General features: G+C 52.7%; 3 protein-coding genes and 2 non-coding genes across 12 annotated transcripts; all 5 read left to right on the forward strand.

Moving 5' to 3' along the window:
• The first annotated feature begins 13,145 nt into the window (after window positions 1-13,145).
• On the forward strand, window positions 13,146-102,320 carry PUM1 (pumilio RNA binding family member 1). Of its 8 annotated transcripts, XM_053964472.1 has the most exons (23): window positions 13,147-13,260; window positions 18,338-18,456; window positions 18,607-18,711; window positions 34,233-34,301; window positions 43,133-43,241; window positions 45,893-46,071; window positions 47,985-48,151; window positions 51,795-52,065; window positions 59,821-59,914; window positions 61,071-61,175; window positions 68,134-68,285; window positions 71,959-72,097; window positions 73,493-73,636; window positions 76,990-77,286; window positions 81,137-81,373; window positions 86,369-86,636; window positions 88,042-88,171; window positions 89,060-89,194; window positions 90,499-90,636; window positions 92,337-92,462; window positions 93,779-93,900; window positions 96,036-96,228; window positions 100,449-102,320. In XM_053964472.1, the coding sequence occupies exons 2-23, from the start codon at window positions 18,349-18,351 to the stop codon at window positions 100,578-100,580; spliced, it is 3,420 nt and encodes a 1,139-aa protein (XP_053820447.1). In that variant the 5' UTR covers window positions 13,147-13,260; window positions 18,338-18,348; the 3' UTR covers window positions 100,581-102,320. The 8 variants fall into 8 exon arrangements, with proteins under 8 accessions (XP_053820448.1, XP_053820447.1, XP_053820439.1 ...); XM_053964473.1 differs by having other exon boundaries at window positions 13,146-13,260; window positions 18,338-18,711; window positions 43,136-43,241; window positions 89,060-89,188; XM_053964464.1 differs by having other exon boundaries at window positions 18,338-18,711.
• On the forward strand, window positions 66,122-66,206 carry LOC128799999 (small nucleolar RNA SNORD103/SNORD85). Its single transcript, XR_008434899.1, has one exon. It is a non-coding gene; the product is annotated as a small nucleolar RNA SNORD103/SNORD85 (small nucleolar RNA).
• Window positions 75,844-75,935, forward strand: LOC128800000 (small nucleolar RNA SNORD103/SNORD85). Its single transcript, XR_008434900.1, has one exon. It is a non-coding gene; the product is annotated as a small nucleolar RNA SNORD103/SNORD85 (small nucleolar RNA).
• A 4,513-nt stretch (window positions 102,321-106,833) lies between the features above and the next one.
• On the forward strand, window positions 106,834-152,572 carry SDC3 (syndecan 3). The gene is given in 6 exon segments (XM_053964670.1): window positions 106,834-107,034; window positions 147,772-147,889; window positions 148,681-148,812; window positions 148,815-149,314; window positions 150,905-151,175; window positions 152,400-152,572. Coding segments are annotated over 6 exon segments (1,287 nt in total). The 5' UTR covers window positions 106,834-106,935; the 3' UTR covers window positions 152,567-152,572.
• An 11-nt stretch (window positions 152,573-152,583) lies between these two features.
• On the forward strand, window positions 152,584-160,412 carry LOC128799852 (uncharacterized). The gene is made up of 2 exons (XM_053964668.1): window positions 152,584-153,244; window positions 153,327-160,412. The coding sequence occupies exon 2, from the start codon at window positions 158,016-158,018 to the stop codon at window positions 159,504-159,506; it is 1,491 nt and encodes a 496-aa protein (XP_053820643.1). The 5' UTR covers window positions 152,584-153,244; window positions 153,327-158,015; the 3' UTR covers window positions 159,507-160,412.
• Window positions 160,413-247,963: the final 87,551 nt, after the last annotated feature.

Raw genomic sequence — 247,963 nt, forward strand, 5'->3', positions numbered from 1 at the left:
CCCTCACACATCCCCTGTCCCCTCACACATCCCCTGTCCCCTCTCCAAACCCTGTCCCCTCACACATCCCCTGTCCCCTCCGCAGCCCCTGTCCCCTCACACATCCCCTGTCCCCTCACACATCCCCTGTCCCCTCCGCAGCCCCTGTCCCCTCACACATCCCCTGTCCCCTCACACATCCCCTGTCCCCTCACACATCCCCTGTCCCCTCCGCAGCCCCTGTCCCCTCACACAGCCCCTGTCCCCTCACACAGCCCCTGTCCCCTCACACATCCCCTGTCCCCTCTCCAAACCCTGTCCCCTCACACATCCCCTGTCCCCTCACACATCCCCTGTCCCCTCACACATCCCCTGTCCCCTCCGCAGCCCCTGTCCCCTCACACATCCCCTGTCCCCTCCCCACGCCCCTGTCCCCTCACACATCCCCTGTCCCCTCACACAGCCCCGGTCCCCTTCCCTGCATCCCCTGTCCCCTCTCCAAACCCTGTCCCCTCACACATCCCCTGTCCCCTCACACAGCCCCTGTCCCCTCCGCAGCCCCTGTCCCCTCACACATCCCCTGTCCCCTCCGCAGCCCCTGTCCCCTCACACATCCCCTGTCCCCTCTCCAAACCCTGTCCCCTCACACATCCCCTGTCCCCTCACACATCCCCTGTCCCCTCACACATCCCCTGTCCCCTCACACATCCCCTGTCCCCTCCCCACGCCCCCTGTCCCCTCACACATCCCCTGTCCCCTCACACATCCCCTGTCCCCTCACACATCCCCTGTCCCCTCACACATCCCCTGTCCCCTCCCCACGCCCCCTGTCCCCTCACACATCCCCTGTCCCCTCCGCAGCCCCTGTCCCCTCACACATCCCCTGTCCCCTCCCCACGCCCCCTGTCCCCTCACACATCCCCTGTCCCCTCACACATCCCCTGTCCCCTCCCCACGCCCCCTGTCCCCTCACACATCCCCTGTCCCCTCACACATCCCCTGTCCCCTCCGCAGCCCCTGTCCCCTCACACATCCCCTGTCCCTCCGCAGCCCCTGTCCCCTCACACATCCCCTGTCCCCTCACACATCCCCTGTCCCCTCACACATCCCCTGTCCCCTCCGCAGCCCCTGTCCCCTCCCGGCGGGGCTGAGCTGTCACTCCCGAGTGCGAGCAGCGCCCGGGCTCCCGAGCAGAGCCCCCAGCGCGGCCGTAACCAGGAAGGGCAGGAAGAAAAACGAGCTGATTTTCTTCCATCGCAAGCCCGGCAAAGAAACGGCGGAGGAGCAACAAAGGATTAATTTTCCCTCCCGCAGCCGCCGGAGCCCGGCGAGTCACAGATGTTAAGGAGTAAAAAAGCCGCTTTCAGAGCCTCCAACAAAGGCATAGAGACGCTTTTCAGGGGCTCGGGGATGCGGGGATGAGCCAGCTGGGGTGCTCCTAGGTGTGCCGGGATGCCGGGGAACGGAGCAGTGAGGTGTTCTCACTGAACCAAACCCAGCCAGGGGCGCGCCCGGGGTTTGAGCCCTCCCGCTCTGCCTCCTGAGCGAGCAGGGATGGTTCTCCAGGGGTCCCAGCCAGGTGGAGATGTGGCAAACCCCTCCTAAAACCACACCACGACATGACGCAGGGGGGATGTCCCTATTGTAAAATGCAGGCGAACCCAGTGGGAAGGAATGACAATGTCCAACATCCTCAGTTCAGAAGGCTGAATGATTTCTTTATTATTACTAATATATTAATATATTATATAAAGGAAGATACTAAAACCACAAACCTACTTTCTCTGTCATATCTAACTACTAACAGCTCGTGACCCTCTCTGAGAGTCCATCCACAGGTGGGTTGGATTGGATTGGATTGGATTGGATTGGATAGGATTGGATTGGATTGGGTTGGATTGGGTTGGATTGGATTGGATTGGGTTGGATTGGATTGGATTGGATTGGATTGGGTTGGGTTGGATTGGGTGGGTTGGATTGGGTTGGATTGGATTGGGTTGGGTTGGATTGGGTTGGATTGGGTTGGGTTGGGTTGGATTGAATTGGTTTGGATTGGGTTGATTTGGGTTGGATTGGGTTGGGTTGGATTGGATTGGATTGGATTGGATTGGGTTGGGTTGGGTTGGGTTGGGTTGGATTGGGTTGGATTGGATTGGGTTGGGTTGGATTGGATTGGGTTGGGTTGGGTTGGATTGGGTTGGGTTGGGTTGGGTTGGATTGGGTTGGATTGGATTGGTTGGGTTGGATTGGGTTGGATTGGATTGGGTTGGGTTGGGTTGGATTGGGTTGGGTTGGGTTGGGTTGGATTGGGTTGGGTTGGGTTGGATTGGATTGGGTTGGGTTGGGTTGGATTGGATTGGATTGGGTTGGGTTGGGTTGGATTGGATTGGATTGGATTGGGTTGGATTGGGTTGGGTTGGGTTGGGTTGGGTTGGGTTGGATTGAATTGGTTTGGATTGGATTGGATTGGATTGGATTGGATTGGGTTGGGTTGGGTTGGATTGGATTGGATTGGATTGGATTGGATTGGATTGGGTTGGGTTGGGTTGGATTGGATTGGATTGGATTGGATTGGGTTGGGTTGGGTTGGATTGGGTTGGATTGGCCACCAGGCTCAAACAATCCTCACCAGGATCCAACCAAGCAATCACCCCAGGTAAACAATTCTCCAAGCACATCCCACATGGGAAAAACAAGGAGCAGAAATAGAAATTGTTTTCTCTTTCTTTCTCTCTGTGCACCTCTATGAAAAATCGTGAGAGAGAGAGAAATGTGCTGCCACACGTCCCCAGAATCCCCAGCCCGTCATCCCTGGAGAAAAGCTCTTTTCAGGGCTCCCCTCATCTCTGGTCCCCGCTGGAGGGTGACACGTGGATGGGTGTCACCCAGACGGGCACTGCATGGAGGTGACACCTGCCGTGGTGACACATCCGGGGCTTTCTCTGCCGGCCGTGGTGCAGCCACAGGCACAATCTTTCACTCCATATACCTCTCTCTTTATCTATATTAAATATATTTTATAGATATGAACATATTTTATGAACATATATTATATGTATGTATGAACATATTCTATTTTATATGAACATTTTGGAACACATATTTATGTGAACATAAAAATATAAGTATAATCTATAAACACAATAATAATTATAACTATGATATAAATATATTTCTAATAAATATATACATATAAATATAAATACAAATATAAATTATAAATATAAATATAAATATAAATATAAATATATAAATATAAATATAAATATAAATATAAATATAAATATAAATATAAATATAAATATAAATACAAATATAAATATAAATCTGTGGCCCCACTGGCCCCATCAGTCCCCAGGATGAGCAGCCAGGATGCCCTTGCTGGAGCACAGCAAGGTCCTGCTCTGGTCCTGCCCTAGATCCAGCTCCAAATCAGCCGGGTTTAGGCTCAGGAAGGCGCTGAGGACGGGGTGGAGGCAGCCGGAGCACGGCGTGGGCAGTGAGGGTGGAGTCTGGCAGGGATTTGGTGCCAGTGCCACCGTGGGCAGGGCAGGGGACACTGCTGGGAGCGGGGGGAGGTGGCAGCTGGCACGGATGGCAGGAGGAGCTCCAGGGTGTTCCTGCACCCTTCCCTGCCCTTTGCCACGGCATTCCCTGCGCTCTTCCTGCCTCTGGGGGCTCTGGTCTGGGCGCTGCAGGATTCCCAAACTCGCCCTGCACACGCCATTAACCCTTTGGGCTCTGCCCTGCTCCTGCCGCAGCAGCCAGGGGGGTTTGCGGGGGCAGGGGGCGGGGAGGCAGCGCCTCGCAGGCACGGGAAGGGATGGGAAAGGCCTCAGGAGTGGCACAAGGATTCACATCCCTTCGCCACCAGGAGAGCAAGACCCGAGTGTGGTCTGGAGTAAATCCCTGTGGTTACAGCCTGGATGGCTGCAAGAACAGGGGAAATCGGGCAAATTCCCACTGGGACTGGCTGAACAAACCCTCCCGGCTGGGCTCGAGGTCCCTGCGATCCCGTGTCCCTCTGTGTGAGCAAAGCTTGGCTCCTGCTGACCGTAAAAATGGTAAACTGTAAAAACGATAAACTGTAAAAATGATAAACTGTAAAAATGATCTGCAAGCGCAACTCCCAGACGGTGCCACCACCGCCCCAAAGTGTCACCTCTTGGGGGGTGCGCCCTGCCCTCCTCCCTCTCAGCCTCACGGGAGGGGCAGGGCGGCTCCGGAGGGCGGCTCAGCCCTGCTCAGCACGGAATTGCTGCCTCCAAAGGACACCGAGGCGATTTGGCTCCCGAGCCAGGCGTACCTGAGCTCCCATCCGAGCAGGGAGCTCCCAGCAGGAGCTGGGAGGAGCTGGGAGCTCCGGGATGCTGCTCCTGGAGGCGCAGGGAGGATGAGGGAGCTGAGGGATGTCGGGCAGGGCAGAATGGGGCCGGGATAAATCATTCCTGGCCCCAGGGAGTTACAGCTCTCTCTCCTTTCCACCGGGAGATTTTCCCGGCAGAACCATCGAGCTCCAGCTGCTCCGCAGGCAGCTCCTTCGGGCTGGGAGGTTCTGGAGCTCGGCGGGGACAGGCCAGGAGTGCCAGGAGGTGTCCGGGCTGTGCCCCGGGCTGTGCCCCGGGCTGGGCTGCAGGAGGGAGGAGCAGCAGCCCCAGGCAGAGCCGTCGGAGCCGGGGGCAAGGAAAGGTGGAATGAATCGGCCTCCACGTGCCCCGAGGCACAGCCCCGAGCCCAAACCCCGCGTGTGCGTGGCACAGGGATGGCAGGAGCTCCGCGGGGCCAGGGGAGAGGGAGGAGGTGCCAGGGAACGCTGGGCAGCACGGGAGGTGCTGGGGAGGGGGTCTGGGGGGACCCTGGTGGCGCTGGGGGCTGGGTCTGGGAGCAGAGAGGCTCAGCCTTCCCCCCTCAGCCTGCATTGCTCAGCAAAACCTCCTGGGTCTCTGCAGAATTGCTCAGACAGGGGAAAAGCAAAAACATGTCAAGCACCAAATTTCTGCCCTTCAAGCTCCTTCCAGCCTGGCCAGGAGTGGCCACGGGGGTCCCCTTGTCCCTCTCTGCCCTGGGACAGAGCCAAGCCTGCGTGGGCCGGGGGTGTCATGCAAAAACCCCTCATTTGTGAACCTGCAATTAAGGACTGCACAGCCTGAGGGGGCTGAGTTAAGGTTGCACAGGCAAATGTAATGGTGTTTTTTCCTAAATTTGAGCCCAGGAGTGTGCAGCTGGCAGGGTGGTGGCCTTAGAAACGTGACAGTTTCGAGGCCGTTGATTTCTCTTAGCGGGGAACACGACAGGAAATGTTTGGAAGGTGCAAGGAGCAGATAGCTGTGCCCTGGGGAGGGCCCCAGGGCCCCCCCCAGCAGCATCAGCTCCTTGTCACCCTCTCCAGTGTGACAAGGACGAGAGCAATTTGGAGAAATTAAACACCAGTAAATAAGGTCTGGGGAGCTGGAAGCAAAGAGTGGGTTTGAGGTCTGGGAAAACCCAGCTGCCAGACAAATATTGCAAAATTAGAGACTCTCAGAATATCCTGAGCTGAAGGGACCCACAGGGATCATCCATTCCAACCCCAGGCCCTGCCCAGACACCCCAAAAATCCCACCCTGGGCATCCCTGCAGCGCTGTCCAAAGGCTCCTGGAGGTCTGGCAGGTTTGGGGCTGTGCCCATTCCCTGGGGAGCCTGGGCAGTGCCAGCACCCTCGTGAGTCCCCGCTCACCCCTGGCTCCTGTGTGAGCTTTGCTGCTCTGTGACTCTGCTCCAGTAATGGTAAATATTGTCCAACGTGCACAGAAATTCCAATAAATAGCTCTGGCTGCAGGGGGAGGATCCCCTGCTCTCCCTGTTGTGCTCCAGCCCGGCTTGGTCCTGGAGATGCTGATAAAAAAAAAGGAAGAGCGACTTTCTGCAAAGAGAGAGAGAGTGGAAGAACAAAGGGGAATGGTTTTAAACTGAAAGAGATTGAGATTAGATATTAGGAGGGAATTCTTCCCCGGGAGGCTGGGGAGGCCCTGGGACAGGTGCCCAGAGCAGCTGGGGCTGCCCCTGGATCCCTGGCAGTGCCCAAGGCCAGGCTGGACACTGGGACAGTGGGAGGTGTCCCTGCCATGGCACTGGATGGCCTTCGAGGTCCTTTCCAACCCAACCCATTCCAGGGTTCCGTGATCCTGTCGGAGCAGCAGGAGGAAGTCAGAGCATCCCTCTCCCGTTTCTCAGCCCAAGGAAGAAGGGCTGATGCAATGCAAATGAGAAGCTGGGAGCTGGCAGAGGGAAATCACTCCCCAGAAATGCAATCAGGCCGTGGGGCTGTGAGGAGAAGTCATGCGGACAGGAGGGCAGGAGGCTTCCAAAGGGCTGAGTCACGTAATTGCCCGTTGAGAAAACCCAGCCTCCGTGTCCTTAATGATAACAAACGAGCTGGAAACCTTCATCAGCCTCCTGCTTCAGAGCGTTAATGACAGAATCTGGGACAAGGAACGGGGTGGGGGATGATCCCCAAAGAGGGGAGTCTCAGCAGCCCCTCTGAGGAGGTGCTGCCACTCCAACCACGGCAGCATTTAGGGACAAGGTGGCACCAGGGGGTGGGAAATGACCCCAGGCAGAGTCTGCCTCCCTCACCATGGGGCAGCCCCCGTGTCCCAGCCCCCCCTCCTGGTGCCCACCGGGCAGGTGTGCGGGTGGAAGGATCCGGCTGGGATTTTGGGGATTTTGGATGCCTCAGGTTCAGCTTTTCTGTTTTTCAGGTTCTGTGCTGCTTTGGTGTGGGGGTCTGGGCTTCACGTTATGGGATGGTGAGCTGTCTGCACAGAGCAGGGACACAAAACAATTCCTGCTCCAGCTGGGCACCAAGGACAAATGATCCAAACCTCAGGCCCAGGAGCACAAACAGCGTGGGCTGGAGAGAGAAAAACAAGCAGGATGGGACTGCACGGGCTGGGGCTATAACTGGACTCCAAGATGCTAATGGACCAAAACTCATAAAAATGTGAAATCTCATGACCAAGCTCACTTTCCCTTCCATCTTGGAGCCATCCGGGCAGAGCCACGACCGTGGCTCCGGTACTGCCGGGGTGAGGCCTTCGAAAGCTCTTCAATAAATCTCCTCTTTATTCCCCTTAACTCCATCTAGGCTTTGTTCCAGCTCCTCAAGGCATCAGGGGGACCTAGGGAGGCCACGCACAGGGCCAGGCCTGGCTGTGGCTGCCCTGGGGTGTTTGGAGGGACAGGTGCTGCAGGTGAGATGTCCCGAGCAGGGACAAGGCTCCTCCAGGCCCTGGGAGCGCTGCCCATGGGTCCTGCAGCTCCTTCCCAGCTGGACCTGAGCCACGGGCAGCAGAGTCACTCAGCAGGGACACCGCTGCCACCTCCCCCCCAGGCTGAAGGTGCCACCAACCTGAACTCTCCTGCCTGGAGCTGCTTTGTGAATGAATGTTCAATCCCACCCGCTCCCGGGTCTGTGCTCCATCCAGCAGCTCAGCCCTCGCCTGTCTGCAGGGCAGAGCTCTGGCACCCCAGCTGCTCACATTTTAACCCTCCAGCCTCTCTCCCCGCTCCTGATTTCTCTCCCCACGATCCCTGCAGGGTTTGGCAGCTGCTTCAAAGGGCTGCTGGAAAGGTGGGAATGTGAGCAGGGCTGTGACACGTCTCGGCAGCGAGGATCGGGTCGGGGGGGGGAAACCCAGCTGGTTTTTAAACCAAACATGAATTTCCTTTTTCCTGGTTTAGAGCTCTGTCGGGTGTTTGTGTGGCTGCTGTTCCTGCAGGTTTCTGAACTCCATCCTCATTTTCAGTGTGGCAGGGGGGTGCAGAGGGGCACTCGGCGATCCCTTCCAATGACACTTGACCCCCAGTGCCTGCCAGAACAAAAAAAAAACCCATTTGTCTATCAAGCATTTTCCTGACCAAAACATTCCTTGCTGCCTGGGCTGTAGGGAAAACACCTTCTTGACCCTACAGAGTGAGAAGAAGCCCCGTGTGTCTCTTATCCTGGATTTAAACTATTATGGAGCCCATAAATCCATCCTGGGTTTATCTCCACTTCTCCAGGGCATTTCTCACTGCCAGCCTCTGGCTGTCCTCTGCAGTGGCTCCGTGAGCTGTGGCAAACTGGAGGAGGGACAGCAGAGGACATCACTGGGATCACAGAACCATGGAATGCTTTGTGCTGGAAGGGACCTTAAAGATCATCTAAATCCAACCCCCTGCCCTGGCAGGGACACCTCCCACTGTCCCAGGTGCTCCCAGCCTGGCCATGGGCACTGCCAGGGATCCAGGGGCAGCCCCAGCTGCTCTGGCAATTCCAGCCCAGCCCCTCCCCACTCTGCCAGGGGACAATTCCCAATTCCCAAGATCCCATCCAGCCCTGCCCTCTGGCACTGGGAGCCATTCCCTGGCTCCTGTCCCTCCAAGCCCTCCTTAATAATCTCTCTCCACTTTTCTTGTAGCTCCTTCAGGCACTGGAAGGTGACGATTTGGTCACTCCAGCACTTGTCTTCCAGGCTGAGCAACCCCAGCTCTCCCACCCTTTCCTCCCAGCAGAGCTGTTCCATCCCTCTGTCCATCCTCTGGACTCTCCCAGCGGCTCCATGCCCATCCTGTGCTGGAAGCCCGTTCCCCTGGGAAGCAGAGGCATTGGCATGGCCCTTTCCTCACCATGGGACATGGCACGGCTTTGCCAGCAGCTTCCCTGAACACAGGGAGGAAACAGCGGGATCTGAGCAGCCTCAGGGCATCCCCCAGAGCAGCTTTGTCCTTCCACCAGGGACTGGGGACTCCATGCACAGCTCAGCACAGCCCTAAGCCCAGCTGGTGGGTGGGAGCTGCTTAAAAACTTTAATTCTGGGGGGCTGTATTTTCACAAGAAGAAGCAGCTCTGCAGCCAACACCAAACTCTCAGACCCTGCTGTTGCCAGGTGGGTCCGCAGCCAGAATTCCCTGCAGCCTCCCATAACCACAACATTCCAGCAGCCGCTTTTAGACACTTGGCTGGGACTCCTGAAAAAAAAAAACAAAAAAAACAAAAAAAACCCCATCTGCTCTGGGTGTCTCAACACGAGCGTGGAAAGGAACCCGTGGGCGAAAGGTGTCGGTGGAAAGCAGGGGTTTATCCGATGGCTCAGAGCTGCTGCAGAGCCCAGGGACGTTCCCCGGCCGCTGCCAATGCCACGTCCAGCTCAGGAAACCTTTCCATCAAGGTGGCACTGGGAAGGCCCCTGGTTTCAGGTGTCTGGAGCAGTGGATGTGCTCAGGAGCTGCACTGGAGCAGCCCAGCTCAGGGCTGGTCATTGTTTTGTGTCTCAAGGCCGGGCTTTGACGAAACGCTGCCCCAGTGATGCAAATCAATGATGCACTTGGCTCTGCAAGGATTTTTCGGTCAAGCCAGCACACTCTGAAAATATTCTGCATAAAGACCTCAGCAGTTTTTGGCTTGGCTTGGGAAAAATTTACTCAGTCGGTGGATTTTTAATTTTTTTTTTTTTTTTTTCTGGTGGCCAAGGAAATGTTGGTGCCCTACACAGAGGGAGATCCTCTTCCCTTCAATTTAGCTTTTAATTGTAGGCATCAAATTTGCATTGAAATAAAAGCGTTGGATGTCCCAGGGCTGGGGCCGGCCAGGCCTCCCTGGGGCAGCACTGAAGCCACTTTTAGGAGCCCCCCAACCTGTTTTTTCCCCCAGGTGAACCCCCTGTCCTGTGCAGGTGTCTCCCTTGTGGAGCTGTGGGAAGCTCTGCTCCCAGGAGGATGAATCACGGCAGCAGAGCTGGGTTTGTTTGCTCTTAGACTCCTTCAAAGAAAAGATTCTGTGGTGTTGGGCATCGTGCCACCGGGCACAGCGTCTGGGCAGAGCAGGGAGGGAGGGTCTGGATTTGGCCATTTGCTGGGGATGTGGAATTTTGATGCTCAGTGGATTGAGGGCCCTTCTGTGGGGCACAGAGGGAGAAAGGCCCTTCTTGGGAGTCGCTCGGAGGTGGGAGGACATCAGGCACCCCTGGAGGTCCCTTTTTTCCCTCTGCAGATGAAGATGCATCCCAGGATAACTTCTGTCAGGACTGCTATGGGGTCAGCCAGGGCCAGGCAGCTGGGGCAGCTCTTGGTGGCCAACGGTGCAAGGAAGATCAGAAGGACATTTCCACCTCCAGAAGGTTTTTCCTGTGGAGGTGGAAGTTATTTCACTGCCTGTTCCTTTCACTCTGGCGCTGAAGCTTTTGGAGCAGCATGTTCTCCCAGTGGGAGACTTTTCCATGGATGGCAACAAGCTGGGAGCTTGGGCAAGGTCTGAGGCAGAAGAGAGGATGGCAGTGGTGGGAGGCAGGAGAGGCTGTGGGAGGGCTGGAAGTGCTGGAGATGAGACCCCAACTCCCCCTCAGCCTCACAGCTGCAGGACTTCTCCCTAAATCCGTCAAAATTCACTGGCAAATGAGGGTTTGAACCACTCACATTTCATCCCCAGCAGGACTCCTCCCCTCCCCCTCTCATTACACCAGCATAACTGTAATTATCCCAGCTATAATTAACAGAAAGCACGTTTCCAGTGTCAGCAAGCAGCCTGGGTGTGTGCTGAGCCCACCTGGCAGAGCTCTTATCTCTGCCTCACAGCAGAGGGGCAGCACTTGCTGGGGACCTCAGGGCCACCGCCAGCAGGACAGCTCAGGGACAGCCAGCTGGGGAGCTGAGGGTGGCAGCTCGAAGGCACAGCATCCCAAAAGTGGCCAGAAGAAGTGCAGGGCCCTCTGTCCCCAGTGAGGACACGGAGTGGGAAAGAACTCCCGAGCTCTCAGGCTTTGCAGCCCAGATCTTTGTCAGGCAGGAGCCATCGCTGGTGCCTTGTATCAGCCCAGGGCGCCCAGGAGATGGGTGGAACCAGAGGAGAAGGGTGTGCAGACAGATTGAGTTGGTCCAGTGCCCAGATGACACAGCTCCACCGTTCACGCTTCCACCCCAGCGAGAGGCTGGCCTTGCCCACACCGTTGGTGTTTTGGGGACACTGCATGGGCCCCCACAGAATCATGGAAATATTTGGGTTGGAAAACACCTCTGAGATCATCCAGTCCAACCATTAACGCAGCACTGCCACGTTCACCACAAACCACATCCTCAAATGCCACATTCACACATTTTTTTGAACATTTTCAGGGGTCGTGGCTTCACCACCTGTGCCAATGCCTGATATCCACATTTTTCCTGATATCCAACTCAAACCTCTCTTGGCACAACCTGAGTCTATTTCCTCTCATGCTGCTTCCCCCCGGCTGTCCCCCCTCCTGGCAGGAGCTGTGCAGAGCCACAAGGTCCCTCCTGAGCCCCCTTTTCTCCAGGCTGAGCCCCTTCCCAGCTCCCTCAGCTGCTCCTCACAGGACTCCTTCTCCAGCCCCTTCTCCTCTCCAGGGAATTCAAGACACCGGAGCCACAGGAAGGACCCAGAAGAGCTGTGTCCACTTCTCAGCCACACGTGGGTCCCTGCCCAGCGTCACAGCAGAGCCGAGCCCAGCAGAGCCGAGTTAATCCCAGCAGGGCTTGGCCAGGTCACACAAGCCAGGCTGCTGCTGGCCAAAGCCACCTCTGGGTGTCTGTACGAGGCTCAGCTCCAAACCCACCCTCAGCAGGGAAAACCTTTGCTCGCTGTTTATCTTGACCGTCCCCTGTCACGCCCGGCCTGGGGCACCCAGCACCAAACCCTTCAAGCCGTGTTTCCCCAGGTTTTTGGGGGTCGGGGTGAGGTCCTGCTGCCCCACAAGGGAGTGCACGCTGGAAGGGGCGGTGAGGCGGTGGAAACACCCATCAGTCACCCCAGCAGCCCATCGAGTAGAAAATGGATGCAAGGCACGGCTGGATCCAGCTTTGCACGTGTTTTAATAACCGAGAACCCGGGCTTGAAGAGACTTCTTGTACCCTCATAACCCACAAAAGCTGCGGCTGCGGGGACCCGCCCGTGCCGCGGGCTCTGCGCCCCACGGCCGGCCGGGGCCCTTGGGAACAGCTGCCGGTTCTCTCTCCGTGCAAGTGAGGGCACGTCCCGAGCTCTCCCCAGCGCCGGCTCTTCCCTCCCGCTTCCCTGCGTGCCCCGCCGAGACGGAGAGAAAATATTCCATGAGCGCAGCAAGCGCTCAGCCCGCCCCAAAGGCGCCGGGAGCGCAGCCCGGCGGGGCAGGAGGGGCAGGGGGGCACAGAGGCGCTGCCCCTCGGGCTGCCCCTCGAACATGGAGGAGCCGGGGCAGAACTACCGCTCCCAGCGTCCAGCGCCGCCCGCCCTGCCCTGCCCGGGCTCCGCGCCCGGCGCCGCACGCCGGGGGCTGTAGTTCCCCCGCAGCCCCGGCTTTGTGGCCAGGGGACGTGGGCAAGGGGGAGGCACGAAGGGAGAAGCGCCCCAAAATTGTGTTTGGCTGTTGGTGGAGGGTGAGGAGGCGCCGCTGTGCAGCCGGCGCTGGGTGCCCCCGGTGCGGATCTGGGATCACCGCTGTTGGGGGCTCGGGGGGACCGGGCTGGGGGAGATTCGGGGTGTCCCGGCTTGGAGGGGCTCAGCGTGCACAAGCTGGGAGTGCCAAGGATGGGGGGACTCCGGCAGCAGGGGCTGGGGGGCTCAGGATGCTCAGGCTGGGGGGGGGGGCTCGGACGCGGAGCACTCGGGGTACCCAGGCTTGGGGGGCTCAGGGTGCACAGGCTGGGAGGTTTGGGGTGTCCAGGTTGCCCAGCCTGGGGGGCTCAGGGTGTCCCGGCTTGGAAAGGCTCGCCGTGCCCCCCAGGCTGGGAGTGCCAAGGCTGGGGGGACTCGGGGTGCTCGGGCTGGGGGAGCTCGGGCTGGGGGACCGTGTGATGTCCAGGCAGCGGGGCGCAGCGTGTTCAGGACGGCCGGACTAGGGGGGAAATCGGGGTGCGCAGCCTGGGGGGGGCTCAGCCACATCCCCGCCAGCCCGGCGAGCGCTGGCGGCGGTGCCAGCGCGGGGCTGAAGGCGGGGCCGTGCCCGCACCTCCGGCCGGGGCAGGGGCCACGCTGGGAGGGCGCTGCGGGCTGACCCCAGCCTGGGCAGCGTGGCAGGGTCGGGCACAGCCGGGGCACGTCCCGGTCCGGTCTGTCCCGGTCGGGTCCGGTCTGTCCCGGTCCGTCCCGTCCCGTCCCGCTCCATCCCGCCCCGACCCGGCGGCGCTGGAGCGGCCTCGCCTTCCCGTGGTGCAGCGCGGCCGCGGCCCCGCCGCGCCGCCATGTTGTCGGAGTGAGCGGCCGGGGAGAGGCAGCGGCGAGCGGCCGGGGGGGGCCCGGCATCCGTCTGCATCCGAGCGCTCCGCCCGTGAGTACCGGCCCGGGGCCGGCCCCGCCGCGCCGCGGACCCCCGCGGACCCGCCCGTGGGCGCATATTGGCGGGGGGCGCGGGAGGAGAGGCCCCAGGCCGCCCCGAAGGCGAGCGGCGGCGGGGGCGCTGCGCCGGCGCTCCCGCCCGGCTCCCTGTCGGGGCCGCGGCCTGGGCCCATTGTTAGCGGGGAGGGGGCGCGGGGGGACCCCCGGGCCCCGAGCGCGGCCCCGCGGGCGCTCCGGTAACGGGGACGGGGGTTATTGTTGAGGGGGGGGGGGCGCGGGCCCATCGCAGCCCTCACCCGCCTTGGCCCGGGCCCGGCCCGCGCGGGGCTGCCCCTCGGTCTGTGGGGCTCCCCCTTCTCCTGGGGAGCGTCTCCCCTTTCTCCTGGACGCGTTCCATCCCCGGGGGGCTCCCCCTTGTCCCGGGGCTTCAATCCCGGGGGGCTCCGTGGCTCCGGCCGAGGCCCCGCTTTGTTGCCCCCAGGGCTCCGGGGGGGCGGTTGGGTTCCTTCCCCCCCCCCGGTTTTTGGGGGTTCGGCGGCTCTGGGGGTCCCTGGAAGAGGAGGGGGTCGGGGCTGGCAGGGGGAGGGAGGGTAAAAGCGGACAATCCTTTCAGATGTGCTGGGTGACCCTGGGGCTTTTGTGTTTGTGTGGGTTTTTTTTTTTTTTCCCCCCCTTGTTTTTATCTCGTGCTCACGTAACGACAGCCTCGGCCCTTGTGAGCTGCAAAGTTGGAATTTTAAGGGCCTCTCGGCCCAGCCTGAGAAATGCTCTGATTTTTTTTGTTGTTGTTATTGTTGTTGTTGTTTGCTTTGGTCAATGTTTAATAACTTTGTTCGGAGCAGAGATTTTTATTAGGCAGATCATGAGTAAGGAATTTCCTTTATTGAGAGGGATGGAGGTGGGCGAAAGGGGGACCCTGGGTCCTTTTGGGTTTTAATGCCGGTTTTGGGAATCCGATGGGTCAGGAATTCAGCGCTGCGGCTCCCCAGGTTTTCAGGAAAACCCAGGGATAACGTTAAAAGTTCTGCTAGGCCACACAGCTCTCAAACAATGGCTCTGCTTTCATTTCCAGTGGAACTTTCCAAAAAAAAAAAACCCACCCAACCAAAACTACTCCGCTTTGGGGTTGAACTTTTTTGAAACGGGCGTTCTACACCGTGTTAATTTAGCAGTAATCTGTGATTTTGAGGGCGATAGGGAACCAGAGCCGGGAGGATCTGGCTGTGGAGCCGGGCTCTGTGTGCAATAAAGCTCCTTTATTCAGTGTTGTCACCCACCGCTACTTCAGACTCGCAGGGAGATTCCTCCCAAGTTTTTTTGTTGTTGGTGGAACGTCCGATAATCTGCAGCATTCTGCCTGCAGTGGCAACACGGAGCAGCTCCTTTCCACGCCGGGTTTTCATTTCAGCCTTTGTTTGCAAACCCGGGGTTTCACCTGGGAAAAGTTGATCCTCTGTGTTCAGGAAGAGTTTGGGAATGCAGGAGGCTCTGGAGGCCCTGAGCAGCTGCGGCTTTGCGAGTGCCTGTGTAGGTGACTGCCCGTATTCCCGGCGCTCCGGGAGCTTTGAATGACAGGATTCAGCTGTCCCGCTGCTGCCTCGATCGCGGCATTCCCGTAAAAACACGGCTTGGAACTAAACTTGAACTACCCACAATGCTCCCTTCCCCTTTGCTCCCTTTCAAAATGTCGCCTTTGCCAAGTTTTCCGCTCGTGTTTGGAGCAGCCCAAAGAGGAAGCGCCTGGGAGCAGCCTCTCCGTAATCCATTGACTGAGATTTTCTGGACCCTCCTGATTTTTAAGATAACACCTTTATTAACTCAGGAATTAATTAGCGTCTGCAGCCTTTTGAAGGAGCAAAGGCAGTGCGACTTTGTACCTTGTTTCTCACTGGAAATGGGCTTGTCACAATCTATAGATACTGGAAATTTTTTGGTGGGGATTCATAGTATCTTCCTTTGTTTGTTTTTGTTGTTTTTGTTTTTTTTTTACAGTCTGCCCTGAGATAACTTGTAACTTCCTTTCGAGGGGCCGCTCAGATTTCATTGCTGCAGTTATACACACCTCAGTTCGATGATAAATGAATTTCTTACCATTAATTACTTAATTTTTTTGTTCTTTTTTGCATGGAGGAGCTTGAGTGCTTCCTGTGGTGTTACTGAAGGATTTTGATACTGTTTGCTAAAGGGAAATTAAGGGGAAAATGCCATTAAACTGAATTGCAGTCTTAAAATCAGTCAAGATTTAGTCATATCGTGTTTTCAGTGTTTTTTCAAGTATGCGGGGAAGGTGGTGATTTCCAGCCTCTTTGAAAGCTGGAGGAGTGAGTCCTGTTGGATGTCCCTGGTATTTAAGTTGTGAGTGTATAAAAAGCCCTGCAGAGTGGCCCTGGGGGCTGTGTGTGTGCAGCACCAAATTATGTTGGAGGTGCAATTAAAACAACCTGATCTCTGCAGTTTTCAGAGTCATTTTCCCCTCAGTATTAACCCCATGCTCGACTCGTGGGGCAAACCTGACAAAGTTTGACCAAAGACAGGACTCAGATTTTTTGTTTTGGTCTCCACACCATTAGTAAGTTGTTCTTGGAAGTTGTTTGTAGTAGAGTGTTGTTCAGAGTTACTACGAGGAGCGGGGAGGGAACAGAGCCACCTTTCAGGCCCTTGGAGCCGCTGGCAGGAGCAGGGCCAAGCTCTGCAGCCACCAAGGTCCAGCAGTGAAACATCCCGGGGCTGCTCTGCCAGGAGCTTCCCAGGGCTCCAGCACCCCAGTTTCATCCTCAGCACTCTCTGTGGGGCTGCAGTTAGGTACCTCAAGTAATAAACTGTTAATCTCTTGAATAAAGATTAATTCAGACTAGCCCATGCCTTTAAAAATGAATTTGGCTTGTTGTGAGAGTGTTACATAACGGGGGAAAGCACTTTGCTGTTCACACCTGTAGCGTCTTTATTGCTCTGATAGTCCTGCCTTAAAATAACAAACAAACTTCTGTGGTTTTGTGCTGCTGGAATGTTATCAAAATATTTGGGGAATAGGAAGTTATTGAGTTGTTGTCAGCTTAATGTGCAGGTTTTCTTCCTGCCTGCAGATCATTTGGATGCATGCAAAACATATGGGATATTTCATTTATTGGGGTGGTCAGTGCTCTGGGTACTGGAAATGTGTTAGAGTTGTCCAAATTTCCCCCGGTGCCATCAACAGAGGGACCAGCAGTGCTGGTGTGCCTGCTCTGGAAAGTTCTGCCGAGATCCCAGCTTCCAGGTTTGCTGTTCTTTCTCCAGGGAATTCCATAAAGCATGTCCATGGATTTTACTGGCTCCTGAGTTAGCAGGGAGGGCACACGCTGTGTTTGGGCTCCATGAACCCTACAAGCAGAAATCCAGGATTTTAAATTTGCATTGAAAAACAAAACCAAACCAAACTGTTGCTTTGCTGCTTTGCATGTCTGAGGGAATACTTTGGGATACAGTGGGATACAAGGGGCCTTGAGTGTTTATATGGATGGAGGACCAGGCCTCTTTTGCCTGGTGTAAACGGACACAGCAGGTTCTGGTGGCACTGCCTTCCGTGGGGTTTTGGGGGCTTTTTCCCAGCAGTTTCCCAGTCAGTGTGTTGTCCCTGGCAGAAATTGCCGTTGTGCTGGTGCTTTATGTGCATCCTGAGAAGATCGTGCAACACTGAAAGTGGGACTGCTGCGGGTTTCAGTGGGATTTCTGCACATTTTCAGTGGGATTTCTGCGGGATTTCTGCTCGTTTTCAGTGGGATTTCTGCTCGTTTTCAGTGGGATTTCTGCTCGTTTTCAGTGGGATTTCTGTGCGTTTTCAGTGGGACTGCTGCGCGTTTTCAGGGGGATTGCTGCGGGTTTTCAGTGGGACTGCTGCGGGTTTTCAGTGGGACTGCTGCGGGTTTTCAGTGGGACTGCTGCGGGTTTTCAGTGGGACTGTTGTGCGTTTTCAGTGAGATTTCTGTGCGTTTTCAGTGGGATTTCTGTGCGTTTTCAGTGAGATTTCTGTGCGTTTTCAGTGGGATTGCTGTGCGTTTTCAGTGGGACTGCTGTGCGTTTTCAGTGGGACTGTTGTGCGTTTTCAGTGAGATTTCTGTGCGTTTTCAGTGGGATTTCTGTGCGTTTTCAGTGGGACTGCTGCGTGTTTTCAGTGGGATTTCTGTGCGTTTTCAGTGGGATTTCTGTGCGTTTTCAGTGGGACTGCTGCGTGTTTTCAGTGGGATTGCTGCGTGTTTTCAGTGGGATTGCTGCGTGTTTTCAGTGGGATTGCTGCGTGTTTTCAGTGGGATTGCTGCGTGTTTTCAGTGGGATTGCTGCGTGTTTTCAGTGGGATTGCTGCGGGTTTTCAGTGGGATTGCTGCGCGTTTTCAGTGGGACTGTTGTGCGTTTTCAGTGAGATTTCTGCTCGTTTTCAGTGGGATTTCTGTGCGTTTTCAGTGGGATTTCTGCTCGTTTTCAGTGGGATTTCTGTGCGTTTTCAGTGGGACTTCTGTGCGTTTTCAGTGGGACTGCTGTGCGTTTTCAGTGGGACTGTTGTGCGTTTTCAGTGGGATTTCTGCTCGTTTTCAGTGGGATTTCTGTGCGTTTTCAGTGGGATTTCTGTGCGTTTTCAGTGGGACTGCTGCGTGTTTTCAGTGGGACTGTTGTGCGTTTTCAGTGGGATTTCTGCTCGTTTTCAGTGGGACTGCTGTGCGTTTTCAGTGGGACTGTTGTGCGTTTTCAGTGGGACTGTTGTGCGTTTTCAGTGGGATTGCTGCGTGTTTTCAGTGGGATTGCTGCGTGTTTTCAGTGGGACTTCTGCACATTTTCAGTGGGATTTCTGCTCGTTTTCAGTGGGATTGCTGCGGGTTTTCAGTGAGATTGCCGCGCGTTTCAGTGGGATTTCTGCTCGTTTCAGTGCTGTTTTAGCTGCTGGGTTCACGGAGCGAGTGAGTGTTGGAGGAGTCACTTTTGCCACAGTGATGTTCCCCTGCCAGTCACAAGATGGGTGTGTTATTTAACGCTCCAAGCTGCAGCTGGGAGGATTTCATGTGTCTTTTCCCTCTCTTTCCCCCTTGTCCCCCCTGCAGGTGTTGGTGGAATGAGCGTAGCGTGCGTTTTGAAGAGAAAAGCAGTTCTGTGGCAGGACTCGTTCAGCCCCCACCTGAAGCAGCACGCTCAAGACACAGCCAACCCCACCATGCCTGTGGTACTGACATCTGGCACAGGCTCGCAGGCTCAGCCACAGCCAGCTGCAAACCAGGCCCTTGCAGCAGGGACACACTCCAGCCCCGTGCCCGGATCCATAGGAGTGGCGGGGCGCTCCCAGGACGACGCCATGGTGGATTATTTCTTCCAGAGGCAGCACGGGGAGCAGCTCGGGGGAGGAGGCAGCGGCGGCGGCGGCTACAACAACAGCAAACACCGCTGGCCTACTGGGGACAACATCCATGCAGAGCATCAGGTAGAAAACCACTCCCAGCTTTCCCAACTCAGCCCTGCAGCCTTCTCAGGGATGTTTTCATGGTGCTCTTCTAAAGCTGGAGCTGGTTCTGGGCGAGTGGCAGCAGTGGTGCTGTTTGTTTTCTCTTTTCAGGGTGGCGGTGCCCTGGTAGCTCTGAGCTGAAAGGTTTCTGCTCTTGAAGGTGTTGAAACCCCAAATCCCAATCCACCCCCTGTGATAGTCAATTGCATGTTTACAAAATTCATCGCTCCCTTTATTGATTTTTTTTTTTTTTTTTCTGATGTGTGAACCAGCATAGCCGTGACTGCTGCTGCTGCTGCTTTTCAAATCTGTTGCTGTAGTTAAATAATTCTTATGTAATAGTATTACAAAACTGCCAATGCACGTAGGTTGGGCTTTTACCATTCCCAATATTGGAAAACACAGGAGTGGAAGTTGCTGGTGGTATGTTTGACTGGGTTTCTTTGCTTTGGGGTTGGGTTTTTATGGTTATCATGTACTGGGGAAGGTGGTGATGATGTGTGTAGCTGAAGTGAGAAGAGCAGCCTTAAGAGTGTCACCAGCCAGTGGCTTCAGGAACTTCTTAGAGGCACTCAGTCTCGAGAGGGGTGGTGGGCCAGGCTGTGTGCTAGTGGTGTTTACTAGAAGTCTTTTGAGCAGTTGCATTGTCACTGGTGCTGCAGTTAAACGAGTGGCTGACTCACTCCACTCTGTCTGTGACCTGTAGCTCACTCATCAAAGACACACGAGTGCTTCCTCTCCGAGGCAGCAGAACCCAAGTGTAAGCACATTTTAAAGCAGAATGATCCCCACAAATATTGCCAGGGCAGCAGACACAAAGCTTTTGCAACCTTTGTGAACATCTCCTGCCTCCAGTTTCTGGAATCAAAGTGGCCAAGCCCTGGCTCCTGTGCTGTGCCTCCCCAGGGGATGTGTTGCCAACCAGACCATTTAAAGGCAAACATTACAGGGAATTTTGCAGCCTCACTGAAGGCACTGTGTACATCAACAAACAAATAAACCCAAGTGCCCTGTTAATTTGTTCTGGAAGAAAAATCACATAAAATACTACAACATGAGCTAAAGAGCTAGAAAAGTATTGTTGTTATTCCCTTATGGAGAGACGTAGTATTTAGGTATCAATTGAGAAGAAATAACTGCATTAATCAGATGTCATTTTTCTCTTTATTATCCAAGTTTTCAGTCACTAACTGTAAAACTTGCTTCAGGAGACATCAGTGCCAGAAATCTTAATGTTTTAAGTTCTGAAAGAAACCATAAGCAAGAATTTCTTCCTGCAAACTTGTATGTTTTTCAAATCAAAGCAGCCACGGAGTCGTGGGGTGGAGATGCCTGGGCAGGGCCTGCTATTGTTTGGGCATTTTGTGGCAAGATGACTTCATGAATTAAAATGATGTCATAAATTCTCAATCCTCTTTTCCTCCAGCTCACACTTTCATCCTCCTTTTACTGCAAATCCCTGAAATCAAAGACAGCAAAACTCACTGGAGATAAGGGGGGTGGGGACAGGGCACTCCAAGCTCGCAGTCATTAAAAATTCTGCTGGTATTTGAACTTTTATTTCTTTAATAATGGAAAGACTGAAACTTTCACTCAAACAAACAAATCCTGCCTGTTCCAGAGGCTTGTCCTGTTGTCAGCAGAAGTGTTGCTCAGCTTGATTTTCTTCAGTAACTTCTGGAATGAAATGATCCTAATAAGTAAACCACTTAATGAAAGGAAAGCTCAATAACTTATGCTAGTTTAAATGAACTTTTGAAATCCAGCTCCTGTGTTGTCTGGCAGCAGGACAGTGGTGAGAAGGTTGTGTGGACAGATCCCACCTGCAGGATGGAGCTCCCAGATGATTCTGTGTGAATCTCAGTTTCCCCTGTGAGCTGTGTGAGCTGAGGCTCAGGAAATACCCACCAGGCCAGACTGAACGTTGGGGTTTTTATCTGTTCTGCTTCCTGCTGGCTGCTGCACTCTGATAAATGGGGTGCTGCCATAGTTCCAATGCTTTTGCATTCAGTGCTCCTCTCCAAACCAATCCAGGTCGGCTCTGAGGTGGGGCACTAACCCTGTTCTCCTCAGTCTTGTTTGATACTGGGTGCTCCAGTGATTGAAGGGCACTTTCAGCAGAGTTTGGTGCTCCATCCCTTTTCCCATGGTTCTCTGCTTGCCTCAGGGTTTTACTCCTGGGAAGCAGAATGCAGGATATGTGTAATCCTAACACTGCCATTCTTCTTGACTTCTTGGCCACCTCCACATCTGCTGCTTAAGTTATAAATTCCTTGGAGCAAGGACTAATCTTATGCATGCAAAATGATTTAATTGAGTTTGGGTTTAGCTGGGGTAGAATTGAATTTGGCCTGCAAGAACAGAAGTGGAAGGAAGTGCTGGGACATGCAGGGAGGTAGGGAATCATTAGGGATGTCTCCTGACTCTGTTTCTTCTGGATGCACTTTCATTACTGTACTTTTCATTTTAGACTTTCAGAGATGGTTCACTGAGGGCCCAGCCTTGAAGACTGGTTAGGAAACTCAGTAGCTAAAAGATAATGGGAAGTCAGAAAAAAAGTAATTCTAGGCTAATATAGGTTAATGTCTGCCTAGAGCTTGGGAGGTGGTAATTAAAGGTAGAAGGATTTTAATTGTTGAATCCCAGATTCTTTTTGTTGCCTGTGTAGACAGACGTGTGTCTGTTGGTGATAACACTGCAGTGGCTTGTACCAAATGATGCCATTTCATGGTGGTATTAAACAGCCAGGAGTGCTGTGAGTCACAGCTGAGCTGCAGTATCCTGATTTTCCATAGGTTTCATTGTGCTGTTCCTCCTGGTCACTTTTCCTCCTGGCAGCTCTGGGAATTGAGCTGAGAGTGGCTTTAGCAGGGGTGGCTCAAGGGAAAGTTCCTCCCAGGGAAGGGGGAGAAGCTCCTTCCTGGTGGTGTCCTCTCCTTGTGAGCAGCAGGAAGATGCTCTGTCTGTGTTTTGCTTAGAAACTTCTTTTTCCTGTTGCATTTTCCCCTGCTCCTTTGGAAGGTTTGTTTGGGGCCAGGTTTTTATATAAAATGAAGCAATTAAAGATGCCCCTGTCATTTCACAAATTTAGGTGTCAAATCTTCACCATCCACACAAAAAACTTGTGCTGATAAGGTTTTCTTTGTCCCTGCAGACACTGAAGTGGTGCTGGATTCAGACTTTTGATTTCCTGACTTGGTCTCTCAGATCTCCTGAGCAAAATCCCAGCTGTTTGCAGCTCCAAATCCTTAATCACCAAACTTCCATGGAAGACACTTAACTGGAAATGTTTCTCTTTTTATCCACAAGAAGCAGCAGGATGAGGTTGAGTGTCAGGGTCCCCAGGAATTTGAATATTCGAGTGAGCAGGTTTAGGCTGCCTGATGCCTGGTTGCTGTTGGGCAGAGCATTAGCCTGGCTGCAGGAGGGTGTTTGTGTGCTGTTTATCCTGCAAAAACCACGGGCAGGGATCAGGACATCACCTAGGGAGGGCACAGGTGAGGAATGGCCCGGGTTGGGTCTGCCTTGGTTATGAAAGCTTGCACAGATCTCCTCACAGCCCCAGACAGCCTCTGCTGCTCCTGGGGGCAGTGAAAAGACACTCGGCGTATTCAGCTGGGACAAGTTATCAACACTGAGCAGGTTTTTAGGAAAATTGGCTGGGTTTTCTTGGCTGGGGTCTCCTGTGGCTCGTGTGTGTGTGTGTGCTTGAACTGGAGTGAAGGGAGAGTTCTGTGGTGGTGTCCCTCTGGAATTGCAGTCACTGGATATACTTGGACTGTTGGAATTGCACTCGGCTAGTGTGGGAGTTGCTCGGTAGAAGTAAATGATTTTAGGCATTTGCTTTCTCTCACAGCATGTTTAATTAATAATTGGAGACAATAGAACTCTGCAGGAATGATCTTGTTGGATGTGGGGAATTTTTCACATGGAGTTGGTGAAGAATAATCAGTACAGCAGGGCTGGGACTGGGGTTTCTGCTCAGTTTTGCCTTTTGGCAGTGTGGCCATGTGAGTTCTTCGCTGGGAGCTGGATTCAAGCGGAGGCAGGAGGAAATTCTGGCAGCTGCCCTCGTGGGGCACAGCTCCTCCAGCCAGGCTGCTTCCTGCCCTGGGAGCAGCTGGAGCTGAGCACATTTGACAATGCTGGCAGAGCACCATGGCCAGAACTTGCCTGGAAGTTAGGGCAAGAGCCTCTGAAAAGGTCCTGGAAGCAAAGGCAGCCCTGCTGTTTGTTCTTCCAGAGGGAAATCCTGCCTAAATGGTGCTTAACTCCTTAGGACTGAGATTTTGTCCCATCCCTGGAAGTGTCCAAGGCCAGGTTGGAGCAACCTGGGACAGTGGAAGGTGTCCCTGCCCATGAGCTGGGATTTGGGGTCTCTTCGAACCCAAACCATTCCATGATTTCTGATGTGCCTGGGGATATGTGCTCCAAATAATTGGATGTGTTGTCTGTGCTGGGGTTGAAGGCATGGTGTGAGTCCCTTGTCACACAAACCATGTGACAGCACCTGTGGCTCAGCTCTTGAATGTGGTTTCTGACCTCTGTTTCATTAAATCTGTTGAGTTTTCATGGGAACTTCCTTGTGTCCCAGTGAACTGCTCAGGGCTTTCCTTTCCCTGACACTGAAAGGGCTGTGCTAATTTGATACCCAGGCAATTTGAAACATAATTCCTTGCTGAAATGAAATGTCTGGTTTGGCTGATCTGTTTCACAGAGATTTCTCCATAGTGGACGGGTAGCTTGGGAGGGGAACTGGAACATTTAATTTGGTTTTCTGCTTTGTGTTGCTCCCTAAAAATTTCTCCTGAGGCAGAAGGAGCACGAGTAGATTGGCTTAGTTGGATATTTCGGGTTGGAAAATCCTTGTGATATACAGGGGAGAGAAAACACTCTGAAACATTCAGAAAGATACTCTGAGACTCTGTTTCCTCTGAATGCATGGATTTTACTGTTCCTGATGGGCAGCTGCAGATAAGATTGTCCACTTGGGATTGCCCAGGTGACCTGGTGTTGAGATTTCTCCGTGGTTGTTGCTGTTCTGCTCTGCTTCCTTGTCATGGTGCTCACTCAGGAGGAGCAGAAACACTTTCACATTACTGAATTCACAAATTTCAGTGCTTCCAGAAGACTTCAGGTATTTCAGTGGCTATCTTGTACCAGTGTGCTCTGAAAAGAGGTTTATTACAGAACTTGTACCAGTGTGCTCTGAAAAGAGGTTTATTACAGAACTTGTCCTGCTTGTTTTCTCCTCCCCTCTCCCCAACTTTGCTCTCCCCTTAGCAGCTCATTTGTGGTTTGCTGAGTTGCCCTGACCTCCTTGTGCTTCTGCAGAGCAGGTTGTAATCCTGGGAGCATTTTTGTAAATGGGTGAAGTTTTACAGTGGATCTGAGCCCCCCAATCCATCCCCAGCCCCCCCAATCCATCCCCAGTCGCCTGTTCCTCGTGAACTGCCACAGATTCCAGCTGCTGATCAGCAATCTCCTCGATGAAGAGCTGCTGCAGAGCATTGTAGTAAAGAGGTGTTGCAGAGCATTGTGCCTGGCTCAGAGAACTCCCTCTTAGGTGTATCAGGGACGGTTTCCAGGCTGTTTTCCCTGAGTGCTGATGTCAGGCTGAACAAACGCTCCTTTGTGCTGCTGCCATGTGATGCTGCTCCCTCCCCTCGGCTCTCCTGTTACTCCTGCCTTTGTTAGGGATAACTTCTGTTCCAGGGCAGTTGTTTTTATTGGGAACATCTGGCTTTGGTTGTCATACTGAGGTGAAACTCGACTGTTGCTAAACCCTCAGTGAGTCCCTGTCTGGGTGGCATGAGGGCACTCTCATCTCTTCTGACAGAGGTGCCTTGGCACTGCAGTTAAACACTGCTGCATCCCTTCTCCACAACTTTTCCCCTCTGAATTTAAACCTAGGAAGGTCGGAGTAGGGCTGGGAGTAAAAGGAAGAGCCTCCCCAAGGTCAGGTCTTAGCATGGCCCCGAGCTCTTGTGCAAACCCACAGATCCAGGCACACACCTGGCGTGCAGAAGATGGTTTTCCCAAGGTATTGCCAGCTCCAGCAGGACAAAATTACAGTTATTTCTTCCCTAATCCAGTATTTTTGAATCCTGCACCCCAATATGTGCCTGAGACATGGCAGGGTAACCTACATTCCACATTAATGAAGCGCTTCCCTGGGTGGATAAAATGGGAGGAAAAACATAATTAGCTGAGGAAGGAGAGCCCCTCTGCAAGGCTGCCTCTGCTGCAGTTATTTCTGTCCCCTGAATCATTAATCAGCCTGGCCCCATGCCAGGGAAGGCATTAGCCAATCTGCAATTTCAATGGCTTTTTGCTTCCAGTGCTAATGGTAGTAGCAATTCTAACCATGAATCCTTTACTACAAAAATAGTAGTTAAACCACCTAATCCTGTCTAATACTTGTGACTTCACATTCTTTCTTTACCCACTATTGTTATGGGAGAAGGCTAAAAATAGGGCAGTAATCAGTTGATGGAACAACGTATTTTAACCCTGGCTCTGGTTGTCAGTGGCAAACCTGTTGTGGAGTGTGTGATGCTTTCCTTGCTGGCAGCTGGGACATGCATTTCCCCTCTCCTGGGTGCTGGACATTGGCTGAATGCACTCACATCTGGGATTTTTTGAAATAACCTCCTGTATGAGCTGTTCAAACTCAAGCAGCCTCCCCCAGCTGAAGGAGGATTTGTTTCCATCTGAAATTTGTAAACTTTTAGTTCATTTAAAGAGTTTAAACAATTGTGAGTATATAAATCAAAGTATTCAGCTGTAGTTTTTTGATTCTCTCCTCTCCATTCTAAGGATGTTTCTTGGTTTTGATGATTTTTGTTCTTCCTGTCTCAGTTCTAGTGTTCCTGTAGTAATACTGACTCTTTTTTGAGGGATGTTTTACTAGAGAAGTGTTTGGTTGGAGTTTTTTTGTTAGGTTTTTTTAATTGCAAATTGAGCAAGTCTTAAAATATAGAAGCCAAATGGATGGAAATATTACATTCCCACTTGCAGAGTGCACGGGAGTTAAAAATAAATATCCAAGGAATAATCACACTCTGGAGGTGCTCTAGGTAAACTCCTGGCACATACAGATAGGGAGAACTTGGAATCTCACCTTGTTTTCTCACAAACAAAAGAAATGCTGTTGGATCTTGCAGGCCAGGTTGGAAGGAGATTGGAGCAGCCTGGGACAGTGGAAGGAGTCCCTGCCCATGGCTGGAACGAGGTGGGCTTTAAGGTCCTTTCCACCCCAAATCAGTCTGGAATTCTGGGATCTTAGAGCTGAGAAATCAGGGCATTTGTCTCTCCAGAGCAGTACAATAATGATATCATTTCCCACATTTCTCTGCAGCAGTGGAGGAGCAGAACAAGAGAGATCCCCCAGCAGGGTGGGAGCTCCAGGCCTGTGCAGAGCTGAAATCTGGGAGGCTCCTCCAGGCCCTCCAAGAGCTCAGCCAGCAGCAGGAGAGTCCTTCCCACCATTTGTGGTCCCAGCACCCTTCCCTTGCCAGGACTGCAGAGAGGAGCTGAGCCCAGGATTCCCTGTGGAAGTTTCTGTGGGATTCCCTGCAGTCTCTTTGCAGGGCTGAGGGCAGCACTGGGCCCTGTAATTGACTGCACATCAAAGGATCACAAAAAAGTGATCCATTTGCATGTTCCAGCTTCAGGAATCGCTGGCTTTGCACCTGCCTCGGTGGGAGCAGATCCCTCCTGGCCAGGAGGGGAACTGGGGAGAGCAAAAGCTCCAGTGTGAGGGAGGGAAGATGGAGCCTGGGCTGAGGAAGGGCTGGGAAAAGGGAATGGGGCCAGGGAGTGGGAACCTGCAGAGCTGGGGCTGCTGGCAGAGGTTTGCTTTGGTTCCCCTCTAAGAGAATTGGCTAAATAGAAACAGATCATTTAAACCCTCTTCAGTCACTTCTACCCCCAATAAATACAGGTATTTGATCTATTTAATGTTCAACATTAAAAAAAAAAATCATAAATTTGGCTTCACAGTGCACTTTTAGAGGCAGTTTAGAGCATCACTAGAATATTTCTTAGCTCAAATATTTATTAGCAAATATTTTTTAGATTCTTTTTCTCCAAAGGAATTTGTAGTTAGTTTTCTATTTTTTTTCCTCCTATATGCCAGATTGTTTTATTTCTTTGTTTAATTCCACTTGCCTTTTGCTTCCTGTGAAACATCTTTTGGATAAGGAGGAAGAAAAAGAATCCTTTGGGGTTGAGAGTGAAATTTAGCCTTGGATAGTTTGGCTGCCTGTCTGCCCAGGTGAATGTAAATTCCACATAAATGAGGATTCCTTAATATATAAAAAACTGGTGTACAATCCCCTGGGATACCTGAAATGCGATACAGCCCTGCACTTGGAATTTATATGTAAAGGTCATTTTAGCAACCATATTTGCTTAATATAAGGTGCAGTATTAACACAGATTGTTGACATTAATATTTACCTAAAATTACAATTCACATGCTTTGCTGGTTGCTCTCAGGGCGTGAAAACCCCCCTTGGATTATTCTAGAATAAAAAAAATACAGTCCTGGAAATCTGCAAGGTAAATTCCCTGTTGTTTTCATGCTAATTTGTTGGGGCTTCAGCTCAGTGTTTAGTAATCAGGAGGACAGTTTGGGGCCCTGGCTGCTGTTAATTGACCTGAGTGCAGAATCCCTTTTGACAAGTGCCATTCCCCGGGGGCCTGCGTTCGCTGGGATCCACTGAGCTGAGCTGGAGTGTGCAGCACCAGCAGTGCCCTGGCTCCTGGCAGGAGCTGCCTGCGCTGTGGGGCTGCTGCAGGTTTGGGGAATCCTGGGATTCTGTGGTTTCATGGAATCTCAGGTGGATTGGTTCAGAAGGGACCTTGAAGCTCATCCCACCCCACCCCTGCCCTGGCAGGGACACCTCCCAGTGTCCCAGGTGCTCCCAGCCCCAGTGTCCAGCCTGGCCTTGGGCACTGCCAGGGATCCAGGGGCAGCCCCAGCTGCTCTGGCAATTCCCCACCCTGCCAGGGAACAATTCCCAATTCCCAAGATCCCATCCAGCCCTGCCCTCTGGCACTGGGAGCCATTCCCTGGCTCCTGTCCCTGCAGGCCTTGTCCCCAGTCCCTCTGCAGCTCTCCTGGAGCCCCTTCAGGCCCTGCAGGGGCTCTGAGCTCTCCCTGGAGCCTTCTCCTCTCCAGGGGAGCACCCCCAGCTCTCCCAGAGCTCCAGGGGGGCTCCAGCCCTGGAGCATCTTTATGACCCTTTTGCTGTGTTGCAGTTTTTCCCCCAGGGGACACCAGGGCCTGGTTTGGGGTGCAGTGTTAGAGCTGGACAGGAGGGGCTCAGTCCCAGTCCCTGTGTGTGGGTTGTTCCCTCACTCTCACTCTCCAGGGTGATCCAGGCCCTTCAGTGATGTCTGTGATGAGCATCTTAGTCTTTGCTCTTCTGCACGAGATAATTTGGAAAACTGAAGTCCGTGACAGGGTGTGTTTGAGGGGCGTGCGGACAGGGAGAAGTGTCTGGCAGGGTTTGTGGGGTGGTGGGTGAGCAGCAGGTCCCAGCACACAGAACATCCTCACCTGCTGGCGTTGTGCTTTGTGCCTGTCTGGCCCAGCTCCATCCAGTCACAAGTGTTCAGACACGGACAGGGGCTGCTGTCTGGGTAGCTTTGGCACAAGGAAGACATTTGCTTCTGAGTTGTTGTCACTTGAGTTTTGTGAAGCTGAGGCTGTCTAATCTTATTTAAAAGGAAATAAAGTGCAGTTGTCCTGTGTGAGGTGGCTGCCTGACATGAATGAGCTGCTGGGGGGGGCTGGAAAATCCCCGTGAATGTGTTCGGTTCAGAGCTGCTGAGCGGCTCCTCTGCAGTGTGTGAGGTGTGAAGTGGCCATTGACCGCGGGAGAAATCGGTTTGGGTTGTTGCAGTCTGCGGCACGGGAGAGCTGAAAGCATTCCGTGCTTTTGTCCTCCTGGAATAGGATTGGGTGTCTGCTGTTGGAATTGTGAAAGGCCCCTGGAGCACCAGTGTGAGGCCAGGGGGGTTGGGAGGATCAGTAGGGTGAAATGCAGGATCCTGCCCGTGGGTCACCACAACCCCCAGCAGCCCTAGGCTGGGGCAGAGCCCGGAAAACTGGGAAAGGCCCGGGGGGTGCTGGTGACAGTCTGAACACAGACCCAGGTGTGCCAGAGGCCGCTGCCACATGGGCTGTGTCAGCAACAGTGTGATCAGCAGGAGCAGGGCAGTGGCTGTCCCTGTGCTGCCACTGCTGGGGCACCAGGACAGTGACAGGAGAGACACTGAGGGCTGGAGGGAAAAGGAAAGGGAGCTGGGAAGGGGCTGGAGCCCCAGGAGAGGCTGAGGGAGCTGGGAAGGGGCTCAGCCTGGAGAAAAGGAGGCTCAGGGGGGCCCTTGTGGCTCTGCACAGCTCCTGCCAGGAGGGGACAGCCGGGGGGGTCGGGCTCTGCTCCAGGGAACAGGGACAGGAGGAGAGGGAACGGCCTCAGGCTGGGCCAGGGCAGGCTCAGGGTGCAATCAGCAGGAATTTCCCCATGGAAAGGGGGCTCAGGCCTTGGAACTGCCCAGGGGGGTTTGGAGTGCCCATCCCTGGAGGTGCCCAAGGAATTCCTGGAGGTGGCACTGAGAGCTCTGGGCTGGGTTCAGGGTGGGGACCAGGCACAGCTTGGACTCGATGGTCTCAGAGATCTTTTCCAGCCTCAGTGATGTGGGAGAATGAATGAGGTTTGGAGGTCTGACAGAGAGGAATTCGCAGTGAGGAATCCAGCTGTGCCTCAGGGATGTGAATGAGGAGTTCAGCTGTGTGTGGTGGGGTGCAGTGAGGAATCCAGCTGTGTCAGGTGTGCAGTCAGAATCCAGCTGTGTCAGGTGTGCAGTCAGAATCCAGCTGTGTCAGGTGTGCAGTGAGGAATGCAGCTGTGTCTGTTAGATGTACAGTGAGGAATGCAGCTGTGTCTGTTGGGTGTGCACTGGGAATGCAGCTGTGTCTGTTGGGTGTGCACTGGGAATGCAGCTGTGTCTGTTGGGTGTGCAGTGAGGAATGCAGCTGTGTCTGTTGGGTGTGCAGTGAGGAATCCAGCTGTGTCTGTTGAGTGTGCAGTGAGGAATCCACTGGGAATGCAGCTGTGTCTGTTGGGTGTGCAGTGAGGAATCCACTGGGAATGCAGCTGTGTCTGTTGGGTGTGCAGTGAGGAATGCAGCTGTGTCTGTTGGGTGTGCACTGGGAATGCAGCTGTGTCTGTTGGGTGTGCAGTGAGGAATCCACTGGGAATGCAGCTGTGTCTTGCTTTGTCCCGTGAGGTGAGAAGTGGTGCAGAGCAGGGGCTGGATTCCCCCCAGCCTCGGGAAGTGCAGTGATCCCGTGGTTTTGCTCCAGTTTCTCGGCGTGGCCGTGGTGAATCTCACTTTGGGATGTGTCCTCCCACCGGGCAGGCAGGGAATGATTTCTGAGTCAGTGGAGTGGCTGGAGCTGGAGTGTGTTACAGTGACACACATTCCTGTATTAGTGTGGAAATCATTCTTCTTGAAGGAGATTTACATCACTCCTGAGTGCATCCACATGTTCCATGGTGAGGGGAGGGATGTTCTTGTGCATAAACCTACTTTGGAACTCGTTCCAGAATGTGGTGCTCATGTCTTGATTGTGAAGTGGGGTTCCGTGGTGTGTGTGAGCAGAAGGGAGGAGCTCTCTCATCCTCGGGAAGGCAGCAGCTGGCTCCTGTGAGGATGTGCACTCTGCATCCTTTCAGAGGCACTGCCTGCCTGGAGCAGGGGGCAGCCTTGGGTTGCTGCAGGCTGAGAGCAGCAGGAGTCAGGTTTGCTTGGATCACTTCCCAAGGGATTGGGACTCCAGCTGCCCTCTCCTTGTGTGATTCCTGATTCCTGAATATTGTGGAGCTCACCTCTCCCTCCCAGGATGTCACATCAGATCCAGATGTCAGGGCATCGCTCCCTCGTGCAGCCGATTGATCCTGACGTTGTCTTCTGGATTTCTTTCAAATCTCTGCTCCAGTGGTGAGCCACATTTTCTGGTCATCAAATCTCATCGGTGTCAGTGCTCATCTGGGGAGAAGTTCTGTCTCTGTGGAGCTCCTTGTTGCTCGTGTTTACACCATCCTGCCTCTGCTCTGTGCTCCTCAGAGCTCAGGGATCAGTAACAAGAACAGATCCTGATGAGGTGGAAGAGCGGCTCTATTGTTTAATGGCCATTCCAGAGGAATCCCTGACTTCTGGAATGCAGAGGTGTTGGAAGTCATGGCTTCGGCTTTGTGTTCTGCTGTTCCAAACACTTTGTTCTTCAGGGAAGGAAAAATGAAGGAGCCCTGGGATATTTGTGTGCAATGAGGTGAAAATGTGTTGCCGTTTAACATTAGAGGCACTGAGAAATGGGAAAAGGATCCTTTGGGTGCAGTCTTTGAAAATCAAATAAATGGATCCAGTGATTAATGAAGGTAAAGAGACTGTGTGAGTGAGAGAAAGAGCTGGAGAATTGCTGTTTATGGACACTTTGAGATCAGAGTGACCAAAATCAGGCACAAAGACCTGCTTTAGAAAATGCTTTTATCCATATTTGTTAGGATTCTTGAAAGAGAGATGATAAGGGATGTGAAATATCTGTGAATGAATAATTTCTTCATTTCCCCACATCTGATAGCTGATAGAGAAGGCTGGTTTTATTTTCTGCTTTTTGACATGGCTGGGGTAAGGGATACTGGGGCAGGGGATGGAGGCAGCCTGTTTCCTGTGGCATTGTCCTGTTGGAGCGTGCCCAGGAGCCACCAAGTCACCTGCAGGGCTGGAGCACCTGTGCTGAGAGAGCTGGGATTGTTCAGCCTGGAAAGGAGAAGGCTTTGGGCTCATCTCACTGCGGCCTTCCAGTGCCTGCAGGGGAACATGAGAAGGGACTGTTGGCAAGAGCCTGGGGTGACAGGAGGAGATGGCTCCAAACTGACAGAGAATAGGTTTAAATTGGATATGTGGGAGAAATTATTCCCTGGCAGGGTGGGGAGGAACTGGGATAGAATTCCCAGAGCAGCTGTGGCTGTCCCTGGGAATGTCCCAAGGCCAGGTTGGACACGGCTTGGAGCAACCTGGGACAGTGGGAGGAGTCCCTGACCAAGGCAGGGGTGGCACTGGAGGAGCTTTAATGTCCCTTCCTGCTCAACCCATTCCATGATTCCATGTTGACCAAATCAAGTAAAAATACCACTTAATATCCTTTTGGATTTTACTGGGAATGTAGTGATTGGATCTTTGTAGCAGCTTTGTTTTGAGGTTCCCACAGCTCAGCACTCACCCCAGGAAGATGATTTCTTTTGGGGAAGCTGCTGGACACACTCGGAGCAGCCTTTGCGTGGCTTCTGTGGTTTGCTGGGACATCACTTCAGCAGCTGAGAGTGCACATCACCTTCTGAATCTCTCTGTGCAACTTCTCTCAGATGTCTGATGGAAATAACAATTTGTTCTCTGCCAGCTTTTGTGGTTTGGCACATCTGGAGGTTGCAGCACTTTCCATGAGTTCAGCTTGAAGTGCTCCACAGAAGAATTTGGTCCCAGTGACGTTTGTGTGGCACCAGGCAGCTGAGCTGTGTCAGCTGCAGAGCAGGGATGGAGCTGGCAGGGGAGGAAAGTCCTTGGGGCTGCAGTTTTGGGAAGAGTTTCACTCAGTGTTGGTGGCCCATGTGACAAATGTCACTGCAAAAGGTGGCAAGGCTGAGGCAGAACTGAAAATAAGTGAGCTGAGATACAGTAACAAGAGATACCTGATTTTTAAACTGGGATTCTGAGCAAGTGACCCCTGAGGGTTTGCAAATTATGTAAATATCTATTAAATAATTCAATAATATACCACTAATCTTTTGCGAAGTATGATGGCCACAGGATAGAAGAATTTAGACTGGAGGGGATTTCTGGAGGCTTTCTTCCATCTGATTCTTAGTTGAGATATACAGAATATTGTCTTAGATGAGATCTACAGAATATTGTCTTAGTTGAGATCTACACAATATTGTCTTAGTTGAGATCTACAGAATATTGTCGTAGAATAGAAATAAAACACAATCCCAAGGTCTTGGTCCTGCTGGAAGTGGCACTGCAGTATCAGAAGTCATGGTTAAGGTCACTGATGGTGGTGTAACGTTACAGTGCTGGTCACTGGTGGGCCATGAGCATCTAAACAATTTTTGGGATTTTTTTTGTCCTGTAACTCACCCACCAGGTATTGCTGAGCTCCTTCCTCGGCCTGGGAGGGCTCTGTGCAGAGCCAGACTAAACCCTGTGTGTAAACGTGCAGCATGCTGCAAGGAGCCTGGATCAGTGTGGGCATTACTCATTTGAAAGAGCTGAGCAGAGAGGTGCCTCGGCCCTGCTGGGCTGCAGGGACTGTGTAAACACTGAGTAGGAGGGGAGTTTGTGCTGCTTGTGTGGGGTGTTTGGGGCTGCTGGGACACTGGAGCGGGGCAGGGGAGGGCAGTCAGCTGCTCCCAGTCCCAGCACGTGCCTCAGCTGCTGAGTCCAGAGTTGGGGTTTCTTTTGGAATTTGCTTCCTCGTGTGTGCTCAGCAGCTGAGATTTGGGAATGAGAAGCAGGAGAAGGGTTCTCCTGCATTTTCAACAAGCCCAGTCCATGTCAGGTACTGATCCCTGCTCTGGGACAGGGACAGCAGCCAGGGCACGGCTGGAGCTGGGCCAGGGCAGCTCAGGCTGCAGCTCAGGGAAAGGTTCTTCCCCCCAGAGGGGGCTGGCACTGCCCAGGCTCCCCAGGGAATGGGCACGGCCCCGAGGCTGCCAGAGCTCCAGGGGTGCCCAGGGTGGGGTTGTTGGGGGTCCAGGAGCTGCATCAATGATCCCTGTGGATATTCCAACTCAGGATTCCCAAGGTGGGATTTTTGGGGGTCTGGGCAGGACCAGGAGCTGGACCTGGATCATCCTTGTGGATCTGTTCTATGCTTCTGTCAACTTATTTATCCAATAGTTTCAAGTTTATGCTTTACTTTTCTGCTCTAAATGACTCAATTTTCATCAGTGTGTTGGTTTTTTTCTGCTTCGTGTCTGTGTAACCTGGATGAAAATTTGCCAGGTTTATACAGGAGATTTTCCTTGATTCCCACCTGAAATGATGCTGGCTCCTCATGCCTTGACTCCTTCACCTGAAACCACTGTGAAATATGAGCTGAGACAGTTGTGTTAGGCTTTGTGTGTCTTAAAAGTAATTGCTGGTTGTTCCTTTCCTGTGCATGTATAAATCTAACACACAGAAATAAATCTGTGTGTAATAGTACATGTGTGTGTAAAATAATGAAAGTATATAAATGTTGTAGCTGCTGGGAGTGTTAAAGGTAAGTCATCCTCTGGAGCTCCATAACCTTGTTACAGGCTCTCATGTGGAATGCAGCTCTCAGTCTGGAGCAGAAAAATGGTTATAAACTGTGATTATAGTAAAAATAACAGCAAAGAAAAGCATTTCCTCATGGCCTTTTCTCCCCCATCTGTGGATAGGTGCGTTCCATGGATGAGCTGAATCACGATTTCCAAGCGCTGGCTCTGGAGGGACGGGCTATGGGAGAGGTAAGTGAGAGGCCTGGAGAAAAAAATCCATGTTTTGGGAGGGGGAAGACATGAACCAGCAACTGGGACGATTGTGATGCTGAGGGTTCTCTGTTGTGCCTGTGAGGTCTGTCTGTGTGTGTGTGTGTGGTTGATCCAACCCCAAACCTGCCAGGCCCCAAACCTGCCGGGCTGGAATCCATCTCGGAGGGAGGAACAGTTCAACTTCCATCTCTTGGCTCATCCAGCAGGAGAGAGTGGCTGGACAACAACAGCTCGAAATCCGGCTGGGGACAGGTGTCCCAATCCTTGGAGCAGGTTGATTTTGGGATTCTCTGAGCTCAGACCTCGTTGTGCTGTGGGGCATTGTCTGCTGCTCTGTTTCCAGTCCTTTTTTTTGGTTCTTGCAGAAAGGCCAGGGCTGTGTTTAAGGTTTGGAGTAACTGGGCAGGGTGAGCCAGGGCTGCAGGAGGGATAAGAGCAGGGCCTGCAGCTGGAACTTCACAGAGCCCCAGCCAGAGTTAATTAATTTAAACTCTCACAGCAGCAAGGAGGTGGCAGATTTAGGGGAAATGCCCACTGGTTTTCTTGGAAAAAAGAGAATTTATCTGTTTTTAGAGTGACTTGAAAGAATAGCTTGTTCCTGTAGGTTCCTGGAAGTTGGATGGAGAGACTTCTTTGCCTTGCCTGCTTCCTTTTGCCTTTAGTGAGGCAAAGTGGAAGGACAGAGGAGAAAATCATGTCTGGTAGGAGGATGTTCATGTGTGGCAGCTCAGCTTGATGCGAGTCTGATGCTCCTCTCAAGTTCAGACCAGTTTATTTCCTCCATGTTTAGTCCATCCTGTCTGTTACCCAGTGCATGAGCCAGGTGTAAAAAATAAAAACCCCTGGAGCCCTGAAGTTGCTGTTTTTGGAGAAAAGAGCAAACCAGGACTGTGGCATGGTGGGATTCATAGCAAGGTGCCCTCTCTCAGGTCAAAGACCTCCTTCCTTCTTCTGTCCCTGCTTTCCTTCTCCCCCCTTCCTTCTGTGGAAAACCATAATCCAGGGTTGGATTTTGATTTGACTTGAGAGGAAAATCCGTTTCTCCAGGTTGGATTAATTTACCCCAGGAATGTTGACTAAGAGGAGGTGAAAATGATTTTCAAAGGAGCAAAGCTGACATTAAAAACCTGCCTGAAGCTGCTGCACAGCAGCTGCCGTGCTCCATGTGCAGCTTGCCTGTGGAATGCTGGGGGTGGGAATGTTCTGAGGAGATGAGTTTGTGACACCTCATTTGGGCAGGAGGTTCATTCTCAGAGAGGGAGCCCAGGCTGGCTGGGAGCAGGTTCACAGCGAGCACAGCACTCAGCTTTGCTTGTCAGGACACAAGGTCACGGAGCTGGAACGCCTGAAGGAATTCCTAAAAGTGCTGAGTTCTCCCAGCTTTCGGTTTGTTCAGGCATTTCTGAGAGGAGCGAGTTTGGGTTTGTGTTTTGGAGCTTTGCCTTCCAGTCATGACTCATTTTTTTCCCCCTTCTTGTAACTGTGATGCAGAAAGTTTTGGCAATGGCATCCTTTTGTCACTGGGCTTTTCCACATGCTGGAATGAGCGGATTTTTCTGGGAAAGGTGACATCTCACCCTTCTCTTTCAGCTAAACCACTGTTTCTTGTTTCTCTTGGGGTTTTTCTCCCTCAGTCTCACAGTTTCCATTCTTCACCCATTGAATTTTCTCTGTATCTCTCCAAGGCTGATTTCAGGAGATCCCACAGGATCTGATTTGGCTTTCAGGACCACGTGAAAAATCTCCTGGATTTTGTGCAGTTTAGATGCCTTAAACGTGAAAAATCTCCTGGATTTTGTGCAGTTTAGATGCCTTAACAAGGCACTGGTGGTTTCCACCCCTTCTGTTTCTGGAATGAGAAGGAAACTTGGGGAGAAAGTCAGAGAGTCTGAAATAAATTGATAGTGGAGAAAGATGAGGAAGAGCATTTCTGCATTCAGTGTTAGATTTCTTTTATCTTCTAGTTCTCTTGCTCCTTGTTAAGCACCGTCGTAATTTCAGTGATTGAAGGAGTTTGTGAAGACATCAGAGCAGTTTTTTAAAGGGCACTGTCAAACAGTTAAATCTCTTATCTATCCTGCTCTCAAAATGTAGATAATACTTAGAGATCAACAGATATCCTTATCTGGGAACATTAAGAATACTTTAAAAGCCCCCACGATTTTCTTCTCTCTTGGGGCTGTTTCCATCCTCAGACTCCCAGCCTCATATTCCTGAATTTCTAGCGAGTGGAAGTGCAGTATTTTCTCAAGCAGGGATTGAAAAGAGTCCCAGAGCCCCTTTTTCTCCACTCTAAGCTGTGAAAGCTTTGTGCTGTTGGGAGTGACTGTGGTCAGTACTGCTGAAAGCAGCTCTGGGGGCAGGGGACGTTGTCCCTCTGTTCCAGCACCTTGTCCAGGCTGTTCTCTGGGATGAAGAACTCACCTTGGAGCTTTGTCTAGCAGTTCCATGTGGGATTTTGGTGCTGATGCTCAGCTCAGCACATATGGCCCTTAAGGCCTTGATCCCACAGCCCTGACCCTTATCTCTGGCTTAACACAAGCCCTGCAAGTTCCCTTTCTCCCCCAGCCTCTGGGTGGGGAGCTGCATGTCTGCTTTTCCTTGCTGAAATCCCTTGGATCTGTAGCTTTGCAGCAGGGAATTTTAATGCAGCGTCTCTGGGGGTAGCAGGCAGCACAGAGGGGCTGTGAGGTGCAGTTGGGTTTGTTCCCAACCCCTTCCAGGCATTTGGGACCTTGGATTTGGAGTAGGTTGTGCAAAGTCAGTGTCTGGAGTCGGGAGCAGCTGGGTGAGGTGCTGGTGAAACTTAATCCTGAGGGTGGGAGGAGGATGGGGACTCAGAGCCATGAGGCAACTGGAGGTGCAACTTCAGACCTGGAGTACTGGGGGTACCAGGGAATTGGAGCTTGCCCTAGAAGAGAAAAGTTGGTGAGAAATATTTTATACATTTAACTGAAAGTGTTTGATTATTGCTGGGCTGCTGCCCTTGCAGGTGGCAGTGCTGGGGTCACTGAGTGTGGGCAGTGAGACTCCTGCAGCCCCTGGGGATCGCTGTGGGGGAGCTCTGGGACATCAGAACCTGGAGAGGCAGCTCGGATCCCTGCTCTGGGACAGGGACAGCAGCCAGGGCAGCTCAGGGAAAGGTTCTTCCCCCAGAGGGGGCTGGCACTGCCCAGGCTCCCCAGGGAATGGGCACGGCCCCGAGGCTGCCAGAGCTCCAGGGGTGCCCAGGGTGGGGTTGTTGGGGGTCCAGGAGCTGCATCAGTGATCCCTGTGGATATTCCAACTCAGGATATTCCATGATTCTGTGCCCATGTCCATGGTTAATGCCCCATTGGTGCTGCTGGGTGGGTCCTGGAGAAGTCCCTGCAGAGGGACACAGTCCCAGTGGTTGTGACACTGAGGTTGGACACTTCTGTAACCTGGGTTAAAGAAAACAACCACAAACCAAACAAAAATGAAGGAAAAAACCACCCCAAACTAAACCCCTGTGCCTCTGCTTTCCATGCTACTGATGTGTTCCCATAAATTTATGATTTATTGGCCCCATAAATTTCTGATTCATTGGCAGCTGGGGAGTACTAATAATGTTTGGGTTGAGATTTTCAGTTTCCCCAGCACTGGCAGCGTTGAAGATGGGAGTGGAGCCAGGATGGAGATGGGAGCAGTGGGGCTGGGATGGAGATGGGAGCAGTGGGGCCGGGATGGAGATGGGAGCAGTGGGGCTGGGATGGAGATGGAAGCATTGGGCTGGGATGGAGATGGGAGCAGTGGGGCCGGGATGGAGATGGAAGCATTGGGCTGGGATGGAGATGGGAGTGGAGCCAGGATGGAGATGGGAGCAGTGGGGCTGGGATGGAGATGGGAGCAGTGGGGCTGGGATGGAGATGGGAGCAGTGGGCTGGGATGGAGATGGGAGCAGTGGGGCCGGGATGGAGATGGGAGCAGTGGGGCTGGGATGGAGATGGGAGCAGTGGGGCTGGGATGGAGATGGGAGCAGTGGGCTGGGATGGAGATGGGAGCAGTGGGGCCGGGATGGAGATGGGAGTGGAGCGAGGGTGGAGATGGGAGCAGTGGGGCCGGGATGGAGATGGGAGCAGTGGGGCTGGGATGGAGATGGGAGCAGTGGGGCTGGGATGGAGATGGGAGCAGTGGGCTGGGATGGAGATGGGAGCAGTGGGGCTGGGATGGAGATGGGAGCAGTGGGGCTGGGATGGAGATGGGAGCAGTGGGGCTGGGATGGAGATGGGAGCAGTGGGGCTGGGATGGAGATGGGAGCAGTGGGGCTGGGATGGAGATGGAAGCATTGGGCTGGGATGGAGATGGGAGCAGTGGGGCTGGGATGGAGATGGGAGCAGTGGGGCAGGGTTGGTGATGGTGCCACAGCAGCTCCCCTGGCACTTCAGGAAAGCCCAGGGCAGAAGTGGAGCAGATGTGAACGGGAGCACAAGGAATGGTCAGACATTCCCAGCCCTAAGCTCCCTTCCCTGTTCTCTCCCCAGAGCTGTGAGCGATGTGAGTCCCAGAGCGGGCAGGGAATGCCTGTTCCTTGCACAGCAGTGCCAGGGCAGTGCCAGGGCAGTGCCAGGGGCTGTCCCAGGGCAGGGCTGCCCCAGGGCACTGCAAGGCTCTCCCGGGTCTGTGCAGGGATGTGCCAGGGCTGTCCTGGAGCTGTCCCAGTACAGTGCAGGGATGTGCTGCTGGGTGCTCCCCTCCTGTGCAGGGCTGGCACTGCTGCCCTGTGCTCTCCTGTGCAGGGCTGACATTGCTGGCACTGCTGCCAGGTGCTCTCCTGTGCAGGGCTGGCACTGCTGGCACTGCTGCCTGTGCTCTCCTGTGCAGGGCTGGCATTGCTGCCCTGTGCTCTCCTGTGCAGGGCTGGCATTGCTGCCCTGTGCTCTCCTGTGCAGGGCTGGCATTGCTGCCCTGTGCTCTCCTGTGCAGGGCTGGCATTGCTGCCCTGTGCTGCCCTGTGCAGGGCTGGCATTGCTGGCATTGCTGCCCTGTGCTGTCCTGTGCAGGGCTGGCACTGCTGGCACTGCTGCCCTGTGCTGCCCTGTGCAGGGCTGGCATTGCTGCCCTGTGCTCTCCTGTGCAGGGCTGGCATTGCTGCCCTGTGCTCTCCTGTGCAGGGCTGGCATTGCTGCCCTGTGCTCTCCTGTGCAGGGCTGGCACTGCTGCCCTGTGCTCTCCTGTGCAGGGCTGGCATTGCTGGCATTGCTGCCCTGTGCTGTCCTGTGCAGGGCTGGCATTGCTGGCATTGCTGCCCTGTGCTGTCCTGTGCAGGGCTGGCACTGCTGGCATTGCTGCCAGGTGCTCTCCTGTGCAGGGCTGGCACTGCTGGCACTGCTGCCCTGTGCTCTCCTGTGCAGGGCTGACATTGCTGGCACTGCTGCCAGGTGCTCTCCTGTGCAGGGCTGGCACTGCTGGCACTGCTGCCCTGTGCTGCCCTGTGCAGGGCTGGCACTGCTGCCTGTGCTCTCCTGTGCAGGGCTGGCATTGCTGGCACTGCTGCCTGTGCTCTCCTGTGCAGGGCTGGCACTGCTGGCACTGCTGCCTGTGCTCTCCTGTGCAGGGCTGGCACTGCTGCCCTGTGCTTTCCTGTGCAGGGCTGGCATTGCTGGCACTGCTGGCACTGCTGCCAGGCGCTCCCCTCCCTGCCCCAGCTGGGGAGGGCAGATAACATCTGCAAAGCAGGACCTGTAAACACCCAGGTAAATACCTGCTGTAAATACCTGCTCTGCCTTCCCTGCCTGTTGCTGCAGACAAACCCAGTTCTGCACTGCACAGATGGCTGCTTTTATCTTAATATTTGCCTTGTATGAGGGGGATCAGTTTTCTTAATTTGTCTAATTCATAATCCCATCTCAGTGGGATCTCTGTGCCCTGGCTGCTGGAAGAATTGCTTTTGTTGATGGTGGGTAAGTCCTCTGCTCCTCCCTGCTCTGCCAAATTGAATATTGGCCTAACTCGTAAGTCCTTTGTAAGAGGGCTTAGCAGGATTATTTTCATAGTGGATAGGGTCAATTTTAATAAAAGCCAGGGAATGAATAAAGGACTCTGGTTCTAAACCGCTGCTTGTTCTTTTTCAAATTTCCAACCTGCAGAACTGCTTGAGAGTCACTTAAAATATCCTTTTTTTTCTTCCATTGCAACTGACAACTTTCCCTGAGGAAAAATTCATTGTCTTAGCAGCCTGTTGCATAATTGCAGATGATTGCTGCTTGCTAATGCTCTGTGCTGGTTGGAGCAGCACTTGACAGAACAAAGCCCCCTCCCCTCATTAACATCTGTTAATATTGGCTTTGGGGTTTCCCTTATAGCTGTAAATAGCTCTGGGATCTCCGTGTGAGGTAAACTTCTCTCTTCTGATTGTTTCTGCTGTCTCCAGTTGGAAACTTGGTGCTTCTGGTGGGAGATATTAAACTGGAGGGAGCAGAGCTGGGGTTCTCTGAGCAGGAGCAGGGGTGTGCAGGGGACAGTGAGAATTAAAATGTTTTGTGAGCCTTGGGTGTGATTCGCTGCAAAACTCACAAGGTGTTGGGGTGCAGTTCTGCAGGATTGTGCTGGTAAAGGTTTGGCTTTCCTTAGGAAAGGGGTAGAGGAGAGCAGGGCAAAGAGGGAAGGGCTGGATTAGCTGCAGATCCCCCTCCAGCAGGGAATGCTGGTACAGCCCCAGGTGTGCTGCAGCTGCTGCAGGTGTGGGAGAATCCCCGAGTGCTTTGGGTGGGAAGGGATCTCGAAGCCCATCCACTTCCACCTCCCACTGTCCCAGGCTGCTCCAAGCAGGTGTTGTCCGGAGCAATGGGAAGTGTTTAACTGCAGCTAAAATTCACTTTAATCAGTCTGTGCTGCTTTCTGTTCAAAATTCCTTGCAATGCCATGAGGAGAGTTGTTATTTCTGCACTGTGGCAGCAGCAGGAGAAAAAAAAAAAAACTATATTTGAAGAAATACGGGAATGACAGAAGATTAAAAAAAAATCTGCAAGACACCTGATACATGTTGATGTTTATAAATACTGGAAGCAGTGCTTGGCTTTTCCCTCCTTCAGGGAGGGAGGAACAGGTTGATCTGTGTTTGGGAATAATTGCTGCTCATGGGAGCCTCCTGCCCTTCCACTTGGGGTTATTTTGGGATGGCAGAAAGGGGAGCATGGGGCAGGGTCCCTGCTTTTATCCTGGCTCCGTGTGGAGGGTGTGAGGAGAAATCCTGTCTGAAATCGCTGCCAACTGATCGGTTTTGTAAACAAACAGCTCTTTGTTGAGCTGGGGAGGAAACTGAGAGCACAACTTTGTGATTGTGCTTTGAAGCAGCACCCGAGAGCTGTGAAATCAGTTCTTGCTGCTTCCTCTGCATCCAGCAGCTGATTTACTCCTGGAGTTCAGCCTTACATTTGCACATCTGCTGCTGGAGTTATCTGCAGGATTGATATCAGCCAGGATATTGAATTTGATACCAATCAGGGCATTGAATTTGATATCAAATCGAGATATTGAAGTGGTTATCAGGATATTTAATTTGCTATCAGTCAGGGTATTGATACAGATGGCATTTATCACCACTCCTGATCCAGAGGAGAGATCCCCAGAGCTGATGATTCTTGTTTGTTCCATGGAAATTTCAGGCAGATTCAGGTTCTTTTCATCTTCAGTTTGACTTTTATCCCAGCTTCAGGCAAGGCTCATTTCATGGTTACTTTGCAGTGAATGTGCTGCTGGGAATTCCTTCCATCCATCCCATCCAGAGGATTTACTGGATGTTGTCCCCTTGCCACCTCAGGGCCTGGAATTCCCATGTGGAGGTGATCCCTGGTGAAGCTGTTCCCAAAATTCCCTAAAGAATGGGAAGAGGGATACAGGAGAGGGATTTTTCCAAGGCCTGGAGGGACAGGAGCCAGGGAATGGCTCCCAGTGCCAGAGGGCAGGGCTGGATGGGATCTTGGGAATTGGGAATTGTTCCCTGGCAGGGTGGGGAGGGGCTGGGCTGGGATTCCCAGAGCAGCTGTTCTCTCTGCCACCTCCAGAGCCGAGACCCCTGGGCTGTCCCAGCTCAGGATGGCTCTGTCCCATTCCCAGGAGCTTTTCCTTGGGCTGTCCCATCTCAGGATGGCTCTGTCCCATTCCCAGGAGCTTTTCCTGGGCTGCCCCAGCTCAGGGTGGCTCTGTCCCATTCCCAGGAGCTTTTCCTGGGCTGTCCCAGCTCAGGGTGGCTCTGTCCCATTCCCAGGAGCTTTTCCTGGGCTGTCCCAGCTCAGGGTGGCTCTGTCCCATTCCCAGGAGCTTTTCCTGGGCTGTCCCAGCTCAGGGTGGCTCTGTCCCATTCCCAGGAGCTTTTCCCACTCGTGGCAGGTGCTGCCCTCCCTCCCATCAGTGTTCCAAGGAGCCCCTGGAGCAGCAGAGTCCTCAGCAGAAGGCAGAAATGGGAACTCCTGATTTTTTCTCTCCCTCCAGCAGCAGCTCCCATTGGGAGGCAGGAATTTGTTCCCAGATGAACTCAGGAAAACTCACACTATTTCCCCCCTCATTCATTTTTCCTTGTGAGGAGAGTGTCTGTGAGAGTGTCTGACGTGTGGGGGGTTCCTGGAGCTGGGAGGGAAATCAGGGATGGGGAGATGGAATTGTTCCCTCAGCTTTCACCTGGGAGATGTAAATATTTGATTATGTCACTTGTGTTTAATGATTGATACCTGATAGAAGGGAGATGCTTATGGGGTTTATGTTTGCATTTTATACTTATTTTAATCATGCTTTGCTTTGTTTTGTTCTCTTTTTTTCTTTGTTTTGTTTTGGTTTTTTTTTAATTGCAGCAGCTGTTGCCGGGTAAAAAGTTTTGGGAATCTGATGATTCCAGCAAAGATGGACCAAAAGGGATATTTCTGGGAGATCAGTGGAGAGACAGTGCTTGGGGAACATCAGGTAGCTCAATTGTTTCCTAATTTAGTTGGGGTTGAATACAGAAATGTGTAATTTATTTACTCAAAGTCCAGACTGGATGACACAGCTTTGAAAAGATTTAAAAACCCATCTGGTTTATATAATAAAAAACAAATAGAAAACCTGACTTTGCTTTGTGATAAAATTAAGATATCCAGGGATGTCAGAACATTGTGTAATGTGAATATGTGTAAATCTGTGTTTATCTGCTTAAAAATCTTAAATTATGCTTAAAATTTCAATTTCTGGCGTGTTTTCTACCTTGGGATGGATCAGTTGAAAGTTTAAACAAAGGTCTTAGAGAACAAGATGAATTAAAAAAAAAACCCTTCATTTTTTAAATACTAAACCAACCATTCAGTTAAAAAAAAAAAAAGATGTTTTGAATTAGTGTTGAGTTAAATCTGCCAAAGATTTTGTTCTTGCATCAGGATTGTTTTTGTTTTTGGACTTGATGGGAGAGCAACATTCAATTTAAAAAAAAAAAGAGGTTTTGAATTAGTATTGAATTTTATCTGCCAAAGATTTTGTTCTTGTCTCCCTGATTTTAAACTTAGGGGGAGGATATTCAGGTTGGTTTTAGGAAAAAAAAAAAAAAAAAAACAAACCTGCAAGTGCTGGGTTTGAAATGCTGACCTTTGATTTGTTCTGTCCATGGTTTCTGTGTCATGAATCTGCTGCTGAAACACAGCTGGGTGTCTGCTGCAGCTCCCAAAAGCTCCAGCTCCCAGGAAATGGCATTTCAGCTCCCAGGAAATGGCATTTCAGCTCCCAGGAAATGGCATTTCAGCTCCCAGGAAATGGCATTTCAGCTCCCAGGAAATGGCATTTCAGCTCCCAGGAAATGCCATTTACCTCACTGTAGTGTGGGCTTTTCCCTGATGAAAATACCCGGTTTTAAATTAGTGCTGAAGCCTTCTTTTATTAATTACATTAAACAAATGGCCATGAAAAGGGGACAGAGCTTCTCCAAGTGTGCCTGGCTGGATCAGTCTGGGCACTGGGGGGATTTTGGGCACCCTCAGGAGCACCTTGTACCTGCCTTAGTCCAGCCTGGAGCTGAGGGGGCTTGGGGCTGAGCCAGGCTTTGGGACCAGCTGAGGTTTGGGATTTTCTCCCCCCAGGCAGACTCATCCCACACCTGCAGGAGTCCAGGCCCCTCTCATCCCTCCCTGTGCTGATTCCCATTCACCCCCCAGCTCACAGAGCCCTGAGGGTCTGGAAGTTTCCCTTTGGCTCCCCTAAAAGTCTCCCTTTGGCTCTGCTCCCCAAACCCCCCCAGTCCCTGCAGCCCCCCTGGGATGGTGGAGCCCGGATCCTCCCTGGCTCCACCCGTGCCCAGGCTGCCCTGCTGCATTTGGGCTTTCACTCCTCTGCCTCAGACTTGTGCATTTGGAACCTTTAAAGGCTTTTCAGAACTTTTAAAAGCTACAAGCTCCAGTCCTGCCCTCCCTTCCACTCCTGGGACACGGAGTTGGGCAGCAGTGCTGGGTTAAAACCAGCTTTTCCCTTTCTTTTTGGGAAGCTTTTTCCCCCCACAACCCCCCCCAGTCCATCCAGGTGAGGCCTGGATCTTCCTTGGCTCCATCCCGTCTCCATCCGTGCCCACAGGATGCACTGCAGGCCTCCCACGTGGATTTGGGGTGTTACTCTACCCCAAAGTTGTGGATTTAGACCCTTCAAAGCCAGCCCAGCTCAAAGCTGCAGTCCTGCCCTTCCTTCCCCTCCTGGGGACACAGAGTTGGGCAGCAGTGCCTGGTTAAAACTGGCTTTTCCCCTTTTTTGGAAGTTTTATCCCAAAAAGTCTTTGTGGCCACGTTGATGGGAAAAGGAAGGAAGTTCAGCCAGGAGCAGTGAGAGGATGGAATTCCTTTCACCTGCTTCACGAGGAAGCTCCAGTGTCAATATCCTTGGGGATTGATATCCCTTCCATGTCCCACCAGCCCCTGGCAACTCCTACACCTGCTGCCTGCTATTTTTGACTCCCTGCCTGTTGCCAGGAGCAGAGAATCCCCTTCCCCTTCCCCTTTTGGGGTCACTCTCCCCTCTCCAGGCAGGGATTTGGGCAGAGCCCAAAGGATTTGGAGCCCCCGAGTCTGTCCTGGTTGGGCCTCAAAGCCTCAGCGATGGCAAAGGGCTGGGGCAGGAGGACAGGGGGATGAAGAAGGAGAAATGAACTCCTCAGAAACCTTTTCTTGGGGAAAGAGCAGCCAAAAAAATCTCTGATCTTGACACGAACACAACAGTTGGTGGAACAAAGGACACAGGGCTGGTGGAGCAGCAGGATCATGTTTTAAATGACAAACCAAAACTTGTTTTCACTGTGCTAACGCAAGAATTTTACTAAAACTAAAAACTGAAACTTTGGTTTTTTTAATTGCAACCTTTAGTCCTAAATTTCTGACATTTTATAAGTTTACATTTTAAACCTAGCTCTCACTTGCAGGTTTACATGTTGTAGTATTTAAAAAATGAGAAAGCCATCCTGGCTTAACTAATGGACATCAGCAGAATCACAAAGTTGGCACTTGTGAGTGCAAATAAGCCCCTGGGGAGTACATATTGAATGATTTAAATTGCCTCCTTTGAGTAGTTGGATCTGCTTGTGAGAGTTTCCCATGTTTCTGTTCCAGATCACTCTGTTTCCCAGCCAATTATGGTTCAGAGAAGACCTGGGCAGGGCTTCCATGTGAACAGTGAAGTGAACTCGGTGCTGTCACCACGGTCAGAGAGTGGAGGGCTGGGAGTGAGCATGGTGGAGTATGTGCTGAGCTCATCTCCTGGAGACTCCTGCCTAAGGAAAGGAGCATTTGTAAGTGCCTGATTGCCACCTTTCTCTTCTTTTCTCTTGGTTTGCTTGGTTGTGAATCATTCCTAGGGCAGAGGTTTCTTTCTTCTCTCAGTTTAGCTCTTCCCTCAAACAGGGCAGGTTTAGTCCTTGGCTTGGGGATGTGGGGTGGGAGATGGGAAGGTGCTGGCATTCCCTGGATCCTTGGAAAAGCCCCCCAGCAGAAACACCCCATCCAAGCTAATCCTTGGGGAAGGTGCCACAAACCTGCACTGAGCCTGTGGCTGCCTTGGTGCTGATCCCACAAATGGGATTCCAGCTCCAGGCTCTTTACCTGATGATAACTGTCATGGCATCATGTTCATCCTTGTCCTGGAGGTTTTCCTTACGCAGTTTTTTGGAATAAACCCCCCCCACCAAACAGATTGGTGTCAGGCACCCTTCCCTGGAGCTCCTGTTAGTGGCTGGGTGTGTGTCACAGCTGGCATTGCTGGGGCAGCTCGTTTCCCCTGGGGAGTGGCAGCACCCCTTTTGTGGGCTGGGGAAGGGGCCCAGCCTCCAGCTCATGGATGTGGGGAGAGCTGGCATCGAGCCCAGCCCTGGAGTGGGGAAAAGGGCTCCAGAAATGGTGGAGAGGCCTCCTTTGGCTGCTGTCCTCTGCAGCTCCCCGCAGCCCTGCTGGGGTTGCTGGCCCTCATCAGAGGGTGCCCAAGGACCTGGGAGAGCCCTGGGAGAGCCCTGGGAGAGCAGGGAGGATTTCTGGGATGTGAGCACTCAGGGCAAGGAGGCAGTTCATCCCAGCTGGGGGTCAGGAGGGGTTTGCTGCTCAGCACAATCAGAGTGACAGGGCTGACACAGCTGTCACTGCTGAACCCCCTTCTTTGGGGCAATATTGCTCCACAGCTGGACTGACAGGTGGCATTTCCAGGGAATATTAAGGAAACACAATTTTATTTTCTTTCAGAAGCAACACCAAAAGATTTTTGCTTTCAGAGCAAGTTTTTTTTTCTCTAAATATGAGGGGAAAATCCCTCCCTGCAATCAGAGAGAGTGGGGAAAGGGTTCAGTGGGTAGAGGCAGAAATGTTGTGTGCAGAGCACTTCTCCCTCCAGTCAGGCAGAAGGCAGGCTTTGGATGTCTGTCCCTGTGACAGCACCAAAGCTGCCTCTGATAAATATGTTTATATGCCCCTTGCTGGTTTTTATCATAAATTATGTTGTTTTTCCTCTCCCTTTTGTTGTTCAAAACACTGCCCCAGGCATCATCACCCTTTATTCTCCTCCCAAGTGCAATAAAATGCAGACACGCTGCAGATGTAATGCCACTCATGGAATGCTCAACAGAACAGAAATCCTTTTTTTTTCCCTCTTTTTTTCCCTCTTTTCTCCCAAAGAAATGTGCTTCAGGATTACAGGGGCCAGTGACTGAGGCAGTGATTTATTTGAGTGTTTTAAAATGAGCTGTGCCTTGGAATTCACTGGTGATGCCTCCAAAACTGAGGTGATTTTCAAACACTTGTCCAGTCAAGAGCTGTCTCTGACACTGAGCCAGGCACTTCAGAGAGGCACTAATTCACTTTATGCCCCTGCAGCATTTGCTGGTGTTGATTTTGAAGTTCTTAAGTCCCATCTAGAAAGAGAATTCCTTAAAATTATTTTGGCATGGGATTTTTAGAGTCTATAAAAGCAAACCTTGAGTTACTAAATGAAGAAACCTGAAGAGATGAAACACCTCTTGGAAGAATGAGAGCTAATTCCCTGATTTCTTTGATTATTATTGAATATTTTGCATTTTTAGCTATTTTTTTGGGGTAGGAATTAATGTTTGCAAGTGACTTCTTTTATGGTGACATGTGTCTTTGATTTGTTACCATCTCGGGGTAACGGGAAAATTGATCTGAAAACTCAGCTTATTAAAACAATGTCTCTTTTGCCCAGGGGCCAAGGGATGCAGAGAGTGATGAGAATGACAAAGGGGATAAGAAAAGCAAGGGCACGTTTGATGGAGATAAATTGGGAGATCTGAAGGAGGAGGGGGATGTGATGGATAAATCCAATGGTTTGCCTGTTCAGAACGGGATCGACGCCGATGTCAAAGACTTCAGGTATGTGCATTGGTGCTTAGTGATTAATCAGTTAATAATAATCAGTTAATAATAATCAGTTAATAATAATCAGTGATGGGGTCTAAGCTCAGCCTCTCCAGGCTCTCATTCCATCCCCTGCAGGGCCATGGGGGGGAGAATTGGAAAGGGAAAAGTGAAAATTCGTGGGCTGAGGTGGGAACATTTGAATGGGGAAAGGAAAAACTGGGCATGGAAGCGAAGCTAAGCAGGAATTCATGCAGCACATCCCAGGGAAGGTGTCGGCCACCCCATTCCCAGGAAAGCTGGGCTCCACTGGGGGTCACTGGAGCATCTCCCTGCCCAGGAAAGGCTGAGGGAGCTGGGGCTGCTCAGCCTCGACAGGGCCCTCAGCCCTGGGTGGCCCTGGCCGTCCCTGTCCATCCCTGAGGGTGTCCCTGTCCATCCCTGAAGTTTTCTCTGGTATCCCTGGCTGTCCCTGTCCATCCCTGGCTGTCCCTGTCCATCCCTGAGGGTGTCCCTGGGTATCCCTGTCCATCCCTGAGGGTGTCCCTGTCCATCCCTGAGGGTGTCCCTGTCCATCCCTGAGGGTGTCCCTGTCCATCCCTGAGGGTGTCCCTGTCCATCCCTGAGGGTGTCCCTGTCCATCCCTGAGGGTGTCCCTGTCCATCCCTGAGGCTGTCCCTGTCCATCCCTGAGGGTGTCCCTGTCCATCCCTGGCTGTCCCTGTCCATCCCTGGCTGTCCCTGTCCATCCCTGAGGGTGTCCCTGGCTGTCCCTGTCCATCCCTGAGGGTGTCCCTGTCCATCCCTGGCTGTCCCTGTCCGTCCCTGGCTGTCCCTGAGGGTGTCCCTGTCCATCCCTGGCTGTCCCTGTCCATCCCTGGCTGTCCCTGTCCATCCCTGAGGGTGTCCCTGTCCATCCCTGAGGGTGTCCCTGTCCATCCCTGAGGGTGTCCCTGTCCATCCCTGGCTGTCCCTGTCCATCCCTGGCTGTCCCTGTCCATCCCTGGCTGTCCCTGTCCATCCCTGGCTGTCCCTGTCCATCCCTGGCTGTCCCTGTCCATCCCTGGCTGTCCCTGTCCATCCCTGAAGGTTTCTCTGGCTATCCCTGGCTGTCCCTGTCCATCCCTGAGGGTGTCCCTGTCCATCCCTGAGGGTGTCCCTGTCCATCCCTGGCTGTCCCTGTCCATCCCTGGTTGTCCCTGTCCATCCCTGGTTGTCCCTGTCCATCCCTGGTTGTCCCTGTCCATCCCTGGTTGTCCCTGTCCATCCCTGGCTGTCCCTGTCCATCCCTGGCTGTCCCTGTCCATCCCTGAAGGTTTCTCTGGCCATCCCTGTCCGTCCCTGTGTGCAGGAGGGCAGGGCAGCCCCAGGCTCTGCTCCAGGCCCAGCAATGGCCCCAGAGCCCCGGGCAGGGCCTGAGCCCAGGAGCTGCCCCTGCCCGGGAGGCAGAACTGCCCTGGGCAGTGCCAGCCCCGGGCAGAGCCCAGAGAGGGGCTGGAGTCTCCTCCCTGGCACATTCCAGAGCCACATGGACACCCTGCTGTGCCCTGGGCTCTGGGATGGCACCAGTGACCCCATGGGGTCCCTCCAGCCTGACCCAGTCTGGGATTCTGTGGCAGGGACTGGTGAAGACCAAACACCAGCACTCCAAACACCCTCCCCTTCCCTCTTCCCTCAGCTCTGGGTGCTGTGTGGGCTGGGATATCACAGAATCCCAGAGTGGCTTGGGATGGAAGGGATCTTAAATCCCATCCAGGGACACCTCCCACTGTCCCAGGCTGCTCCAAGCCCTGTCCAGCCTGGCCTTGGGCACTGCCAGGGATCCAGGGGCAGCCCCAGCTGCTCTGGGAATGTGTGCCAGGGCCTGCCCACCCTCAGTGTGCCAAACCCCTTCCTCTGTCTGATCCCGACGATTCGATAAATAAATGATAAAATCTCTTTTATAAAAGCCCTTGGATCAGTTGGGATCAGCTGTCCCAGCTGTGTCACCCTCCCAGTGTCCCCCCAGTCCCTCACTGGTGGGGTGAGGAGCAGAGCAGCCCCTGGCAGTCAGCCCAGTCCCAAACCTGGGCACGCACTTGATGTTTTTGGGAAGGGTTTTCCATGCTGTAGTGTCCCCAGGATGTTCTAAATGTCCTCAGGGAACCCCTGAGAGCTCAGGGCTGGGTGTGATCCCCGTGATTTTCACTCCTGTTTTTAATCCCTCTGTGTGGGATTCCCATGGAAACCCCCTTGGGAAGGGTTGGCTCTGCTCCTGTCCTGTCCACATCACAGCTGGGGCTTTGGATTTGTTCCTGGCAGCTCTGCAGGGGTGAAAACCTCCTGAAATGGTGGCCCTTGATGTCATTGATACATTTGTGTCCCTTGCTCATTTCTGGATCTCTTGTGGTTACTGGAGAAGCCAAACAAATGGTAAAATAGAATGTAAAAGGCAATCAAAGTGCTGGGAAATGCACATTCCTGGCTCCTCCATGGATATGAAGCATTCCCATGAAGTCCAGTCCTTGTTCTGGGTGATCAGGAGCCCGTGGCAGCTACCTTAGAGTGGTGTTAAGTGAGATTTGGTGCCAGAGCTCCACACAATTAAAAATCACCAAATACTCCAGTAAATATAAGTGTTTTGGGAGATTGGAGCTTGTTCTGTCTGACTCTCAGGTGAGGAGAAAACAGAACCTGAATTTTTTTACATTTTTTCTGTAACAGGCGTTTGAGGCTGGGGACTGGGACTTGTGGGTTATTTTTTGTTAGTTTTTAAAATCCATCAATTTCTATGTAGAATTAACTCAGGGGACAATTTCAGACCATGATTTTTTACTTATTACACCACCTGCAGGCAGGCCTGGTGGGTCTGATGCTGGGCTGGAGCATTCCTGCTTCTGTTTTCTTAAATACATCAACTTCTGTGTAGAATTAACTTAGGGAACTATTTCAGACCATCTCTTTATTTTTTTCTTGTCTTCCACAATACTCCTACAGCACTTCTGCAACTTACAGGGAGTTCTGGTGGGTCTGGGGGTGTATTGCTGCTGTGGTGCTGGGCTGGAGCATGCCTGCTTTTATTTTTTGTTTATTTTTAAAAACATATTTCTCAGTAGAATTCATTCGGTGAACTATTTCAGACCATCTTTTTTATTTTTCCCCCCTTTACTGCAACACCTCCAAGCAGTTCTGGTGGGTTTAGGGGTGTGATGTTGGGATGGAGTATTCCTGTTTTGTTGGTTTTTTTTTTTAATATATTTCTCAGTAGAATTAACTATTTCAGACCATCCCTGTTTTTTGCCCCCTCTTCTACAACACCTCCAAAGAGTTCTGCTGGGTCTGGGGGTGTGATGGAGCATTCCTGCTTTTAGTTTTTATTTTTTTTTAATAACACCAATTTCTCCATAGAATTAATATGGAGAACTGTTTGAGACCATGCCTTTATTTTTCCCTCCTGTACTCCACCACCTCTGGGCAGTTCTGCTGGGTCTGGGGGTGTGATGGAGCATTCCTGCTTTTAGTTTTAATTTTTTAAAAATACATCAATTCTGCATAGAATTAATTTGGTGAACGACTTCAGACCCTGCTTTTATTTTTCCCTCCTGTACTCCACCTCCTCCTGGAGGGTGGCATGCTGGGCTGGAGCATTTTCCTGACCCCTTTCCCCCCTCCCCACGCAGCCGCACGCCCGGGAACTGCCAGAACTCGGCGAGCGAGGTGGATCTGCTGGGCCCCAACCAGAACGGCTCCGAGGGCCTGGCCCAGCTGGCCAGCACCAACGGGGCCAAGCCCGTGGAGGACTTCTCCAACATGGAATCCCAGAGCGTGCCCCTGGACCCCATGGAGCACGTGGGCATGGAGCCGCTGCAGTTCGATTATTCCGGCACTCAGGTCCCCGTGGACTCGGCTGCGGCCACCGTGGGGCTCTTTGACTACAATTCCCAGCAGCAGGTACAGAGTGATCCCAGATCCCTGGTCCCAGATCCCTGATCCCTGGTCCCTGATCCCTGATGCCTGGCCCTGGTCCCAGATCCCTGATCCCAGATCCCTGATCCCTGGTCCCTGATCCCTGGTCCCAGATCCCTGATGCCTGGTCCCTGATCCCTGGTCCCAGATCCCTGATGCCTGGTCCCAGATCCCTGATCCCTGATCCCTGGTCCCAGATCCCTGGTCCCAGATCCCTGATCCCTGGTCCCTGATCCCTGATGCCTGGCCCTGGTCCCAGATCCCTGATGCCTGGTCCCAGATCCCTGATGCCTGGTCCCTGATCCCTGATGCCTGGTCCCTGATCCCTGGTCCCTGATCCCTGATGCCTGGTCCCAGATCCCTGATCCCTGATGCCTGGTCCCAGATCCCTGATCCCTGGTCCCTGATCCCTGATGCCTGGCCCTGGTCCCAGATCCCTGATGCCTGATCCCTGATCCCTGATGCCTGGTCCCTGATCCCTGATCCCTGATGCCTGGTCCCTGGTCCCTGATGCCTGGTCCCTGATGCCTGGTCCCTGATCCCTGGTCCCTGATCCCTGGTCCCTGGTCCCTGATCCAGCCCCATGGCTCCAGTGGGGTCAGTGTGGGGTGGGATGAGCTCGGGATCCTGTCCTTGGAAGAGGGATGGAGGAAGATTGGAGGTGTTGTCATTGTCTTCGTGCTGTGTGTGTCCTCCCAGGGAACTAGAGCAGATCTGAGTCCCATGGCAGCTGGAATAATCAGAATTCCCACAGCAGTTCCCACAGCACTGCCCTCTCTGGTGATCCTGGCTGTCTCGAAGAGCTGGCATTGAAAAAGAGCTTTAAAATAGTAAAAAGTGCTAAAAAAAAACCCCAAACACTCACCCTGGAGCCCAGGAAGTGACTGAGAGCCAACACCTGCTCAGCAAAGGTGTGAGCCCTGCCCTGGGCTTTGCTGAGCCCCACGCTGGGTTTGGTTAAGCCCCAAATTGGACCCTCCTGGTCCCCACATTGGGCCCTGCTGAGCCCCATGGTGGGCTGGGCTGAGCCCAGGTGTGAGCCCTGCTTGGGCCCAGGTGTGAGCCCAGGTGTGAGCCCAGGTGTGAGCCCTGCTTGGGCCCAGGTGTGAGCCCAGGTGTGAGCCCAGGTGTGAGCCCTGCTTGGGCCCAGGTGTGAGCCCTGCTGAGCCCAGGTGTGAGCCCAGGTGTGAGCCCAGGTGTGAGCCCTGCTTGGGCCCAGGTGTGAGCCCTGCTGAGCCCAGGTGTGAGCCCAGGTGTGAGCCCAGGTGTGAGCCCAGGTGTGAGCCCAGGTGTGAGCCCAGGTGTGAGCCCAGGTGTGAGCCCTGCTGAGCCCAGGTGTGAGCCCAGGTGTGAGCCCAGGTGTGAGCCCTGCTGAGCCCCACACTGGGCCCTGCTGAGCCCCACACTGGGCCCTGCTGAGCCCCACTTTGTGCTTTGCTGAGCCCCACGCTGGGCCCTGCTGAGCCCCACTTTGTGCTTTGCTGAGCCCCACACTGGGCCCTGCTGAGCCCCACACTGGGCCCTGCTGAGCCCCACTTTGTGCTTTGCTGAGCCCCACACTGGGCCCTGCTGAGCCCCACTTTGTGCTTTGCTGAGCCCCACACTGGGCCCTGCTGAGCCCCACTTTGTGCTTTGCTGAGCCCCACTTTGTGCTTTGCTGAGCCCCACACTCAGCTTTGCTCAGCCAGAGCAGCCTGAGGCAATTACAAGTTCAAACTTTCTTCTACCTGAGTTTAAACCCTAAGGGCAGAGTCCACTACTCCAAACCTTTATCTGAGCCTGGCTTAGGTTTGTTTGACCTTTCTCCCACACAAGCCCAGACTCCCTTGGCTCCTGCTGAATGCTGGGCCTGGCTCCAGCAATCGACTCCTGCTCTGCTCCTGTTCCTGCTCGTTTGGGTAATGATTCTAAACTTTATTGCTCTCCCTTTGCAAGTCTGATATCCCTCAAAGTAGAAGGGAATCCTTTGTTGTAGCTGATTGCAGGGATATAGAACTCTCCCTGGCTTCCCTAAAATATCTGATTTTTTTAGCAGAAGAGCCTCTGGCACTCTGAGCGAGGGAAAGCATTGCCAAGTTTGTGCTGAGTTATCTCACAGCCTTAAAAGCAATGTAAATATCTGTGTTGGAGCTCCGTTGGCTGCTCTGTTCTACAGCATCTTTGGGAGGTTAATGATGGAAAATTTAATGATTAAACTAAATAGCTGCTGTAGAGTTCAAAAAGGAGAAAAAACAGATAGTTCCAAGTCTTTGTCTTGCTCTGGGATGCCATAATTCCTTCTAAACCAGGAAAGTTGTGTGTTTTTTAAAACATCAGGGCTCCACAAGTGAGCTGCTTCTGGAGAAGCATTAGAGATGGAGCTGGAACGGCAGCAGTGGGAAGCCTGGAATTTGCATTTTGTCAGGGTTTTCTGTTTAAGTGAAGGCTCATTTACAACTTTGAGGAGTTTTTATTTGTTTCTTTCAGCCTTTAAAAATTAATATTTCAAATTTGGCACATCTGGCACCTCACTAGTGGAAATAAACCCTGCCAAAGGAAGGCAGAGCAGGGAAGGGTCCCTCTTTTGGGGGCTGTGGATTTCTGCCTGGGTTTGCATTTTTTATTTCATACCAAGTGGATGGGCACTGTCTGTGTGGAGCTGATGTCACCTCTGTGTCACCAACTGTCTGGGAATCATGGAATCACTGAGGCTGGAAAAGCACTCTCAGAGCATCAAATCCCAGCTGTGCCCAATCCCCACCTTGTCCCCAGCCCAGAGCTCTCAGTGCCACCTCCAGGAATTCCTTGGGCACCTCCAGGGATGGGCACTCCAAACCTCCCTGGGCAGTTCCAAGGCCTGAGCCCCCTTTCCATGGGGAAATTCCTGCTGATTGCACCCTGAGCCTGCCCTGGCCCAGCCTGAGGCCGTTCCCTCTCCTCCTGTCCCTGTTCCCTGGAGCAGAGCCCGACCCCCCCGGCTGTCCCCTCCTGGCAGGAGCTGTGCAGAGCCACAAGGTCCCCCCTGAGCCTCCTTTTCTCCAGGCTGAGCCCCTTCCCAGCTCCCTCAGCCTCTCCCGGGGCTCCAGCCCCTTCCCAGCTCCCTCAGCCTCTCCTGGAGCTCCAGCCCCTTCCCAGCTCCCTTTCTGTGTTGTGAAGCCCAAATGCCCTCTCACCCCTCCCTGATTTTGGGGGAGCAGTGGGGACACAGCTGCTGTCCCTTGGTCCCAGCCAGGCCCTGCAGGGCTGTCAGACAAGATCTGTTTTTTTCAGTTTTCACCCTTGTGGCAGCTTCCCCCTGCAGTGAAAGCAAACAGGAGCCTTCAGTCAGCCTGAGGTGCTGTAGTAAAGATCAGGAGTCGTTCCCCAGCCAGGTGTGCCCTCTCAGGGCAGGTTTGTGTAAATCCAGGGGTCTTGTGCCCATTCCCTTAATTCCTGATCCCCAGAGCCAGGGGTCCTTGCTGCCCACTGCCACTCTCAGCCTGGATGAAAGGAATCTGACTTTGGCCATTCTGTTGGCAGCAGGAAATCTGTCCTGAACAAGGGATCTCATCCCCAAAAGTGCCTTTTGGGGTTGTGGGGAAGCATCCCATCCTTGGAAGGGATTACAGGGAGCACAGCTGAAGGCAAGGTGAGGAAGGGGAAGGTTTTACCCCCATCTGATCTGACTGGGGATGTCAGATGTTGATATTGCAGAAGAAATTGGCTGAGGAAAATCTGTCTTCCAGAATTCCCATAACTCTGGGGTTCTGCTTCCTTGCAGTTCCCTCAGTGAGCTCCTCCACGTGGTGGAAATCATCCTTCATTTGTCTGCACATGGAACAGCCTCACTGAAATGTTGGCTGATCTCCCTGAACTCCTCCAGAACCGTCTCAGGGCTTTGTAGCTTTTCACTCCAAATGCATTTCCCAGCAGCCTGAAATGCCCTTTTCTGGTACCTTTGTAAATTCAGGTTAATATTCCTGTTGCAGAGGTTCCTGGGCCTTTTCCTACTCCTCAGTCCCACCTTTAGCACTGATCTCTGGGTTTGGAACGTGGGGCTGTGCTGTCAGCAGATGGAGATGGCACAGCTCTCCCTAAATACGTGGAGTTGATGATTCCCAGAGCTCCCCTGGCTTCTCTGCCTGAGGAAAGGCTGCATTGGGATGGTTTTGCTTGGCTCTGCTTCCTTGGACAGGCACAGGATGAAATCTGCAGCTGGGCTGAGTTTCTTCTGAGGGAGCTGAGCAAGGTTGTGAATTAAAGTTGGGGAGAGGGAGAGGTCACAGAATCCTGGAATGCTTTGGGTGGGAAAAGGCTTTAAAACTGATCCAATTCCAACCCCTGCCATGGCAGGGACACCTCCCACTGTGCCAGGCTGCTCCAGCCTGGCCTTGGGCACTGCCAGGGATCCAGGGGCAGCCACAGCTGCTCTGGGAATTCATTCCAGCCCCTCCCCACCCTGCCAGGGAACAATTCCTTCCCAAGATCCCATCTGAATCCCTCCTCTCTTAGTTTAAGGCTATTCACCCTTGTCCTGTGCTGTAAAAAAATCCTTCTCCAGCTTTCTTGCAGACCTTTTATGTCTGGAAGTCAAATTTTGCAGGGACTAGATGAGCCCCCAGAGCAGGCAGACAACAAAAAGAGCCAAGAGCAGCAGGTGAAATATTGATGGTGAAGTATTGAGGCTCTGAGTGGGTGTGGATTCCTTTCTCCCAGTTTTTCTGATTCCCAGGTGGTTCGTTGAGTTGCATTTGGGAGGTGTGGAAGTCCTCACATGTGTGAAGTGAGCACAAGTGTTTTTAGGGAGATAAATGCTTTTTGTGCCCTCAGGAGAAGGAAATAACTACCCAGCATTTCCTCTCTGCTTTGCTGGGATGGAATCCACATCAACAGGCTGGAAAAGCCTGTGAGAACTCCAGGGTTTGGTGAAATTTTGCAGCTGAAGAAAGCTGAAAAGCTCAAATTGCTGAACTAATCCGAAAGCAGACCCCAATCCCGAGGATGTTGTAGAGGAATCCACACTTCAGGAGGAAGCAGTTTAGGGGACTTACAGTTTTTGGGGTTTTTTTACCATATTTGCTGATCAGTGAGATGTTTCTGGTCACTCCCACAGAGCCACTGTCCCTCATTCCATGTTCTGCTGCTCCTGTTGTCCATGATCTCTCTGGTGTTTTGCACTCAGGGGTGCTCACAGAATCACAGAATCCCTGGGTTGGAAGAGACCTTCCAGATTGAGTCCAGCCCTGCCCCAACCCCTCAGCTAAACCCTGGCCCCCAGTGCCACATCCAGGCTTGTTTTAAACACACCCAGGGATGGGGACTCCACCACCTCCCGGGCAGCCATTCCAGAACTTTATCACTCTTGCCATGAAAAGCTTTTTCCTGCTACCCAACCTGTATTTCCCTTGATGCAGCTGAGGCTGTGTGCTCTGGTTCTGTCAGCTCCTGGAGAAAGAGCCCAAGCCCAGCTGGCCACAGGCACCTTTCAGGAGCTGCAGAGAGTGCTGAGGTCAGCCCTGAGTCTCCTTTTCTCCAGGCTGAGCACCCCCAGCTCCCTCAGATAAAATCAGATATTTTAGGGAAGCCAGGGAGAGTTCTCTATCCCTGCAATCAGTTCCTCACAGGGTTTTGTTCCAGGATGTCAGTGCAGCTTTGCCCAAGCTCCTGGTGATGGGTAGCACCAGGACAGAGGTGACACCTGAGCAGAGCTGCCACCTGGCTTTGTGTGACCAGGAATGGCACCTTAAAACAACACAAGGGGCCAGGAGAGCAGGTGTGTTGTGTGCCCACACTGCTCAGGGCGTTCTATGGCCCAGGAGGCAATAAAGGAGCTGGAGATCAGCTATTTTCCTCCACAAGGAACATTCTGATAGCCCCTGTGTGTTGTAGGAGCGCCACGTCCTGAGGGATGAGCAAACAAAGCTGTTGTGAGGGTGAGTTTGGCACACAATAGGTTAATTCTGGCTGCCCTGAATGCTGCATTTCCACCTCATAAACCCGATGCTGATCCCTCAGATGTGTTTTCTCCACCTGAACTTGTAAGAAGACAGAAATAAAGGTGGATTTTCTCACACAGCTTTGCTCACCCTGCTCTCAGGAGAACCAATGCCAATTTTTGCCTCTAAATAAAAGAAATAATAGAGGTTTTTTTTTTTATGGTTCTGGGCTACTTCATGATGCTTGTGGGTTTCTGCCAAAAATTTGGGCAGAATTATTGCTCTGTCTGCCAGCAGTTGCCTTGTCTGAAAGGAGGGCAGGATAATAGGTGTGAAAATCATAGGCATTTGGGCATCCAAGTCTGTTCTGAGGGAGTGGAGGGAGAAAACATTTCTCACAGTGCTTTGTCAAGTCATTCCCACCTCGGAAGTGAGGGGGGATGGACATGCTGGATAATTTCAGAGGAGATATTCAGCTGGTGTGTCCTTAAATGTTTTAATTGCAGCTGAAGATGGGTGAATTCAGGGATTTCCTTTAGGAAGATGCAAAAGAAGCTGGGAAATAAACTTCTAGTAAGACCCTGAAGAAAGGAAAAAAAAACCCACCCCAACACTCAGCAAAAATACTTCAGGGGAATCCTATTCTTTTTCCTTAGCGAGGAACAAATTCTCAATAACCTTGAGAAGTGGGCAGGGGGCTGCAGGTAAAGGAAGTGTTTGGTCTGGGGTTTGTGGTCCTGGGGCTGTGTCCCCTCTGCTGGCTCTGAAGGCACCTTGGGTGTCCCAGACTTGGCTCTGCACCCCATTGCCACCCCCTTTCCATCCCATTTCCCATTTCAGCCAAACTGGGAGGGCACACCGGTGCCACTCCCAACACCTGGGAGTGCTCCTGGGCACTGTTTGTGCCCCAGTTCAGCAGTGTTGGTGTGTTTGTGCCAGATTTGTGGATGCTGTTTGTGTTTTGTGTCTGATTTCAGGTCAGTGTTTGTGTTTCTGTGACTGAGTTACGGAGTGTTGGTGTGTTTGTGCCTGACTTGAGGTGTGTTTGTGCCTGATTTGAGGGGTGTTTGTGCCTGACTTGAGGTTGTTTGTGCCTGATTTGAGGTTGTTTAGGTGTTTGTGCCCAGTTTAAGAACATGGTTTGTATTTTGTGCCTGATCTAAGGCCGCTGTTTTGCTGCCTGTCTGATTTAAGTGCCCAGTTTCACGTCTGTCTGTGCCCAGTTTCAGGGCTGTCTGTGCCCAGTTTCAGGGCTGTCTGTGCCCAGTTTCAGGTCTGTCTGTGCCCGGTTTCAGGTCTGTCTGTGCCCAGTTTCAGGTCTGTCTGTGCCCAGTTTCAGCTCTGTCTGTGCCCAGTTTCAGGTCTGTCTGTGCCCAGTTTCCAGGTTATTTGTGCCCAGTTTCAGGGCTGTCTGTGCCCAGTTTCAGGGCTGTCTGTGTCCAGTTTCACATCTGTCTGTGCCCAGTTTCAGGTCTGTCTGTGCCCAGTTTCAGGTCTGTCTGTGCCCAGTTTCACATCTGTCTGTGCCCAGTGTCAGGTCTGTCTGTGCCCAGTTTCAGGTCTGTCTGTGCCCAGTTTCAGGTCTGTCTGTGCCCAGTGTCAGGTCTGTCTGTGCCCAGTTTCAGGTCTGTCTGTGCCCAGTTTCAGGGCTGTCTGTGCCCAGTTTCAGGTCTGTCTGTGCCCAGTTTCACATCTGTCTGTGCCCAGTTTCAGTGCTGTTTGTGCCCAGTTTCAGTGCTGTTTGTGCCCAGTTTCAGGGCTGTCTGTGCCCAGTTTCAGGGCTGTTTGTGCCCATTTTCCAGGTTATTTGTGCCCAGTTTCAGGGCTGTTTGTGCTCTCCCCACAGCTCTTCCAGAGGCCCAACGCCCTGGCAGTGCAGCAGCTGACAGCAGCCCAGCAGCAGCAGTACGCCCTGGCTGCTGCCCACCAGCCACACATAGGTGAGTCTGCCTCTCCTCCTGCCTGTCCCACTGCCCTCCTCCTGCTCCCTGGGGAAAACACCAGGGGAAAAGGGACTGGGAGGGTGTAAAGTGTGTTTTACAGCTGAGAATCAGTGCATGGGCACAAGTGCAGTGTTACAGATTTGCTTGTGGGTGTTTCTTGCACACTTGAGAAGCCTTTTAAAGGAGTTCTCTGTGTGGCAGGACTGACACTCTCACTCCCCTGAGGGTGCTGGTCAGGCAGGAGAGGCTTTGGAAGTCTCTGAGTGAAGCATAAGTCAGGCTGACAGCAGAGTGAAGTGAGGGGAAATGCACAATTTAACATCACAATTTAATGCACAAATTAATTATCACATTAATATGAATGTGCTGCCAGGGATCTTAATGAGTTAAAAATGTAATTTATGTAAACACATGATTGATATCAATAAAAAGTATTCATCAAATATATTTATTTACTGGGAATAAAGCACTTAATCATGTGTAGAAAACCAGGAAAACAATGCATTAATGTTTTTAGCACAATAAGCAATTTGTGGTAGTTCTTCCTGCCCAAAACACCAATATAAATGTGTTGGGGCTCTCCCGGCTCTGTGCTGTGCCCTTGTGTGCTCAGTGCAGTTCAGGGATTGAAATTATTCAGCTTTTTGACTTCCTCCCCTTCACCTTCACCTCCCCTGCACACCCCTCTCCCGCCCACCTGGGCTTTCTCTAATGATTAAACTGTCCCCTTGCAGAGGGACAGAATGTTTTCCCACTCCTGAGCCCTTTCCAGACTGAGCAGTTGGAATGCTGGGATCTGTGGGGGGTACGGAGCTCAGCTCGGGGTGCTTTGGGTCCTGATGTACTCACTGTAGGAAATACAGAGTAGTGACAAGCTCCAGTCTCCTGGACAGGTCTGTCTGCCCTGAGGTGTTGGATAGAAAGGATTTTACCTCTTAAGGAACATTGAATCCTTGGAATTGGGTTTTTTAGTGCCAGATCTCTCCTCTGCCCATCCACACTCACATCTTGTCACTCCCTATAGAAAACCACCCGTAAAAAGCTTAAAACCACAGAACCAGCTGGAGTGTGGTGCTGCCCAGGCAGCAGCAGGGGGGTTGTGGTGGGGCTGCAGTCCTGTTGAGTTTGTTTTCACTGACAGGAATGTTTTCAGCAGGTTTAGCTCCTGCTGCCTTCGTTCCCAACCCCTACATCATCAGCGCGGCGCCTCCGGGGACGGATCCCTACGCGGCCGGGCTGGCGGCAGCTGCCACGTTAGGTGAGAAAAGCCAGCTCCTCTGCACTCCAGCCCTGCCCTGAGCCATTCCCTGAGCCATTCCCTGAGCCATTCCAGCTCCTCTGCACTCCAGCCCTGCCCTGAGCCATTCCCTGAGCCATTCCCTGAGCCATTCCAGCTCCTCTGCACTCCAGCCCTGCCCTGAGCCATTCCCTGAGCCATTCCCTGAGCCATTCCAGCTCCTCTGCACTCCAGCCCTGCCCTGAGCCATTCCCTGAGCCATTCCCTGAGCCATTCCAGCTCCCTCTGCACTCCCAGCCATTCCCTGAGCCATTCCCTGAGCCATTCCAGCTCCCTCTGCACTCCCAGCCATTCCCTGAGCCATTCCCTGAGCCATTCCAGCTCCCTCTGCACTCCCAGCCATTCCCTGAGCCATTCCCTGAGCCATTCCAGCTCCCTCTGCACTCCCAGCCATGCCCTGAGCCATTCCCTGAGCCATTCCCTGAGCCATTCCCTGAGCCATTCCAGCTCCTCTGCGCTCCAGCCCTGCCCTGAGCCATTCCCTGAGCCATTCCCTGAGCCATTCCAGCTCCTCTGCACTCCCAGCCATTCCCTGAGCCATTCCCTGAGCCATTCCCTGAGCCATTCCAGCTCCTCTGCACTCCAGCCCTGCCCTGAGCCATTCCCTGAGCCATTCCCTGAGCCATTCCCTGAGCCATTCCAGCTCCTCTGCACTCCAGCCATTCCCTGAGCCATTCCAGCTCCTCTGCACTCCAGCCATTCCCTGAGCCATTCCAGCTCCCTCTGCACTCCCAGCCATTCCCTGAGCCATTCCCTGAGCCATTCCAGCTCCCTCTGCACTCCCAGCCATTCCCTGAGCCATTCCCTGAGCCATTCCAGCTCCCTCTGCACTCCCAGCCATGCCCTGAGCCATTCCCTGAGCCCTGCCCTGAGCCATTCCAGCTCCTCTGCACTCCAGCCCTGCCCTGAGCCATTCCCTGAGCCATTCCCTGAGCCATTCCAGCTCCTCTGCACTCCAGCCATTCCCTGAGCCATTCCCTGAGCCATTCCAGCTCCTCTGCACTCCCAGCCATTCCCTGAGCCATTCCCTGAGCCATTCCAGCTCCCTCTGCACTCCAGCCCTGCCCTGAGCCATTCCCTGAGCCATTCCCTGAGCCATTCCCTGAGCCATTCCAGCTCCTCTGCACTCCAGCCATTCCCTGAGCCATTCCAGCTCCTCTGCACTCCAGCCATTCCCTGAGCCATTCCCTGAGCCATTCCAGCTCCCTCTGCACTCCCAGCCATTCCCTGCTCCAGAGCTGCTCTGGATCTGGGACTCTGCAAGGGAAACATCAGCATTCTGTGGGGGGAGAATTGGTATGTTGGTCTGGCTCTGAGTAAAACCAGAATTTGTCATTAAAACTGGAGATGAAATGGGATAATTTTTGTTAAAGGCTCCCAGAGCAAATGGGAACTGCTCACAGAACAAATATTGCTCCGTTTTTGATGTGCTTTGGTGACTGACAGTAGCAAGGAAAACCTCTGAAAACAAACTTTTGAAAGGCTGGAAAGATGCAGGATGTGTTTCCTGCCAGGAAAGTTGTGTCTCCTTTCTGTTCAGCTTGTGGTGCATCCTGCAAATGATCTCTTCCCTGAAATTCAGTTGGGAATTTCCACTTCCAGGAGGTGAACACATCCATAGCTGCTGGGGCTCCTGCTGGGAACATGCCCTTTTCCAGATGGTAGCAAAGGTGGAGCCTCTGCTCTTTCTGCAGGATCTTCCTCCAGCCATTCATGTATCAGTTCCCAAATTCCTCCCAGCTGTCACAGCCAGAACTGGTGATTCTGGAGGTGCCAGCTCTGTGCCACAGCTTATCAGGCACTCTGAGGGACACGGTGAACCTTGGACTTCTGCTGGGGTGCCATGACGTTCTTGCCCAAGTGCTGGGGACAAAGCAGCAATGTGCTTTAGGAGAGGATTTTTAAAGGGGCAACATGGTTTTAGGAGAGGATTTTTAAAGGGGCAACATGGTTTTAGGAGAGGATTTTAAAAGGAAGAACATGGTTTTAGGAGAGGATTTTTAAAGGAAGAACATGGTTTTAGGAGAGGATTTTTAAAGGAAGAACATGGTTTTAGGAGAGGATTTTTAAAGGAAGAACATGGTTTTAGGAGAGGATTTTTAAAGGGGCAACATGGTTTTAGGAGAGGATTTTAAAAGGAAGAACATGGTTTTAGGAGAGGATTTTTAAAGGAAGAACATGGTTTTAGGAGAGGATTTTTAAAGGAAGAACATGGTTTTAGGAGAGGAGTTTTAAAGGAAGAACATGGTTTTAAGAGAGGATTTTTATGGAAGAATGTGCTTTTAGAGGAGGATTTTTCTAACCATGCCTGGCTTTCCTTGAGCAAGGAGGGAATGTTCTGTGCTGCAAGTGAACACTGCTGTGTTTGGAGTGGGGATATTTGTGAGGCCACGCTCCACTTACAGCTTGTAAACCCATTTCAGTCCTCTCTTTTTGGGTGGCTTGTCCCAGATCAAACCCACAGAGCTGGGCTGTGTGTGGCTGTCACACTCTGTGGTTTGGGACACAGCTTTGGTCCAGCTCTTACAAAACCCCTGCTGAGCTTTTAAGCTTTGAGGCCATCGTGGGGTCAGCTCTGAAATGGGAATTCAGCCAGTGCTGCCCACTTGGGTGGAGTTTTTAGTGGCTCATGCAGATGTGTGTGAAGAACTTGGGTTAGAATTTGGGCTTTGGCCTGGGCTGCTGGGAATTTCGTGCTGGGATTATGCAATGCCATGGGGAGATTGGGTGGAGGCAGCAGCACGGCGCTGGCAAACGAGCGACGCCGTGACTGCATGGGACAGAGCCAAGGGCAGGGGCACAAGGACATTCCTGCTGCTCCAGGCCTCGATAAACCCTCCTGGGATGCTGAATGGAGCAGGGAATGAATGAGCTGAGCTGCTGCTGGCCAGTGCCAGAGGGAAGTTCAGTCAGGGCTGGGCAGGGAGGAGCTCCAGAGCATTGGCAGCCCCGGTTCCAGGCGGAGGAGGAGGAGGGTTGTGAATGATTCCTGTCCAAAGAGGCTCCTGCTTGGCCTTCCTGCATCACCTCAGGGCCTCCAGAGCTCCTTTCTGGGTAACAGCAGAGTGCAGAGGAGCAGCAGCTTGATTTCATAGAAAGACCACATGGAACTGGGCCACGTTTCCAGGAAATACCAAGTGTTGGCCACAATTTTTTTTTTCTCTTTTTCTCAGCTCTACTGAAGCTGAGCTGCCTGAGCTTTTTTAGCCTCTGACCAGGAGAAATCCCCATCTAGGCTGTGCTTAACTCGGGTTTTAGACATTTGAACTGGCAGTAACACCCCAAGGATACCTAAAGCATCCCAAAACTTGGCATCAGGGCCTCTACTTGAGTAATTCTAAATTTATAACTCTTAAAAGAAACAAAACAATGTGTCATGTGCTGGGTGTATTTATAGTGTTACACCACTGAAAAATAGGAGTTATTTTAACCCTCTCATCAGGCTGTGGACCCTAGAAATGACAAGATAAACTCCATGTTGATGTTTATTTCAGAAAAGCATCTTTCCTGTCTAGGCCTGAGCAGGTTTGAGAGCCCTTTTATTCTGTCATGACTGAGAGCAGCACTGGGGGGACGTGAGACAATTTAAATGTTTATACAAAGCCAAAAAGCCTCCTTGATGTGCCTGGGAGTGTTAAATTGGGAGGACTCGGAGGAGCTTCTGAGATGGAAGAAATGAGTTTGGAGTTGTTGAGAGTTTATTGCTCACAGTTGCTCTCAGAGCAGAGAGGAAACTTTGAAGTGTGTTTTATGGCAGAGATAATCTGTCATTTAAAGTTCTGCCATTATGGCAGGTTTGTCATGATTGTGAGACTGGCAGCTCTAGGATAATGCTCTTCTCTTCCCAACAATAGCAGCATTTTAAAGAACAAATTTGAATGCAGAGGGAAGAACTTCCTAAAAAAAAAAAAAACCCTCTCATTTAGATTTTAAACTGTGGGGAAGATACTGCTGCCTTTGAATTGCCTTCCATCATTTGAGAAAGATGTCACTCAAGAAACTGAAAACTTGCCTTTTTTCAGGCCAGCTGGGAAATGCTTCCCTCTGGGGTGGAGTGTTCCAGGCAGCAAAGTGTTCCTGTTCTTTGTGGATAACCTGGCCACAGGAAAAGCAGAGGCTCCCACAGCAGGTGCTGGGATTTTTCCAGCCTGGCTGGAAGGATCAGGCCCGTGGTGCTGAGCTGGAGCAGGTGTGGGGGTGTGCACACACCTGCCAGGGCTGGGGCCTGGCAGCACCTGCAGCTGCAGCTACCCCACGGACCTGAGCAGGGCCAGCCTGGGCAGGGAATTGCACAGGGACCACCCCAGGGATCAGTGGGAATTGCACGGGATCACCCCAGAGATCACTGGGAATTCAGAGGGATCACCCCCAGGTCAGTGGGAATTCCCCAGGATCACCCCCAGGTCAGTGGGAATTCAGAGGGATCCCCCCCAGGTCAGTGGGAATTCCCCAGGATCCCCCCCAGGTCAGTGGGAATTCCCCAGGATCACCCCCCAGGTCAGTGGGAATTCCCCAGGATCACCCCCAGGTCCCTGGGAATTCAGAGGGATCCCCCCCAGGTCCCTGGGAATTCCCCAGGATCCCCCCCAGGTCCCTGGGAATTCCGCTGCTCCTGGGCCCTGCCTGTCCTGCAGGGGAGGTTGGCCCGGGCAGGCTGAGGTGGAACTCCAGCCCCTCTGTGATCCCAGACACGGCAGAGACGCTCCGGGCACGCTCCCAGCTGGATTTGCTGATGTTCCCTGCAAGGAGCAGCTCTGGCTCTCCTTGCTGAGAGTGAGACACAGCACGGGCAATCTCCGCTTCCAGAGGAGCTGGAGTTTTTGTTTTCCCAGGAATGCCCAGCTCTGCTGAGTGCAGGAGCAGGTGCAGCACGTCCTGCAGCAGGAGCAGCTCTGGGTGCCGCGGGGTCTGGCAGTGATGCCACACTTGCCCTCACTGAGAACTCTGTTCCATAATGAGCCTCTCTCCTGTGCCTGGAGCAGCTGAGCCAGACTCGCAGCCCTTTCAAACCCAGCTGCTGCAAACCTCAAAGTCTCCTCTGCCTTTATACACCCGAGGCTGTGGCAGCAGCCTCTGCCTAGGAGAAAAGCCCATCTAGGCTGTGCTTGCTTGATAATTAGAGCTGAGACTAAAATCTCCCAGAGAGGTTTTGCCCAGATGAAGGGATTGCAGCACCTTCCAGCAGCCTGAGGGCAAATGCAGGTTAATGACTTGCATTAAAAGGGAGCAGTTGCAGCTCTTGCCCTGTTGGGTGCAGGAGAACCCCGGGAGTTGAGGTCTGATGTGCATTCAGTGATGATAAACAGGTTAAAATCACTCCCTGCTTACCTGTCTGTGCCTGCTGAGGTACTGCAGGCACCACCTTTGTGGCACTGATTCATTTGCTGTGGGTTTTTTTTTTTTTTTTCAATTTTAGCTGGCACTGCTCATGAATTTCCAGGTTGGAAGGTAAGAAATGAGTGGTTGCTGCTCCAGATCCGAGTAGGAGAAGCAGATCAGCCTCTCTGATTCTGTAAATCCAGCAAGGATGGGCTTTGGGGTGAGATACAAATGCAGGTGTTCAGCATCTGCCTGGAATTAGCCAGCACCTCCCTGCTCTGCACAGAGCTGGGCACCTCAGTCCTAAATTTGGGGAAAGCACAGTAGTTAAAACCAGAGTAATGTAATGAGAGTAACTCTTACATGTTTGAATTAAGAATTTAATGTTTGGCACAAAACATGGAATGAATGTTCTGAAGTGTGGATGTGGGAGCAGGAGCTCATCCAGCTCCTTGATATTCTGCAGGAGTTCAGCTGAGCCTGTTACTGTGTTAAAAAATCAAGAAGAAAGGAACAAAACCCAAAAGGAAAAGGGACTTCCAGGATTTCCCCCCGTTGTCACAGCCAGGCTAACACTGAACACTGTTTGCACCTCCCTTTTTGTGTCATCCCTCATTTTGCATGGAATCACAGACTTGGGCAGAACCCAAGTGCTGATTGTCTCTCCTTAAAAAGAAAAAATCCTGGTTTTACTCCAGACATGACCAAGGTTCTCTAAAGATTTGTTTATTCCAGTGTCACACCTGACTCTGGCTCTGCCCGAGCTATTCCTGCTGTGGGGAGGGAGCCTTGGAATGGGGGATGGATTTGGGAATCAAAGGGAAGGAACACTTCTGCTTTTCTGTTCACCTTTCCTACAGATACCAAACAGTTGAATTAAAAAATATTATTGGATTCCCATCTGTGTTACTGGGTGGGGAGGGCTCCTCCCTCCAGCACTGAGAGCCTCCTCAGCCTTATTCTAACTGGGATTATTTAAGGAGAGAGGCTGCCATTCTGCTATCTCCAAATTTCTGTGGTGTCCTGAGACCTGATAAACACAAGGAACCTTCAAAAGTGAGGCCTTTGCTGCTGCTCTCCAAGATTATTATTATTATTATTGAGCCTCTTAAGTTTGAGGAGGGAATGTGGGAAGGGACAGGATCGTGCAGCCTCTTTTAGGGAAGATTTGCAGATGCAAAGCAGGGCTGGAAAAAGCATTTTAATACTTGAGGGTTGATGCACTCCAGCTGTGAAGAGCGTTTGGTGATTTGTTGAGGAGCTGAAGGTAGATGGCAGTGAGCTGTGAATGTCAGCTGGGATGAGCAGTCGAAACAAGGTTCTTCTGTTGGGCTTGGAGATTTTTGTTCCTTCTCTGTAAAACCAGGGCACACCAGTAAAAACATGGAATCACTGCTGGCAGAGTTGACCTCGTGCAGTGATGAAATTCCAGGTCTGACTTGAAACTTTATAAATGCGTGACCCAAATGCCAGATCCCTCTGTGTTTGCAGAGAGTTTCACACAGATCCCATTAAACCAGCCACGATGAGCAGGCATTTTCGGGGTGCTGTGTGCCCCTTGTCCCCCCCAGGAGCTCACCCTGCCCGTGCTGTGTTCCAGGTCCAGCTGTGGTCCCTCACCAGTACTATGGAGTCACTCCCTGGGGAGTTTATCCTGCCAGCCTCTTCCAGCAGCAGGCGGCCGCCGCCGCCGCCGCCACCAACTCGGCCAGCCAGCAAAGCACGCAGCAGACACAGCAGGGCCAGCAGCAGGTAAGGCCTGGGGGGGGAATGTCCTCAGCTGGGAATGACCCCCAGGGATCGTGGATTGCAGCCTCTGGCCCTGCACAGACCCCCAGCAATCCCAGCCTGGGCATCCCTGGCAGCGCTGTCCAAACTCTGCAGCCTCGGGGCCATTCATGCCCATTCCCGTGCCCCTTCCCATTCCCGTGTCCCCATTCCCGTACTCATTCTCATGCTGATTCCCATTCCAATGCCCATTCCCATTCCTGTGCCCATTCCTGTGCCCATTCCCATGCCCCTTCCCATTCCCATTCCCATTCCCATGCCCCCATTCCTGTGCCCCCATTCCCGTGCCCATTCCCATTCCTGTGCCCATTCCCGTGCCCATTCCCATTCCTGTGCCCATTCCTGTGCCCATTCCCGTGTCCCTTCCCATTCCTATGCCCATTCCCATTCCCATGCCCCCATTCCTGTGCCCCCATTCCCGTGCCCATTCCCATGTCCCCATTCCCATTCCCATGTCCCCATTCTCATACTCATTCTCATGCTGATTCCCATTCCAATGCCCATTCCCATTCCTGTGCCCATTCCTGTGCCCATTCCCGTGCCCCTTCCCATTCCCATTCCTGTGCCCATTCCCGTGCCCCTTCCCATTCCCATTCCCATGCCCCCATTCCTGTGCCCCCATTCCCGTGCCCATTCCCATTCCTGTGCCCATTCCTGTGCCCATTCCTGTGCCATTCCCGTGTCCCTTCCCATTCCCATGCCCATTCCCATGCCCCCATTCCTGTGCCCCCATTCCCGTGCCCATTCCCATGTCCCCATTCTCATACTCATTCTCATGCTGATTCCCATTCCAATGCCCATGCCCCAGTTGCCATGCCAATTCCCATACCCCCATTCCCGTGCCCATTCCCATGCCCATTCCATGCCCATTCCAATGCCCATGCCCCGATTTCCATGCCCATTCCCATTGCCGTGCCCATTCCATTCCCATTCCAATGCCCATGCCCCGATTGCCATGCCCATTCCTATGCCCTGATTCCCAGTCCCATTCCCCTGCCCCCGTGCCCATGCCCGCTCCCATTCCATACCCATTCCATTCCCATGCCATGCTCATGCCCATTCCCTCTGGGGGAACAGCAGCAGGGGGAATTCCTTCCCAGAAAGGGTGATGGGACAATGTAAGGGGTTGCCCACTGGAGAGGAGTCCCTGTGCCTGGAGGTGCTTAAGGAGAGCCTGGATGTCACTGTGTCACTGGGTGCCAGGGTCTGGGTGACAGGGTCTGGGTGCCAGGGTCTGGGTGACAGGGTCTGGGTGACAGGGTGGTGTCAGCTCACACGTTGGACTCAGTGATCTCAAAGGTCTTTCCCAGCCCAGCTGATTCTGTGTAAAACCAACCCAAGCCTCCCCTGACACAGCTCCAGCCATTCTAAACCCTGATTTTTTTCCATGACCTATCCTGACCTCAGCTCTGAGTAGTTTTAAATGAGGAGAACCCCCTTTGGCCTCTCCTAAAGACAAAGGGACAGGAGCCATCTGTACATTTGTAATTTGATTTATCTGTCATGCACGTGGAGAGTGGCACATGTGCAGGGGTGCTGGTGAATTACTGACTGTCAGTGCTTTAAAACACCCCTGGGTCAGGCTGGGAATGGCCTGAGCTGTGCAGCAGCAAACCTGTGGTGCTGCTGGGGTGTGAGGGGGAATCCCCAGGAGCCAGAGCTGGGCTTCAGTCCCCTCAGCAGCTCTCCTGTCTAGTCCTTGGTGATGGAGGTGGCAGAATAAAGAGCAACTGGCAGCTGAATCTTTCAGCTCAGAACTGAAAACCCTTTGAAAACCAAGCCCCAGTGTCAGGAGGTGTTCTAAGGCCTTTACAGATGCAGCAAGCATGAGCTGAGAAAGCTGCTGCAAAGGCTCAGGCTATTAAAATAAAATATCTCCGTGCCAGTGGCCTTTATGGGATGTTTCATTACTTTTATGGCCGTGGAGCAGGCGTGAGTGGGGTCGGGAGCGGGGTTTGGAATGCAAACCTCGCTCTGAGGGGATGCAGCAGGGATTGTTTGCATTAAAAGTGCTGAGGCAGAGGCTTTGGCAACCTGGAGCAGAGTGTGGACACTTGATTTGTCACCCTTGTGACATCTTAATAGTGTGTTAATAAAACCCACCAGCATTCCAGTGCTGCAGTCTGCACCCCCTGGAATTCTTGGCTCCCAGAGATTGCCTGTGCTGGAGGGTTCCTGTTGGGGATGGAGAGAGATGGGGAGAGAGTGATCAGAATCCGATTTTGCTGTGGGATACGAACACTTATGTACTATTTTAGGGAGACTAGTAATGTGTACTACGGTGATTAGGTTAAAATCACCTACACACACGTATGCATGTAACAACGTCTCTCGCTTGCAGAGTTCAGTGGGATTTTCTTTTTTCTGGTAAATCCATCTGATTGAATCTTCTTGCAGTTCAGGTCTAATTTTCAAAGTTCTGTTTGCTTTTGCCAAGGCATCCTGTTATCAAATCTCTTATGTTAGCCAGCTCCACAGTCTGTCATCTGTCTGTGTCCCCCCATAGCAATGGGTTCCTGTGCAGGCTCGGGGGCACATCCCAGTCAGTGGAGCTGGGGATCCTCCCCAGCCTCTCCGTGCACAGAGTCAGTTCTTGCTGTTAATAACTCGAGCAGGTGACAGCCACGATGTCACCTTTGCAGCAGGATGTGCTGAGGACACAGGGCTGGCTCGTTTAATAAGCTGAGCTTGCAGATTCCTGCACCAGCTCTGAGCGAGGCTCTGCCAAACCAAGCCTGTCCCAGGTAACTGCAGGGTGGCCACTCTGCCATCCTCCCTTCTGAGGGACCCCCACCACAGCAACTCATCCCTGCAAACCCCACTGGGGGCTCTGTGGTCATGATTTCCTGTGATTTAAGCCTTGTGTCACCAGGTCTCTGCCCTCTACAGGGGCTGGTGGCTTGGTGACACCCAGGTCACCTCCTGTCACCCGAGCCCAGCTCCTGCACGGGGCTTTGTAAGGTTTCTGCTCAAAGGGCTTTTAGTGGGGCTGTGGTGACAGGGACCAAACGTTAGCTGGGGTGGGCAGGTGGCTTGTCCACACTTCTGGCAGAGGATGAGTGTTGGAGATGGGATCAGGGAATTAGAAAGGTTGGAGAAACTCTCTAAAGATCCTCGAGCCCACGCATTAACCCAGCACTGACCCCTGTTCCAGGCACCCCTCCATGTGTGTTTTGCACACTTCAGGCATGGGGGCTCCACCACTGCCCTGGGCAGCCAGTTCCAAAGCCTGAGCACCCTTCAGTGAAGGAATTGTCCCTGCTGATTGCACCCTGAGCCTGCCCTGGCCCAGCCTGAGGCCGTTCCCTCTCCTCCTGTCCCTGTTCCCTGGAGCAGAGCCCGACCCCCCCGGCTGTCCCCTCCTGGCAGGAGCTGTGCAGAGCCACAAGGTCCCCCCTGAGCCTCCTTTTCTCCAGGCTGAGCCCCTTCCCAGCTCCCTCAGCCTCTCCTGGGGCTCCAGCCCCTTCCCAGCTCCCTTCCCTTCCCTGGACTCCCTCCAGGTCCTTTTTGAATGTGAAGAAAAGTGAATTAAGAGCAAAGCAGGGAATGTTTCCCCCGGTGGTGCTCCTGCTGTGCCTGGTGAGAGTGGCTCTCTCCTGGACCCAGAATAACCCCGTGGCTGTTGTGTCCTCTCCAGGTGCTCCGTGGAGGAGCCAGCCAGCGTCCCCTGACTCCCAACCAGAACCAGCAGGGCCAGCAGACGGATCCTCTGGTGGCCGCCGCCGCCGTCAACTCCGCGCTCGCCTTCGGCCAGGGGCTGGCAGCAGGAATGCCAGGTACCAGCATTCCCAGCCAGGGAGAGCCTGGGGAATGGCATCTCCCAGGGCTGCCTTTGCCTGGCACCAGCAGTGCCTGCTTGTGTTGGTTTGGGGGTTCCTTCCGGGGCTGGGGTGTCCCCAGCTGGCAGCACTGAGGGGTCACGGGTGACCTTGTGGCACAGGTGACAGCAGTGTTACCTCCCTGTGCTGGCATTGTACTCCAAGAATCGATGGCTCCTGTGGAAAATCACCTCCAGGTTTTTCTGTGGATCGTGCAAGCTTAAGGGAACTGTATTTTAAACCTCAGAGGTTTCTTAGTCCCCTTCTTTCATCTCAGCTCTCCATCCCTGCCAGGTGCTTGACTTAACAGGGGCTTCCTTCCATGACTGCTCTTCCAAGAGGCTTAAAAACAGGAAAAGAAAAGGGATAAAAGGGAGCAGGGTTTAGTTCTCATTTCTAGCTCTTCACTGGAGGAGCTGCTGTAGGAATTCTGACTCTGATCCCTGAGGCTTTGGGGTAAAATGCAGCTGAAATTCAGTTATTCAGGACATTATTGTGATGGCAAAGCACAAACCTGAGCTCATTAGAATAATGTGCAGATATGTCCTGCTGGTCAAATGGAAGGAAAAATGGATTATTTGGGTTTCAGGTCTCCTTGCTGGCACTGTCACGTCCTCGTTAATTGGGTTTTTCTGTTGTTTAAGAAGAATGTTGCAGTATTAAGTTACAGAGTGAACTGTGCAGATTTCCAGCAGTCTGCAGATTTCCTTTAATCTCTGTTATTTGGGTTGTATTTGCAAAGCAAATACACACATATATACAATTATAGATGTATGTTTGTACTTGTATTTGCAAAGCAAATATTCCCAGGGAGCATTCTCTTAGTGAACCCCCCACCTTAGAGAGTCACTGCATTTAATTTTATTGCTTTCATTTAATGTGGAATTCCCTAATGAGGTGCCTAAATCACTGTGTTCTGGAGCCTGCTGCTGTGTGTATCAGCAGCATTTATGAGAGTTTATTTACATGCATTAAAGAATATTTTATGGTACCAACCTTCCAAAATGCAGAAGTGGAAGTTCCCTGAGGGTGCACCGTGGCAGCCCCAGCTCTGAGCAATCCCAGCACATGTTGTGTGTATCATGGAGCAGAAATGGAGCTTTTGTATTTCAAACCCTTTTTTAGCTGAATTTGCACTGGTGACAGTGTAATAGAAAAGATTCAGGCGGCAAAAAATCTTTTCTACCTGCAATTCTTAGTGTAAAATCGTGGACATTTTTGGGGAAAGCAGGGCTGTTCTTGCTTCTTTTTTTCCCATTCAGCTTTTCCTTTAAAAACCCTCTTGCACTGCACTCACCTGGACATGACTGATGTGTTTGTCACCTGCCCTGTCACCTGTGCTTGCCTCTGCAGGTTACCCAGTGCTGGCTCCTGCTGCTTATTATGACCAAACAGGAGCCCTCGTGGTCAACGCCGGGGCCAGGAACGGCCTGGGGGCTCCCGTGCGCCTGGTGGCCCCTGCCCCTGTCATCATCAGCTCCTCTGCAGCCCAGGCAGGTGAGTCCTGTCCCCTCCTGCTCAGGCAGGTGAGTCCTGTCCTTCCCTGGGTCAGGCAGGTGAGTCCTGTCCCTTCCTGCTCAGGCAGGTGAGTCCTGTCCCCTCCCTGGGTCAGGCAGGTGAGTCCTGTCCTTCCCTGCTCAGGCAGGTGAGTCCTGTCCCCTCCCTGGGTCAGGCAGGTGAGTCCTGTCCTTCCCTGGGTCAGGCAGGTGAGTCCTGTCCCCTCCCTGGGTCAGGCAGGTGAGTCCTGTCCTTCCCTGGGTCAGGCAGGTGAGTCCTGTCCTTCCCTGGGTCAGGCAGGTGAGTCCTGTCCCCTCCCTGGGTCAGGCAGGTGAGTCCTGTCCCCTTCTGCTCAGGCAGGTGAGTCCTGTCCTTCCCTGCTCAGGCAGGTGAGTCCTGTCCCCTCCTGCTCAGGCAGGTGAGTCCTGTCCTTCCCTGCTCAGGCAGGTGAGTCCTGTCCTTCCCTGGGTCAGGCAGGTGAGTCCTGTCCCCTCCCTAGGTCAGGCAGGTGAGTCCTGTCCCCTCCTGCTCAGGCAGGTGAGTCCTGTCCTTCCCTGGGTCAGGCAGGTGAGTCCTGTCCTTCCCTGCTCAGGCAGGTGAGTCCTGTCCCCTCCTGCTCAGGCAGGTGAGTCCTGTCCCCTCCCTGGGTCAGGCAGGTGAGTCCTGTCCCCTCCCTGGGTCAGGCAGGTGAGTCCTGTCCTTCCCTGCTCAGGCAGGTGAGTCCTGTCCTTCCCTGCTCAGGCAGGTGAGTCCTGTCCTTCCCTGGGTCAGGCAGGTGAGTCCTGTCCCCTCCTGCTCAGGCAGGTGAGTCCTGTCCCCTCCCTGGGTCAGGCAGGTGAGTCCTGTCCTTCCCTGGGTCAGGCAGGTGAGTCCTGTCCCCTCCTGCTCAGGCAGGTGAGTCCTGTCCTTCCCTGCTCAGGCAGGTGAGTCCTGGCCCCTCCTGCTCAGGCAGGTGAGTCCTGTCCTTCCCTGCTCAGGCAGGTGAGTCCTGGCCCCTCCTGCTCAGGCAGGTGAGTCCTGTCCCCTCCCTGGGTCAGGCAGGTGAGTCCTGTCCTTCCCTGGGTCAGGCAGGTGAGTCCTGTCCCCTCCTGCTCAGGCAGGTGAGTCCTGTCCTTCCCTGCTCAGGCAGGTGAGTCCTGTCCCCTCCCTGGGTCAGGCAGGTGAGTCCTGTCCCCTCCTGCTCAGGCAGGTGAGTCCTGTCCTTCCCTGCTCAGGCAGGTGAGTCCTGTCCCCTCCCTGGGTCAGGCAGGTGAGTCCTGTCCCCTCCTGCTCAGGCAGGTGAGTCCTGTCCTTCCCTGCTCAGGCAGGTGAGTCCTGTCCTTCCCTGCTCAGGCAGGTGAGTCCTGTCCCCTCCTGCTCAGGCAGGTGAGTCCTGTCCTTCCCTAGGTCAGGCAGGTGAGTCCTGTCCTTCCCTGGGTCAGGCAGGTGAGTCCTGTCCTTCCCTGGGTCAGGCAGGTGAGTCCTGTCCCCTCCTGCTCAGGCAGGTGAGTCCTGTCCTTCCCTGCTCAGGCAGGTGAGTCCTGTCCTTCCCTGCTCAGGCAGGTGAGTCCTGTCCTTCCCTGGGTCAGGCAGGTGAGTCCTGTCCCCTCCTGCTCAGGCAGGTGAGTCCTGTCCCCTCCTGCTCAGGCAGGTGAGTCCTGTCCTTCCCTGCTCAGGCAGGTGAGTCCTGTCCCCTCCTGCTCAGGCAGGTGAGTCCTGGCCCCCACAGTGGTTCAGACAGGTGAGTCCTGTCCCCTCCTGCTCAGGCAGGTGAGTCCTGGCCCCCACAGTGGTTCAGACAGGTGAGTCCTGTCCTTCCCTGGGTCAGGCAGGTGAGTCCTGTCCCCTCCTGCTCAGGCAGGTGAGTCCTGGCCCCCACAGTGGTTCAGACAGGTGAGTCCTGTCCCCTCCTGCTCAGGCAGGTGAGTCCTGGCCCCCACAGTGGTTCAGACAGGTGAGTCCTGTCCTTCCCTGGGTCAGGCAGGTGAGTCCTGTCCCCTCCTGCTCAGGCAGGTGAGTCCTGGCCCCTACAGTGGTTCAGACAGGCGAGTCCTGTCCTTCCCTGCTCAGGCAGGTGAGTCCTGGCCCCCACAGTGGTTCAGACAGGTGAGTCCTGTCCCCTTCTGCTCAGGCAGGTGAGTCCTGGCCCCCACAGTGGTTCAGACAGGTGGCTTCAGGTCCCTCCAAGTGCCTGCTGTGTCCCCAGTGTCCCCACCCCTCCGTGCTCCGCTGGCAGTGATGACAAACTTGCCCTCACTGAGATCCATCCAGGGGTTGTTGCTGAGAACCATCCTCTGTGCTCAACTTGGGCTGAGCCTGCGGAGCAGCCACGGAGAGGGGGAGGAGCAGGAGCTGGAATGATTTTGGAGAGTTTTGTGGCAGGTGTTTAAATTTGTCCCCTGGCACCAGCTTTCTTACCTGCTGGAGCCTTCAGAATTCCCAGTGGCCCCAGGGAGAGCTCAGAGGAGCACCTCCAGGGGCTCCAGGAGAGCTGCAGAGGGACTGGGGACAAGGCCTGCAGGGACAGGAGCCAGGGAATGGCTCCCAGTGCCAGAGGGCAGGGCTGGATGGGATCTTGGGAATTGGGAATTGTTCCCTGGCAGGGTGGGCAGGGGCTGGGCTGGAATTACCAGAGCAGCTGGGGCTGCCCCTGGATCCCTGGCAGTGCCCAAGGCCAGGCTGGAGCACCTGGCACAGTGGGAGGTGTCCCTGGGGTGGAACAGGAGGAGTTTTGAGGTCCTTTCCAACCCAAGCCATTCCCTGATTTGTGCTTTATCATACCACCATGCCTAAAATGGCCTTTGCCATGAGTTGCTTTGGCATTTACTTGGGTTCCTTAAGAGTTCAAGGCTTTTAAAAGGATTTTTCAATCTGTTGGTGTGAGTAGTGCTTGCCAGCACTGGGCTCAGATTATGAAATGGGCCTTCTAATTGTTTTTTCGTAGCTCTTGTTTATTTTGCTTTTTCTTTAACTTTGGAACTGGCTGAAAGCCAGAAGTCCTCGGGTTTGATGTTCTTGGCACTGCAAGTTCATGCTTCATGTGCTGAAGGATCATTTCAATTATTTCAAAACTCGGGTTTCTTAACTGGCCCTTGTGAGTGTAGGGCTGCAGTGATTGGACTCTTGGATCTTTGGAGAAAGAACCATTCCTGGTTTTGATCTGTGCAGCCCCAACAGCACAAGAGCAGCAAGAGCAGCTGGGCATGTCTGTGGGCAGCTCCCTTAGAACAAACAGATTTATGCAGAGTTTTGTCCTGAAAGAAAAACCTGTAACAATTCAAAGCAACCTGCTAAGTTTTAACTTCCAGAAGTGTGATGAAAATGGATCTTTTTCGGTGCCTTTTCCAATTTTTTCCCGTTTCTGTGTCCCGCAGCCGTGGCAGCGGCCGCGGCGTCGGCCAACGGAGCAGCAGGAGGGCTGGCAGGGACCACCAACGGCCCCTTCCGGCCCCTGGGCACACAGCAGCCGCAGCCCCAGCCCCAGCAGCAGCCCACCAACAACCTGGCCTCCAGCTCCTTCTACGGCAACAACTCCCTGAGCAGCAACTCGCAGAGCAGCTCGCTGTTCTCGCAGGGCTCTGCCCAGCCCGCCAACACCTCGCTGGGCTTCGGCAGCAGCAGCTCCCTGGGAGCCACGCTGGGCTCGGCGCTGGGCGGCTTCGGCACGGCAGGTGAGGGCTGCAGGGCAGGGCAGGGCTGCAGGGCAGGGGAGAGGTGCAGGGCAGGGGAGGGCTGCAGGGCAGGGCAGGGCTGCAGGGCAGGGGAGAGGTGCAGGGCAGTGAGGGGTGCAGGGCAGGGCAGGGCTGCAGGGCAGGGGAGGGCTGCAGGGCAGTGAGGGGTGCAGGGCAGGGGAGAGGTGCAGGGCAGGTGAGGGCTGCAGGGCAGGGGAGAGGTGCAGGGCAGGGGAGAGGTGCAGGGCAGGGGAGAGGTGCAGGGCAGGTGAGGGCTGCAGGGTAGGTAAGGGGTGCCCAGCAGGTGAGGGGTGCAGGGCAGGGCAGGGCTGCAGGGCAGTGAGGGATGCAGGGGCAGTGAGGGATGCAGGGGCAGTGAGGGGTGCAGGGCAGGGCAGTGAGGGGTGCAGGGCAGTGAGGGGTGCAGGGCAGTGAGGGGTGCAGGGCAGGTGAGGGGTGCAGGAGCAGTGAGGGGTGCAGGGCAGGGCAGGGCAGGTGAGGGGTGCAGGGCAGTGAGGGGTGCAGGAGCAGTCAGGGGTGCAGGGCCAGTGAGGGGTGCAGGGCAGGGCAGGTGAGGGGTGCAGGGCAGTGAGGGGTGCAGGAGCAGTCAGGGGTGCAGGGCCAGTCAGGGGTGCAGGGCAGGGCAGTGAGGGGTGCAGGGCCAGTCAGGGGTGCAGGGCAGATGAGGGGTGCAGGGCCAGTCAGGGGTGCAGGGCCAGTCAGGGGTGCAGGGCAGTGAGGGGTGCAGGGCAATGAGGGGTGCAGGGCAGTGAGGGGTGCAGGGCAGTCAGGGGTGCAGGGCCAGTCAGGGGTGCAGGGCAGTGAGGGGTGCAGGGCAGTCAGGGGTGCAGGGGCAGTCAGGGGTGCAGCTTTCGGTGCTGCCAGCCAGGGGTTGTGTACAGATCCCCAAGAGGACAGGGCTGCTGAGGGACGTCTCTGGAGCTGTTCATTTTCCAGCAGCAGTCTCATGACATGGTTATGACGTGGGAAGATGCCAGCAGCTCCTCGGCAGCAGACACAGAGCTCAGTGTTACAGCTCACTGTAAAAGTTGGGATATGGGAAAGGGAACACGTGCAAGGACCTCCTGGGCATCTGGAAATGCCCTTAGTGCACCCCACCTGGGACCACAGCAGCCCTGGGGGGAGGCAAGACGTGGAGGAATACAGAACATTGATTAGAAGAGGTATCAAAGAGGAGCTCCACGTAATCAAAATGCCCATAAGGCTTTCGATGAGCAGCAAAAGAGGGAAGAAACCCCAGCAGAGTGGTTAGAAAGGTTGAGGGAAGAATATGAGGCAATATTCAGGGGTTGACCCTGACACGGTGGCCAGACAGATCCTACTAAAGATAAATTTTGACCAGTCACACAAAGCAAAAGCATGTTGACAGTACATTTATCCAACCACTGTAAGCACACGTACCTTTGGTTAAAGCAATGCTGGCTTATTTCAGGTACAATACCTGCTTGTAAGCCTTAAAACACAATGCACAGAGCTGTTATTAAGCTTAGAACTTCCTAATATCTCTCTAGAGATACTTTTCTGTGATATAGGGAGTTATTCTAGCCAAGCATGAATACACAGAGCATTGTTCTATTTGTCCTTACTTTTCTACTTCGCATATGATTTTTTTTGCTGACAAATCTTATGACTTCTGCTTAGCTCTAATTGCAGTTCTGCTGTCTCTGAGGCCTGCCTTTTGCAGCTTTCCCAAAACCCTCTGATGTTAAGGATTCCCACACCTGGGAAAAGGAGCGTGAGGAGAGCACCAGAGTTCAGGAGTTTGTGCTCTGAGCTGAGCCCTCCTCATCCATCCCGGCCTAACTGGGAATTTTCCTTTAGGGACTACTTCAGGCTTTAAAATCTGCAGCAGTTCTTGGCAAAAATGCTTTTAGTAGGTGATAATTAGCAGTAGCAGAGTAATTAACTTGGAAGTGTGTTTCCCTGCATGTGGAGTCCTGGGCTGACAGGAATTGGTTCCAGAGTGTGTCAACCCCTCTCACCTCGGAGTAAAGGCTGAGGAACTCCTCATGGCTTTAAAAAGCTGATCTGAGGTGGTTTCTGTGCTTTATTCTGGGAATTGTTCCCATCACACACCAGAAGAATCACTCTGTGGCTGCAGACACCTCCCATCCATGCTTTGATGCTGGGCAGCTGGAGACCAAGGCTCCTTTCAGAATCAAACCCATCCAGAGATGTCTTTTAGGACTTTTTTTCCTTAGGTTTGTGGTTTTTTTTTGAAGTGGAACACTTGTTTTAATTACTGCTCAGTCTCAGGGCAGTAATTATGTCCTGAACTTTGCTGCTCTCATCAGTGTGAGGGGCAGGTTCCAACCTGGCTCCATCAGAACAGGCTCAGGGAGGAACAGTTTGCAATAAAAAGTTATTCTAAATATTTGAAGAGAGAGAATATTGAAGAGTTCAACCCAGCCTTGAGAATTGGAACCATCTTGGTTCCATGTAAACAAAGCATTTGCTTCTCTCCCCTCAGTTTATTTAACTAATTGAATTCCATGAGTGGTTTGCTCAGTGCCAAGATGCACAAAGTTGTTTTCCCTCAATCAATGAATAAAACTCTGATCCTGCTGCTTCTGGAGCCTGTGTGCACTCACCAAAGATGATCAATTCATTGCAGTTAACAATTTCACTGTTTATTAAACAAGATTTTAATGGAAAATTGATTTTTTCCCCTGCAAGTTGACAGTGCATTTAAAGAGTTTGTATTTGCCTATCGAGACAGCTCTTAAAAACCGTGGGGGTTAGGAGTGAAATTGAATTCAGATTTCCAGCTCCATAAAGCTGGGGGCAAACAGGAGCTGATTTCTCATCTGCTGAAAGATGAGCACAGGGATTTCAGCACCAGGCTGGGCATGCTCCTGAGCAAACAGGGACCATCTCCTGGCGCTGTGGTCAGCAGCAAACAGGAGGGGGAGTTCAGATCTCCCTCAGCCCGGGAATGTGGGGGAAGGAGCTCTGGGGAGCTCAGACCTTCTCCTGAAGGGCCAGAGCAAAGGGCTCAGCGTGTCCCCGAGTGCTCGGGGTGTCCCCAAAGGGCTCAGTGTGTCCCCAGGTGCTCGGGGTGTCCCCGAAGGGCTCAGTGTGTCCCCAAGTGCTCGGGGTGTCCCTGAAGGGCTCAGTGTGTCCCCAAGTGCTCGGGGTGTCCCCAAGTGCTCAGTGTGTCCCCAAGTGCTCGGGGTGTCCCCAAAGGGCTCAGTGTGTCCCCAAGTGCTCGGGGTGTCCCCAAAGGTCTCAGTGTGTCTCCCAAAGGTCTCAGTGTGTCCCCAGAGTGCTCAGTGTGTCCTCGGAGTGCTCACCATGTCCCCAAAAGTCTCAGTGTGTCCCCAGAGTGCTCACCATGTCCCCAGAGTGCTCAGTGTGTCCCCAATGTCTCAGTGTGTCCCCGGAGTGCTCACCATGTCCCCAAAAGTCTCAGTGTGTCCCCATAGTGCTCAGTGTGTCCCCAGAGTGCTCAGTGTGTCCCCCAAAGGTCTGAGTGTGTCCCCAAAGGTCTCAGTGTGTCCTCAGTGTGTCCCCAAAGGTCTCACTCTGTCCCCGAAGCTTGGTCCCTTCCTTTAGGGAGATTTTTATCCTTTGACCTTTCTACTCAGGGATTTTTGGAGCTGTTTTTCCATGTGCTGTGGCACAATAAAACCTCCAAAGGACTGGAGGCAAAGACAAGATCCCAGATGATTTTTTTAGCTGTTTGATCATTAACAACGTGGTTTTAACGACTCTGACTGGTTTTAATGCCTGTGTTTGATCACTTTCCCAAGCACCAGCCCAGTGCAGTGGCGCTGTGGCTCTGCAGTGTTGGGGCTGGTGGCATCTCCCATTTTTCCCGTTTCTGCAGTGGCCAACTCCACCACGGGCAGCGGCTCGCGCCGGGACTCGCTGACGGGCAGCAGTGACCTGTACAAGAGGACCTCGAGCAGCCTGACCCCCATCGGGCACAGCTTCTACAACGGCCTGGGCTTCTCCTCCTCCCCCGGGCCCGTGGGGATGCCCCTGCCCAGCCAAGGCCCCGGCCACTCGCAGACACCTCCTCCTTCCCTGTCCTCACACGGATCCTCCTCCAGCCTCAACCTGGGTAAGAGCCCTGCTCTGCTCTCCTGGAGCATCCCTGATTCCCCGAGGCTGGAGTTCTGGGGGGACTCACAATCATTGAGGTGGAAAATAATCTTGAATTCAAGTCCAGCCCTCCTGGTGTGTGTGTCCTTCGTGGTTCATCTTTCCTCCTTTTTCCTATCTCGGTTTGAACAGACAGGTGTCTGCTGAGCAGGGCAGGAGCCTCCCCTGAAATGGAAAATGCAAACCCCCTCTCTCTGAATTATTGTAATTTTGAAATTGAGGGGCTCTCAGGCAAAGATATGGGAGCAGGAATAACAGTTCTTTGCCAGGGAAATGAAAACTACAAATGCAAGAGCACAAAGAAAGCAGTGCAGAGTCAGAGCAGGCCCTGGCAGGCTGTGGGGCAGGGTGCTGGCAGCAGTCCCATTCCATGGGGGCTCAGCCCTCCTGCAGTGCCAGCTGTGCTTCTGCTGGAGCAGGATCCTGCACAAGGCTGGAGTTTTCCTCTGGAGCTCCAGGGGTGGTTATGGAGCTCTTGTCCTTTGGGAATGCAGTGGATAAGGCTGCTGTGGTGTTGCAGGGCTCAGATTGTATCCAGGTAGGAATGCTTGGCTGCTCCCCCTGGGCGCAGCCTCTGCCCATGGGATGCTGGAATTTTCTCAGCCATGCAGGGACACTCAGTGGCCATGGACAGAAGAGATCTCCTGGAGGGAGGATTGGCTGTGGGAGAGAGAAAGAAAACTGCCCAGAGAACAGCAGAGAGCTGCCCCAGCTCTGACAGCTGGGACAGAACACACAGCCCCATTTCCAACCTGAGACATTTCCTCAGCTCAAAAATTAGGGATAATATTCCCAAGTGTTTATAAAACAGGATTTTCTTGCACTGGTCTTGGTAACAGTAACAATGTTTTGTGGAATAAAATACATAAGGAGAGTTGATCTTCAATTTAAATGGTTTTAAAGGGCATGTTTTAAAATACCCATTAAATTGGGAATAATGAGCTTGGAATACAATTCCTCCTTTAACCAATATTCCCTGGAGCAGTGCTCAGCTTTGAACTGAGGATTTGGTGACTTTACCTTGGAAAATTTCCCATCAGTGTGGCCTTATCAGAAGCACAGGAGGAATAATTTTGGGAAGATCCATGACTTTGTGCAGCTGAATCTTCTCAAAGAGCTTCTGCCTGGCTCACAATAAAATAAATCTTAAAAATAAATGAAGCAAATATTAAATAATAAAGCAGTGCCCATCTGAACCTCCTGCAGTGTTCATTCCCTCATAAACAAACCAAAGAGATTATTTGTTGCACCTGCAGCAGGTAATTTAATATTTCCTCCAAAAATTCACTTGGTTTTGGTTGTGTCATGAATCTGCTGAGTTTAACAAAACTTCTGCCTCTCAGAGCAGTTTTCCCCCCTCAGCAGACACTGTATTTATTATGTTTATTCCATGCATGTGTGATAAATCCAGTGCTGGCTCTGGGTTAGCTGGAATAGTCATAAATATGATTTTTGAAGATCAGGTTTAGATTTACCGTCGTGCCTTGTTCAGAGCTTGAATAGAACTGGAAGGATTTTGACTTTGTTTATGCAGCTGTGGGGGCCTTGGCTGGCAGTTAAATGGCCACAGTAAATTAGTCCTGAGGAGGAAGCAGATTCCAAACCTTGGGAAAAGCTGGTTGCCTCTGCAGCAAATCCAAAAATCTTAAAAATTCGTTGGAATCAAAGAACTTAAGAATTCCTCTGGATCAATGGAAGGTTGATCTCTCTGGGAACAACCTCTGGAAAGAAATTGAAATTAGCACCCCCAGAAATGGGTTGTGCTCCAGAGGATCAGTGTGGGGCTTCCCATCTTCCCAAAGTATTCCTGTCCTTGTAGCCTTGTCCCCTCTGTGGCTGATGCTGTAGGTCAGGTGTCACCTGGGATAGCTCTGATTTTGGGGGATTTCACTTTGAAATCCATGAAAAGTCGTTCTGATTTTTCAAGTTGTGCTTTCATCAGTCGTGGGGCAGAGGGCAGGGGAGGTCTGGTTTCCTTTGTTATAAAATCAGTTCTAATGGGGAGGAGAAGGCTCCAGGGAGAGCTCAGAGCCCCTGCAGGGCCTGAAGGGGCTCCAGGAGAGCTGCAGAGGGACTGGGGACAAGGCCTGCAGGGACAGGAGCCAGGGAATGGCTCCCAGTGCCAGAGGGCAGGGCTGGATGGGATCTTGGGAATTGGGAATTGTTCCCTGGCAGGGTGGGGAGGGGCTGGGCTGGAATTGCCAGAGCAGCTGGGGCTGCCCCTGGATCCCTGGCAGTGCCCAAGGCCAGGCTGGACACTGGGACAGTGGGAGGTGTCCCTGCCATGGCAGGGGTGGCACTGGGTGGGATTTAAGGTCTCTCCCACCCCAAACCATTCCCTGATTTCTCTGTAGTCCCACAAGCAGGCATCCAGGGATTCCAGGGATCCAGGGGCAGCCCCTGGGGATCCAGGGACCCTTTCCCTTCCTTGGGAAAGGAGAGTTCTGGCACCAGCTCCAGAGACATTTGCCCAGCTCAGAGATGTAGAATCACAAAATATCTGAGCTGGAAGTGAGCCACAGAGGTCATAATTAATAATTAATTAGGCTGTTATCAGATACAGATACAGAATTCTCATCCAGTTCCCTGCGTGGGTGCTTCCTCCAGGTGTCCATGGCCGAGGAGTGCAGCTCCCTCAGCTCTGTTTTTATGGAATACTTTCATTCCAGCCCAGCTGCCAGGAGCTGCTTCTCTGCAGCCAGCCCTGCCAAGGTTTCCTTGGAGCTCTCCCCTCCATGGCACAGATTCCTGCAGCTCATTTCCCTGGGACTCCCCCTGCCTCACCTCGGCCCTGCAGGGCCCTGTGTGATCAGGACTGAGTTCCACCCAGGAAAATCCATGCAGGCTCCTCCTGCACCAGCAGAGGGATCCCAAGCCCTGCAGGAAAGGCAGAAATCCAATCCTCTGCCGCCGTGCTGAGCCACATCCTGAAAAATTGCAGGCAGAGAAACAGCACTGGAAGGTTTAAGTTTGTTCTGTTAAAGCTTCTCTTTGTGGGATGAAGCATCACCTGTCCCCATATTCCTGGTTTTGGGTCACACAGCATCTCTGTTAATGTGGCTGCAGAAGTTTTGACCATTTGTGAAAGCACAGGGCTTTAAAATCTTTCCTGGTTTTAATTGATTGGTATTACCTGTGTTTAATAGTGATTTGTGGGTTTATATCCACTTTTTTTATACTTTTATATCTGTCCCCCACCCCCAGCACACTTCTTTTAACTCAGTCCTTGCCAGGGCAGCAGGAGAGGTGGGAAAAACCTGAGGATGGAGGCAAAGGCAGTGGAGACAGCAAAAAAGCTAGAATTTGGGAGTGTTGGGATTGCCCCTGGTCTGGTTCAGACATTGTGGACACAGAAGGAGGAGCAGAAGTTGTTGCACTCTGTCAGAAAGCCACAGTCACAGATTTGATGTCATTGAATAGAGTCAGAATCACAGAATTCCCTGACTCAGAAGGGTTCTTTGCTGGAGTCTGTAGCTGTTCCCACCCGAATCCAGCAGTGCCACAGATGCTTGGACACATCCCCTTCTAAATTCCTTGGTGGGCAGCTGTGGAGGATCAGAAATGGGACATCACACCATGATCAATATCATCAAGTGAAGCCAGTTTATGGCAAAAACAAAACTATATTTATACTGTTCTGTTGTTCACACACCTCAAGCTAATGCATGATTGGTTAACTCCTGTGCATGCATTTTGAGCTTTTGGTTAATTTAGTTATTTTTTCTTCTTTGTGCATCTCGCTGCAGTTTTCTTGTCTGCCTTTACATCCTAAACTGTCTGGAGTTGAGCGTGTTCTTCTCCTTCCGTGTCCTTCAAGGGCATTGTGACCTTCTACTCAGTCTCTATGAAGGCTGGATTGTGCATATGTTGCACATGTCCATTGTCCTGCAAAAAACTCTCAACAAGCAGCTCACTCAACTTAGGAGTCACAAAATGGGATCATTGAGGTGGGAAAAGCCCTTTGGGGTCACTGGGTCCCACCTGTGACTGATTAACTCAGCCCAGCTGAGTGCCATGCCCAGGAATTCCTTTGACATCTCCTGGATGGGGAATGCGAACCTCCTTGGCCAGTTCCAAGGCCTGAACACCCTTCCAGTGAGGAAATCCTGCCTAGAAATCCCACCTAGAAATTCTTCTTAGAAATCCCACCTCAAAATCCTGCTTAGCTGAATGTCAGACCCCCCCCTCATGTTGGAACAGATTTCAGGGGTCCAGTGTCACATCCCTGTGTCCCAGTGAGGCCCATCCATGCTTTGTTTCCTTGTCTTCATGAGGCCCATGTCCTGTTCCCTTATCCCATCCATGTCCGGTTCCCTTATCCCCATCCATGCCCCATTCCCTTATCCCCATCCATGCCTCATTCCCATATCCCCATCCATGCCCCATTCCCTTATCCCCATCCATGCCCTGTTCCTTATCCCCATCCATGCCCTGTTCCCTCATCCATGCCCTGCTCCTTATCTCCGTCCATGCCCTGTTCCTTATCCCCATCCATGCCTCATTCCCATATCCCCATCCATGTCCGGTTCCCTTACCCCATCCATGCCCCGTTCCCTTACCCCCATCCATGCCCCGTTCCCTTACCCCCATCCATGCCCCGTTCCCTTACCCCCATCCATGCCCCGTTCCCTTATCCCCATCCATGTCCTGTTCCCTCATCCGTGCCCTGTTCCCTTATCCCCATCCATGGCCTGTTCCTTATCTCCATCCATGTCCTGTTCCCTCATCCATACTCCGTTCCCTTACCCCCATCCATGCCCCGTTCCCTTACCCCCATCCATGCCCTGTTCCCCCATCCATGCTCCGTTCCCTTACCCCCATCCATGCCCTGTTCCCCCATCCATGCCCCGTTCCCTCATCCATGCTCTGTTCCTTACCCCCATCCATGCCCCGTTCCCTTACCCCCATCCATGCCCCGTTCCCTTACCCCCATCCATGCCCTGTTCCCTCGCAGGGGGGCTGACGAACGGCAGCGGCCGCTACATCTCGGCGGCGCCGGGGGCCGAGGCCAAGTACCGCAGTGCCAGCAGCGCCTCCAGCCTGTTCAGCCCCAGCAGCACGCTGTTCCCGTCGTCCCGGCTGCGCTACGGCATGTCCGACGTGATGCCCTCGGGCCGCAGCCGCCTGCTCGAGGACTTCCGCAACAACCGCTACCCCAACCTGCAGCTGCGCGAGATCGCGGGCCACATCATGGAGTTCTCCCAGGACCAGCACGGATCCAGGTGGGCCGGGCAGCCTGGGCACGGCTGCTCCTTGGGGGAGCGTCCGCTGTGTTCTGCAGTTGTGTTTTGTTGGTTCCGTTTCTGTTTCGCGGTTGAGTTTTGCAGTTGTGTTTTGTAGCTGTGTTTTGTTGGTTCCATTTCGCAATTCCGTTTCGCGGTTGAGTTTTGCGGTTACGTTTTGCAATTCTGTTTTGTGGTTCTGTTTCACGCTTGAGTTTTGCAGTTGTGTTTTGTAGCTGTGTTTTGTTGGTTCCATTCCGTGGTTCCATTTCGCGGTTGCATTTTGCATTTGAGTTTTGCGGTTGTGTTTTGTTGGTTCCATTTTGCATTTGAGTTTTGCGGTTGTGTTTTGTTGGTTCCATTTCACGGTTGCATTTCGTATTTGAGTTTTGTTGGTTCCATTTCACGGTTGTATTTCACATTTGAGTTTCGCGGTTGCGTTTCGCAGTTCCCAAAGCTGAGGCAGACCAGGGAATAAGCAGTAAAAGCCAAGCCAGTGTCACTTGGAATCCCCAAGGATTGTCCAGTCCAATTCCTGGCCCTGCCCAGACAGCCCAGCAGTCCCACCCTGTGCATGCCTCAGAGAGCTGTCCAGGGCTGGGGACAGGTGCTGGTAGCAGGAATTCCTCCTCAAATTTAGCCTGCAGAAAAGGAGACTCAGGGCTGACCTCAGCACTCTCTGCAGCTCCTGAAAGGTGCCTGTGGCCAGCTGGGCTTGGGCTCTTTCTCCAGGAGCTGACAGAACCAGAGCACACAGCCTCAGCTGCCCCAAGGGAAATACAGGTTGGGTAGCAGGAAAAAGCTTTTCATGGCAAGAGTGATAAAGTTCTGGAATGGCTGCCCGGGGAGGTGGTGGAGTCCCCATCCCTGGGTGTGTTTAAAACAAGCCTGGATGTGGCACTGGGGGCCAGGGTTTAGCTGAGGGGTTGGGGCTGGGCTGGACTCGATGGTCTGGAAGGTCTCTTCCAACCCGGTGATGCTGTGAATTTGTGAATTCTGTGAAAAGGAGCTTCCCTGCTTCCCTGCTCGCTCATGCCACTGGCACGGCTTAATTCATTTTAAAACCCAGCTGGATACGAGGCCATCCTCTGTTACTCCATTGAGATCTGCTTTGCTTGGAATGAGGATTCCAGCATGTGGCCATGGCCCTCATGGCCATGACCACCCCAAGCTTTCAGATGGCTGGGTAAAATGTGTTTGAAGAGCTTTGCAAATTGTGGATGACTAAAATGTCTTAAATTTGAATATTTAACTTGTGATGGAAAGCTTAGGTTAATGAGAGTGCTTAATCTTCACGCTGTAATAGGATTTTTCATGGTCATTTCTGGAACGCAGGGGTGAGGCTTTGGGAAGGGGCTCAATGAACAGATGTGCCCGTGGCGTCACTCCAAGACCTGTTTTTCAGATTTATTCAGCTGAAACTGGAGCGTGCCACCCCGGCAGAGCGTCAGCTGGTGTTCAACGAGATCCTGCAGGCAGCCTATCAGCTCATGGTGGATGTGTTTGGGAACTACGTCATTCAGAAGTTCTTTGAGGTGAGTCTGCCCTCCCCTGCCGCTCGTCCTGGGGTTGGTGCTGTGCTGAGGTGTTGGATGAGCCTCATCCTGCCTTGAGGATGAGGATGGAAAACCCTGCCTTGAGGCTAAACCCCTGCCTGACCTTCAGCACTGACACCATCTCCTCCCCACAAGCTGTTGGATCTTTCCTGCTGGGGTGACTGAGGGGTGGGACTCAGATTCATCCTAAAAGTAACACTTGGAGAAGCAAAAACGTGTCACGATAAACAGCGAGGGTTGTAGGAGATGTAAATTTCCAGTGGGAAGTGGGTGGGGGTTGGAATGAACTGAGCCTTAAGGTCCCTTCCAGCCCAAACCAAACCACTCTGGCATTCTGTGAGGTGCAGACCCAGCAAAACCTGTCAGTGCTCCTGGACTTGGGAACAAGGGAGAAACTTCTCCAGTGGCAGCAGCTGCTGGGAACGTGTTGTGTCCCTCCACCCCTCTCTCTGCACGCTGGTCTGGTTCTTCACCAGGTGTTCCTGGTGCTTCTGCCCAGTAATGAGAATCAGAATCACGGAACCTCCTGAGCTGGAAGGGACCCACAAGGCTCAAATCCAGCTCCTGGCCCTGCCCACACACCCCAACATGCCTGTGCATGCCTGAGACGTTGTCCCAGCACTTCTGGAGCTCTGGCAGCCCTGGGGCTGTGACCTGTCCAGGGCTGGTTGGTCACCCTGGTGGCTCCAGCCCCTTTGGGGTGTGCAGGCAGACACAGAACACATCTGGCTGTGCCAGTTCACCCCTTTCCCATGGGGCTGCTCTCTCATCCTTCTCAGCGGGCAGCTCCTGCCTCCAGGGTGGGAGGGCAGTGCCAGTGGCCAGGGCAGGGGTTTGTCCTTGCAGTGACTGTTTCTCCTGTCCCAGTTTGGCAGCCTGGAGCAGAAGCTGGCGCTGGCCGAGCGCATCCGTGGGCACGTGCTGTCCCTGGCCCTGCAGATGTACGGCTGCAGGGTGATCCAGAAGGCCCTGGAGTTCATCCCCCCAGACCAGCAGGTAATTGTAAGTTTCAATTTTAACTTTCTTCTTGATGTTTGATGTTCCTGAGCTGTCCCTCTTGTGCCTGGTGTTCCCTTGGTTTGGTTCCTGGCATGTTTGTGGTGTTCCTTGTGCGTGACGAGTCCGTGCCACTGTCCTTGGTTGTCATTGTCACCTCCTTGTTCCCCTTCCCTGGCCATGGGGCTGCTTCTCTGTTAATTCCCTGGAAGCAGATCGTGTGTGTAGGGAAAACTGAAAATGAGGGTGAATTAAAAGAGATTTTTAAATCCCTTGAAGGAAGAGCTTTGCCTTTAATATTCACCGAGTTGCTGCTATGTGGGTCAGCATCCTGCGCTCCTGCAGGGAGATGGATGAGGAGCTCCTCGTTCTGCCTTCAGAGAGATGTGGCTGATAGCCCCACTCAGAGCTCATTAATGAAGCACTTCCTCAAGGGTTTTGGGAACAGTGAATTGAGATGAGAAATACGCTGGGCAAGCTGGCTTGGGAAGGGTTGGGAATGGTTGTAACAGGAATCTCAATGTAGCCTGTGAAATTAAAAATATGAAAGAGGCTTTAGGAGTGGTCCTTCCCTTTAGGCTGAGCCTGAGCCAAGTGTGTCAGCAGGGCCGTGCCCAGGCTCCAGCACTGCTGCTCCAAGGATTTACTGTCTCCTCCAGAGTGGCATTTTTGAGTACTCAGTGCTCCCAAAATTCCTGGGTTTGATTCACTTATAAAACTGAATTCACCCAGATCTTGTCAAGCCTTAAAATGCCCCAAAGTGTCATTTCTGTTTGTGAGTGAAGCTTCTACTCCACATGTGGGGTACACCAGTAATGTCTAAACTTCATTAATTCCTTAATTATCACCTGTGTAAAATCCCAGCAAGTTCTGAGCTCAGAGCTGACCCTGTTTTAGTGACAGGTGACCCTGATAACCCAAAGAGTTGGTGAGCTTCGTGCATTTTAGATTTGCTTCTCTTGAGGGGAGCAGAGAGGAAAATGGGGGATGCACAGGAAAGCTGTGGCTCACTTAGGATTTCTTTAATTTGGATTCTTGGAAGAGGATGCTCATCAAGAAGGAGGGCTTTATCTTCCTAGAATCCCAGGATGGTTTGGGTTGGAACGGAGCTCCAAGCTCCTGTTCCAGGGCCCCTCCCAGCAGGCCTGGCTGCTAACGGGATGTCAGAGCAGGTTTCTGTGTCCAGCCAAGCCTCATGTCCTGGCCATGGGAGCACCCCTGACTCCTGTGCCATTCCTGCCCATCCCCAGCTGTGCTCTCTGAGCTGGGGATGCTGGTGGTGCTTTCTGTTTGTGCTCTGTCCCCTGTAGAACGAGATGGTTCGGGAGCTGGACGGGCACGTGCTCAAGTGCGTCAAGGACCAGAACGGGAACCACGTGGTGCAGAAGTGCATCGAGTGTGTGCAGCCTCAGTCCCTGCAGTTCATCATCGATGCCTTCAAGGGACAGGTGAGGCCCTGCCCAGCTCCTGCTGCCTGCTTGGAACAGCCTCAGAGTGCCTGGACTTCAGCTCTTCAGTTTCAGCAGCTGGTGCTCACAAGGTTGATGCAGCCACATGAGAGTCCAGAAACTCCTTGGTCACATCTGTGTTATCATTTCTGGGCAGAGCTCTCAGAGTAAAACCTCCTCACAAGTCTGTTCCCCTGGAATATTGAATACTTTTGAGTGATGAGGGAAATCAAGGCTCTCCCTAATCCATCTTCCCAGTGAGGGTGGTGAGCAGAGTTTTCTGCTGAGGTACCTTAGTTATGTCTAAACTTAATTAATTCCTTAATTATCACCTCACTTGTGTAAAATCCCAGCAAGTTCTGAGCCCAGAGCTGATCTCCTTTTAGTGACAGGTGACCCTGATAACCCAAAGAATTGGTGGACTTTGTGCATTTCAGATTTGTTTCTCTTTGAAGGGAGCAGAGAGGAAAATGGGGGATGCACAGGAGAGCAAACTTTGATTTTGCTCCCTGTCTGTGCAGGTGGCTTAGAGGAATGCTGAATGCTGATTCCCAGGGGGCAGGGAAGAAGCAGGAGTTTCATCTGGAAATGGGCAATTGTCCTTGACTCTCTTAGATTTTTGCTTTTTTATTGGTGTCCTCTCCTGAATCGATGTCCTGGGTATCAGTTGTGGCTGGCTTTACTCTGCCTGCCTCAGGTCCCAGTACAAAAGTGCTGCTTTTTGGGTGTTCCCAACCTCAATTTAATTGACTTTGCAGGGGCACTTTGAAGATTTGAGGACTTGCCCCAGGGATGTGAGGACAGCCAGGGGCTATTACAGCAGGAGCCAGGAGCTGGAGTCTGGGGAAAGTGGGGATTTGGTTGGTTGGGTCAAAACAAGCAGGATTCTGCCTGGAAACTTGCTCCTGACTATAGAGTTTAGGTTTGGATTTTGCACGGGGAGTTTGGAAGGCAGAAACATCTCTGGGAGCTCAGCTGATGGCACTGACATTTCCTTGACCAGTTGTCCCAGTTTTATCTGAACCTTCACGCAGCAGATTAAACTTAGCACCTCCAGATGATTTTTCTGCAGTTAATTGCACTCCAAGCCCTGTTTCCCTGCGGGGTTTACTCACCAGTTATTAAAAATGTGTGACTGTTGATTTAGACTTCAGTGCTTGGATTTGCTGCTGTTGTTAAATCAAAGCAACCAAACGAGACTTCGTGCTTCAGACAGAAAGCGGAGCAGCAATAACGAAATGTGTCATGTTCTCACCCACAGATCTGCTAATCCATTAGAAATGAGAAAGATTCTTTGTTGTCACTTCTCCTAAGCACTCTTAAGGCTTTTAAACAAATCCAAACAGTTGAGGAAAATCTTTTGCTGGGCAGTTTTAACTGTTCTGGCTCATAGCATTTCTTAAATAGCTCAAAATTCATGCTGGCAAACAATGTGCTGGAATTATTTGGAAATAATAACCAAGCTTCCAGCAACGCTTGGTTGTTCCAGGGTATTTTTTTTTTTTATGAATTAAGAGGTTTTACCATTTGTTTTTCGTAGGTGGGGAAGCTGAGACTTCCCCAGGTAGGGATGGGACGTGCCTGGGATCCCAGTGGGTGTTTCCAGTTGCAGCTGGTGCTGCCTGGAGCTGGCATTGCCTGGCAGGTTTCTGGGATTCCCAAGGCCTAATGGAATGTTGCTGCCTGCCCTTTGTCCCCAGGTGTTTGCTCTGTCCACGCACCCCTACGGCTGCCGGGTGATCCAGAGGATCCTGGAGCACTGTCTGCCCGAGCAGACCCTGCCCATCCTGGAGGAGCTCCACCAGCACACGGAGCAGCTGGTGCAGGTCAGTGTGGAGGGGGCTGCAGTGTCCCCAGCTCACTGCTGGGTGCTGGGACAGCTCCTGCAGGGAGCATTCCCACCTGGAAAAGGCATGGGAATGAGCACAGCAGGCAGGAATTCCATCAGCACCGCCTGCTTTGGGGCGGGCACAAGTGCAGGAGGTGCCAGGGGTGGTGTTGTCACCTCCCTTTCTGGGGAGGCCCCGTGTCCTGGTGCTTCTCTCCAGTGCAGGGAAGAGCAGGAGGGGTGCCAGGAGCTGATCACTCCAAGGAAAAGGAGGTGCCAAGTCGTTGGAATTCTTAAAAAGAGTTGGTTCTATGCTCACCCCCCCCTCCTGGCTGCCTTCCCTCCTCCCTGCAGTCCCTGGGAGAACCTGGTGTGCCAGGGTTTGACACGGATTCTGCTCCTGGGGCCTGTGGGTAAAGCAGCAAACCTAGTCCTGGTCCAGTTCCCAAATTCCCACTCAGATCCCAAGGCACAGACTGGGTGAAATATGAACTAAAAAATGGCAAACCCAGTCCTGGTCCAGTTCCCAAATTCCCACTCAGATCCCAAGGCACAGACTGGGTGAAATATGAACTAAAAAATGGCAAACCCAGTCCTGGTCCAGTTCCCAAATTCCCACTCAGATCCCAAGGCACAGACTGGGTGAAATATGAACTAAAAAATGACAAACCCAGTCCTGGTCCAGTTCCCAAATTCCCACTCAGATCCCAAGGCACAGACTGGGTGAAATATGAACTAAAAAATGGCAAACCCAGTCCTGGTCCAGTTCCCAAATTCCCACTCAGATCCCAAGGCACAAACTGGTGAAATAAGAGCTGGTCCAGTTCCCAAATCCTGTTTGCTCAACACTGGGAAGTGGGAAGAGGTTGGACATGGACATCACACCATGCCTGTGGTACCCTGAACTGGAAAATAAATATTCTGGGTCTGAAAACTCCCAAATTCAGAACAATGTCCTGTAGCCAGAGCCATGGCACACCCCTCCAGGACATGGGATTTGGTAGGTTTGAACCTGGAGAGAGGGAAAAAACCTGGGAATAAGCAGAATATGGACATTTCCTGTGCAAGGATGTAATTCTGAGTTCTAGAAATAACACAGTTTCTACAGAAATGCATCATTTTGCCACCTAGTACCACCCTAGAATGCACATTTTTGCAGCAGTAGAAAGTATTGAGCTGACTTTTACAGTAAATATTATAATTAACCTTTAGTTGAACTTCTAACTCGGAATGCACTTTGGGAATCAGTTTGCTGGCAATACTTGTAGTCCACTTACCCACCTTTAGTGACCTGTGCTGCTGTCTCCCACCCAGGATCAGTATGGGAATTACGTTATCCAGCACGTCCTGGAGCACGGCCGGCCCGAGGATAAGAGCAAGATCGTGGCAGAAATCAGAGGCAACGTGCTTGTGTTGAGTCAACATAAATTTGCCAGGTAGTAATTCCTTCCTTAAATTCTCCCTCTGGGAGCACGGACACAGGGAAGAGCTGTAGAAGGTGGGTGTAGGGGAGGTGAAAATGACTTCTGCTTCATAACAAAATGTTATTTATAACAGTTATAAACTGAGGCGTGTCAGCCAGTCTGTCATGGAGGAGGATGGAGATGTGGAAGGGTAGCTCTAATCCAAGCTCCTGAATTTAACCAGGATTTTTTTTTTTTTTTTTTTGTGTTTTGGTTTATCTGATTTATTTTCATGGGGTTTAAGTTGTCACTACCCCTTGGGTAGGAAGAACATTCACTGCCCTGGGATGCTGTGTCCAGCCACGGGGAGATTTGGGATCCACCCCACTTTTCCCAGAGGAATTTCCGCTCACAGAGTCATTCCCTGTGGGAATGACTGTGGGAATTTCCCACAGCTTTTTGCTGTGTCCCTTTTGAGTCACACCCAAGGAACCCTCCAAGGGGAGCTGCAGCATTCCCAGATGCTGCGGAGCCACACGTGGGTGAAGCAGGATCCAGGTACTTGTGGATGTCAGGACAAAGCACTGCTTCCCACGTGTGTGAATCCCTGCTGGATGTGCTTCCAGCCCTTGGAACATGAAGGCTGAGCTCTTCAAAGGCTCAGAATTCCCCCTTCCTCTCATGAGAATACCCATGGACACAAGGGAAGTGGAACATTAATGAGAATTAGGAGAGCGTGGACTTCACGTTGTTATTTCAGGTTCTCCCTCCCTGCTTTGCCTGGTTCTTTTTTCCCAAACTTCTTTCCAGCTGGAGCATTAATTAGCGGAGGGTCCCCCGAGCTGAGCAAAGCCGCTGGGTGCTGCTGTGAGTCAGGCAGGGGTGTGGGATGAGCCCAGCACAGCTCGTGGTCCCCTTTCATGTACCCTACTTCTGGCTCTCCAGAGAGCTCAGGCTGCTCATTAATATATCCAGGAATTTTGGAAATCCTCTGCTTGGCTGAGATTTTTCATTCCTGAGCGAGCATTTCTGTGTTGTTCTAACCTTGAATGTCCATTCCCACCATGTTCCAGCGTGGAGAAAATCAAAACAGCAACTTAGCTTCTCTGTTGTGAGAGTGGACACTGACCCCATAGAGCATCACTGGACACTGGCCCAAACTGGTCCAGTTCCCAGATTCCCACTCAGATCCCAGGGCACTAACTGGGGTGAAATACGAGCTGGTCCAGATCCCAAATTCCCATCGAGATCCCAAATCCTGTTTGACATTGCTGAGCTCTGCCCTTGTAGCAGCACATGAGATCTTCTTAGGGTTGGATGAAAAGCTCTGAGGAGACATTCCCTGCCCAGTTCCCAGCTCTATTCCCAGTTCCCAGCTGCATTCCCAGTTCCTGCTCCATTCTCAGTTCCCATTCCCAGTTCCCTGCTCCATTCCCAGTTCCCTGCTTCGTTCCTAGCTCCATTCCCAGTTCCCATTCCCAGTTCTCATTCCCAGTTCCCTGCTCCATTCCCAGTTCCCATTCCCAGTTCCCATTCCCAGTTCCCATTCCCAGTTCCCATTCCCAGTTCCCTGCTCCATTCCCAGTTCTTGTTCCCAGTTCCCATTCCCAGTAATTCCCAGTTCCCATTCCCAATAATTCCCATTCCCCATTCCTGTTCCCAGTTCCCATTCCTTGTTCCCATTCCCCATTCCCATGCCCCATTGCCCCATCCCATTGCCATTTCCCATTGCCATTTCCCATTCTCCATTCCCATTCCCAGTTCCCATTCCCAGTTCCCCATTCTCTGTTCCCCATTCCCATCCCCGTCCCCATTCCCCGTTCCCATCCCCATTCCCATCCCCATTCCCCGTTCCCATCCCCATCCCCATCACAATTCCCATTCCCATCCCCATTCCCATCCCCATTCCCATGCCCATCCCCATCCCCATTCCCATCCCCATTCCCCATTCCCCATCCCCATGCCCATCCCCATTCCCCATCCCCATTCCCCATTCCCCATCCCCATTCCCCATTCCCATCCCCATCCCCATTCCCCATTCCCATCCCCATCCCCATTCCCCATTCCCCATTCCCCATGCCCATCCCCATTCCCCATTCCCCATTCCCCTCCCCATTCCCACCCCACCCCACCCCGTCCCTCCCCGCTGACGCTCCGTGCCCTTGCAGCAATGTGGTGGAGAAGTGTGTGACGCACGCGTCGCGCACGGAGCGGGCCATGCTCATCGACGAGGTGTGCACCATGAACGACGGCCCCCACAGTGCCTTATACACCATGATGAAGGACCAGTACGCCAACTACGTGGTGCAGAAGATGATCGACGTGGCAGAGCCGGCCCAGAGGAAGATTGTCATGCACAAGGTGGGCACCTGGGGGCTGGGGGGCACAGCCTGGCACTGCCACGCTGGGCGTGGGGGGCATGACGGCAGAGCAGCTGCAAGGTGGGAATTGCGGAAGGGTTTGGGCTGGAAGGGACCTCAGAACTCATCCTCTTCTACCCCAGGGACACTTCACTGTCCCAGCCTGCTCCAGCCTGGCCTTGGGCACTGCCAGGGATCCAGGGGCAGCCCCAGCTGCTCTGGCAATTCCAGCCCAGCCCCTCCCCACCCTGCCAGGGAACAATTCCCAATTCCCAAGATCCCATCCAGCCCTGCCCTCTGGCACTGGGAGCCATTCCCTGGCTCCTGTCCCTGCAGGCCTTGTCCCCAGTCCCTCTGCAGCTCTCCTGGAGCCCCTTCAGGCCCTGCAGGGGCTCTGAGCTCTCCCTGGAGCCTTCTCCTCTCCAGGGGAGCATTCCCAGCTCTCCCAGCCTGGCTCCAGAGGGGCTCCAGCCCTGGAGCAGTTCCAGGGCCTCCTGGACTCTCCAGCAGCTCCAGGTGCTGCTGCTGTTGGGGGCACAGGGAGCAGTTCCATCCCAGTGTCCCATCCGTCCCTGCCCTCCGTCCGAGTGCAGCCGTTCCCTGTGTCCCGTCACTCCATTCCCGTGTCACAAATCCCTCTCCAGCTTTCTGGAGGAATACGGAGCCGGCCCTGGGGCTGAGCTGCAGCTGGCAGCAGTGCCCGTGTCCCAGTGACCCAGTTCTGCACGGAGCAGGCGCCGTGCTCCTGCCAGCGCCGGCCGGGGCCTGCAGCTCGTGGGGCTGGGGACATGGGAACAGCTCCCGGGAGCCACCCCGGCCTGGGGCTGTGTCCCCTGCCTGCGTCCCCATCTCTGTCCCTCTGTGCCCCCTGCCTGTGTCCCCATCTCTGTCCCTCTGTGTCCCTGGGGCTGCGTCCCCATCTCTGTCCCTCTGTGTCCCTGTGTCCGTGCCCCCTGCCTGTGTCCCCATCTCTGTCCCTCTGTGTCCCTGTGTCCGTGCCCCCTGCCTGTGTCCCCATCTCTGTCCCTCTGTGTCCCTGGGGCTGTGTCCCCATCTCTGTCCCTCTGTGTCCTCTGGCTCTGTGTCCCTGTGGCCTATGCCCCTCTGCCTGTGTCCCAGTTTGTCTCCCTGCCTGTGTCCCTGCAAGCTGTCCCTCTCTGTCCCTGTGGGCTGTGTCCCTGCTGCTTGTGTCCCTCTGTGTCCTCCTGCCTGTGCTCCTCTGTCCCTGCTGCTTGTGTCCCTCTGTGTCCCTTGGGCTGTGTCCCGTGGGCTCTGTCCCTCTGTGTCCCTTGGGCTCTGTCCCTCTGTGTCCCATGGGCTCTGTCCCTCTGTGTCCCTTGGGCTCTGTCCCTCTGTGTCCCTGTGTATCCCTGTGACTGTGTGCCCGTGTCCCTGTGCCTGTAGCTGTCACTCAGGCTGTGTCCCTCTGTGTCCCTCGGGCTGTGTCCCGTGGGCTCTGTCCCTCTGTGTCCCTCGGGCTGTGTCCCGTGGGCTCTGTCACTCTGTGTCCCTTGGGCTGTGTCCCCCTGCCGTGTCCCTGTGTATCCCTGTGACTGTGTGCCCGTGTCCCTGTGCCTGTAGCTGTCACTCAGGCTGTGTCCCTCTGTGTCCCTGTGTATCCCTGTGACTGTGTGCCCGTGTCCCTGTGCCTGTAGCTGTCACTCAGGCTGTGTCCCTCTGTGTCCCTGTGCCTGTGGCTGCCAGCCCCTCCACGTCCCTCCCAAGGCTGCTGGCCTTGCCTGGTGCCACCTCCGAGCCCACAGCCATTAATCAACTCCTCTGTTTCCCACTCTTAATGCGTTTGATGTGACACTTCCCAGACTCCTGGGACCCCTGGGGCTGGAAAAGCCCTCCAGGGCCCCCGAGTGCAGCCTGTGTCCCATCCCCTCTGTGTCCCCACCAGAGCCCTGAGTGCCACCTCCAGGAATTCCTTGGACACCTCCAGGGATGGGCACTCCAAACTCCCAGGCAGTTCCAATGCCTGAGCCGCCTTTCCATGGAGAAAAATCCTCCTGCTATCCCAAACGTGCATGGTTCAGCATTACCCTGCAGTGTTTGAGTGCACAGCCATCCCAGGAGTCCAGATTTATCCAAAATGAAGACATTTGGAATGAAACCTGCCTTGCTGCCATCCCCAGCGCCCTGTGCCTGCTGCTCCAAGGGCAGGGAGCTCTGGAAAATGGAATATCTTCATTTTCCTGCTTTTAAAGGTCACATTTGCAGGGCTCTAGAATGGCAATGGATGGGGAATAACAGGCTTTAAAGGGGGGTGGGGCTGAGGGGATTTAATTTCCTCCAGTGACATTTGTTGGGGTTACTTGATGAAAAAGCCCAGGTACAGCCAGAGAAATGAAATCCAGGCATGGAATAGGTGAGATTTATTGATTTTCAACAATGTCAGGTATTCAAATGCTAAGGAAGCATTTTTATTATTATATTTAAGCATCCTTGACTAAACCAGACTGGTTTTTCTGTTAGAAATGGGAATTTGTGTGAGGGAGCTGCTTTGACCTCCACATGCACTGAATCAACACAAACAGCTGGAATAATCCTCGGGGGTGTTAATTCTTAGGTTTAGGAGCCACTCAGAGTCATTCTTTTAACCCCAAATCTCTTTTAGTCCACAAGAAATGCTAAAGATAATTAAATAAAGATATCTGGCAAGGGATACACCCAATTTATCTGTGGCAGAAGGGCCCTGGATTTGTTAATCCATAACAGAGTTGTGTATTGAAAAAAAGCAAAACAAATTATTGTTCCTGACATTTCTTACTTTCTTTTTCCCACGAAGCAAAGCCTTTGGAATAAAATGCAAATTAGATTATCAGTGGGGCTGTCAAAAATAGCTCAGGGTTGACAGCTAAGTGGGCCTGAGTGAATGTGATTTCAGCTGTGATCCCAGGCTGCAGGAAAGCCTGGAAAAATGGAGCCAGGGGCTGTGGGAATGGCTGGTGATTGTGGAAAACAGCAGGTTGGGATGGGGTTAAAAATGGGATTTTATTTAAGTTTTTATTTTGAAAAATGAAATTGAAAAGTGATTTTAACAATTGTGTCAGTAAAGGGAGAAAGTGAAAGGGATGAAGCTGGGCAGAGAAGGAATGGTTGGAATTGGAGCTTCTCTGCTCCTTCTGCTGGGCACAGGAGTCATTCCTGCTGGGAGTGGGAAGCCAGGTGGGATTTGTGGTTTGGGAATGTGGGTCCCTGGAGTGGGACAGGGGTGTGAGGGACTGAGCTGCTGAGCCAGGAGTTCTGGTTATAGGCAGTGGTGGGATGTGGCCACCCTTGGAGCAGGGAATGCTGGACATCCACAGGCTGTTCCCTCTTGCAGAGGAGAAAATAGTGAAATCATGGAATTCTGGAAGGGTTTGGGTTGGAAGGGACCTTAAATCCCACCCAGTGCCACCCCTGCCCTGGCAGGGACACCTCCCACTGTCCCAGGTGCTCCCAGCCCCAGTGTCCAGCCTGGCCTTGGGCACTGCCAGGGATCCAGGGGCAGCCCCAGCTGCTCTGGCAATTCCAGCCCAGCCCCTCCCCACCCTGCCAGGGAACAATTCCCAATTCCCAAGATCCCATCCAGCCCTGCCCTCTGGCACTGGGAATCCATTCAGTTCAGTCCCCAGTGCTTGCCTTGTGCAGAATCCCACTGGGAACTGGGGAGCACGGCCTGGATTCCCAGGAATTGTGTGATGCTGATGCCTTGTGAAGGCTGAGCTAGAACAGAGACCAGGCTGAGCTGAAGAATAAAGCAGGGATTTATTAAAGGATCTCCTCCATGGATCCACCCTGGGCAGCACCAGAGCCCAGCCAGGGCTGCAGCCAAGAGGAACCAAAATGGTCCCAAAATGCACGAGCGCTCCCGGGGGCTCTCACTGGGATCAGCTCTGCTCCATTTGCACCTTGCAGTTCATTGTCCCATCCCAGCTTTAGCCCAGGCACTCCCATCCTGCTTGTTTTTCTCTCTCCAGCCCACGCTGTTTGTGCTCCTGGGCCTGAGCTTTGGATCATTTGTCCTTGGTGCCCAGCTGGAGCAGGAATTGTTTTGTGTCCCTGCTCTGTGCAGAGAGCTCCAGACCCACACACCAAAGCAGAACCTGAAAAACAGAAACTCTAAACCAGAGGCATCAGCGCCAGCAGAGCCCTCGGGGCCTGGGGGAGTTTGTTTGCCCGGGGGATGGGTGTGGGACTGAGGTTCCTAAATCCCCTTTTTGCTCCTTGCCCCAGATCCGGCCCCACATCGCCACGCTGCGCAAGTACACCTACGGGAAGCACATCCTGGCCAAGCTGGAGAAGTACTACATGAAGAACGGCGTGGATTTGGGGCCCATCTGCGGCCCCCCCAACGGCATCATCTGAGCAGGGGCCGCTCCAGAGGCACTCCAGGATCCCAGGAATCCACCCCAAACCCACCCCCACCACCCGCCACGGTTGCTATAAAAAAAAACACCAACAAACAAAACCCACAACAAAAAAAAAAAAAAAAAAAAAAACCCAACCAAACAAAGAAAAGCAGAAAAAAAAACCACAAAAAAAAAAAAAAAAAGAGAAGCCTTTGTAAATTTCTTTAATTTTATTATGCATAACATGTACTAATTATTTTTTTTAATTAACTAATTGCCCTGCTGTTTTACTGGTGTATAGAATTCTTGTACATAGGTCTCAGATGTACATGGAAGGCCACATTTTTGTTCACTGTTGTATCTATATTCCAAATGTGGAGGCTTTCAGGGTGGTTGGTTCGAAGACAACAAACAGACAAAACAGGAAAAAAAAAAAACCCGTTTTTAATTCATCCTTTTTTGCAAATACCTTTTTTTGGGGTTTTTTTTTTTCCTCCTTTTAGCTCAGAAATCAGCGAGAAGTTGGAATTTTAGTTCAGTGACACCACTGAAGGTAGAAATACTAAAAAGAGAAAAATTCAACTTGCTAACGTTTGGTTTTAAACAAAGACACCAAAATTCAGTTTTTGGGACTTTTTAATGGCTTTATTTCTATTTTATTTGTGACTGACATGCTGAAGGAGGGAGCTTAGCTGGCGTTTTAAGAAAACACCCAGAGTTGATCTAAAAGTGGAGGATTTTTGGGATTTTTTTATGCCCACTCCTCTGTTCACCTGGAGAGACACAATTTGATTATTTAGCATGAGGAAAAACAAAAAAATCCAACTCGGCTTTGGTCTTGCTTCTATAAATATATAGTGTATACTTGGTGTAGACTTTACATATATAAAAATTTGTAGTATTTTCTTGTTTTGATGTCTGATCTGTATCTATAATGTACCCTAGTAGTGGAACATACTTCTGACTGTACAATTGTACATTTGTAAACCTCTGTAATGTAAATGTGGAGAAGTTTGAATCGACATAAAACCCGTTTTTTGGTAAGAAAACAGGAAAAAAAAAAGAATTTAGCAAAACCTGTGCATTTCAGTGTATATTCACACCTTTTATGGTCGTAGCATATAGTGTTGTATATTGTAAATTGTAATTTCAACCAGAAGTAAATTTTTTCTTTTGAAGGAAATGTTCTCTTTATACAGCCTAGTTAATGTTTAAAAACAAAAAAGGAAGAAAAATAAACTGCTTGGTTTTATTTGTCACCTAGTTGGACGGTAGAGATCCTTTCTAAATGTTCTACAGACCTGATTCAGTTCCAAATAGTGTTTTTTTGAATCTTACAAAGTAATGTTTTGCTTCTTTTGTGACAGTAAGAAACAAAAAGTGCAAAAGTACAGCCCCCTCCTAGTTTTCCTTACAATCAGAGCCCCTTTTCACCTTGTAAAGTGTGAATCACCTCCCCCTTTTTTGTACAGAAGATGAACTGTATTTTGCATTTTGTCTACTTGTAAGTGAATGTAACATACTGTCAATTTTCCTCGTTTGAATATAGAATTGTAACACTACACGGTGTACATTTACAGAGCCTTGTGTATATTTCCAATGAACTTTTTTGCAAGCACACTTGTAACCATATGTGTATAATTAACAAACCTGTGTATGCTTCTGCCTGGGCGACTATTTTTTGTAACTCTTGTGTAGATTGTCTCTAAACAACGTGTGATCTTTATTTTGAAAAATACAGAACTTTGGAATCTGGCCCCGGCTTTCATGGAATCGTTTGTTGGGAGTTTGGAGCCTCAGTCCAGGGGACACGGGGAAGAGCTGGGGCTGTGATTCCCATGGAAAATTGGAATTTGGAGCTTCACTGCAGGGGCAGGAGCAGGACACAGGGAAGGGCTGGGGCTGTGATTTCCATGGAATTGGAGCTTCAGTCCAGGGGCAGGACATGGGGAGAGCTGGGGCTGTGATTCCCATGGAATTGGAGCTGATATCCAGAGACAGGACACAGGGAAGAGCTGGGGCTGTGATTCCCATGGAATTGGAGCTGCAATCCAAGGGCAGGACATGGGGAGAGCTGGGGCTGTGCTTCTCATGGAATGTTGAATTGGAATTTGGAGCTTCAGTGTGGGAGCAGGACACAGGGAAGAGCTGGGGCTGTGTTTTCCATGGAATTGGAGCCTCAATCCAGCGGCAGGACACGGGGAAGAGCTGGGGCTGTGTTTTCCATGGAATTGGAGCCTCAATCCAGCGGCAGGACACGGGGAAGAGCTGGGGCTGTGCTGTTCATGGAATGCTGAATTTGAGTTTGGAGCTTCAGTGTGGGAGCAGGACACAGGGACAGGCTGGAGCTGTGGATGGAGAGCAGGGAAAGGGGCATTTTTAATGACTTTATTTCTGTCTTTGTGACTCTGACGTGCTGAAGGAGGGAGCCGAGCTGCCATTTTTTGGGGAGAAGAAACACCCAGAGACGATTTTGAAGTGGAGGATGGGGAGCCCATCCTGACCAGGCTCCCCAGGGCACAGGGATGGGGGATTCTCCTGAGACCCCACCTGCAGAGCTGCCCCAGCCCTGGAGCCCCCAGAATCAAGGATTTGGAGCTGCTGGAGAGAGCCCAGAGGAATCCACGGAGCTGCTCCAGGGCTGGAGCCCCTCTGGAGCCAGGCTGGGAGAGCTGGGGGTGCTGCCCTGGAGAGGAGAAGGCTCCAGGGAGAGCTCAGAGCCCCTGCAGGGCCTGAAGGGGCTCCAGGAGAGCTGCAGAGGGACTGGGGACAAGGCCTGCAGGGACAGGAGCCAGGGAATGGCTCCCAGTGCCAGAGGGCAGGGCTGGATGGGATCTTGGGAATTGGGAATTGTTCCCTGGTGCTTCCCCAGGCTGTGCCACAGAGCTGATGGTTCTACCCCCACTCACTCCCCCCTGCTGCCCCCATGATGTCCTGGTCTCCCTTACTCCCCCCGTTCCCTATTTAGGGAAGCTCCAGCTCTCCACTTCTTTCCCTGTGTGAACAGAACCCCAAAATCAGCCTCTCCTTCCCACCAGTTTCTCCCATTGCAGCATCCGGGACCTTCCCTATCGCTTTGCTGCACTGTGCTGCATTTTAAATCCCTTTTCCAGAGGGGCATCTGGGGAACACTGATGAATCTGGGAACTTGTGGAGGCAGGGTCACGTGTGGCCAAGTGATGGAGGGCAAGAAAATGCCCATTTTACAGGAAATTATTTTGGCTTAGCACGTGGAAAGTGTGGGGTTTGAAGCCTGGACTCTTCCCACACCCCATTCCCACCCCTCAGCAGGGCCAGAACCCCTGGGACCCCACTCTGGGATTGATCTGGGACCCCACACTGGGATTAACCTGGGACCCCACTCTGGGATTGATCTGGGACCCCACACTGGGATTAACCTGGGACCCCACTCTGGGATTGATCTGGGACCCCACACTGGGATTAACCTGGGACCCCACTCTGGGATTGATCTGTTCCCACTCTGGGATTGATCTGTTCCCACTCTGGGATTGATGTGGGACCCTGTACTGGGATTGATCTGTTCCCACACTGGGACTGATCTGGGACCCCTCACTGGGACTGACCTTTCCCCTGACTGGTGTTAAATTCAGCATATTTGGGTTTTGACTCCGTTTCTGCCCAGCGTTTGAGGCCATCCTGTGCCCCAGCACCACCCCAGCCACCGGGGCATGGGCACTGGAACTTTGGGGTTTCGGAGCTCTTTGGGTGTCTCTGAGCTCTTCACTGCCTCATTTATCTGGAGGTGCCTGTGGAGCTCAGTCAGCTGCAGGTTTGGGGACAAACGTGGTGAAAACAAGGGAGAGAAATCTATTTTTTAATGTTGAATTCAGCACTGAGCGCTCCATTCAGGCTGGAGAGGAAGGGGAGCCTGCCCAGGCTCTGTGTTCGCTCCCCCAGACTCCTGCGGGTCCGGGGCCAGCCCTGGGCACCCTTCCCACCCCGAGGTGTTCGGGAATGGGATCGGCTCTCACCCGGAGCCCCTGGCCCTGCCGGGTGACAGAGGGGACATGGCCCGGGAAGGACACGGGGGCTCCGTGCTGGCCGTGCCTCGGTCCCTCCTGAGCACGGCTGGTGATTGCTGCTGGAGAAGGGATGTGAAGGGACCTGTCACCTCAGCCGGGATCCCCTGTGCCACCCCTTGTCCCATCACAGTTGTGCCCAGTACCGAGGGGACACGAGGGGACCGGAGCTGCCGCTGTCGCCGCGGCCGCAGGGGGACAAGGCCCCGGTGGCAGCGCCCTCCGCCCGCCCCCGGCTCCTCCTGTGGGGTCCGACAAACCCCCGCCACCCTTCAGGGACCACCCCTGGGGTGCCACCCCTCGCTGGGGACCCGCGGGGACCCTGCGGCCCTGGCCCGGTCCCTGCAGGGGTGGCGGCGGCCACGGCGGGGCGGTGCAGCCCCAGCAACGCGCCCGGCCCGGGCGGCGAGGGGACACTGGGGGACAGCAGCCCTGCCTGGGGACAGCAGCCCTGCCTTGGGGACAGCAGCCCTGCCTGGGGACACCCCGGCACCGGGACCCCCTGCCTGGGGACACCCCGCACTGGGATCCCCATCCCTGGGACCTCCCCGGCACCCGCGGCCCCCTGCTCCACGATCCCCCCCCCCCCCGCATGGGACCCACCTGTGTCCCCTGGACCCCACTGCTTTGTGACACCCCCGGCCCGGGTGTCCTCGGTGTCCCTGAGACCTCCCCCACTGTCCCTGAGCCCCCCTCCCCAGTGTCCCTGGGACTCCCCCACCCCAAAGCCACCTCCTGTCCCCGGCCCCCCCATGGCCCCAGCGATGCCCCCGGGCCCCCCTCTCTGGGACCCCCCTGCTCCGGGGTCACCCCAGTGTCCTGGGGATCCCCCCCGGGACGCCACCCGGTGTCCCTGGGATGCCCCCGGGACCCCTTTGCACCCCCTGCCCCGGGGACCCCTCCCCACCTTTCCCTGGGTTTTGCTTGGTTTGGATTCTGCTAATTACAGGACAATTAAAGCCCGATGGAGTCACTCGGGAGGGGCTCCCCAGAGCCCCCCCGATGTTTCCCACTCCCCTCGGGTGTTCCCTGAGTTCCCAATCCCGGGGCACTGGGAGGATCCTCAGGTGGGGATTTTTGGGGAGCCGGGTTCCTGCTCCCCCAGCCCGAGGTTCAGCTCCGTTTTTGGCTGAATTTGGCTGATTTTCCCTCCTTTGTCCCAGTAACCCCCGAGCCCCTCCCGGGCTGTATTTTGGAGGTAAATGAGGGGGTTTAGGAGAGTCCGAGTCTATTCTTAGGCCCGTGACAGGAAAGGAGGAATCCCACGCGTGTGGAAATGGCTCATTCCCATCCCATCCCATCCCAGCCGCTGCCACGCCACCCCCAGGGGTGACCAGAGCCCCGAGCTCAGAGCGGAGCCACTCCAGGGACACCTGGCAGCTGTGTGGAGGTCACCGTCACGGCCCCGCCCTCCGATCCCACTGCCATCCCGGGCTTGTGAGCGGGGAAACTGAGGCTGGTTCAGCTGTCGGCCCGGGAGTGATTCCCGGAATGCCCGAAGGTTTTCCCCTCCCATCCATGCCTGGGTACCCCCCAGGTGTCCCAAACACCACCTTGGGCTCCCCCCAGCTAATCCTGGGTGCCCCCAGACCCTCCGATCTCCCCCTGGATCTCCCCAGTCTGCCCCAGGTCCCCCCCTGTGCCTTCCCATTTAACCCACGGCCCACCTAATCCACCCCAACCCCCCCTTACGCCCCCCAGTTCTGCTCTCACCAACCCCAAGGTCCCCCGGTCTGCCCCAGACCCCTCCCAAATGTCCCCGTGGTCTCCCTCATCCCCCCCCACGTCGCCCCCCCCATCTATCCCCGGCTCCCCCAGCCTGCCCCCACACGTCCCCCACACGTCCCCCACCCAGGGTCCTCTCCATTTTCCCAGACCCCCCCCCTCCATCTGTCCCCCAAGGTTCCCCCACCCTCCCCGGGGTCCCCCCGTCTGCCCCAGACCCCTCCCATCTCCCCCAGCTCCCCCCCATCTGTCCCAAGTCTCCCCCAAACTCCCCCCCCCCCGTCCACTCCAGGACCCCTCAATCTCCCCCAGCCCCCCTCGGTCCCCCCCAGGCTCCTCCCCCGTCCCCCCCCCCGTCCCCTGCCGCCCCCTCCCGCTGTCCCCGGGCCGTGGCCGTGCGGGGCCGGGGCGGGGCGGCGGCGGCGGCGCGGGGGGGGCGCGGCGGGGCCGGGAGGGCGGCGCGGCGGCGGCGGCGGCGGCCCCGCACCCAGCGCCCGCACCCACCGCCCGCCTCCCGCGGGCGGCGGCAACAAAGGCCCTTCCCCGCCCCCGCCGCCGCCTCCCGCCGCCTCCCGCCGCCGCCGGCAGCGTCCTTGCGGCAGGAAGATGCCCGGGGAGGTGCCGCCGCCGGCGCCCCGGGGGCTGCGGAGCCTCCCGCTGCTGCTGCTGCTGCTGCTGCTGCTGCTCAGCGCCCGCGCCGCGCTGGTGAGTGCGGGGGCACCGGGCGGGGGGCACGGGCCGGGGGACACCGGCACCGCCAGCGGGACCGGCACCGAGCGGGGCGTGAGGGGAGGGATCGGCACCGGCAGCGGGAGGGGGCGGCGGGGACCGGCGCAGGGCGGGGGTCAGCGGGCACCGGCACCGGGAGGGGGCAGCGGGTACCGGCACCGGGAGGGGTCAGCGGGCACCGGCACCGGGAGGGGGCAGCGGGTACCGGCAGCGGGCGGCCCCGGCCCCGCGGATGAGCTGCCGTGGGCAGCGGGGCGGGACCGGCCCCGGCACCGCGCGCAGATCGGTACCGCGGGGGACGGGGGTGTGTGCGCGGTGGCAGCGGTTCCGCGCACGGGCCGGCCCCGGGCAGCGGCGCCGCTCCGGAACCGGCCTCGGTACCGCGCGTGGCTCGGCAGCGGGCGGGGGGCGCGGGACCGGCACCGTGCGGGGTCTGGCAGCGGCAGCGGGCGGGGGGGCGGCACCCCCGGGGACCGGGATCCGGCTTGCGGGGTCTCCGGGACCCGCACCCCGCCGCGGGGTCCCCCAGCTCCCGAGGGGCTCCGCGCCCCGCAGCCTGCCCCGCGGCAGCCCCTCGGTGCCCGCAGAGCCCCCCCGAGCCCGGCAGGCGCTGCCCCCGGGGCTGTCCCCTCCCCTGCGACCCCCCGGGCGGTGCCGGGCAGGGTGGCGGCCGTGGGGAGGGGGCTGCGGGCAGCTGCCGTTTGAAGGTCGTAGGGAAGCACGCCTTAAAAACCACCCTGAGGGGCGGAGAGGGAGGAACCCCCCCGCTGCTGCTCGGGGGCAGCAGGAACTTGCCCCCCCCCAAGCCTCCCGTCCGCCTCCCCCTCCCCGCCTGCATCCCCAGCCCCCGATGGGGCGGGGGGCGGCCGATGCAGCCGGGGCTGCGCCCGCAGCGCCCGCTCTTCCCCTTCCATGCGGCCGGGGGAGAAGGGGCCGGGCGTGCTCGTGGCGCTTCCAAAGCTGCTGCTCCCCCCGGGATCCGTGGATCCAAGGGGATCCTGGGCTCCGTGGGAACCTCCCTGCCCCGCCCGCTCCCTGCCCCGAGCCGGGCGTTGGAGTTTTGGGGGATCGGGGCGCTGCTTTTTGGGGGATGCTCTCCGGGAAGGAGCCCGAGGATGCTTTTCCCTCCCAGCCCGCGAGCAACGGGACAGGGTGGTGGGGAGGAAGGCTGCTCCTCCTCCTCTTGAAGAGGGGAAGAAGCCCCAGGGCCTGGCTGCTGCACGGAATCACCCGGAGCTCATCCCCCCTCCTCCCGGGGCTCTGCTCTGGGGGTGCTCCGGGCTGGCTCCCCCATTTCTGCACCAGGGGCGTTCTCCCGGCCCTCCCAGCAGCGGCTCTGCCCCTCTGGAGCAGAGACACAACTTGAGCGTCTCTGAGGGGACCTGAGACACTCCTCCAGCGCCTGTGGCGAATTTGCACGGCCGCTGGATCCAAGGGCGCTTCACCCAGCCCGGTATTCCCGCTGCCGTGGATCCAGGGACGGCTCTGCCCCGCTGGGAGCTCCCTCCGCGCCCGGTGGCCGCGGTGCTGAGCGGTGAGTGCGGCTGTGCCGGTGTCCCCAGCACCCCTGGCAGTGTGGGGGCGGCTCTGGGGCTGCTCATCCCCCCCCAGATGAGCTTTTCCCCTTTGCCTTTGGGGAGTTGGAGCTGCTGGTTGCTGTTGGCGTTTCCTGGGGGATGTGGCCGCTCGGGAGAGGCTGTGGGGTCCTTCAGCGCCGGCCTGGAGGTGATGGGATGTGTGATGCTCCCAAGGGCTGGAGGAGCTGCTGCCTCCACCTGGATGGGATCCAGGCCTCTCCTCTCCCCCTCTCTTCCCTCCTCAATGCTTCGCTCTCCTTGGACAGACTCAGCTCCTCCCCTGGGCCACCGGGAGGGAAGCGGTGGCTTGGCACAGCTCAGGCACATCCGTGACGACGGGATGGGGATGGATTTGGGGATCCCTGTTCCCCCAGGGCCGGATCCTGGGCCGTGCAGCGCCCGGAGCGGTCCTGGCTGCTCAGAGGAGCCGGGATGAGCGACACCCGCCCCGCAGGCACCGCGAGCTGCCGGGGCTGAGCCCCTGTGCCCGCCCCAGGGGAGCGCAGGGGACGGGGACGGGGACAGGGACGGGGACAGGGACGGGGACAGGGACGGGGACGGGGACAGGGACGGGGACAGGGACGGGGACAGGGACGGGGACAGGGACGGGGCCCTGGCGTGGCTGTGACACCTCCCCGGGACCCGATGCCTCCCTTTGATCTCTTGCAGTCCCTGACCCCTCTCGGCCCGGCCTTTGGGGAAGCTGGGATGGATCCCCCTGGGATCAGTCCCTGTAACCCTTTATGTGCCAGCGTGGGAGAGCTGGGGGACAGGGGCTGCTTCTCCTGGCGAGCCCCACCGCTGGCAGAGGGGTTTTCTCAACCGTGCCGCAGACAGGTTTGGGTTTGGCTGTGATTTCCCAAGGCTCACGAGCTCATCCCTGGTCCCCTTTGGAGCTGGATATGGACCACGCAGAGAGAGGGGACCCAGGCTCCTGCATCAGCCCTTCCCGGGGCAGGGACGGGCTCGGCCCCCGTGGGACACCCCAGATTCCCAGGAGGGGCTCCCCTCCGTGCAGGGGGTGGGTGCAGCCAGCCCTGAGTGCCACCCCCGGCTCTGGGGTCCCCACGGTGGGGGTCAGGCTGCTTTGCTGTGGCTGTCGGAGCCCAGCTTAGGGATCAACTCATCACCTTAATTACCGAGAGCGCTGATTGGCCCTGACCTTTCCCAGGTGCCTGGAGCATTGCTGGGGTGGCCCTGGGGCCGGCCAGGTCCTGGCTCCCCGTGCAGCAGAGCGGGGGATGCTCGGGATTTACTCCTGGCTTGTTTCACTGTGGAAGGGCTTCCCTTGCTCCCTGCCATCCCCCCAGATCCTCCCTGGGCTCAGTCCAGAGGGATAATGAGGGACACAGCACCCAGAGAGACCCTGCAGGGTTTTGGGGATGGTTCAGCCTCCCCACAGCTCCGGGTCCCACCAGGCTGGGGGTTCACAGGACACCCTCATTCCCGTGATGATTTCCAGTGTTTTGGGCTCCCTGGTTTCCAGCCTGGCCTCGGGGCCAGGGGCAGGGTCTCTGCTGAGCTTTGGGGGTGCTCTGGGGTTTGGGGGTGCTCTGGGTTTGGTGTAATGGGTTTGCAGGGCTCAGCCCGGCCCCCAGGGGTGGGTTGGAGCTCCCTGGGGTGAGCTGGAGTCACACGGGGTCCAGCCCAGCTCCGTTTGTAGGGACAGCCCAGCTCTCCCAGTCCAGCCGTGCTCAACCCCAGCTCCTTCCTCTTTCATGGAGAAACTGAGGAAAAAAAATATATCAATAAATAAAAGAATGGGTCCCCAAGGGGTGCAGGGTCCTCTGGCCACCGTCACCTCCTACCCCGGCCGGTGCGTGGCTTGGGAGCGGTGGCCGTGACGTGCCCGGTGTCCCCAGGGCTCCTTTCCCCCGGGAGATGTGCGGCAGCCCCGGGAGACGGCAGCGGGGGCTGGGGAATGCCGGTCCCGGGAACGTGAGCCGGGTACCAAACCCTGCCGGGCCCGGCGGGGCCCTGGGAACCGGGAACTCCTCCCTTCCCGAGCCCTCGGAGGCTTTAACCCAGCCCCGGTGGGCTCTGTCCCCGTGTCCCGGTCCCTCCCGGCTCCCCAGGAGCTGGGGCCGGTCCCAGCCTCGCCTCCTGCCCGGCTCTGGGTGCGGCTTTGCCGCTGTTCTGCTCCTGCAGCCTCAGCCCCGGTGCTCTCGGTGCTCCGGGGACGGGGAGCGGGGATTTGGAGGGACAAACCCCCTGGAAACGTGGCTGGGCCTCTCCTGGGAGCGCGGGGATGTGCTCCCTGCATCCTCCCTTCCCTCCTCATCCTCCCCAGGCAGCCCGAGGCCCCCTTGGCTCGGGAGCTGCTGGAGAAGGATTTCTGGCCCTGCTCGGTGTCACCTCGGCCCCGCTGCTCCCTGCCTGGCTCCGGAGCCACCGCCCGGGTGTGGAGGGAGGAGCGGAGCCTTTCCTGTGCCCTGTGCCATTCCCAGCTTCTCCCTCTTGTTTTGTGCCATTCCCAGCTTCTCCCTCTTGTTTTGTGCCATTCCCAGCTTCTCCCTCTTGTTTTGTGCCGTTCCCAGCTTTTCCACTCATGATTTGTGCTATTCCCAGTTTCCCACCCGTGTTTTGTGCCATTCCCAACTTCTCCCCCTTGTTTTGTAGCATTCCCAGCTTTCCCACTCAGGGTTTGTACCATTCCTAGCTTTCCCACTCATATTTTGTATCATTCCCAGTTTCCACCCGTGTTTTGAGCCATTCCCAGTTTTTCCCCCGTGTTTTGTTCCAATCCCAGTTTCCCACCCGTGTTTTGTGCCATTCCCTGTTTCCCACCTGAGTATTTTTGTGATTCCCAGCTTTCCCACCGTGTTTTGTGCCGTTCCCAGTTTCCCACCTGAGTTTTGTGTCATTCCCAGTTTCCCACTCATGCTTTGTTCCAATCCCAGTTTCCCGCCCGTGCTCTGTGCCATTCCCAGTTTCCCCCCGTGCTCTGTGCCATTCCCATTCCCAGTTTCCCACCCGTGTTTTGTTCCATTCCCAGTTTCCCCCCGTGCTCTGTGCCATTCCCATTCCCAGTTTCCCACCCGTTTTGTTCCATTCCCAGTTTCCCACCCGTGCTTTGTGCCATTCCCAGTTTCCCACCCGTGCTTTGTTCCATTCCCAGTTTCCCCCCGTGCTCTGTGCATTCCCAGTTTCCCCCCGTGCCATTCCCAGTTCCCTCCCTGCCTCCGGGGGGATCCAGCGGTCCTTCCCGGGCCGGGCTCCGGGGGGAGCAGAGCTGGAGCGGGGAGCTTCGTGCGGCCACTCCTCCCTCTCTCCCCATTAATTAATTTGACATTTAAGCCGAGCTCCTCGTGCAGAGCTCTCCGTGAGCTCCGGAGCAGCTCCAGGACGGGAATTCCGGGTGGGAGGGGAGGACGTGGCCGGATCCAGGCAGAGGAGCCTCCTGGGGTGCAGCACCTGCCCCCCCCAAACTCTGTTTTGGGCCCTTCTGTGGTCAGGAAGGAATGGGATGTGGCTGTGGGAAGGTGAAAGCATTTTTAGAGCTGGTTCTTTCAAGGATTTTTTAAAATTAAAATTGACTCAAAAAAAAAAAAAAAAAAAGTTAATTCTGGGCTGGTTGAGGCAGCATTGAACCCGAGGGTGGCTCTGCACGGAGGGGACAGCATCGATGTGGGGGGACCCAAACCTCCTTTTCCACCTCAGCACCCCAGAGCAGCTGCCAGCTCCCTCCGGACTGGGATGGGCTGGGATGGACTGGGATGGACTGGGATGGACTGGGATGGACTGGGACAGGCTGGGACAGGCTGGGATGGGCTGGGATGGACTGGGATGGACTGGGACAGGCTGGGATGGACTGGGATGGACTGGGATGGGCTGGGACAGGCTGGGATGGACTGGGATGGACTGGGATGGACTGGGATGGACTGGGACGTGCTGGGATGGACTGGGATGGACTGGGACAGGCTGGGACAGGCTGGGACGTTCCCTCTGCCCGCCCACGAGGCCGGGTGTGTTTTCATCTCTGTGGCCGCACAAAAGCCTCTCCCTCCTCCCTCAGCACAGCTTGGCCGCGGCTCAAACTCTTTCTTTCGAGATAAAAATAACAGCAGCAACCTCAGGGCTGCTGCTTCTGCCCCGGCTGGTGGAGAAACGGGGATAATTTTAGGGAAAGAAGCGGGGGAAACCTCAGTGTGGGGGAGCCTGGGTGCAAATCCCCCCCAAAGGGAGACCTGGAGTGGGGAGGAGGAGGCTGGAGCCAGGGAAAACTGGGAAAAGCTGAGAAAAGCTGGGAAAACTGGGAAAAGCCTCATCTCCCAGGCAGCACGGAGCACAACTTGTTGGCAAAACAGTTTGTTTGCCAAAAAATGATGTTTTCTGGAGGAGGAGGAGGAGGAGGAGGGGAACGGAGCCGGTTCAGGAGCTGCTGAGGGAAGGGGGGGCCTGGCTGAGGTTTTTGGGGGGTTGGGAGGGAAACTCAGGCAGCAAATGTCAAAAATCCAACGCAGGGCTCTGTTTTGGGGCAAGGGAGTGGGAGTTTGGGGCCAAAGTGGGCATTTAAAGAGAAAAAAAAAAATCTTATTTATTTCTCATTTCTGCAAGTTAAGCTGGAAGGGAACAGAAAATTGCTGTGTTTGTGTCCCTGCCCAAGCAGCTTTCCCTGCAGAGGCAGCAGGTCTGGGAGCACACAGGGAGCTTTGCTTCCCCAAACTTGATGCTAACCCCCCATTCCCAGCTTTTTAAAGGCAAATTTGGGCTCCTCACAACTTTTCCAGGCGCTGGGAATGGCCGTTGTGTCCTTGCAGAACTTCTCCATGCACCCAATGAAAATCAAGCAGAAAAAACTGGGATAATGTGATTTTTTTTTTCCCTGCATTTTGGAGGTTTTTTTGGGAATGGCATCATCCACACTTTCCTTTCCCCTCTCCCTCGGGCTCCAGTGCCAGGTGAGGGAGCTGTGGGGATCTCCTGGAGCCGGGGTCAGGGTTTGGAGCCCGAGCTGGGGCAGCAGCACCTGGGGTGGCCTGGACTGCTCCAAAGCCCTGGATCCAGCCCGGTGGGAAATCCCAGAGCTGCCAGGGATTTGGGGATGGAATGGCAGCTGGGACCCCCTGGAGGCAGCTCCGAGGGTGAGGTTCCCTTTTGTGGTGAGGATTTTGGGGTGATTTTGGGGTGATTTTGGGTTTTGGCGCCACCGCTGCCTTTGTCACCTCCTCCTCCAGAAATAATCCAGGATTTCATAATTCCAATTTCTTGCCCAGCTCGGTGCCCCCCAGCCCGGGCTGTGTGGGGGGGGCTCTGATGAGCACTAATTAAGCTCTAATTAGCCCCCAGCGGCAGCAGGTCGGTGCCCTCTGTGCTGACAGGTGTTAATTACCCTGGTGTTAATTAGGGAGAGCGCTGATGGGGGTATTGGGCGTCTGTCAGGGGCTCCAGGGCAGGGAACTGGGATGAAATGGGATCCTGGGTGGGGTTTAGCGGCCAAGGGAACTTTTCACCCGCCAGGCTCCTGTGGAATATGGGAATCCCATCCCACTGGGACACCCGGGCTCCGATATCCCAGATGCACCGAATTCCTTGGCTTTGTTTTCCCTGCAGGAGCCAATTCTCCTCATTTACCAGTCATGAACTGGTGCAGGTGGGAGCTGGGCTGGGCTCCCCTGGATCCCGGGATCTGGATCCTGGGATCAGCCTCTGGCAGTGGATCCCGGGGTCCCCCTGTGACCTTGGACCCCAGCAGTGCCCTGAGGCCCTGGGACATTTCCTGCAGCGCTGGGGGGCCCAGGGCTGGGCAGGACCCCTGGATTTTGGGTGTTCCCAGTGCTGCAATTGGGGTGGCCCAGCTGCTTCTCCCCCTTTGCCCTCCTGCCTTTAACTGGGATTAGTTATTTATAATTATTTATAATAATTGGGATGAATTAATCCTCCTCCACCTCGGAGGGCTGGGCCCTCTGCACGGCCAGGCTCTGGCAGGGTGTCCCCAGGTGTCCCACAGATGTCCCTAAAGCCACCAGGGTGATGCCCGGGGTGGAGAAGGAGGTGCTGCTGGGATCTGTGGCTGGGATGCCGGGATGGGAGCAGATCCTGGATCTGGAGCATCCTGAATCCCTTCATTTGCCACGGCAGGAGCTCTTCGACAGCCGGCCAGGAGGAGGAGGAGGAGGAGGAAGGGGAGAGGGACTCCATCGAGTGTGGCTGGCTGGGTGGGCAGGGATGGACACTGTCCCTCACAGGGATGTCCCTGTGTCCAGAGGGCCAGCAGCCCCGGATCCGAGAGGAAATGGGAATTCCTGGGAGCGGCTGGAGCACGCAGGGTCCTCTCTCCCAGCCACCACAGGAGTTTGGGGCTGAGCTGGGACTTTTTGGGGCTGCCTGCTCAGGGAGCTCCTTCCAGCCCTGGAGCACCCGGGAATTGTGCTGGGCAGGGATCTGGGAGGAGCATTCCCGCGGGCTCTTCTGTGCAGGTTCTGACCAAGACTCGGTAAAAATCCTTCATTTCTGGGAGGGTTTGGGGATTTCTTTTTCCAAGGAGCTTTTGGCTGCTGGTCCCACTGGCCTGGGCTGAGGCTGAGGGTCTGCCTGGGATCATCCCAGAGGCAGGGGAGTCCCAGGAACCCGACTGAGGGGATTCTCCTGCTGATTTTCCTTCTGATCCCACTCCGACATTCCCGAGTGCTCGTGTCAGCTCCGGCCAAGGCTGACTCTGTGATCCCAGTGCCCAAACTCCTGGATGAAAACGTTCCCAAGGCCAAGCCAGGCAGCTGCTGATGCTGCCAGGGGTTCCAGGGCAGCAAGGGGAGTGGGATTGGGAAGCGGAGCCGGCTTTTTCCCGGTGTTTTCCCGGTGGGCTGGGTGAGATCAGGATGTGAGGGGCAGGGATGGGAGAGGAGCCGGGCTGGACACTGAGGGCTGGCAAGAAGGGACCATTTCATCCCTCCTGCTCCACTTCGGGTGCTCCAAGGGGTGAATTCCCCGTTCCCAGGAGATGCTTTTGCAGCAACGAGTGCCTGGATTTTTGCGAGGAGGCGCAGCTGGGCTGGCCCTGAGCCTCTCAGCCTCGTCCTCTTTGCTCTGGGTTTGGCCTTAAAACCCCAAACCTGCCCCTGGCACAGGTGAGATTCCCAGACGTTCCTGCTGCAGCCGGGGACCAGCGGGATCGGGGCTGGCACCCCAAAATCCCTGCTGCAGGCAGGGCCGGATCCCTCCTCGGCGCAATTCCAGCTGCTCCCAACGCTCCAGCCGGAGTTTGCCTGCAGCTATAAATACCTCGGAGCGCAGCAAAGCCCCCGGAGGGTTTCGGCTCTATATTTAGGTTCCTGCAGCACAAAGCCATATTGCACGGAGGCTGGGCAGTGGGATCTCCTTCTAGGAACTGGGGGGAGGAGAGGACAGGAGCAGAGGGGTGTGATGGGGCCTTCCCATGTGGATCCGGGGCTGGATCCTCCCCTTGCAGCCGCTGTCCCATCCCGGAGCTCCAATCCAGGCGTTTCTTCCCCCAAACCCCAGCAGAAGTTGCTGCCTGAGCGTGGAGGGAAGGGGACATCAAACATTTATAGGCCTTGCGAATCAGCAAGGAAATGCCTGGCTCTGTTAAAATAGCAGCAGCAATTAGAGGAGAGGGAAAAAAAAAAAAGAAGAAGCCAAACTCCACATCCACGGCTCGCGTGCTGTCCCAGCGTTTTCCTGTCCTCAGCCGGGGTCACAGCTCCGGGGTTGGGCTCCCCAAGCCCAGCTGGGGGATGGGACAAGCTCTGAGCCCCCCCAAACCCGACCTCGTGCCTCTCCAAACACATCCCAAGCTCAGTTCTGACCTAAGCTGAAAGGGCAGTGCGAAGTTAATTGGGTTCCTTCTTCTTTCGAGGTTTTGCAGCGGGGTCGGTGCTTCCTGCCCGCCTCTGCTCGCTCCTAATTAGGGAAGCACCAAACCTGAACTTCCCCCGTGCCTCAGTGGGGTTTATCCTGCGGGGACTGGTCCTTCCCCTCACCCAGGGTGAGGACGGGGTGGGAGGTGAAGGAGAACAACCAAACCCCGAGGCTCAGGGGAATTTTGCTGCTGCTTTGTCTGACCCAGGCTCTTCCAGAGGAAAAATCCGCTGTTTCTCCAGCGGGCAGCAGGGCATGAGGGTCAGCCTCGCCTGCTCAAGCTTTGCACTTCCCTGCATAAAAATCAGGGCTTTGGTGATTTTTCATTATTTTTTTTCTCTTTGGCAAAGGTTAGAACCTGAATGAGGAGCAGAGCGAGCTCTGGAGTGAGGAGGAGGTGCAGGATCCAGGGCTGGGCATGGATTTGGGCTCTGCCTGCCCTGAGGTTTTGGGAACTGGGGCTTGTCTGGCACAGCTCAGAGCTGGTGTGGAAAAAGAGGAAAGAAAATTCCTGGAGGGGAAATCCAGGGAGGACGAGCAGGGCTGGAGAAGCAGCCAGAGGGTGCTGGGGGTGACGGCCACAGGGACCTGGAGGGACACAGATCTGGTCCTGCTGACGTGATTGCCAAGGAAGAGAAGAACTCAGCTGGTGGGAATGAAGGTGGACTTGAAAATGCGGGGTCAGTTGGTGCTTTGGGCTCAGGAATTGGGAACATTGCTTTGGGAACAACACTCCTTCCCAGTGGGATCACCCCTGCCATGGAACCCACGGGAAAATCTCCCCTGTGTGAAATCAGAGCTCTGGGTGCTTCCTTCACCCCCTGGGCTCTGAGAGCTTCCATGGTCCCATCTTTAAGATTTTCCTGCTGGCTTCAGAGCTGGAGGTGTTTTTCCAAGCACAAGGCGGATCCTGCAGCTCTTGGAGGGGAGAACTTGAGGAAAACCTGGTGTGTGGTGGGGGATGGTCACTGCAGGGGGACAATCTCCCCCGCTCTTCACAGAGCCTGGAGCATCTCCCTGGAGGAATCAGCCGGGGATGGGGTGGAAGGAGCAGCTTCTCGTGCTGGTGGCTGCCAGGGAATCCCTGGGCTCACATTCCTTTGGCATGGAGCTTTCCCTGCTCTCATTTTCCCCCTGCTCTGCTGGGTTGTGAGGCTGGGGCCAGACCTGGCTGGGGGTGTTGGCCTGGGATGTTGGGAGCCATTCCCATGTGGGGATCCTGGGACACACTCCTGGATGGAAATGCTGGTGCCCGTCCCCCTGAGGGGATCCTGGTGCCCATTCCCCTGGCAGGGTCCTGGTGCCCATTCCCATGTGGGGATCCTGGTGCCCATTCCCATTCCCTGGTGCCCATTTCCATTCCCTGGTGCCCATTCCCATGTGGGGATCCTGGTGCCCATTGCCCTGGCAGGATCCCAGTGCCCATTCCCATTCCCTGGTGCCCATTCCCATTCCCTGGTGCCCATTCCCATGTGGGGATCCTGGTGCCCATTCCCATTCCCTGGTGCCCATTCCCATTCCCTGGTGCCCATTCCCATGAGGGGATCCTGGTGCCCATTCCCATGGCAGGATCCTGGTGCCCATTCCCATGTGGGGATCCTGGTGCCCATTCCCACGGCAGGATCCCAGTGCCCATTCCCATTCCCTGGTGCCCATTGCCCTGGCAGGATCCCAGTGCCCATTCCCATTCCCTGGTGCCCATTCCCATGTGGGGATCCTGGTGCCCATTGCCCTGGCAGGATCCTGGGCCATCTGACATTCCCATGTGGGGATCCTGGTGCCCATTCCCATTCCCTGGTGCCCATTGCCCTGGCAGGATCCTGGTGCCCATTGCCCTGGCAGGATCCTGGTCCATCTGACATTCCCACCGTTGGCATTCCGGGCCCTGTCCCCGCTCAGGGACGCTGCTGTGTTGGGCACTGCCCTGACCCCCCCAGCAGAACGAGGTTTCTCCTCCCTCTTCCCGTCCGTGGCAGGGCAGGACATTTCTGTCCCTCCTTTTTGCCACTTCCTGAGGTGCTTTCAGCCGCCTGGCACCGACCTGAACCGCTCTGGGAAAAGAGGCCCCAGGTGCAGTGAACCCCCCATCATTTATTTGTTCCTCACTGCTCCCAGGCTGGATCCCAGAGCTGCCAGGGCTGGGTTTGGTTTTCCCTCTCCAACAATAATTTTTAACTCCCCGGGAGCGTTGAGCAGCTCGGGACAAGTGACAGCAAACGTGTCAGGAAGGGACATTTGCACAGCAGGCTGGGGCTGCTGAAAATCCCTGCTGCTGTGGAAAGAGCAGGAGCCTCCTTCCTGCCTGGGTATTTGCTGAGGGAAACAACAGGTTGGGGAATAAATATTGGCATTTCTCTCCTCGGGGACTTCCCGGTGCCATCCCCAATGCAGCCCCGCAGGTGGACGCTGCCCCTGAGAGGGAAGACTCCCAGCAGCGTGGATTAGGGTTGGATAGTCTCTTTATTTTTTATTTTTTTTTTTTTCCCCACTTCATGGAAAAAGCCGTGTTCGCACGGAAACCACTCGGTTTGTGCAGCCCTGAAAGGCAGGAGCATCCCAGAGGCGCCTGAAAAGCTCCTGGCTCTCCGCTCAGCGTTGCAACAAGGTTTAGAAAATGAAAAATAAAGCGCGGAGGGCGCGCCCGTGGAGCGCGGGGCTCTTTGTGGAGGAGCTGGAGGGCTCCGGATCGGCGGCGGGAGCCGGGGATGGATCCCCGTGGATGCCCCGAGCCCACCGCCCCTTCCCGCCGGGGTCCGGGGGGAGCAGCCGCGCATCCCCCGGGAGCCGCGGGCCGGGGCCGAAGCCGCGGATGCCCCGCGGGGGATGGGGGTGGCCCCGGGGCGGCCCCGGGAGCCGCCGCAGCCGCGGGCGAGCGCAGGGCCCCGCCGGGCGGGTGGAAAGTAGGTCGTGGCTGCGCTGGCATGGCCGCCCCGTCCTACATATGGAAATCGGGGCTATTTCTGGCCGCTCCCGGCGGGCTCGGCCGTGTCCCCGCTCCGGCCCCGCCGCGGGGCCCCCGCCGGGCACAGCCCCGCTCCCGGCCCTGCAGGTGCTCGGGGGATGGAGCTGCGGGGCCGCTTCCCGGGGATTCCTGCCCGTGACACCTTTCCCTCTCTCCTGGGGTGGGTGACTCCGTCCTGTGCATCCCACTCGGCTTCCCAGGGCTTGTGGGGGGGTTAATTCCTCATGGAAAAACCCTTTTCCAGCTGCGCTTGTCCAGGCTCCTCAGTCCATCCCATGCAAGGCTGGGTCTCCCTCCAAGGCTTCTCCCCAAACCCAGCCCCTGGGCTGCTCCCATCCCCTCCAGGCTGGGCTCCAGCTGGAAATCCTGGATTTGGCAGCATCTTAATCAACCTCGCTTTGCATTTCCATGGCAACCGCGAGGAAGGTGGGCAGGAGCTCCTTCCTGTTGGGCACACAGGAGCTGGCAAACAGCGGGTCCTGCTGCTGGGGCAAAAAAGCACCTCCCTGGGTGGGATAATCCTAATTAAAGGCCAGCAGCACGGGGAAAAGGGCTGCTGGGGGCTTTCCCCAGTGCTGAGTCCTGCCTGTGGGGAGGGGGAGCCGGTGTTGATCCAAATCCGCCTGTGAGAGTCTCGAATATACTCCTGATTGTTCATTTTTAGGGTTCATTAGCTGTGGCTCAGCACCAGAACAGATCCTGGAGGGTCTCCAGTAACGGGACTGGCACCGTTTTAGGGGCAGGCAGGTGAGGGTTGGCTTTAGGGCATGACAGCTCTGTCCTTTGCCTGCCACTTAAACATGGCCTGGACACATCACCCCCACGTTCCCGGGGTTTAATGTGTTTGTGGAGAGCTGGGAAGGGGCTCAGCCTGGAGAAAAGGAGGCTCAGGGGGGACCTTGTGGCTCTGCACAGCTCCTGCCAGGAGGGGACAGCCGGGGGGTCGGGCTCTGCTCCAGGGAACAGGGACAGGAGGAGAGGGAACGGCCTCAGGCTGGGCCAGGGCAGGCTCAGGGTGGACAGCGGGGAAAATTTCCTCGTGGAAAAGTTTGTCAGGCCCTGGCACAGCTGCCCAGGGGGGTTTGGAGTCCCCATCCCTGGAAATATTTGAAGAATGTGGCACTCGGGGCAGGGTGAGCGGTGACAGCCGGCTGCTGGGTTAATGGTTCAGCACCAGGGTCTGGGGGGATTTTCCAACATCGGGGGTTTTCCAACATCAGTGATTCCAGAATCCCGTTGATGTGTGACCTGGCTGGGCCTGGATGCTCCCTGCACCTCTCAAAAGGAGAGAAAAACCCTTTTCCAGCCTCGTGTGCAAAACCTTTCGAGGTGAATTTGGGGTTGGGACGACGCCTGTGGGGAAACCCCAAGGAGGAAGAAACTTCTGGGGGGAGCCAGTGGGGGTTTCCAGGCTGGTCCATCCGGAGCAGTTCAGGAAGAACATTCCCACATCTGGGACTGGTGGGGTTTGCACAAAGCACCCCAAAACCCGTTAAAGCAGGGGGCACCCCCAGCTCTGAGGGCCTGCTGCCCACCCTCCCTGCAGGGACGGGACATGGCCCCTCCCTCCGCCTGCTCCAGACCCCCTTTCCACGCTGGAAATTCCCCTCAATTGTGCCAATCCTTTTGCTCCTGGAACTCGGGGTAGGGGCAGTCCCGGGTGCCCCCAAACTGCAGCACGGGGAGGGGCTGGGGAAACTGAGGCAGCGGCTGGGAGGGAGAGGAGCCGCCGGGGAGCAAGGATTTGGGGAAAGGAGGATGACTTGTAGGGCTGGAGGATGTTCCCTCTGGGAAATCTGCCTCTGGAGCTCTCCTCTCCTTTCCCAGCCCATCCCTGGGGAGCCCAGCCGTTCCCTCGCCCCCTTAATGACCACAATTAAGCCGACCCCAGCAAATGAAGTGGCGCTTAAGGAGCCAAATAAAACGGGAAACACCCCACGATTGCTTTCTGTGGTCGTTGAGAGGCTTTTTGCTCCCGCAGCTGCCTCTCCTGCGGTGTCGAGGGAGCGTCCCCTGGCACGGCGACAGCGCCCTGGCACAGTGACAGAGCCCTGGCTTCCCAAAGCCACCCCCAGCTCCCTCGGGGACTCCTTTGGGAGCGACCCCGGCTTTTCCCGAGACTCCTCAGGGGAAAAGCAGCCCCGGTGCATCCAACCGTGGGACAGCTCCCTCCGGGCTGGTGTCCCCGTGGAGGGAGGTGGCTTTGTGCCCGCGGGGACGAGCGACACCGCGGTGGCCCCGAGCAGGGGGATTTGTGCCTCCTGAGTCACCGAAAGCAGAAGCGCTTTGGGGCCGGCTCGTGGTCCCTGGGCTGTGTCCCCGTGTCCCCAAATCACCCGTGGCGCTCCTCCCGGGCCTGGGGGCCGAGCCCCGGCTGTTCCCCACGGGAGCGCTCCGGGAAGAGCGGCTGGAGAAGGTTCCCGGTGCCGGCTCCACCGGGGCTGTTTCCCCGGGCCCGGGGGCGTTTCCAGCTGAAACCTTTCCTTCCACAAACACCATGAGATCATTTTCCTCTCCCCGGCGCACAATGCGCCATTGTCCTGCCTCTTCCACTGGAAATCGACCCGGGAATGTGAGCCGAAAGCGCCCTGATCCCTTCCCCAGCGCCGAAGGAGCCGGGATGGGGCTCCTCAAACATCCCAAAGCCTTTTTGGGCAGGGTTTTCCCTGGGAGAGACCGAGATCGGTGGGATCTGGGTTCCTGCTGGGATCTCAGCGCCGGGATCGCCTGAGCCAGGGGGGCTGGGAGGGCCGGGGCTGCGCTCGGCTGGCTGCAAAAAACGGGAATTGCTCTTTTCCTCGCCTTTTCATTGTTCACGGGGCTCTTATCGGAGCGGGCAGGAGCAGCCGGGATCGGCTCTGGGCGGGAGCTGCAGCAGGAATGAGACGTCAGGGCTGAGGGTTGGGGGGACAAAAATCCCGTGGTTTTGTGGAGCTGTGGAATGACGGAATGGTTTGGGTTGGAAGGGAGATTTAAACCTCATCCAGCGCCACCCCTGCCCTGGCAGGGACACCTCCCCCTGTCCCAGGTGTTCCAGCCCCAGTGTCCAGCCTGGCCTTGGGCACTGCCAGGGATCCAGGGGCAGCCCCAGCTGCTCTGGCAATTCCAGCCCAGCCCCTCCCCACCCTGCCAGGGAACAATTCCCAATTCCCAAGATCCCATCCAGCCCTGCCCTCTGGCACTGGGAGCCATTCCCTGGCTCCTGTCCCTGCAGGCCTTGTCCCCAGTCCCTCTGCAGCTCTCCTGGAGCCCCTTCAGGCCCTGCAGGGGCTCTGAGCTCTCCCTGGAGCCTTCTCCTCTCCAGGGGAGCACCCCCAGCTCTCCCAGCCTGGCTCCAGAGGGGCTCCAGCCCTGGAGCAGCTCCGTGGATTCCTCTGGGCTCTCCCCAGCAGCTCCAGGTCCTTCCTGTGCTGGGAACACAGCCCAAGGTGGGAGCGGGATCTGGCCTGGACTGCTCGGGAAGGGGGAGGAGGAGGAGGCTGGAAAAGTCTCTGGGAGCCCTGGAAAGCCAAACTCTGCTCGCGGGGTGCCCGTCTGGGTCCCGGAGTGCAGCCCGCGGTGCTGCCAGGGATTCCCTGTGCCCCAGCCCAGGGATATTTCTGTCCCACCGGGATCTGGCCTTAGGGAGAGCAGTCCCCCATCCCCTCACCCCTGCAGCAGCCCCGGCTCAGCAGCTCCTTCTCCTCCTCCCTCTGCTCCCGGCGCATCCCAGGACACAAAACCCCCAAATCCCCAGCTGGGAGCCGCCAGCCCATCTGCTCCGTGCCCTCTGTGCCAAACCCTCCGGAGTCACCCAGGGCTCGGTTTTGGCATCCGAAGCTTTGGGTTCCCGCCTTTCACATCTCCCTCCGTGGTTTTCCAAAAAAACCCATTAAAATAAAAAAAAAAATTACCCATCATTATAAAAAACTGTAATAACAATTTCAAACCCTAAAACCCTACAAAAAATATTACATCGAGTTTATTTCTACCTCAACTTACCTCAAATGTAGCATTAACAATGAAACCAATTAAAGTATGAACTAAATAAAAAAAATCGATACTACTTCTATTGCAATAAATAACGTAAAAAATATGAATACTATCAAACATTCAACCTTGCAAAAAACCCCACCACCAGTTTTCTTTTAGTAGCCCACAGACATAATTATAAAAACTTTAAAAAATTATATTATATGAATTTATCTAACTGTTCTAAATCCATCCACAACTTCAAAAAGTAAAAAATTTAACAAAACTAAAACAAGCAATAAATCATAATTTAACAAATTATTTAAAAATCGTTTTACACCTTAACTACAAAAAACTTTACAAAATAAATTTTTATACATTAATTATTATAGTAACAATGTCAATAATACCTTATATACTTCACTATACACAACAATCAATAAACAAAACCATCAAAAAAGTTTTTCCCGTTCAAGAGAGAGGGGGAAATGTGGGGAAACAGATTTATAGAAAACTCTCAAACCCTAACAAAAACCTCACATGTTATGCATCTGTATCCAAACCTTAAGAAATATCAACTTAGACACAGGACAAACATTGTTAAGAGAAAAATAAAACTAAAACCAAGTTTTATAAATTTTCTATAAATCTATTTCCCACAGGGAATTTTCCCCCCTCTTAATTAACGGGAGCCATGCAGGTGTGCCTGGGAGCCAGCAGGGAGACAAACCCGGGATTAGTTAAAACCTGGCCTAGGAACGACCTGCAAGACAAACCCGGGATGAGTTAAAACCAGGCCTGGGAATGACCCGTGAGACAAACCCGGGATTTGTTAAAACCTGGCCTGGGAATGACCCACAAGACAAACCCAGGATTTGTTAAAACCTGGCCTGGGAGCCACCCGTGAGACAAACCCGGGATTAGTTAAAACCTGGCCTGGAATGACCCGTGAGACAAACCCGGGATTTGTTAAAACCTGGCCTGGGAATGACCCACAAGACAAACCCGGGATTAGTTAAAACCTGGCCTGGAATGACCCGTGAGACAAACCCGGGATTAGTTAAAACCTGGTTTAGGAATGACCCGCGAGACAAACCCGGGATTAGTTAAAACCTGGCCTGGGAATGACCCGCGAGACAAACCCGGGATTTGTTAAAATCTGGCCTAGGAATGACCCACAAGACAAACCTGGGATTTGTTAAAACCTGGCCTAGGAATGACCCACAAGACAAACCCGGGATTAGTTAAAACCTGGCCTGGGAGCCACCTGCGAGACAAACCCGGGATTTGTTAAAACCTGGCCTGGGAATGACCCACAAGACAAACCCGGGATTTGTTAAAACCTGGCCTGGGAATGACCCGCGAGACAAACCTGGGATTTGTTAAAACCTGGCCTGGGAATGACCCGCGAGACAAACCCGGGATTTGTTAAAACCTGGCCTGGGAATGACCCGCGAGACAAACCTGGGATTTGTTAAAACCTGGCCTGGGAATGACCCGCGAGACAAACCCGTGATTTGTTAAAACCTGGCCTGGGAATGACCCGCGAGACAAACCCGGGATTAGTTAAAACCTGGCCTGGGAGCCAGCAGGGAGACAAACCCGGGATTAGTTAAAACCGGGCCCGGGAGCCACCCGGGATTAGTCAATCCATGCAGGGAAGGTTCAGGAGGGCCCAGGGCTGGTCCAGCCCTTCTCCAGCAGCCCCATCTCCTCCGTGCCTCAGGGACAGCCTTTAGCCAGGGCTGGTGTGAGGGGACAAGGGAAAATGGCTTTCAGTCCAAATAAAGGAGATTTAGGTGAGATCTAACAGGGGAAATATTTGCAGTTAGAGCAGTGGGACACCGGGCTGGAATTCCAGCTGGGGCTGCCCCTGGATCCCTGGCAGCGCCCAAGGCCAGGCTGGGCACTGGGGCTGGGAGCACCTGGGACAGGGGGAGGTGTCCCTGCCCATCTCCCCTGGCACTGGATGGGATTTCAGGTCCCTCCAACCCGAACCATTCCATGAATCCATGATCCCGAGGTGCAGGTTGGTGGGACACACCTGGGCCAGACTGTGCAGGGGATTTTGTGCAGCTCCTCCAGGCGTGGAGCTGCTTTTCCTCGGAGTTTGGTGGCTCCCGGGCGTGGAGCAGCCTCCTGGCCCAAGCAGCTCTGGAAACGCATCCTGGGGCTGTTCCTGTGTTTTCTGTGGATCTTTCCTTGAGTTTTCTTGTGCCATTCCTCCGGGAGGAGGGGATTTAACCCCCCAGGAGCACCTCAGAGCTGCCAGAGCCCCCGCCCTGAGTCCCAGCCCCTCCAAATCTCCAGGTTTCTGTCCCCTGCTTTGGGACACTCCTTCCCCGTGGCTTTCCCCCTCCCCAGCTGCCGGCCCGGCCCGTGAGCGGGATTAGGATCCCCGGAGCCATCTGGGCCCTGCAGGAGCAGCCCCTGCTCAGCCCCGGAGCCCGGAGCAGATCAGGAAGCCTGAATCCATGTGGGAATGTCCCGGTGAGCGGCTCAGCCCCCAGGGAGGATCCCCCTCAGAGCCTCCCCGTGTCCCCAGAGGGGCTGGCTTGGGGACACTCCTCGTTTTGGGGTCGCTGGGGTGGCAGGGGTGGGTGGCAGCTTCAGGGGCCAGTTTGGAGCCAGGTGCATCCATGGAAAGAGGGGGAAAATCTCCCAAGGGCATCTCCCAGCCGTATTTTGGGGAGGTTTGGGCCAGAGCCACCTGTCATGGTTGGGATTAAGATGAAGGATCTCCGAATGGCTTTGATGGGAAGGGAATTTAGGGATCATCCTGTTCCAACCCTGACACCTCCACTGTGCCAAGCTGCTCCCAGCCCCAGTGTCCAGCCTGGCCTTGGGCACTGCCAGGGATCCAGGGGCAGCCCCAGCTGCTCTGGCAATTCCAGCCCAGCCCCTGCCCACCCTGCCAGGGAACAATTCCCAATTCCCAATTCCCAATTCCCAATTCCCAAGATCCCATCCAGCCCTGCCCTCTGCCAGTGGGAAGCCAACCCATGGGAGCAGGGTGTGAAAAACACGTTCACTCTCCTGTGACAATGTAAAAAGTTCAGTAAAGGACAAGAGGAGACAAGGACCACAGAGCAAAGGTTATTATGGGATGCACCTTGGCACTCAGCCAAGAGCACACCGTCACCTTCGGGGACACCCCTTAAATTCCTGTTAATTACATCAGCCTGTTGCATATTCATAGACCCTTATGCATGGTAAACTTTTCCCCAAAGTAGTTTAGGTGCTCCAAGAATTGTTCAGCCTGGCTCCTCCTGGGTTCCACCTTTTCAGAGCGCGCACATTCCTTGGCTGTGCTTTCAGTCCTTTTGATCCCCTCCCGTTTGGGCGCTGGCCCACGCTGCCTTCAGGCGGTGAGTGCTGATGGGTGGCAGATCTGTACAGGTGTGCTCACCCTGTGTCCATGGGCTGTTATCCCATCCCAGCAGCATTTTAACACGGGCACACCGACATCAGCGACTGCGCTGAGCTTCATTAACAACAGAAATGAAACCTGTGTCTTTATAACACAGGTATTTAACACCACACGTATAAACTCCACTTTAGTATTTGCCAAAAGCTGAAGTATAATATGGATCTGTAACAAGGGGGTCCTGCCCCTGCACTCGGGGAAGGTGGGAAGGGCAGGTTGGTCATGTATCCATCTCCGTGGTGCCTCTCGCTGGTGCCACCTCGGCTCTGGTGGCTCCGTGTGGCCGCTGTCACCCGTCCGAGCGGTGCCGTAATTCCCTGTAATCCCCGGGCGGCTCCGGCCTCACCTGGCGCCGGCGCTCACCGGAGGGTCAGAGCGGGCAGGGCCGGCACCGCAATCGGCTTAGGGGGATAAACCGAGGGACAGAGGGACAGGGGGATGGGGGACAGGGGGACAGGGGGATGGGGGACAGGGGGACAGAGGGATGGGGGACAGGGGGACAGGTGAATGGGGGGCAGAGGGACAGAAAGACAGTGGGAGAGGAGGGATAGGGGGACAGAGGGACAGGGGGACAGAGGGACAGATGGACAGAGGGCTGGGGGGACAGAGGGGCGGGAGACAGAGGGACAGAGGGATAAAGGGACAGAAGGACAGAGGGACAGAGGGGCAGTGGGAGAGGAGGGACAGAGGGACAGGAGGGACAGGGGGACAGAGGGAGCTGCTGGCGCCTGGGGGTGGGGCACTGAGCCATAGGGGGTGTCCATTAGGGCTGGGTGTCCCGGGTGACAGCAGTGTCACCCTGGGGCACCGGGTGGCCTTTGCCCTCTCGGGACACTCCCGGTTTGTCGGGGCTGCTGGTGGGTGGCACTGGAGATGTTGTTTTGGGGTGGGGGGAGTTGTGTGCACCTCAGGGGGGGTCGGGGCATTTCTGCTCTCCCTGGGTAAAGCCTTGAGGTCCCTGCCCCACCTCACTCCTGGTGTCCAGGGAGAGGAATTTCCTGGAGGATTTTCCTGGAAGTTTGCCAGTAGGATTTTCCTGTAGGATTTTCCTGTAGGATTTTCCTGGAGGGTTTTCCTGGAGGATTTTCCTGGAGGATTTTCCTGGAAGTTTTCCTGTAGGATTTTCCTGTAGGATTTTCCTGGAGGATTTTCCTGGAGGGTTTTCTTGTCGGGTTTTCCTGGAGGATTTTCCTGGAGGGTTTTCCTGGAGGGTTTTCCTGTTGGGTTTTCCTGGAAGGTTTTGGGACACTGCCCCACGGACGTTGTGCAGACAGGGAGCACCACATTCCCTCGTGGGATGTGAGGGCGGTGGGGCTGTTCCCTGTTCCTGCAGCCGGGTCCTGGCAGGGTTTTGGGGCCAGGGAGAGCAGAACCATCAGCCCTTTTCCAGCATTGCCACTCCGGGGCTGGGCTGGGAGCCCAAATCCACATTTCGAGCGCAGCCCAGTGCGCAAAACCCTTTATTTGGGATAATTGTAGGTGAGTGTAGGGCACAAAAAAAGCACTTTATTTTGGGTATTGTGAGGTGGGCGCAGGGCACGGCGCCTCCTCCACCCCGAAAAGGGGCAGCTCTGTGCCCTGGGCCTTGTCCTGCCTGGTGTCCCTGCGCCTCCTGGCATTGATGCACCCTCCGAAATCCGGGAATGCCGCGAGCCGCGATACGAGCTGCTAAAAATAGGGGATTTATCCAGAGCCCCTGGATTGTGCTTTCTGGGACGTGGGCAGGAGGGGAGGCAGGACGGGGCTGGGGTGAGCACGAGCTCTGGGTGCAGCGGGGACGTTTTTGGGGTGCTGGTGTTTGTAGGGAAGAGCAGAGGAGATCCCCGCTCCATCCAGAGGTGATTCCAGGTGAAGCTGCTGGAGAGGGGCACGACCCTGCCGGGATTGGCCCCGTGACTCAGTTTCCCCCTGGGTGACAAGGGGGTGGCACCGAGGGTTAGAAATTCCTGGGAAAAGCAGGAATTTCTGTCCCGTTGCTCAGGTAGGGATTGGTCACCTCCTCCAGTGGATCTCCCGTGCCCATCCCACGGGGAAGTTCAGCTTTTCAGCATCCCCGGGATTTATTACACCCTAAAAATCCACCAAAGGCAGAGCCCCGAGGTTTCCTGTGCCCATTCCACAGGGATTTCAGCATTTCAGACTCCTCAGGTGAATCCTATTGTATTACACCCTAAAAATCCACCAAAGGCAGTGCCCCGAGGTTTCCTGTGCTCATCCCACAGGGAATTTCAGCATTTCAGCCTCCCCGGGATTTATTACACCCTAAAAATCCACCAAAGGCAGAGCCCCGAGGTTTCCTGTGCCTCTCCCACGGGGAATTTCAGCATTTCAGCCTCCCCAGGTAAATCCTGTTGTATTGCACCCTGAAAATCCGTGGAACGCGGAGCCCCGGTGTTTGCTGCGCCCTCCCCCCCGACACGGAGCTGGGCAGGGCTCTGGCTAATCCCTCCCTGGCACATCCCTAATCCTCGCCCTGGCCCTCGCTGAACTGGCCACGGGAGCACGGCATGAGCCGAACCCCGCGGGTGGCGGGTGGGGAGCGGTGCCAGCCCCGCTGCCGGGGCTGGAAGTGCCACCAGCGGGAGGAAAATCTCCTGGATTTCGAGAGCCTGGCTTGCTGGAGCATCCCCCGGGCGTGGGGAAGGGGATGAGCATCCCCTGAGCCTGGGACAGCCGGGCGTCCTTCCCTGGGGGCTGCGGGGACAATCCCGGGATGTCCCCAGCGGGTGGGGCTGGGGCACCTCCAGGTCCCTCCCAGCCTGTCCCAGTCGGGGTTTTCAGCCTGGAATTTGGGGACTGGGCGCTCAGGGAGGGCTGGGCGGTGGGACCGCCCATGCCAGGGTTTGGTGGCCATTCCCAGGGGACAGCAGGGTCCCCAGGGAGCGGGGACATTCCCGAGGCTGCCGGAGCTCCAGGCACCGCTCCCAGGGATGCCCCGGGTGGGTTTTGGGGTGTCTGGGCAGGGATGATCCTGGGGGGTTCCTCCCAGCTCGGGATATTCTGTGATTCCATGAATTCCTGTCTGAGCATCCCAAAAATGTTGCTCAGCTCAGATCATCTTCCCCGGACATCCCAGTGTTCCCACAGGCCCAGGAGACCCAGGCCCAGCCCCAGCAGCCCCTTCAGCCCGGCCTGGGCTCTTCCCTTTGCCCACAGACCACACCCCACAGCTTTTCCAGCATCATTCCTGCTGCTGGGTAGGCTCCCACGATTTGTGGGAATATTTTAGGGGAAAACCACCACCAGCCCTGCAAACAACCCAAGAGAAAGAGGCAGATTTTTAACGTAAATTCTCTCTTTTCACTGATTTTCTTTTTTAAACCAAGCAGCAGCTGGGTGAGCTGGCTGCTCCTCTGCTGAGCAGAAATCCGTGCTGCTGGTGGTTTTTCCGTGCGGAATTGTGGCAGCCGGAGGATTTGAGGAGGCTGCCAGGGAGAGGCTGGATCTTTTATTAGAGCAACTGATACGGTTGGGGAAAAAAAGCTCCAAAGCAGATCAGCTTTTGGGCTCACCAGTCCTTATTCAGGTCCTAAATAGAAACAGCTCAGTCAGATCCCTGGGTTTATTTTAATCAATTTTAGATCTGAAAAAAAAAAAAAAAAAAGAGAGAGAGAAAAGAAAACCAACTGGTGAGCTGAAAGCTTTTTTCTTCTTTCTCTGGTGGTTTTTTCTGCTTTTTTTTTTTTTAATTTGTTTTCCTGGGAGCCTCGTGTGTGGTGCTTGGCAGAGCTGCTGGCTCAGTCACGGCCCTGACACCCCCAGACACTCCAAATTTGGGCTTTGCTCACCCCTCCAGGAGAGATGGAGGCCAGGACAGCTGGATCTGCTGCCAGATCATTCCAGGCTCCAGGAAAACACTGCCCAGCTGCTTTTGGGACTCCTTCCCCCCCCCCTGGATGTCAGGGATGCTCCCAGTCCCACAGGGGGCTGTCCCTGGGTCAGACCTGGCTCCAGGACCCTGTGGGGTCAGTTCTGTGTCCCTGACTCATTCCCAGGATTCATCCATCCCTGGGGAAGGGACATCAGCCCCCCAAGAGCTGCCTCCAGCCCTGGAGATCACCTATCCATGGGAAACCTTGGGAAATTGGGAATGTTGGCCCTCCTGAGAGCCTGGAGGCACAGAGCTGCCCCGGGCTCCTGGAAAAGGGGCAGAAATCCCTCTGCTGCCCCATTTCCAGCGGGAAATCCCAGGGATGTGACAAAGGAACGACAGAAATGTGGTGGGACAAGGCCTTGGATGCCACCCCCAGTGTCCATCCCACCAATCCAGCCTGGAGCAGAGCCAAGGCTGCCTTTGTTTGTTGAGAAAATGCTGGAATTTGTCACTGCTGGGCATTCCCTGCTCTGCCTCAGTTTCCCTCTCCCTCGGCAGCAGTGGGGGAGGTTCTTCCATGGGAGGAGTTTGATCCCTTCCATCAGAAATCCCTGGGGTTGGGAGGATGGAGGGAGCCAGGAATGTGAGGGGCTCTGGAACCCCTCAAACACCAGCTCAGCTCCAGCTCCGTCCTCCCGCTGCGTCACTGCGTGGAATCACAGAATCCTGGGATTTTTGGGGTTGGAAGGACCTTAAAGCTCATCCCATTCCATGCCAGGGACACTTCCCACTGTCCCAAACCCTGTCCAGCCTGGCCTTGGGCATTTCCAGGGATCCAGGGCCAGCCACAGCTGCTCTGGGAATTCACAGAATCACAGAATCCCTGGGTTGGAAGAGACTTTCAACCCAGCCCCAACCCCTCAGCTAAACCCTGGCCCCCAGTGCCACATCCAGGCTTGTTTTAAACACACCCAGGGATGGGGACTCCACCACCTCCCCGGGCAGCCATTCCAGAACTTTATCACTCTTGCCATGAAAAGCTTTTTCCTGATATCCTGTCGGAGTCCAGCACATCCCTCTGGCTGCCCTGGCTGGCTCCAGACCCTGGCAGGGGGATGGGAGACCTTGGCACGAAGTCAAAAACACCTGTGGCTACGATTTTAGCCCGTGGGAGAGGCTGCCAACTCTGTGTGAGGAATTACAACCACAAGGGTTTGAGCAGTGTGGTGGTTGAATTAACACAGGGTGAAAAAGTAGAATTTTGGCGTTTTTTAGAATGGGGTTCAGGGGTACAAGATGGAGGGATTTGGGCGTGTCCTGGTCTTCTCCTCCTTCGACTTGTCCTCCATGTCTTGCTGTGCTGGTGACACTTTTCTGTTGGTTTAAGGTAGGGACACACTGTCCAACATCAGTGACAGACATTGGCGCATTATTGCAAACGTGGCACATGTAGTTTTTGGTATAAAATGTGGGAGCCGCCCGGGGCTCGGGGCAGACTGCCATGGCTTCTGTACTAGCTGGACCTCGGCAGGTCAGAGAGAGAATGTTATAGGTAAGGAAAAATAAACAACCTTGAAAACTCAACCTCGCGCATTCCCGACCTCTTCTTCAGCTGCACGGGTTAGGGAACAAGGACTTTTACGATCTCGGGGTCCCAGCAAAGCAGACTCCGTCAATACCCAACCTGTATTTCCCCTGGGGCAGCTGAGGCTGTGTGCTCTGGTTCTGTCAGCTCCTGGAGAAAGAGCCCAAGCCCAGCTGGCCACAGGCACCTTTCAGGAGCTGCAGAGAGTGCTGAGGTCAGCCCTGAGTCTCCTTTTCTGCAGGCTGAGCACCCCCAGCTCCCTCAGCCGTTCCTCACAGGGTTTGTGTTCCCAGCCCCTCTCCAGCCTCGTTGTCCCCTCTGGACCCTCAACGTCCTTCCCAAACTGAGAGGTCAGAGCTGGACACGGCACTCCAGGTGTGCCCTCAGCAGTGCCCAGCACAGGGGGACAGTGACCTCCCTGCTGCTGCTGGCCACACCACTCCTGATCCAGGCCAGGAGCCATTGGCCTTCTTGGCCACCAGGGCACACGGCTGGCTCGTGTCCAGCCGGCTGGTGACCAGTGTCCCCAGGTCCCGTTCTGCCTGGGCACTCTCCAGCCCATCCCAGCCCCTCCTCAGTTCAGTCAGAGAGAAGAAGAGAGAGATTCTACCAGGCTGGGCCTGGGAGAGAGTTGGAAAGGAACATAAATAATTCTCCATCTCCCTTGTTGTTCACACTGTTCATAGATGGGTTCTGGAGAGCGCACCAATGGTGCGAGACGTTTTTACTTCAACACCGATGAAATTGGTCTGCGCGATGTTCTCCATAAAAAGGGCGGTGCATTCGAAACAAAGCGGAGTTTTTCTTCTCGCCTCCTGGTCCTGGAGTTCTTCTGTTCCCCTCCTGCCTCAACAGCGGCACGTGCCCAGCCCTTTTCCCTGAGCTCCTGCTGAGCCCAGGGCAGAATTCCACGGCGGGAGAAGGGAAGGGCCCTGGTGGCTCTCTGGGAACGGGGAGGGATCCTGGGATGGATCCCCCAAAGCTTTGGGGCCGACACCTGGAGGCGTTTCCCGCTTTTCCTCGCTCTGCCAGGTGTGGAAACGCCACCACCCCAGCGGCTCCATGGGCGGGACATGGATTTGTAAGGGATTTCAAAACTTTGATGAGATTTGTGAGAGCTGAGAAAACGAACATCCATGGAATTATCCTTGGGAAGGAAGGGTGGGAGCAGCTCCTCCAGCTCCCGTGCCCTGCGAGAGCTTCAGGGGTTTCTGTGGGATTTTTTTTTTTGTGTGGGTTATTTTCTGTGGGGATTTTTTATGGTGGATTTTATTTTGCAGGTTTTTTTGTGGTTTTTTTTTTTTTGGTGTGGTTTTTTTGTGTGGTTTTGTTAAGGGTTTTTTCTGGGGCTTTGGGAAAAAAACTGGACAAACACAGCAGTGGTGGAATGAGAACTAACATTTTGGGGTTTCCTTTTTGGGTTGTTTGTAGCTTTTTTTGTTGTTTTGGTTTTGAGGGGGAGTATTTTTTTGTGGTTTTATTTTGGTTTTGGCGGTTTTTTGGTGTTTTTTTGATGAGTTTTGTTTTTTGTTTTGTTTTAGTTTGTGTTGGATTATGTTTTTTTTATTTAGAGATGGGGTAATTAAGAGGTGTTTTGAAAATTTTTATTTTATTCTTTTAATTTTTATTTAAAATATTTTAAAAATTATTTTTATTTTATTTTTTACCCGAATGCCTTATTCCGTGGCATTTTTTTAAGTTACCATTTCTTCTCTCAAGGTTTACATACAGATGCACACTATGTGAGCCTTTTGTCTGGCTTTGAGGATCTTTTACAAATTCATTTCCCACAGATTTGGTTTGCTTTTTTAAATTTTTTTTTGTTTTATTTGTTTTGTTTGTTTGTGGTTTTTTGTTGTTGTTTGTTTTTTGTGGTTTTTTTTTTTTTTTTTTTTTTTTTGCTTGTTTGGTTATTTTAAACCCCTGGCAGCAGCAAACTCCAAGAACTCCATAAATATTTGATCAAATCCTTCCGGCACCGCCACCATCCCACAGAAAACCTGGAAATGCTTCCCAGCTCATCCCAAAATCCCCCATTCCCCATCCAGGAACAGCGGGATCGTGGGTTGGGATTGTCCTTCCCTCATTTCTGGGATTGGGAGCTCCAGCTCTTTTATTTTCCGGGTAAACTGAGCCCAGCAGGGCCGGGATCGGAAACCGGAGCTGGGCCAGGCTCAGGTCAGGGCTCAGCTGATTCCGGACTTTTCCTTTCAGCTGGAAACCTGAGCAGGATCCCTTGGGAATGACAAAAATAACACAAAAAACGGGCTCCTGGTGGCTAAAAATGGTGGGGAAAGGGGGGAAAAAGTGGTGGGAAAGGGGGGAAAATCATGGAAAAGGGGCAAAAATGATGGAAAATAGGGAAAAAAATGGTGGAAAGGAGGAAAAAATGATGGAAAAAGGGAAAAAGTCGTGGGAAAGGGCGAAAAGTGGTGGAATAGAGAAAAAAGTGGTGGGAAAGAAGGTAAAAATAATAGAAAAGGGGCAAAAAAAGGATGGAAAATGAGGAAAAAAAAGGGTGGGAAGGACCCAAAATGTGGTGGAAAAGGGGAAAAAGTGGTGGGAAAAAAAGTGGTGGAAAGGGACAAAAATTGGTGGAAAATGAGGGGAGAAGTGGTAGAATAGCAGAGAAAAGTGGTGGAAAAAGGGCAAGAGATTCTCGCTTTCCCTGAATTAAATTCAGGGGGAAAAAAAAGGAAAGGGATGGAAAAATATGGATGAAAATGAGGCTGGTGGTTTTTAGGATTTTTTTTGTGGATTTTTGTTGGTTTTGGTGTTTTGGGGTGTTTTTGTGATTTTTATTTTATACTGATTTTGCTTTTTAGATTTTTTTTGTTGTTTTCATTCAGGTTTTTTGTAGGGCTTTGGGGCTTTTTTTGCAGATCTTTTGGGTTTTTTTTTATGTTTTGTGGGGTTTTTAAATTGGTTTTTGGTTTTCTTTTTCTTTTCTTTTTTTTTTTTTTTGTTCATTTGTTTCTTGATTTTGGTTTGTTTAAACCAAAAATCTTTAAATTTAAATTGTCTTTAAATTTAATTTCCATTTGCATTTACCTCCAGTTTTTGTGCTGAAAGCGAGGTGAGGCCACTAAAGGAGGGTTGATTCCATTTCCAGCTGAACAATTCCAGCTCAGGGCAGATAAATCTGAGTTTAGGGCACTCTGAGCAATGAGCAGAAAGAGAAAATTCCATTTTTCCCCTTAATTTCAGCTCCGGGGGGAGTAGGAAACACCAATTGTTTCCTGAGCACCTTTGGAGGGTGGATTTTGCAGCTGGAAAATGTGGATTAAAGGAATTTTGTGCTGCTGGGACGCGGAGAAACCGGGAATCGCGAGCGGGGAGGGAGCGGGGTTGGGTTTCCCCCGCTCCGGGGAAGAACAAGGGCAGCACTGTCCGAGGCACCAAACCAGCCCCGCTCCGAGATTTCCTTCCCCTTTTCCTTGCTGCTGCGGTGGGAAGGGAAAACTGAGCCTGGAGAAAGGATTTTTCCATGGAACTCCTGGGGGTTGGTGTTTCCTCGGCTGTTGGAGGGAAAAAAATGGGATCCTGTTGGCAAAAAGTGGTGGAAAATGGGAAAAACTGGTGGAAAGGAGGGAGAAAGTGGTGGAAAAGGGGGAAAAGTGGTGGAAATTAAGGAAAAAAATGGTGGGAAATGGGCAAAAAATGGTGGAAAGGTGGCAAAAATGGAAAATGGGCAAAAATGGTGGAAAATGGGCAAAAATGGAAAATGGGCAAAAATGGTGGGAAAGGGGCAAAAAGTGGGGGAAATAAGTGAAAAAGTGGTGGAAGGGGTCAAGAAGTGATGGAAAATGGGAAAATGGTAGAAAAGGGCAAAAAGTGATGGAAAATGGGCAAAAATGGCGGAAAGGAGGCAGAAAGTGGTGAAAAAAGGGCAAAACTGGTTGAAAGGGGCAAAAATGTTGGAAGGGTGAAAAAGTGGTGGAAGATGAGCAAAAAGTGGCTGAAATTGGCAAAAATGGTGGAAAAGGGGCAAAAAAGTGATGGAAAATGGTAAAAAATGGTGGAAAATGGGCAAAAGGTGGGGAGAAATGGGGAAAACTGGTGGAAAATGGACAAGTACTGTTGGAAATGGGCAAAAAGAAGCTCCTTCCCAATGTTTTTCTTCCCCTTTTCCTTGCTGCTGCGGTGGGAAGGGAAAACTGAGCCTGGAGAAAGGATTTTTCCATGGAACTCCTGGGGGTTGGTGTTTCCTCGGCTGTTGGAGGGAAAAAAATGGGATCCTGTTGGCAAAAAGTGGTGGAAAATGGGAAAAACTGGTGGAAAGGAGGGAGAAAGTGGTGGAAAAGGGGGAAAAGTGGTGGAAATTAAGGAAAAAAAATGGTGGGAAATGGGCAAAAAATGGTGGAAAGGTGGCAAAAATGGAAAATGGGCAAAAATGGTGGAAAATGGGCAAAAATGGAAAATGGGCAAAAATGGTGGGAAAGGGGCAAAAAGTGGGGAAATAAGTGAAAAAGTGGTGGAAGGGGTCAAGAAGTGATGGAAAATGGGAAAATGGTAGAAAAGGGCAAAAAGTGATGGAAAATGGGCAAAAATGGCGGAAAGGAGGCAGAAAGTGGTGAAAAAAGGGCAAAACTGGTTGAAAGGGGCAAAAATGTTGGAAGGGTGAAAAAGTGGTGGAAGATGAGCAAAAAGTGGCTGAAATTGGCAAAAATGGTGGAAAAGGGGCAAAAAAGTGATGGAAAATGGTAAAAAATGGTGGAAAATGGGCAAAAGGTGGGGAGAAATGGGGAAAACTGGTGGAAAATGGACAAGTACTGTTGGAAATGGGCAAAAAGAAGCTCCTTCCCAATGTTTTTCTTCCCCTTTTCCCTTCTGCTGCGGTGGGAAGGGAAAACTGAGCCTGGAGAAAGGATTTTTCCATGGAACTCCTGGGGGTTGGTGTTTCCTCGGCTGTTGGAGGGAAAAAAATGGGATCCTGTTGGCAAAAAGAGGTGGAAAATGGGAAAAACTGGTGGAAAGGAGGAGAAAGTGGTGGAAAAGGGGGAAAAAGTGGTGGAAATGAAGGAAAAAATGGTGGGAAATGGGCAAAAAATGGTGGAAAATGGGCAAAAATGGAAAATGGGCAAAAATGGTGGAAAGGTGGCAAAAATGGAAAATGGGCAAAAATGGTGGAAAAGGAGCAAAAAGTGGTGGAAATAAGTGAAAAAGTGGTGGAAGGGGTCAAGAAGTGATGGAAAATGGGAAAAATGGTAGAAAAGGGCAAAAAGTGATGGAAAATGGGCAAAAATGGCGGAAAGGGGGCAAAAAGTGGCGAAAAAAAGGGCAAAACTGGTTGAAAGGGGCAAAAATGTTGGAAGGGTGAAAAAGTGGTGGAAGATGAGCAAAAAGTGGCTGAAATTGGCAAAAATGGTGGAAAAGGGGCAAAAAAGTGATGGAAAATGGTAAAAAATGGTGGAAAAGGGGCAAAAGGTGGGGAGAAATGGGGAAAACTGGTGGAAAATGGACAAGTACTGTTGGAAATGGGCAAAAAGAAGCTCCTTCCCAATGTTTTCCTTCCCCTTTTCCCTTCTGCTGTGGTGGGAAGGGAAAACTGAGCCTGGAGAAAGGATTTTTTCCATGGAACTCCTGGGTGTTGGTGTTTCCTTGGCTGTTGGAGGGAAAAAACAGGATCCTGTTGGCAAAAAGTGGTGGAAAATGGGAAAAAAATGGTGGGAAAGGGACAAAAAGTGATGGAAAATGGGCAAAAATGGTGGAAAGGGGGCAAAAAGTGGTGGAAATGAGGGAAAAGTGGTGGAAGGGGGCAAAAAGTGACAGAAAATGGAAAAACATGGTGGAAAAGGGCAAAAAGTGGCGAAAAAAGGGCAAAACTGGTTGAAAGGGGCAAAAATGTTGGAAAGGTGAAAAAGTGGTGGAAGATGGGCAAAAAGTGGCTGAAAATGGGCAAAAAGAGGTGGAAGATGGGCAAAAAAGTGGTGGAAAATGGGCAAAAATGGGCAAAAAAGTGGTGGAAAATGGGCAAAAAGCTCCTTCCCGCTGCGAGGCTTGGAGAGGGAAGATTTCCTGTCCCTCGGAAGCGCCGGGGTGCCCCGGCGTGACCCCGGCTCTGTAATCAGCCCAACCATCTGCTGGGAGATTTGGGCACTCCCAGGAGCTGCAGCTGTCACCAAACCCCTCCCGGGTCCCAGCAGGGCTCGTGCTGGGATTTTTGGGTCTGGAATTCCAGGGATCCAGCCCAGGGATCAGCCGCGCCTCGGGAATTGAGGAAAACATCCAAATGTTGGTTTTTAGCTCTTCCTGTGCTGGGCAACAGGCAGGGGAGAGGTTCATGGGAATGTCCTGAAAATGGGAATCATTTATTCAGGTCACCAAAATCCTCTCAGGGATAATTTTGGGATTAATTAAGAGAGAGGAGGCTGCTCCCCAGCAAGTCCTTCCCCACAGCTTGTCCTCCTCAGGTTCCTTTTTATGGGAAAATATATATTTTTTTATTTTTCTGAGTGTGCAAATCTTCCCACAGAGCTCGTCAGGTGTGGCTGAAAAGCTCGGGAATTTTGGGTTTTTTTGGTTTCTGGTTTTGAGGCTTTCAGGTGCAAATTTTTTGAGGTTTTCTTCCTGCTCAGGAGGGCTGGGAATGAACTTTTTTTGCTGTCTCCTTGCTGGGAAGAGCCAAGAGGTTCTGGAGACTAAAATTAAAAATTGAGAATTTTTCATTTTCCTGGGATGGAAAATGAAAAATAAACATTAAAAATAAAGGGGAAATTAAAAAAAAAAAAAAAAAAAAAAAAACAACAAAGAAAAAGGAAGCAGGTGCATATCCAAACCCAGGAATATCCGGGGAAAGGGAAAACAGGGAAACGTGGATGGGACGTGGATGTCCCTATTGAAAAGTGTCCCCAGCAGGCCTGGAATGGGACAGGAGCCACTCCCCGTTCGTTCCTGGAGTATTTGCAGATCTTTTGCAGGCAGGTAAACTGAGGCACACGGTGATTTCTTCCCCCCCCCGGGCACATGCGCTCCCTCGGAGCTCTGAATTCCAAAAAATCCAATTAAAAACCCACCAAACCCCGTTTTTCTTGGCCAAACTCCCTCTCCTTGGGCAGGGCACACAGGAGCAGATTCCCTCGGCTCCCGGAGGAGCTGGAAGGAAAACAGGGAATGTGGGAATCCCTAAATGCCAACCCGCACCACCCTGGAGCCGTCGGGATTTAACAATCAGTGCCCATCCCTGTGCCAAGCACTCCGGGAGGGAAATAAAAGGATAGACCTAAAGAAATTCCTATTTTGGAGCTCTCTGAGAAGCTGAGGGAGCTCTGGAAGGAGCCTTGGTGGAGGTGAGAAAAGCCCGGGACAGTTGCGCACGTTAAGCTGCAATAGGATTATGGAGCAGAGCAAATTAAAACAATTCCCTAATGAGGAGGGGGGGAATTCCAGCTGGGAGAGCCGGGAAGGAAGGAATGGATGGAGGAGGGGCAGGGATGGATGGAACAGGAGCAGGAATGGATGGAATGGGGCAGGGATGGATGGGACAGGGAATGGATGGATGGAACAGGGGCAGGAAAGGATGGGACATGGAATGGATAGAATGGGCCAGGGATGGATGGAATGGGGTAGGAATGGATGGAATGGGGCAGGAATGGATGGGACAGGGAATGGATGGAATGGGGCAGGGATGGATGGGACAGGGAATGGATGGATGGAACAGGGGCAGGAAAGGATGGAATGGAACAGGGAATGGATGGAAAAGGGAATGGATGGAACAGTGAATGGATGGAACAGGAGAAGAAATGGATGGAACAGGGGCAGGGATGGAATGGGGCAGGGATGGATGGAACAGGGGCAGGAATGGATGGAGGAGGGGCAGGAATGGATGGAACAGGGGCAGGAATGGATGGAATGGGGCAGGAATGCATGGAGCCAAAGCAGGAATGGACAGAGCTGGTATTCCCTGAGGGATGATGAAACTCGGGAGCCTCCGTGTCCATTTTTGGGATGTGCCTGGCTTCTCTCATTGGCACTGGAGAATCCATACAAATCCGGGATAATTGCAGCTCCTCCATCAACGTTAATGATTATTTTCCTTGCAGAAAATGAGTGGCCAATTAAATCCAAACGTGCTGTGCTTTGGGCAGCTCTTAATTGGGGGTTTAATTAATCTGAGGAACAATGAAGGGACACGAAACAAGGGGCTGGTGCTGGCTGAGCTCATGCCACATCTTGGGATGTGGGATCTCCACTGGGATGAGCACCCACACCCCTTTTCCATCATCCTGCACCCCAAATTCCAGCCCATCCTCCTGGGCTCTGCCTTGGGGATCTCCATCGTGAGCAGCTCTGGTGGTCCTCAATCCCATGGTGGTCCTCAATCCCACCATGGTGGTCTTTTCCCAGGTTCCTGCCCAGAGCAGCTTTCCAACAGATTTATTTTTAGCTCCCAGCCTTGGATCAGGGAGTGGAAATTCAGCGATGTTTTGGAGTGGGAAAAGAATCGTGGAGTTTTTTTAAACTTTAGAAACGATGTTTTCATTCCAGCTTTTTGTGGAACTCGTATTATTCCAGCTGTTTATAGTATCCCTAAATGGCTTGCTGGGATGAGTTATTGAGGTTTTCAGTATAAAACACCAGAAAAGGACTTTTGAGGGGTGATTAATTGAAAATATCCCATAGAAAATATTCAAAGAATCAACATTTCCCCCGTGATATATTGTCAGTGTAGAAGTGTTTTCCTGGAGAAAGAATCTTTCTGCTCCTGATGTATTCCTGCCCTGGCTGTGTCATTCCAAGCTTTCCAACGTGCCCAGATCTGCCATGGGATGAACAGCCTGGTGTGCTGCTGATCCACTGGCTCCATCCTGGCAGGGCCACTCTCCTGTCCCAGTGCCCCCGTGGCACTCGGAGCTGCTGGGATTTGGGATTCCCAGAGCTTCCCTGGATTTGCAATTCCCAGAGCTTCTCTGGATTTGGGCCTCCCAGAGCTTCCCTGGATTTGGGCTTCCCAGAGCTTCTCCAGCTTTGGGGTTCCCAGAACTTCTCTGGATTTGCGATTCCCAGAGGTTCTCCAGGTTTGGGGTTCCCAGAACTTTTCTGGATTTGCGATTCCCAGAGGTTCTCCAAGTTTGGGATTCCCAGAGGTTCTCCAGGTTTGGGGTTCCCAGATCTTCTCTGGATTTACGATTCCCAGAGGTTCTCCAAGTTTGGGATTCCCAGAGGTTCTCCAGGTTTGGGATTCCCAGATCTTCTCTGGATTTGGGGTTCTCAGAGCTGTCTCTGGATTTGGGATTCCCAGAGCTTCTCTGGGGCTGGAATCCAAACAAGGGTAGAGATTTTGGGTTTTTGGTTTTGCTGTTCATTTTGGAAGCGGGATGGGCAGGAATGGGATGCAGAGATGAGCACCTGGACATGGCACCAGGGGATGGGGATCTGTGGGATGGGAAATGGATCCTCGCGTCACCTGCACAGCCCTGTCCTGTTCTCCAGGTGCTTTCACCCTGATTCCATCTTCCTTGCCCTCTTTCCCCTTTGGGATGTGGACCTGGCTGCTTCCCTGTGTCCCTGCTGCTGCTCCCTTTATCCTGCCTTGGCCCCAACCCACATCCCAGATATTCCAGAGGCTGCTGGATGGACACAGGGATTCCTATCATGGAATAAAATCCCCTCCATCCCCAGCTCTCCCTTCCAGGTCTTATTGCAGCAGGAACCTCCTCATCTCCAACCACTTGTGGTCCCGGGGGCTGTGGGATGGGTGGGCTCCTCAGGATGCCTGGCTGGACCTGGACTGAGCTCCTTGGAATTCCGTATTTTCCTGGAATTGTTCACTCTGGGACTGCTTGTGGGTGCTGCCAGTGAACCTGGCTAGGAAAGGACTTGGCCACCTGGACTTGTCCCCTCAGCCAGAGCTCCGGGCACAACCCAAACCTGGGTCCCAGATCCCCAGGAACATTCCAGAGCCAGATCCTGATTTCCTTTCTGATTCCCTCAAGGAAAGAACTCCTGAGGTTCTGCCCGCAGCCAGGAGGGCTGGGAACACCCACGGGCTGGGGTGTCCCTGTCACCTCCCACCTGGAGCAGATCCCTCCCAGTCAGAGCTCCTGGAGCTGGGGGTGCTGCTCCCGCCTTCCTCAAAATCCATGGATGGATGCTGGAATTCAATCAGGATTCTCCCCATCTGGAGAGCTCCCCCAGGAGCTGGAGGCGCCTCCTCTGCCCCTGCTCCCCACCTTATCCCACCCCGTGACCCCATTTCACGCCGGGAAGGAGCCTCCATCGCTGGGTTGGAGCTGGAGGACACCACCCGTGGCTCCAGCGGGATGCGTCGCCATGGAGGAGGCGTTGCCATGGCGACCGTTGCCGTGGCGATGGCGACCGGCGCAGCAGGGCCTGAGAGCATCCCAGGGAGGCTCCCCGGCCTCTCCCGGTGCTTGGGGATGGATTGATTTCCCAGGTTTCCCTCCTCCCCAGGCCAAGCACTCGGCACGGAGAGCTTTTACCACAGCAGCCTGCGTTGGGATCTGTTTTGGGGCAGATTTAGGGAGTTTAAATCCTTTGGAGTGGAAATGCCCTAAATAATAGGACAGCCTGCCTGGGGAAGGAGGGATGTACAGGGAATTTGGGAAGCTCCAAACCAGGTGCTCCCTGTCCCCCGGGATGTGTTCAGAGATGAAAAGGGGTCTGTAGGAACATCCTTGTGCCACACGTGAAGGTGACAGGAGGGTCCTTTCTGTGCCTTGGTTTCCACCTCTTTTAAGCCCCCAAATCCTCTGCAAAAGCCCTTCCATGGACTGGAAAATGTCCTAAATAATAAAATGCCCTGACCCTCCCTGCCTGGGGAAGGAGGGATGCACAGGGAATTTAGGAAGCTCCAAACCAGGCGCTCCCTGTCCTCCAGGACGTGTCAGCGCTGCAGAGGGTTCTGCAGGACCATCTTTGTACCATGGAGGTGGCAGGAGGGTCCCTTCTGTGTGCCCTGCATTTTTTTAAGCCCCCAAATCTCCTGGAGACCTGCTCCTGGGGGGGCCGAGTGAGACCCTTTACCCCAGATTTACATTTCTCTCCTGTAAAATGGTGTCACCCAGGCTGCCAAGGGGAGAGGAGAGGGAGGGGGTGACACTGTCCATGTTGGGTGGTGACACAGCCGATGGAGAGGGGCTGAAGCCTCCCTGACCCCCTGCTCAGCTCGGATGCTGCCAGGCCGGGGGCTCCGAGCCCTCCCTGGCTTTCCAAGGCTCTCGGTGCAGGATTTGGGTGGGATTTGTGCCGCCGGGGCCCCTTGGCTGCCGTTCCCTGCCAGCCCAGCCAGGCTGGAGGCGTGGAAGGGGGCAGGGAGCGTCCGGGTGGGAATCATCACCTGCCCATCCCCCTTTTCAGGTGGAAAAGGATCCTCTGGGATGAGGCGGGGGATGTGCTTCTTACCCGAGCTCGATGTAGTGCCGGTGTCACTGCTGAGATCCAAGCCCTTTGTGTCTGGCGCGTATTTGGGGTCATTTAGAGCACAATGAGGGAGCATTCCGTGAAATGTGACTTTCTGGCCCTGCCCTGGAGTCTGCTCTTCATCAGGGCTTGTTTTTATAGCAGCAGAGCTGTGACCTTCGGGGACCCTGGGGGAGTGGGAACGGGGCGTTGTTTGGGGTCTGGGCGATGCCAGAGCCGGGTCCTGGCCGGGGCTGCCCCCAGTGCCCCCACCCCTCACGGGACACGGGATGTGACAGGAGCAGTTCCCTGGCTGCGGGACAGTCCTGGGCACAGCCAGCTCCCCCCTGGGCACATGGAAACCTTCCCACTCCTTATCCAGAAGTGACGCAGGCCCCCAGCCCAGCCTCATCCCGCCGCCTCCAGCGGCTCTGCCGTGATCCCGGGGTTAATTTCCCTAATGAGGCAGCGCTGAGCTGGGGAAGGAACCCCTGCCAAGAGCCGTCAGCTGGGCGGTTGGAATTGCAGGGATGGGAGCTGCTGGCCCTTGGCTGGAGCTGGCTAATAAATGGCATCCTGGTGCCACCAGGGCAGGGGGTGACAGCGGTGACAGGGGAAACAGAGGCAGGGCCAGCAGCGCACTGGGATTTCCTCCCTGCCCCAAGGAACTCTCTGCGTGGCCCAGCTTTGGATTGAGCACCTGGAGAGGGCTGCTGGGAGCACCTGGAATGCTGTGAGCCTGTCCCTCGTCCCAGCCACGGCAGGGGACTGATCCAGACGGGGACATGACTGGTGTGGCACCCCCAGCCCTCGGCTGGCACGGGATCCGTGCCCTGGAAAAGGTTTTCTCTCTGGAGCAGCAGCCCCTTCCCTCCCTGCCACCATCCCGGGGGATCAGGGGCTGCGGGATGGATCCAACACATCCAAGGGTCCCTCCAGCCATGGTCTGACCACACAGAGCCCACTGGGGCAGGGATAAAGTCTGGAGGAAGTTTCTCTTTTGGGAAAAATCCAGGCAGCTGTGGCTTGGCTTGGGGGCTGAGATGGATTGGGAATGGGGGCTGGGATGGATTGGGAATGAGGGCCGTGATGGATTGGGAATGAGGGCTGTGATGGATTGGGAATGAGGGCTGTGATGGATTGGGAGGTAGCCCCAGGTCAGGAGGTGGGAGCTGCTGTCCTGAGTGATTTGTGGTTTCCCGGGCTGGCAAATTCTGCCTTCCCTCCTCTCCACCCTGGTCAGGCCAGGGGAGCAGCCCCTCATTCCTGGGGGAAGCAGGCCCTCATTCCTGGGGGAAGCAGTCCCTTATTCCTGAGGGGAGCAGCCCCAGGAGCAGCCCTTCATTCCGAAGGGAGCAGCCCCAGGAGCAGCCCCTTGTTCCTGAAGGGAGCAGCCCCAGGAGCAGCCCTTCATTCCTGGAGGGAGTAGCCCCAGGAGCAGCCCCTCGTTCCCAGCAGGAGCAGCCCCTCGTTCCCGGGGAGGGGGAGCCAGGCACAGCCAGGGGCACACGGAGCATTAACGATCCCAGCAGCACTAAATCCAAATAAACCCTGACTGCTCCCAAGATTTATGGTGTGAGCCTGACCTCAGACCGTCGGGGCTGCAGCTGGGAGGGGGTTACGTCAGCTCCTTGGGAATGGGGTGGTGAGGGGTCTTCTTTGGGAACAATATCCCAATGTCCAAAGTACCCCCTGCGCACCGGGAACACCTGGAGATTGTTCCCAAGTCTTTAAGTCTTTGTGGAGCTTGGCTGGGGCTGTGCTGCAGGTGGGGTCCCCCCAGGTCTGGGGGCTGTTGTGGGGTTTGAGCTGGTCCTGGCTGGGGCTTGTTCAGGTTTAGATAAGATGGATGGATGGGGGATGGATGGATGATGGATGGATGGATGGATGGATGATGGATGGATGGATGGATGGATGGATGGATGGATGATGGATGGATGGATGGATGGATGATGGATGGATGGATGGATGGATGGATGGATGGATGGAGGATGGATGGATGGATGATGGATGGATGGATGGATGGATGGATGATGGATGGTGGATGGATGGATGGATGGATGGATGGATGGATGATGGATGGATGGATGATGGATGGATGGATGGATGATGGATGGATGATGGATGGATGGATGGATGGATGGATGGACGGATGGATGGATGATGGATGGATGGATGGATGGATGATGGATGGATGATGGATGGATGGATGGATGATGGATGGATGGATGGATGGATGGACGGATGGATGGATGGATGGATGGATGGATGATGGATGGATGGATGGATGATGGATGGATGGATGGATGATGGATGGTGGATGGATGGATGATGGATGGATGGACGGATGGATGGATGGATGGATGGATGGATGGATGGATGGATGGATGGATGGATGATGGATGGATGGATGATGGATGATGAATGATGGATGGATGGATGGATGGATGGATGGATGGATGGATGGATGGAAGGAAGGATGGATGAATGTATCCATGGATGGATGGATGATGGATGATGGATGATGGATGGATGGACAGAAGGATGGATGATGGATGGATGATGGATGGATGGATGATGGATGATGGGTGGATGGATGGATGGATGGATGATGGATGATGGATGGATGGATGGATGGATGGACAGACGGAAGGAAGGATGGATGGATGGATCCATGGATGGATGGATGGATGATGGATGATGGATGGATGATGGATGGAAGAATGGGGGAGGGATGGACGGAAGGAAGGATGGATGAATGGATCCATGGATGGATGGATAGGTGGATGCATGGATGCACAGATGGGTGTTGGACAGATGGGAGCTGCTGAGCCAAGCTGGGACTTCCATTCCTGTTTCCTGCTCCAAGCCCAGAGCCAGGACTCTGGAACAGCCTCATCTGGTTCCAATTTCAGGAGGAACAAAGGGAGCGGGGCCATGTGGCTCCCATCAGGGAGAGGCTTTGCAGGTCACACAGGGAGAATTCCACCCTCGGGAATGCAGATGGGCCAGGCTCTCCTCATTTCTTGGGGAGCCTTGATACTTCTGGTATAAAAGCATCAAAAGGCAAATGAGAGTGATTCCCGCCTCAATCCTTGGCATTTTTCCTTGCCTTCCCATCACTTCTGGTGACCTGTCTCATATTTTTGGGCTGTGCAATTCCCAAATCCCTGTGGATTTATTCTGCTGGATCACAGATTCCAGTGAGCTGCTGGTGAGGGGGTGCTGGGAATCCAGGATGCCCCCCCAGCTGGGGGGCAAAGACTGAATATTCCCTGAGATTTGGGAAGCACGTGGGGTGTTGGAGACCGGCAGGATACAGCCGGTGGCTGCTGGGGAGAGCTCGAACAGATCCGGCCAGACACAGCTCAGGCACTTGAAAGCTCAAATCCCCCTGCCCTTCTCGAGCTGCTCGAGATGATGGGATGCTGCTCTCCTGATGGGAGAAGGGATGTGGGGACAAGACACGAGTCAGGTCCCAAATTTCTCCACCTGACTGTTCAAAACTCCTTCCTGCTCCAAGCTGCAGCGGAAACAAAGAAACCCTGAGCTGCTTTCGGGAGGTAAAATGCTCCGAGAGAGACAGGGACCCTTCAAGGCCTTGATTTGAAACTGAAGCTCGAACCTGGCTCGTTACATCTTGAAACATCCGATGCGATCTCGCAGATCAAAGCCGCCTTGTTTGCCTTGTAATGAGGTGTCAAAGCGTTTCCTTGCAACGCCAACAGGAGACACTTTGATCTGCAAAACAAGATGTTTAAGAGCGCTGCCAGCGAGGGCTCCCCGTGTTTTCGCAGCTCTGGGAGGCAGGGGAATATTTGAAGTCTGGCGTTGTTTCCTCTCGAGGCTTCCCAAGCTGTGGCAGCTGATGAGGTGTTGCTGTCACACCGGAGCCAGGACTAACAGGGAAATCATCGAGCCTGAACAGCAGCCAGCTGGAGAACCAAACCAGGCATTTTTCTTACAGCTTCCAAAAGGAATTGTTGGGTTTCCCCTCCCCCCAAAAAAGGTCCTTTTGTCCATGGGAAATGCTGGAGTCGGTGTGAACTCACTTTGAGTTGTTTTGGGGGAAAACACTGCGATTCTGGGTGATTCAGCTGGAAGCTGTTTGTGCTGCTGCTGCCTTGGCCTGGCTTTTCCCATGCCTCGTCCCACGAGGGGTGGCTGTGGCGTCACCTGGGTGGGGCTGGAGCCGCTCACGCGTCCCTCTGGTCACAGGCTCAGCGCTGGCGCAATGAGAACTACGAGCGGCCCGTGGACCTGGAGGGCTCTGGGGACGACGACCCCTTTGGAGAAGATGAGCTGGACGACATCTACTCTGGCTCTGGCTCGGGGTGTGAGTAGCTGAGGGGCTCCTGGGAATGGTCCCTGGATGGCTGGGGGGGTCCTGGGGAGGTCCTTGGCTGGCTGTGGGGTTGGGGAGCTCCTGGGAAGGTCCTTGGCTGGCTGTGGGGTTGGGGGGTTCCTGGGAAGGTCCTTGGCTGGCTGTGGGGTTGGGGGGTTCCTGGGAAGGTCCTTGGCTGGCTGTGGGGTTGGGGAGTTCCTGGGAAGGTCCTTGGCTGGCTGTGGGGTTGGGGAGTTCCTGGGAAGGTCCTTGGCTGGCTGTGGGGTTGGGGAGCTCCTGGGAAGGTCCTTGGCTGGCTGTGGGGTTGGGGAGTTCCTGGGAAGGTCCTTGGCTGGCTGTGGGGTTGGGGAGTTCCTGGGAAGGTCCTTGGCTGGCTGTGGGGTTGGGGAGCTCCTGGGAAGGTCCTTGGCTGGCTGTGGGGTTGGGGGGTTCCTGGGAAGGTCCTTGGCTGGCTGTGGTGTTGGAGGGCTGGAGAGGGGATGTGAGGGAGGGAATTGCCCTTTATCCATCACTGGAGTTGTCCTCTGAGACAGAAGCAATGGGAGCTGTCCCAAAAGTTGGGCTCCAGTGCCTCCATGTCCCAGCTCAGCCTCTGGCCCTACTGGGCAGGACTGGCCCCTCCACAGACCCCAGAGAGGGCTTTGGCCACTTTGGCTTTTCCACACGGGCACAGCCCTTGGGCTCTGCTGAGCCTGGAACCAGCCGTGCTCTCGGATTTTGGGGGCGATGCCAGGGAAAGGCATCAGCAGCAGCTTCACTCTTCCCTCTTGTCCCCGTTCCAGATTTTGAGCCGGAGCCGGGGCTGGACACGGCCGTAAGCCTGACCACGGACACGCTGGTGACGCTGCCCACCACGGCGGCCGTGCTGCCCGTCACCGCTGCCCAGCCCGTGGCAACGCCCCTGGAGCCCTCCCCCACCCCCAGGACACCACCCCCGCGCAGGCCACCAGCGCCTTCCTCATCCCCAGGACCACAGAAGCACCGGCGGTGCCCAGCTGGAAAGCCACCACCACCAGCACCACGGCCAGCGAGCCCCCAACCACCACGGCCACCACCACCACCAGCACGGCCACCACCACCACCACCACCACCACCACCACCACCACCACGGAGGCCACCACGACCACAAGCAGCACCACCGTGGCCACGGCCAAGCCCACCACCATCCGGAGGTTCCTGCCCCCCTTGGCCACCAAGGCGGCCACCACCCGGGCCACCACCCTGGAGACCCCCACCACGCCCGCCCCCGAAACCAGCACGCCGACAGAGGTGGCCACGTCACGCCTTGTCCCCGCCAGCACGGCCAAGCCCAGGGCCCTGCCAAAGCCCAGCACCTCGAGGACTGCAGAGCTCCCTGAGAAAAGCACGGCCTTGCCGCCCACGGCCACCACGCTGCCGCCCACAGAGGCCCCCCAGGTAGGAGGCCAGAGCCCTTCTCGCCTGCTCGGGGCTCCTGGGCTCCGTGGGAAGCCGAGCGGTGGCCACGGGAGGCCTTTGGTGCCCATCCATCCTCGGCACTTGCTCTGAGGGAGGTCGAGGCAGGCTGGGCTCTTCCAGAGCGGAATGTCTGGGGAGCTGGAAGGAGGTGAAGGGGGAGTTCAGCCCAGGCAGGGGTTCAGGCTCCTGGGGGCACCCCGGATGTGCCACCAAGCCCGGTGACCCCCGCACTGCCTTCCTCAGAGCGGCTTCCCCAGGCAGGAGGGCAGCCGTGCCACATCCCACGGGGACGCAGCGACTTTCCTCGGGGTTTGGTGTCATGTCCCAGCTCCCGGCCCTCGCCGGGAGTCCCAAACTCTCCTCAATTACGGCTTGATGGTGCATTTCCAGCCCATCGGGTGTCCTGAGCGGGAATTTCAGCTCCATCTCGCATTCAGAGCCCCTCAGGGGCCCTTTGCAGCCGCTTTGACTGAAAGGTGGAGTGATTTGTCTAAACTACTCTCTCTTTTCCGCCTGCAAATGCGTGCTCGGAGCGCTCGGGGCTCTCGCTGACCTTCAATTAATCCCTGTCACAAACGCGGCCGCTCGTGGGAAGCGCTGAGCCGTGCGCTGGCCCCGGGGCAGCGGGACATGGAGACGGCTCCCACCCCCGCCCCAGACAGCTCCCGGCTCATCCCGAATCCCGGCTCATCCCGAGCCCTGCTTTGTGACCGAGGCAGGCGGGAAGGAGCCGTTTGCCCCGGCAGGGAGGGATCCGCGGGAGGTTTGGCTCGGGGATGCTCCAGCTGCACGGACACACCGAGGGACAAGGGGGAAGGTCCGGGGGATTTGGTCCCGAGGGGAGGCAGTGAATGGATCAGGGATGGGGTGGAGGGGGTGGGATGGATCATATTCCCAGGCAATACTTGCCTTCGAGGCCGGGATGCCCTCCTTGCCAAGGGAATTGGGCAGGGACAGCAGGGAGCTGGGCTGGGTGACAGCTCTGTGGCCTGGGTGACAGCCCTGCAGCCTGAGTGACAGCCTTGCAGCTGGGGTCACAGCCCTGCGGCCTGGGTGACAGGGGCCCCTCCTCCTGCTCCTGCCCTGTGCAGCAGAAAGGAGGGAAAGGAAAGGGGGAAGGGACCCCTGGAGCTCATCCAGCAGCATCCAATCCTTCCCCTTGCTGTGCTGATGTTGTGTCACCTCCTGTTAGCCACGAGTCACCTTCCAGCGGTGACATCCAACCTGCGCTCTGGGGACAGCGCCCAGCGCAGGGTCTGGGATGGGATTCTGGGGAGAAATCCTTCCCTGTAAGGGTGGAGGGTCTGGAATGGGATCTCTTTAGGAGAACTACAGAGAACAGGTGCTGGGATGGGGACAGAGAATGTCCCAGCTCAGCCATGGTGGCCTCAGCCGTTTGGTGACCAAGTCGTGGGGTTGTGTTGTCACTGCGGTACAACTTCAGTGACACAGGGAAGGGACACCCCAACGTTGTCCCCATGTCCCCCACCCTGTCCTCGGTCCGGTGATGTCCTCCCTGTGGACACCCTTTGGTCCTTGTCCCTTGCTCCACCTTGTCCTTTCTCCCAGATGGAGCCAGGGGAGGTGACAACAACCCCTGACAAGGAGCCGGAGGTCCCGGCCAGCAGCGGCCCCAGCGGGGACTTCGAGATCCGGGAGGAGGAGGAGACGACTCGTCCCGACCTCGGGAATGAGGTGATGGCTGTGGTGACGCCGCCGGCCGCGCCGGGGCCCGGCAGGAACGTGGAGACGGGGCTGATGGACAACACGATAGACTCGGGCAACTCGGCTGCTCAGCTGCCCCAGAAAAACATCCTGGAGAGGAAAGAGGTGTTGATAGGTGAGATGTGGGGCCGGGGGTTTGGGGGAGAGGGTTTGGGGTCACAGGGAGCTGGGCTGTCCCAGGAGAGGGGACAGTCCTGGGAAGGGCATTGGGATAACCCACACCCACCTCCTGAAATTGCTCCGTGGGCTGGCCCAGGGTCTCCGTGCCTTTGCCAGGACAGCTGTGCACAATTTCCTTCTACTGAGATGGATTTCCAGGAAAAAAAAAAGGGATTTTAGTGCAAAGATGTTCTGTGGTCATAGCTCAGCACCCAGTGCTGCTCCCAAACTTCCAAAGCCCAAAACCAGGCTGGAATCCCGAATGATCCCCCCAAAGCGTGGCAGTGCTGAGCCTGGTATAACCCAACCCACCTCCCAAAACTGCTCCATGGCCCTGCAGGGGGGGGGGGGGGGGGGGGGGGTCCCAGGGGTCTCCAGGCCTTTGCCAGGAACACTGTCCACAATTTGTGCTGAGATGTGACAAAGATGTGCTGAGATGTGACAAAGATGTGCTGAGATGTGACAGATGTGCTGCGGTGACCCAGCCACTGCTGAGAGGCTGCTCCCAGATTTCCAGAGCCCAAAACCAGGCTGGAATCCCAAAGGATCCCCCCCAGACTCTCTGTGCTGGAGGCCGGGCTGGGGCTGGCGCTGGCACTGAGGGCAGGGGGTGGCACTGACACCCGTGGGTAGCACTGACAGCTGTGGGTGGCACTGATGGACATGAGTGGCAGTGATGGACATGGGTGGCAGTGACGGCTGTGGGTGGCACAGACAGCCGTGGGTGGCACTGACAGCCGTGGGTGGCACTGAGAGCCGTGGGTGGCACAGACAGCTGTGGGTGGCACTGACAGCCACGGGTGGCACTGACAGCCGTGGGTGGCACTGACAGCCCCGGGTGGCACTGACAGCCACGGGTGGCACTGAGAGCCGTGGGTGGCACTGACAGCCGTGGGTGGCACTGACAGCCGTGGGTGGCACTGATGGCCGTGGGTGGCACTGACAGCCACGGGTGGCACTGATGGCCGTGGGTGGCACTGACAGCCCCGGGTGGCACTGACAGCCACGGGTGGCACTGACAGCCCCGGGTGGCACTGACAGCCCCGGGTGGCACTGATGGCCGTGGGTGGCACTGACAGCCACGGGTGGCACTGACGGCCACGGGTGGCACTGACAGCCCCGGGTGGCACTGACAGCCACGGGTGGCACTGACGGCCGTGTCCCCTGTGCGTTGTTGCAGCGGTCATCGTGGGAGGCGTGGTGGGCGCCCTTTTCGCCGCCTTCCTGGTGATGCTGCTCATCTACCGCATGAAGAAGAAGGACGAGGGCAGCTACACCCTGGAGGAGCCCAAGCAGGCCAACGTCACCTACCAGAAGCCCGACAAGCAGGAGGAGTTCTACGCGTAGACGGAGAGCCCGGAGTGCCTCACGCTTCCTCCCTCCCTCCCTCCCTGCTCCAAACCCTCCCCCTCCTCTCCTCCATCCAGTCTCTCTCTCCTCCCTCCTCTCTCTCTTTTTTTGGGATCAGACTGTGAATTTTTAAAAGCAAAACCCACAGTGGCTGTAGGAGGAAACGCGTCCTTGGCATGGGGGGGCACGGGGTGCCCGGAGCAGCCCCGGGGTCACGCCGAGCACTGCTGAGGTGACACCGAGCAGTGCCAGGGTCACACCGAGCACCCCGAGGTCACACCGGGCACTGCTGAGGTGACACCAAGCAGCGCCAGCGTCACACAGAGCACCCCGAGGTCACACCGGGCACTGCTGAGGTGACACCGAGCAGTGCCAGGGTCACACAGAGCACCCCGAGGTCACACAGAGCACTGCTGATGTGACACCGAGCACCCCGAAGCCACACCAAGCAGCACTGAGGTGACACCGAGCAGCGCCACGGTCACACTGAGCACCGCTGAGGTGACAACGAACACCCCGAGGTCACATCGAGCAGCGCCACAGTGACACCGAGCAGCACCAAGGTGACACCGAACAGCGCTGAGGTCACACTGAGCACTGCAAAGGTCACTGAGGTGGCACCAAGCACCCCGAGGTGACACTGAGCAGTGCCCGGGTCACACCAAGCACCTCAAGGTGACACTGAGCACTGCCAAGGTCACACCGAGCACCCCGAGGTGACACCGAGCACCCCGAGGTGACACTGAGCACTGCCAAGGTCACACCGAGCACCCCGAGGTGACACTGAGCACTGCCAAGGTCACACCGAGCACCCCGAGGTGACACCGAGAACCCCGAGGTGACACTGAGCAGTGCCCAGGTCACACCAAGCACCTCAAGGTGACACTGAGCACTGCCAAGGTCACACCGAGCACCCCGAGGTGACACCAAGCACCCTGAGGTGACACCGAGCACCGCTGGCCTTTCTGCTGGCGGGAGGGACGGGACACGGAGCCGATGCCAAGGAGCCGATGCCAGGGCAGCCGTGCCCGGGAATGCCCTGGAGAGCAGGGGATGGGCTGCCCACGGAGCTGCCTGGAGCTCAGCTGGACTTCTCCCACCACCACCAGGAACTCTGGGATTCAGACTCCTCCTGCCAGCCCTGGGGCACAGGGGGATTGCTTTGGATTTATTGCCCTTTTTGTTCCGTCCATAAAGGAAGGAGATTTCCTTCCCTCTGTCTCGTCTTTAGTTTTTTTTTGGTTTTCTTTTGGAATGGGGTTGGCCGTTCTGCAGGAATCCCCTTCTGCTGGAAGAGAGAACGTGACTCTCCAACGCTCCTGGAACCTTGGGAAAAGCACAAGGGGCTGGAATACCTGGGATTCACTCCTGGAGTGGGGAAAAAAGGAAATAAATACAAACTCTGGGGATGATCCCTTTGGATCAACGTTCTGGAGCGCTTGTGGAGCTGCATCGGGGCATCCCAGGCTGCTGCCATCCGGCCACCCCCTGGAACCTCTTGGATCCGCATCTGGCTGAGGGGTGTGGCCAGGAAGGGACTTGGCTCGGGCTGGGTTTTCACTGTGACCACTAAAGCTCGGCTTTGCGGGACATTCCTTGGGGAGGAGCTGGGAATGGAGAAGGTGAATCCTCTCCCAGAGGAGGATGGCAGAGCTCTGCAAGGCGTGGGATGCAGCTAAGGAAGGAAATCCAGCAGGGACCATCCCTGTCCCTCAGGGTCTGGCAGGGATCCCGCCGGCTCCAGAGGTGAGGAAGGGGAGGCAGAAGCATGGCTCAGCCCCAGGGCTGGTTGGATCACTGGAAAGATCCCAAAATCAATGGGAACACCCAGGATTGATGGTTTTCCTTTGCTTTTTGAATCCCCAGGACTGATGGTTTTCCTTTGCTGGTGTTTAAATCCCAGCACAACCCACGGGGCCAGCGAGAACCCGACCTTGGCACGCCCCAGGTGTCCCCTCCGAGGCTGCCCAGGGTGCAGATTAATTAATGCAGATATTTCAGTTGAGGTGTTTCAGTGAGGTGGCTCTTAATTAGCTGGAGCCCTGTTTGTGGGGTTTTGTTGTCTCAATGGTCGTGATCTCGATGGGCTCCCATGGAAACTTTTGATTTGCTCTTGGAACAATTTAAATGGGAAAATTTGGGGGGAAAAAAAATCATTGCTTTGTGAATTAACCTGCACAGAGACAGAGGGCTTTGGAGGATTTAGGGTTTTATGGCCCTGGTGGGGGTCACAAGACAGAAGAGCTTCATTGTGGAAGGGATTTGAGGCCAGGAGAATATTTTGAATCTATATAAACACATATCTCCACTCCTGTACACCCACAGCAACACAGGTATGGAAGGAAATGAAATCCCTGGAATTTCTCAGTGCACTGGGATGCTCACGTGGGATTTGGAGTTGGGAAGTTGGGAGCTTTGGGCTGCTTTTCCCTGGGATACAACCCAAAATGATGACCTGGCTTTGCTTCGGGATAGGGAACAGAGCCCCGTGCATGGATCAGCTCTAAATCCTCATTTTTGAGCTGTCAGCCTCAAAACCCTCGTGGCTGAGGTTCTTGGAGCTTGGAGAAGGCCCTGTTGGATGTGTGGGGTGGTGGTGCTGGGAGTGACCATTTCCACGTCCATCCCGGAGGGAGGATGAGGATGAGGATGAGGATGAAGGATGAGGATGCTCCAGAGGAGGGAACACACTCAGAAGGAGCCTGGTGCCAACCCAGAGCCACTTTGTGCTGCTCCAGAGGGAGTTTGGACTCCTGGATTTGATGATTTGGAGGATTTTGGCCCTGTTGGGATCACACAAAGGGGCGTGGCACAAGTCAAGGTCACCAAGGCCACCCAAAATCCCCATCTTTGGGGAAAACCTGGATTTAATCTTTGGAGCTTGCTTTAAAAAAACACCCTCCCAGCTTAATCTTTTTAATGCTGCTTTTCAGAGCTGCCTCCTTAATCTTCTTCATTCCATTTTTTCCTCCTATTTAATAGTCTGAAGTTCCCTAATACAATTTTTTTACTCACTCAAGCTTAACCTCGTCCCTCTCAGCTGGTGTTAGGTTGTAATCCCGGCACTTAAATCCATCACAGCTTCGGGAGTGAGGAAAGCTGGAGGTGGGAGGGTGAGAGGAGCCTGGGCAGGACTTTTGCAGTAATTAAAATATGAGATAAACACAATAAAAAAAGGTGAAGGCAATTAAACTGCTAATCAGAAGTGATGAAACAATTCATTGTTTATCTCCTGCTCCCATGCTTTTGCTCTCCACCTGGAGAGGGATGTGAGCTCCAGGAGAATTTTTTCGGTTTGGAGGCAACTTTTTGTGGTTGTGCAATGGTGTCACAGCCTCTTGTGTCACCTCAGCTCCACCGGGCTGTCGGAGTCGATGTTTGAGGGGGAAAAAGAAGCCTTGTTCTGGAGAATGTGACCCTGGGCCTCCCTCCAAGGAGCTGGGATGGAGCTGAATACGGGCAGGAGTTTTGGGGGAAGTCCATCTCCCCAGAAAATCCTGGATAAAGCCATTTCTCCATGAGCAGAGCCACAGGGATGGGTAAAACCCCGAGGGCCGGTGCGTGGCGCAGGTGGAGGTGGCTGCTCCCTCCTGCAGCCGCTCCTGCTCCGGGGCTTTTCGGGGATTCCTGGTGGGAGCATGGATGGGGAAGAGGCGAGGAGGCTCCACGTGGGAGGAGCCATCCCCCAGAGCAGGATTTTGGGAAAATGAACTCCAGCGGGAGCGGAAGCGGCTCCAGCATCTTCCCTTCCCGAAGGCGAGCCTGGCATCGTCCCCTCTGCCCAAATTCCCACCCCTCATGGTGATCCCAGCCAGGAACAGCTGGAGCAGTGCCCAGATGTGCTGGTCCTTCCCCAGCTGTGCTCCCCGAGTGATTTTTCCACAGCTTTTCCGTTTCTTTTCCGCCCGTTCCTGCGTGTGCGTGATGTGCTGGAGCCGCAGGGAGAACCTCGGCTCTTCCAGCTGGATAATTTTAGGAGTTTCTGGAATTGCAGGGTGGTGTGGGCTGCTCTGCCAGCTGTGCCAGCCTTGGGGCTCTCCCTGCTGGAATTGCAGCAGGAGAATATCCAGCAGGAGAACAGCCAGGAACTCCTTGGCCACATCCAAAGGGAAGGGAAGAGCAGAGAGCCCCAAACCAGGGCTGGAATGGGGAGTTTGGGAAGGGCAGGACATGGAAGGGGCCCAGCAGCAGCAGGACCCAGCCCTGGCTGGGTTTTGCAGGGCTGGGAGTTGTCCCTTAGCTCCAAAAACTTCTCTGATCTTGGATCTTTCCTTGAAAAGCACCAGGTGCCCGTGGTGGGATGGAGTTGTCCCTTAGCTCCAAAAACTTCTCTGATCTTGGATCTTTCCTTGAAAAGCACCAGGTGCCCGTGGTGGGATGGAGTTGTCCCTTAGCTCCAAAATCTTCTCTGATCTTGGATCTTTCCTTGAAAAGCACCAGGTGCCCGTGGTGGGATGGAGTTGTCCCTTAGCTCCAAAAACCTCGCTGATTTTGGACCTTTCCATAACGAGCTCTGCTGGGGGGATCCAGCTGCAGGGAAGGGGATGGGAAGGGGATGGGAAGGGGATGCCTCGGGCTGGGGGACTGCCAGGATGGGCTGGTTTGCCTCAAATTTCTCCTCTCCCTCCCCAACTTCCCTGACAATCCCTGTCTGGGAGTTCCTTTGCCTCATCTCCAGCTCCAGCATTCCGAGCTCTCCCTGCTGTGAATCCCCAGCTCAGTTCCTTCCACGGGAACAAACCCACCAGGCGAGAACTGGAATGGATTTTTAAATTCCCCTTTTCTCCCGTAACCACCCTTGCCATGATCTTCTCCGGCTCCGAGGTTTTCTGCCAGGCTCTGAAGTAACTCTGTGCTTTCAGTCCAGAAAGGTTTGGTGGGAATGAGCTCCCTGGGATCCCCGGGAGCAGGGATGGGGCTGTGGGAGCAGGGCTGGGGCTGGGGGGGTGTGTGTGTATATAATATGTGTATGTAATTAATGTATATGTAGAGATGTATAGAGGGGCACGGGGCCGGGGGCTCTGCTCCTGAGGGGGAAGAGGAGGAGGAAAAAGAGGAAAAGGAGGAGGAAAAAGAGGAAAAGGAGGAGGATTTGTCCTCCAGCACCCCGTGCTGAGTTCTGCAGCCCTTGGTCCCTGTCCCAAGGAACGTGGGATTCAGCCTCATTCCCATTCCCTGTCCCAAGGGATTCAGGATTCCCTGCCCAAGGGATGTGGGATTTCCTGTCCCAAGGAATTTGGGACTCAGCCTTGGCCCTGCTCCCAAGGGATGTGGGATTCAGCCTCGACTCCTGTCCCAAAGGATTCGGGATTCCCCCTCATTCCCTGTCCCAAGGGATTTGGGATTCAGCCCCATTTCCAAGGGATGCGGGATTTCCTGTCCCAGGGGATGCAGGATTCCCTGTCCCAAAGGATGTGGGGGTCCCCCTCATTCCCTGTCCCAAGGGATGCAGGATTCCACCTCTCCGATTCCTGCTGCTCCTCCCTCCCCTCCCTGCCCTTCACATCCCCCTGATCCCAGTCTTGATCCTGATCCCAGTCCTGATCCCAATCCCAGTCCTGATCCCGATCCCGATCCCAGTCCTGATCCTGATCCTGATCCCAGTCCCGATCCCGATCCCAGTCCCGATCCCAGTCCTGATCCCGATCCTGATCCCAGTCCCGATCCTGATCCCAATCCCAGTCCCGATCCCGATCCCAGTCCCGATCCTGATCCCAATCCCAGTCCTGATCCCAATCCCGATCCCAGTCCTGATCCCGATCCCAGTCCTGATCCCAATCCCAGTCCTGATCGCAATCCCCGTCCCGATCCCAGTCCCAGTCCTGGTCCCGATCCTGATCCCAATCCCAGTCCTGATCCCGATCCCAGTCCCGATCCCAGTCCCGATCCCGATCCCAGTCCCGATCCCAGTCCTGATCCTGATCCCAGTCCCGATCCCAATCCCAGTCCTGGTCCCGATCCTGATCCCAGTCCCGATCCTGATCCCAATCCCAGTCCTGATCCCGATCCCAGTCCCGATCCTGATCCCGATCCCAGTCCTGATCCCAGTCCTGATCCTGATCCCAGTCCTGATCCCAATCCCAGTCCTGATCCCGATCCCAGTCCCGATCCCAATCCCAGTCCTGGTCCCGATCCTGATCCCAATCCCAGTCCTGATCCTGATCCCAGTCCCGATCCTGATCCCGATCCCAGTCCCGATCCCAGTCCTGATCCTGATCCCAGTCCCGATCCCAATCCCAGTCCTGGTCCCGATCCTGATCCCAGTCCCGATCCTGATCCCAATCCCAGTCCTGATCCCGATCCCAGTCCCGATCCTGATCCCGATCCCAGTCCTGATCCCAGTCCTGATCCTGATCCCAGTCCTGATCCCGATCCCAGTCCCGATCCCAATCCCAGTCCTGGTCCCGATCCCGATCCCAGTCCCGATCCCGATCCCAGTCCCGATCCCAGTCCTGATCCCGATCCCAGTCCCGATCCCAATCCCAGTCCTGGTCCCGATCCTGATCCCAATCCCAGTCCCGATCCCGATCCCAGTCCCGATCCCAGTCCTGATCCCGATCCTGATCCCAGTCCCGATCCTGATCCCGATCCCAATCCCAGTCCTGGTCCTGATCCTGATCCCAATCCCAGTCCCGATCCCGATCCCAGTCCTGATCCCGATCCCAGTCCTGATCCCAATCCCGATCCCAGTCCTGATCCCAGTCCCGATCCCAGTCCTGATCCCGATCCCAGTCCTGATCCCGATCCCGATCCCAGTCCTGCTCTCAGTGGTTTGGGATCAGCCGGGGGGGATCAGGAGCCGTTTGCCGCGGTAGGGCCGGAGCAGGTCGGGGATGGGATCCCGGGGTGGATCCAGCCCCCGCAAGCTCCGGAGCTCCCCATTCCCTGTACCAGGAGCTGCTCCCTCTCTGTGGGGAGCCTCAGTCTGCAGAGCTGATCTTTTTATTTCTGTGCTTATTTTTTCCCATTATTTTGATTTTTGGGTTAAAAAAAAAACCAGACTTTTTTTCACACCCCACATTCCAGCACTTCTCCCAAGACCTCCAGGGCTCCAGGGATTTTTCCTGCAGGAATTCCCCCCGTTCAGGGTCCCCCTGGCCGAAGTCACCCCAGCCCAGCTGACAATCAAACCAGACACCCGAAAAACAGGAATCCATTGCAGTTTGATAGAAAACTTTTTAAAATCCTCCCCTTCTCTCTCACCACTGCATCTCCAGGATAAACCATCACCCACTGCTCCTCCTGTAAATAAACATCAAACCTTCTTGTATAAATTAAAAATAAAATAATTAAAAAAAAAAAAAAACAAAAAAAAAATTCCATTGATAAACATCCCAAAAATAAAATTTAAAAAAAACTCCCTTTCCAGAAGATTGAAGTAATTCCAACTTCACTTTTTTTTTTGGAGCTGATTTCCAATCCCCATAGGAGAACAAAACAAAGATCTGGAACACTGCAAGTGTTGGAGCTTTCAATGAATCCGGGAGGGAAAAAAAAAATGCATGTAAATATTTTTAATAGGAGACATATCTTAAACAGAACTTTTTTTTGTATGTACATAACTCTCCTAGAGTTTAGTACTGAAATGGCTTCATAGTGTCTGTTTCAAAAAGGAAAGGAAAAGAAAATGTTTGTTAATTGTTTTTGTTCTTACTCAATGGCCAAAACTTTAAAAATAATGACAAAAAAAAAAAAAAAAAAAAAAGAGAGAAAAGACTCTAAAAATAATCTTTGCCAATGGATCTAGCACTGTAATGGTACTGTCTATTTTTTTTAATTATTTCTGTGCTGTGCCCATTTATAAAATGAGGAAAAGATAAAAAATAAAGTCATTTAAACCTTGTCTGCCCAGGGCCTGGCCTGAGTTCTTGGTGCCGGCTGCTCCGGGCTCTGTCGTGCCCCGGGAGCGGAGGGAGAAGTTTCTGCCTGGTCCTGGGCCCATCAGGGTGGGGTTAATGAATGGTTTCCATGGCAACTGCAGCGATGCTGAGGAACCTGGACCATCCCAGCATAGCCAGGGATGATCCCAGTGCAGCTCTGGATGATCCCAGCGCTGCCTGGACTGTCCCAGTACAACCTGGAAACGTTCACCTGGAGAGGAGAAGGCTCCAGGGAGAGCTCAGAGCCCCTGCAGGGCCTGAAGGGGCTCCAGGAGAGCAGCAGAGGGACTGGGGACAAGGCCTGCAGGGACAGGAGCCAGGGAATGGCTCCCAGTGCCAGAGGGCAGGGCTGGATGGGATCTTGGGAATTGGGAATTGTTCCCTGGCAGGGTGGGGAGGGGCTGGGCTGGAATTGCCAGAGCAGCTGGGGCTGCCCCTGGATCCCTGGCAGTGCCCAAGGCCAGGCTGGACACTGGGGCTGGGAGCACCTGGGACAGTGGGAGGTGTCCCTGCCAGGGCAGGGGTGATGGGATTTAAATTCCATTCCAACCCAAAGAATTCCAGGATTCTGTGATTCCTTGAATTTTTGGGAAAGCCTCATGACAGAGGTAGGGGACGCCCCCCTTCTCTCACAGCCTGGGGATCTCTCCAGGCCTGATCCAAGCTCACCTGGCAGGAGGAGCTGCTGGGTGATCCTTGCATCCCACCCCAGAAATCCCCTTGGCCTCCCTAAGGACATCCTGGATGTCTTTATCCAGCTCCTGCCAGGCCAGACCTCCCTGGATCCACCCCTGGAGCAGCAGGCACTGCCCCTAGAGCCATCCCCAGCCCCAGTGCCAAAGCCCAGGACGCTCCCAGAAATATTCCCCCAGCCCCAGCGATGTCCTGCTGGCCCGAAATCCAGGGAACATCCTTCCCTTTGGGCCTGGGGAATGGGTTTTTAATGACCCTGCTTCCCTCAGGAAGCTCTGCTCCAAGTGCTTCACCCCCTAGGGAATTCAGCAGCAGGATATCCCAGCCCTCAGCCTCCGGCAGGGACAAACCCCACCCTCCTGGGAGCAGCTCAGGAATCCCTCCTGGATGGCCACAGCACCAGAGCCCCAAATCCCTCCCTTCTCACCCCATTGCCCAGAGCGGGGCAATTCCATCAGCAATCCCTGCCTGCAGCAGCGCTCAGCATTCCCGGCGGGAAGGGCCCTAACCCCGGCTTCCAGCCCGTCCCAGCCCCAATAATGACCCCACTGTGCCGTGCTCCCGCGTTTGGCAGAGCAGAAATGAGCAACTGCCTGCCCGAGGTGTTGGAATTTGGGCTGAAGGCTGGAAACAGCCTCTGATTATATCCCAATCCCCATTTTTTATTTATTTTCCGCCCCAACGGCTCTTGCAGGAATTTTCCGTTCCCGCGGTGCCATTGCAGACCCCAGGATTTACCAGGACAACCCCAAATGCGGTTTATTGGGAATTTTTTTGCACCCTATGAATCAGCCTTTATAAATCTCTGTGGTGTGAGCAAAGCACACAGAAATAACGCCAGGATTGGGATTTCACCTGGAAAATGAACGGCCCAAAGGCACCAAGCCCGTGGTGGTTGACAGGGATTTTAGGGAACAGCCACACCCGAGTGGCCAGGTGACCACCTTGGGGACACACAGCTGGGGAGGGTCCTCAGGTGCCAGCCCTGAGCTGTGGAGGGTCCTCAGTGCGTCCCAAATCCTCCCTGGATACCCCAAATGAAGAGGATTTGTCCCATGTGCCGACCTGCTGCTCCCAAGGCTCATCCCACAAACTGCTGCTCTGCTCCTGCCTGGCTCCGTGGACACGCCGGGTCCCCTCCTGCCTCTCTGGAAAATCCAAATCCCATTTCAGAACCCTCAGCATTGCTGGACATGAACAACCCCACCCCATCCTCATTCCCACCTCTTCCCGTTTCTCCCACCCTCCGCGGCTCCACAAATCCTCCTCCCCGAGCTCCTCCACGTGTTTCTTCCCACCTTTTTTAGCTCCTGGCCCCTTTCCCCTGCTTTCCAAGGACAGGAAGCCCTTCAGGACAAAGAGCGCTGAAATCCCAGTGGGAATGGCCGGATACAGCTCCCTGTCCTGCTCCGGAGGCCTGGGGGGAGCGATGGATATCTGGGCACGGCGATTTTCGGGCCATTGTTCAGGATTGGAGGCAAAGAGCAGAATTCGTGCTCCAGGAATTCCAGCATTTCCTGAGCCCCAGTGGTTATTCCAGCAGCTGAGCCAACATTCCCTGGTATTTACCTGCTCCAGGACAATCAGCAGTGGGAATGCACCTTTGGGAATTGTGTCCCTCCTATTTCCTGCCCTCCAATTGTTTTTTCCCGAGGCTGAATCCATCCCTGTGAGGGACAGGACAGCTCGCCCCGTGTCCCACATCCCCGAGGACAGAGAATTCCCTAAGGGAGTAATTCCCTACCATGGGAACTCTCCGTGTTTATCCAGGACTGCTGGAGCCCGGACATTTGGTGCCTGGATTTGCATTCCGTGAGGAATTGTGCCCGCTGACGAATCTGTGTTCCATCTAACGAGGAACCAAGCCAATTAAAAATAATGGGGAGCCGGAGCTGCTGCCTGGAACAAAACAATGATAATTATAATTCTAATAAAGACAAAATCCATCCCAGAATTCCCACTCAGATCAAACCCAAACCTTCCGAGCAGATCCTGCCTCCCTCGTTTTTTGTAGCCCTCTCCCATCCCCACGGAGTCGCTGGGAATGGGGAATGGGAACAGCTGCTCCTGATAAAGCTCCCACCCCATTTCCTCCCTGGCAATGAATTCCAGAGGGAAACGTGAGCACTGCTCCCACCATGGATGGGGGTTCCTGGAGCTGCCATGGGATTTCTCCCTGGATTTGGCCCACTGAGTCACCGGGAGGCTTTAAACTGGGAGCAGGGATGCATACTGGGAAGGAATTCCGGCTGGGAGGGTGGGAGGGGCTGGGCTGGAATTGCCAGAGCAGCTGGGGCTGCCCCTGGATCCCTGGCAGTGCCCAAGGCCAGGCTGGACACTGGGGCTGGGAGCACCTGGGACAGGGGGAGGTGTCCCTGCCATGGCAGGGGTGATGGGATTTAAATTCCATTCCAACCCAAAGAATTCCAGGATTATGTGATTCCTTGAATTTTTGGGAAAGCCTCATGACAGAGGTAGGGGACACCCCCCTTCTCTCACAGCCTGGGGATCTCTCCAGGTCTGATCCAAGCTCACCTGGCAGGAGGAGCTGCTGGGTGATCCTTGCATCCCACCCCAGGAATCCTCAGCATTCCCTTTAAACAACACCCCTGGAGAAGTTTGGAAATTCTTGAGACACCTGTTGGACCCCTCTGGATCCAGCTGCATCCCATCCCCTCCCAGGACCTTTAAACAGGGCAGGAGCTCATTTTGGGAATGTCAGGTGAGGTCTCCGTGTGGAAATGTCCCCTCCAGCTGCCCATCACAGCATTAGACAATCCCTGGGATGCTCCTCACTCAGGGCAGGAGGGATTTTTGCCAGGAATGTTGCAGCTTTGCAGCTCAAGGTTGACAAATCGGGGATTTGATGCCTTTGAAACCCCCCATGGATTCCCACGGAATGCCCTGGGAACGGGCAGGATCCCCCACCAGCACAGGGAATTTGAGGGGCAGCAGGAGAAGGAATCGGGATCCCCTGCCCCACCCTGTCTGGAGCATCCTGCAGGAATTCCAGAGGCAATCAGCTCGGATTTGAATTACTGAACCTGTTTGAAATGTGCTTTTTTCCCCCCCTCTTTATTCCCTCACCTGTGTCTCCTGCAAACATTCCCGGCTCTGCTGGCTATTTTTAGACGCCGGGAATTAACACCTTGATTTGCATTTTCCCTTGGTTTGGCCGCGGCTCAGAGCGATTTCAGGGTAATTGGATAATGACAGGGCTCCCATCAGCCGAGGCAGTGACAAATCGCCACACCTGGGTCACAGGAGGGGCTGCGAGGCACCTGCAGTGGCCCCAAGGAGCAGCTGGAAGAGGGGAACTGAAGGAATTTGGGGCAGAGAGGGAATTTTTTGGGGAGAAATCCTAAAATCCTGCTGAAACCAGAAGGTTTTGTGAGTTTTAGGCTTTTGGGCTGAGCTCTTTCTTTGGGAAACTGAGGCCCAGACAGGGATTTCTCTCCAATCTCCCTAATCCAATATTTTCCCTCCTGACATCAGCTGGGGATGCAGATGGGGATGGGAACGATTCCTTCTGCTGCTCCCTGAGCTGCAGCTGAGGTTTCCTCTTGGCAGGGGCGGTCTGGAGTTAATTCCTGATGGGAAGCCCAGGCCCTGTGCCCAGTGGGGCTCAGCTTCCAGGCTGAATCCACATTACTGTCCCCCAGGGAACTCCCGGGGCTCTGGCCCAATCCTTGGAATCCAAAACAAGGCAAGAGCAGACAAAATCTGTGAAAAAAGCTCAAAAAACAAGCTGGTTTTCAGGATTTCTTTCCTGTGTGTCTTGGAATCACAGAATCTTTCATGCTGCTGCCACATCTCCTGTAATGTCATGAAATCCCAGAAGGGTTTGGGTTGGAAGGGATCTTAAATCCCATCCCATCCCACCCCTGCCCTGGCAGGGACACCTCCCCCTGTCCCAGGTGCTTCCAGCCCCAGTGTCCAGCCTGGCCTTGGGCACTGCCAGGGATCCAGGGGCAGCCCCAGCTGCTCTGGCAATTCCAGCCCAGCCCCTCCCCACCCTGCCAGGGAACAATTCCCAATTCCCAGTATCCCATCCAGCCCTGCCCTCTGGCACTGGGAGCCATTCCCTGGCTCCTGTCCCTGCAGGCCTTGTCCCCAGTCCCTCTGCAGCTCTCCTGGAGCCCCTTCAGGCCCTGCAGGGGCTCTGAGCTCTCCCTGGAGCCTTCTCCTCTCCAGGTGAATAGACAGGAGCAACCTGGGATAGCAGAAGGTGTCCCTTCCCTTCCCTTCCCTTCCCTTCCCTTCCCTTCCCTTCCCTTCCCTTCCCTTCCCTTCCCTTCCTTCCCTTCCCTTCCCTTCCCTTCCCTTCCCTTCCCTTCCCTTCCTTCCCTTCCCTTCCCTTCCCTTCCCATTTTTGAAGCCTCACTCTGGGTGAGCTGAGCAGGTTCCAACAACCATGACACAAACCAGGCACTTCCACAAGGAAAAAAAAAAAATCCCAAACCACAACATCTGGGGCAGTTCTGGAAAATAAAAGGAGGCTCTTCCTTGATTTTCTTTTTCTTTTTCTTTTTTTTTTTTTTTAAACAAAACTGCCACCAGCAACACAACAAAAAGCTTTTGAGCCTTTTCCACGTGGCTGGGATTTCCTGCTGCAGAATCAGGATCTTTCCCAATGTTTCCCAAATAGGAGATGCTTGGAAAACAAGAGGGACCAAGTGATCCCTGCCTGATTCTGACTTCTCTTCAAAAGTGACCTGCAGGATGGGCTCTGGGAATGCCACTGGGATGGCAGCTCCTGGCTCTGCTGGGGAGCCTGGATTTATCCCACTGGGATGGCACAAAGCACAAACCCTGCCCTCTCTAGGGTAAAGCCTGGATTTATCCCACTGGGATGACAGGGACGGCTCCTGGCTGTAGGGTAAAGCCTGGATTTATCCCACTGGGATGGCAGGGACAGCTCCTGGCTCTGCCTGGATTTATCTCCCAGTACCAAGTGACTCTGGAACCCTTTGGAATAGGGATGCTCAGAGGGAGATGCCTCTTCCCAGACATTTGGCTCCCAGTCCCACCACATCCCTGCCACCCACGTGGAATTCCTCTCATTCCGGGCCAGGATCCTGGGGAAAAACCAGCTTTGAACAGCAGGCCCCCAAAGTGCTGCTTTTCATGTCAAGCCTTGGAGAGGGATTTGCTTTGGTGTCTGTTCCTGTGATCCCAAAGGAGCTGCCTGCCATTCCTCAGTCACTTCCTGATCCACACATCTTGGAGCCACATTCCAGGTGGAATTTCCCTTCCCAAAACCCCCCATGTGGATGTAACTCATGGCAGGGACTCCGCCAGCAGCTTGTGAGGGAGGATGGTGAGGAGATGCAGCCATGCCTCGTCCTGACTTCTCTGGAAAACAAGGGAAAAACAGGGACTGAACCCCAAATCCAACCCTACCACATTCCTTATCCATGGAGCTAAGGATGTGGGATGATTTAAAAAGGATCAGGGGCACAGCAGGTGCTGAGGCCCTGGCACGGGGTGCCCAGAGAAGCTGTGGATGCCTCTGGAATTGTCCAAGGCCAGCTTGGAAGGGGCTTGGAGCAGCCTGGGATAGTGGGAGGCATCCCTGCCCTCAGCAATGGGGTGGGCTTTAGGGTCCTTCCCAACCCAAAGCATTCCATGAGGATCCCAGGCCAGGCAGCTTCGGGAACTGGGCAGGTGAGGGTGCAGGGGCTGGGGCTCAGCAGCTCCCTCTGGAATACAGATGGATCAGGGAAGGGCAGGAAATGGGGCTCTCCCAAGAGTTTGGGGTGTTTGGAAGAGGGCCCGGAAAGCAGCAGCAGGGAAATTCTGCGGGGCAAAACCTGCGGGGGATGGGGACCCCAAACCCGACACTCCCAGCATCTCCCAGCCCATGGAACCGGAGCAGGGGAGCAGCGGGTGCAGGGCTGAGCCTCGGGGGCTTGAAGGGATCCCAGAGCGGCTCCTGCCGTGGGCTCCGGGCTGATCCCATTGTGTTCCCGGCAAAAAGGGAGCTCTGTGGGGCCGGGAAAGCCTCGGGCAGGGCTCCACACGGACCGGGAGCCAGCCGAGGGCGGTGCTGCCTCCGTTTGAAGTGCCAGCGCTGCCGCTGGCTGGGGTCAGGGGTGTTCCCGGGAAGGAGGTTGGTGTTTTCCCAGCCATTTTGCCTTTCAAGTGCAGCCGGCACTGCTCTGCCTTTGATGCCGGCGCTCCCAGCTGGAGCTCAGCCTTGGTGATGCCGGCAGGAAGGGATTCATCCAGCCCGGGCAGTGGGATGGTGGCAGGGACAGCACTGCGAGCTCCCATTCACGAGCCCAATTCAATTAATTCCTCACCTAAATTAATTTCTAACCCCCGTGACTCAAGTGTTACCGGATCATTACGTGCCAGTGTAACGGTTTTATAAAATCATTGCAAGCCAACACGAGCTGGAGCAGAGCCATGGACAGCCTAAAGTTTTGCTGAAAGTGAATTCAATTCTTCAAAGCATCATCGACCTGGGAAGCAGCAAGTGGTACCCACTGGAGTTCCGCAAATCACCGAGGGTCTGAGCCCATCTCCTCCCGTCGGTGACTGCACAAACGAGCCAGACTGTGAGCAGCACAGATGGGCAACATCTTCCACATTGTCTTAGGCTGAAGGATTTAGCTGGGCTGTGTGTTCTGTCCCATCTGTCAGAGCTGGGGCAGCTCTCTGCTGTTCTCTGGGCAGTTTTCTTTCTCTCTCCCACAGCCAATCCTCCCTCCAGGAGATCTCTTCTGTCCATGGCCACTGAGTGTCCCTGCATGGCTGAGAAAATTCCAGCATCCCATGGGGAGAGGCTGCGCCCAGGGGGAGCAGCCAAGCATTCCTACCTGGATACAATCTGAGCCCTGCAACACCACAGCAGCCTTATCCACTGCATTCCCAAAGGACAAGAGCTCCATAACCATCCCTGGAGCTCCAGAGGAAAACTCCAGCCTTGTCCAGGATCCTGCTCCAGCAGAAGCACAGCTGGCACTGCAGGAGGGCTGAGCCCCCATGGAATGGGACTGCTGCCAGCACCCTGCCCCACAGCCTGCCAGGGCCTGCTCTGACTCTGCACTGCTTTCTTTGTGCTCTTGCATTTGTAGTTTTCATTTCCCTAGCAAAGAACTGTTATTCCTGCTCCCATATCTTTGCCTGAAAGCTCCTCAATTTCAGAATTACAATAATTCAGAGGGAGGGGGTTTGCATTTTCCATTTCAGGGGAGGCTCCTGCCCTCCTCAGCAGACACCTGTCTGTTCAAACCAGGACACACCTGTGTTTGTGTGACCATTTCTATCAATGACACAAAGACATGGGAAATGTTAGCATATTGATTCTGTAAATGTATAGTCCCTTCTCTCTTGAATTTCACAACACTCAATTAATTTATACAGTATCATTTCAATTTTTATAAGACAAGATATTATATAGATATTATAAGATATTATAAGGATAAAAAAGAAGACAAAAATAGATAGAAGGAATTTGCTTTTCCATATGTTTTTATTTCCATGCCATATTTCTAACTTTATTAAACTTAATAACTTTATTAAAGAATATTAAAATTGTAGGCACAAGCCTAGAGTCCTAGACTGTAAGGCAATATTTATTCCGTTTGCCATCTGTTGGAGGTGTGGCAGTTGTCTTCTATTAATTGGGCAGTTTTTCCTTATCTCTTCCACAGCCAATCCTCCCTCAGGGGAGACATCTGCTGTTAATGGGCTATTGAATGTCACTGCAGGACTGATAAGAACTGGAACATCCCATTGGGAGATGCTCCGCCCAGAGGGAGGAGCCAAGCATTCCTACCTGGATATAATCTGAGGTTTTGGGGACACCAGAGCACCCTAACCCTAACCCTAACCCTTTCCACTGGTTCCCAAGAGGAACAGCTGGGGTTTTCCACTGGACCTTCAGAGGAAGGCTGCACCCTTCTACAGGATCACTGCTCTGACAGAACCACATCTGCCGCTCCAGGAGGAATGCAGCCACTCCAATTTGGATGGCTACCAACATGCTGGCCAAAGGGGTGTCAGGGTGTTCTGACTCTGTCAGTGGTTCTCCTTTTGTGTTATTGCATGGATTTTGTTTTCTTTTCCCTTTTCCTAATAAATTGTATTTCTGACTTGGAGTCTCTCACTGGTTTTGCTTTCAAACCTGAACAAAGCCTTTCTCAAGGAATGAATCAACTGCTTGATTTAAGTTTAGGGTCACTAGCTCTAAAAACCAAATAGAAATCCTGGAAAGAGGAATGAGCTCGGTTTGCCAAACCTCTGCCAGCCAGAGCCCGGGCGATGGCACCTGATGGCTTCAGTGAAAACCTGTCATCGCTGAGTCAGAGATGGCACAGAATTGTGAGTCTGAAGGCAAAGTGGCAAAAGCCTCGTTTAGTTCATCCTCTCTTCTTTGAGATCTCAGTTCACTACAGGTGGACTTGATTGGTCCTTTAATCACTATATTTCACATGATTGGCTAATTAACAGGACACCCCTTTGTAAACAACCTTATGAGAAAAACAGCAGAACAGATAATTCGAAAAACACCACCTGCAGGTTGTTTTAATATTTGGCTATCATTGATTATCTCCAGCTCCCTAAAGCTTCCCAGGCTGATTCTGGGCAAACTTATCTAGCTTTCTCTCTCTCTCTCTCTCTGACCAGGTTGTCACATCCACAAAAAGCTCCTGTCAGACCCATCCCAGCTTCCCGGTCATCCTGAGGAAGGATCCCTGCAAATCCTGGGATCTGATTCCAGCAGCTCCCAGCGTTGCTCCTGGAGGGCTCTGCTGGGAATTGGCGCTCCTGTAATTGGGAACAGCGCCTGGCTCGCTGTCAGAGCATCCCGGGGTGCTGGAGAATGGGATGAGGCATTCCCGTGGCTGCTGTGCTTGGAACAAATTGGGATTTTAACGCTCAGATGTGGCTCCTGAGTGCCAGCAGCTGAGCACAAAGAAATCCAGAGAAACGGGGATTTTATGGGGTGGGTGGAGGTGCTGCCCCCCCTTTGTAATACCCAAATCTGCCTGGCAATGTCTCTGTTTCCATCAGCTCTCGTTTTTCCAAGTGTTTCCTCCTTGGATTGAAGCATCCTGGGTTGAAAGCTGTGGGAAGAGTTCAGGAAAAGCAGCTCAGCTTTGGTGGGGTGAAAATTCAAGGGGTCAGCCCTGACCCTCTGGGGTTCTGTCTTGATTTGAAAAGACAGGTGCCTGCCAAGGATGGGAGGACTCTCCTTTAAAAAGATGAATGCAAACCCCCTCCCTCTGAATTGTTATAATTTTGAAATTAAGGGGCTCTCAGGCAAAGATGTGGGAATAGGAATAACTCATTCCTAACTGGTTCTGTCCCCTCCTCAGCCACGGAGCCTCCCTGTCACCAGCAGGTCACCAGAGAGCTGCGTGCTGGGCAACCTCACACTCCAGCTCCACAAAAAGCAGGGGAAAAACCCTCAAACATGTTTTCCCAAATGGTTTCTGTCATGCCAGGCTCTGAGAAACACCAAAGCTGACACCGTTAAACAGCGTTTAAAAAGATGTTTAAATGGGGCTGGGTGTGGAATCCCCCAAATCAGTGCAGGTTAAATGTTCCCTTAAAGGCTCCTCTGGGCCGGACAAAGGGGATGAAGCTGAGATTTGGATTTTCTTCCAGGAGAATCCATCAGAATCCATCGCTGTGGATCATCCATCACCTCTCTGCCTGTGTGGGAGAGGATCCTTCCCCTCTCATGGATCTTGGGAGGAGAGGAAAACCTTGCACTCCTGGATTGGTGTGGGCTGAGCATCCCCCACACATCCACTGTGGTTTAGGGGGAAGAGGTGGTTTGAAAAGCAGGGAATAAAGACAGGGGGAAAAAAACAGGGAATACACACAGGGAATAAAACCAGGGAATATTGGCAGGAAATCCTCTGGCACTGCACAAACCCAGCCCCTTTCCAGCCCCCCTCATCACTTTTTGCCCATGTTCAACCCCCTGACCTTCTGCAGCCAGTTTCAATTACTCCACACTTCTGTTCCCAGATGCTGATTCCTCTCTGAGGCAGCCCCGGTCAATCTGCACATTAAACATCCCAGAGATTGGAGTCGGCTCCGTGCAGCTCTGGGCAGCCCTGGAACCCAAATCTGCCTCCCTGGAACCCAAATCTCCATCCCTGGAACCCAAATCTGCCACCCTGGGACCCAAATCTGCTACCCTGGGACCCAAATCTCCATCCCTGGAACTCAAATCTGCCTCCCTGGAACCCAAATCTCCATCCCTGGAACCCAAATCTCCATCCCTGGAACTCAAATCTGCCTCCCTGGAACCCAAATCTGCCTCCCTGGAACCCAAATCTGCCTCCCTGGGACCCAAATCTCCCTTTCCAGAACCCAAATCTCCCCTCCTGGAACCCAAATCTCCATCCCTGGAACTCAAATCTCCAACCCTGGAACTCAAATCTGCCTCCCTGGAACCCAAATCTCCATCCCTGGAACCCAAATCTCCATCCCTGGAACCCAAATCTGCCTTCCCAGAACCCAAATCTGCCTCCCTTGAACCAAAATCTCCATCCCTGGAACTCAAATCTGCCTCCCTGGAACCCAAATCTCCCTTCCCAGAACTCAAATGTCCATCCTTGCAACTCAACTCTCCCTCCCTGGAACCCAAATGTTCCTCCCCTTGAGCTCCCCCTTCCCTTTCTCCTCCAGCTTAAGGCTATAAAACTTTGGAGACGTAATCTGGGCATTATCTGCATTTTTGGATCACGTTCAACAGGAATTTTAGCCTCCTCTTTATCTCCAGAATAAAGATAAATTCAGCTGCTTCTCTCCCAGGGGCTGTTTGGATTTGCAGGCAGCAAAGCAATTTTTCTCTGTTCTTTTCCTGCTGGGGCAGATTTGTTTTTTTACCCCTAGATGATTCTATTTGTTTCCAACTCTGCCACAGCTCCTCAGCATTCTTTGGCTTGTGTTACATTGAGATATTTCTCCCTGTGGAAGGATTTATCCATCCACAGGAGTTCAAAGCATTTTTCTCTGTGCTTTTCCTTCTGGTCAGATTTTATTTTGCTGCTGGTTTTTATTTTATTTTATTTTATTTTATTTACATTTATTTTATTTGCCCCTGGTTTTATTTGCCCCTATTTTTTGCTCCTGGTTTTATTTTGTTTTATTTATCTACACTGCTGTAACTCCTCAGCATTCCCTGGCTGTTGTAACATTGGGATATTTGTCCCTGTGGAAGGACCCCCTGAATCCAAAGCATTTTCCAGAGGTGGGACCTGGGGGCTGCTCCTGTTTTTCCTTGCAGCGGGTGCTGCTGGAAGGAGCAAGGAAAAAAAACCCTTCTCCCTCAAGAATTCACCCAAATATTCCAAACCTCCTCCCAAACTCCACCTGACAGGATGTTCTCCCTCATCCCAACATTTTCCCTCCTGCTTTAAGCACATCAGGAATTTCGTGCCCTGTTTTGGGGCAGAACCGTCAACAACAACATTTATTTCTCTCTGCTCAGAAAATAAATACATTTAAAAGCTGGCCCAGTTCATCTTTGCACAATCCCGATATTTTTTCCGTGGGGGAACCTCTTTTTTGTGCCCTCCTGGCAAATCCTTCAGCATGCCTGCAGCCTGGCATCCATCTTCCCTGCCTCTCCCAGAGACAAGCCCTGCTTCCCACAAAACCTCCCCGGAGACACCGGACCTGGCTCTGCCCTCCCTGATTAAACAGGCCATGGATTTAATTTGACAGCAGATAAAGAATCCTGTCCAAAGGTGACGTTTCCAATGCTGCCCGACCCCTGGAGGGGCCCTCCTGCCTGTGTGATGGAAAAATCACCTTTTCCTGTGGGATATTTGTCTTTTCCCCTCTCTTTTCCCCCTATTTTTGCTAGGATCTGTCTGGAACAGGGTTTATTCCTCTAATTCCAAGATTAAGGATTTAAGAGGCAACGTGGGCTGTGTTTCTGTGGGCTTGGACAGGCTGAAATTCCCCCCTGGAAAAGTGAGGGAACCCCGACTTATCCCGGCAGGCTGAGCTGAGGATTTATGGGAATCTCCTGCTTTCCAACACAACACTGGGAAGCTGTTTTGGTTTTCCCTTTTCCTGCAGCTCCAGGGCTTTGGCTGGAGGGAAGCTCAGGGGGTGTGGGCTTGGCTGTGAACCCCCTGGGAGGGGGATTTTGTTTTTAGGAACATTTTCCAGGAGCAAATTCCCCCAAAAAGTGACACCTGGGGATTCATCCTGCTCAGGTCCAGGGAGGATGGGGTTGGCAGGGCTGGCTGAGCTCATCCTGCTCCACTCCAGGATCCAGGGAAGAGCTGCCATCCCTCAAAGCAGGGAATGTGGGCTGGAGAGGCAATACTTGGAGCTCCCAATAAATTTTGGAGTGCCCAATAAAGGTTTGAAGTTCCCAATAAAGATTTGGAGTTCCCGACAAAGGTTTGGGGTTCCCAATGAAATTTTGGAGTTCCCAAGAAACATTTGGGGTTCCCAATAAAGGTTTGGGGTTCCCAATGAAATTTTGGCATTCCCAATAAAGGTTTGGGGTTCCCAAAAAAGGTTTGGGGTTCCTAGTGAAATTTTGGAGTTCCCAATAAAGGTTTGGGGTTCCCAATGAAATTTTGGAGTTCCCAAGAAACGTTTGGGGTTCCCAATAAAGGTTTGGGGTTCCCAATGAAATTTTGGAGTTCCCAAGAAACGTTTGGGGTTCCCAATAAAGGTTTGGGGTTCCTAGTGAAATTTTGGAGTTCCCAATAAAGGTTTGGGGTTCACAATAAAGCTTTGGAGTTCCCAACAAAGATTTGGGGTTCCCAACAAAGGCTTGGGGTTCCCAATAAAATGCTCTCACTGCTGGTGGCACCATTGGCTGAGCTGTGGGGTCACCATGGCCGTGACCTCTGGAATTCCGGCTGCTCTGCAGGGTCTTCAGGAGAGCATGGAGTGACAGGAGAGGGGGAATGGATCCAAACTAAGAGAGAAGAGGTTTAGAGGTTTAGCACTGTCCCAGGTGTTCCAGCCCCAGTGTCCAGCCTGGCCTTGGGCACTGCCAGGGATCCAGGGGCAGCCCCAGCTGCTCTGGCAATTCCAGCCCAGCCCCTGCCCACCCTGCCAGGGAACAATTCCCAATTCCCAAGATCCCATCCAGCCCTGCCCTCTGGCACTGGGAGCCATTCCCTGGCTCCTGTCCCTGCAGGCCTTGTCCCCAGTCCCTCTGCAGCTCTCCTGGAGCCCCTTCAGGCCCTGCAGGGGCTCTGAGCTCTCCCTGGAGCCTTCTCCTCTCCAGGGGAGCACCCCCAGCTCTCCCAGCCTGGCTCCAGCCCTCCCAGGGAAGGATTTCTCCCTGAAAAAATTCCCATGTGTGTCTGATTTTCCCCACAAGTGCTGCTGCAGCAGCCCCTGGGGCTTTTTCCTTTGCTCATCCATCCCCACACATCCCAGCTCCAGTGCCTGGCTCCTCCCTCCCTTTTATTCCCGGTATTCCCCAGTGCTGCCCAGCACCCTCCAGGCATTTTTCCAGTGGGATTTCTGGGGAGATGGGAAGGGACCAGGGGAATGTGGCCAGCTCATCCCGCAGTGAATGCCTGGGCACTGAAAGGGCTGCCCAGGGATGTTCAGCATTGAGTTATCAGCTCAGGCTCCTTGACGGGGAGGAACTCTGTGAAGGGAAGATTCCTGTGAGGGGAAGATTCCTGTGCAGAGAAGAACTCTGTGAAGGGAAGATTTCTGTGTAAGGAAGGCTTCCATGAAGGGAAGATTTCCATGAAGTGGAGATTTCCATGAAGAGAAAGTTTCCATGAAGTGAAATTTTCCATGAAGAGAACACTTCCATAGAGGGAAGATTCCTGTGAAGGGAAGATTTCCATGAAGGGAAGATCCTTGTGAAGAGAAGAATTCTGTGAAGGGAAGATTTCCATGAATTGAAGATTTCCATAGAGAAAAGATTTCCATGAAGAGAAGATTTCCATGAAGGGAAGATTTCTATAGAGAGAAGATTTCCATGAAGGGGAAATTACTGTGAAGAGAAGAATTCTGTGAAGGGAAGATTTGTGTGTAAGGAAGAGTTCCATGAATTGAAGATTTTCATAGAGAGACGATTTCCATAGAGAGAAGATTTCCATAGAGAGAAGATTTCCATGAAGAGAAGATTTCCATGAAGGGAAGATTCCTGTGCAGAGAAGAATTCTGTGAAGGGAAGATTTCCGTGTAAGGAAGAGTTCCATGAATTGAAGATTTCCATAGAGAGGTTTCCATGAAGAGAGGATTCTTGTGCAGAGAAGAATTCTCTGAAGGGAAGATTTCCATGAACGGAAGGTTTCCATGTAGAGAACATTTCCATAGAGGGAAGATTCCTGTGAAGGGAAGATTTCCGTGAAGAGATTTCCATAGAGGAAAGGTTTCCATGAAGGGAAGGTTTCCATGAAGAGAAGGTTTCTATAGAGGGAGGATTCCTGAGAAGGGAAGATTTCCATGAAGCTCCTCCAAGCCAGCCGCACACCTGTCCCAAATCTTCTGGCTCTGAAAGCTGGAATTCACCTCTGGAATTCACTGGGCTGGAATTCAGGGTTGAGAAAAAGTGCTTGGTGCAGGTCCAGAGTGTTCCAGGCGTGAGGAAGATGAGGATGATCTTCCCTCGGAGCAGCCTCCTCCAGGCACCGGGAGCTGCCCCTGATCCCTCTTGGATCCAAACCTCCTGCAAAGCCGGTGGCAGGCCCTGTGCAGAGGGAAATCCCATGGGATGCATGCTCAGGGAGCGTGACGGCAGCGCCAGCCGGGCTGTCAGCACTGGTTTGTCACTGCCCCGGAGCTCAAACACCTCCTGCTGCTTTTCCGTGTTGCCTTCGGTGTGAATTCATCCTGGTGGGAGCTCCGGGGCTGATTTCCTTTCCTCAGTGTGTCCTGAGGGCTGGCACAGCGTGGACGATCTCGGGTTTCAGGTGTCCCTCAGTGGGAAAGGAATTGTGCTGGGATGACCCCTGGGATAAGCTCCTCCCCCAGCTCACCTGACTGTTCCCTGCCCGCTCTCATCTTTTATTTAGGATGTTGATTTCCTGCTCTATTTTTACCAGAGGACAGCCCCAAACCATCCCTGCAGTTTTCCCTCCTTGGGATTCAGGATTTTCCATCCTCACCCTGATATTTCTGCAGTTCATCCCCAGGATTTCCTCAGAAGAAGTTGGATTTTCAGAGTTTTCTCTAACAGGCATTTTCTCAGTTACTTTCAGGATGTTTCAAATTCTGGTTGGAAGGGACCTTAAAATAAACTCCCTTCCTTCCCTCCTTCCCTCCTTCCCTCCTTCCCTCCTTCCCTCCTTCCCTCCTTCCCTCCTTCCCTCCTTCCCTCCCTCCTTCCCTCCTTCCCTCCTTCCCTCCTTCCCTCCTTCCCTCCTTCCCTCCTTCCTTCCTTCCTTCCTTCCTTCCTCCTTCCTTCCTTCCTTCCTTCCTTCCTTCCTTCCTTCCTTCCTTCCTTCCTTCCTTCCTTCCTTCCTTCCTTCCTTCCTTCCTTCCTTCCTTCCTTCCCTCCTTCCCTCCTTCCCTCCTTCCCTCCTTCCTTCCTTCCTTCCTTCCTTCCTTCCTTCCTTCCTTCCTTCCTTCCTTCCTTCCTTCCTTCCTTCCTTCCTTCCTTCCTTCCTTCCTTCCTTCCTTCCTTCCTTCCTTCCTTCCTTCCTTCCTTCCTTCCTTCCTTCCTTCCTTCCTTCCTTCCTTCCTTCCTTCCTTCCTTCCTTCCTTCCTTCCTTCCTTCCTTCCTTCCTTCCTTCCTTCCTTCCTTCCTTCCTTCCTTCCTTCCTTCCTTCCTTCCTTCCTTCCTTCCTTCCTTCCTTCCTTCCTTCCTTCCTTCCTTCCTTCCTTCCTTCCTTCCTTCCTTCCTTCCTTCCTTCCTTCCTTCCTTCCTTCCTTCCTTCCTTCCTTCCTTCCTTCCTTCCTTCCTTCCTTCCTTCCTTCCTTCCTTCCTTCCTTCCTTCCTTCCTTCCTTCCTTCCTTCCTTCCTTCCTTCCTTCCTTCCTTCCTCCTTCCTTCCTTCCTTCCTTCCTTCCTTCCTTCCTTCCTTCCTTCCTTCCTTCCTTCCTTCCTTCCTTCCTTCCTTCCTTCCTTCCTTCCTTCCTTCCTTCCTTCCTTCCTTCCTTCCTTCCTTCCTTCCTTCCTTCCTTCCTTCCTTCCTTCCTTCCCTCATCAGCTTTGGGTTATTCCTGGGAGATTTATGGGAAGAACTGGAGATTTTCCACTCCCAGGAGTTCCCAAATGTCATTCAACCCAAAACATGCCAGGGACAGGATCCTTTTCCCAGGCAGCTGAGCCAGGGATGGCACAGGATGTTCCACGGTCATTTGGCACGGGAATTTGAGGGATTGGAGCATGTGGGGAGGAAAGGAACAGGAAAGGGCATCGGAGACGGATTTATGGGAAAGATAAAAGGAAATCCATGGCCAGGGAGAATCCCTCAGGCTCTGGTGCTCAGAGCAGCTCCAGGATTTCCTGACTCCCATCCTTTCTGCCTGATGTCCTCTGGAGAGGGGAGCGCTTTGGAGCTCTCTGGAAAATCCAACCCTGGGACAATCCATCTGTTTTCTGGGGAAAAGCAGGATCCTCACTCTTCCCACACCCAGCCAGGCTGCCTGGAATTCAGAGGGAAAGCCCCACCTTGGGATTTAGGATGGGCTTTCCAAAGGGGACCTGGGCTGAGTTGGAATTAAAACCTCAAACCCTTGCAAGGTTGGGAATTTAAGGGAGTATTTCCACCTTGAACAGCTCCCAGGAGTGGGTTTGGAATATTCCAGCAGGATACGACCACGGCCTCGCCTGCTCCAGGCTTTAATGGGAAAAACCCTTTAGATCCACTCTGCGCATCCCACATCCCTCATTCCAAACCCTGAAAAAGCCTCTGCAGAGTTTTGTGCGGGGAATGGTTAAAGCCCGCCTGGAAATCCTCCCAAACCCATCCCAAGATGTTTTTTCCCCTTTCCCTTCCTCAATCACGACCCGCCCTAATTGGGCTGAGGGTGGGATTTATTCCCGGCCTTTGAGTGTGACCTAAATCCAATCTCACTCCTCATCAGCCGCCTTTGTTCTTGGGCCGGGTTTAATCACTCGTCTCGCTAATCCAGACTGATTGTGCGCTGCCTTTCTCACACACATCTTCTTCAGAGTAGGCAAAAAAAAATCCAGGAAAAGTTGTTTCCTTGGAATTTATCTTCTTGTGCGGCGCCGATTTCCCGCCCTGGTTGCTGTGGGATGATTCCAGGGTCTCTGGATTGGTTCAGGTGTTGTTAAACGGGGATCAAGAGTCATTTTTTGTCCTTTTTGATTTCTGGATGATTCTAAATTCCAGCAGGATTCTGGGCAGGGCTCATCCCTCCCCTTGGCCCAACAAAGCCGGGTTTATCCCAGCCTTTCTGGCTGAAGGAAGAGCTGGATCCTCCTAGGGATTTCTGAGCTGTGTTTTGGGATGGGGAAGTGCCTCTGGAGGGTTCCAGACCCACCCCAAACCCCTCAGGTGTGAATTTTAGGGAATATTTCAACCTCTTGAGGGTTCTGGAGTCACCTCAACCCTTCAACACCCGAGGAGTGAGAATTTAAGGGAAATTTTCCACCTTTGGAGGGTTCCAGAGCCACCTCAATCCTTCGAATACCTCAGGGATGTGAATTTTAGGGAATGTATCCATCACCTTCATGTAATTCCTGAGGCCCAAAATGCAGCTCCCAAAGTGCAGATCCCAAAATGCAGCTCTCAAAGTGCAGATCCCAAAATTCAGATCCCAAAATTCAGATCCCAAAGTGCAGATCCCAAAATGCAGCTCCCAAAGTGCAGATCCCAAAATTCAGATCCCAAAGTGCAGATCCCAAAGTGCAGATCCCAACACGTAACTCCCAAAATTCTGCTCCCCAAATACGCCCCAAGCCACTGGGATTCGTGGATTGGGATTTTTGGGGGGTGATGCCATGGAAAGGCCACTCCTCATGTGTTAGAGCTGGAAATAGACGGAATTCTCAGAACTTTGGGTCTAAATTAAAACTTAGAATTAAACATAAAATTTGATCTAGAACCAGATTTGGATCATTTGATCCAGAACCCTCGAGAGGTGGAAATATTCCCTAAAATTCACAGCCTTGAGGTATTGGAAGGGTTGTGGTGGCTCTGGAATCCGTTTGAGGTGGAAATAGTCCCTTAAATTCCATTTAGAAAAGGCTTCTAAACTTGTGTGCTAGAAACAAGAATAAATTTTTAATTTATAATTAAATTTATAATTTAAATGTACATTTTAAACCAGAAACATGTTAAATTAAGTAAAAAAATTGTGAAGTTTTAGAGTACAATATTAGAAGTTTGTGTATCATAGCATAATTAATTAAGAAAGCTTACACTATGAGTCCATAAAATCAAATATTTAAAGATTAAATAAAAAACATAAATATCCTTGTTGGCAGTATTTAATTAGTTAATAAATCCTTAAAAGGTCTCATAATAAGATGTATTATAACCTTCTGAAGATAAAAAGAAGATATAAAAGTTGAAAAAAAAATAAATCACATCATCTAAAACAACTCAGAGATCCCATCTCCAGCTCACTCAAAATTCCTTCACAAATCCTCACAAGTGGTGCTTTGTGGGAGGAATTGAATTAACTGTACAATTAATAACTATATTAATAAGTAATAATTAATAAGTGGAATATAATAATATTATAATAATATTGTAATTACATTATATAGTATATAGAATACAGAATATAGAATATATATATATTATATTATATTATATTATATTATATTATATATATTATATTATGTTATATTATGTTATATTATGTTATATTATATTATATTGTATTATATTGTATTATATTGTATTATATTGTATTATACTATATTATATTATATTATATTATATTATATTATATTATATTATATTCATAATATTATATATTATCTGGCAGTGATGCCTTGGGAAGGCTGAGCTAGAGCAGAGACTAAAGAATAAAGCAGGGATTTGTTAAAGGATCTCCTCCATGGATCCACCTTGGGCAGCACCATAGCCCAGCCAGGGCTGCAGCCAAGAGGAACCAAAATGGTCCCAAAATGCACGAGCGCTCCCGGGGGCTCTCACTGGGATCAGCTCTGCTCCATTTGCACCTTGCAGTTCATTGTCCCATCCCAGCTTTAGCCCAGGCACTCCCATCCTGCTTGTTTTTCTCTCTCCAGCCCACGCTGTTTGTGCTCCTGGGCCTGAGCTTTGGATCATTTGTCCTTGGTGCCCAGCTGGAGCAGGAATTGTTTTGTGTCCCTGCTCTGTGCAGAGAGCTCAGCATCCCATAATATGGAGCCCAGGCCCACACACCAAAGCAGCACAGAACTGAAAAACATAAAAGCTGAACCTGAGGCATCAGCAGGTTCCCGCAGGCCGGATCCCGTACGCTCCCAGGTGAAGAGCACCACCTGCTGACATCCCGGCCGGATTCCCGGGATTCGGCACCGCCGGGCTCGGGCCGCGCTCCCCACGGGTGCCTTTGTTTGTTTGCCGGGGCTTTTTGGGGAATCCGCGGAGTCTGGCGGCTCCAGAGGAAGGAGCCGCTGCTTGCCAGACACCGGGACCTCCCTCAGCGCCTGGGAATTGCACAAATCGCTTTCCATGCCTGTCCGAGCAGGATGTGATGGTCCAATACTCGCTGGAGCGTGGACTGGTCCATCGGTGATCTGGGGATTCAAATATCCAACGTCATCCCTCAGCATTTTATTGGAAAGCTGTTCAAAACGCCGTAGGAAAGCGGGGAATTTTGGCTGCCTGGATGTGAAGCCAGCCATGGATTTTTGCCCCAGCATCAAACGATTGTCCTTTGTCACTGTGGCAGCGCCGGGCTCCGCTGGAGCGTGGCTTTTCCAGGAGGGAGCTCTCCCGGAGCTCCGGATCCAGGGTATTTCAATATGGATGAGCTGATGGAAAGCAGCCGTGAAAGGAAGAGCGTGGCTGATGAGCCAGAGTGGGAATTTGCTATTCCTGAATTAATCGCAGCAGGAGATGAGGCAGACGCAAGAATTGCCTCCCTCCCAGAGCCCTTGAATGGAAAATCCTCCAAGATTCCCTCTGTGACTGTTCCTCCCCTCCCTGCCCTGCCCTGGCTCTGGCTGTGCTGTCCCTGTGTCTGCTTTTCCTCTCTCCAGACATGTTTTGGGATTTGCTTTGCTCTTATTCCATAACCTTCCCTCTGCTTTCCCGCCTGGAGCTCTGAGGCTGTTCCAGCCCTCCCCAGATGTGTTGGAAACCAGCTGGGATGTGTTTTGGGACATTCCCGCTGCTCTGGGGGACATCCTGGAGGTCCAGAAGAACCAGTTCCTCTTCTCCTGGATCCTCCTGGATGGATGGGGCACATGGAAAATCTTCCTGCCCAGCAGCACTGAGGGGCTCGTGCCCCACTCCTGCACTCTGGGGATCAGGGAGCCCTTCCCAGTCCCAGGCCGGGGCTGCCAGGGGAGGGTGGCACCTGAAATCCATGGAAAAAGGGGTTCCTGCCTGGAGTGGGCAGCACTGGAAGGGGGGATGGACATCGGCCAGGCGGGAATCAGCTTCCCAAGGGCTGGGAATTACCTGGAAAAGAGAGGGGCATGCGAAGGAAGGGCTGTTCCGGCTGCCACCAGGCACTGGGATGTACTGGGATGCACTGGGATGCACTGGGATGCACAGGGTTGCACTGGGATGCATTAGGATGCACTGGGATGTACTGGGATGCACTGGGATGTACTGGGATGAAGTGGATGCACTGGGATGCACTGGGATGCACAGGGTTGCACTGGGATGCATTAGGATGCACTGGGATGTACTGGGATACACTGGGATGTACTGGGATGAAGTGGATGCACTGGGATGCACTGGGATGCACTGGGATGCACTGGATGAAGTGGATGCACTGGGATGCACAGGAATGCACTGGGATGTACTGGGATGCACTGGAATGCACTGGGATGTACTGGGATGTACTGGGATGTACTGGATGAAGTGGATGCACTGGAATGCACTGGGATGCACTGGGATGTACTGGGATGCACAGGAATGCACTGGGATGTACTGGGATGCACTGGAATGCACTGGGATGGCCGTCCTGCCCTTCCTGGAGCTGTGAAAACCGTGGGTTCAGCCCCGAACCTTCCCCCCCTCCCAGTTAACAGGGGCAGGAAAACCCCACTGCTCTCCTTCAGCTTCACCACGACCTTTCCCATCAGGGCTTTTCTCCATTTCATTTTCCAGGAGTTTAAAGGAACGCTTCAAATCCCAAGGAAATCCATTCTTTTTTTCATTTGCCTGGTGGGTTTTTTCCCCTTCATTGACCTAAATTCAGTTTCTTCGTCACAAATTCAGTTTCCTCATCACCCCTTGCCCCAGATTTTTATTTTCTTTGCATGGCAAGAAGCCAAAAGAGAGAGGGAAAAAAAAAAAAGTGGAAGAAAAAAAAGAATGAGGAGAGATCTTCACAAAGTTCCATTTTTTAATTTCCTGGAGGAGCTTGATCCCAGCTCTCCTGCTTTTTATTCCCACAGAATCCAGGTGTGCTTTTCCCTGCTGTCCTAATTGGCTCCTAATTGGATCCATCAGCGCTGTGGATGGGAGCGTGGCAGAGGAGATGGGAGGTGGGAAATGGCTTAAAAATCCAGTTGTAAAATCATGGACTATCCTGAGGTGGGAGGGATCCACAGGGATCATCGATTCCAACTCCTTCCTTGCACAGAACACCCTAAAATTTGGGTCAGCCAAGCAGCAGAGGCATCGGGATCACGGATGGGAGTGTGGCAGAGGAGATGGGAGGTGGGGAATGGCTCAGAATTCCAGTTCTAAAATCATGGAATATTCTGAGATGGACAGCATCCATAGGGATCGTTGATTCCAACTCCTTCCTTGTACAGAGCAAAATTTGGGTCAGCAGAACCATTGGGATCGTGGATAGAAAGTGGGAAAGGGATGGAAAATCCAGTTGTAAAATCATGGAATATCCCGAGATGGAAGGGATCCACAGGGATCATTGAGTCCGATTCCTTCCCTGCACAGAACACCCCAAAAACTCCACAATCTGCAAAAACGGAGCCTGTGGGTCCTGTAAGGGAATTTTCTACTTCTGTAGGATGCAGATTGCCCATGGTACATCCTGGAATTAATCTTTCTCTTGGCTCGTGGCTCGGGTGGAATCAGCCCTGCTGGCACAGGAGTCGTCATTCCATGTCAAAATTCCCAATGTTTATGGAGGATTTGAGGGGAACGGGATCAAAAGAGCCCCACATGGATTGGGGCTTGTCCCACACCACAGGGATTTAATGCTTCGTTTTCCTCTTTTGTGACCCAGAGCTCGACCTGTGGCTCAGCTGAACCCGGCCTTGTGCTGCTGTCACCCCCGGGCAGGTCTGACCTTTGGGGAATCTCTGAGCCCTGGTGGCTCCAAGAGCCTGAACTTGGAAATGTGAAGCAGGGAATGGGGGCTGTGCTTGGGGCAGCTTTGGGGACCCCAGGGTGGAGCAAATCCTGCTGCAGAGCCAGGCTGGATCCAAGGAAAGTTAGTCTGGATCCAAGGAGAGTTAGGCTGGATCCAAGGAGAGCCAGGCTGGACCCAAGGACAGCTGGGTTGGATCCAAGGAGAGCTGGGCTGGATCCAAGGAGAGCTGGGCTGGATCCAAGGAGAGCCAGGCTGGACACAAGGAGATTTAGGCTGGATCCAAGGAGACTTGGGCTGGATCCAAAGAGAGCTGGGCTGGATCCAAGGAGAGCCAGGCTGGATCCAAGGAGTGCTGGGCTGGATCCAAGGAGTGCTGGGCTGGATCCAAGGAGAGCCAGGTCACGTCTGACATGGGGCAGGGTCACCTCTGAGTGTCACAGCCCAGACCTGAGACCCCAGTTTGGACACTGTCCCCACCCGGGGCAGCTCCATTGGATGGAATGGAGGCCATTCCCTCCTCCTGGAGCACCTCAGGCACCGCCTCCTGCGGGACCTCAGGGAAGCGCTGCCCTCTCCATCCATCTGTCCCTCCTTTCTCCCTCCTTCCCTCCCTCTCTCCCTCCCAGCCCCCATGGCTCCGCAGTTCCCGGCAGGGTGGGAATGGGGGAATGGATGGATGGATGATGGATGGATGGATGGATGGATGGATGGATGGATGGATGGATCGATGGATGGATGGATGGATGGATGGATGGATGGATGGATGGATGATGGATGGATGATGGATGGATGGATGGATGGATCGATGGATGGATGGATGGATGGATGGATGATGGATGGATGGATGGATCGATGGATGGATGGATGGATGGATGGATGGATGGATGATGGATGGATGATGGATGGATGGATGGATGGGATGGATGGATGGATGATGATGATGGATGGATGGATGGATGGATGGATGGATGGATGGATGGATGATGGATGGATGATGGATGGATGGATGATGGATGGATGATGGATGGATGATGGATGGATGGATGATGGATGGATGGATGATGGATGGATGAATGGATGGATGGATGATGGATGGATGGATGGATGATGGATGATGGATGGATGATGGATGGATGATGGATGGATGGATGGATGATGGATGGATGGATGGATGATGGATGGGATGGATGGATGGATGGATGATGGATGGATGGATGGATGGATGGATGATGGAGGATGGATGGATGGATGGATGGATGGATGGATGGATGGATGGATGATGGATGGATGATGGATGGATGATGGATGGATGGATGATGGATGGATGATGGATGATGGATGGATGGATGGATGGATGAGGGATGGATGGATGGATGGATGGATGGATGATGGATGGATGATGGATGGATGGATGGATGGATGGATGGATGGATGGATGATGGATGGATGATGGAAGGATGGATGGATGGATGGATGGATGGATGATGGATGATGGATGGAAGGATGGATGGATGGATGATGGATGGATGGATGGATGAATGGATGGATGGATGGATGGATGGATGATGGATGGATGGATGGATGATGGATGGAATCATGGATGGATGGATGGATGATGGATGGATGATGGATGATGGATGGATGGATGGATGATGGATGGGGGATGGATGGAGATCTGGGAATCCCCCAGTGTGGGAAATGAATTTGTAGAAAATTCATTTTCTACAATTCATTTTCTTTTCCAAATTCAAAAATGAATTTTCTACAAATTCACTTCCCAGACCCCAGCCCTTCCTGAGCCACCACGTCCAAGGGCAGGTGACAATCAGGAGGTCACGGAAGGACCGGGCTGTGAACGCCCCCGCAGCCCCTGCCCTGGATGGGGTGGTTGGAAGGATTTTCCCAGAGTAAAGCACAGCTCACTCCCGGGAATTCTCCTTTTTCCATGTTTCCATTCCCATCCCCTGACCTTTCAGCTGAGTGAGCTCTGCTGCTCCAGAGCCCGGGCAGGGCTCCCAGCGCTGCTGCAGATCCAGCACCAGGAGTTCCCTCAGGAAGGGATGGGAGGCTGGGCTGAGAGCCCCGAGCTCTTCCTGGGCTCTCCATAAATCCGGGAAAATTGGAAAAGACCTGCCAGGCCCCCTGGGCTCAGGCACATCACGTTTGGGCTGAATAAACATCTCTGTCATCATGGAAAAGGTCATTCATGCTCAGAAAACATCTGGGGCAGCTCTGCCGTGGTTGTAAATTTGAGGAGGGGGTATTCAGCTTATTTTAATGAGTTTTAAATTTTATTTTAATAATTTTTATATTTTATTTCAATACTAAATGGATTGTCCATTTTCCCCCTTAGAACTGCTCTCCAGGAAGGATAGGCTGGAGAGGCTGTGGCTGATTCCCTCTGTTAAGGGATTTTTAAAAGGATGTTTTAAGGATTTTTAAAAAAGTGTGGATGTGGCAATTTTTGAGGGATTTTCCAGCCTTAATGGCCCTGATTCTTTGTGCCTCAGTTTCCCCATCCGAGGTGAGAGGAGCATCACAAACCCCAGGAGGATCCAAGAGGATCCACGGGGTGCCATGGGATCACTGTGAAAGGGAAAAGATCCCTTTTCCAGTTATGCTGGTGATGGGAATTGCTCTCAGACCATCCTGGATGGGTTTTTGGGTGGAGCACCCGGCCAGGTTTGGGCTCTGGAAGCTTCAGGGAGGGGATTCCCTCAGCAGGGAGGGAAGGAAAATTTGGGATTCCCAGGATAAGGTGATGTGGGACCCCAACTCCTCCAGCTCTTTCCCTGCTGCCTTCCAAGGGGTGTTTGGGACAGATCCCTGCTCTGGGAATGCCTCAGCCCGGGGGCGTTGTCTGGGGTAAATCCAGGGAATATTTGCCCTCTCCAGCCTCATTCTGCTCTCACTTGTCCCCAGGCACATCTGGAGCATCCTTGGTGGAGCTGGCAGGGAATGTGGCAGGGAGAAGGGGCGGGGATGGAGAAATGCTCCAAAGGGTCCTGCTCTGTCTCGTCTGGAAGGAAACCCCAGCCCCACTCCTCACCTCAAAATCCTCCTTTCCCTTCCTCCTTTAACTGCTCCATCAACATTCCCAGCCCTGCTGGGGTGGCTCAGGGAAAATCCTAATTCCCCATTCCCCTTTGGGCTGCTGGGATGGCAGCAGGGGCATTCCAAGGGAGAAAGGACAGGTGGTAAATATCCCAATGGATTCAGGGGATTCAGGGAATTCAGGACGTGTGCCCCAGCTGGAAGAAGTTGCAGAGGAAATCCTGGCTGCTGCCCTTCCCTGGCTTCCCATTTTCCTGGTTTTGTCCCCCTCAGGAATAGCTGGAGGAAAGGGGAAGGACTGGGAAAAGATGGAGCTTCAGAGGGGCTGGGAATCCAAACCTCCCCACAAAGAGCTTTTCCTGCTTTTCCTTCTCTCTCCTGGCTCCTTCTCCTGCCCTTTCCACTCTGATCTGGGGCCTGTGCCCACAGGGAATGGTTTGGGTTGGGAAGGGACCTTAAATCCCACCCAGTTCCACCCCTGCCATGGCAGGGACACCTCCCACTGTCCCAGGTGCTCCCAGCCCCAGTGTCCAGCCTGGCCTTGAGCACTGCCAGGGATCCAGGGGCAGCCCCAGCTGCTCTGGAAAGCCCAGCCCCTCTCCACCTCCAAAGGGGCAATTTATCCCAAACATCTTCATCCTATTCCTCATGGGAGGAATTTATCCCAAACATCTTCATCCTAATCCTCACAAGAGGGAATTTATCCCAAACATCTTCATCCTAATCCTCACGGGGGGCAATTTTTCCCAAATATCTTCATCCTAATCCTCATGGGAGGGAATTTACCCCAAACATCTTCATCCTAATCCTCACAGGGAGGAATTTATCCCAAACATCTTCATCCTAATCCTCATGGGAGGAAATTTACCCCAAATATCTTCATCCTAATCCTCACAGGGAGGAATTTAGCCCAAGTATCTTCATCCTAATTCTCACAGGGAGAATTTATCCCAAATATCTTCATCCTAATCCTCCCGGGAGGGAATTTATCCCGAACAGCCCGGCAATTAGCACTCGGTAGATCAGCGGAGCCTTTTCTACTTCAGCTCCCATTTTCCCCTTCCCTCTTCCCTCCCCTCCAATTACGGAATTAGAGGCAGGGAAAAGCAGGGGTGGCCCTTGGGCTGATTACTGCTGGAGGGGTAATTAATGCTAATTAATGCCTAACAACCTGCCTGGCGTTCCCAGCTCGCTTCATCTCCCACGTGGAGCCGGAGCATCGCTCCCTGCATTCCCTAGCCTGGGAAAATCCACCTGTTGGCAGCAAAATCTGTTACATGTTTGGAACCACCTGTTTCACCCCAAAATCTGCCAGGAGCTGTGGCAAGGAGCTGCTGGAATTTCTGGAATTTCAGCCTCTGAGGGGCTCCAGGCTGCCCCAAAATGATGAATACCAAGTATCTCCATCCTAATCCTCTCAGGGGGAAATTTATCCCAAATATCTTCATCCTAAATCTCACAATTTATCCTAAATATCTTCATCCTAATCCTCAAAGGATGGAATTTATTCCCAAACATCTTCATCCTAATCCTCACACGGGGGAATTTATTCCCAGATATCTTCATCCTAATTGTCACAGGGGGAATTAATCCCAAATATCTTCATCCTAATCCTCACACAGGGGAATTTATTCCCAATTATTTTCATCCTAATTCGGGAACAGTCCAGTCCATCCCGGATCTGTCTCCTCTTTGTGTCTCTGCCCTCCTGAGCTGTGTCCCTGTCCCTCACCCTTCCCTGCTGCCCATCCCACTCCCTGCCGCTGGCTCGAGCTGTCCCCAAAGGGATGCTGATCCTTTAAACCCTATTCCTGTGGAGGTTTGGGATCTCCCTGGGATTACTTTGAACAGCTAGGGTGAGGAAAAGCTCAGGAGAGGAGCAGGAATGAGAGGTGTGAGGTTGGTCAGGGGCTGCATCCCTGTCCCTCACCCTTCCCCCCTGCTCCTTGCCACTGGCTCGAGCTCTCCCCAAAGGGAAGCTCATCCTTTAAATCCCATTTTTTGGCCATTTGGGATCTTCCTTTGAGTGCTCCTCTGAACCCCTGAGCCCTGTGAGAGACTGGGATGAACGGGCACCAAAATAAAGGGGGAGGAACAGCCACAACCAAAATCAGAGGCGCCGTCACGGGGCTCTGCTGGTTTGTTTGGACAGGTCTGGCTGAAGTTTCATTGTCTGCAGCACTTCAGAGAGCAGCACGAGCGGGGCTGCCACGCGTCCCGTGTCACAGGTTCTGTGTCAAAAGCACCGTGTCACATTTCTGTGCCACGCGTCCCGTGTCACAGGTTCTGTGTCAAAAGCACCGTGTCACATTTCTGTGCCACGCGTCCCGTGTCACAGGTTCTGTGTCAAAAGCACCGTGTCACATTTCTGTGCCACGCGTCCCGTGTCACAGGTTCTGTGTCAAAAGCACCGTGTCACATTTCTGTGCCACGCGTCCTGTGTCACAGGTTCTGTGTCACATGTTTTGTGTCATGAGTTTTGTGTCACAGGTTCTGTGTCACTCATTTTGTGTCACACATTTTGTGTCACGTGCTGTGTCACGAGTTTTGTGTCACATGTTCTGTGTCACACGTTCTGTGTCACACATTTTGTGTCACAGGACTTGTGTCACAGGTTTTATGTCACACACATTCCGTGTCACACGTTTTGTGTCACAGGTTCTGTGTCACACTTTCTGTGTCACGGGTTCTGTGTCACACGTTTTGTGTCAAACACTTTGTGTCACAGGTTTTGTGTCACAGGCTTGGTGTCACACATTCTGTGTCACATGTGTTGTGTCACGAGTCCTGTGTCACATGTTCTGTCTCACAGATTTTGTCTCACAGATTTTGTCTCACAGATTTTGCGTCACACGTTTTGTGTCACACTCTTTGTGTCACACTTTCTGTGTCACGTGTTCTGTGTCACACGTGTTCTGTCTCACAAGTTCTGTGTCACGGGTTCTGTGTCACAGCTTTTATGTCACACATTTTGTGTCACAGGATTTTTGTCACAGGTTCTGTGTCACACGTTCTGTGTCACATATTTTGTGTCACACATTTTGTGTCACAGGTTTTATGTTACACGTTTTGTGTCACACGTTTTGTGTCACGAGTTTTGTGTCACAGGTTCCGTGTCACACATTCTGTGTCACATTTTGTGTCACACATTTTGTGTCACAGGTTTTATGTCACACACATTCTGTGTCACATTCTGTGCCACACGTTTTGTGTCACGAGTTTTGTGTCACAGGTTCTGTGTCACATGTTTTGTGTCACACGTTTTACGTCACACATTTTGTGTCACAGGTTTTACGTCACACACATTCCGTGTCACACATTTTGTGTCACGAGTTTTGTGTCACAGGTTCTGTGTCACAGGTTCTGTGTCACACGTTTTGCGTCACACGTTTTGTGTCACAGGTTTTATGTTACACGTTTTGTGTCACACGTTTTGTGTCACGAGTTTTGTGTCATAGGTTCTGTGTCACAGGTTCTGTGTCACACATTCTGTGTCACACATTCCGTGTCACAGGTTCTGTGTTACACACATTTTGTGTCACACATTTTGTGTCACAGGTTTTATGTCACACACATTCTGTGTCACAGGTTCTGTGTCACGAGTTCTGTGTCACACATTCCGTGTCGCGTGTTCCGTGTCACAGGTTTTATGTCACACATTACAGTTGGTTTTTCCTGCAGGCTGGTCTCACATGCAGGGACAGCCATGGAAACAATTTTGCCTCTGAATTTTCAGCCCAAATTTGTGCTGGGCCACAGCAAAAGTCCTCCGTGGTTTTCCAGCCTGGTTCATCCCTGGGGGGAGCAGCACCTGGGGCAGTGATCCCACAAATCTCCCGTTCTCTGCTCATTGGGAACATTTCCTGACAGGACAAGGAAATTTTTTTTCCGAGTGACTGTTGGCGCTGGAAAAATCCTCTTTGGACACATCCTATTGCCCCAGTGAGCTCCAAACTCACCCTAAATCTGTTTCCCCAGGGCCATGGATGTTAAATTAACCCTTTTACGCTGCTGGGTGGGGAATTTTTGGGGCAGGAGCTCGGCAGAGGAAATCCTGAGCTTTGTTAAAGCTTTAAGAACCTTTGAGCTGCCTGGAGTGGGAGGAGCAGCCAGGGATGGGCTTGGGCACCGCCACCCAGCACTTGACCTTTTCCTGCTCTTCCACCCCTCAGGGGACAAACCCGGCTGGAGATGGAGTGGGGAGCTCAGGGCAAACGGAAACCTCGGCAGCTGTGGGGGCTCTGGGAGAGCTGCAGGGCTGGGACCTTGGGATTCCATCTCCTCTCCCTTTCCTTGGCAATAATTCCTTGTCCTTGGTGGGTTTTGCTCCGGGAAGGGGATGTTGGGATGTTGGCAGGGGACTTTGTGACCCTTTTTTCTGCAGAGTGGGCACTGAAAGGGGCTGGGGCTGGGAGCTGAACAAGGGGCTGTTGTTCCCAGGCCATTCCCAGCACGAGAACAAAGTTCAAACAAACAACAGGAGACTGTTCCCGGTGCTTTTCTGCTGGAACTCCTTGGCCCGGGGTGGTGCAGGGCTGGAAATTTCTAAGAGTTCCAAACCAATCCCAAAAAGTGCTGGGGAAAACCTCACGGGCTCGAGCAGGGAGGCGCCACTGCTGCCTTTAAACATCCCACACCTGCTGGGGGTGGAATTTCAGAGTCGGAGAATCCTGGAATGGTTTGGGTTGGAAGGGAACTTAAAGCTGGGTCCTGCTCCATCATCCATGGGGATCCTGTTCCATTATCCCAGGGGTTCCTGCTCCATCATTCCAGAGGTTTTTGTTCCATCATTCCAGGCATTCCTGCTCCATCATCCATGAGGATGCTGTTCCATCATCCCAGGGGTTCCTGTTCCATCATTCCAGGGGTTCCTGCTCCATCATCCCAAAGGATTTCTTGCTGGGGTCCTGCTCCACCATCCCAGGGTTCCTAAAAAGCTTCTTTTTTCCAGGTATTTTTTTGAGTTTAGGCCCAGAGTGGAATCTCTGCTCCATTCTGTGGGATGGCTTCCAGAAAATCTCATTATCTGTTTGTTTATTGAATTAAAGGAGGTTGGAATGCTGTCCTGGCCATCCTGCCATTCCTGCAGGAGAATGGGAAAGCATTTGGAGCAGTTATTTATCTGAGCAGAAAACCTTAATGCGTTGGGATGTGGCACTTGGAGTCCAGGAGCGCCCTGTCCATTAAGCTGGAACTCAATTAGCCAAGAAAATGGAGCCTAATGAGGATCTGGGGCCGCAGAGAACGCTGGGGGAAAATCATCCTCATTCCCAGGATCCGGGGCTCTGTCCTGCTCTTCCAGGATCAAGGAGGACCTGTTGTGGTACAGGAAGGGGGATGGTACAAAACCAGAGGAGGTTTGGCTTGAACTGCATGCAAGGAGAGATTTTTAATGATTTGGGTGTGAAACAGTGGCACAGGTTCCCAGAAAGCTGGGAGCTTCCCAAGATCCCATCCATCCCTGCCCTCTGGCAATGGGAGTCCATTGAGTCCATCCTGTGTCCAGTCCCCCCATCCCCTGTCCCAAATCCCTCTCCAGCTCTCCTGGAGCCCTTTTAGGTAAAAACCCCGACCCTGGAGCATCAGTGGGGACAGACCCCAGCTCCATACACAGCCTGTCCTGCTGGACCCATTCCCAGATCCCTCCAGCCCAGGCTTTTCCCTGCTTTTTTCCTGCTTTTCCCTCTCCAGATCCTGCTTAACTCCTTTGGTTTATCCACCTTTTCTTTCACCTCTATTTTGATGCTTCTGGCACCCCCACGATGCTTTTGTGGCCCAGTTGTCAAAAAACCCTTCCCAGTAAATCCTATTTGAGCTCCAGAGGAGCCCATTCCTTGCACCCCATTTGCTGCCTCCTGTCAGGGTTCCATCAAATTTGAGATGGAAAACAGTTTGGAGAACAATGAAAATTTGTGCCTTTCAAAAGAGATAGGTTTGGCTTTAAAGGTATAATTTCCATGGAATAAACAGAATCCTGGAATGGTTTGGGTGGGAATGGACCTTAAATCCCATCCCATGGGCAGGGTGGGGGGGTCCCAGCTCCCAATTCCAGGCTCTTTATCCCTGCTCCAGCTGCTCTGGCAATTCCAGCCCAGCCCCTCCTCACCCTCCCAGGGAACAATTCATTCCCAACATCCCATCTAATCCAAACCTCCTCTCCTATCCTTGCATTCTCCTGTACTTGAAATAAATCCAGGAATGGTTTTGGAAGGAAAAAAGTTTCAGTGAGGAGCTCTCAGAGCTCTCCTCCTCCTGTATCCTTGCCCAGGAGCTGGAGCAGGGATAAAGAGCCTGGAATTGGGAGCTGGGACCCCCCCCAACCTCCCCCAGCAGTGAAAGGTATCAGGAAGGGGAATAATTCCAACTTCTGCTGATTTCCACTTTGGATCCATCAGGAAACCTCCCCAGGAGCGTGGGCGTGGTCACCCCCAGGCTTTGGGAATCATGCACCTCTTCCTGCTGGATTTAGGAATTGTTTGTGGCAGGAAAGCTTCCATGTGCTCATCCCACACTCCCTGGCAGAGGGGAGATCCTGCCAGTGGAGTTCTCTCCATGGATATTCCCTTTTTTCCCTCCGAAATACTGCTGGTTTCGAGCAGTCACGCCCCACGCTGGTATTGTGCAAGGCAGGCCCCATAAAACATCCCCAGCATTTTTGTGGGTGGTGTTCCCTCATCCCTGCTTCTCCTGCCACCACAACTCTTCTTTTTGGGACAATTGCATCCCATTCCTGCCTCCCAGGGAGGCCATCCTTGCCTTTAATCTCCAGGGCATCCCACTGGAAACACAGGGAGACAAAGAGGCCAACTCTGCAAAGGGCCTGAAAGGGCTCTTTGTTCTCCTCTGGCTGGGGCTGCAGCGCCATTTCCAGCCCACTTCAAGTCTCCCTTTCATTTTTTTCCCCCCTTGGAATTCAGTAATTTCAGCCATCCCCAGCTCCGTGCAGGAACTCTTCTGAGTGGGGAAAGTTTTCAAGTTGATTCTCACCCAGGAGCCCTCCAGGCTTTGGCTCTGGCCCAGCCATGCTGATTTTTCATCCTCTTGGGTCCCTGGGAGAGCTGCAGGACATGGAATGAGTTCCTGTCGTGGTTTGAACAGCCAGGTGTTTGCTGAGGAAGGCAGGAGCCTCCCCTGAAATGGGAAATGAAAACCCCCTCCCTCTGAATTATTGTAATTCTGAAATTGAGGGGCTCTCAGGCAAAGATATGGGAGCAGGAATAACAGTTCTTTGCTAGGGAAATGAAAACTACAAATGCAAGAGCACAAAGAAAGCAGTGCAGAGTCAGAGCAGGCCCTGGCAGGCTGTGGGGCAGGGTGCTGGCAGCAGTCCCATTCCATGGGGGCTCAGCCCTCCTGCAGTGCCAGCTGTGCTTCTGCTGGAGCAGGATCCTGCACAAGGCTGGAGTTTTCCTCTGGAGCTCCAGGGGTGGTTATGGAGCTCTTGTCCTTTGGGAATGCAGTGGATAAGGCTGCTGTGGTGTTGCAGGGCTCAGATTGTATCCAGGTAGGAATGCTTGGCTGCTCCCCCTGGGCGCAGCCTCTGCCCATGGGATGCTGGAATTTTCTCAGCCATGCAGGGACACTCAGTGGCCATGGACAGAAGAGATCTCCTGGAGGGAGGATTGGCTGTGGGAGAGAGAAAGAAAACTGCCCAGAGAACAGCAGAGAGCTGCCCCAGCTCTGGCAGGTGGGACAGAACCACAGCCCAGCTGAACCTGTCAGCCTCAGACAGTTCCAGAGGTGTGTCAGAGTCCAGTGGAGAGGTGTCAATCACCCAAATTTTGCTGCTCTCTCCCCTCAGTTCTGCTCCCTCAGCAGTGACTGGTGAAGGACCCACAGGAGGATGCCGAGGTCGGGATTAAAACCCACCAATAATTTCTGCTCTTGTCTCCTCTTCCTTTCTTTTCCTCAGAATTAGGTCTGGTAACAAGGGGAATTGATTCCTGCTAAGCCCTGGGTATCCCGTTGCACTACATTCTGATGGATTTGCAGTGAATTCTGTTCCAAAATCCTGTGAAATGAGCTTGGGGGGTGAGCTGAGCTCTCAAAGAACTGGGGAGGCATCACTCAATGGGATGGCACCTGCAGATTGTGCCAAGGCCTCTTCCATGCCAAATTATCCAACATTTTCAGCAATGATCTGCAGGAAAATCACTGCTGATAATACCAGGACTGGCAGAGCAATCAACAACGGGGAAGATGCCGCAGTCAGAGCAAGCTGATGCCCTAAATAATTCAGATTAATTCAAACGAGGTGGAATTGGAATAAAAATAAACCCAAGGTCACTTGTTGAGGAGAAAATAAATGAAGGCCAGGCCTGGGAAATGGAAACATTATTTGTGGGAGCACAACAGGGGAGTGAGTCTGGGATGGGAGAGGTGAGCAGGAGCCCCATGGAAAATGGGGCTGGATATTAAATATTAAATATTAAAAATCAAAAGGGAAATTATGGGGTGGGGAGTTAGGAACTGGCTTTGCCCGGGTCAGGAGCTGGCAGAAAGTGCTTCAGTTTGGTGCTGGCTTTTTGCAAAGGTGGTTAAACACTCGAGGGGGCAGTGGGCGCCCTTCCAAGGCTGTCAGGAGCAGCAGAGCTGCCCCCTGTGCTCCCTGCTTTTAGCTCATCCCAGGAAGATCAAGGGATAACTGCATTACTCCACCTAAAAACCTGGCCAGAGGGAAATAGCGAGGTCTAAGGAGCTCTTAAATCCTGCAGGGATGGATAGAACACGGCCCTAACAATGGAGCAGCCCCATGAAATGAGGGAGAGGGCCCCATCCTGGCCTCGAGCAGGGACATTCCCTGTTTTTATCCGAGGTTTGGATTCAGGAATGATCCAGGGGGAAGATGAAAACCCTGATTTTATCAGGTCCAAAACAGGGAAGGGGGATGGGATAAAACAAAAAAAAAGGGGAGCCTTGTCCCTGAGTCCAGATCCTGTTGGATTTGGGTCCTGGCCAGGCTGCTGGACTCGGTTCAGCTCCACGGTCACACCTTGGTGAATGCAGGGAAATTCAGGGAAATTCAGCTTTAACTGGCTGCTCATGACATGTTCCTGCTGCTGGTCGTGTTTCACGGCTGGAGATGGGAGGTGCTGGGGAAAAAGGGAGACTCCAGGCTGGTTTGGGATCAGGGCTTTCTGTAAATGTATGGAATCCCTGGGATTTCATATTTATGGGAAATATGGGATTGGATGGAAAAGAAGCTCTGAGGAAACTTAGGGACAGGGTGAGGGCTGTGCTCAGGAATTCCAGGAGAGTCTGTGAGCTGGGGAAGAAACCTGGAATTGGGATTTTGGGATTCAAGTCTGATCTGCACCTTTGGGGTGCCCTTGGAGGGGGCTTCTGGGCCCACATCCCCCTGCCCCAGGCTGGGAGCACCAGCAGGGCCTGGATTGTTCTGCCCTCAAAGTGGGCAGAAACCGTGGCAGATCCTGGGGAATCCCACCTGGAAAGACTCTGCAGCTTTCCCTGGATCTCCACCCTCCCTTCCCTGCCCCCATGGCCTCAGGAGCTCCAAATCCATGGGATGTGCCTGGAGCTGGGATGGGAAAGCCCTGGGATCAGTGTGAGTGCTGCTCATCCCACAGCAGCCTGCAGGACCCCAGGGGTCCCTGGACAAGGATTGGAATATGCTGGGTCCTTCCCAGAGGTCCCTAAGGGTGGCAGGGACCCAGCTCCTTGTAGATCCTGGTGGGATTTAGTCCCTGAGCAAATCAGAGAATTTAATGTTGGAAAAAACCTCTGAGATAATGGATCCAACCAGTCCCAGCACTGCCAAGGCCACCACTGAATGTCCCCAAGTGCCACCTCCAGGTGGATTTTAAATCCCTGCAGGGAGAGAATCCACCTGCTGAGCCCTGGGTTCTCCTCTCCCTTTTGGGAGTCAGGGATGAGGAGCTGGGGATGGGCTGGAATCCTCTCCAGGGATCCTGACCCTTTCCCTGAGGAGGGAATTGAGGTGCCGGAGGTGAGGAGCAGGGATGGACAAATGTCAAACGAGGAGGGGTGGGAATTGTTCCTGCTCTGCTGTCTTTGACAAAGCTCAGCCTTGTTACACCAAAAAAAAAAAAAAAAAAAAAAAAAAAAAAAAAAAAAAAAAAAAAATCTCCTCCTGAGCTGCTCTGTGGCGTCTGAGCAGGATCAAGCACAACCAGGACAAACCAAGGACAAACCAGGGTTTGACACCTAAACCAGAGGAGCTGTGCCCTCCCCAGCCCCAAAAACCCTCCCCAGGCTCAGACCTGGCCACGGAGTCCCTCCTGCCAGCAGGGCTTTGAAATCCAGCCCCAAGGAGGAAAAAAGCCTCTGTAAAACTGTTATTTATGGAACTGTTATTTATGGAATCCTTGGGGTTTCATATTTAAAGGAAATATGGGATTAGATGGAAAAGGGGCTCTGACGAAAATTTACATTATTTCTTTAAGCATCTCCCATGTAAAACCATGACAAAAACTCGGTCCCACCCCAAAATCCGGAGTTCTGGTAGGGCTCAGTGGCGTGGCTGAGTGACAACACCAGGGCTGGAAAGGAAATACGGGATTAGATGGAAAAGGGGCTCTGAGGAAACTGAGCTCTGAGCTTTGCAGGGTCGCCCACAGAGCGCCCCACGGATCACTCCACACCCCATAAACCCCGAGTGGGAGGCCTGGATCCAGGGAAAGAGCAGCTCCCGGCAGCTGGCTGGGAAAAGAGGCCTGAAAGGAGGGGGGAAATAGAAGAAGTCAAATAAAACTGGTAAAAATGGCACTGGTGGAGGCTGGAATAGCAACACATTCCAGCCCCGTCCTTCCTCGGCTCCTGGGAAACGTGGAGCAGACTCAAGAGAATCCAAACCCTGCAAACTCACCGGGAAGGGTGAATGCCAGAAATTTATCCCAATGTTACTGATTTCTTCAGGAATAAACACTTTATCTGGTGTAAGGCAGCCTGACACTCACGCTCCATAAAACTTCCTGGAGAAACTTCACCCTTCATCCTTCCTTCCACCCTTCAAACTTCCCTCCAGGATGGAAGGAGCAGAGCTGAGGATCTCCTGCCTCCAGAGAAATCCCTGGGATTTCAGCTTGAGCCAGGACTGAGCTCAAAACTTTGCCCATCTTTAATTTCATTAATTAAAACTCCTTTAGGATCAGATCCAGGATTGGGGTTGGCAGCACTCAGGCGTTGGCGTCTCCGAAGTTTTCTTTTCCTCAAGGAGCTGGGTTTTGAAATGGAATTTGCATTTTTTAGGGAACCCAGCCAGTCCTTGAGTGAGTGCTGGGAACTGCCTGGAGATCCTACAGGTGACAGGGGCTTTGGGATCAGGTACAGAGGGTTTGGGATCACACAGGTACAGAGGATTTGGGATCAGGTACAGAGGGTTTGGGATCACACAGGTACAGAGGATTTGGGATCAGATACAGAGGGTTTGGGATCACAGAGGTGCAGTGGGTTTAGGATCAGATACAGAGGGTTTGGGATCACACAGGTACAGGGGATTTAGGATCACACAGATTCAGGGGGTTTAGGATCAGGGAGCAGGGACAGGACCTTTTCCTCGTGGCTGTCCCCAAACTGTCCCCGGCACTGTTCCTTCCCCAGCCCCCCTCCAGCCCTCCCCTTCCCGGCAGCTGATTATCTTCAGATATGCAAAATCATGCAAATGAGGCATAAAGATTGTAATTATGCTGAAGGAATTAGCTGCTCATTAACGTCAACTTCTGCTCGCTTATTTCCGCGACTGTCCCTCCTTTGGCAGCGGGAAGGAAGGACACGTCCTGGTCTCGATATTCCCAGGATTCCCACAGATTTCCGAGGGATTCCCTTCCCCCCAGCCCTTCCCACCCTCTCTGGTGCTGCAGGCTGGGGACAGGGCCACCTCTGCAGTCACTGCTGTTACAGGTACATATTGTAATTTTGGCTTTTGGCAAATATTAAAGTGGAGTTTATACGTGTGGTGTTAAATACCTGTGTTATAAAGACACAGCTTTCATTTCTGTTGTTAATGAAGCTCAGCGCAGTCGCTGATGTCGGTGTGCCCGTGTTAAAATGCTGCTGGGATGGGATAACAGCCCATGGACACAGGGTGAGCACACCTGTACAGATCTGCCACCCATCAGCACTCACCGCCTGAAGGCAGCGTGGGCCAGCGCCCAAACGGGAGGGGATCAAAAGGACTGAAAGCACAGCCAAGGAATGTGCACGCTCTGAAAAGGTGGAACCCAGGAGGAGCCAGGCTGAACAATTCTTGGAGCATGTAAACTACTTTGGGGAAAAGTTTACCATGGATAATTGTCTATGAATATGCAACAGGCTGATGCAATAGAAAAGGTAAATAAAAGGTGTTCCCAAAATAGCGGGGGGGCTCTTGGCTGAGTGCCAAGGTGCACCCCATAATAACCTTTGCTCTGTGGTCCTTGTCTCCTCTTGTCCTTTACTGAACTTTTTACATTTTCACAGGACAGTGAACATGTTTTTCACACTTTGGTCCCTCGGAAGGCCGTGGCAATGTCCCCAGTGGCCAGGACACATCTGGGGGTGGCACCCGCTCCATTGGTCCCTGCACAGATTGGATCGGGCTGCCATGTTTCCCCAAGGGAATAAGGCAGGCCAAGAGCTTGGAAATCCTGAGGAAAAGAGGAGATGAAAGCCTCGGGAGGTGTCAGTGCTCAGATGAGGTTGGGAAATGCCTGCGAGGAGTGGTTTGTGACAGTGGGACACAGCCGAGCTGGCAGCGCTGCCACTGCTCGTTGTTACCCACGGAGATGCCTGGACCAATATCCCACATCATTCTTCAGCTGGCAGCTCCCATCAGCTCCCTGGAAACTGCCGGTGTTGGAACAATTAAATTCCACCCCAGGCAGTGACAGAACCCTGGAGCTGGGAGCGGGATGTGCATGTACCCTGCCACCCTCGGGGACACGGATTTGTCACCCTGCTGGGATCAAATGCTGTCATCAGAGCTGGCTGCACTTCCAGACATGGCAAATCTCCCTGAGGGATGGGTTGAGGAAGTCCCAGCTCGTCTGACACCTCTCAAAGGGACATTTAGGCTGATCCCCTTCACCTGAGGAGCCCCAGAGGAATGAGGGAAGGAGCTGAATCCAGGCTGGGAAGGGAAGGTGGAGCAGGAGAGGGTGTGTGGCTTCTCCAGCGCGCCCCTGTCCTGTGTCCCAGTGTCCCAGACAGGACAATGGGACCGTGAGGGCAGGGGCAGAGCAGGACAAACCAACCTTTGGGGTTTACAGCTCCGCGGGGTTTCTGCGCAGTTCTTTCCCCTCGAGGGGTTTCCTTCTATGCACTCCCCACTTCCCCACGGAATTCCTGCAGCCAGGAGCTGCATGGGGAAGGAAGAGCTGCCTCCCTTGGTCTGCCTTGAACCTGACTCCTGTTGTGTTCTGGTTTGAAAGCAAAACCAGTGAGAGACTCCAAGTCAGAAATACAATTTATTAGGAAAAGGGAAAAGAAACAAAATCCATGCAGTAACACAAAAGGAGAACCACTGACAGAGTCAGAACACCCTGACACCCCTTTGGCCAGCGTGTTGGTAGCCGTCCAAATTGGAGTGGCTGCATTCCTCCTGGAGCGGCAGATGTGGTTCTGTGGGAGGGTGATCCTGTAGAAGGGTGCAGCCTTCCTCTGAAGGTCCAGTGGAAAACCCCAGCTGTTCCTCTTGGGAACCAGTGGAAAGGCTGAGTCTGGTGTCCCAAAAACCCAGATTATATCCAGGTAGGAATGCTTGGCTCCCCCCTCTGGGCAGAGCATCTCCCAATGGGATGTTCCAGTTCTTATCAGTCACCCAGTGACATTCAATAGCCCATTAACAGCAGATGTCTCCCCTGAGGGAGGATTGGCTGTGGAAGAGATAAGGAAAAACTGCCCAATTAACAGAAGACAATTGCCATAGGGATGGTAATGGAATACATCCTGCCCTTCAATCTGGGGCATGCTGGCATCATTCACATCCCCTAAACCCGCTCTGGAGGAGCCGCCTCAGGACGAATCCCTGTTCCCAGTTGTTTTCCCTGCAGGGATGAGGAGAGGCTCCTGCAGAGGCCTGGCGGAGCCACACACGGCTCCTCCTCATCCCAGCTGGCTTTCATCTCCATTTTAATGACAACAGAGCCAGAACCTGGCCAAACCCTTCAAGCTGGATGTTTGTTTTTGTCTGTTCCCTGCTCCAGGTCAGCGAGGCCGTGGATGGGGCACAGCAGAGGAGGAAAACGGAGCATCCCGAGGTGGGAACTGTCACTGCCATGGGCTTTGGAGCTGCTACTGTCCCACTGTGGCACTCGGAGCATGGAAAAGCTGCTCACAGAGCCAGGGATGAACTGCCAGAAGAGTCTGGGAGTTGGGAAAAAGAAAAGAGCGCTGGAAGAATAAATTTCCCAGGAAAAGTGTGGGGTTTGCAGAGGGAGAGGTGCAGCAGCAGCTCCTTGTGCTCTGTAATTACCAGCAGGGAACAGAGCTGAGACTGGGAGCTGCTTTCATCCAGCAGGAAAAAAACCTGGAGAATCCAGCAGAGGCAGGAATTAGCAAAAATTGAGATGGAGGATGCAGATAAGGCTGGAGATAATTAACAGCCTGCCTAATGAGTGAGGCTCAGCCACTGTAGGAGGGCCCAGGTTGGGGTTCTGCCTCCTGTCCTGGCACAGGGCAGGGCTGGTGCCCAGCCCCTGGGAGCTGAGCTGGGATTAGCCCAGATCTGGGAAGACATAGGAAGTCTTGACTGGGGTATGAGAAATGATCCTCACTTTCAAAAAATTTAAAAGGTTTATTAAAACCTTATCAAAAATACAACAGAAACTGAATAGAGAAAATATCACAGCGCCAGGAGCAGAGGATTTCCCCACCATGTGCTCACCCACACAGTGGAGGTTTCACCTTTTAACCCTTTGGCCCCTCCCAAGGTTCTGTCCATCGACTCCTCCTTGGCTGCCCAGGGCTGGAGATCACTGCCTGACATCCTGACTGGGGGCAGCTGTTGCCATGGTAACGAGCCCACCCTCCCAAATGTCCCAAACCCAGGGCAGCCCTGAGAGCAACGCAAGGGGGGAAAACACAACTATAAATCTATAAAACTTAACATAGATACAGGATATTTGCCTTTTAATTGTGAGAGTCAAGCATTTCATTACTCATCCATCACTGGGGTATTTTCCACCACACAGTGGAAACTCCCAGTCCAGCTCCACAGGAGGAGTCACACGGGCTCAAACCCTTCTAAAATCAGGGAATCACAGAAGATCCTGAGCTGGGAGGGACCCCCAGGGATCATGAAGCCCTCAACACCCCAAAATCCCCCCCTCTGTGCCTCAGAGCTGTGCCCCAGCACTCCTGGAGCTCTGCGGATGTGACTCGGGGCTGTCCTGCTGCCAGCAGGGCCCAGTTACCCCAGCCCTGGAGAGAGGGAACATCAAACTGTGACTGCCCCACCCCTGGGACAGAGGGGACATCAAACTGTGAGTGCCCCAGCCCTGGGACAGAGGGGACATCCAAGCTGGCAGTGCCCCACCCCTGGACAGAGGGGACATCAAACTGTGAGTGCCCCAGCCCTGGACAGAGGGGACATCCAAGCTGGCAATGCCCCAGCCCTGGCACTGGTGGCTGTGCTGAACAGGCTGTGCCGGTGCCAGGGCTGTTCCGTGGGCTGTGTCCCATCCTGGGCTGTGTCCCACTGCTCTTCTGGTGGTTTAAGTGCCAATTATGATGATTTTCCCTCGGCCCCTGCCTTGCAGAGATGGCAAATCTGCACGGGGCACCTCGTGCCCCATTAATTTCATGGCCTGCAGTGGGTCAAGGTTGATTTCTTTCCCAGATCAAACACGGGTTTAGGCGTGACTCCATGTGCTGCTGGCCTGGGGACACTGGGGGTGTTTTATTGGCTCTGTGGATGCCTGGCTGGCTGCTTTTATTCCTTAATAAAACCTTTTGGCAGAGCTGTGGCTTCTCGCTGCCTCCCAATTAGGGCCGAGAACGAGCAGTGCTCGACTCCGACACAGGAGTTTATGGAAGCAGCTGAGAAACGCGGGGAGACCTCCAAGAACAATGCAGGCAGAGCTGCTGGCTGCTAATGAGGAAGAAATGGGTTATTTTTAGCTCCCCGAGAAGGTGGAAGGTGACAAAAAACAACAGAAGAACAAAGAAAATCCAGGGCCAATCCTGGAAGCCAAAAAGCGATGCCAAAAAAACAGAGCGAGGTGATTTTCTGCAGGGTAATTCCTAGAGGGATGGGGAGGAGAGGGCCAGGTGTGACGGGGCTCAAAGTGAGAGTTTTCATGGATCAGGAAAGATCCGGAAAATCTGGGGAGAGCTGAGTCTCCCTTGGACTGCAGCAGGAGCAGGAGCAGGAGCAGGGCTGGGGGTGCAGCCAGCAGAGAGATCAGCTCCTGAGCAGGGAAAGCTCTGCCAGGCTTCCTGTTTGAACAGACAGGTGTCTGCTGAGGAAGGCAGGAGACTCCCCAGAAATGGGAAATGCAAACCCCTCCCTCTGAATTATTGTCATTTTGAAATTGAGGGGCTCTCAGGCAAAGATATGGGAGCAGGAATAACAGTTCTTTGCTAGGGAAATGAAAACTACAAATGCAAGAGCACAAAGAAAGCAGTGCAGAGTCAGAGCAGGCCCTGGCAGGCTGTGGGGCAGGGTGCTGGCAGCAGTCCCATCCCATGGGGGCTCAGCCCTCCTGCAGTGCCAGCTGTGCTTCTGCTGGAGCAGGATCCTGCACAAGGCTGGAGTTTTCCTCTGGAGCTCCAGGGGTGGTTATGGAGCTCTTGTCCTCTGGGAATGCAGTGGATAAGGCTGCTGTGGTGTTGCAGGGCTCAGATTGTATCCAGGTAGGAATGCTTGGCTGCTCCCCCTGGGCGCAGCCTCTGCCCATGGGATGCTGGAATTTTCTCAGCCATGCAGGGACACTCAGTGGCCATGGACAGAAGAGATCTCCTGGAGGGAGGATTGGCTGTGGGAGAGATAAAGAAAACTGCCCTGTGAACAGCAGAGAGCTGCCCCAGCTCTGTGCCTCCAGCTTTGTTCACTGGTAAATCAAATAAATGATTTATTTTTAATTAAGAAGTCCAAGCAGTCTGAGTTTACATTTGCCATTCCTTCCATTCCTCATTCCTCCTTTATTTCACCGGGATCTTCCCATGGGCCTCATTCCCACATGGAGAGGAGGGGGCTGCAATCCAGGGGGATGATTTAAGGGTTAAGGGATGGGCTGGGCACCTGGCACAGGTCCCTGCTCAGCTGCTGTGGCTCTGGGGACACCTGAGCTGCTGGGACAATGCAAAGCCCGGCCCAGAGAGGCCAAGCCAGCACTTTCTCCAGGTGTCCCCTGTCCCCAGCACTTTCTCCAGGTGTCCCCTGTCCCCAGCACGGGACCCATGTTCCTTTTCTCTGCTGGAAAACGCAGCTGGCACCCATTCAAAAAAATCAGCGTTTCCAAAAACGAGGTGTCGGTGGAAAAGCAGCGCCTGGAGTGGGTTGGGAGGTGCCGCCCATCCCGCAGGGCAGCTGGGCTGGGCTCTGAGCTCTGAGCCGGGCCTGGCTGGGCTGGGCTTCAGCTCCAATTCCTAGCCTGGGTGATGGCAGAGGAAGCCCAAGCTCATCCCCGTGCTCACAGGGAATTGGGGAGGGATTTCCAGGCACAGCCACTCCTGGGAGCACAGGAAAGCTCCAGGGAGCACCTTCCCAAGTCCCAAACTCTTCCCTGGTTTGTGCCCTTTCCTTAGGGATGGGATCCCCTTTCTGCTGGGGGGAGGAGGAAGGGCCAGAGCACCCTGTGATCCCGGGAACCTCAGGATTCAATCCCAAACCCAGCCCTACCGGGGCTGCCACAATGGGATTTCCAACATGGAAACAAAACTTCCCTTTCCCAACCCCTAAAAAAATGCGATTTGCTGAGCAGCTCAGGACCAACCCCACTCATTTGGGATCTCCGGGCCTGGATTTCTAAAACCAGGTGTGAAAATATCAGATTAAAACCCCTTCTGCCAGCCCTGCGGGATGGGAGATGCCCCAGGAACATTCCCTGTGGTTCCAGCCCTTTCCCAGTGGGTCTGAGCAGCCTCTCCAGGCTGATTTTGGAATCCAGGAGCCACTAAAAGTGTTTTGAGCCGTACCCAGCTCATCAAGGATTCAAATGGAATCACGGCGTTTCTAATGGATTTAAGGGGGGAAAAAATAATTCCCTTCATGAATAATTTATTTACTCCACAAATTTATGGAGTGGGAAATGTGCTGTGCAAGCTGGGAAAAGTGCACAGCCAGCAGAGAGGCTGGGGACAAATCCCAAATATTCCCTTCATCCCGAGGGTCAGGGGCATTCCAGGTGCTGCTGGCCTGGAAGAAATGTCAGCCTGAGCTCAGGAACAGGTCCCAGCTCTGATTTCCAGCCTGGTGCTCCGGGTGCCATCCCGAATCCCAGGCGGAATGGAAAACAATGCCCGGGAGCGCAGAGCCTGGAGCCCTCCCTTGCCGTGTGCTGTTTTTATTGTGAGCTGACAAATCCCCCCCCTGGAGGAGTCCCAGGTGCAGTTTGGGATCTCAGCTCCTTCCAGGAGATGGGAAACGACTCCGGGAGATGCCTGGAAGGAGTCTCACATAAATCCTGGGAGATGCAGGTTCCATGGAAAGAGCAAAATCATCCCAGGCACCTTCCCTGGAGGAATCTGGAGCTTCTCCTCGGGATATCAGAGAGGAAAAGGCTCTGGAAGATTCCTGGGAGGAATCTCAGATGAATCCTGGAGAACACAATTCCCTGCCAAAGAAAAAAAATCACCTGGAACAGCTTCCCTGGAGGAATCTGAGGCTGGTTTTCCACCCGAGAGTTTGGGATGACGCTGTGGGGGTGGATGCTCCAGGAATGGCCCCACGTGCAGGAATTCTTGCTGGGAAGAACGGAATGCTGAGCTCCCCTGGCAGGGGGAGCTGGAATTGCTGCTCTTCCAGAGGCTCCTGGGTGCATTAATTAATTTTCTCCTCGTTCCTTCTTTTCCTGAGGCTGAGTTCCATCCTCCAGGGGCCCGGTGACCTCTCCCTGCCCTGGGAGCGGGGTCTCCACCAGCCCCAGGGCAAAGGGAATCCCGAATTTCCCTCACTCCCGAAAATAAATGACATGGAATTAATGTCCCCTAATGAGCCAATTTGTCACTGCTGCCAGGCCTGGCTTTACCAGGGTGGGGGGTTTAAACCAGCACCCGGAATTCTTATGGCTTTGCTATTCCATGCTTAAAGGGCGGGATTTTTCCATGAAGGAATTTACTGGGAAAGCAGGGAGACAGTGGGGGATGGATCCAAGGGTGAGCACAAAGGAATGAGGCACTGCCCATCCGCTGTGGGGACAGCACAAGGAATCAGGGATTTTCCTCCACCCAGGAATATCCAGACAGGAATTATTAGAGCCTTTCACACAGTAACAGTGGCGCAGCTGCTGATTGATCAGAAAAACTCAATTTCCAAAGGTTTTTGGGAACAGGGCATGGAAATATCTGCCAGGAAGGGGCTGTGCAGAGCTGGAGCTAGCATGAGATTAAATTTCCTCAGAGCTGTCACTGTCGGGCTCAGAGAGAAAACATCATTTTTAATGTTAAAAATTCTGGGAAAATGTGGAGCTCTCCATATTTATATATTTAAATTTGGGAAATATACACCTGAATATTCAACTTTTTTATTCCCCAATCCTACAGAAATTTATATTGAAGGAATTCTAAAATAAAGACCCATTTTCTGCAGTTTTTTGGAGTTTTTTTAATGAGAACCTCGGAGTTTTCAGCTTCTCCGGAAAATGTCACTGAAATCAGCAAAGAAAGTTTTTATTGGAATAAAAAAAATGAAGCAACCCCATGTTTTCCAAAAGGGAATGGATCCCTTGGAAGGGCAGAGCCACCCTAATTCCCAGGAATTCACTAAGAGTAACCTCCAGAAGGTTTTCTGCTGGAAAGAGGAGTTAAAACATCAACTCAGGGCTCCCCCTGAGGCTTCAGGGGTGAATTATTGCCGCCATTAATCCATCCTTGGCTTTGCAGGGACATCCATGGGATAGGGAAGAGGGAAGGGAAAAGTTCCCCCATATGACCAGAGGGGCTGGAAATCCATCCCCACCTTCACAAAACTTTGCTCCAAGTTTTACATGGAAAACCCCAAATCCTGCGGAAGGGCAGAGCCTCATTGGAGGGTTTGTGCTCAGTTTTCCAAGGGAAAAAACCAAATCCTGTGGCAGGCCACAGCCTCATCTAAAGGTTTGCTTCCAGTTTTCCAAGGAAAAAACCCAAATCCTGTGGAAGGGCAGAGCCTCGTTGAAGGGTTTGCTCCCAGTTTTCCAAAGAAACCAAATCCTGTGGAAGGGCAGAGCCTCGTTGAAGGGTTTGCTCCCAGTTTTCCAAAGAAACCAAATCCTGTGGAAGGGCAGAGCCTCGTTGAAGGGTTTGCTCCCAGTTTTCCAAAGAAACCAAATCCTGTGGAAGGGCAGAGCCTCGTTGAAGGGTTTGCTCCCAGTTTTCCAAAGAAACCAAATCCTGTGGAAGGGCAGAGCCTCGTTGAAGGGTTTGCTCCCAGTTTTCCAAAGAAACCAAATCCTGTGGAAGGGCAGAGCCTCGTTGAAGGGTTTGCTCCCAGTTTTCCAAAGAAACCAAATCCTGTGGAAGGGCAGAGCCTCGTTGAAGGGTTTGCTCCCAGTTTTCCAAAGAAACCAAATCCTGTGGAAGGGCAGAGCCTCGTTGAAGGGTTTGCTCCCAGTTTTCCAAAGAAACCAAATCCTGTGGAAGGGCAGAGCCTCGTTGAAGGGTTTGCTCCCAGTTTTCCAAAGAAACCAAATCCTGTGGAAGGGCAGAGTGTCGTTAAAGGATTCCAGGAGGAAGAGCAGCCCCCAGAGCCACGGGAACTCGGGATGCTCCTTCCAAAGGCCAGGGACGTGGTGAGGCACGGACAGACGACTCCTCAGCTAACTGAAGTTGAAAAGAAGGTAAATTTATTACAGCGCTGGGCACATGGGGAGTAACCTCCCAAAGACGTGTAAAAAAGTCACAAACTCCTGCTCTCTGTTCATCCAAAAAGGTTTTACATATTCAGGTGGTTCCAGGATGGTCTCTACGACGCCGATTACATAAACATTAGCTCTCACCTCATATTATAATTAGCTGAATGTCCATTTAATTTGTGGATATTCTCAGTTCAGTCGAAGAAAGAACAGAGATAATTTCTCCCAGGCCGAGCCTGGGAAACTTAGGGAAAATAATTAAAACAATTATTATCTCTCTTTCTGCACCTTATCTCTCTTCCTGCTGTTTATAGAAGTTGTTTTTCAGAATGTGCTATTCTTACTTCACCAGTGGTGTGAGGGGCGTTTTCTTTAAGACCAATCAGGTCTTAGTTATAAAACTCATGAGATTTTCTGTTAAACACTCTCTTCTTGCCTTCTGAAGTCTCGGAGTCTTTGTTCCCAACATTAGTTGGGTTGGTGGGCTCTGAAGAGGAAGTAAGGCGTCTTCCTCATGGTAAACTCTTCACCCACGTCAAGCTGGCAGGGCTGCTTGGCCTGCTGGTCACTGTCCAAACCTCCTCTCATTCCTAGAACCCAGCGGTGTTTATGATTCCTGCACCCTTACGATATTCCATATACCACCTGTCATTCCCAACCTCCTCTCATTCCTAGAACCCAGCGGTGTTTATGATTCCTGCACCCTTACGATATTCCATATATCACCTGTCATTCCCAACCTCCTCTCATTCCTAGAACCCAGCGGTGTTTATGATTCCTGCACCCTTACAATATTCCATATACCACCTGTCATTCCCAACCTCCTCTCATTCCTAGAACCCAGCGGTGTTTATGATTCCTGCACCCTTATGATATTCCATATATCACCTGTCATTCCCAACCTCCTCTCATTCCTAGAACCCAGCGGTGTTTATGATTCCTGCACCCTTACAATATTCCATATACCACCTGTCATTCCCAACCTCCTCTCATTCCTAGAACCCAGCAGTGTTTATGATTCCTGCACCCTTACGATATTCCATATACCACCTGTCATTCCCAACCTCCTCTCATTCCTAGAACCCAGCGGTGTTTATGGTTCCTGCACCCTTACGATATTCCATATACCACCTGTCATTCCCAACCTCGTATTAATTAATTTCCTTGCTAAGCTCTAATCTTTGCTAACGACATTTCTAACTTAACCCCTTGACTCAGTGGGAGACCGCACAGGAACTCCAGGATAACTCTGGAGAAGTCTGGAGAAAGGTCAGAGCACGGTCAGGACTGCTCTCCCTCCTCTGCAGCTCCTGGCTCCCTGGGAACATCCTCTCATCCCTGCAGCTTTCCCGGGAATCCATCGGAGCTTCCTTGGAAACATCCTCTTATCCCTGCAGAGCTGAACCCATGTCACTTTTGGGTTTTTTTTCCTTTTTTTTGTTTTTTGTTTTTTTTTTTTTCTTTTTTCTTTTTTTTTTGTTTTGTTTTTGTTAAGGTTGGGAATGAAGGTATTTGAGATGGTATTTTGTGTTTAGGCTTAGCCGTTTATTATTTTTTTATTTCTGTTATAAGTTGTGAGTTTTATGGTATTTTACTAGTAAGTTATAAAATGGTTAACTATTTTTTAAGGTTTTTTAAGGTTAAATTATTTAATTAAGAAATGATACTTAAATTATTTTTACCTTAATAACTAATTACTCATAGTCCACAATGCAGACTTTTTTGTCTAATTGTAAAATATTACTTAAACCTATGAAGAAGAAGATGAAGAAGAATAACTAGTTATTGTTTTAAAACTTTTATATTGTTTAATATATATTGTTATATGTTAAAATTTTAAACTTTAGGTTTTTAATTAGTGATATTACGCACTTTTAATTAAACTACACACTAGTAATTTTGGAAGGTTTTTTGATGGTTTTAGGTTAAATATAGTATTTTTTGTGGGTCTATGCTCTTTAGCACAGAAAGTTTAAAATTCTTAAAACTCGCTGTCCTTGGAAGCCTGGAGGGCAGAGAGAGGGAATTCCTGGGGATGAATTCCTGGAGTGAATTCCTGGAGGTGAATTCCTGGAGTGAATTCCTGGGGTGAATTCCTGGGGTTGAATTCCTGGAGTGAATTCCTGGAGTGAATTCCTGGAGGTGAATTCCTGGATTTGAATTCCTGGAGTGAATTCCTGGGATGAATTCCTGGATTTGAATTTCTGGACTGAATTCCTGGAGTGAATTCCTGGGGTGAATTCCTGGGGGTGAATTCCCAAGACACCCAGGGATGGAATTCCAAGGACCCTGTGGCTGCTCTGGGCTCATCCTCACACAGTTCAGTGGCAAAAGACCAGGGATGAAGTTCAAAAGCAAAAAAGGAAAAGGAAGGAGCAGAATTAGGATTTATCGGGACATTTCCCAGCTCCTTGAGGGCTTTTTCCAGTTTATTGCAGGAATTTTTCTTTTCTTTGAGGCTCTGCCCAATATTTCAACCTCAAGGGTGTCCATTTTGTGTCTCCTTCCCTCCTTCAACAGAAACAAACCAAACAAAAAAAAAACAATAAAAACCGCAACAAAACCCCCAAAAATCCCCCACCAAAAAAAAACCCAAAATCCCCAAACCAACCAATAAACCCCAAGAAAAATCCCATTAAAACCAGAAATCCTGCTGCCTTTTTACAGCCTTTTTTTCCTCCTTGCAAGAGACACCGAGTCTCAGCCCGTGGTGGGAACAAGGAGGTGATTCCCTTTCTCTTGGCACAGGGAGTAGCAACATTCCCAGAGTTCTCCCATCCTTCCCATCCCATTTTCTGGGCTGCTCCAGGGCAAGGAAACCCTGAAATCCACCCAGAACTTCCTAATTCTGGCCAGGATTTATGGGTTCCAAGGGAATGCTGCGCCCCAGAGCCATTAACATTCCTGGGGAGTGGAAACTTCCAGCCTAAATCCGCTGCAGTTGGGATGTCAGGAGCATTTCCACGGTTGAGAGCAGAAAAGGAGATTTCAGTCCTGAACACAACAACTTCCATGGAGTTTAAATCCAAAAGTATCCTGCTTTTCTCTTTCTCTTTTTTCTTTTTTTCCCCCCTTTTTTCTTTATTTTTGGCCTCTCGCTTTGAAGGAGAAGAAAGGGAGAAGGGAGAACATCGGTGCTGATCCCATCATTCCAATCCTGGGATGGAATTAGGGTCAGGATGTTATTAATCATTTCAAAGGGAATTTAATCAGTCATTTAATACTCCAGGAGCGAGGAGAGAAATGTCAAGGAGAAGGAAAACACATTCCAGAGGCAACATCGAGAATATTGGACCTCCTGTTCCGTGACTTTTAGCGAGGAATGAAGATTTTCCTCATCAGAGGTAATTAATTCCTAATGAGTTCCTGGTGGGAGTCGCCTGGTCAGGGCAGGGTTTTCTGGGATTTATCTCCAGGTGAGAGCCATTCCTGCCTTCCCAAGGGGCTCATCTCAAATCCAGCAAACAATCCAATCCCATCCCACCTTCCTGCTGGGAGAAACAGCCTGGAAAAACGGGAACGACGCTCTGGCAACAACACAACCTCATCCTAAAGATGGAATCATGGAGCTGAATGGAAAAGCCCAGGAAAGATGGAATCATGGAGCTGAATGAAAAGCCAAGGAAAGATGGAATCATGGAGATGAATGGAAAAGCCCAGGAATCCTTGGGGAACCACCAAACCCTCAGGGAACCCCCCAGATCCCTGAATTCCTCCCTGTTCCAAAGTGTCCTCACACAATTTCTAACCCAAATTGTGACAGCCACCAGCATTCCCGTGGAATGCCGGCAGGATCCATCCACGGCCATCCCCCACAGAAGGGGGAGCTGAGGCTTTTTTTGGGAATAATCACTCAGCCAGCTGAGCTATTTCTGGAAACCCATTAAAACAAAAGCCGGCTCCTCACACCTCGATCTCCTCCACCCCATTCCGTCTGTGCTGGAAGCAGCGGAGCGCGGGGCCATCGGGATCGGGGCCGTTATCCACAGCTGGGAGCTGGGTTAGAAGCCAATGGAATAAAATCAGGTCAAAAATAGCACAGCTCCCACCGGGAATTCAGGGAATTGTTACCTATTCCCAAGCTCTGCCTCCTGGATTTATAATCTGCTCTTCAGAGCTAAATGTCACCAGGATTTTGGGGTTATTTGAACTCTGGGAAGAGGGATTTAGGGAATTGTTACCTGTTCCCATGCTCTGCCTCCTCTAGATTTGCACCCCTTTCCTCAACACCAGGATTTTGGGATTATGGGAATGTCATTAATCATTTTATATATAATATAATATAATATAATATAATATAATATAATATAATATAATATAATATAATATAATATAATATAATATAATATAATATAATATAATATAATATAATATAATATAATATAATATAATATAATATAATATATAATACTTTTATATGTTTTATATATTTATTAATGTATTTATATATTTATCATAATTTCACCTATATAATATATAATATATATAAATATAAACATGTAATATATAATGTATATTATATGATATTATATTATATATAACATATAATTTATACTCTATATTCTATAATCTATAATATATAATGTGTAATATATATATAATAATTTTTATATATTTTATATATATATATAAATATATAAATAATCTGGGAAGAGGGATTTAGTGAAAATATAAGTGCTGAGCACCTATGGGAATGTAAGAGTGGGAATGAAGATGTGATTTGGGATGGGGATCCATATCCATATCCATATCCATATCCATATCCATATCCATATCCATATCCATATCCAGTGCTTTGCTTGGGAATAGGGATGGGTTGGAAATCTGAGCCCTCCCTGACCCAAGAAGAAATTCATCCTCACTCCCCGTCACTTCCAGCTGGGAGCAGGAAGCTCCTGCTCATCCTGCAGCCTCTGGAAGCCCCACTCAGCTCCTGCCTTTCCTCCAGGAAAATCCTGGGGGAATTTTCCATGCCCTCAGCTCCTGCCTTTCCTCCAGGAAAGTCCTGGGGGAATTTTCCATGCCCTCAGCTCATTCCCACTGCTCCCCTGTGGCTGTGCAGGACTCAGGGCACTGGGCCCGGCTCAGCAAAGCCTCTGCTCTCCTTGGAAATTCCCAGCCCTCATTCCTCAAAGATCTTTCCACATCCCAGCTTCTCCAGACCTCCAGGGAGGCAGAGAAATCCCTCTCAGGAAACCTCAGCACGGAGTGATCCATGCTCTGAGCCCTGATCCCACCAGATCTCCAGGCATTTTGCACTTTGTGGGATCCATAAGGAATATCCCAGTGCTACCAGTGCCCTGGGTTTACTGGGATTCAGGATGTCCTGGTGTCCCTGGAGTGACACTCTGGGAGTTGTCACCCTCTCCTGAGCCCCACACACCCCTGCGCACACCCAGTGACCCCACAGCTGCCAGGAGCAGATCTGCAACCTCACAATTCCAGCTGCTCCATGCTGAGGAGCCTCTGGAGTCCTTGGAGATGAAAAGTTGCAGGCCCAGAGCCAAATCAACCCCCAGGCCACAAATTCTAGGTTTTTTTAGGGAAATTGGAGTGGAATTGATCTCTGCAAATCTCCTCAGAAAACCCAGCTCCATGCCAGGTTTATCTCAGCCCGTTTCGTGCACCTCCCATAATGGGGTTTATTTATGGCCTCCTCAGAAATAAACCACATTTTAAAGCCATTTCCATGAGATCAGCTCTGCTCCTCCAGCAGATGGATAAATAATGATAACGCAGCTCCAAACACGGTTCAGATCCAGGGCTTTGGCAGCGTGGAGCTGCAGGAGCCCCTGCAGATGTTCCACCTCCATGGGCAGCACATGGAGCCTCTTCTCAGAGCACAAAAGCTCCTTTGAGCCGGGAGGAGGGGCTGGAATCCAGCCCTGCCTGCCGGGAATGGTGCTCCCACCCCAGCACCAATCCCACCATCGCTCTTTGTCTCTCGGTATCAGCACCTGCCCCTCCGGAGGTGCCAAACGCTTCCAGAGGCTCTGGGTGGGCACAAACCCATCCCGTGGCAGCGCTGGGAGCGGGGCAGGGGCAGCATTCCATGGAGGGGATGGGGCCCGGTGGGGACAGGCAGAAAAACTGAAATTGCAACACTCCCGCAATTATAACACTCCCATAATGATGATCCAGTCATATGGGATAATTATTAAACCCTGCAGAGCTGGGGTCACTCCCTGAGCAGCACAGAGGGGAGATGTTCCACTGTGGGCCCCGACACCTCCTCAGCCACTGAGTCCCAGTCCTGATCCCAACCCCAATCCCAGCGCTCAGGGAGAGCTGCGGCTCCGACACCTCCCCAGCCCTTCAATCCCAATCCCAGTCCTGAGCCCTTCAATCCCAATCCCAATCCCAAAGCTCAGGGAGAGCTGTGGCTCTGACACCTCCCCAGCCCTTCAATCCCAATCCAAATCCCAATCCCAGTCCTGAGCCCTTCAATCCCAATCCCAATCCCAGAGCTCAGGGAGAGCTGTGGCTCCAACACCTGCCCAGCCCTTCAATCCCAATCCCAATCCCAATCCCAATCCCAGTCCTGAGCCCTTCAATCCCAACCCCAATCCCAGAGCTCAGGGAGAGCTGTGGCTCCGACACCTGCCCAGCCCTTCAGTTCCAATCCCAAACCCAATCCTGATCCTGATCCCAATCCCAATCCCAATCCTGATCCTGATCCCAATCCCAATCCCAATTCCAATCCCAATCCCAATCCCAATCCCCATCCCAGAGCTCAGGAAGAGCTGTGGCTCCAACACCTGCCCAGCTCTTTAGTCCCAATCCAATCCCAAACCCAATCCTGATCCCGATCCCTATACCAATCCCAACCCCAATCCCAGAGCTCAGGGAGAGCTTGAGGAGCCCTCGGGGATTTTATTTCATTCTCCATGGCTGGGGCTCTGCCTGGGCTCAGCATTTCCCTGTTGGAATTGCTCAGGTGTCCGACTCACCCAGGAGGGCTCAGCAGCCTGAACTCCTCACTCAGGTGAAGTTTTGCTCTTTTTTTTGCCTGATTTATTACTTAAACTCCCAAAGTGATGCCAGCCATGGGCATGGTGAGCGTTCCATGGATTTATGGACACCCAGGAGCAGAATTTCTGACCCAGGACAGGCGAAAACCTTTTAATCCTCAGCCCAGGTAAATTTATTTGAGGCTCACTGAGATCCCTCCTTGCTCTGCCCATGCCACACCTGGCCAGGTAAAGAACCCTCCAGGATGGCCAGCATGGATCCAGCCTGGATCTGCCAGGATTTCCAGGAGGATTTTGCTCCAAAACGCTCTGATTTTTGCACTGCTGTCGTCCCCACCCCGTGGGCTGTGACTTTTCCTCCTCCGCTCGGGAGGTGACCGCACAAAGCTCCAGTTTGGGCACAATTTAATTACAATTTAATTAAATGCCAATTTTAACAGTTTTTTTTTTTTTTTTTTTTTTTTTTTTGGCTCGGCAAGGCAGAGCTGACAGAAGATCGTTGGAGCTCTGCTCTGCCAATGAATCCACAGCAGTGCCCGGTGCTTTTCCAGGCTCTGCATCCATTGAATTTTAGCCTTTTCGGGATGTGTGGCACTCCCAGAGCTGAGAGAGCTTTTTTCCCCTAGTGCAGGAACCCCCGAGCAGCAGCGAACGCCCCAGGAGCAATTTCCCCTTCCACCTCCTGAATTTTTTGAAAGCAGAAAGGCAAAGGGGGTGAATTTAAATGAAGGGAAGGAAAATTATCCCCCCCAGCCAGCCCAGGCCCCGCCTGGCTCCGGCTTCCCACCCCTCCTGAGCCGTCTGACCAACAAGTGCCCAATTTGGAAAACTGCAGCAGCCCCAACAAAAAGAAACCCAGCAGGGGACGAGCAGAGCTCTGCTGCAATTCCCGAGGCTGCCACGGACAGAGCTGGGGTGGGAGGAGGAGGAAAAAATCCATTATCCAGCTCCTTGTGTGTATTCCGGAGCCTGGGATTGCAGAGCCAGGGCGAATCCGCCCCTTGCTTGGAGCGTTTTCTGGATGGCTCCGACAATCTCTGCAGATAAACCAACAATTCTCCTCTGGCTGCGGCGTTGTGGTGGCTGAACACCCATCAGAGGTGACAATAATCCTTCCGGCAGGGATCGGGGATCCGAGCAGGGCTCGAGGGGCGGATAACCTGACGGATATTCAATTATCAGCAAGGAAAGCTGATAGGGAATATTTATTTCTCGAGGAGGGATTCTCCATCAAAAGGTGATTAGGGAAAGGAGGGGGAGTTTTACCACTGAGGAAATCCAGTCCATTGAGGCAGAAATCGCTTCTTTTTCTCCATGAAAAAACCCCTAGAACAACAACAAACCAGGAGATCTCACAGCGTTTGGACGTTTAGAGCAGCTGGGTTTGAAAATTGTTCCGAAACTTTTGGGGAATCGTTCTTTATCTGAGGAGAGGAACATTCAGCTCCAGCTTCAGTGGAAATTAAATATCCGACCCAAACCAGAAAATCAGGAAAAGTCCCATCCTTGGGATGGGAAAAATCCCATCCTTGGGATGGATGTGCCTCATGCCCCACACGAGCCCCTTCCCACCCTAGGGAAAGGCTCAACCTCTCCATGGTGCCGATTTCTGCATGGGCTGGAAGAGGATCCAGAGTTTCAAGAGTTCTTAGGGAACTTCATTAATGGAATAAAAAAATCATGGAATCATCAAATCATTGAGGTGGAAAAAGAGCTCCAAGGTCACCCAGTCCCAGGTGTGCCCAATCCCAGCTCTCAGTGCCACCTCCAGGAATTCCTTGGGCACCTCCAGGGATGGGCACTCCAAACCTCCCTGGGCAGTTCCAAGGCCTGAGCCCCCTTTCCATGGGGAAATTCCTGCTGATTGCACCCTGAGCCTGCCCTGGCCCAGCCTGAGGCCGTTCCCTCTCCTCCTGTCCCTGTTCCCTGGAGCAGAGCCCGACCCCCCCGGCTGTCCCCTCCTGGCAGGAGCTGTGCAGAGCCACAAGGTCCCCCCCTGAGCCTCCTTTTCTCCAGGCAGGGATGTGCCAGGCCATGAAATCCAAGGAACTGAGAATTCCCGAGCTCTGTGGGATGGATCTCGGGCTCTCCCATCAGTGACAGCGCAGGGATTTCAGGGAGCTCCGTCTCGTGTCCCAGCCTGTCCCACACCCCTGCAACACCCGCATCCCGCCCTGGGCTCCTCATTCCCTGATCCCTCTCTCCCGCTGCCCCCTCCCGGAGCTTTCCTTGGAGCCGTTTTGGGGTGAGATTCCAAGGACTCAGCGTTTCCAGGCTGGGATCGCTCCTGCGGCCGCCTCCTTCCCCCTGTGCTGGTGAGGGGCTGCGGACACTACTTCACCCTCCAGGCAGGAATATTCCCCTGGAAAAGGGGGAAAAGCGCCTTTGAGAGCGGACTTTTAGGGCAGGGACCCATCCCAAATAAATCCCGCTGTAGAAATCCCAGGGGAGCAGCTTTCGGGCAAAATCCAAGGAAGAACAAAATGAAAGGAAGTGGAAAACCTGGATTTTGCTGGAGTCAGGAGGGATGGAACCTGAGCAATCTCTTCCAATCACGATTGGTAATTGTGTCGTTAATTACCCATTGATTTAATGAGCTCGTGGTGTCACCACTTGACTCCCAGCGATTGTGTCACTGCCATTCCCGGGATCCGTGGCACCAAGCAGCTCCACGAGGGGGGATTTGGCCTTGCCAGGGGTGGCTCCAGGCTGGAGTCCCTCACAATTCCCTGCAAACACAGGGCCCTGCAGCCTTGCCAAGGCTCATTAGGGCCCCTGGACAATTGGATATTTTTATCCGAGATAATTAAGTAATTATTGCGTGTAATGGAGAGTGGGGTCAGTTGGACCCAGGCTGCTTCTATTTCCATTGTGGCAGGAAAGAGGAATATTTCCATGGATTTTCCCCTTCCCTTCCCTTCCCTTCCCTTCCCTTCCCTTCCCTTTTTTTCCTTTTTTTCCTTTTTTCCTTTTTTCCTTTCTTTTTTTTCCTTTTTCCCTTTTTTTCCCTTTTTTTTTTCCCTTTTTTTCCCTTTTTTTCCTTCCTTTTTTTTTTTTTTCCTTTTTCCTTTTCCTCCCATTCAAATTCAATTTATTAACTTTTGCCCTCTGCCAATCTGCTGCCCAACACCAAAATCTCAGCGAAATGAAAGGAGCCGAAGAAGCCGCTGAGCTGGGATTTCACTCCCAGGCTGGCACGAACTCTCTCCGCCACCGGGAATGTCGAATCCATCCCCGGCCTCCCGCGGAGCTGGGAGGGATCCTCGGGCTGCTCCCGGGGGTCCCGGGACGGGGAGGATGCTCAGCCCCGCTTCCCGCTCCCGGCCAAACCTCGGGAGCCTCCCGGGTGATTTCCAGAGCTTGGATCTCCCTCTTGTGGCTGCACCTCGTGGATTCGGGATGGACATTCCGGGCTGGGAACCTCCGAGGTTTGGGGGGAGAGGGGCCGGAGCCCCCTGCGTGCTTGTGCACTAACTCATGGAAAATGGCTTGGAATTATTTTAATTCAAATTATTTATTTTTATTTTTATTTTTATTTTTACTTTTATTTTTACTTTAATTATAATTCTAATTTTAATCATAATTTTTAGAGTTTTAATTCTTATTTTTAAAATTCTTTAATTTTAATTGTTTTAGTTCTTTAATTCTTTGAATTCTTTAAAAGAATTCTTTGAATTCTTGCTTTTTCCCTACTGAAATTCTGCTCGGTTTCTCACCTGCTGGATCCAGCCCCTGGCACGGGGAATATCCAGGGAACTCAGGCCTTTTCTGCATCATCCCCATTCCCACAGGCATTCCCTGCAGGAATGCAGAATGGCTTTTTGGGATCATCAAACAGCAGAGCTGGGAGGGAACATTCTCACTGAGGAGAAATCCAGGATATTCCCAAGAGAAGGGAAAAAAAGGAGGGGGGAAAGGGCATCAAATAAACCCAAACAACAGAAAAGAGTTCTGAAATGTGAAGAATTAAACCAGAAATCCTGGCTCAGGTTATCCAGAGCAGCTGTGGCTGCCCCTGAATCCCTGGAAGTGTCCAAGGCCAGCTTGGGATGGGATGATCCCTAAATTCCCTCCCAGCCCAGCCCGCTCTGGGGTCTCTCAGGGATTTCCAGGCCCGTCACAGCCCCTCTGACATTGGTGGGATCCTGCTGCATCCCAGGAACACCTCCCAGCCCTGCTCTGGTTCCCATCCCACTGAAATTCCCACATTTCCTTTGCACCTCGAGCCCTTCCCTCAGATCCTTTCCCAGCCCCGCTTTTCCCATTCTGGTTCTCAGCTGGGAGCGGCTCCCGAATGGGCCAGACACGAAAATTCCTTTATTTGGGAGCAGGGACCTGCCCGGTGCCACCCCCGGCCCTCGGCCGCCCTTCCCAGCTGTGGGGGGAGCCAGGATGTGGAAAGGAGCGGGATGGGGAAGGGGCTGGGATCGGGATGGGGATGGGGCTGGGATCGGGATGGGGAAGGGGCCGGGATTGGGAAGGAGCCGGGATAGGAAAGGGGCTGGGATGGGGATTGGGATGAGGATGAGGATCGGGATAGGAATGGGGATTGGGAAAGGGCTGGGATGGGGAAGGGGCCAGGATCAGGATAGGGAAGGAGCTGGGATCGGGATGGGGAAGGGGCCAGGATGGGAAAGGGGCTGGGATGGGGTTGGGGATGGGGAAGGAGCGAGGATGGGAATTGGGATGAAGATGGGGCTGGGGAAGGAGCGAGGATGGGGATTGGGATGAAGATGGGGATGGGGATGGGGCTGGGATGGGGATGGGGCCGGGATCGCGGATCCCTCCACAAACGCATTCCCGGTCTCTGGGACGAGCCGGGAGCGTTGCCAGGGTGACGCCTCTCGTTGCCATGGCTCTGTCACTGTCACCCCCTCCTGCTGCCACCTCCTCCCGAATGTCCCTTTGATCACCGGGACATCAGTGGGGTGATGGAATTGCGGCCCCGGATGGGATCTGTGGGACACAGACCAGGAATTCCCATTTCCTGAGGGCTTTTCCCTCCCAGGCTCCCCCTGCCCGGGGCTCTCTGGTGGCACCAGGGATGGATTTGGCCCCAGTCACCTCCAGTTCCTTCCAGGCACTTCCAGAATGGAGAAATTTGGGATAATCTTGGATATCTTTGGCTGAAAACATGGTTTGGTGGATGATGGCCCTGCTCAGAGAATCAGAGAATTAGAGAAAAAAAAAATTATAGAATCATAGAATCATAAAATTATAGAACCATAGAATTATAGAATAATAGAATTATGGAATTCTAGAATTAGAGAATAAGGGATTTACAGAATCACAGAATTACAGAATCATGGAATTATTGACTCTGAGAATCATGAAATTATAGAATTACAGGATCATAGAAATATAGAATCATAAAATTATAGAATCATAGAATCAGAGAATTACAGAATCCCAGAATTACAGAATCACAGAAGAACAGAATTATAAAATCACAGAATCATAGAATTATAGAATTACAGAATCACAGAATTACAGACTTGATAGAAGAACTAAAACTTCTTTTATTTCATGGACAAACCCCAATAATTAAAAAAAAAATCCAAATTCAGTAATTCTAGGGGATTACAAGACTAAACTGAACAAGGCATCTCCTTGGCTCCACAGAATAGAAACCTTTCATTCAGGATAAATCTTTTAATCCCTATAAAATAATTACATTAATAATGTCCTTAAAACGGGTTTGTGGGGTGCTTTTGAGAGGACCAAACCCTGATTTAAAAGAAATGAGAACTTTCCATCCTGCTGCAGGTTGTTAAAAACAAGTGGAAATTCAGCATTTTTAGGTAAATATTCCTTTTGTCCGAAAAAAGAACCAACTTCGAGGAGCCCCCTCCTGGCAGGAGCTGTGCAGAGCCACAAGGTCCCCCCTGAGCCTCCTTTTCTCCAGGCTGAGCCCCTTCCCAGCTCCCTCAGCCCCTTCCCAGCTCCCTCAGCCCCTTCCCAGCTCCCTTCCCTGCCCTGGACTCGCTCCAGCCCCTCCAGGTCTGGTTAGGATGGGCACAAAATTGAGTTTTAGAGCTCAACCTCAGACTGAGGAGAGCCCAGAGCAGCCCTAAACCTGTGATAATCCTGTCTCTGGCTGGAATTTAGGAAAAGGATCAGGAAAAGCCTCATTTGATTCCAATTCTGTGCAGATCCAGGGCAGTGACTGATCCACGAAAAATCAGGAGCCGGCGCAGCTCTGGACAAGCAGCAGGACTTCTGTCATCTCCAGAGGCTCCCAAGAACTTTCCCAGGAAAACAAGGAGCTTCCAGGAGTTCCAGGAGAACTTTCCCAGGAAAACAAGGATTTCTCATGGATTTCCATCTCAGAGCCATCTCGGATTGCTGAGCCCAAGGATTTTTCCCTTGCTCAGCTCGGGGTGGAAATTCCAGTTCCGAGCTTGTGAAATCCTGGGAATTCACTGAGCCTCACCCCATTTCCATGACTGGATTTCTCAGAGTGCATTTCCCATCCCAGGAAGCAGCAGGTGGGATTCATTTTCCTGCTGGCCCGGGTCTGGATTAGACCTGAGGGATTCAGAGCTGAGGGATCCAGGTGTGGAGCGCAGCTGGATCAGATCCACGTGTGTTCGAGGTCTCCTTGTAGTGTCGACAGTGAAACACTTTGGAATCAAGATGGGAACTTGCTCCGTGATTTTCTGGCTCCCAGCTCTGCTGGAGTAAGTTCCTTTCCATCTGGAAAAGCTGGATTTGAAGTTGATTCTCTCCTACCACAATCATTCCTTCTTTTTGAGGATCCTTTGTGTGCCTTCACCGTCCCTGAACTCGGCTGCCTGCAGGGATTGCGTTCAGCTCATCCATACAAAACAATCTCCGAGCGTGAAAAATTCACTCCAAAAGATGAAAGGGGCGGGAAATGTTCAGAATTCATGGAAAAGGGGGATTTCTGCAGGATTGCAGCCTCCCCTGGGGCTGCCCTGGGCTCCCTCACACTCACAGGGCCGAAGCTCCAGCAGCTTTAGGGGAAACTGGATTAAACTTGGAGCCCAAAGCCTCGGGAATAATCATCCCATGGGAGCCTTCACCACAGAGGAGCTGGGATAATTCCCCGGCTGGTAGAAATGGGAGCCTGGAATGGGAAAAGCCTGATGTGCAATTCCCACTGAAAATCCCGATGGAGGAGCAGTGCCTTTCCTCCTTCATGGATTGGAAGTGGATTTGGGGCTGATTTTGGGCTGCTTCACTTCAGAGGAGCTGCAAAGTCACCAGGATAATTCCCTGGGTGGCAGAACTGGGAGTCTGGAACAGGAAAGGTCTGATGTAGAATTCCCACTGAAAACCAAATGGATGAGTGGTGCCTTTCCCTCTTCATGGCAGCGAGCAGAGCTCTGGATTTGAGGTGGATTTGGGGCAGATTTTGGGCTGTTTTGAGGCTGATTTTGGTCTGCTTCACTTCAGAGGAGCTGCAAAGTCACCAGGATAATTCCTTGAATGGCAGAAATAGGAATGTGGAATGGGAAATGTCTGAGGTGCAATTCCCATTGAAAATCCTGATGGAGAAGCAGTGCCTTTCCCTCTTCATGGCAGTGAGCAGAGCTCTGGATTTGAAGCTGATTTGAAGTGGATTTGAAGTGGATTTTAGGTGGATTTGAAGTGGATATGAAGTGGATTTGAAGCTGATTTGAAGTGGATTTGAAGTGGATTTTAGGTGGATTTGAAGTGGATTTGAAGTGGATTTGAAGCTGATTTGAAGTGGATTTGAAGCTGATTTGAAGTGGATTTTAGGCTGATTTGAAGTGGATTTGAATCCAATTTTTAGATTATTTAAAGCTGATTTGAAGCTGCATCCCCATCCCAGATCCTTCTGGATATCCTGGACAGGGGCTCAGAGCTGCTTTTCAGGAAACCCTCAGAAGGAACCGGAGGAGCCAACCATGAATAAATGTGATTTATGGAGCACTAAGAGCCTTTTGGGAGCAGCATGAACCATTCAAATCCAATCCAATTAGAGCCCAATCCCAATTAAACGGCTCCTGTGGCTCAGGCAGCCCCTCCCATGGCCAGGGGAGGTTCAGCTCATTCCTTTGTGGCATCAAACCCTCCCTGTGAGCAGATCCTAAAGCTGTGTGGGCTGAAGGATTTGGATTAATAGAAATAATGATTATATGATTAATAGGAATAATAATTATATAATTAATAGGACTAATTAATAGGACTAATTAGGACTAATTAGCAAAGCAGCTGGGACTGGAATGGGGTGCAGGGAGGGTTGATTCCTGTGGCATTCCAGTGCTGGTCCTGTCCTTGGCACACAGCTCCAAACCCTTTTATCTGAGTGTGGTTTAATTAATCAGGTTTAATTAATCGCGAGCCAGGTGAATTTTTGGGTGGCTCTGGGAGTGGCACTTTCAATTTTTGCGTTGGTTTTGTGAACAGAACAAACTCCTCAGCGTTTAAACAGCAATTCCCAAAGGAGTGTGAGCTCCTGAGGGAAAACCGGGGTTGTTTGGGGCTTTTCTTGCTGGAGTTTGCTCCAGAAATGGCAAAATGAGGATTGGGATGGATTTGTGTCCCTCAGGAACCTCGTGCTGGTCACCAGGGCTGGGCTGGAGTCCCAGGGACAGCGGGGACAGGGGGCAGGTCCTGCTGGGGCAGCACTGATCCCACAGAGCTCAGGAATTCTTGGATTTCATGGCCTGGCACATCCCTGCCTGGAGAAAAGGAGGCTCAGGGGGGACCTTGTGGCTCTGCACAGCTCCTGCCAGGAGGGGACAGCCGGGGGGGTCGGGCTCTGCTCCAGGGAACAGGGACAGGAGGAGAGGGAACGGCCTCAGGCTGGGCCAGGGCAGGCTCAGGGTGGAATCAGCAGGAATTTCCCCATGGAAAGGGTGCTCAGGCCTTGGAACTGCCCAGGGGGGTTTGGAGTGCCCATCCCTGGAGGTGCCCAAGGAATTCCTGGAGGTGGCACTCAGAGCTCTGGGCTGGGGACAAGGTGGGGATCAGCTGGGACTCGATGTCCTTGGAGCTCTTTTCCCACCTCATTTCTGGGATGCTGAACACCAGAATCCCAAAGGCTTTTCCCAGAAGGGAATATCCATCCAAGCCAAGCCCCAGCAGCAGAGGTGTCCCTACCCAGCCCTGTCTGGCAGGGAACATTTCCTGTTCCCCCCAGCTCCAAACCCCTCACCCCAACAGCAGAAAAGGAGCCCTGAAAGTCCTTAAAATCCCATTTAAAGACCCATTTCAATTTTAGAACAATTAATGTCGCCTGCTTTAAATAAATGCCTTAATTAGGAATGATCCTTATTAACATCTGCCTGGGCAAGGCCTGGGGGTTGGAGGTTGAGTGAGTGCTGCACATTTTTCATCCCCCAATGCTGTTTGGAGGACACTGGGTGAGCCTGTGTCCTCCCTGATTATGCACAGGGCTGCGATTTGCATAGAGAAGTCAAATTTCATTCCCTTTTTTTTTTTTTGGAATGTTTCCTGGCAGAATGGAATTGTACAGGCAGTACAGAAGGACTTGGGGAAGGAGAAGAAAAAAATTAAAAATTAGGACTGGGAGAGGTGGGGCTACCTGGGGCTGCATCAGCCCCTGCTGGCAGTGCAGAATGAACTCCCCATCACATCCAGAATTCTCTGGGGTGTGGGTTTTGAAGGGAATGTTAAGAAGGGATGGAGGCCCAGGAAATGAAGTGGGAATGCGCAGTGTCCTGCTGTTGGACAGAGGCTGGGCTGAGCCTGGGTGGCGGTTTCAGTTTGAAACCGGTTGGAAACACCGGTTTTGTGTAGTGGTTTTTGTTCGCCAATTTGAGATTTCGCCAATTTGCCATTTCCTGGCCAATGCACCAATGAGTGCGTGGATCCTGACAGCCTGGTCAGAGACAGGAAGCCGGGGAAGCTTTCCCAGGAATTGCTCTGGGGAGTTTTGAGAAGGCTGAGAGAAAGGATGGAAACAATCTTGCAGCTGGTGTTTCGAACAGTTGTTTCCTCGTGAGATGTTTACCAAAGGGTGTTTTCTTAATTAGCCACAGTGGTGAGGGGGTGTTGATTAAACGACCAATCAGGTTCACCTGCATTGGAACAGTGTATAAAAAGGAACGGGTTTCTAATAAATTCAGTGAAGAGAGTTAGACTTTATGTGTCGCCTGTTCCTGGCTCAACGGCGACGTGAGTGCGGTGGGTTCAGCGCTGGCCAATCGCCAGTGCCCGCACAGGATGCACTCACCCATTTCCTGCCGTGAGCCAGGCCCAGGGGAAAGGCAAAGCGGGCTCAAAACTTTAAAAGGGTCTAAAGAAAAGTTTATTAACGGTAACTAAAAGAAAGAGCAATAAGAATCAGAACAAAACCTTCAGGACACTTCTCTTCTCCCCGCAACCTTTTTTTTTTTTCCCCAATGACAATGTAAAGAAATAAAAATTTCAGTCAGTTTAGAATAGTCTAGAATAGTCTAGACCTCTAGAATAGTCTTTCTTCGGTTCATTAGGGAGGGAAGTCCCTGTTGTTAATGTTGCGGAGACTTCTCCACAACAAGAAAACTCCAGAACAAGAAAACGAACAGCAGCCGCCGGGGGAAATCTGCGGTCGTGAATTCCCTCCCATTTCCCACAAGCTTTTCCCACTGTGCTTATGGGCCATGTCAGCTTCTGGGGCACTGTTTTAAAGAGGAGCTGTCCAAAGGCAAAATCTCATTATCTACCCCTAAAATCATCCCTGGGAACAAAGGGCTGATTCTTCTCTCCCTGGGGACACAGGGGCTCCTCACTCCTCTCTCTCTCTGCTCGAGCTTCTCACAGATCACAAATACCTCATCGTCTGCTCACGCTGCCACGGAGGCCTTTGCTCGGTACCAATTCAAACCCTCCCTTCCCCAGGCTTTCGTGTGTTACAGGGAAGCAGAGCATCGATCGAGTATCAACGGAGTATCGATGGAGTAACAGTGGAGTAACAATGGAGAATCAATGGTGCATCAATGGAGTATATCAATGGAGTAACAGTGGAGTAACAATGGAGCATCAATGGAATATCAATGGACTAACAGTGGAGTAACAATGGAGCATCAATGGAGCATCAATGGAGCATCAATGGAATATCAATTGCGTAACAATGGAGCATCAATGGAGCATCAATGGAGCAACAATGGAGCATCAATGGAGCATCAATGGCATTTCAATGGAGTATATCAATGGAGTATCAATGGAGTAACAGTGGAGTAGCAATGGAGTAACAATGGAGCATCAATGGAGCATCAATGGCATATCAATGGAGTATCAATGGAGTAACAATGGAGCATCAATGGAGCATCAATGGCATATCAATGGAGTAACAATGGAGCAACAATGGAGTAACAATGGAGCATCAATGGAGTATATCAATGGCATATAAATGGAGTAATGATGGAGCATCAATGGAGCACCAATGGCATATCAATGGAATATCAATGGAGTAACAATGGAGTAACAATGGAGTAACAATGGAGCATGAATGTAGTATCAATGGACTATCAATGGAGCAACAATGGAGCATCAATGGCACATCAATGGAGTATCAATGGAGTATCAATAGAGTAACAATGGAGCATCTATGGAATCTCAATGGAGCATCAATGGAGCATCAATGGAGTATAAATGGAGTATCAATGGAGTATCAACAGAATACCAACCCAGTACCAACCGAGTAGCAATATCAACAGAGTATCGATGAAGTATCAACAGCATATCAATGGAGTATCAACATAGTGTCAATGGAGTCTCAACAGAGTATCAGTGGAGTATCAACAGAGTATCAAAACCAGAGATGTATCAATTGCATCTTTCTCCAAAGCTTTACCAGAGGATTTCAGCCTGCAGCTCTGGATCTTAATTCTGGAGCTGAATTTGGGTTTGAGGGCTGGACCTGTGAGGTAACTCAGTCTGAACTCCTTCAGAACCCCATCACAAAGGTGGGAATGTTCTATCCAGTGCTCCAAAGGTTTATCCCAACCAGTTCTCTCCACCTGAACCGTCAGACAGCACAACTGAGAGTAAAAATCCCATTTTTTTAACCTGTGGGGCCAAGAACAGAGCTGTTCCTACAGGAATGGCTGGGCTGTTCCACAGAGGGAAAACCCCACAGCGTGATCAGCCAAATTTTAGGGATAAAATAATTTTGTTGGAGCTCAAATTAATCTTACACAGGCACAGCTGCTGCTGCTAAGGAGCTGCATAACCCAATCCAGGTGGAGTTCTGCTCTCCTATTCACCCAGGACAGGGGGGCATCATTCAGTCCTTAAACCGTGGGTGCTGGAGGAATAAATCTTGAAAATCTGACCAAAACAAGGCATTAAAAATTCCCTCCTCCTCTCAAAACTCCGCAAGTTTTTGCAGCAGTGGAGAAATCAAGTGGCTGATGACATCAGTGCTTCTGGAACTGGGGCAAAATAAATACGGAGATAACGAGTGAGAGATGGACAATTGGGAATCCTAAAGTAAACAGGAATTAGGAGGAGAAATTTATTGGACGTTTGGAGCATTTCTGAGCTCTGACAGAGCACCTGTGTTGTTTTATTTCCTTAAAAATGAATATCCAGGGTTTGCTGCACTCCTCAAACACAGCCTGGAGGAATTTCAAGATCTTAAACTTCATCAACAGAACTTGATCGAGAGCTGGGACTTTTCTACGAGGAAAAACTCATCCTAAACTTAATTTGGCTCATTCATCCCTAAATAAATTGGCTTTGGGGATTTTCCTGCAGATTTAGGAAATGATTCTTTCTCATCTTCCTCCCCCCAAAAACGATGATTTTGTTGTGTCCATAAAGAGTTCCTTGGTCCAGTCAGCAGAGGGAATACTTCCCTCAGCAGAGAAGCCACTGGGTCAGGGCTCATGGAGAAGGCTGGAATTATCTCTGCTCTTGGAATTTTGGGAGCTTTCCCCTTGGCTCCCTGCTCTGGCTATGCTGGAGACCCCCGGGTCTGGGGCAGGTTCAAAGGCTGTGGCATTTCCCAGATTTCCAACTCAAAACCAGATCTGGAAATCCTCCATGGAAATTCCTGCTCCCCCTGGAAGGGTGCAGGGCTGTGCTGGGGCCTTCAGGAGTCAGACTGAAAGACTGGGGGGATTAAATTAAATTAGATTTTTTGTTTTTTAACATAGATTTCTCCTGGATTTTCCAAACTCAGCCCCACTGAATTAACATAAATTTGAGAGCTCCAGCTCCAAAGGCAGACCAAGGGAATGGGAATGGGAGAGGGATTGAGCAACATCCGAAATTGAAGACTGAGGGTTATTCATGGACTGAAGGGTGCCTGGAATAACAGGGAGAGTCTTGGAGACAGGAAACTTTTCCTGCTGAAAACAGGGATCTTGGAACTTTCATTCCACAGCCACTTTTTATCGAGGGTTCTCACTTTTGTCCACAAAAGCAAACACACAAAGAGGAAAATGGGTGTTGGGTGAAATTTTCCTTCTTCTGGTGAGGCCTGGCTGCCCAGAGCAGCTGTGGCTGCCCTGGATCCCCGGGAGTGTCCAAGGCCAGGCTGGACATTGGGGCTTGGAGCACCTGGGATGCTGGAAGATGTCCCTGCCATGACAGGGGTGGGGTGGATGGATTTAAGATCCCTTCCAACCCAAACCATTCCAGCATTCTGGGATCTCCAGGACAGCTCAGCTTCCCAAAAGGATCTCTCAGGGCCTCCCAATGGCCCTCCAGAGAAGTGTTCTCCTGACATCCTCTCCACATTTTCCAGGCACTTGGGTCCATGCCTTGGGTGACCTCAGGGTGCTCCAGGTGAAATAAATTCTCAAGGAATTCAATTGCACCCAGGATCTTCGGGGACTCTGTTGGGAAGTTGGACACTTGTGGGACCATGGGCCTTAAATCCCCTTAATCTGCAGGTAAATCCAATCCAAATCCCATGGGATAAACGGGTTCTCTGTGGAGAGGGACATTTTGTGTCCCTTTGAAACCTCTGACCCCACAGTGGCAGCTTTTTAGCTGAGGAGCTGCTTCCCAAATTCCTCCTTCCCAAATCCTTTGGGGAGGTATCACATGTGGGCATCACTGCTGCCATTCCTGCCACATGGAATCACAGAATGGTTGGCTTGGAGGGGACCTTAAAGCCCCTCCAGTGCCACCCCTGCCATGGCACTGTCCCAGGCTGCTCCAAGCCCCATCCAGCCTGGCCTTGGCCACTTCCAGGGGTGGGAAGCCACAGCTCCTCCCTGCCAGGGCCTTCCCATCCAGGTCTGGAGACTTTTCCTGGTCCCTGAAGTGCCCCCGGAGCTTGAACACTGCAGAAAACCAAACTGGGGCTTTCCAGAGCTGCCCTAAGGCAATTCCTGCTTTTTAGGGCTCCTCCTGATTTTCAGCAGCTTTTCCAGAGAGCCTGAGAAGGATCTGCCCTTGTTGGGTGCAAAGGGAAGTGATTTTGGGCAGTTTTGGCTGTTCCCACCTGAGATCTCTGTGTAGGATCCCAAATATCCCCCACAGAAAAGCGGAATGTGCATCAGCCCAGGGTGAGGGCAAAGCTTGGGCTTCAGAAAGGGTTTGAGCTCTTCTCGGAGCAGAACCAGCTCAGGATGAGACCTTGGCCCCAGAGAAGCTCAGTAGACACATGGGAGCAGCTGGGGAGGAGCAAGGAGCCAAAAGAAAAGGAACCTTTCCCTGAGAAAATGAGGGGATTGAACCCATCTTTGACCTTTCCCTGAGAAAATGAGGGGATTGAATCCAGACTCCAGTCTGAACCCTGCCTTTGACCCTTCCCAGGTCAGGAACATTCCTCAGGGATTTAATCCAGCCACAAGTCCCTGCGAGGTGATAAATTCCACCCCTCCTTCATCATCCCAGCCCCCCCGCGCTGTCCCCAGCCCCAAACTGAGGGATTTGGGCTCTCCAGATCCCGAATCCAGAGGCAGCTGGGTCCAAACCCTCCCGGTGTGGGTTCGGTGCTGAACAAGAGGCTCCTTTTTCCCTTTCCAGCCAAACCTGGATGAGCTTCGCCTTCATTCCCTGGGAGTCGTTCAGGACTTGTTTTCCCAGATGTGCCCCATCCCTGTCCACACTTCCCTCCATTCCCAAGGAGGGGCTGGAATGAGAGCCCAGGCTCTGGGAGTGAGGTGGGAGCCAGCCAGAGCTTGTCCTCCTGCAAATTCCCAAAAAAACATCCCAGGGACAGCCTGTCCTCCCGGATCCAGGTATGTCATGTTTACATTTAGTCTGGAATTAATTCAGTCCTGTCTTTCAAATGCAAATATCCAGGGAAGAAATAACCCCAGATTTTTGGGGAATGTGTATAAATAACAGATATAAATATATATATATTTTTTTCCCCTTAAGAAATGGGTTGTGCTCAAGCTGTTTGCAATCTCTCAATCCCACAGCATTCCCAGGTGAACAGGACATGGAAATGTTTCTTTTTCCCATCTTTAATAAATACAAATAATTTAAAAAATGGCACTATCTGAAGCAAATTCTGCTTTAAAAGCTGCTGTTTACTCCTGTTTTGATTTTTCCTGGTGAGCTTCCCAAAAAACAGAAATGCTGAGACAGAAGGGTTCAGGAATCAGCAGAGTGTTGGGAAAACATTCCAAAAATAAGGCAGGATCTGCTAATTAGTGATTTTTGCACCAGGAGCTGGATGCTCTTGGCTCTTCCCACCGGAGCTCACCTGGAATTCTTGGATGCTCAGCAGCATTTCCTCTCCATTGGATGTGATGTTCCATGATAATCCCATTGATACATGGAATTCCTGCAGGCACAACAGCGCTTCCTTTCCACTGGATATTCCATTGTGATATTTCACATGCTGGTTCTGCCTGAGGGTGTCCATATCCATGGAGAAACCTCTCCTTTGCTCCTGTAAAGTGGTTTTTAGGTGGATTTCTCATCTCTGAACTTGTCCATCCTTCCATAAAAACTCATGGCGTGGTGTGGCAGGAGTTTCACACCCTGATTCTATCCAAGGATGTTCATATCCATGGAGAAACCTCTCCTTTGCTCCTGTGAAGTGGATTTCTGTGGATTTCTCATCCCTGAACTTGTCCATCCTTCCCTACACACTCATGGCAGGAGTTTTGCATCCCAATTCTGCCTGAGGCTGTTCATGCCCATGGAGAATCCTCTCCTCTGCTCCTCTCTCCCTTATTTTGGTGCTCTCTGGATCTCCCTTTGGATCAGGCGCTGATTGATCCATTCCTGGGCAGTTTTCCCATGTTTTTCCCAATTCTCCCTGAGCAGCAGGAAGAATGTGCTTGGTGTGGAGGGGGCTCTGGTGTGGGAATGACGGGATCAAGGCCTGTCCCTGGGCAAAGCCAGATGGTTCTGTGAGGGTTCAGCAGAAATTCCGGGGGAATTGGGGCTGGAATTGTCCCTGAGCCATCTCGGAATGCCCAGAGCAGCAGGAACGTGCTCCTGCCCCGCAGGCAGCAGCAGGAGGTGTTAATTCCCCCCTCAAACAGGTTTATTACGGAACAAGATGTCCCAAATCCCCTTCCAGGCATCCACAGGGGCCGACACAAATCCCCCTTTGTGTGTCCTGGAGCTGCTTTTCCAAAATATCCGCCCCAGGAGCCCCTGTCCCTGGGAATGTGTTCTTGGACTTTTCTTTGTGTTTCTAGGACCTTTTCCTAGTGCCACAAATCCCTCTGGGAGCACAGCTGGGATCTGTTGGGATCAGAGTCAGAGGCACCACGGAGGAAAATCCACACTGAGGTTCCATTCATCTGCTCCTGAGTCCTGGGAATGTGCAGGATTTTTAGGGAAGGGCTCTTGTTTTCCTGCCAGAGGCTGCTGATAAACACTGGCAGCTCATCTGTGCCCAGGGCTGAGCCAGCAAACAGCTGGCACCTCTGGATGCGGGGCAGGAGCATTTTGGGATTTGAGGGCAAAGAGGGATTTGGGGGGAAGATGGGAAAGCTGGAGTGGAAAGAGCAGGAATTCCATCCCCGACAGGGATGGGACACGAGGAAAAGCCACTCAGGGGTTTGTGGTGGCCAGGAAGGTTTGGCTGGTACAGTCAGAGTACAAATAAAATCCAAATATTCCTGGGTCAGCCTGTTTGTCCTGTTTGGATCCGAGGTGCTGACAGGGGAATTTTGCTGTGAGCCCAGGGGGTGAGGGCAGAAGGAAAAAACAAAACCCCAAAACCCTGCGCTGAGTCCAGGACCCTCTGCCCCATTCCTGGCTGTGCTTAACCACAAACAAACTCCTGTAAATCCATTTTCACCCAGCTCACTCCCACCCTCCGTGTCCTTGCTGGCTTCTGGGAATGCCAGGTGGATTCCCAGCCTGAGGTGCAGAACCAAGAAAAGCTGTGAGAATTCATGGAGAGGCCAAGAGCTGATCTCCAACCCAAACCTCACTGCTCCAAGCCTGGCCCTGCAGCCAAGGTTCTCACCTCACCTCCGTGAAAAGCAGAATTTAGGGCTGAAAATGAGGGGTTTTGGTGAAATGTCTGAGTGGGTTGGAAATTTGCTGCCCTCTCCAGTGCATTTTCCCCATGTTTGTCCCAGCATGGGAGCGCTGCATTCCCATGGGATGCCACAGGACAAGGGGGTGACAGAGGAAATGTGAGGAAAACCCCAAAAATCGGCAGTTCCTGGCCTCAGCCTCGCCCCCCATCCCTGAGACCTCAAATGCAGCTGGTTGGGAACCCAAAAATCTTGTGCTGGGAACCAAAAAATCCTGTGGCTGCCAGGCCTGGATGTGGAACTGATGGTGGGGAAGAGGGAGAGCTGGGAAGGAGCAGGGGAAAGGTGTATTAAGGTGGTTTTACTTCTTATTATTATTTTCTTAGCAATAAATCCAACTAAAATCCCTAATTCCAGCCTGGTTTCCCCACGATGGAGGCATCTCTCGTGATCCTGATCTCAACCCACAACATTTTGTTCCATTTTCTCTCCCTGTCCAGCTCTGAGAGAGGTTTTGGTGTCCCCAGGGTCACAGCACAGAGGGAAGAGCTGGCACAGGATTTGATTCACTCCGTCCTCCAAAAGAGTGGATTTGCTCTGGTTTTGTGCCAGAAAAACCTCAAACTCCCTAGGAATTAGGAGGAAAACTCATTGATATTCCAGGCTTTTTTTCCCCCAGAATAATTCCATATCTCCAGTGTTGCCCTGAAGCTGTGGGGGGATAATGGAGGGACCTGCTCCGAGGTGACAAAATTGGATTCTCCAACGAAGAAATTAAAGACTGGAACCCCTTTTTGGAATGGAAAGGAACAACTTGAACTCTCTCCAAAAATAAATTAGCTTGGTAAAAAAATTGGGAAATAAATAGAGCTCGATTGCCCATGGAAAGGAAAATGAAATCAGATTTGTTTTCACTCAGGGGTTGTGGTTGTAGGGAGAATTCTTAAAAGGAAAACCCCAAATAAAGCCATAAAGAATGATTTTACCACTCCAAATCTTTGGATTTTTTTGTCTTTTTTTTTTTTTCTTTTGTGGATATGTGGTTGTTTCCCTTTCCTCTCCCAGCAGAAAATTAAAGCAGATGAGATTTTGTTAGGAAGGGAATTTTTGAGATTCTAAACTAGCTTCATTAGATGTGGAATGAATCACAATTAATTACACCTGCAGAGAATGGATTCACCTGTCCTCCTTAGCCTTTAACAGATCCTGCAGGGAGGCCTGGCAGTCACCTCTGCTCTGGGGAAAGGCACAAAATGTTGGGAATATTTCCCAGAGGGACAGAGCTCCCTCTTTCCCAGGGATGGGGTGGGTGCCGCAGGTCAGACCTCAGTGGAAAAAGATCCAATTTATTTAAAACCCCAAATTTCCTTATTTTCTTCAGGCATTTCCACCTCGATCTTGCCTTTTTGTCAGTGCTGTGTTGAACTACAGCCCCAGGAAGGACCCGAGGCACCATGGAAGGCTTTAGGGAGAAATCCTAAATGGGAGAAATCCTAAATAGGATTCCCTACCCTTGGAGCATTGACTCCAGTGTGTTCCACACCAGTGGATATTCCAGATCCCTTTTTCCCAATAAAACACTGCCTTTTCTCCTTTGCCCACCTCCTCTTGTTGAGCAGCCTGGAAAAGCTCTGGGGTTTGTGGCAGCCAGGCTGGAAATGGGATCGGTGCCTTTGGAACGTGCAGAGCTGGGATCTCACCGTCAGGAATTTCCCATTTGTAGGCAAATCCTTGAGCGGAGAACTGGGCAAAGGAGGTGCCATGTTTTTTCCCAGTGTTCAGGAACGTGATCCAGGTTCCTATGGATGACAGGAGGTTCTTTTTGGGAAGAAGGGTGGGGAATTCTGCCACCTTTATGTTCTTTACTGAAGGAATGGGATTGAGGAAAATCCCTGAATCCAAGCGCGTGGTTCCGTTCCGGAGCGTCACAGCTGCTGTGGGGAGCACAGGCCAGTGAAACTCCACCTTTTCTTCAGAGTCACAGGAAAATCATTGGATCTGCTGGAATAAAAGCCTGGAAGAACAGGCAGGCAGGACACAAGCTCAGAACCTGCTGTGCCCCAGAGCACAGGAACGTTCTGAGAGAGGAAAATCTCGGATAACTCCTGTTCCAGGCTGCTTTGGCAGCTCCTGGCCTTATCTTGAGTGCACAGCCCTGAGCACCCCCCAAATCCCCTTTTATCTCCTCCAACTCCCCCAGTTTGCATCTCATTCCCACCTGGGCACTCCTGCATCCCACAGATGCGCTCGGAGCCCGCATTCCCTGCTCCAGATCCCGCTGGGATCACCTTGACCTTGGCAGGAACATCAGAACCACCCAAAGCATCCCCTCAGAAACCCCAAACCTGTCCCAAATCGCTGTGTCCATCCCAGCCTCGCTCCACTGGTGGCTCCTAAGGACACTCACCGCTAAAATCAGGAATTATCTCCTCTCTGCACGCTCTCCATTCCCCGGCTCCTACAATTCCACATTAATTCCTTCCATTACTCCACAATGTTTATTGAAGCAAACATGAAATTCTGATTTTTATTCCGTAGGCGCTGCTCGGGAATTTTAGGCTCGGAGAGGTCAATGAAGATTTCCCCCGGTTAATGCCGATGGCGCCGCCGCTTTTGTTTGGGAAAGGCTTCATCCAAACAAATTCTGTTCTGTGAACAGCACCATTAACGCTGGGATTTAGGGAATTTCAGGGAGGTGAAGATGGCACTGGGGGCAGGGCTCCACTCTGTGTTTTCAAGAGCAGAATCCCGGGCACTTCCAAGGCTCCGGATTTTGGGAGCAGGGCGCCAGAGGATGATTGAGCTCCAGCTGTGCCAGACACACTTGGTGTTCATTCCCAGTTAAAGCAGGACATAGGGAAGGGGAGAAAGATGGGATACAGGGTTCAGATGTCTGGGATTGGAAGAGGAGGAAGACGGGATACAGGGTTCAGATGTCTGGGATTGGAAGAGGAGGAAGACGGGATACAGGGTTCAGATGTCTGGGATTGGAGAAGGGGCATTTCTGTTCCCAATCCTGGATTTGATGGAGCAGCAATAAAATAAGTGGGAGGACAACAATGAAAAATAAACAGAATTTGGCCCCTCAAAAGCAGATTTTAGATAAATTGGAGCCCTAAATAATGGCTGTGACAGCAACAGGGCTCATCTGGGATCAGCAAGACAGGACAGCTGCTGTCACCCTTCTAGGACCTTTTGTCTGTGGGGAATGTCAGATGAAGGCTCCTCCCAGGATTTCTGTAATGTGGAATTGTGATCCTCCCTTGGAAGTGTCAGTGGGGCTTTCCAGGAGTGTCCTCTTTGGGGTTTTGGCACTCTCCAGGAATATCCCCTTTGGGGCTTTCCAGGAGTGTCTTCTTTGGGGTTTTGGGGCTTTCCAGGTGTCTCATCTTTGGGGTTTGGAGCTCTACAGAAATCTCGTCTTTGGAATTTTGGAGCTCTCCAGGCGTGTGGGGTTTTGGAGAGCAGCTTCTCCACGGGTGGCCCAGGAATGAGGAGAGATCAGCTCAGGGATTCCCAGGATTCCCATCCCAACCATTTGGCTTGGCAAGGGTGGAGCTCTCCCAGCAGAGGCTCCTCTGAGTGCAAATCAGGAATTCCTCAAGGAAAGCTGCCCCTGGCACCAAACCCTCCCTGCTGGAGCTGTGGAGCTGCTGCTGAGCCAGGTTGGGAAAATTTGGCTCCCAAAATTTGGCTCCAATCCCAGGGAGAGCACAGAGTCCCCTCCCTGCCCTGCCCATAATCCCTGCAGTCGCTCCCTTGTGGGGATGGGGTTTTCCCTCAGCAGGAATTCCCTGTGCCCACGGGATGGATGGATTTGTGTCCAGGGACTGCACCACCAGAGCCAGCAGCGAACTTGTCCCATGGGCTCAGATCTCCAAGGTTCATCCCTGGAGACAAGAGAACCCAGGAATCCTGAGGCACTATCCCAAAAAAAGAGGCAGTTGGACGCAGAGGTGACAGCGGAATCATTTAGGGAGTTTTTTTTGGTCTAAGAGATCAAACCATTGTGGGGGAAAAAATCCCACCCATTCCCATTTTATTACAGCTGCTTTAGAGGAACAAAACTTGTCCCCATAAAAACTTCATCCTAGCATTTAAAAATTAAGTTTGCCAAACTTTTCATTCGGTGGATCCAGCAGGGAAGGGAGCAGCCCTGAAGGCTGGATTGGGATTCCAAGGTTTGGTTAAACCCAGACCCCTCCTCAGGTTCACTAGGAAAGGAGGAATTGCCAGAATTAAATTCTTCCCAGGCTCCTGGGCTGAGTTTCAACCTCTGAGGAGAAAACCTGGAAATCAAAGTAGGATTTTGGACAGGCACCAGCATCAGAGGACAATCCCAGCTGATAGGGCTCCTCCAGAGCTGATCCCAAACCTGTAGAACATTGAAAATCCACGGGAACAGCCAATGGGTACGTAAAGAAGGGATATTTCTATTCGGAAAAACTTCCCATCAGCCCCACCTCTAGGCCCTCCCAGCTGGATCCATAAAAACAGATGAAGTCATCAGTGAATTTCATGGAATCTCCACTCCCTTCTCCTGCTGGTTTTATAAAAACTCTGCTCAGATCATTTTTCTTGGAGTGCAGAAAGGAGAGGAAGTGGCAGCTCCGTGTTTTGTTCTGGTTCAGGCTGTGCTGCTGCAGAAGAATGGGTCAGTAATCACCAAATGTTTCCAGCTATTTTTCCTCCTTTTCCTTCACTGAAATCTTAAAAAAGGTCCAATCAGCTCCACAGTCCCATAACTGCATTGAGAAGCTCTCAGAGAAATTCCTTTCAATCATTTTGAAGAGCTCCTGATCATGGTTTTAAAATTATTGTTATAAATTCCATTCCTGGGGATGAAACTGCCTCTGATCATCGAGGGGCTTCACCCAAGGTCCATTGCAGTGAAACTCCCTGTGATCACTGAGGTTTTTAAGCCTAGGTCCATTTTAACGAGGAATTGTTTAAATCTGAGGTGGTTCCAGCCCAAAGTGACATCTCTACTCTGCCTGACTCCAGGTGGAATTTATCTGAACAAGCCCCGTCCTAAAATTCACCATCAAATTAGATTTTGTTCTGCATTCAGGTTTCTGCTTTAGGTTAAAGCACTAAAATGACTCAAATAAAGGTGCCCATGTGAGGGCTGAGCACTCCACTCCCACAGAACCCTTGATTTTGCTGGAGAAACTCATATTGGAATAAAATTTCTCCGCAAAATTTCACCCAAATTGAGTTTTGCAGGCAGCAAAGCACCTTCAGAAATGAGTGTCAGAGTGGCCTCGGGGCTCTGGGTGACCCGGGACAGTGAGGGTGCCCCTGCCGTGGCAGGGGTGGCACCGGGAGGTCCCTTCCCACATCACCCATTCCATGATCCCATGAGGGACGAGGAGCCTGCCCCGGATGGGGGCACCTCCAGCCGTTCCACTGAAATCCCCGCAGGATTTTGGGATGTGGATGTTTGGGATGAAGGACGAGGAGAACAAAGGAGGGCTCCTTGTGCAAACCCCGGAGCTGCACCCACTTCATTCAAAACCAAATCCAAACCCCACCCCGAGGCCTCATTAACCCAGCGGGAGCAGGAACTGGAACCTCAGCCCCTTCTCAAGGGGCTGCAGGATAAATTCCATTTGTTTCTACCCAAGGTGGAATTAATCTCTGGCCAGGAAATCAGCTTAAGGCCTCTCCCCTGCTTCAATCCCTGCAAGGCTCACTCGAGTAATCATTGATTGGGTTCTGCAGAGAAGCTCTGGCTAATTGCAGCTGGGAATGACTCAAGTGTGGGGCCTTGGGCAGCGCTGAAATTTGGAATTAAAAGAGAAAGAAAATCAACCCGAAAGGATTCAAAACTGTGATGTCTTAAAAAAACAGGCTGTCAAAATCTGGTCAAGTGAAACATTTTGATTTGATTGCTGCAGGGTTTTTTTTCCCCATATATAACTCAGAGACATATTCCGAGGTCAAATGTTTTCTCAACCTGAGGAGGTGAAATGTTTCATTTGGAAAATGGCAAAACAAAATGTTCCCGTTCTTGTATTTGTGGGTGGCTGATTTTTCTTTTTAAAAACTCTGCAAAGTTTTAATGCTTTTGTAGAGAGCTACAGCTTCTTCTCAGCTGAGTTTTGGGCTTCAAATATTTTGGTTTAGACTTCAGCATTTTGTGTGATCTATGGTAAAGGTGAGGCACCTGCACAGGGGCTCTGTGGGAATAACTGTGGAGAATATTTGGAGAACATGGACTGTTCTTATCCTTGCAGAAAAGATGGACTTTGTGTGACCTGTGCACACAAACACAGAATTTAAACAAGAATTTGGGATCAGTAGGAGCGGGGACAGCCACAAGGACTTGCAGCCCCATATTGTTGATGTTTCCTTGTAGGAGCGGGTGAAAATGCTGGGAAGGTTTCTCCCAGCCAGATCCAGAGGGTTGGGATCAGCTGGGATCAGCTGTGCTGTGGAGACACCCAGAGCCTCTGCTGTGCTGGGGACTCTGCTGGCTCCCGGAGCGGGAGGTGGGGACAGCAGTGCCACACTCGGGGACATCCCCGTGGCCAAGACACAGCCCAGGGTGACCCCGAGGTGCCACCTCCCAACCCTGACCCGCCCAGCACCCCCTGCACTGAGGCAGAACAGAGCAGGGATGGGGCTGTGCTGAGAAAATCCCCCGAAAATGGGAATTTACTGCACAGGGGCAGCCGTGGGGAGCACCCTGCAGGCCGGGGACGAGCAGGAGCTGGAGCCCTGCAGAGGCACAGCGGGGTCTCCTCTTGGAGGATTTCACACCGAGCTTTCTGAGGGGAAAAAAAAAAGGTGTTGCTTCTGCAAAGTGCTCAGCAGCCACCAGCTGGGTCCTCTTCCCATTTCCCAGGAGAAAACAGTGCAGGGATCGAAGGCGAAGTCTGCTCCTTCTCCTGTGGAATTTTACTCAGCTGCTCATGTTTAGCACAGAAAAACTTCCCTTTCCACTCAGGACAGGGGGGGGGTTATAATCCCATTTTCCCTCCTTCCCTATAACTCCTCCACCAGCACGACAGCTCCAGGAGCTCTTTGCTTTTCTGAGCTCGGCTTAAAGCTCCCAGTGCTTGAAGGGGCTTCACTCTGCTGCCCAAAAATCCCTGTTTTCCTACATTTCCTGGCTATTGCTGCTGGCCATGGCAGATTTGTTATAAAAACATATCAGGAGTTTCTCTCCCCGCTGTGAATCCATTTGGGAATGGGAGCAGGAGCAGGAGCAGGAGCAGCCTCCCTCCCCACAGGCTCGAGGAACGTGGAAACACTGGAGAGGTCACTGAGTTACCCACACAGGGTGTCCTGCCAAGCTTCGTGCAGGAACTCTCGCCTTTTTTGGTGCCTCCTAATAAATCTTTCGGGGTTTGCAGACAGAGCAGCAGCCATGCTCCCTCTCCAGCTCAGTAGTCCAGTGGTTTCTTGTTTTCCCTTTTCCGGAGCAGATCAGGGATGGAAAGGTGGGAATGGGAGGGAGCTGCAGATGTGACAGTGAGGGAGGAGGGCAGGCTGGGCACAGAGCTCAGGAAGGGATAAGGTTTTTCCCTGGTGATTAAATCCCAGAAATATCTTGTTTTCCCACTGTGGGAAGAACTAATGGAGCAAATGTCCTGTGGTTTGCAGCGGGCAGGGCCCAGCCCTGGGCTCCTCTTTGCCCTCAGATGAGGTGAGTTTGGCTCTGGATGTGAACCCTCTTGTGGAGTTTTGTCTCCTGGCCTGAGCTGATCCCTGTGCTGGAACAGGACCAGCACTCCCCAGCACTCCCAGTCCTCTGGAGCTCAGTGGATGCTCCCAGGGATGAGCTGGTGCTGCAGGAGCCTGGAGCTGTGTTCCAGCAGCACTTTTTGGGGTTGTGGCTGCCTGTGGGATCATCCCCCATGTCCCAGGCACAGCCTTCCAGCCCGGGGGGCTCTGAGGGGTTGTGAGACACACTCAAAGCCCCAAGTCCTCCCTGCTTTGGGGTAATCTGCTCATGGTTTCTGGGACACTGTAAAAGGGATTCCTCTCTGCCAGTGAGCTGTTTATGAGCTCCAGGCTCCTCACACAGGCTCCTCCATGCAGGCAGAATCCCAAATATCTCAGACTGGACACTCAGAGTGGGAATCAGCTCCAGGTGAAGGAGCAGCATCTTGGAACAACCTGGGATAGTGGAAAGTGTCCCTGTCCATGGCACGGGATGGAACGGGATGAGCTTTCAAATCCCTTCCCACCCCAACCATGCCACGATCCTGTGTGGGAAGCTGAACCCAGCATTTAATTTTTTAAGGCTTTATCAAGGTGGGAGGATATCCCCATGAACCCGCCATTAATAAAAATTAAACAGCAGCAGTGGTTAATTGTTAACAGTGGTTAATTGATTTATCCTTGCTGGGTGAGTATTGCAGGGAAGCTGTTGCCTCCCTTCAAACCAGAGGATCGACCTGTCCTCGCAGAGCTGTGTGAGGGAAAGCCAAAGCAGCAGCTCTCTCCATCCAGCTGAATGAAAACAATGGACATTGACCTCTGCGAGCCCTTAAATATCCTCCAGATTATTATTCTTTATCCCTGAGTGAGGCAGGAGCCGTGCAAGCTAATGGATAAACCCAGGAAGGTGGATCCACGGGGAGGCTGCGTGGACATCAAGCATGGCAAAGCTGCCATAAAATATAATGAAGGAATAAAGCAGGGAAGAGGCTGCCATAAATCCTAAAGCAGGGCCCAGCGTGAGGAGAAAAGGAATAATAAATGGCCAAACACACACATCAGCACAGACATAAAGCATAATGAGCTGCTGGCTGAAAGTCACATTAATGGAGACGTTCTGTTGTCACTCCTAATAAGCAAAATGATAATTTTGTCTTTGGAGCCCTCAGAGAGCTCCTGGCTGCTGTGGGAGGGGTTGGGATTTCCTCACTCAGCAATGAATGATTTCTGACGCCTGCAAATCCTTCTGCTGGGTGTTAGGAGCAGCTCTGGGAACATTTGGTGTGGGGCTCAGGGGGGGTTGGACACAGCAGGACAGGCTGGGGACACAGGGCAGGGACAGGACAGCAGGTCCTGGGGGGTAAATGTCAGATTAAGCCCTTTTCTGACCCAGAGATGGGGCAACTGAGAGGCGTTTTAAAAACTTTTATTCCATTTTCAGTCTCATGAGAAGGGTGAGACAATACAGATGTTATAATTCACACCATCACAATCAGAAGCTATTTCCTGATTACAGTACACTGTAAGTGTTTCTTGGCCTGTCAGCTTTAGCCACACCTTGCTGTAAATGCACAGGTAAAATATTGGGAATATTGGAACATCCAGGCCATGCACAGCCCCCTCCCCGTGGGAATCACTCGGGTTTAACAAGGCCAAGTCTGGTGCTTCCCCTGAGATGGAGAAATTCCTGGGCTGGATCCAGATGGAGCAGCCCTGGGAGAAGGGTAAAACTGGACATGACCCAGCTCAGAACCCCCCAGCCCTGGGCTGATCCCAGGGGGCAGCAGGAAAAGGGGGATTGTGCCTCTGTGGCCCTCTCAGGTGAGACCCCACCTGCAGAGCCACCCCAGCCCTGGCACCCCCAAAATGAAGGACATGGAGCTGCTGGAGAGAGCCCAGAGGAACCCACGGAGCTGCTCCAGGGCTGGAGCCAGGCTGGGAGAGCTGGGGGTGCTCCCCTGGAGAGGAGAAGGCTCCAGGGAGAGCTCAGAGCCCCTGCAGGGCCTGAAGGGGCTCCAGGAGAGCTGCAGAGGGACTGGGGACAAGGCCTGCAGGGACAGGAGCCAGGGAATGGCTCCCAGTGCCAGAGGGCAGGGCTGGATGGGATCTTGGGAATTGGGAATTGTTCCCTGGCAGGGTGGGGAGGGGCTGGGCTGGAATTGCCAGAGCAGCTGGGGCTGCCCCTGGATCCCTGGCAGTGCCCAAGGCCAGGCTGGACACTGGGGCTGGGAGCACCTGGGACAGTGGGAGGTGTTCCTGCCAGGGCAGGAGCTTTAAGGTCCCTTCTCACCCAAACCATTCCATGATCCTACAATTCTGTGACTTCTGTGGAAAGTCCCACCCACTCCCCTGTCCCCCAACACTTTCAGCTGGGATCTGGCAGATCCTGTGATTCCATGACTGCGCAGCTCCCCACCTCCATGCCACCCTTTGGACCAAACTCCCTGTGCAAATCCATTTGGGATTTTAAAAAGTCCATTTCATTTCATCCGGGCACTCCAGAAGCAGAAGCCATTTCTCACCCAGACTCTCCCTTTTCCCTGGCAGCAGCAGAGCCTGAGCCCGCCAGGTTTGCAGCAGGAATTTGAGGTGGCAGCCCCAGTGTCAAGCTCTGGCAGGGATTTATTGCACCGCTGGCAATAAATGCAATATTCCCCTCGTTAGGGCTCTCATGTTGTTTGGCTTCTCGTGGAAGGTAAATCTACTGAGAAAAACCTTGGGAGAAGCCAATTAGGAATGTTATAAATAACAAATATAACAAATATGTTTGTTATAAATATACATGTATAAATAAAAATATAAATAATTATATATATTATAGAATTATATAATATTAATATTGGAATCATTTATACTAATAAACACATATAATAATTATATATAATATTAAAAATATAGATATCTATCTATAATATAAATATATATAACAAACAACAACTATGTAATATAAATATAGTTATTGGCTTTCACATTTATATATTTTCTTTTGTTTTGCAAGTTATTATTCATGACAAAAATCCTGATACAGTACAATTTGTAATTACTGCTTTTTGATACAGTATCATCTGTCAGTTTATGTATGCACCGTATAGCTTTTATAAATAGTAGTGTAATATAGTGCAATATATGCTATTATATGGTGTAATACTATAATATAGTGTAAATACAGTGTAATACTTACTATTACATAGTGCAATACAATTCTATAGTGTAAATATAGTGTAATATTTATTATTAAATGGTGCAATGCTATTATATAGTGTAAATATAATGTAATATATACTATTACATGGTGCAATACTATTATATATAGTAAATATAGTAATATATGTAAATATAGTGTAATATATACTATTTTAGACCGTAGCATAATAGAGACTGTGAAATGTTGAAATGCTTTTTCATATAACTAACTCAGAAAATGGTGTAAAATAATTTGGTGATTTCCCACATTCGGGGACTATCTTATCTGAAAGACAAGATAACGGAAACGAAAACCAGAGCACTAAAAATAAGGAAAAAAAAGAAGAAGAATTTATTGACCCTCTTTATCAGGGAGTGAAAATACAACGGGACGGAACCACAAGAAGAAATAAAATATATTATTTTAATCTACAAGATGGCATGAAGACAAGTCAAAGGTTAAAACCAAGCAAAAGAACATCTCAACTCAAAAGAATGTTTGAGTATGTACAAAGTTTATGAATATTCATGCACCCCTGTGATGTAAGAGTAAATAGAGAGCAGGGTTTAAGTTAAGGTGTGCTTTTGGCAAAGAGCCAAGCACCCCAGCGCTGGATTTTACCCCTTTTATCCCTTAATAAACTTTTATATAGATTTTCAGGGGTGAGCTGTGTTTCTCACAGGAAGGACAGAGGAAGTGTTTCCCAGGTCTGGGCAGGACTGGGAGCTGGGACAGACAATTTGGGCAGGAGCTGAGCCCAGCCTGGCTCTGGGACAAACCTTGCGCTGTTTGCCCACCTGTGAAGGTGGCGCAGACCCAAAGCTTTGTGTCCTATCCCCACCTCTCATCCCTCCCACAGAGCAGCGAATGCCCCAAACCACCTCTGAAATGGGCAGAAAGGGTTCGGCAGGGAAATTTCCCGAGTCCCCGCCAAACCCCGAAATTTCCCCCCAAATCCCCCCCCCAAATTCCCCACTCCCCTTAAATTCTCTGCCAACCCCACCCAAATCCCCTCTAAATTTCTCAAATCCCCCCTAAACCCCCAGTCACTCCCAGAGCCCCCCAAAATTTCCCCAAACCCCTTAAACCCCCTCTAAACCCTCTCATGCCCCTCAAACCACCCCATATTCCCAATCTCTCCCATATCCCCCCAAGTTCCCCCAAACCCCCTTAACTCCCCTCTAAACCTCCCCATGCCCCCCAAATCACTCTCAGTTTTCCCCAACCTCCCCAATCCTCCCCAAATCCCTCTAAACCCCCTCAGCCCTCCCAAATCTTCCCAAATTTCCACAAATGCCCCCCTCAAATCTCCCTGAACCCCCCAGTCCTCCCCAAATCCACCCCAAATCCCCCCATGGATTTTATAGTTATTTTTATTCAAGCATAGATATTTATTTGTATTTTTAAATTTATGTATCTTTAGATAATATAAAAATATATCTATCAAAATGCATTATTATATTGTCTTAGGGTGACTTAACAGTGCTTGTATCCCCAGTCTGTTCTGTTTATGCTGGTTATTAAGTTTAACCTTTAAGCCTGGTTCCGAGAGCAAAGGGTGGAGAACTGGTTAGAGGAGGGGCAGCTTGAATTTATTTTCTGAAGAAAACCACTTCAAAAGTTTCCTCCTAAATTTGCCCTAAACCAGGACATACATTTATATTTATTTTTATTTATTTTATTTGGCATGTTTCTATTTTATCTATATTTAGATAATATTACATAACATCATACGTATTATATCTATTATATCCATTATATTATATTTATCTATATTTTCATTTGGTCTATTTAGATATTTATATTTATATTTATATTTATATTTATATTTATATTTATATTTGTGTTTGTGTTTGTGTTTGTGTTTGTATTTATTTAGAAAATATTATATCATACATATTCTATTATATCATTCTATTATATTTATATTTATTATTATTTATTTTTAATTACTAATTATTGGCATGTTTATCTTTATTTGCCATATTGGATTTATTCCCAATGGCTGCCCCACCCTCTAGCCCAGCTTTCCTTGAGGAGCAGCTCACACAGGGCTGGGAATATTCCCTGCTCTGGGGACAAGGGACAGGGCCTGGTCCCAGCCTCTCCTGGTGGGAGATGCTCTGATGACCTCTCCAAGGAGAAATTCCAGCTGGAATTGCTGCCAGGAAGGAGTCACGGACAGAGCACCACAAAACACCTCAAATCCATGTCCAGCCAAGGCTGTGTCCCTTTGAGCAGAGCAACCTCCTAAAACCTGACCCCAGAGGGGTCACGGGGGTGGCACTGCCAGGCCTCAGTGGCCTCCAGGCCCCAGCAGCACCCCAGGCCCAGCTTTTCCCACTTTTGTCGTTCATAAGAAGACTTCTGATTCCTGGAGATTGCTCCCCTACCTGAGGAACATCAACGAGACCATAGAGGTCAAGGGGCCTCTGCAGCCTGGACTTCCCTCTCTTTCAGTGACTCCAAGAGACTGGCCTCTCGTTGTCATCAACTTGAAAGATTGTTTTTTCCACATTCCACTGCATCCACAGGATGCTCCTGGATTTGCCTTCTCGGTTCCAGCCATCAATAAAGGAGAACCGCTGCAAAGGTTTGACCACTGGACAGTTTTGCCACAAGGGATGAAAAATTTGCCTACTACTTGTCAATATTTCGTGGCAAAAGCTTTGTCTCCAGCCCGACAAAAACACCCACTGTTGCCCTGATTTTTTAAGATTTCCTAAAGCCTTCTGAGTTTACATTCTTGTAGCAAACTTTCTCACACACTTTCTGGAAATAACTTATTGTTTTTGCATTCCTTCATAGAGGCGGAGAAATTTGATGGACTGGTAGTTTGTCCAGTGCTGTTGGCGAGGTGGCACGTTCACCCTCCAATCCACTGGCACCTTTAGAAAACTATAAATGCTAGAGTCAGAGAATAAACATCCCTTTTTACCTTTACAGTAACAGCGGGACGCGTCGTGCTTTCTCGTGTCCTGTAGTGACAACCCACAGTCAAGAATTTTACACTACATGGATGAGCTGCTCATCGCAGCACCAACTCGACAAGAAACGGAACAGACTTGTGTGAGTTTGCGGGCCCCACGTCGGGCAACTCCCTGAGGGCTCCCCGGGCGGGGGGAAACCTTCTTGAAGCAGTTCTTTGTCAGGAAAAGCACACAACACAGGATTTTTTAGGTTTTCAGGTTCTCGTTTTATTGTTATCTTATCATGACTTCAGCACGCTGTCTGCACCCAGGCCTTGCATGCCCGAAAACAGCACAAGAATGGCCAACAATCTCTTGTTGCAAGGCCTTTTAAGTCTAATCAAAAGCTAAACTACCCAATTAAGAAGTGACACCTGGATTATTTCCCTTTCTAACCCAATAACTGACCCCTGAAGACCCGCAGTGTGGATTTTTCTGCCCAATTACAAGATACCACCCAAACCCAAGAAGAAGAAGGAGGAAGAAGAAAGAAGAAGAAAGAAGAAAGGAACTCGAGACAACACCCTGTACCCTCCATCTTGTACCCATCTACAATATGCTAAAAATCCTAAAACCTAAATTCCTCACCCATGTGACACACTACACTACTCTCTACAATCCCTACAACCCATTTCACACTTTTGTCGTCTCTCTTGTGCAGGGATATCTCTTTTGTGCAGGGATATTTCCCCTGCCCTGGGTTCCCACAGACTTGTGTCTGTCTGTGTTTGTTTTTCTACACCCATGGCTCAGTTTGGGTCTGGAATGCTCGGGCACACAAGGAGAGCTCTGTGTGCCCCTGAGGGGACAGGGGGCAGAGCAGAGGGAAGGGGCAGGGTCAGATCATAAACCAGCTTTTCAGACCTGCCCTTCATCCTCTTGCACCTCCTTCCACAAACTGGCTCGGAGGGGAAACAGCCCCTAAAGAAAATACATTTCATGTGGGGAAGGCAAAGCCAAGCCTATTATAAAGGAAAGATGCTCAAAATTATCTATTTTTAAAAATAAACCTTATTTTTAACCCTATTTATCAGGGGTGGAGGTAGCCCCTAAAGAAAACACATTTCATGTGGGGAAGGCAAAGCCAAGCCTGTGTTTGCATCTGGTTTGTAAAGGAGAGATGCTCAAAATTATCTATTTGTAAAAATAAACCTGATTTTTAAGCCTATTTCTCATGAGTGGACGCAGCTCCAGGGGTGCTGGTGGATGTGGTGCCCTCAGTCCTCACCTGCAGCTTTGTGCTTTCCCTGCTGATGAAGAGATTTCACCTTCCTGCTCTACCAAGGATCCATCAAGGAATATTTGTAGCTGGATTGTATTTATGAAGCACCCAGGTGGAATCTCTGCATTTAACTCCGTAAAAGCAACCAAGAAGCCCCTCTGCTGCATCACTGCAGGGATGCTGTGCTGGGAAAGCTCCTGGAGGCATCAAACAGCAAATTCAGGGCGGGTTTTTGGGACGTGACACCCACAAGAGCTCATGTGAATGTTTGCCCAATTCTCATTTTCTTTACCCGCATTTCCCTCCTGGAGAGCTGTCCCCTGCTGGGACACATCAAGCCTTTGTCAGAAAGCCCAAAGCTCGGAACAATCTGCTCCACAGGGGCCTAAAGAGGGAATTTCTGTCCCATGGGGTGGGGGAAGAGGAGAAGAGAATTACAGAATCCCAGAATCACAGAATAATGAGGTTGGAAGAGACGTCTAAGATCATCAGGTCCAACCTATGCCTTAACACCTCAACTAGACTATAGCACCAAGTGGCATGTCCAGTCTTTTTTTAAACACATAAATTAAATAAAAAATAATTTAAAATGGGATTTTTTATGAGAATGGTAAAAAAATCTCCATCCAAGAGCACATTTTGGTTAGTTCAGGCAGGGGGACACCCCGATGTCCTGCACAGTGACCAAGCCACCACGCTCAGCTCCCGCTGGTTTCATTTCCAGGAGATGAGGCCACAAATCACAACCCCAGGAGCTGGGACTAGAGCTGCAGATCCCTCAGCCAACACTGATGCCTTAGGATTTCAGCTTTTGTATTTTCCATCTATTTGTAACCCTGCAGTTCTTCAGTGCACAACTCCAAACTCCACATGCAGTGTGAGCTGCTGCTTCCCCATTTTGGGCAGACACAACAATTCCTCTCCAGGCCTGGCAATCAAGGACACCTCACTGCCTCAGGCCCCCAGAGATCGAAACAAAAGTGAGTTTGGGGGCAGCAAACTTGGGGTGAATAACTTCATTACCTGAAGCTGTAATTGGAAGATGAACCCCCAATATGCAAATGGCCCAAACTTACAAAAGTGTGCAAACCCG

The sequence above is a fragment of the Vidua chalybeata genome, chromosome 25 (assembly GCF_026979565.1).
Source record: "Vidua chalybeata isolate OUT-0048 chromosome 25, bVidCha1 merged haplotype, whole genome shotgun sequence".
In the NCBI taxonomy this organism is placed as follows: domain Eukaryota; kingdom Metazoa; phylum Chordata; class Aves; order Passeriformes; family Viduidae; genus Vidua; species Vidua chalybeata.

Bases quoted from the DNA above. Each gene is read 5' to 3' on its own strand.
- LOC128799852 (XM_053964668.1), top strand. From the start codon at position 158,016: ATGCAGGATTCCACCTCTCCGATTCCTGCTGCTCCTCCCTCCCCTCCC.
- PUM1 (XM_053964464.1), top strand. From the start codon at position 18,349: ATGAGCGTAGCGTGCGTTTTGAAGAGAAAAGCAGTTCTGTGGCAGGAC. The intron at 61,176-68,133 runs GTGAGAAAAGCC...GCTGTGTTCCAG, and splicing joins GGCGGCAGCTGCCACGTTAG to GTCCAGCTGTGGTCCCTCAC. The intron at 89,195-90,498 runs GTAAGTTTCAAT...TGTCCCCTGTAG, and splicing joins CCCCAGACCAGCAGGTAATT to AACGAGATGGTTCGGGAGCT.